This window comes from Prionailurus bengalensis, chromosome A3 (assembly GCF_016509475.1).
Source record: "Prionailurus bengalensis isolate Pbe53 chromosome A3, Fcat_Pben_1.1_paternal_pri, whole genome shotgun sequence".
Lineage (NCBI taxonomy): Eukaryota > Metazoa > Chordata > Mammalia > Carnivora > Felidae > Prionailurus > Prionailurus bengalensis.
Window position 1 is genome coordinate 134359278 of NC_057354.1, and position 286132 is coordinate 134645409.

A 286132-nucleotide genomic window follows, 5' to 3' on the forward strand; every position below is an offset into this window, starting at 1 on the left:
GAAGGAGGCCCCACGAGGACTGGCGGAGAGCCTGTGGGATGGGGCACAGGTGCACAGTATAGGTACCACGTGCTCCGCAGACGAGCTTTTCACCTTGACTTAGATATCTGAGTTCTTTGTGATTATGTAAGACATCAAAATGTAATAACTTTTTAATGTGGTGGACTTTGAAATGAAATTTATCAAGCATAAATTTTATAGGATTGTTAGAGGGATCACGAAAACAATAGTGGTGGATTGTGTGAGGGTTATGGAAGAGAAATCACTGAGTAAGGTGACCGTCTAGTCACTTTCTTATCCTTAACAGCTTACTTCCTATTTGGGAAAGTTTTAGGGAGATGAAAGCTTAAAGTCGTGGGGTCTGGCCCACATTTTTAGAAAATAAAAATAAATCCGTTTCCAGACTCTTAAATTCTTACATTAAAATGTTGCTCTTCACTCTTTTTAATGAGTTTTAGGTTCTGTGAGTAGAAGAGTATGCTTTTATCTTACAGGCCATTTTCCCCATAATTGATCTCACCTTGAATTACTAGATGTCTCCTTTAACGCCACAGTCTGGTGACGGGTGTGGTAAGCTGAAAGCAGAGGAGGGGACTGCGAGGCCATCCTGGAGTGTAGGGCTTCGGCGGCAGATGGTGAACCACGGGATCATGGGGTTTGAGAGAAGAGCGGGGGACACGGCCTTCTGACTTCACCTTTATTTGACCAGTCTTTGATTTGACTTCACCTTTATTTGACCAGTCTTTGATTTGACTTCACCTTTATTTGACCAGTTCATTTCCTTTCTGCCTTACATTTTTAATGCAGTGCAAATTGGTTAGGTGTGGTGTGTCTTTTATTTTTGTTGTTAGTAAGTTTGTAAGTGAAGTTACAGCAGAACCCCTATCTGGCTTGAGCTGCACAGCATTTCATTTAAAGAGAAACAGCAAGCGTCCTTGGAACTGGTGAGGTCTCAGTCAGCAAAAACATCAGCGTATCTTTTTAGAACTTTAGAAACATCCTGGTCTTTGTTTATAGCAAATGTGGTTATTTTTCTAAAGGTAAAATTTTTTCCACCTGCTGAGGTCAGCCATACCCTGCTACTTACTTCCCAGGAAAGGACAAGATAGCTAAATAAATTTTCTCCGTTTTCCCATGCATTGAAATTAAGCCAGCTGTGTAACGTGAGACGATGGAAAAGAATAATCATGGAAAATATCTGCCCCCGAAAGGTCTCCTTAGTTTAATTACTGCTGCAGAGAATCTGATCACTATTTTTCAAAAGTAAACAAATTCAGGGCTTAAAGGACAAGTCTAGGCATGGCATAAATGAAAATAAGAAAGCTTAATAAAACTTTTTTTCAGCCCACCTCTAGCCAATAATAAATAATAACTTTATTTTTATCACCTATGTCATTTCTCTGCCTGTAAACCTAAAATCACTGTTACCTGTTTCTTGTTCAATGAATGTCCTCATGGTGTTGCCATCCAGGAAGCAAGATGATTGAATAATTTTCCAATTACTTTGAAGATGATACATTATCTATACAGATTGACTGATTTTCATGCCTTTGGATCAACTAGTTTTTTGGTTTTTGTATGAAATGGTTTTAGGATAGCTTTTCTCTAATTTTGTAGAAATTCTCATAAGTATGTAATCTAGAAAAACTAAAGAAATCTAATTCTCGACTTTTCTTCTCAAGAAGAAACACTTTGTGCTGTGTGAAATGACTGTATCTACTCGGAGTGTTGTAAGGATTAATACTTCTACTTGAAGTGGAAACTGGCATATCTCTACTACTGTTAAGTATAAAGGGATTCATTGTACTATGTGCTTGCTTCTTTTTTAATCAACACAGTAAGATTCAGTCCATATTTATATTATTTCTCCACTCTTCAGTTGTCATGAAACTACTCCAGAGATGATCGGTGAACATCATTATTATACTACTCAGGGAAAAAAAAAAAAAAAAAAAAAAAAGGGAACAAAAACATTATTCTTCCCTCAATTTCATTTTCTTGAAACAGTAACAGTTAATTTGATGTATCTCAGTGATCACCATTTTACAAGTAGCTTAATCTCAGTTTTAAAAATGAGCATTTTTATTGGAACTCAGGGTAATTGGAGAAATGTATGCAGCTTCTAAAACATCCAGCATAGTAGAGAAAGTTTCTTTGGCTTCAACGATGTCCAGCCACCACTTTCGCCACCACCATACTTTTGGTTAAGAAGTATTTTTGTTATTGACCCCTGCCGTGTGTGACAGGCATATGCAGGATTTCCATAGATAACAGTTTTCAGGAAACTTTGCAGTACGAAGAGTGGTTCTTTTTTAAAGGGTGAAGGTAACGCACACGGAAACACTGTCCTGGGAGATCTGGACGTTCATCTGGCTCTGTTATTAAGGAACCTTAGGATCTGGGCAAGTTGCCTGTCCTCTGGATCAGAGTTTCTTAATAAGAAAGTAAAGGATCAGTTCTAAAAGTTTATGACCAGTCGGTTTGTAATGAATGGAAGCCATTAGCAAGATGTGTAGGAGTCACGGACAAAGGCAGATTCACAATCAGAACTATTGTCGTGGTCATTTACTTTTATTACTTGAGCAGCTCCAAGCCCAGACTTTTCAAAAGGTTTTCTTGGCAACCGAGGAAAATCTTTCAATCCCTTAAATCAGAAGGCGTGGCAGCATAACCTTTCTACTGAATATAGCCCTTCACATGAATCCTTGATCATGAAATAGTCTCTAGTGAAGGAAACAGACCTTCCTTTTGCTTTCTCTGCTTGTTTGTTCATTTGTGCCGTGTGAAATTGAAGGTGATCTGTCCTAGAATATGTCAGTGCAACCCACCAAGTTTACTGGACAGGGTTTACCACTTTAAACTACAGAAGACATGTTAAAACTCGGCCGTGAAAATAATGACAAAATTTATACTTTTATTCAAGGACTAGATTGTGTTTAGGACAAAAAAAGTCTTTCCTATTTAAAATTCATACCCTGTAAATTTTAGTTTGTATATTCACAAACCACTTGGGCACTTACACTTTTTTGTTTCCTTATTATAAACTCCAAAATCATTAGTTACTTGATGTTAAGGGTTCTCCGTTAAAACTGAAAGAAAAAATTACTTGAGAGAATAGTTGTTTCAGAATGGTGCCTGCTGTTGCGTCAATGGAGGACTTGTCCGGAGTTTTACATCTAAACCGGTATTTGATGGAGTTTCGTTCACCCACTGGTGGTCTATCCTGGCTGAAATTGAGTACATCAGATTTCACATAGGTGCGGAATTCTATGTAACACTGTGAAATGTAATCTTAACTGCCCTCAAGTACCTTATTAAACTCTTCCTCTGAACCAAGTGTACATTTAAGGAATGGCTGATCATTTATACGAGTACCTTAGATGCAGAAAGTTCCTTCTGCAGCCGTCCTCGTGAGAGTGGGTTCGTATCAGTGCACGCTCCTAATGCCGAAGGAAAAGATGGGCTAAACTGTACCTGAAATTGGGATTGGAAAGATCAGAGAGTAGAGGGTCTCCACAGTGTGTTTCTGCAGCACCGTGTAGTCAAATCTATGTATAGTGACTCTCGTTACCGAAGAGAATTTACAATGAAATTTTCCATGTTGGTGTTTTATAGGAATGCTCTTATAATCAATGGCTAGGCTGCTTTTTGAGGCTCTCATTGTATAGAGGATGCAGCCAGTTACATTTTAATCAGTGGGCTGCTTATTAATGTTTTTATATGTTTTAAAATAATATTTATTTTAATAGATTTTTAACATGGAAATCCCAGTAAACAACTGACAAGCTCTATAGTCTATTGATTGGGAAGACTTTCTGAAATGGCGCCTGAAGACACATTTTTATGCCGACTGATTTGTCTCGCCTTTAGAATTAATGATACCTGTCTTCTTTTAGAAAACCTTTTATAAAGCAAAACCAAACCAAAATGACCCCAAGACTCTATGTCCTAGAAATAACAACACAAAGAAAGATCCATGCGGAATCACTGTCTAAAGCTGAAGTCAGTGACGCACGGCCATCTCTCCGCTCACGTGTCGTCAGATTTTGCTGCCGCAGAAAGAAATGGAAATAAAATGAAAAACCAAAAGATACAGAGCAACACCCAACACAATGACTAGCCATTTTCTTAATAACATGTTTCAAGTGGAAAGAGGAGCTACCTTTTCCTGGAGTCGTAAATGACTGTGCCCTGGCCAGTCTCTATTTTGGGGTAACTTCTCTGAGAAATTAACTTGGTAATACTGCTGTTTTGTCCTTCACTGCTAAAGGACACCCGTGAAGAGTTTGACAGACTTCAACATCTGCCTCCTTCCCAGTTTTAAGTATTTTTGGTCCTGTATGTGCAGATTGGTCAACAAAGTACCTTTGCTCCTGACTTTGTGTCGCAAGGAGAAAGGAATCAAACACCCCACACAGACATGTTCCAAGCCAAGCTTCGTCTGTCACCTATGCACGACCGCCTCTCGGAACCAGAAAGGCACCGCGTGAAGCAGTAGGAATGACACTAGAGATAATTCAGGTGGAAAGAGAGAAACCCTTCTACGTGCAGAGGGAGACCGTATGAGCTCATTCCTGCCTGCCTTGAAGAGTCGTGTCTTGACCTGTGCCTAGGAGCGGTTGGACATCGTCGCCCGAACATGGGGAGGGGGCCCCAGCTGTAACAGCCGGTTTTTGTCGTCTGCCTTCCCCGGGTAAGACTAGAATGTGGCGTTCTGTGCTTTTTTGTTTTTGTTACTCCAAAATATTTTTTTAAAGAAGGGTTATTTTTCAACAGATCCGTAAACTATTTCTTGTTGTATGGTTCTCAGTTTGAACTCCCGCTGTGTCGGTTACACTGTGACGTGATGATTTCATAACCCCTCCTTTCCAGTCCGTGTCCCTGGCGCTGCTGGCTTATTGCTGGGTTTTACAGATGTTTTTAACTTGCGTATAAATGTTTTTTTTCTAATTTCTGTGTCTTTAAAACTGATTAAACGGTAGTTTAAAAATATGTGTGTGTGTTTGCTAATTTCTGAGGCTTTAAATTCCATCTGTAGAAGTGAACTCCAGGCCTTTCACCTCAGGAGAGATCATGGTCTTTCGTTTACCAGGGGATTCTTCCACATGATGATTATATTCTAAGGAATCATTAACTCTTTAATCGCTTACAGATGACTTAAAACATTGCAAGGACGTGGATGGAGCTAGAGTGAATGTATTATGCAGAGTGAAATAAGTCAGAGACAAATGCCATATGATGTCACTCGTGTGGAATTTAAGAAAACAGATGAACATATGGGAGGGGGGGAAATAAAAGAGAGAGAGGGAAACAAACCCTGAGAGACTTAAGGATGGAGAACAAACAGGGTTGCTGGAGGGAGGTGGGGGGATGGGCTAAATGGGTGATGGGCATTAAGGAGGGCACTTGGGATGAGCGCGTGGTGTTATATGTAAGTGACCAATCACTGAATTCTCCTGAAACAGTGCACTTGTATATTAACTAACTGGAATTTAAATAAAAATTTGAAAAGAAAAATACTTAAACTGTGGTCACATAAACACTTTGGAAGGCAATTAAAACAACCTTAAGTTAGGGGCGCCTGGCTGTCTCAGTAGAGCATGCGACTCTTGATCTCGGGCTTGTGAGTTCAAGCCCCACGTCGGGCATGGAGCTTACTTCAGAACACAAACCCCTCAAGTGAGTGTACCTCTCAAGTGAGACCTCAAAACACAAACCTCTCAAGTGAGAGCACCAGGGCTCCCACTGGGTTTCTGTGCCTTGATTTCAGACTCCAGGGAACTGTGCGTCCAGAGGCCCCTCTAGACTCTGTCGTGAACCACCATGGGAAAAACGTCTTCCGCTAACCCTCGTACGAAGATGCCAGGCTGGACACCCCCAAGTAAGCCCGTCCTGGTACTTGCTCACTGGGAAGGCCTTAGACTGTGATGGCAGGTTTAATGACTCCCTTTTGAGATTCAGGGCTGTGCTGACATTGGGCCACGACCACGAGTGGTAGGGGCACCACTCTTGGAGTTGCCTGCCAGCCCAGCACATCCCTCCCAAACACAACAGCTTGGGTAACATGCTTCGCGGGAAGGAAGGCCCGTGGAAGGGCTTCTGTTTTATATGGATGAATATTGTAATAATGTATTTTGTATTCGTTCTTTGAACTATTCATTCCATGATTCATGAGTTCCTACACTTGTGGGGCAACTGAAAACTAAACCATGGCCCTTGGCTTCAAGAAACTAGTAACTGATTACCATATAGTACAGGAAGAGCTTTATTATAGGCATCCACAAAGGGGCCTCTGGGACCAGGAGGAGGGGGGAGCTTGGGAACAGTCTGGGACAGCTGTGCACAGGGTTTGTGAGGAAGTGTTTTACTGGCGGAGAAAGAAGTGGGAGGGGCAATAACTAGAGGAAGAAAAAAAGCATATGTGGAGAATTTTCTAGCATTACACACCCATAGACGAAAACGAACAAGGTTAAATCCACTATGTGCCAACTATCCAACACTAACTTGTCTTCCCCCAATTAGGAAAGGAATACTAGGAAGACATGGAGTTTAGACCATTTTTTAAAAATAAAAAAATAAGACCTTATGAAATATTTCAAGCATATAGTTCACTACAGAACACAATTAATAGACACTCGTGCCCACTGCTGATGTTGAACAAATGTTTTTGCTTTGCCACATTAGGTTCAAAATTTGTCTTTTTAAAAAAAATTTTTAAGTGTATTTACTTTGAGAGACAGTACAAGTGGGGCTGGGGGCAGAGAGAGAGAGAGAGAGAGAGAGAGAGAGAGAGAGAGAGAATCCCAAGCAGACTCCATGCTGCCGGCTGCAGAGCCCGACGTGGGGCTCCAGCTCATGAACCGTGAGATCGTGATCTGACCTGAAAGTAAGAGTCAGATGCTGGGGCACCTGGGTGGCCCAGTCGGTTAAGCGTCTGACTTTGGCCCAGGCCATGATCTTGCAGTTGGTGAGTTCGAGCCCCACCTCCGGTTCTGTGCTGAGAACTTAGAACTTGGAGCCTGCTTTGGATTCTGTGTCTCCCTCTTTCTCTGCCCCTCCCCCACTTGTGCTCTGTCCCTGTCTCTCAAAAATGGACAAACATTGAAAAACACTTCTAAAAACTCAGACACTTAACTGAGCTACCCAGGCGTCCCAACCTTTTTTTTTTTTCTTTTTTTCTTAAATAAAAAGCACATTGCACATAAGGCCAACATACCTTTCTCTTTTCCCTCCTTTAGAAGTAACAGCTACGTCAGTATGAGCCTCTTTTTGTCAGCTTTTTGGTTGCCTTTCTTTCTTGTAAACCTAGCTACATGGCTTTAAAAACATTTTTATGTTCAGGACGCCTGGGTGACTCAGTCGGGTAGGTGTCCTCCTCTTTGGTTTCGGCTCAGGTCGTGATCTCACGGTCTCGTGGGTTCAAGCCCTGCGTTGGGCTCCTTGCTCTCCCTCTCTCTCTTCCCATCTGCCTCTCATGTTGTCTCTGTCTCTCTCAAAAATAATAAATAAACATGAAAATATTTTTAAAAATTTTACGTTCTCTTTTGTATGCTTTTCTAGGTGTCTATAGCAAGACGGTGGCGTTGGCTCATTCAAGCTTGTTGCTATAGGCAGATGTCGGCTCAGATTGTTAATGTCATTAAAATACTGCATTTCTCTTTACCGGTAAGCTCCTTTCTATTTTCTTACTACATTTCTTTTTCAAATGTGCTTTGTTTTGTGCTTGTGTTCTTTTTTTGTGCTCACGTCCTGCAGAGCAATTCCGGTGGCATCCATTAGCATAGGCTGAGACTCGCCACCAACCGAGGGCAGGCTCAGATCTGCCGGCCAGGGCTGAGCGGGGTGCACTGTGCCCAGGAGAGGGATGCCATTCACTGGTTGCCTTCCTTTTTCGTGGGGTGGGTAAGAGAGTACTGTGACGAGACGAGCCTAAGATCTGAGCTACCGTCAGTGGGGAAGGCCACTGCCCCCCGCCTGGAGACCGAGGGCTCCTGAGACCACGAGGCCCCTCCAGCTGGCCAACTAGACCACCAGCCCCTCAGGAAAGCTGAGTTCCTGTTTGTCACCCCACACCTTTTAAATGCATGAGTCGCCTGCTCTCAGGAAGAATGTTCTAAACACATTGCCTCAGGATTGAGCTGCTGCTCCCATCCCCGCCAAAAACAAACAAAAAAAAAACACACAAGTACTGGAAAACCATCCCATAATCCACAGCCTTTACAGTAAAGCTTAAAAGAGCAGTCAACATAGGACCTGTGTGTCCTCACTCGTTCCCAACCCTCTGCTGAACACCATGTGAGGGTCATTTTTGATCTCTGTTGCTGACTGACCGTGGTAGTTGGTTTTCCATTTTGCTATCAGATGATCTTTGCAGCATTGGGCTCTGTTGACCAGTCTCTTCTTGAGATCTCTCGCGTTTTTTTTTTTTTTTTTTTAAGTTTATTCATTTATTTTCTGGCGGGGGGAGAGAGAGAATCCCACGCAGGCTCCACACTGTCAGCCCAGAGCCCAACACAGGGCTTGAACTCATGCACTGTGAGATCATGACCTGAGCTGAAACCAAGAGTCAGACGCTTACCCCACTGAGCTACCCAGGCGCCCCAAGATCTCTCACCTTCTATCCTCTTCTGCCTCTGGCTGATCGCTGTCTGCTGAGATACCACGCCCTGTTCCCCCGTTCACACCCTTGTTTACTCTAGTTCCTCAGTGCCTGTCCCGCCTCCTGGGCAGGTCTGTCTCCCAGCTTCCTCTCCCTCCCTCCTTCTCCCGCATCTGGCCAATATGCATGCAACTCCCACCTCAAAATCACAGGCACCTCAAATTTAGGACCTCCAAATCCATCACCCAGTTTCATCACCCGAAACTTGTGATTCCTCTCGTAATGCCTGTCCCATTCACTATCACAGACATTTCCCTGGCTACCCAAGTCGGGAACGCGGGCACAACCCGTAGCCTTCCTTACCCACCGCCACATGTCTGCAACTTCCGCGTGTGCTACCTCCTGCGCAGTTGACTCCCCGCGGCCCCAGCCTCCCCATTTCCCACCTAGCTGGTAACCTTGCTGATCTTGCACCGTCCAGGCACCGTCCAGGCAGGCCTTCCTCCAATCCGCCCTCTAGAGCGCAGCCTCGGGCCGTCTTTGTAACATCAACACGTGTTTTATGTTCCTCGAAAAGGAAACTGTTCCCCGAAACCTTTATGATAAATTCAAACTCTGAAGTATGGCATACATTCTACGATCCAACCCCCACTTATCCTGCGCTGTGCTTTTCTCTCCTGATTCACGCCCCTCCCGATACACACGTACTGCCATGGACTGAAGGTGTCCCCCATGAGATTTACGTTGAAATCCTAACCCCGAGGTGATGGTGTTAGGAGGTGGGGCCTTAGGTCATGAGGGTGGGGCCCTCAAAATGGGATCAGTGCCCTTATTAAAGAGACCCCAGAGAGCTCCCTGGCCCCTTCCATCGTGGAGGACACAGTGAAAAGTCAGCAGACTGCAACATGCAGGAGGGCCTCTCGCCGGAACTTGACCTCACTGGCATCCTGATCTTAAACTTCCAACCTACAGAACTATGAGAAGGAAGTTTCTGTTGCTTATAAGCCACCCGGTCTACGGTATTTTGTTAAAAGCCCCATCGACTGAGACACTCACCTTTGTCATGCTTCAGCCTTGTTGGATAATTATACTTCCTCCAATCTCTCTCTCCTGGCTTCTAGCCTGTGTACCTGCTGTTCCCTTTACCCAGGATTCCCCTTCATACCACACCGCCCCGACCTGTGCTGCCTAGCTAACTCTGGTTTCATCATCAGGATACAGCCTCGTTGTCACTAGTCAGGAAATGTTCAATAAGCTAATATTACGTGCCAGACAGAATGATGAGGACTAAGCGTTCAGACATAAGCCACTTCTCTCTGGGCCGAGGCGTGAGCCGGGGAGCTGCCTGAAGCCAGCATTCCCGGCTTGCCGTGCTAGTATTTGAAATGTTCTTCCCATCCTTAGACGTGTAAAATTGTAAGCGGAAGATCTACACCTGGTCAAAAAGGAAGTTCTCTCCGGTCAAAATTTATTCAAGAGAAAAACAGCAGGCACATCGTAGTGGAGAGACATTCTGTGAACTACCAGACCAGTATTCTTCAAAACTGCCAAGGTCATCAAAAATAAGAAAGGTCTAAGAAATTGTCACAGTCAAGAGAGCCTAAGGAGACACGACGACTAAATGTCACATATCCTGCGTGGGATTCTGGGACAGAAAAGGACATTAGGATAAAAGAAAGGCTAAGGAAATCTGAATCAAGTGTGGGCTTTAGTTAATGATAATGTGTCAGCATTGGTTTATAGTTATGACAAATGTACTAAGATAAGATGTTAACAGTTGGGGAAGCATGTGGGGTATGTGGGGACTCTTAATCTCAGGGTCGTGGGTGTGAGCCCCATGTTGGGGGTAGAGATTACTTAAGTAAATTAATTAAAACTTGAAAAAAAACTATTCTAAAATAAAAAGCTTATATGTACATACACACACGTGTGTGTGTGTGTGTGTGTGTGTGTGTGTGTGTGTAATAGTGCATTGGTAACTCTATGCTAAATCACTGAGATTTAGAGTCTCTCAGTGATTTAGCATAGAGTTACCAATGCACTATCATACACTAGAATTTTTTTTTTTCTGGATCATACAACATAGAATTCATCAAAATCCCTGTGCTTTTAGGACAGTACTTTAACTGTAGCAATGCTCCAGTACTGATTACAGACCAGAAGTAAGAACGTGGGCTAAGGTCATGGAAAAAGTGCAAGGTGGTGTCAGAACAGATGGAACCTGTATACCTGGGGGAGTAACAGGCTCCGAAGCACGCCCCCTGGCGGCCTGACTTAGAACGGCAGACAAGATCTTTGTTGGAAGGCAGGCCAGGGACCTGGGAAGCCAGAGTGTGGGCAGGTTCTTCTGTAAGGATATTGAAATCATCAAGGATCATGTGGTGGAGAGAGTGACAATAATCAGGTTCTAATTTTTTTCAGTAGGGAGTGACCCAGGGAAGGCGGTAGGTGTCAGCAGCAAGGAGGGATGGCATGAGCTTCTAAACCCTAGGGTTTTAGGAAGGAAGCAGAGACAATTTTTCGCAGGTGACAATGAGGAGGAAGGAGGGCACCTTCCTCATCTCCAGGGTCAGTGATGAGAGAGGGAAACCAGCTAACACTTAAGATGTCTGCAAGGACAGGTATGATCTCAAGAGAGAGAAGGGTTTTCATTAGAGCAAATGCCGAAGGGAAGCAATTGAGGAAATAGGGGATATTTTACTAACAATGTGCCATAAATTCCGGGACAGTGCAGTTTCGGGGGAGGAGGGAGGGCGTGGAAGAGAGGCACTACAGAGCGGCACGGGGATAGCAAGTTTTCCTCTTCCAATACTGATGAAAACAGAGATGATTTGGCAAACATAAATATACTGAAACGCTATCTTCTAGATGAGAGAAACTTCCAGGCAATCACTGTGGCCGCATGAAGTTTGGATTGTTTAGCCATTTGTACAGGAATTTCCACCAAAAAGCACCACCATTCACATTGTGGTTTATGGGTCGAAATTCCTAATGGAATAAAACGTCAGGAGCACATGATTATTGGGATAAAATTCCATAGTTCTTCATTATTAGTCAGTTTCTCTCTGAGCAAACTGATTCAGAAAGTCAGATGATAGTCATTTGGGCAGTTTCCTTATATTGGGGGTATTTTGAATCATTCTATTGTCTACTTTTCTGTTATTCCTGATAAAAGTTAATAAAAGTTTTAATTAATTTTATATGTTTATGGCCTACCTGTGCCCCTGGAGGAAAATTATTTTCAGGAAAAGACTGTGCACCAGTATAGAAGAGAAGTACAGTGACTCACTCTCTTACTGCTTCGAGTACACCGATAAATGTAATTTGACCACTTCTTTTCTGTTTTTATGGGCTGGAGTGGGTTTCAGTGAACATACGGCTTATTTGATCTGCAGATTCACCACATCCTTGAATCCTCTCTTCTCTTCTTCCGGTTGCCCCTTTAAGTAAACTTCTTAGATTGGTAACATGAAGATGTGCCCTGCTGGTAGCCTAGTTTGGCTTTTTTTTTTTTTTTTTATAATTTTTATATTTTATTTAAATCCAAGTTAGTTAACCTACAGTGTAGTAATGGTTTCAGGAATAGAATTTAGGGATTCATCACTTACATATAACACCCAGTGCTCATCCCCAAAGTGCCCTCCTTAATGCCCCTTGCCCATTTAGCCCATCCTCCTGCCCAACGCCTCTCCAGAAACCCTCAGTTTGTTCTCTGTATTTAAGAGACTCTGATGGTTTGCCTCCCTCTCCCTTTTTATCTTATTTTTCCTTCCTTTCCCCTATTTCATCTGTTTTGTTTCTTAAATTCCACACCTGAGGGAAATCATGTGATATTTATCTTTCTCGGACTCATTGATTTCACTTAGCATAATATATCTCTAGTTGCATCCACATTGTAGCAAATGGCAAGATTTCATTTTTTTTGATCACCGAGTAATATTCCATCGAATATATATACCTCATCTTCTTTATCCATTCATTGGTCGATGGACATTTGGACTCTTTCTATACTTCGGCTATTGTTGAAAGTGCCGCTGTAAACATTGGGGTGCACGTGCCCCTTCGAATCAGTATTTTTGTATCCTTTGTATAAATACCTAGGAGTGCAATTGCTGGGTTGTAGGGTAGTCTTAGTTTTAATTTTCTGAGGAACCTCCATACTGTTTTCCAGTTTGCATTCCCACCAGCACTGCGAAGGGATTCCCCTTTCTCTGCATCCTCACCAACATTTATTGTTTCCTGAATTGCTAATTTTCTTGTTTGACTTTAGTCGCCCTGCAAACAACTAAAACTCAAAGTCTATTTCATATGAACTGATAATGAACTCTGTTATAGCTTTCTTTCCTCCAGTTCTGTCCCTCTTTCTGTCTGTCTCTCCCTCTGTCCCCACTCCATCTGTACACAGGGTTGTACATTTGCCCCTCAGCACTGCCTCTCATTTCTGTTCTTAATGCGGTGTTCCAGAGTATTCCTTTTCTTTCTGGTGCATCTGAGGGTGAAGGAGACTTCCTTCTGTGTGTGTGTGTGTGTGTGTGTGTGTGTGTGTGTTTTAATGTAGAGGGAACATACTAATGAGTCAGGGAGGAAGCTGGCAAAGATACTAAGAGAAGTGACAGTGACACCATCATTAATTAAGGCAAAAAAAAAAATGACATCTCAACATCCCTGTTATCCCCTCTCCTTTTCAGTAATGGATGTTTAAAGCAACAACTTTGGTTGGGGCACCTGGGTGGCTCAGTTGGTTGAGTGTCCAACTCTTGATTTCAGCTCAGATCATGATCTCATGGTTCGTGGGATCGAGCCCCATGTTGGGCTCTGTGCTAACAGCATGGAGCCTGCTTGGGATTCTCTCTGCCCCTCTGCTTGCGTGTGTGCTCTTTCTCTCTTTCTCTCAAAATAAATGATAACTTACAAAAAAAAACAGGTAATAACTTTGGTCAATAAAGTTTTTGTTTCAAATCTATTTAGAAAGTTAAAGAACTCTCTGTGGTGAGATTAGGAGAGATACCTCTTCAGGTTTTTTGCATTTTCCAAATTCTTCATAATGAACACATGCTCCTTTTATAATCAAAGGAAAGCAGTTAAAAAAATTAAAAAAATTTTTTTAATGTTTATTCATTTTTGAGAGAGAGAGAGAGAGATAAAGCACAAGCAGGGGAGGGGCAGAGAGAGAGGGACACATAGAATCTGAAGCAGGCTCCAGGCTCTGAGCTGTCAGCACACGGGCTTGAACCCACGAACCGTGAGATCATGATTTGAGCTGAAGTCGGACACTTAACCAACTGAGCCACCCAGGCACTGGAAAGCAGTCTAAGATGTTTATTTTTTTCTTTTGAGAGGGTGGGGGAGGGACAGAGAGAGAGGGAGACAGAATCCCAAGCAGGCTGCAAAGCTGTCAGTGCAGGGCCTAGGCGTGGGGCTTGAACTCACAAACCATGAGATCATGACCTGAGCTGAAACCAAGAGGCACCCCAAAGGAAGGCCGTTTTAAAAGCAACATAGTGTGTATAACTTCTTAAGATTTCTATGGAAAATATGATCTAAAATGAAACTGAAGCCATGTAAGGAGATTGGGCTGCTGAGATCCTCATCCCGATATGCTGATACTGTTAAAAAAGATAGAAGGGTGATGTGATTAAAATTACAGTGTTGATGGGGAGGGTGGTGAGGGGTGGAACGATACCTCAGAGTTTTCCTTGCACGTAATGGCACAGGACACGTAGAGAGGCCAGCCTCTTAGAGTGATTGACGTGTTTCTGCTGAAGCAGGAAAGCCTTCGGATGGGTTTGCCAGAAAGATTTAGGCAAGCTGTATAAACTGCAAAAAGATCAAGGAAAGTGGAAAAAGAGAGAGGCTGGAAAGAAAACGGAGGAGAAGGAATTTCAGTTCTATTTTGCAATAGTTACATTGTAGCAAGGTGGGAGTATTAGAATCCCTAAGCAGGAAAGGAATAAACGACATTTGGCATGAGTTAGGGCATATTTATTATCAAAACAGATGTAATTTCCTAAATGTAACCATTGCGTTGATAGAGGAGAGTGGGATATGGCGGGATTATAAAATAACTCTCTTTTCCTCAGAACCGCACCTGCACAAACTCTACAGCTACACTTCGCTCCCCACCCCTGGGAGCGGATGAAATATCCAGTAGGGCTCATCACTTAACAATTTTCCTCCTTGGGGCGCTTGGGTGGCTCAGTTGGTTAAGCGTCTGACTCCTGATTTCGGCTCAGGTCATGATCTAACAGTTCAAGAGTTGGAGCCCTGCACTGGGCTCTATGCTGACAGTGTGGAGCCCACTTGGGATTCTCTCTTCTCTCTCTGCCCCTCCCCTGCTATGCGCCCATATGCGTTCTCTCGCTCGCTCGCTCTCAAAATAAATAAATGAACTTTAAAAAAAAATAATTTTCTCCTCCCTCTTAGATCATAAAACTATCTGTTCACTTTTGGTTTAAAGATTCTCATTTTGGTAATTAAATGCATGGCCTGGATAATACTAAAACTCCTGAATTTAAGGTTCTCCCTTCCCCAGGTCAGATCTGCAAGGGAGGAGGAACCCTAGCTGGCAAGATCTTTCATTTCCCTCAGTGCTTCTCTCTTCTCTCTGCTTTCCTTGCTGTCATCTGACCTTCCTCTCATCCTCCACTAAAATTTGGGCTGGAGTAAAGCCTGTTTCCAGTAGCTTCTTTCCAGGCTGTTATATGGACTGTTTTAAAAACGATTCCTAAAAGAACCACTTGTACACTGAGTATCTTCAGGGTTTTTTTGGGAGGGGGGGTGAGAGAGGAAGGGAGGGCATTCAGGTAGCATCGGCAATCGTCTTTCTGGCGTCTGGGACTGAACGTCGCACTTTTAGAATGGGATTTGCCAGGCTCTTAACTGAGAAATCCCCACAGCAGTGCATGGGTGCTTGGGACCACCTAAGCTGGAGGACCAGAGCTTCCTGCCCCACCTCCCGTACCTTGCTTGCTGTTGTATATTCCAGTATCCCCCAGAGAGGTGTTCTGGAGAGGCGGTTCACTGGCACTCAGCCTGGCTGGCACCTGCTGGGTGGGCAGAGCTCAGCTGATACAGAAGCTGAGGCCTGTCTAACGCCAGCTTGTTGGAAGGGGTGGTTGTGCTAACCGGGCAGGCCCGTTGTGCTTCCAGAAATTATGGGGTGAAGGGGCTGCGGCGCGTGGTGGTGCCACACGGGATTATCACAGGCGGGGGAGCTCCTTGGGGAAGGCGCATGAGGATTCAAGAACCCTGCCTTCCTGAGTCATCATCTCCCTGGCCGACAATTCAGTGAGATCTTCAGTGCCTCTTGGCCCGTTTTCTGATATGTAAGCCACGTTTTCTCTTTGTGTGCGCAAACTCCTCCAGAACATCTGTCAAATGCCTGGCTGACTACTCAGTTCATTGTGTTTCGAGCCCAGGCTACCTTTCTGGGGCTACCGATTCTTGTCAAACCACAAATTCCTATTCCCATGTCACTGTCACAATCAGGGGTTACTAAAATGTCCCCTGCTATCCTGTGTAGGCCTTCAAACACTCACTTGACATTAAAACAGTATGTTCATATTGAAATCACTGATTTGGACACGATGGGACTCAAACCCAAGTCTGAGAATGGTATGTCATTGGGATCAGCTGGGGAGATGTTTTTTTAAGTCCCCAAGTGTGCTCTTAGTTTTTTTTTTTTTTTTAATTTTTTTTTTTAATGTTTATTTATTTTTGAGACAGAGAGAGACAGAGCATGAACGGGGGAGGGGCAGAGAGAGAGGGAGACACAGAATTGGAAGCAGGCTCCAGGCTCTGAGCCGTCAGCCCAGAGCCTGTTGCGGGGCTTGAACTCACGAACCATGAGATCGTAACCTGAGCTGAAGTCGGACGCTCAACCGACTGAGCCACCCAGGCGCCCCTGCTCTTAGTTTTTAAGAAGGTCCACGGATGCGTCTGGTGTGCCAAGGCTGGGAACCATTGAAAACATTTCTCCGTGGATCAAGCTGGCAACTTCTAGAAAAAGCCAACAAGGAGTATGGCTCCATCAGATATTGCTGGGACACGCATGAGACCAGGAGGGAGCACCCCCAAATAATTTGACAGCGTTGTAGATAGTGTGGTTTCTTCCTCAGTGGTTTGTTAAGGCCAGACACTGTTCCAAACAGGGCAAGGGGGTTGGTGCGGAATAAGGATGTACTGAACCTTATAGTGGGAGAAGACAAGTAAACAGGTTAAAAATGCTCTAACACATGCTGAGTACCTACTAGGCCCTATGGATACCGAAGATGGACTGGCCAGCTCTGCTTGAAGTCTTCCAGGAAGCTATACAAAACTGGGGACTACTTAAATGGTATCTTAGAAAAAGGAATTCATCTCTTGGAAGCAGCTGGGCTAGAGGCAGGGAAGACTGTCCTGGGAAAAGAATGGAAATGAGGAAGAGTCAGGCCCATTGTTCCAGGAACTGTAAATACTTGCCAGCCTGGGGGTGGGGGCAGGATAGGCGGAAACTAGTGGATGGAGCAGGGGTTAGAAGAGGGTCAGGGGCCCGCCCCCCCCCCCAGGAGTCTTGAATGTTAAGTACTTTTTGGGAATCTATTTTATGGAAATGGAAGGCTGCTGAGGAGTTTAGGCAAAGCAGTGACCTGAGGGAGCAATCTGCTGGAGAACCAGTTAGCAGGGCACCAGCAGAGGCAGGGAGAGGGTTGGGGGCTCTGGGGATAGCCCTGGGGGGGAGCTTCAGCAGCCTTTAGACTGATGGGGGTTGATGAAGAGGCTGATGGGATGTCATTGGGAAGGGGAGGGAGAGGTTATAAAAAGACTTCCCAATTCCGGTCTAGGTCTCGGTGGCTGGGCGACAGGCGCCAGGTCCCCAGACAGGAGCAGTCCAGGAGGAGGATCACACTGGGTGGGGACGGTGAAGAGTCCAGCTTTGCGCTGAACTCTGGAAACACCAGCAATTTAAGGGAGGTCGAATCTGACAGGTGCAGCCAGAGGAATGGGAGAAAAACTAGCAGAATGAGAATCATAGAAGCCCAGAGAGGGGAACACTTCCAGGAAGGAGTCTGGAACCGAGTGAAACAGTGAGAAGTGAGTTGAAAGCTGTCAATCGCTCTGGCCTCGGGAAAGACCGAGGGACCTTCAGCAGAGACTGGGTGGACGGCCCGGGCTGGCCAGGGGTCTGGGGAGCCGGGGAGGGAGGCGGTGGGCTCTCTGGAAGACCAGGAGTGCAGATCCCACAGGCGCTCCACGGGGCTGACACCTCTCCTGTGGGTTCCCGAGGAAGGGGCTTGAGCAGGCCTTCGTTCGCAAGGCCTTAGAGATGTCTTCTGAAATTATAATTGGGTTTAAGTTACTCTGCGTACAATTTGATTACAATGGTGAATAGGGATTAGGAGTGAGTGAACGATAATCGGAAGAGTGACACCGACGAGGAAGAAAATACTGCCCGCGGCGCTTGTCAAATTGCACCCCTTTGGAGGCCAGAGGGAGGGGGCGGAGGGCCGCTGGGCGCGGTGATTCGCTGGCCCTGCAACACACCCACCCGCCCGCGCGCGCCCCGCAGCCTTCGGGGCTGGCCCCCGCCCGCCGGGGGGGCGTGGCCACCTTCCGCCCCGCCCCGTCACCCGCGGCCACGTGATCTGTCAGTTCGCGGAGATGGAGGAAAATGGCCGCCGGGTTTGTTGAGGGCGAAGCGCTGAAAGCCGCCGTCTCTCCCCTTCGCGTCCTCTGACAGCGCCCGCGGCAAAGCGGGTCCTTTCCGTTCGAGCTGTAGGCGCGGTCCTCGGGCCGCGTTATGAGACGGTCAGTGCGGTGGTCGGCTTCGCGGGATGACTGGGGCGAGCAGGTGGGGGCGAGGCCCAGCGGGGAGGGGGCGAGGCCGGGTGTCTCGCCGGGCGACGCCGTGTGCGGAGGGCCCGCGGCCTGGTGAGGAGGGGGCGAGGCCGGGTGTGGAGGGGCCCGCGGCCGGGTGAGGAGGGAGGTGGGTGGGGAGGGGGCGAGGCCGAGCGCGGAGGGCCCGCGGCCGGGCGTGGGGGGGAGGGGAGGGGGGGAGGGGGGAGGCCCTGCGAGGAAGGGCCGCGGCCGGGCGGGGAGAGGGCCGGGCCGGGGGTGGGGGGTCGCGGCTGGGAGCCGGGGCGGGGGGGGGGGGGGCTCGGGGTCCGGCCAGCTGGAGCGCCGGGAAGGTCTGGGACTTGGTGTCCGCGGTGGTCAGTCCGCCGGCCGGCGGAGAGGTGCTTGGCTGGGGCGGGGAACCTGAGTGAAACCATTGTTTTTCTTTTGTCCAGCTGGCACGGCCTCCACTGGGGGACCCGCCGTCGCTGGTACCGTTACCGCAGGCGTTCCAGATTTCTCTCCTCGGGCTTCCAAGGGCGGGGTGGTTGGTTTTCTTCCCTTGCTTTCTTACCGGGCTTCATTGCTCCATTGTCCTGTGTGGGCCTTTATCTGCCCGGCCGAATACCGGCAAGCCATTGATTGCGACGCGCCTGGGATTTATTTCTAGGGAAGCGATTTCCTTGTCAGCCAGCAATATTGGGTTATTTTTCTTTCAAGTCGTTGTTGACACAGGGGTTTAAACCGACGAGCAGTGTTTTCTTATTAATGACCGTTTAGGGCAGCGTCTCTGCCGGCCGCTAGGGGCGCTGGCTAAAAATGTGGTTTTGCTAGCCTTACCGCTGGCCTGGGGTGTGGCTCTGGAATCACCCCTTCCGATTGTGGGGGGCGGGGGTGATTCTGACGTCTTGGCATTGCCCATACTTGGGCAACACGGAGGACCAAACGTGTAAAAAATTAAAGCACCTTAGGGGAGTTGGTGGAGAGTCAAGGTTGATAAATTCTGCGGGCAAGACTGCGTTCTTTGTTCTGGAGCTTTAGTGGCACGGACACGCTCGTGAGAATCATTCTGGGGTGCTTGTTAAAATGTCGGTTCTGGGCCCACCCCAGATCTACCCAATGGGATTCTCTGGGGGAGAAGCCAAGGAATACGTGTATCTGGCCCACTTACCAAGTCACTCCGGTGGACGCAAGGATGAGAATCCTTGTTCTGCATTCTTTGTGTGAATGATTTCCAGATCTGTTTTTCCCAGTGCCGGGTGGATTATCCAACCCAGCTGTTCTTGGAGCACCTCAAATTCAGCCTGCCAAGGCACCCCAGGGCGGGAGTGGTGAGGAGGGAGGGGGGCACTACCCTGCAGAGAGAACTCCTGACTCCACCCCTCCCCCACCCCCACTTCCGAGTTCCCTCTTCCCTCTTTTTGTTAATGGCTGCACCCTCCTCCAGCCACCTATGCTTGGCATCTAATCATCTTTGAGTTTTCAAAGATGTCAAAAAAAAAAAAAAAATCTCCAGTCGCATGGTTTCTTTGATCTTACATCCCGAATCTCTCTTCTCGATATTTTGGTAGGTGAAAAGGTCAAATATGGAGGATCTTACCTTGTTCGAGCTCATATCTGTCCTTTCTTCGTCATCCCCACCGCCCGTCCCCTCTCCCCTGGGTTGTTTTGGTGGTTCCCTGGCTGGGGAGTTCTCATTTTTTGTGTTTTTCTAGTCGGGGTCACGAACGCCGCTGGGAGATTACCTTCCCCAGGACCATGCCAGCGTGCCATCTCCCTCTTCCTGCCTTTGCTCAAAAACTGTCAGTTTCTCAGCTTTATCTGCCACCATTTAGGGCTGTTTTGAAGGCAAGGGCTGGAGACTTACTCCTTTACCTCAGGGAAAAGGAGATTTATGGGACTTGATGGGAATCAGCAAGAAGTCAGCATCCAGGGCAGCTTCACCTTCTGCCCCTCTCCCCGGGGGCCACGTTTGTTTTCTTCCTTATGAGGAGTCGTTTTCTCTGTTCTTATCTGTTCGGTTCTCTCTCTGCTGACTGGCTGTCTCAAAACTGTATCGTTTTGAAAATGGCCCATAATAACTGAGTCTTTGTCTCTAATTCCCAGTTCTCAAGGGAGGAATCTCGTTGGCCTGGCTTATGTTTTTGAGCATTCGCAGGTCCCAGATCACGTGCCCATCCTTGGTTATGTTGATGGTAGAAAACGGGGCTGTTGAGGGAAGCAGAGCCTGTGGGCAGCAAAGACCTACGGAGGGGGCACGTTTGGTATACCTGTGCATTTATCCAGTTTGACAGCTATCTGGGATGTTTCTACCTGCACTGCTCCTGTGGTAGGTTCTGGGGAGATGAGAACGAAGGAGAGACAGCCCTCATCTTTGAAGAAGTTAGGATCTAACCAGCCACCCTCACTTTCCAGTCTTAGCTCTCACTTTTACTTAAAACTCCCCCCCCCCCGCCCCCGCCATGCTATTCATTGTTTCTTGGGTATACACTACACAGTCACTTGGCTGTCCGTGTTTATCTTCACATGACAGTACCAGGGTCAGGCTGTGCGTGCCAGGCCAGTTCCTGACAGCCAGGGGCTGCTTTTCTCTTTCTCGGCCCCAATTTTATGGGCATTGTGTTAGATACCAGGTGGTTCTTGCAAGAACTTGGAGTTTAGAGCTGTGGACAAGGATAGGTAAAATGGTATATAAGCAGTCTAAGTTTAGGTGTATGCACAGAGTGTGGAGTCGGAGAGTCAGGGCACTGGCCCAACTCAGAGTGAGCAGCCAGCCAGTGGAGGCTTCCAGAAAAAGATAACGTTAGAGCCACGTCCAGAAGACGAGTAGAAACTGTCTGGGCATATCTGTGGAGGATGGGCTTTCTAAACTCAGGGGGATATGGGTGCGGAGGCCTAGCAAAAAGAAAGTGTGGGGCGGTCAGATTAGTAGATGAGTCTGCCTGGACCTGGGAGTGGGGAAGCAGGTTTGGGTAGAGGGTGGGAGGGATGGGTCTGGAAGGGGAGACAGAGGTGGGGCTGGAATGGTCAGATGTGGCCAGACTGTGAAGGATCTACCTGTCTTCACCATCGTAACCCAGGAATGCGTGTATGAGTTCTCACTGCTCTGCACAGAGCAGAGTTTTCCATAGGAATCGTAGAATTGAATAGTGAATATTTACAATGGCGTTTAAAGGCTTCAGGGGCTTCAATTCCTTGAATGACTCGTGAGTAATAAAACCACCATCTTTTGTTCTCCCGGCATGAATTTATGGGGAACTAACAGAAGGATTTTAAAAAGGAAGTTATTTTAGATCCCTCTTGCTTCGCCGTGGCAGTTGGGTTGAGGTAGGGGAAGACTGGAGACAGGAGACTTACTAAGTTGGGGGACTATCACATTGATCCAGGTGAGAGAAGGTGCAGTAGGAGTTTTTAGGACAAGTGCCTAGGTTATAACAGTTTTCTCTTTTCTGAAAACAGTGCCAATACTATGTGACCTTGTAACCCCCTCCCAACCCTGTGACCATAGTTAATTGGTTCTGGTTGGCACTTGATCCAAGCTGGGACTTTTGAATCTGGGAACAAACCACCATCTGCTTTCTCTGATTTGAGAACCTGATTTGGGCCTAGATAGCTCTTGGCAGCCATTTTTCCACTTGTGTAGAAAAAGTTGGTCTATAATAGAGAATGAGAATTCTCCTGGCATTTGAGGTCCAGGGACACCCACCTTTCCCACAGTGTGCTTATGGGAAATAAATCAGTATCCTTAAAATAAGTCTCCTGTTTGGCTGAAGCTGGGTTAAATTTGTCTCTTGTACCCTCAGGAGTCTTGATTAGCATATATGGTGAAGGCCCTGAGCTAGGGCACTGAGAGTGGGGTTGGCCGATCTCAGATGTTGGGAAGTACATTAGACTGAAAATGGTAACTGTTGCACGCTGAAGAGAGCAGTCGGTGCTTTGAAAGGGTGGATGTGAGGATAGTGTTCAAAATGGAGGGAGTAAGTTGAGCAAAAGGGAGGGGTGTGTGGAGCAGGACGCAGGTGGGGGCAACTTTGAGTGCTTCAGCTTGGCTGGGCTGTGGGGTTGAGTGGGGTTTTAGCCTCGATCCTAGAAGATGTGAGAACAAATGGAGGCGTTGGATATTGGTGATGACTTCAAAAAATTTCTCTCACTGGTTTGCAGTGATAAAATATCATATTCTAGGGGATGTAATGTACGGCCTGGGGAGTACAGTCAGTAGAGTCGATAGTATTGTAATAACTTTGTGTAGTGACAGATGGAGATAACAACGTACACTCGAAACTAATAGGATATTGTATGTCAATTATACTTCCTGGAGAGGGGATAAGCATTAGGAAATGAAGTTTCTAAAGAAAATAAAATTTACATTAATGCCATCACCATTTGATCTGTTTCATTTCAGTACTTTAAAACGTATATATTTAAAATAGTTGAGATGTTGTATAGTTTTTTTGCTTTTTGTTGTAGTTTTTTTTTCTGCCTCTAAATATATCACGAACATTTTTTTTCATTAGTATATTTTTTTGGAAACATGTCGACGACTCTATCTGATTCCACTGTGTGACCATATCATAATTTATGTAATCTCCCATATCTGAGTTTTTGTTCTTATGAATAAAATTGTGTTGTATTTAAAATCTTTGTCCATGTTTTTTATGTTTTTAGAATTGATTCTGGGGGGTGCCTGGGTGGCGCAGTCGGTTAAGCGTCCGACTTCAGCCAGGTCACGATCTCGCGGTCCGTGAGTTCGAGCCCCGCGTCGGGCTCTGGGCTGATGGCTCAGAGCCTGGAGCCTGTTTCCGATTCTGTGTCTCCCTCTCTCTCTGCCCCTTCCCCGTTCATGCTCTGTCTCTCTCTGTCCCAAAAATAAATAAACGTTGAAAAAAAAAAATTAAAAATAAAAAAAAAAAAGAATTGATTCTGAGGAGTGAAGTTACTTAACTTTGAGGATTTTTTAAAAAATAAGGTATTATTGAGGTACAATTCACACCAATATTATTTACCTTTTTAGTGTCCAGTTTTGAATTTTGACACATGCATATAATCATGCGACTACCACCACAATCAGAATATAGAATAGTCCAAGAACTCCCCAAATGCTCTTGTACCCCAATGTAGTCACCTCATTCTCCCCCCTTAGACTCTGACAACCTCTGTTCTATTTTCTGTCCATATAGTTTTCCTTCTTCAGAATGTCATATAAATGGAATCATATAGTGGAATAGTTTGTCTTCTGGTCCCCAAAGATAGACTTCCATCCCACATGCAAAACACATCAACCTATCCCAAGGGCCCCCAAAGTCTCAGTTCAGTGTTAACTCAGAGTCCCAAAACTCATTTGAATTTCAGCTCTCAGGTTCTAAATCTCATCATAGAAACCAGGTATGAGTAAAGCTCGGGGTAGAGCCATCCTGGGGCATGATTCCTGTCCGTCTGTGAACACGTGAAACTCGAGAAGTCAGGAGCTATAAAGTACGATGAGGGGACAAGCGTGGAATACCAGTAATTGACATTGTTCAAGGGGGGGGGGGAATGGAAGGAAAAAAGACATCACTAGTCCCAGGTAATGGTATTCTCTTAGAGAAAAAGTCTGTAATTTCAGTGAACTGATTTATCGATTTTCTTTTTTTGAGAACCATGCTTTTAGTGTCATATCAAAGAAATCTTTGTTTAATCCAGAATAGTCTATATTATCTTCTAGAAGTTTTGTGTTTTTTAGATATTTAGGTCAATTTTAGTATATGCATTTTGTGTAAGGTATGGGTTGAGATTTGTTTATTTGTATTTGGGTGTCCAACTGGATACAACATCATGCCTACTTTTTTTGCATTTACATTCTAGTAATGGTAGATGGACAATAAACACACAAGATGTCGTATTTCCAATGGTGGTAAGGGCCATTGAGAAATAAAGGAGGGCAAGGAGGTGGGAATGTGGGGACCCCTGTGGAGTATGTGTGAGGTTGTTACTATTTCACATCACATGGTCAGATTAGACTTTCCTAACAAGGTGATTGAAGGAAGTGAGGGAGGGAGCCATGTGCGTTTCGGTGGAAGAGATTTAGGCAGACAGAATCCCTGGGGTGGCACAGCACTTGACCTCTTCAGGCAATGAAATGGATAAGGGAGAGTGGTGGGAGATGAGGTCACTTAGAGTCATCGAGACCAAGGTAACACCCGTGATTTGAGTTCCTGGCGAAGCCATTGGAAGGCTTTGAGCAAAGAAGGATGTAATCTGACTCAGTGCTCTGCCAGGTGTGGTTCTTCAGTCAGCAGCAGCGGCTGCCGGGACCTTGTTAAAGATACAGACTCAGGGGCTGCACCCACACCTACCAAGTCAGACTCTGGGGGCGAGGCCCAGGCATCTGTGTTTTACAGGCTGTCTAGGTGATGCCGATGCATGTTATGCGTTAAGAAGCTCTGGTCAGACTTACGTTTTCAGAAGATCGCCGTGGTTGCCTCGCGGAGGATCGATTGTGAGGAAGGCGAACGGAAGGAAGGAGAACAGTTAGGATCTAGATGAGAAGTCACAGTGGCTTGGACCAGGGTGGTTGTGATGGCGGTGGTGAGTAGTGGTTGGATGTGAAATATGTTTTATAGGTAGAGCCAAAAGGATTTGCTAATAGGTTGAATGTGGAGTGGAGAGGGTGAGACAAGGCAGAGAGAATTCCATGGAGGAACAGAGCTGGAGCTGCCATTTCCTGAGGTGGAGGAGAAGTGGAGCTCTTCCTTTTGTGTAGGGGAGGTGATGAGGACGGCTGGGGGGATGAGTGTGGAGTTTGGGACTTGGATGAGTTAAGGCCGAGTTGTGTGTGAGTCTTGGCAAGGGCGGGGTGGGCGTTTTGACAGCTGGGCTGTGGGGCCTTCGCTCCTGCAGGTGGAGGTCTATTTGTACAAATGTAAGGTGAAGAATGATAAGATAGTTAGTAATAAATTAGGTTTTTTCCCCCCTCAGTCACATCTGTGCTTTCCTACTCAATATGTGTGTCTTATCTAATCTGCTTTTGACAGGTTTTGCAATAAAGAGAACTACAACTTTTCGTGAAAATGTCAGTTCTGATATCACAGAGTGTAATAAATTATGTGGAAGAGGAAAACATTCCTGCCCTGAAAGCTCTTCTAGAAAAATGCAAAGATGTAGATGAGAGAAACGAGGTAAGACCAAGTTTCTGAAATTAAAATCCTTGAACAAACATTGGTTGACTACCGACTACTGTGTACAAGGCGTTGTGCCAAGGAAAAATGTAAGAAATAGGAAGTTCTTAACCTTGGTAAGATTGTTAAAAGTACTTGAAGCTCCAACTCCCTATTTCTTTCTCTCCCCAGCCGCTGGCAGCTACTCCTCTACTTCTGTTTCTAGGAACTTGACTGCTCTTTGTCCCTCATATAAGTGGAATCATACAGAATTTGTCTTTTTGTGACTGGTTTATTTCACTTAGCGTAATATCCTTAAGGTGCAATCATGTTGTAGCGTGTGACAACATTTCTTTCCTTTTTAAAGCTGAGTGACATTCAGTTGTACGTATATACCACATTTTGTTTATGCATATATGTATTGATGGACTTTTGGGATTTTTCTTCCTCCTGGCTATTGCCTAAATAGCGCTGCTATGAACATGAATATGCAAATATTATAAATGTTTTTAAAGCTGTTGAATCAACAGTTACTAGTTTATGACTATGATTATTTTTGACATAGGGTACCTGAATTTCATTAAATGTTAGCTCTCATAAGGAAATCTTAACAAAAAAATTTTGTTACTGCAGTAACCTTGTGATAGTTAGTGTTTTTATTGAATCAGCTCATGCTGAGGGGCACCTGGGTAGCTCAGTTGATTAAGTGTCTGACTTTGCCTCAGGTCATGATCTTGAAGTTTGTGAGTTCGAGCCCCATGTTGGGTTCTGTGCTGACATCTCAGAGCCTGGAGCCTGTTTCAGATTTTGTGTCCCCCTCTCTCTCTGTCCCTCCCCTGCTTGTGCTGTCTCTCTCTCTCTCTCTCAAAAATAAATAAACATTGCAAAATAATAATAAATAAAAGAATAATGCTGATACTTATCTTGATTTACAGGTAAAGGACTTAATCCCTCAGTTTCCTATCCAAGATATTACCCGATAGAACCCAAATTTGAACGCTGTTCTATTTGATTTCAGATCATAATCTGTTTATGCTCTGTTGCCATTCTTTGAGTTTTCAGAGTAAGTTCATCCAATGATGTACTGATACATTCACTGTTTCTATATTGAACACAGTATGTTTTGGGTAGGTGACTCCTCTGTGATTGTGCATTGTCAATAATTGTTCTAAACAGATAAGAGAAAATTTATAATTGGAGATTGTTCACTGTTATGAAAGAATTACTTAGGGACACCTGGGTGGCTCAGTCGGTTAAGTGTCCAACTCTTGATTTTGGTTCAGGTCATGATCTTGCAGTTCGTGGGTTCGAGCCCCATGTTGGGCTCCACACTGAGCATGCAGAGCCCTCTTGGGATCTCTCTCTCTGCCTCTCCCTCTGCCCCTCCCTCACTCTTGTCTCTCTCTCAAAATAAATAAATAAATTTAAAAATATACTTAAAAAATAAAAAGAATTACTTACAAAAGTGGTCATTTTAATTAGTATATATTAACATACTTGGAATAATAAAATGATTATAGTTTAAAAATAGTAAGTATTACTTCATAGACATTTTCTATGGGAATACTGAAAAAATAGCCTCACATGCAAGGACAAATATAGCACATCAATGAGCACAAAATTTTATTAATCTAATTTGTGTAAAGAATTAAGCATATTTGGTATAGAGCTTAAGTTGACCTCATGCATGAGGTAGCATTTAACTAATATTAATGGTATTTATATCTAGTGTAGTATTGTATCCATTCAAATTCGAGTTTTAAAATAATGATTTGAAACAACCTGGATTGTTAAACTATGGCTCAGCGTGAGTGATGGAGACAAAGTAGCTTTCTCAAGTCCTTTTATTGTATTTTTCTTCTACAAGTGTTTATAAAATTTAAATTTTATAGAATTCTATAAAGTTGTGTGGATTTCCTCTCTTCTTTGTTGCCCCTAAAAGTATGTAATTACCTTATGTTAATGTGTTTTGGTTATCAGTTTTGAAAAGGTCTCAAATCAATAAAATACAGTTAAGCGATTGGCTCTTGATCTCAGTTCAGGTCTTGATCTCAAGGTCATGAGTTCTAGCCCCATGTTGGGCTCCATACTGGGTTGTAGAACCTACTTTAAAAACAAAATGCAAGCCTGTGTGGGATGCCTGGGCGGCTCAGTCGGTTAAGCATCTGCCTCCTGATTTTGGCTCAGGTCATGATCTTGTGGTTTGTGAGTTCAAGCCCAGTGTTGGGCTCTGTGCTGATGGCATGGAGCCTGCTTGGGATTCTGTCTGTCTCTCTCCTCTCCCTCACCGCCTCCCCCCCCCCCCCAAATAAATAAACCTTAAAATAAAATAAAATAATGTGGGGGAAATTTCTGTATTTAGCATACAATTGGCTGCCATCAGTAAATGCTAATTTCCTGCCACCTTTTCTCTCTGCTTTATTTGTAAACTAGATAAATCTCAGCCTGTGAACATCCTCAATGATGGCAGGTCTTCGCCCTTTGTAAAGTAGTGATGGGCTTTTATTTTTAGAAAAGAACAGAAAGTTTCTCTGCGGTCTTCTTGGTATAAGATTTTAGTGCTGAGGTGGGACAGTATTCTCCAAGAAAATGAAGTGGGACTGTCAATTCAAGGAGTGGATTTTGTTATGTGCTTAGAAATAGGCTCTGAGGCAAATTTCAAAGGAGAATTTAAAAATGTTTTAGTTTCATTACAATTATTGGAAGAAGTATATATTCTCCCAAGATTTGCTTTAAAGGGCACTGGTTATTGAGGTCTGGTACACCTAAATAAATTCAAGTAGGACTACCTAGGATTTGGGAAGAACAAAAAGGGATCCTGAGTAGGAAGTGTTTTTGCACTGTAGTCTTCTGGGGAGCTGAGATAAAGTATGGTGACCTGTCGGGGGAACGTCCCTTGGTGCAGTGTTCTGTTCTAATGTGTTCCGGCTTGAGGTCATCGTAAGTGGAGTAAGGGTTGTGTGAACAGGTGATCCTGTGTAGTTTGGAAAGCAGTGGGCTTGGGGTTTGCTGGGATGCGTGGGATTAGGTATGGAAAGGGCCTTTAGCGATTCATTTGAAAATGGAAGGATAAAGTCACGGCTGTTTTAAGTTACTCTCTCTCCACAACTGTAGTTAGAAGATCGGTTAAGCAAGAACTAATAGAATAAACGAACGTTTTGTTATAAGGCCCAGCTTATAAGGTCACTTTTCTTCTATCTTTTAGAATGTAATAACTTCACGGCAACCTTTTTGGTAAATTATTTATCTTTTTGAGTGGTGTAGTTGTCAAAGGTGTATCAGTTAAGGATCGCTTTGGACCGCGTGCGACAGCTCCTACAACCATGTCTCCATCAACTTAAGGTCTTATTTTTCTCACGCGCTGATAAGCCGGAGGAACCATTCCAAGGTTGATATGACGGCTTCAGGAGATCTTCCCAGGCTCCTTCTGCCCTTCTGTCCACTCCTCACTGTGTGCTGGTCACTTCGCGTTGGCCGTCACAACGCCACATTGTGTCTCGTGAGGCAAGAAGCCCAGAGACAGGCCGGCCGAGCTCATCCGGTTCCCGGGCCGGCCTGGGCCACTTAGCCGGGGCACTGTCCTGGGATCATTCCAGCTGCAAGCCAGGCTGAACTACGTGGGCATTTTGGTTTTGGTTTTGTTTTTAAGCTGAGCACGTTGCCGCCCCTAACACAATCCCGTCACTCGATATTGGGAGACAACTAATAGTTTCTCCAAGAGAAACTAACGACTATTCAAGTCTTTCGTCTGGCGTGTTTCTAGTTAATCACATTTATATCATCTTTCGTGTTTGTGTTATAGGTATTTTTACACATCTACGTTATTTTTTCCCCTCATATGCTAGAAGCACCTGTCTCTGTGAACTATCTGTCGTGACTGTGACCCCCAAAAGTAAACAAAAAACATCTGAATCTCTGGAGTTACTAATCTGAAAATTCTGATGTAAAATTCATATATCCTTAGGGCCATAGATTCAGGGTTAATTGGCTTTAATTTATATATTATACCAATGACTTTGTTGTCTCACTTTTTATCCTGGTTGATTAGAAGGGAGAAGGGTGCTGCAGAAAGTTGGTCAGAGGTTAGAGCTGACAGAGGCAAGCTGGGTGTGATAATTGATGTCTGTAGTTGTGACTCAGAATTGTAAACATGATGTGTAAAGGTAATCTGTTTAATAAGTAGTAAGTAATGTGTGCATTGCTTTATAAATTAATGCCTATCATACAATATATAATCAAATTTAATGTTTAAAGGATAAACTTTTTCACCTGGAAAATCTATTTGTGGATAATATCTCATTCCCTAATGACTTTGGTTGAATGACATGTAATTTAGTATCCGTTGTTCTATAAGAATGTCTGTGTTTAATGCACTTTACGTGTGTGCTTTGTTTAAACCAATATTTGTGTTTAACTCTTATGTTCTTCTTATAATAGCATCTGTTGCATTTTTGCCAATTATTGTAATTATTCGCTTGTTTTTTAAAAAAATGAGAGAGAGAGAGAGAGAGAGAGAGAGAGAGAGAGAACAAGCAGGGGAGGGGCAGAGACAGAGAGGGAGACAATCCTAAGCAGGCTCTGCACCGCCAGCACAGAGCCCAGTGCGGGCTCGAACTCATGGAACCGTGAGATTGTGACTTGAGCCAAAACCAGGAGTCAAATGCCTAGCTGACTGAGCCACTAGGTGTCTCAGGTGTCTGCCAATCACCCAGGCGCCCCCCCAATCACCCAGGCGCCCCCCCAGTCACCCAGGCGCCCCCCCAATCACCCAGGCGCTCCCCCCAGTCACACAGGCACCCCCCAAATCACCCAGGCGCCCCCCCAGTCACACAGGCGCCCCCCAATCACACAGGCACTCCCCAATCACCCAGGCACTCCCAATCACCCAGGCACTCCCCAATCACCCAGGTGCCCCCCCAGTCACCCAGGTGCCCCCCCAATCTCCCAGGCGCATCCCCCCAATCACCCGCCTGACCCATCCCCCATCCCCTCCACTCCTGTAACTATCAGATTGTTGTCTATAGTTAAGAGTCTGTTTCCTGGTTTGCTTCTCTTTTTTTGGGGGGGGGGGGATATAGTATTAAATAAAAGAACAGACATGCTTCTTACTCTCGTGGAGTTTAGAGCCTTTAAGAGAAAGGATAATAATCAGGTGTTAATCCCACAAATGTAAGTAATTACAAACAAGGATTAGTATAGTAAAGGAAAACTAGAGGAGTTGGTAAGGCTTCCCTGAGGGGTTGATATTTGACCCAAGAGCTGATGTGACCTTATAAGCTGGGCCTTATAACAAAACATTTGTTTGTTCTATTAGTTCTTGCTTAACCAATCTTCACACTACAGTTGTGGAGAGAGAGTAACTTAGAAACAGCCGTGACTTTATTCTTGGTAGTTAATTGGGTGGGACAGAGGGAAAACTTTGTGTGAGGGTCCAGAGGTGGGAAAGAGCTTACGGGTTTGTTGGTGAGGAGGGAATGGCCCAGAATAGGTTTTGAGGTAGTCCTGCCACAGCTACTGTCAGTATTTTGGTTCTGATCCAAAAGAGCAACAGGAAACCACTGAGGATTTTAAGCAGAGAAATGATGTCATATTAGCATTTTAAAAATCACGTCTATTCCCCCACCCCCCACTGATATACACATAGTAAATAGATGCTTAGATAAATATTTATCTACTTGAACTTAATTTTCAGTGTAAATCTTTTCTCGTATACCTTAAGTATGTGGTAACACCTTTAGTACCGTCACCGTTAGCCCAGAGCCGCTAACCTGTTTCACACCGTGGCCCTTACAGAAGGCGCCAGTGTGTGCGTTGCCCTTGCTGTAGGTGAGCCTTGCTGCTGGAGGCGAACCCATCCCAGGATCTGGCTGCCCGGGCCCTGCCACGCTGTCTCAGGGCTCAGGAAGTACTGTCTCTTATTACCGTGTCTTATTCTAGGCACACAGGCTGGGAAACTGTGGTGTAATGAGCAGAAGCTTTAGTTTAATGGATTAAGATTAGAAGGGAGGTCTTAAAAAAACTGTTTATGTATATTATATATATAGCACCTAGATGGTTTTTATTTATTATTTTACTTTCCTCCCCTTTGCCCTTGACAAACATCTTAAATATATTAAAACCACATTCTGTATCATATTCTATCTGCTATAGTTAGAGATTTTGGTTACCATAAATATGCTAAGAGTTTTTTAAAAAATGTTTATTTTTGAGAGAGAGAGAGAGAGAGAGAGAGAGAGAGAGAGAGAGAGAGAGAGAGGGACCGCGTGAGTGAGGGAGGGGCAGAGAAAGAGAGGGAGACACAGAATCTGAAATAGGGTCCAGGTGCTGAGCTGTCAGCACAGAGCCCGACACGGGGCTCGAACTCGGGAACGGTGAGATCATGACCCAGGCCAAAGTTGGATGCTTAACTAATTGAGCCACTCATGTGCCCCGAATGCTAAGATTTTTATATACATTGTGGTGATTACTTTTCAGAGCCTAGTATTATTCATGTTGACTTATTTGTTTTTTAAGTTTATTTATTTTGAGAGAGAAAGCACAAGTGAGGAGGGGCAGAGAGAGAGAGAGAGAGGAAGAGAGAAAGAGACAGAGAGACAGAGAGACAGAAAGAATCCCAAGCAGGCTCCACTGTCAGTGCAGAGCCCATTGTGGGGCTCGAACTCACGAACCATGGGATCGTGATCTGAGCCAAGGTCAGACGCTTAACCGACTGAGCCACCCAGGTTCCCCTCATGTTTATTTATTTTGAATGAAATTTAGCATCAAAAATAGACTACTAATGCTGTAGTAAAAAAAACCGTTTTGTTTTCTCTTTGACTTTTATATTATTAGTCAACTGGAAACTTAAGATTTCAAAGGTGTTTGTAAACTTAAGAAATTCTGTAAACAATGTTTGACATACCATTGTGATAAGCAGGGTATATTTAACTGTGGCATTTCAGTTAAAGTACAGCATCTTGAAAAGCTCTCTGTGTCTTTTATATTCTCTAGTGTGGCCAGACTCCACTGATGATAGCTGCTGAACAAGGCAACTTGGAAATAGTGAAAGAATTAATTAAGAATGGAGCTAATTGCAATCTGGAAGATTTGGTATATATTAAAATAATCTACTTCTTTGTTGTTCTTGTCTTTTCCATAACTTTGCTCTTTGTTTTTGAGAAGGGATTCAAAATTAGTAGGTTACGGTTGTGCTTTCAGATCTGTCTTAACTTTGCCTCCTATCCCACCCAAGTCTGCTTTTTATTTTATTTTTTTAATTTTTTATTTAAAAAAAAAATTTTTTTTTTAACGTTTATTTATTTTGGGGAGAGAGAGAGAGAGAGACAGAGCATGAATGGGGGAGGGGCAGAGAGAGAGGGAGACACAGAATCGGAAGCAGGCTCCAGGCTCCGAGCCATCAGCCCAGAACCTGGCGCGGGGCTCGAACTCACGGTCTGTGAGATCGTGACCTGAGCTGAAGTCGGACGCTTAACCGACTGAGCCACCCAGGCGCCCCCCAAGTCTGCTTTTTAAAGCGGTGATACAGGAGAGGAATTTTTATTTTCAGTGAAAGGTCTCAGCACTTCCTGTTTTTTATACCCAGATGGCACTGGCTGAATAGGGAGCACATATACCTGGGCGCTTGTAGCCTTTATTTGAAAACAAAGGACAGTAGTTCTTTATCACATAGTTTCTAAATCCATCATATGGGATTGCGTTAGTTTAATAGCCTGTGAATGTGCTCTTAAATCTGATGACAAGCTCTTTAATTTCAACTTCTAGCAATGGTTGCTAGCCACAAGGATTAGCTGTGAAGTTTTGATAGTCATCTTTCCTTTTTCCACGAAACCTCAGAGTGTGATTAGAAGGCCAGTGACAAGACCAAGCAGCTGTGAGAGCACTTGACACACTGCGGTCATGCAGGCAGACGGATAACTTCTTGACAGAGCTTATGCTGCGGTGTTGTTTTAGACTAGTTCACAGTGGGGTCACATCATGTCAATTTGGTATGATCATTTGGTATGTGAAGTCGAACTTATTTTTCCTCACTTTGGATTTTTGTTTTTTGGTTTTGAAATGGTAACGTTTGTGACTGTGTGTTCCAGGATAACTGGACAGCACTGATCTCGGCATCAAAGGAAGGGCACGTGCACATTGTGGAGGAACTGCTGAAATGTGGGGTCAACTTGGAGCACCGCGACATGGTATGTATGAGGGCTATGGTACGTTTCATTAGCCGGAGTCTTATTAACAGTAGTAGGTATGTCTGGGACCTTGGCTTCTCGTGCAGGAGGTGCTGTTATAATAACTTCTTAGGGTCTGGGGCTGGGCACTGAAATGAGTCTCAGGAATGTGTTAAAGCCCAGGTGATACAATGAACCTCTTTTAGAGTATTCTTAGTTATTGTTATTCTTGGTTTATTTCAGAGTTTAAAATTCTGAAATATTAAAAACAACTCATTGACTTTCAATGTAACAATGTTTTGAAACAAATGTGAAAGAATGGTTTCCTTTAAAGAGGAACTTCAAGAGGGACAGTATAGTCTTATAAATATTTTTAGTTCAAAGTGATAATTTCCAGAATAATATTTATAAATTTATTTTAAAAATGTAATTATGTTCGGCCATGCCATCTATACACATTACAAGTTTAACAAGATGTGATTCTTTATTATCTGAGCTCTTACTGGATCTTGGCATCTGCTTAAAGCATAAAGATGAAGAAAGAGATCATTTCTAGCCTATCTATCCTGCAAAATGTTAAGCCTTTTCCAAAGTTAGCTTTAGTAGTGGAAGAGAGGAAGGAATTGATCTGCCGTGGTGTCTAAAACATGCATTACTTTGCTGACAATGTGAAGTGCAGGTGGTCTGAGTTTTTAAGAAACCGCAGCATTCTGCTGTCTTACGCTTACTATGATAATTTACATGGTGTGTTTACTTCCATAAGCTTAGTTGTATTCTCACGCTTAATGAAGTGGGTGGGATACTTATTTTTATATAAAGATACAGAACCATTTTTATCCTGCTTATTTCTGAAAAGGAGTTGAAGTATATTGCTCTAAAAGTTTAGGGAGAGGGGGGCGCCTGGGCGGCTCAGTCGGTTGGGCGGCCGACTTCGGCTCAGGTCATGATCTCGCGGTCCGTGAGTTTGAGCCCCGCGTCGGGCTCTGGGCTGACAGCTCGGAGCCTGGAGCCTGCTTCGGAGTCTGTGTCTCCCTCTCTCTCTGCCCCTCCCCCGTTCATGCTCTGTCTCTCTCTGTCTCAAAAATAAATCAACGTTAAAAAAAATAATTTTAAAGTTTAGGGAGAGAATTCCATGATGTCACTAACCCAGGCAGAGAATGGGTATGGCAGGCAGGAATAAAGTGTGGTCTTCTCATCTGACTGACAGATAAAGTAGAAGGGAAACTCATGGAGTTTCCTAGTTCTCAATATCTTGTTAAAGGCACCAAACCTGTTTATCACATGGATTAATATTAGGTTCCCATTCTGTGCCTGGTCCCTTTATACGCGTTAGCTTCTCTGTGGTGAGTTGACTTCTCAGAACAATCCCATGGGCTGGGAATTCCTTTTGTTCTCAATGGATATAGTTCAGGAAATTGAAACTGGAAGAAGTGCCCTGTGCCCAAAGAAGTCAGGCCGAGGTTTGAACCCAGGTCTGCCTTACTCCAAAGGCTTGCTCCTCTATCGCTGCTCCCGTGTTTATTAGCAGGGAGTGAGGAACTATAGAGTACGCGTTATTGAATGTGTCAAACTTAGCAAGATTGCACAAAACTATCTTAAGCTTTTTTAGTTCTCCATATTTTTTATTTCCCCTAAGTAATCACCACAACTTGTTTTAACATATCTAAAGGGTCTTTGCGTTTGGCTTTCAAATGCCAAAAGTTGGGAAAACTGAGGACCGAGTCTCCCTGAGTAGTTAGTATCGAGGGACCGAAACGTGACAGGATCGGGTGGGTGGCAGTAGCTGAGGCATGAGGGAAGGCAGAGTCCTTGGGACTTGTGTAAGGAGAGGAGGGCGACCGCCAGGCGCTGCTGGGGTTCAGGAAGAACTCCGGGGTGTAACATCTGGGAAGCTAGTGAGGGTTTTTCCTTGAGAGGACCTTTGTGGGCCCTGAACTACAGCTACTGCTGTAGGTATTCGGTTCTGATCTTTTCATTTGCAAATTTGGGTATGGTTCTCTCAGGATTAAATGTTAATCTCCTAGATGCTTGCATAGGGTGACATTATACAAATTAAAATGAGAGCATGATGTTCAAACAGTTCTGGGAAGGCATTTTAAAGATTGAAATATTGGTATATGTGAAACTTGACTAAATATTCAGCTCTATAATTTGAGCTAAATTGTCAGCCTTTCCTTGTCTTTTATGACCTTGACACTTTGGAAGATCACTCCTGTGGCATCTTTAGAATCTCTCTCAATTTAGATTTGTCTGATGCTCCTCATGATTAGGTTGAGATTACACTTTGCTGGGGAAGGATACCATAGAGACGATGTTCCCTTCTCCGCGCATCTAGGTACATGCTAGCAGAGTTTGTCACTGGTGAAGTTGACCTTGGTCTCTAGGTTAAGGTAGTGTCTGCCAGATTTCTTCATTGTAAGGTTACTATTTTCCCCTTTGTAATTGCTAAATATGTCGGAGAAGATACTGCTTTTGATTAAACTTCCACTCATTTGTTTTAACATCTATCAGTATGTCTTGCATGCAGCAGTTATTAATGTGGTGTTTTGATGGTGATTTTCCTACTCCCCTCGTTCTCTGTACGTTGATCAATTGGAGTTCTTCCGTAAGGAAGAGTTGTTTCTCTCCCCTGCACACGCCGCCCCCCCACCCCCCACGTATCTGTATGTAGTTACCTATCTGTGGATATATATGGTCTGATGAATATTTATTTATTTATTTATTTTTAAGTGTTTATTTATTTTGAAAGAGAGAGAGCGCAAGCTGGGGAGGAGACGAGAGAGAGAATCCCAAGGGGGCTCGAACCCACAGACTGAGATCGTGAGCTGAGCTGAAATCCAGAGCTGGACGCGCCTAACCGACCGAGCAACCCAGGCGCCCCTGATGAATATTTATTTTGTTCTCCGGTTTATAATTCGGTTCTGTGCCTGTTTTCCTGGTCAGGTGGTTCCAACTTTGGCCATGGAAGCTTCTATACCCTTTTAACGTGCTGTCGTTATTTTCCGGCATCACAAGATGCTTCAGGCTCAGGTTCATCTTGTATTTTTCCTGGCTTATTTTCCTGATTATTAGCCCTGGAATCAATCAGTTTTCCATGGAAGCCTGTTTTCTTTTATTGGAAAATGGTATTGAGGAACCAATATCTTGGTGTTAGGTATGCTTGTTATTACTGGGGTGTCACTGCTTATAGTCCTTCTCAATGGATAGACATAGAAGATAGATGTCTTTATGCTAATTCTTGCATATACATGCATCTATTTCTATATCTATTTGGGTGTGGGGGGAGGGGATGTATCTTTTTTTTAAAGAGACCAGGTTAATACTGCCAACCAAATTCATTATAGACTTTTCCCTTTCCTTAATTTGTAACCCTTCTCTGATAATGAGAAATCTGGCCCTATTATCTGCACAATGTATTCACTTATTTGTTCAACTCTAGGATACAAATTAAAGTAGCTACAGAATTTCTAATCGATACTCTGAGAGAAAGAGGTTTGCCTACTTAGTACAGTGTCTGTGCATAGTTCTTTCTGTTTTTAACATTACAGTATTCAGTCAAAACATTGCTTTCCAAAGTTACCTACGGTTAGCTTCTAAGTAGTTATGTGATTATGTGATTCATTTGTAATACAGTTAGATTCATTTGGCCCAGTCTGTATTCTATTTTTTCTCTCCACGTTCTGGTTGATTTTTGAAAAATTTGCATACAGTACAATTCCCTCTTGTGCTGTACAGTTCTACGGGTCTGGACAAGTGCATCATGTGTACGTCTACCGCCACATTTTAAACAGAGCCGTTTCACCGCTAACAGTACCCCCATGCTGCCCCTTTATAATTCCCCTCCACCCCCTCCTCAGCCCCTGGCCACTGCTGATCTGTTTTCCCTTTCTACAATTGTGCCTTTTCTAGATTAGGGCAAGTATTTTTTTTAATCTCCTTTTTAGTGATGATGAAAGAGAATCAGAGAAGGATTAAGTGATTTATATTCTCAAAACCAAATGTGGATTTAAATGCCGGTTCAAAGACAAAACGTTCATTTCTTAGTATAATTTGATTACATTGGTCTCTTTTACTGAATTGTGTTCTAGCTGAAGAGAAAATTGCTTAAAATAAAAAACAGTAGAAAAGAAAATTGCTCCTGTAGTTTAGAAAATAGAAAGTTATCATGCTGGTAATTCATACTTGATGACTTCGCCCCTGGATATCATGATCTACAGATCATTACCTTAGCATCCTGTCTTTTTTAGGAAGAGGTGCCGTAATGATCTGGGATTTATAGGTTGTGTTTATTGTTAAGTTTTTATTTATTTATTTATTCTGAAAGAGAGAGAGAGAGAGAGAGAGAGAGTGTGTGCATGCACACGAGCAGAGGAGGAACAGAGAGAGAAGGAGAGAGAGAATTCCAAGCAGGATCCACACTGTCAGCATAGAGTCTGATGTGGGGCTCGATTTCATGAACCATGAGATCATGACCTGAGCTGAAATCAAGAGTCAGACACTCAACTGACTGAGCCACCCAGGCGCCCCTATAGTATGTGTTTAAATGCAGGAGCCAAATATGATTGCTGGAATTCCTCTCTAGAAAAACTCTAGGCTCCTACAAGGAGAATATATAGGGACATATAAAATGTTCTGAAGAAAAATTTTTAAGGAGCCAAAACAAAACTTGGAAATGTGAAAGAATTCAACATGAATATTCTCTATTTCAGTTTCCATGATAGAGTCAAAAATTGGAGTAATAATTTCTGGAATTAATAGATTTGACTTATTTCTGATACTATTGTATATTTCTCTGGGGAGCTTGGGAGTTTCAAACTACATAGTAGTGCCTTCGTAAAACAATGGTTTTAGAGAAAAATATTCAAAGGAGGCACTTCATTAATGCCATTTTTGTGCTTGGAAGTGATCACGAAAGTTTTCTTTCCACCCGCTTCCCCCCCCTTTTTTTCCTTAGGGAGGATGGACCGCTCTCATGTGGGCATGTTACAAAGGCCGCACCGAAGTGGTCGACCTGCTGCTTTCTCATGGCGCCAATCCGAGCGTCACTGGTTTGGTGAGCATTAGCAAAAACGTCACCGTGACACAAGTGGGAAGTTCTCTTAGGGAACACTTAAGACTGATTACGTTTTAGACTTCATATTCGATGGAAATGATCTGGATCTTACTAAAGATAATAATGCAGGATGTGATTTCAAAGCACAATGAGAATTTTTTTCTCAAGCTAAGCTTGACTCTCAGTTCTTATCAACAAAAAGGCAACTCTTAGAGCTTAAATGTTAATTTAGGATTTCAAAATCTTTAAGTCATATTACCTGTTTTCTGTGGGTATGCATTCTTAATCTAAACTTATTTAAAGGAAAGGGGTGTTTGTGTGTGTGTGTGTGTGTGTGTGTGTGTATAAATCTATCTATCTCCATACCATTTTTCTATACATTTCTTTAAATGGTAATACATGCATCGCTACTCTACTTGAGACTGGGTCTCAGACTGCAGATTGAGAAATTGTCTATATTTTGTACTATATACATGTATGTCACATCATGTACTCTTTAACTATCTTGTGATTTTGTCAATTATACCTGAATAAAGCTGAAAAAAAGAGAAACTTATTCAAGTTAATGGAAGGATTGTACAAGAATAGTTTCACATCTCTCTTCCTAGTCTTGCCTGTTGGCTAGAAATCACATTAAATGTATTAATCTGTAAAAATAAATATGTTCATAATATGTATGTATTTAAGGTTGAGTGCATTTTATTTGATGATTATGTTTTATGACTGTTTTTTAAGTAGAGAATGATCTGTAACTTGATTTTTTTAAATTATTACTTTGTATCACTCCCTTGTTATTTACTTTTCTTAGCAAACGTGTGTTGTAAATATCCACCTAAAAGATTTTTCTTTCCCCCCTCCCTTGCCCGCTCCCTCCTCATCTTTCTTCCTGTCTACTTACATCCCCACCTACCTGTCTCCCAGCAGTACAGTGTTTACCCCATTATTTGGGCAGCAGGGAGAGGCCATGCGGATATAGTGCATCTTTTACTGCAAAATGGCGCTAAAGTCAACTGCTCGGATAAGGTAGGTCAGCAAGACCTTTCCAGGTTCCGGTCCGCGTTATGTCCGCGCAGCATGTCTGAGTATAGGTTTCTTTATATGATCGCATGAGATTGCGCTGATGAATCTTCTCATTGTGTTTATGAATGTGTTTTATATAGTTAGGTATGTCACAGGCAGATCCCTTGTAACTACTACCTTCTGAGTGTCCCTCCGTTGATTTTTTTTACATCACATTCATCATTCTCTGGAAAATAGATAGGGATGATTCCCTGTTTTCATTATTTGAAATTTTCTATTGTGACTTCAGTTCTGTCTGCTTTCTGGATTGTTGCCAGAGTGGTTTTTCTAAAAGTCAGGTTTAGTTTTCTCTCTCTCTCTCTCATGCTTAAAATGCTGAAGACACCGATCCCTGGTGTGATGTGGAAGATAGGCCTTGTCCTCTCTCTGCCTTCTGAGCCCTATAGCTGCCTTGCCTGCACGTGGCCAAAGGATGTGGGTGCCTCAGTTCGTGTGTTCTTGGTCCTTCCATGCCTTTGCATGTGCCCTTTGAGCATGGGGAGCCCTCTCCTCCTGTGCTTTACTTTCTGTTCATCCTTCACATCTGCTCATTTGCCATCCACTTCAGAAAGCTTCCCAGAATTTTGTTGTGTTCATTTTTTAAATCCTTAATCGTCATCGCAAACATTTAACAAGTATTTATTTAATTAGAACTTGATACATTGTGGCTAACCGTATTCTTTTCAAATTAATAACAGTTCAGTGAAATACAGGAAAATAGTATTAATCAGACATTTTTGATAATTGGAATCCATTTTGAGCATAAATTTAAGTCAGATAGTATTGCTTAACCTCAGGGGAATGTCAGAAATTGTCCTTTTCTTAATCTGGATGGTACTTGTTTGGGTGCACACGTATGTAAAAAAAAATCGTCAGGTAGTACAATTTAAGATTGATGTATTTTATACACTGTACTTTATGCAGGTTGTGCTCATTTTTTAAAAAGTATTATCTAAAATTATAGCTTAACAAGGACCGTAAAGAGACTATGGCAAATACTTACAATATGGCACTTAAAAATCTTGTATTTGGGGTGTGCCTGGGTGGCTCATTCGGTTAAGCATCCAACTTCGTCTTGGGGCATGATCTCATGGTTTGTGGGTTCGAGCCCTGTGTTGGGCTCTGTACTGACAGCTCAGAGCCTGGAGTCTGCTTTGGATTCTGTGCCTCTCCTCTCTCTGCCCCTTACCCTGCTTGTGTGCTTATTTATTTTTGAGAGACAGAACATGAAGCGGGGGAGGGACAGAGAGAGAGAGGGAGACAGAATCGGAAGCAGGCTCCAGGCTCTGAGCTGTCGGCACAGAGCCTGACATGGGGCTCAAACCCACAAACTGCGAGATCGTGACCTGAGCCGAAGTTGGACACTCAACCGATTGAGCCACCCAGGCGCCCCTATTGATGTTTTCTGATTGACACTTTAATGTGATGGTGAAAGCTTTAATTTCTCCTTCTGACCTATTGAAAAATGCTTTATGGGACCTGGCATTCAAAGACCCTCCAAAATTAGGTATTATGCTATCTAGTCTGTCAGTCTAACATTTTGAGAAAATGTTTAGTACCTACTGTGTGCAGTGCCCCATATATGTACTAAACACAGAAAATATAAAAACAAAGTTCCTCAGTCATATTTGCTACATTTCAAGTGCTCAATAGCCGTATGAGACTAGTGGCTACTGTATTGGCCAGTGCAGAATTATAGAGCATTTCCATCAGCACAGAAAGTTTTGGACAGAGCTGTTATAGAAAGCAGGCGTTTATTACATGTTTATTTTAATCTCTGGTCTCATGTAGTTAAAGATCACTGTGGATATTCATGTGTCTCTTGATTGGCAGGCTCCCCAAAGATACAGCATTGTTTTTATGCAGAAGGTGCTTTTAATACGTGCAGTTTCTAGGCTAGAGTTTATTTTATCAAGTTCAGAGGCTGATTTGGGATTGGTGGCTTAGAGCACGGACTGAAGCCAAGCTTGTTTGGGTCCTGCGTCTTACTGTACCTCTTAGTAGCTTTGTGACTTTAAGCCAAAACTTCTCTGGGCCTCAGAAGTACTTAGAATCGTTTGTCATTTGGTTGTTACTATTTTTGCCCGTAGTCATACTGTTGAACTTTAAATTGTATTTCACAAGATACAGGAAGCACTGAAAGCTTGTTGAAAATTAGACGCTGTATGACATTATGGTGGAAAAATTGTCACTAATTATGAAAGTTAAAGTTGGGTAAAAGAAATTTCATACAGTGGTTAATCATCTCTTCAGGAGAGAGAAAGTGGGAAAAATAAGATTTATCTAGGATTAAAATTATAATTTCTATAAACAGTAATTTAAGAATACTCAAAGTATGATTTGTATCAAAATTCATGTTGAGAATTTGTCTCTTTTACTACAGATCTGATAATAATTTTAAATTTATTATTATTATTATTATTATTATTATTATTATTTTAGTATGGAACTACTCCTCTGGTTTGGGCTGCACGGAAGGGTCATTTAGAATGTGTAAAACATTTATTGGCCATGGGAGCTGATGTTGATCAAGAAGGAGCTGTAAGTATCTTTTCTGTTTAGTCCCTCGTGTGTGTTTTTAGTTTGAAGGGAGAGAATATTTTTTCTAAGTATATGCCTAGAAAATTTTCCCTACAGTTCTTAAATAATAGGTAGACAAACAAGCATTTTTTTTCTATTATCCTGACAAATATATTGTAGATATGATATGTTATAGATATATGCCCTTAAGGAACCATTGCTAATGCATGTAAATTTTGGGAGGCTAAACCTCTAAAGAACATCTTTCAGTAATCTTACTCTTGATTGAATTCATATTGAAATACTCTTTAAGTCAAATAGTTTGAAATACTATTAATTGTGGAAAAAAGTTATGTTCTGTTAAAATACCTTTTCCTTAAAAATTTAAAATAATATTGTAAGTTTTTGGATAATTTTGAGCTGTGGCTTGTTTTCCTTCTCCAGTAGATTTAAAAATGTCAGAAATTGGTGGTCAAAACCTAGAACGCCTAAAAGCTGGTTCAATACATTATTCCGACTAGCAGGTATTAATTCCTTACTGAGCACCTGCTGTGCATGCAGCCCTGTGCCAAATGTGCTGGAGATACTGGAGAGGCCTGACAAATTTCTTTTCCCTTGAAAATTTTGAGAATATAGTTAAAGGAAATTATATTTATGCGTAAGAAATGATTAATACAGACTATTATTTGCAAAATGAAGTATTATGTGAGATGGATCATGGAGTATTCTGAGGAGACATACCACCAAATCTCTGGCTGCAGTGTAACAAAGGTGAACTCTGTATCACACTTGGCTTCTTGACATGATACCAGCCGGTTGCTCCTATTTTCCATATTGGCAGATGCTACTACTCGCTGATCTTTTTAGTGCCGTGTCAAGAAAGAGTGTGATTCTTACATGAAATTCATACCTTTCAGTCTCCTTTTTTCTGCACAGTTTATCAAGTGGAAGAGTGGCTATTTCTATGATTTTTGACTTAAAGAATTTTAAAAGGCTATTCTATTTTAATATGTGAAAGAACTATGACTTAGTTTTAGGGGCTGGTCTAATAACTGAAATATTTCTATAAGGAAATTACATGACGTCTCAATATAGATCAATTTCTCAAGAAACGATTTTAATACTTTTGGTAACGGGTCAGTTTCTTCCATCAGGTGATTTATTGTTATAAACTATCCGTGCAGCTTTTAAAAGAACCACTAAAAATAAGACCATTTTTGAAAAATGTGGTTTCTAGGTCACTGTGAAAGGAGAATGTATTACACTTTATTGAAGTATCCTGTAGCTATCAGTTTGTTGTTTTCAATGAATTTCACTTCAGTTTTTCGTATAGGTTTTATTATAAACAATTCTTTGAAGCCCAGTTAACCTTATTTTGGATTATTCAATTTAGAATGTGCTTAATTTTGAATCATCCCATCTCATCTCATTATATAGTGAGAGGGTCTGTTCATTGTCAGCAAATCCAATGTCAGATTATCATTTGAAGAATTGAATGTCATAACAGTCCTCTTGACTCAAGAGGATTAATGTATCTTCAAAAACAGAAAATATGCTTCCTGACCAATTTTGGTATGTGATTGGTTATTTATATTGGCATTTTATTATCAGAAATAACTGTTAATGATAGACTATCTTTTTGAAAATACCCATTTTATGATTATTGCATAAGTCATGTTTTCTAGAGTGTGCTGATTTCTTGGGCTTGTTTTTATTTTGTTTTAGAATTCAATGACTGCACTGATTGTGGCAGTAAAAGGAGGCTACACTCAGTCAGTGAAGGAGATTTTGAAAAGAAACCCAAATGTAAATTTAACAGATAAGGATGGAAATACAGCTTTGATGATTGCATCAAAGGAGGGTCATACGGAGATTGTACAGGATCTGCTCGATGCTGGAACATACGTGAACATACCTGATAGGGTAGGTTACCTATTTCAGATTGGTCGTCTGGTGGTAACATGATGGAAGATTACCTTAGCTTCTCACACCTTTCAGGATTCTTCATGTATGTCATGCATTTGTTTTAAGATAAATTCTATTTCTGCCTTTAGAACTGAGGACTTAACAACTGTTCAATCTTTGTGGAAGGTGTTCTTTTTGATCTTTGTCAAATAATATTGTTACTGAAAGTATCACATGTACGGTAACTGTCCTTGATGTATATTACTGTCGTGTTGTTCGTGGCTGGTGTTACTCACTTCCCCAAGTTTTCAGGTACCACCTTTACCCTTAGAATTTTCAAAATTGTACTCTTGTTCTACCCTCTTCTCAGAACCCTACACTTGTATATCCAACTCTGCTTGAACTCTGCTTGAATGTCTGCTGGGCTTTTAAGACTTATGGCAAAGCAGATGACTTGTTTGGTTCATCCCAAGCCTGCTTTTCCTCCTGCCTCCGGCTCAGGAAATGGTGTCCCCATTCCCCCCCACCGTTGTTAAAGCCCCAAGTTCTCCACAGTAGCCTTGGCTTCTCTTCCTCACCTACCACATCCAATTCTTCAGCGAGTCCCCTCGCTTCTACCTCCAGAGCGCATCCTGTACGCGTCTGCTTCCTTTCATTTCCCCTAGTACCTCCCGAGTCTCAGCCACCGTCTTCCCCTGTTACAGCAACAGCACCTTAACCGGGTTCTCTTTTGTCTCCAATGCAATCTCCGTGCTGTGCTCAGAGTGACCTCTAAAGCAACAAATCTCATGTGTACTCCTTTATTTAAAGCCATCCACGGCTTCTCTTGCACTTAGGATAAACGTTACTTCTTTGGTTTGTGAACACCATAAGGCATTGTCCTTGCCTGACTCTCTGCCCTCGTTTCTCAACACTTTAGCCCTGTTTTAATAGGTTGCGGGCATATTGACGTTCTTCCCTTTCTTGAACACGCGACCTTGTTGTTGCTCTGGGACCTCTGCATCAGCTGTGCTCTGTTGGGAATGCCGATCATCATGATCACTGTGTAGCTGTCTCCTCCTTGTCATTCCGACCTCAGCTTAACTATGAGTTCCTCAGAAAGATCTTCTCCAGTGACCCAGTCCAAAGTAGCTGTCCAGTCACTTTCTATCATATCACTGTTATTTTAATTTATTTGCATTGCATTTGTCTGATTGTTCGTGTGTCTTGTCTGTTGTCTGTTTGTCTCCTCTAGCCTGTCGGTTCTTCTAGAGCTGGGACCTTGTTTGTCTTGTTTCCCAGTACCTAGAACAGTACATGGCACACAGTAAGCAATGAAATATTTACAACGTTTTATTAATTTACTAGTCTGGAACCGTATTAATGCTAACATTCTCACCTAAAGTTGGTTTGCCTTGGGTTTGTTTCTGCTTTTAATGTTGTAAAGATACTACTACACAGGGCGCTAAAGTCGGTAATCCTCAAGGACCTGCATCTTGATTTATAGCCCATTGAGGCCCACTAAGGATTGAGATGAGCCACAGCCCATAGACTCACCCAACTCAAATCCCTGCAACTGATACGTAATTTAGAGTAAAAAAAAAAAAAAAAAATTCTGCCCATTGCCAAAATAGCCATTTTACATTTGAAGTAGTAGAAGGCATAATTAATACTGATCGTTGCCTGGTGAATACAATTTCAGGGCAAAGAGATGTCTTTATGAGGTAATGAACCTCACCTAAGCCTCATCATGGGGAATGAGCCAGTCTTAGGCACTGTTAGCCTGTAATGCCAAATTGCCTAGAATGTAGATACTGGTCTGGGAACCGGCCTCTCCCTTAATTAAATGTGGTCGGTTATGGACCCACCGATGTCCCTCGCCCTACGAATCCCTTTTTTACAACCCATGACTTTTGTCACATAGAATTACTCCAACAATTCTGTATTATGTCATTTCTAAGTGTTCATTCGGTTCGTTGACAGCTATGGTGTCATTTTATTTAATTTACACTTAGAATGGGAGGTCTTCTTTAAAGAGAATGGCTTATCGTTCTGGGTGACTTGTCTTTCTCAACTTTTGTCCTGGAATTTCAGAGTCCTCATTTTGAGGTATAACCTTCTCTTGCTCTCAGGGCCCTTAATGTTAGGTGTTAATATTAGTTAACTAAAATTTTTCTCTTGAGTTACTCTTTTATCCAAGAAATTTTCAGAGCAATATCTGTTAGTATGCGATGAACCTTAACTTCAAAGCAGTGTTTATTTGTTCTTGTCAGTTTGCCTTTTTTTTTTTTGTCTTTTCAGAGTGGAGATACCGTGTTGATTGGTGCTGTCAGAGGTGGTCATGTAGAAATCGTTCGAGCACTTCTCCAGAAATATGCTGATATAGACATTAGAGGACAGGTGTGTGTGTGTGTGTGTGTTATCTCTGCTGCTACCTCTGAGCATAATTAGTTGTACGTGTCGACTGATCCTAATGTCATTCTTCTAATTTTTCTATGAAGATAAACATCTAGATCCTACGATATTTAATGGATGCCTATATTAAGTTTCACTGCCATTCTTACAGAATTTCTCCATTAACGTCATATTAGATGACATTAGAGCATGTTAGAAGCTCATATTTTTCAAACACGCCTCTTTTATTAATGTGTAAATATATTCAATCCTGAAATTAGTAGTTTACGAGACAGTTGCTGGTACTTTGAATGCATGTAATTTATTTATTCTGTTTAGTACTTTCCCTCTGTTCTGCCTTTTCCCTCCATATGTTGTTCTTCTATTTTTGCTGTTTCTCTTCTCCTTCCCTGTTCTGTTTGCCTTTCCTAGGACCACTTGATAGTGCCTGTGGACTTTGCTTAAGCCATAGCTCACAGAGCTACAAATTACAAATTACTAATGCTAGGTAAAAGCTCCCCTAAAGTTGTGAATTTAGCCAATATTTTAAGAGATTTAGGTTAAAAAAATCTGTACTTAACCCATTTTGTTGTTGGACAGTCTACACTTCTGCTCAGTTTTTCCTTGTATCCAAATCCATTAAAAAAAATGCTTATTTATTTACTTATTTTGAGAGAGAAAGAGGGAGGGAGGGAGGGAGGGAGGGAGAGAGAGAGAGAGAGAGAGGATCCCAAGCAGGCTCCACACTGTCAACGCAGAGCCTGACTTGGAGCTTGATCTCTTAAACCGTGAGATCATGATCTGAGCCGAAGTCAAGAGTCTGACGCTTAACCAACTGAGCCACCTGGGTGCCCCCAAATCCATTAAAAATTTTTTTTACCATTTATTTTTGAGAGACAGAGCATGAGTGGGGGAGAGGCAGAGAGAGAGAGGGAAACACAGAATCCGAGGCAGGCTCCAGGCTCTGAGCTGTCAGCACAGAGCCCAATATGGGGCTTGAACCCACAAACTGTGAGATCATGACCTGAGCCGAAGTCAGACCCTTAACTGAGCCACCCAAGCGCGCCTCCATTTTTAAATCAAACTAATAAATATTATGCCAAATGCTGTGAGGGACTTAACATGGAATCCTTGGCTGTAAGAAACACCATATTTTAGGGAGGTTTTACTTTGTTTTGTTTATGTTTTTGTGTTTTGCATAAACATATAAAGTGATGCCTTTTGATAGAAGATGGTACATGATCGATTGCTTAATGAAAGGTTCAAGTGTAAGAGTCTTGAGTTGGGGAAAGAGGGCATTAAGGCTTTTGAGAGCAGGTAGAATTTGAGTAAGATTTGAAAAATGGGTTGGATTTAGATAGGTAGAGAAAAGGAAGACTGGTATTTCAGGCAAGGACAGTGGAATAATAGGATGAGAAAATTCAAGAAAATGAGCAAGTGAAAGACTACTTCTTAGCTGCTGAACAGATAAGGGTTGATATTCTTTCCTGTTTGTTGGTAAGATCTCTTAATGCTTTCTGGCAGAAATGTTAAAAATGATGTTTTATGTTTACAAGTAGCAGTTTCCCAATATTGTATCTTATATGAAGTGATGATTTTTTTCTATTTTGTAGGACAACAAAACTGCTTTATATTGGGCTGTAGAGAAAGGGAATGCGACGATGGTGAGAGATATCTTACAGTGCAATCCTGACACTGAAATATGCACAAAGGTATCAAGACCCAGTGCAGAATGTCAGTGCTGCTGATTTTTTTCAGTCATTGGTGTTTGATGTTAGAATTAGGCTGATTTTACTGGCAATAGTCTATATCAAATTAGTAATTTTGTATCCTTTCGGAAGTTGTGTATTCACAGGAAAATACAGTGTGTAATTCGTTACTTTTTAATTAAACACTTTCAGAAAATACAATATCAGCTATTCACAAATTGTAGACAGGTCATTTCCTCAATCCTTTTATGCTCTTGTTTGGAGTGCAGATCACATTTCCTTTTAAAAGACCAAGGTGGGTGGTTCTTGGTTCCCCAAACCAGTTGCTTTAGTCTATTTTACTTAAATCATGTGAAAAATATAAAACTTGATAAGACTTTAGTGACTGTATTTGTCTTTATGTGTAATAGTTTTCCATGGGGAAATATATCTGGAACTCTGGATCGAGGTGGCAGGCCTTCCTAGTGAATAAACACACTTTGGGAAATACTACCAACATAAGGGTTACTACCCTTATACTTCTATTTTATCTGCTGCGGATTGGGACCAGCCTCTTTCTGTCCTGATGATGGTAACGTCAGTGCCCTAGGACAGAAAGTTTCCTGGGTTACCTTTTGATTTATGGGTGACTCCTAGATAATCATTATTTATTTATTTATTTTTTTGGACCTATGTGATAACCACTGTGACCTATGTGGGTTCTGACCAAGCTTCTGTTTTCCTAATTCAACGCTGAGCTATGTATGGTCTCTTCTTATTTCCCTCAATTTGATTTTGAAAAAAATCATGAACTTTTTTGAGGTTTTCCAGACGCATGCTGTTTGTATCAAATTGTTATCCCTGTTACACACGGGTCCTTAGGTGCATAGAGATCTGAAGTGACACTGGTAAAGATTTCTGGAAAATCTAGACACTGGCGGGCCTGGACACTGGCTGAGCTGTGGGTCAGTTGGGAAGATGGTGAGAACGGGACGTAGTCTCTGGCGGTGCTGCCCAGATGTCAGTGGTGGAGCCTGGGGTACGGCCACATCAGCGAGGGGCGGGGCACTGTCGCCAGAAATGGCTGACGAGTCGCTGGGCCATATTCCCATTCTCGGCTGAGTGACACCAGATGATTTCGATACAAATGATTGGTGGTGAAAGGCAGTTTTCTTACTAGTTTCTATGGCTACGTTTTTTTGAGGGCATTGGCGATATGGTCTGGTACCACAGTCAGACAGTTGAATTCTTACATGTGCATTTACATGACTTTAAACACGTAGGAGTAACGCTGTTAACCTGGCAAAACTTCTTTTCTGTGCCTGCAGGATGGTGAAACACCGCTTATAAAGGCCACCAAGATGAGAAATATTGAGGTAGTGGAGCTGTTGCTAGATAAAGGAGCTAAAGTATCGGCCGTGGATAAGGTAAGACATCTGCGCAGAGAACGCTCTTTGGAAGGCTGTTGCTAGCCTGACCTAAATAGTTGCTGGACTTAGAGGGGGGCTGGTTTCATTTTGCGGAGGGAGAGGTTACTTGCTAGGGATATCTCTTTGGGGTTTTGGTGCCGTGATCTCTTCTTGGCTGTTCTGATAGCGTGCTGCAGAGTGGGCAGACCTAGTGTGCTGTTAAAGAGGCCGCTTCAGATTTTCCTTCCGTTGCTCATGCCGGTTCTGGTGAGCCACCGCCGACCACCATCCGAGGAGGACGTCATCCGATGTAGAGCCTGGTTGCGGATAAACAGGAGGAAAGAATTTAAGGGGCTGGAGAAAATAGGCTCAGAGCAGGCTGGCATTTATGTCCGGTAACAGGTGCTGCTGCGTCCTCACCATAATTCTTTTAGAGAAATGTTCGTAGTTTTTTAAAGTTTATTTATTTATTTTGAGAGAGTGAGAGGCAGAGAGAGAGGGAGAGAGAGAATCCCAAGCAGGCTCCACACTGTCAGCACAGAGCCCGATGCAGGGCTCAATTCCACAAACCGTGAGATCATAACCTGAACTGAAATCAGGAGTCAGACACTTAACTGACTAAGCCATCCGGGCGCCCCCATAGTTTGTTTCCTTTTACTCTTTACTTATTTTTGAGAGAGAGAGAGAGAGAGAGAGAGAGAGAGCGCGCGAGCGCGAGTGGGGAAGGAACAGAGAAAGAGGGAGGCAGAGAATCCAAAGCAGGCTCCAGGCTCTGAGCTGTCAGTGCTGCACCCGATGCGGAGCTTGAACTCATGAACCGCAAGTTCATGACCTGAGCTGAAGTCGGATGCTTCACCGACTGAGCCACCCAGGTGCCCTCATCAAGTGCCCCCATAGTAAATTTAACTTGAAATTGCTTAATACTTTATATAGAATTAATCCCCAGTTTGAGTTTGTTTTCATTTTAAATGGAGTTCTTTTCTACTTTCAACTGATTTCCTCCCATAAAACGAGTGAATTGATTTCTGTACAAAGTAAGAGATATTATACATTTTTCCATCTAAATGTATGATATGATTTGGGCTCTCCTAATCCATAATAGACTGAAGTTTATCTTCCTATTATTCATGAGACAATTAAACAAACAAAAAAAACAACACAGAATCAATATGTATTAGTATTTTATTTTATCAAGAAAACACCACTGTTTCAGGAAAAACATAACAAAAAATCTTCCCACCCATCATTACCACATTTATATAATGTCATATAAAAGGAAGGAAACTATAATGTTGAAAATTAGGAATGACAGAAAGTCAAAGAAGAGATTTTGAAATTGAATATATTTAGGTTTATAGAAAACTTCCTGTATTGGCTGTTTTTCTCATTCTGCTGTTACTTGTTTCTGGCTCTGATTCCCTAATTTACAATAAGGAACCCACTGGATTAAGTGCCCTTTAAGATTCCACATGGCCTCATTAATTCTGTAACATGCCATTTATAAATATTTGTTGCATACTCACTAATAGATTTCCTGAAGTTCTCGGTCTCGACATCCTTGTGTGTGTGCCCTGCCTCGAGTCAGCACACACTTGTGACAGGCACACGTGATACTTGGGGCGGTTGTTCACTCATTCAGCACACACTTACTGAGGATGGGTAAGGTGGTGTTGTGCCAGAATTTGGAATACAAACCTGTAAAAGTCTTGATCCTGGCTCTTCGTAGAGGATTTCATAAAGATACACTAAGAATGAAGACTAATGCTATTTCCACCTAGCCTATCAGAGATCTCAGTTTTTCTTCTGCACATTGGCTGCGGGTGTTAATATCTTCCCTGTCTTCCCTGAATTTTCAGAAACCTTGTGTCTGGCAGAAGTGACACAAATGATATTTCTACCTTCTCACAGATTTGGGGATAAGAAATGGGGTTCAGGTGGGGAAATAAAATGATGAAATCTGATGCAGATGTGTTTGGTTTGAGGGCTGATAAGACATTCAGGACACCATGACCAGTAGGCATTGGGAAGTATAGGACTAGAATTTGGGCAAGAAATCAAGACTAGTGGTCAGAATTTGGCAGTTAGTTACCAAGAGATAAGAGTTGCATGGGTGTGACTAAGGTCATCAGTGGGAAGAAAGATCAAAGCTGAGGTCAAAACTTTACTTACGGAGCGTGTCACATCCTACTTAGTTTTATAGTTTGGATATTTATCTGATTTTTCCTGTTATGTTGTCAGCTGTTTAAGGTCAGGGACTATTTTGTCTTCCAACCCCCCAAGTGCCCAGCTGGTGCCTTACTTACATGGAGTGAGTTCAGAACATAGTTATTGTGCCATGTGTTTAGGATGTAGAAAGAGAATCTAGAAATGGAAGAAGGAGACCCAAAGCAGAAGACGAAAGTCAAAATCAAGACAAGGTTGTGCCATAGAAGCTATAGGAAGAATACTGCAGGTCATTTTCATTTAGTGTTTCTAGAGAGATCAGGGTTGACGAGAACTGAGAATGTCATTTGTTAACTGGATCAACGTCTTTAAGAGATGGTGTTTGTGAAGTAAAAAGTGGGAGAACACATCACGGACCTAAGGTTTTTGTTTTGTTTTGTTTGTTTGTTTTTACACGTTTTCATGAGTGTTGGATGTGAGTACAAATGTGATTAGAGATTCTAATACGGGAAGAAGGTAGGTTGATGGGCTGATGTAGGGAGGAGAGCAGGAGAGGTTGCACTGGCCGGAGAAGGGCACACAGAGTACGATAGGGCTCCAAGGGAGAGCACTGCAGGACAGAGTTGAGGGCTTAACATGATGGAGGCTGGTTGGCAAAGGGCATGGGAGCAGGTGAGATCACTTGTGTTAGATGGGGTATCAGTATGGGCTGTGAAGCTTTCTAGACAAATGCAGAAGAAAGTTGTGCGATAGGGTAGAAATTAGTTGAGGAAAGTGAAGGACGTTGTGGACAAATAAATGTTTGGATGAAGGCTGGCAGCGGATCGGCGAAGAGAGCCTGTTGCTTCTCTCTCAGTGGGTTGAGGGGAGGGGAGAAGAATGACTTCGTTCTCCAGGGCTGTGGGAGAAAGACTACCCAAGAAGAGCTAGGTAGGGAGCTAGAGAAAGAAATTACAGAGAAGGTAGAGATAAAAATTCAGATTTATTCACTCTGTCTGAAAAACAGGAGAAGTTCAGATTTTTCATTATTTTACAAAACATGAAAATTGTTACTCTGTATGTGTTACATGGAAAATACATGAAAGTTCAAGTTTCCTGCCTATTTTACAGAAAGGAGACACGCCTTTGCATATTGCTATCCGTGGGAGGAGTCGCAAACTGGCAGAACTTCTTTTAAGAAATCCCAAAGATGGAAGGTTACTTTATAGGCCCAACAAAGCAGGCGAGACTCCCTACAACATTGACTGTAGCCATCAAAAAAGTATTTTAACTCAGATATTCGGAGCCAGTAAGTATTGGGTTTTGTTCCTGACTGAGCTTTGAAAAAATGAACGTTACATGAAAGTTAAGGGGCCCATAGCAGTTTGGCATTTATCACTTCACTGGAGATTGTGAAAGTTGAGGAAGCTATTATTTTGCTGTGGAAAAATACTCCTTCCTGCCTAAAGCTCTTCTGCATTGTCCTGCAGTGTCTACATCGAGTACATCCAGAGTCAGCAGTCAACGTTTAAGACCTCTGAAAGTCTAGCCTGCTTTTCTAAAAATCTCCCTGTTCTCCTAGGCGCACTTCGTGTTTTTACCAAAGCATGCCCTGTTTTCCGTGCAGCCTGACCGCTTAGAGTTCCCCGTGTTTGCTCGTGTTCTGCCTGCCACAGGTCTGTCCTCTCCATTCCCAGGAACGTCCCTTACCTGTCAGTCTTCTTTCTCCAAGGCTCCTGTCATTTCTCCCCTTCTCAGTGACGTTTTAACTGATCTGCCTCACCAGGCAAAGTTTTTCCTAGTTTGAATACTTAAGCATTTTTATGTTTCCTTTTTTAATACTTATTATACCTGGCCTTTTATTTTATTAGAATTTTCTCCCTTCAGATTCCAAGTTCTTCAGGATAGGAACTATCTCTTCTTATCTTTATGTCCTCTGTAACATCTAGCATAATGCTTTGAATATTGTACTAAAATAGTTTTTGATTGAAAAGAATGTACATGCACATATAATCATTCATATGTGGTGTTTTGGAATATGGAACAATTTTCTACTAGAATTAAGAGAAACAAGCAGGAGATAGTAGAATCCCACCACCTTCTAGTTGAGCTTCTTACTTAGATACTATTTTTACGTATGATTCTATTGTATTGAGTTCTTGTATTTTAAAATACTTTTTAAAAAAATATTTTTATTTATTTTGAGAGAGAGAGAGAGAGAGAGACAGAACACAAACGGTGAGGGGCAGAGAGAGAGACAGAGAATCTGAAGCAAGCTCCAGGCTCTGAGCTGTCAGCACAGAGCCCAACGCGGGGCTTGAGCCCACGGACCGTGAGATCATGATGTGAGTGAAGTCAGACGCTTAACTGACTAAGCCACCCAGGTGCCCCTAAAATATTGTTTTCTAATTATAATAATGCACACACATTAAATTTCCAGAATAAAGATGCAAATATAGTAGAAAGTATAAATTTCCCATCGTCCCCTATCTCTTAATTCATAACTGCTTGAATGACTTAACAGGATTTTCTAGACATTTCTAAAAATGTTTTATGCTACATATACAGCCTTAAAAAGTAATAATTGGGTCATACCCATATTATAAAAGTTTTAAATAATTAACTATATTTAAAAGCTAATGTATATATATTAAAAGCTACAGTAAACATCTTTGTACACATATCCATTAACTTTTATTTTTAGGATTATTTTCTTAGAATAAATGCCCAGAAGTAGAATTGGCAAGTCAGTGGAGGCTCACAGTGTTGGTAGACTTTTCATATGGTTATAACAATTTCTTCTGCCTCAGGCCATATCGTGCAGTTCCCCGTAACCTTGCGAATGCTAGATATCTCCAGCCTCCTTAATCTATGCTAATCAGATCAATGAGAGAGAAGAATCTCCTGTAATTTGCATTATAAAATTATTAGTGAGATTGAGATCTTTTCTTACGTTCACAGGCCATTCGTAGTTTTGCCATTTTCCTCTTTGTATCCTTTGCCTACTTTCCTCTTGAGTTTTTGATAGTTTTTAAAAATTGGTTTTAAGTGTCCTTGTATGATACAGATATCGACCCTGGGTCCATCCTATATGTTGCACCCCTCTCCCAGCTTCGTCCTTGTTTATAGTGATGGGTTTTTATTCCTCATCTAACAGTTACGCAGTTTTGTAGTGTATTTGTCAGTCTTTTCCTGCAGTTCTGGCCTCAGTATTATATTGAGAAAGGCCTTTTCCATGCACTGATTTGAAACATTTTTACCCTATATTTTCTTCTAGCATTTTTATGGTTTCACCTTTTGCATTTAATATTTTAATATTTCAAAAACTTACTTTTATGAGGTATGAGATGTATAGAGTTTTCATTTTATTTTTTAAAAAATAAATGGCTCATGCACTGTTGGTTTGAATGCAAACTGGCGCAGCCGCTCTGGAAAACAGTGTGGAGGATCCTCAGATTAAAAATAGACCTACCCTATGACCCAGCAATAGCACTGCTAGGAATTTACCCAAGGGATCCAGGAGTGCTGATGCAGAGGGGCACTTGTACCCCAGCACTTTCAACAATAGCCAAATTATGGAAAGAGCCTAAATGTCCATCAACTGACGAATGGATACAGAAGATGTGGTTTATATGTACGATGGAATACTACTTGGCAATGAGAAAGAATGAAATCCTGCCATTTACAGCAACATGGATGGAACTGTAGGGTATTATGCTAAGTGAAATAAGTCAGTCAGAGAAAGACAGATCCCATATGTTTTCACTCATGTGGAACTTGAGAAACTTAACAGAAGACCACGGGGGAAGGAAGGGGGAAAAAAAGTTACGAACAGAGAGGGAGGGAGGCAAACCATAAGAGACTCTTAAATACTGAGAACAAACTGAGGGTGGATGGGGGGTGGGGGAGAGGGGAAAGTGGGTGATGGGCGTGGAGGAGGGCACTTGTTGGGATGAATGAGCGCTGGGTGTTGTATGGAAGCCAATTTGACAATAAATTATATAAAAAAGTAAAAATAAATAAAAAATAAAAAATAGATGGTTCGCCTCTCCCAGCATCACTTGCTAATTCCTCCCTCGTCCACTGGTTTGAAATGCCACTTAGCTCTACGGCGCTCTAATTGTTATAGCTTTGTCGTGTATTTTTTATTCTCCAGAAACAACTACTCTTTCTCTGGTAGTCTTTTAATATTTTTTCTTAGCTATACTTACGTGTTCTGACTTTGCAATTTTTCAAAAATTTCTGTGGGATTTTGATTGGAGTTGTCTCAAAGTGATAAATTAATTTGGTGAGAATTGCTGTCTTGAAGTCATCGAACCTTTCTGCCTGGAGCCATACGATGTCTCTCTTTCTCGGATTACTGTATTCTTCAGTGACTTTTAATAGCTTCTTTCTATAGGTATTGCACATATTAAATTTATTCCTATGTGCCAGTTTGTGTTTTAATCATTTTATTGATTCTAAAATGTACATTGTTCCCCATTTTAACATCTCTGAAATTGAAATGTGTCTTACAATTGATGGATGAGAGAGCATTGTGTCATAATTTGGCAACACGTTTTTCTTTCTTAGTTGTACATGATAATGATGCATCTTTTTTTTTCAGTATATGAAATTTATTGTCAAATTGGTTTCCATACAACACCCAGTGCTCATCCCAAAAGGTGCCCTCCTCAATACCCATCACCCACCCTTCCCTCCCTCCCACCCCCCCAACAACCCTCAGATGATGCATCTTACAGTAAGCAGGTAGGTATCTTAAGTTCAATGAAATACGGTATTTAAGAATTAGTACCTTTGAACCTATTACACGGGTCTAACCATTTAAAATAAGGCTTTTTTCCTAATGAAATCAATAATCGATAAATGAGACTTAATGTTGCTTTCTAGTGGTAGTGTCTGTTTTTAATGTAAGGAAATGGTGTGTTTATAATTACAGGACACTTGTCTCCTACTGAGACCGACGGTGACATGCTCGGTTACGACTTGTATAGCAGTGCCCTGGCAGACATTCTCAGTGAGCCTACCATGCAGCCGCCCATCTGTGTGGGGCTGTATGCACAGTGGGGAAGTGGCAAATCCTTCTTACTCAAGAAACTAGAAGGTAAAGGGCATGCTTGTACAAAGTCTGTATGTATAGTGAGGTTTCCTTCGGTGTTTTTTCTGAAGTAAAGACAAAATAGATGTTTATGTATGGGTGTGTGTGTCGCACAGTTTACTACATTGAACGTTTTATGGCCCTCCAGTTGATCCTGCACACGATCATTTGATTTCTCTTCCTAAAACAAAATCCGGTTGTGTTATAATATGCTTAAGACCCCTTGGTAGCAGATTTTCTGCATGCGCTATTTATTGTTATTTTTATTTTTATTAAGTAAGCTCCATGCCCCACTTGGGGCTTGAACTCACGACCCCGAGATCAAGAGTTGCCTGTTTCCCCCACTGAGCCAGCCAGGCAGGCGTCCCTGCATGTGGTATTTATAATCGTCCTATTCAGAGCCCCTCTTAAACTTGTCAGTTAGCATGGCACACCCACCAGCACTGCCTCTCGTGGGGCCCCGTGCTGTGGGCACAGTCACAAGGGCTGTTGCTCTTGCAAGAACAGCCTAGACACTTTTCCTGGGCTGTTCCCTCTGTTAGGAGCTTCATAGACAACCCCCCCCCCCCCGCCCCGGCCCCCACCAGCCTTTTGATTGGCAAAATCTTATTCCTCAAGGGCAGGTTTCAGTATTACCTATTAATTTTTTACCAGGTTTTGTGGAAGGAATGACTTGTTTAGGGCTTATTTGGGCTCCGCACACACCTGGAAGAGCAGTGATTCTTAAATGTGATTGGAGGGAGAAGGGGTGAGGAGGAGAGAGGAAGGGTCATGATGTGTAGTTTGAAGACACATAGCAAAGTAATGTTTTTCAGTTTTGGGCGTGGAAACAATACCTTGTTGCTTATGTAATACAAACCACAAAAAATAAATATCCACAAAATCTTGACAAATGGGAATATAATGAAAGGATGTGTGCACCCTCAGTGTGCAGCAGGAGAGCACGTGAGACCAGGGTGGGTGTGCCCCTAGGGAAGGAGGCTTGGAGGCTCATCTGAGGAGAACTTTGGCTAAAATGGTTAAGTAGCAGCACTCTATATAGGGCTTTAGTAAGTGCCCGATATATGTCTATACTGAAAATGTGAACATTTCAAATTCAGTTTGAAGTTGTATTTCTTAAAAAACTTGGAGGGAAAGAAAAAACGACACCTGAAGCTAATATCACACTGCATGTTGACTAACTGGATTTAAATAAAAACCTGGAGGAAAAAAAAGTTGCGTTTCTTAAACAAAACAGGACTGAGGCTTTCTTATTTCTCTTTCAGATGAAATGAAGACTTTTGCCGGACAACAGATTGAGCCTCTTTTTCAGTTTTCCTGGCTTATAGTATTTCTGACTTTGATGCTCTGTGGAGGGCTCGGTTTACTGTTTGCTTTTACAGTTGACCTGAATCTTGGAATAGCAATATCATTGAGCTTCTTGGCTCTCTTATATATATTTTTTAGTAAGTTTTTGCTTTTTGTTTTTTTTCCAAAAACAGAGACAATGTCAAGACTCATTGTTTTATTTAAAAGAGTATCTGTATCTCTTAAATATATCTATATTTATAAAATATAAAATATTATCTATAGTTCTTAACTATTATCCATGTCCCTCCTCTAAGTGATTTTCATAATTAAGTGAGAAAAGGGATCTTTTTGCTATTTTAGAAGTTGGCCTAGAGGAACATTGTCCACCACCTGGCTGGAGTAGCTGTAAACGCTGGTGGAGTGCTCGTTAATATTGAAGCAGAACTATAATTTGTTATACTCGCTTTTTAATATGTTAATGAATTACTGTATTTAAGTCTTTTTTGAAAGTGAGTCTTCATAACCATCACTGGCATGCTCTCGGGCATTTTGATCATGACTATGATCTTTATTTTATCTAAAAACAAAGTAAATAAAACGTAGTCCTATTCTTGGGGGATATCATCAGTTGTAAAAGAGGAAATAGATTCCCTGTCAGAGGAGCTGGTGGTGTAAAAAAATGATAAACCCCAAGTCATGTACATTTGAGTCTGAACTAAGTGATATGTTTCTGTTCAAGGCATTATCTTTCTGATTGTGTTTCTTATGTCATATTTGAGTGAGTTTACTTTTCCGTTTTCCACGTACCTTCTCTATGTCGGTTACTCGGTTGAGGACTCCTTTGAGGAGGCTAGGAGATAGCCTGGCACCAGGGAAAGTCATGTACGCCTACCTCCCGTTGCTTGATATTTGACAGTTTGAGAAAAGAGGCTGCTTGAGTAAGGACTGTCAAATAATTTCTTAATCGTTTACTTTTCAGTCGTCATTTACTTTGGTGGCCGGAGGGAAGGAGAGAGTTGGAATTGGGCCTGGGTCCTCAGCACCAGATTGGCGAGACACATTGGCTACTTGGAGCTGCTCCTCAAGTTGATGTTTGTGAACCCGCCTGAGCTGCCGGAGCAAACCACGAGAGCTTTACCTGTGAGGTGAGTTGGTCCCGTGATGAAAGTAGCTTTGGATAAGATGAAGCAAAAATGAATTTTTTGAGCAAAAATGCCTCATCTCTCAGCGTACGTTCCAAAAAACATTGCTTTCGTGAATTTTTTATGTGAGAAATAAAACAACATGTCCTGGTTGAGTGGGTTTGAGAGACACTTCATGTCGTACCTTCCTCTTGTACATAAAAGGATCAGAGACCTTTTATCCTAAAAAAATCTGCTTAACTTTGATTTAGCAAATTTTATCAGAGCATAAACCTTTCCCCTACCCCCCCCCCCCTCACCGTTTATGACACCTTTTCCATCCTTTGGGGACACTCTGAAGAGAGTGCAGGACCTAGGATGGGTCCTGGCATCCCCTTGCTTTAGCACGTAACCGTGGCAACACAGCATGCTCTCTGAGCAGCTCTTTTCTCGCCTGTGGAAATACATTGACTTGCCTGTCTAAAGTTATTACTATCAAATAGGAAATGCATGAGAGAACAGTTCAGAAATGGTGGAAAACATGTATGTCAAGAATAAAGGAAAAGTGGAAGGCTCCAGGGGCACGTCAAGTGAAAAACAAAGTACAGAATTGAAAGCCAAAGGAATTCAATAGGAATCAGCAGAATATTTAAATGTATATGAAATGATTAAGAATTTTAAAATTATTTTAAGATAAAATGTGTAATCTAAGAGGAAAATAATTAGGCCAACCCAGATGAAACATTGAAGCCATGAATATAAGAGACAGAAATGAAGACAAAAACTTGTGTGTAATTAGCATATATGATTAGGTATTAGGAGAAGGATTTATAGATGAAAAGGTAAAATTAAAAAGTTAAGAAAACATACAGAGTAGAATGAAATAATTGGAAACATTTTTACAGAAAATATATTTTAAATTAATGAGATGGTATTTTTTTTTAAAGTCTGAACAATTAAAATAGCATCAAACAAGGTCACACAGTATAGTACAGTGGGGTCTTAGATTGTATTTGAAAGCACTGCTTATCTACTGTGTTGAGATGGACATTTAATTTAGGGATGGCAGGGGAGAAAGGAACAGATACAGAAATCATATCCACCCAGAAGGTCAGGAGGCAAACAACTCAGTTATTTCAAAGAACAACTGTGAAAAGCATATTTTACAACTTATTTTTAAATGCCTGGTAAACGTTTAAGCTGTAAATAAAACATTCTAAAACTTGAGTTTCGAAATGGCATTTAATTCTTAACAACTGTAGGATTCTCTCCACTTTCTGATCTCTCTGTTGGCACTTAGCACACTTTGTTTGGGCAGCTCTTTTGGCTGCGTCCTTTTCAGTCAGCGTGCCCGAGACCTGTTGAGACAGACGTCTGATGCTTTGTCGGAACTCTGTCGCCTCTTGCTACCCTGCTGCTTTCAGTGAGAATTAACGTCCTATAGCTCTGCTACATTTAGCTTTGGTTATTGCCTTCTCCTGGGACAAGTATGTAAGATGTTAGAAGTGGTCGATCCCTAATTACAAGTCCTTTTTCCTCCTCAGAACTTTATTTTATTAAAAGATTTTTTTGTAATGTTTATTTTTTATTTATTTTTGAGAGAGAATAGAGAGAGAGAGAGAGAGAGACAGAGTGAGAACGGGGGAGGGGCAGAGAGAGAGGGAGACACAGAATCTGAAGTAGGCTCCAGGCTCCGAGCGGTCAGCACAGAGCCGGACGCGGGGCTCGAACTCATGAACCAGGAGGTCATGACCTGAGCCGAAGTTGGACGCTTAACCGACTGAGCCACCCAGGCGCCCCCCTCCTCAGAATTTTAAACACAGTATTTTAAAAGGGACATTAAGAAAATGTAGGGGAAGTGATACAGAGATGATGTATGTGGAAATTATTTGTTTCTTTAGATACCTGAGTAACAGTTTATTCCCCTTTTCCCCCCAAGGTTTTTGTTTACAGATTACAACAGGCTGTCCAGTGTAGGCGGAGAAACATCGATGGCTGAAATGATCGCGACTCTGTCGGATGCTTGTGAGAGAGAGTTTGGCTTTTTGGCAACCAGGCTCTTTCGAGTATTCAAGACTGAAGATACACAGGGTAGGACGTCCCTCCTACGTCTTTGCGTGTGTGTCGGGGTTGAGGATGGGATGAGTGTTCAGGGCATTTCCGTGAAAACATGAATGAACATCAGAAATCCCTATGCCATGACTGTAATCGTTAGGACTTCCTAGACACTTGGTGTGTAAATAATTGTTAAAACCGTCTGTTGTCTTGCAGGCAAAAAGAAATGGAAAAAAACGTGTTGCCTCCCATCTTTTGTCATCTTCCTTTTTATCTTTGGCTGCATTATTGCTGGAATTACTCTCCTGGCTATCTTCAGAGTTGACCCAAAACATCTGACGGTGAATGCCGTCCTCATATCTATTGCGTCGATAGTGGGGTTGGCCCTCGTGCTGAACTGTCGTACGTGGTGGCAGGTGCTGGACTCTCTCCTGAATTCTCAAAGGAAACGCCTCCATAATGCTGCCTCCAAACTGCACAAGCTGAAAAGTGAAGGATTCATGAAGGTAAAGCACTCATGGGTCATTAGAAGGTAATTGTAGTGTGAGTGTGCTCCCCTAACCATGATGGTGGGGCTTTAGGGAGTGGGCTCTCTAAGGGTCACAGTGGTGCACTTGTTTTTAGGTTTGTTCCTGATTTGCCCTATGGAAATGTACATTTAAAGTGGAAAAAATGAAAACAATACAGATTTTTATAAAATAGACTTTTATAAGATACTCCTAGGAGTTAGGAGATTGCTCTACAGGTCACCTGCTTAATAGTAACAAGTGTCCTGTCTGATGATATGGGCTCCCCAGAGCCCGGTAGAGGAAGCAAGTACCACTAAAACATAGAAAATAAAGGGGCGCCTGGGTGGCTCAGTCAGTTCAGTGTCTGACTTCAGCTTAGGTCATGATCTCATGGTTCATGAGTTCAAGCCCCACACTGGGCTCTGTGCTGTCAGTGCAGAGCCTGCTCAGGATCCTCTGTCCCCTGCCTCTCTCTGCCCCTCCCTGGCTCATGTGCTTGCACGAATTCTCTCTCTCAAAAAGAAATTAAAAAAAAAATTCACGTACGTATGTATGTATGTATTTATTTATTTATTTATTTTTGAGGGAGAATGTGTGCATACACCAGTCGGGGAGGGGCAGAGAGAGAGGGAGACACAGAATCTGAAACAGGCTCCAGGCTCTGAGCTTTCAGCACAGAGCCCCACGTGGGGCTCAAACCCACAAACTGTGAGATCATGACCTGAGCCGAAGTTGGACGCTCAACTGACTGAGCCACCCAGGTTCCCTGATTAAAAAAAAAAAATTTTAATAAAAAAATTAAACAAATAAAATAGGACCATACTTTTAGAACCAAAAGGGACTTTGTACAATGTCTGTAGCCCCTTCCTGTCATCAAGGTCACTTGCTATCAGGAGCCAAGTGTAGGGTGTGAATCCTTTGAATTTGCATTCAGTTCCTAGCCTTTTGACTTTCAGAGCATGTGATCTTGGCAAGTAAGTCACTCAACCCAGTTTGTCCTTTTAAAGTGGATGTGACCATGTCCCTTGTAAGAGTGAAATGCTCTAATTTATGTAAAGTCACTTGATGAATTGTGAGGCACTCGCTGCAGTTTCAGTGGAGCCACAACTGGCAGCGAGGACCTGGGATTTCTTTTCTTCCTGTCAGATGAGTTTCCATCAGTGTTTTTAAGAAATGTGCTTAAATTTCTCATACCTTCAGTGCTTCTGTCCTTTCTCTCCTGCAGGTTCTTAAGTGTGAAGTGGAATTGATGGCCAGGATGGCGAAGACCATCGACAGCTTCACTCAGAACCAGACGAGGCTGGTGGTCATCATCGACGGACTAGATGCCTGTGAGCAGGACAAAGTGCTCCAGATGCTGGATACTGTATGTCGTGGTCATCTTCAAACTCCTGATTGTCACACACGTAGCAGCTGCATGACTTTGTGAATTTCTCAAATGGAATTTGAATAGTACTTTTTCTTTTGTAAAAACCACCTTTCTTTAGTGTAGAAGCATAGCCAGTCAGTGTTTCATCACAAACAGATTTAAACAATTTTGGCCTCATGGCTGTGTGAGACCAGGAAGAGAGTAGCTGTAAAGTCCATGGTGTGACTCCAGTTGCGGTTAGAATCGGAGACAACAGTAGGGAGCCCGCAGAACTTGTAGTTTATGTTAAAGTAGGGCACATCGGTGGCTCTGTGAGGTGCATGACTGCGGAGAGAGCCAGTGTGGCCAGCACCTCATGTGTTTTCACAACTGTTTCTCATGTATGTTGATCTTTCCTTTTATGTAGACCATAAATATTTTAAAATAGGACAGGGTTAATTATTTTCTTTGAAGGTTTTATCACGGTCAGATGGTGAGAAATTGTCAGATGGTAAAAAATCACATTAAGACTTCAATGAAATTTGTTTTCATATGGAATAATATTTTAATAAACAATTAGTGTTTAAAAATATAGTCACTAAAGGATAGATCTGGAAGAGACTTTTTGTTACTTTGGATGGTATGAAATTTATGTCATAAACACACATTTCTTCTACCACAGGTCCGAGTTCTGTTTTCAAAAGGCCCATTCATTGCCATTTTTGCAAGTGATCCACATATTATTATAAAAGCAATTAACCAGAACCTGAATAGCGTGCTTCGTGACTCGAACATAAATGGACACGACTATATGCGCAATATAGTTCATTTACCCGTTTTCCTTAATAGTCGTGGACTGAGCAATGCAAGAAAATTTCTTGTAACTTCAACAACAAATGGGGACATTCCGTGCCCCGATACTGCAGGTAAAGATCAAGTTCCTCAGGTACTTCGGGTTTGAAGTAGTTCTGTAGTTTTTGTGGTGACTCGCCTTTTACCTTGAAAAGTCTTGTTAGTATTTCACTTCTCTTTCAATATCACGTACAACAGAATTCTGGTACAAATGATGCTCTCTCAACAAATTCTTTAAGGGATACAGGAAGATGCTGACAGAAGAGTTTCACAAAACAGCCTTGGAGAGATGACTAAACTTGGTAGCAAGACAGCCCTTAATAGACGGGTAAGATGCCATTTGTTTTGAGCCAAATGTTTGTACTGCTGTTGTTCAAACAGAACTAGGGTGATGCTGCTTAAATTATCTTCTGTAGATAGTGCATTCAGCTCGGCAGATACATTGGATTATTGAGTTTCCTTTTGGCTTCAGGTGTTTTTTTTTTTTTTTTTTTTTTCAACTTTTATTTATTTTTGGGACAGAGAGAGACAGAGCATGAACGGGGGAGGGGCAGAGAGAGAGGGAGACACAGAATCGGAAACAGGCTCCAGGCTCTGAGCCATCAGCCCAGAGCCTGACGCGGGGCTCGAACTCACGGACCGCGAGATCGTGACCTGGCTGAAGTCGGACGCTCAACCGACTGCGCCACCCAGGCGCCCCCTTTTTTTTTTTTTTTTTTTACAAACTCTTTTTTTTTTTTTTTTTTTTTAACATTTATTTATTTTTGAGACAGAGAGAGAGCATGAACAGGGGAGGGGCAGAGAGAGGGGGAGACACAGAATCAGAAGCAGGCTCCAGGCTCTGAGCCATCAGCCCAGAGCCTGACGCGGGGCTCGAACTCACGGACCGCGAGATCGTGACCTGGCTGAAGTCGGACGCTTAACCGACTGCGCCACCCAGGCGCCCCAAAGCTTCAGGTGTTTTTGAGGAAATGCCTGACCCTGGAGCCCATCACAGCTGTGCAGCGTGCAGCAGCCCCTGTCCTCTCCTAACCTGTCCCCAGCTGCCCTTCCGGACCTCCGGCCCGCGGAATCAGGATCTCTCAGTGAGATTTGAAAGCTCCCCAGATGATCTCCTCCAGGGTTTCGTTCCACGTCAGGCTGTGTCCGTCCCGGGTGCTTGTTGCCACCATCGCTGTCCGGGAGGAAGCGCCCCCTGCTCCTCCTCTTGGCCTTCCTCCTTCCCAAGGGTCTGTGACGTGTGACCCTTTCTTGCCACCCACGTAGTGATTTTGTGTCCTGCCCGGCCACCTTGGGTTTCTCCTCGAGCGCTCTTGTTTTCCCTGTCCTGCCCCATTTCTAGAACCCTCTTTTGTACAGATCGAGGGCGTATCACAGGAAGATGTCCGCCTGCAGTAACTTACAGCGACAGTGCCGCTGAAGGACGGCTGAGCTGGGCTAGTGCTGGCACCGTTTTCTTTTTCTGAAGAGAAAAATCCAAATCCACAATTTGGGACATTTTATAGAAAAAATGTGTCTTCGGTGGTATTTTGATGTTTTGACTTCATGTCTCTACCCTACACAAGTATGAATACAAAATGAACATGAATGACAATTGATAGCACCAAATTAAGAGGAGGGTATAGTTTAGCATTTTGAATTTGTCTCCTGGGAGTCTGGCCGTCTGGGCTCTGTGTGCTCGCAGCCACCATTGCCTTGTTTCCTGACCTCAGAGGAGGGCTCACTTCTGTTGTGCGCGTTCCTCCTCAGATTAGAAGGGATTCTCTACCCCACCCTGCCCACCTTGGTGCCTCTAATTCTTACGCAGATGTGAAGGTCGTTGTCACATGTTTAAACGTTACCTCAACATGAAAAAGCTGAATCCTTAAAACTAGACAGAAGGTTGTTTGCTTTATTATTTCCGGGTTCCTACAGGAACTCTGAGTAAGATGGAACTTCTGTAAGAGTTTGATTGAATTCTCTTTACATAATTCTGCTTATTGCAATCTTTAAGGCATTTGATTTTCTGTACCTGTACAACCATAAATCAAAATACATCTGAAGCTAACACACAGCATTTGATGCACTTGCTGCTGATATTACTTTATAACTGTCCTGTGAAGATTCTGCCTCAGAATAATAATAATAATAATGCCTATTATTACTGTACAAGCTTCCCCTTTGGATTATTTCTGTTGTCATCATACACATATACTAACTTCTCGAAAGGCCTTAAGTTCTCAGACAAGTATTGGTCCATTCTCCTCGTGATATACTCCTTCAGGATACTTACCGAAGAAGGCAGATGCAGAGGACCATCACTCGGCAGATGTCCTTCGATCTTACGAAACTGCTGGTTACTGAGGACTGGTTCAGTGACATAAGTCCTCAGACTATGAGAAGATTGCTTAATATTGTTTCTGTGACAGGTAACTTTTCTTCCTGTCTTATGGTAGGTAATAAGCTTTAACACATCAGCAGAGCAATTCAGTTTCAGAAACAGAAGGGTGTACTGTGTTCATACGTTTACACCGTTGTCTAGCACTTTCATTTGCATTGAGTGTACCTAATAAAACCTATATTAATTTTGACAGTGAAAATCAATCATCAGTTGTGCACTGTTATTTTTAACACTTGATTTAAAAAATTTTTTATTTCACCTCAGGTTTAATTTTTCTCTTTGTACGAAGGTAATTTTATGCTAATTTGTATGACTGAATATAATCAACTTATAATTTAAATGTTGACATTCAGATTTTGTATGCTGCTCTTCTGTTTTATTTTCAATGATATTTTCTTTTTTATTGTGTTAAATATAATACATATAACAATTTACTGTCCTGACCATTTTTGTGGGCACACTTTGGTGGTGGTACATAATTCATGTTTTGGGGCAGCCGTCACCTCCATCCATCTTCGTAATTGTTTTCATTTTCCAAAACTGAAACTCTATACCTGTTATATAATTGCCCACTTTCCTCCCTCCCCCAGCTCCTTGCTGCCACTATTCTACTTTGTCTCTACAGAATTTGACTACCTGAAGTACCTCATATATGTGGAATCATACAGTATTTGTCTTTTTGCGATTGGCTTATTTCACTTAATACAACACCTTTAAGGTTCACCATGTTGTCGCATGTAGCACGTAGAGTCCTTTTTAAGACTGAATAATATTCCGTTGTATGTCTATACCACATCTTGGCGTATCCATTCACCTGTTGATGGACATGTAGGTTGCTTCCATGTTTCCATGTTTTAGCTATTGTGAATAATGCTCTTATGAACATGAATATATCGTAATATTTTTTGAGACCCTGCCTTCAGTTCTTTTGGATATATACCCAGAAGTAGAATTGCTGGGTCACATGGTATTTCTGTGTTTAATTTTTTGAGGAACCTTCATTTTGTTTTCATGGCTGTACCATTTTACATTCCCACCAACAGTGCACAAAGGTTCCAATTTTTCTACATCCTTGCTAGCACTTGTTTCTTTCTATTTTTTTTTTTTTTTTTGAGAGTAGCCATCCTAATACATGAGAAGTAGTATCTCATTGTAGTTTGGCTTTGCATTTCCCTAATTAACAATGTTGAACATTTTTGCATATGCTTGTTGGCCATTCCTATATCTTCTTCAGAGAAATGTTTATTCAAGTCCTTTGTCCATTTTGAATTGGGTTGTTTGGGTTTTTTATTGTTGGGTTTTAGGAGTTCTCTGTATATTGTAGATATTGATCTATTGATCCCTTATCAGATATGTGTTTTTTAATTATTTTCTTCCATTCTGTGGGTTGTATTTTCCTCTGTGGATAGTGTCCTTTCACGTACAAAATTTAAAAATTTTCATGAAGATCAGTGTGTCTGTTTTTTGTTTGCATGCCTTTGGTGTCATATTCAAGAAATCACTGCCAAATCCAATGTTGAGAAGTTTTTGGCCTATGTTTTCTTCTGAGTGTTCTATTGTTTTAAGTTACATTGATCCCTTTTGAGTTAATTTTTTTATATGGTGTTAGGTAGAGGGTTCAACTTCATTCTTTTGCATGTTTTCATAGCACCATTTATTGAAAAGACTGTCCTTTCCCCACCTAATGGTCTTGGCACCCTTGTCAAAAATCACTTGACCGTACATATGAGGATTTATTTCTGGGCTAGTCTGTTCAATTCTACTGGTCTGTATGCCTGTCTTTATGCCAGTCCACATTGTTTTCATTACTGTAGCTTTGTAGTAAGATTTGAAATAAGGAAGTGTGAGTCCTCCAGTTTCATATTTCTTTTTAAGGATTGTTTTGGTTCTACAGTGTCTCTTGAGATTCCATATGAATTTTAGGATGGATTTTTCTATTTCTGCAAAAAAAAAGTCATTGGAGTTTTGACAGTGATTCCATTGAATCTGTAGATGACTTTGGGTAATGTTGCTATTTTAACAAAATTAAGTCTTCCAATCCATGAACATGGGATGTCTTAATTATAATTTAAAATGTTGAAATTCAGATTTTACATGTGTCTATTGTTTTAGTTTTCAAATGACATTTTATTTTAAATGTTTATTTATTTTGAGAGAGAGAGAGAGAGTATGTGCATGTGCACATGCAAGTGGGAGGGGGCAGAGAGAAAGAGAGGGAGAGAGAATCCCAAGCAGGTTCCATGCTGTCAGTACAGAGCCTGATGTGGAGCTCCGTCCCACGAACTGTGAGATCATGACCTAAGCCAAAATCAAGAGTCAGATGCCTAACTGATGAGCCACCCAGGTGCCCCCAAGTGATATTTTAAATAAAAAATATTGACAATAAAATTGAAGATTATTGCCCTGTGACTGAATTCTTTGCAAGGAATTCTGCTCTTCACCATGTTAATGCTTACACGTAAATGTAAATACTTATAATTTAGTTTGTAAGTATGTATTTCTTTCTTGGCATGACATTGAATAGTACTTGGTAATATTGGCTAGTGTTCACTCTGTTACGATAGTTACACTGGAATTTGGTTTTATGCTAAGGTTGGGGTACATGCTCTGAACTAAATTGCAAGTGAGATTGTGTCTAATATATGTACAATAATTTTGGTAATTAAATCCCTTTAAGTGAGGTCTCAAACCTTATTAAGTTGATTATGTTCTACAATGGAAATGTTCTAGTGTATTATCAATAATATTTATGTACTTATTTAACAAATATATGGTGAGTGTCTAGATATGCCAGAAATTGGCCTGGGTATTATGGAGATAAGCAGCAAACAAGGTAAAGTTCTTGACTTATTGGCGAAGACAGAAAGATATAAAAAGTCACGTAACAATAAGTGCCATAAAAACCTCATCTTCCCTTACCATTTAGCTTTGGAATACCCCTGGTACAGTCATTGCTTCTTTGCTTTTCAATCTAAACCAGTTCCTTTGGTGATCTCATGGAGTCCCAAAGGTTTGTATACCATCTACATAGGATTCTCAAATGTGTATCTTCATCCTTGTTGCTTTCCAGTTGCCTACTTGATATCTAGTGGTGTCTTATATTCGTCTGATACTTAATATGTCCAAAATTGAACTTTTGATCATCTGCCCCAAACTTAATCTGCCCATAGACTCCCATCTCAGTTAATCCAACTCTTTTTCCAGTTCCTTGGGCAAAAAAACCCCTTGATATGTTTTTTCTATATACCACCTCCAATCTGTAGTATGTTCTTTAGCTCTATTTTCTTTTTTTTTTTTAATTTTTTTTTTCAACGTTTATTTATTTTTGGGACAGAGAGAGACAGAGCATGAACGGGGGAGGGGCAGAGAGAGAGGGAGACACAGAATCGGAAACAGGCTCCAGGCTCTGAGCCATCAGCCCAGAGCCTGATGCAGGGCTCGAACTCACGGACCGCGAGATCGTGACCTGGCTGAAGTCGGACGCTTAACCGACTGCGCCACCCAGGCGCCCCTTTAGCTCTATTTTCATACTAAATCCAGAATCTGACCACTTCTCACCATTTGTAACATACTACCCTTATCCAACGCATCATTATGTCTCATCTGTATTAATTGTAGCAGTAGCCTAACTCATCTCCCTGCTGCTACTTTTTCCTCTGTGGTCTATTCTCCATGTGGTGGCCACAGTGACCTTTTGAAATAGAAACCAATCATCTTGTTTCTCTGCTAAGAACTCTTATGTTTCCATTTTGTTGAAAATAAAAATCTTAAGTCCTTACAGTTTCTTACAAGGCCCTTTTGATCTCTCTCTCTCCACCTCTTTCCCGACCTCTGACCTTATCTTCTACTCTCCTGTTCCATCCCTAACAGACCTCTTTGCCGTTCCCTGAAAATGTCAGGCATGCTCCTGCCTAAGGGCTTCTGCTTCTGCCTGTAATGATCTTTCTTTGGAGAGATGCATCATGGGCTTTCTCGTCTTGTCTTAACTCTTTGCTTAAATGTCAGCTTTTCAACGAGACCTTCCTTTTTCGTCTTAGATAAAATTACACTTCTTTCTTTGACACTCCTTGCTTTATTAATTTACCCCATAGAACCGATCACCTTTTAATACACTATATCATATACCTACCAACTTAGACGGTTCTTTAGAGGATGAGGTCCATCATGGGTTCATTGATGTTCTGTTGTCTGATTGTTGAGACTGACACATAGTTCTGAAAGGTTTTGCCTACAGGTATGTGGTCAAAGCAGTATATAGCATTGGTGGCAAATGACACAGCAAAAATTACTTTAGGATTAAACAGAATTGTGTTTAATCCCTAGGAGTTTTCCAGTACAGCTCTTTGGATTACAGAAGCCATATAAATACTAGGTTGAAATTTGTGGTGTAAATTAAATTGCAATGTTTAAAGATTTAAATTATTTGTGAATATGCTAAATGTTTTGCTTAGTATAATATTACACATCTATGAATTTAAAAAACTGTTTTCATACTTTTTAAAGGGCGATTACTGAGAGCCAATCAGATTAGTTTCAACTGGGACAGGCTTGCTAGCTGGATCAATCTTACTGAGCAGTGGCCATACCGAACTTCATGGCTCATATTATATTTGGAAGAGACTGAAGGGATTCCAGATCAAATGACACTGAAAACCATCTATGAAAGGTACGTTGTCCGACCTCTTTATGTTTCACTTTATCTTAGATTAACTTGACTTTTCAGAAAAAAGTTAATGCAAATAAAACAAAATGAATACAAAAGAATATACATGAAATGTATACTTCTGGATTCAACTAACCATTCTCATTAATTCCATTATAATTTTGGAGTTGTATTAGCACAGGTATATATCTCATGTAAAATTTATTACTTAGGTAGTTGAGTATATTCTTCCCTTTGCAGTGTAACTTACACAGTAAAAAAAGTTTAACTAATAGTCCTATTAGTTTTATGTATTTATACATATGAAATGCAAACTGTGAAATGTTATTATTTGTTTCCATTTTATTTTTTATTCTAAGAGTCTTCATTGAATATTAAGGAGGTTCCATTTTCAAATCATTAGTGCAGGTATTTTCAGTTTTGGGTCTGGAGAGTTTTTGAAACTGTGAATACGGGTTGGAAAACATTCTTTGCGTTAAACAATGAAGGAATTTATTGTTCCTTTATAGTCAGTCATTTGAAGTACTTCTGAACTTTTTACTTCTGATAAGAAATTGATTAATCTTTTCTTGAAAGACGTGAAGTTGAGGCTCAGTGAAATGTCAGGCATGTAAAGTTATAAGAGTTGACAATTTCTTGTCAGATTCACAAATGAAATTGTAATCCTTTTTGTTCACCAGAACATACCTTCAGAGTTTCCAAGAGCTGCTCAAGTAAGCTATCTGTTAGAAAAAAGGTGGTAGAGGGGCGCCTGGGTGGCTCAGTCGGTTAAGCGTCCGACTTCAGCCAGGTCACCATCTCGCGGTCTGTGAGTTCGAGCCCCGCGTCGGGCTCTGGGCTGATGGCTCGGAGCCTGGAGCCTGTTTCCGATTCTGTGTCTCCCTCTCTCTCTGCCCCTCCCCCGTTCAAGCTCTGTCTCTCTCTGTCCCAAAAATAAATAAAAAACCTTAAAAAAGGTGGTAGAAAGAAACTATACAGTTTCACAAACCTTGGTATAACCGAAACGATTATTTTAAATATAATTGAAACACTAACGAAGCATTTAGTGTATAGTTCATATATTAAAACTTTTAAGATTACAAAAAATTTTTCTTGAAGTATTGTCAGCATGCAGTTAGTTTTCCTTTGTTTTTCATCCCCATTGTTCATGTAGATATTTTATTTAATGTTTTCTGAGGTAAATAACTAGCTTTAGGCTTACGGAGGATGGCTGTAGTGTTAGTGTACAGATTTGAGGTCTTCCTGCTTTTGCTGTTTAATTTACACTAAATTCAAGTAGTTGTGTAAACCGTGTGCTGTATCAAGTAGGTGTTCCAGTAGGTGGCAGTGACACATAATTACTGCCGGCTGTGGAGAAGTGGCATGGAAATGTATCTGCTCTCTGGTATCTGAGAGAGTATCTTCTTCCCGTAAGACACAAGATTGGTTTTTCCCTTGGTTGTGCAGTAAAACGTTGTTTTATTTCGTGAGTAAGTTTTGCATCGTAACAGGTGTCGTGTAATGTGTAATGAGTGTTGGCTAGATGAGCACAGTTATTGTTAAACAGTTAAAATTTAACTTTGGAAACTCTCTAACTTCTTACTAACAGCTCATCCCAATGTAACGGGGTTTATTTTTCACATGGTGTATTTTTCACCCAAAGCGCCAGTTAGCATGGACAGGTAGTCCTTTGGGACTTCGTCTTATCCTTGAGCAATGGTGATTATTTGCGTGTCAATAAAAGTATGTCTGAGGAAAGAATAAGCCTTCATTTAGGGACTAGAAACAGGGTTCTTAGAGCCTGTCTGAATCGGTATTGTTCCTGGAGCATGTATTTGGTTTCGGGAAGTTTGAACTTGTGGCCGCAGGAGAGCTGCTTGTGTCACAGGGCCCTCATGGAAGGAGGAGAGAGTGCTCATCGTGAGCATTTTCTCCTTTTGGTGTCTGTGTCTCCAGCCTTCCTTCCTCAAGTGCCGGGTTCTCCGCCAGGAGCCTTAGTGCTCGCGACGCTCTGTGAAGCTCAGGTGGCTGGGCGGCCCCACGTCCTCAACAGGGAAGATTGTGGTTTGGAAAGTTTAACGTCCCAAAGTCGCTTAGCTCGTGAGTAGCAGAGGTATTTCAGTCCAGGTCTCTCAGAGTCCACAGATTGCTTCTGTGCCCGCCACTGTTCTAAACACTTTGTGTTTCGACACCTTTTATTCTCACAGTCTGTGGAGTAGTGTTATTGTTCATGTTTCACACATGAGAAAATTGAAGCCCAGAGAAGGCAAGTCACGTAGCGAATGTCTCACAGCCACTGAGTGGTAGAGCCGGGTCCCTGGCTCCAGAGCCACGTGCGAAGGGTACTGCCCCGCACAACACGGTAGGGTCATCTGTGTTTTCTTCAGCTGCAGCGTTGTCTGGAGTATGTAAGGCACTGACATCTTATGATGAAGATGAAGTGTCTCAAGTTTTTACATTTCTGCGTTCTCCATTTCTTTCTAGAATTTCACAAGATACGAATATTCTATTTAACACATAAGATGGTTGATACAAATTGTCTCATTTACTGCAGTGACAACGGATCTATTAAGAGGCATTGCTGTAATACGTTATTTTTTTTCTACAAGTTTCCTTTACCTTCGTAAAAACAGTTGTTACATTTTTCAGCACCCCACCCCCAGTAAAAGAGTAAATATAGTTCATGTCAGTTTTTGGTTTGGGTACAGAAGAGGACTCAAGTCAGTCTCTTTGTCTTCCTTTAGTTGAGTATATTGCTTAGAAGTACACTGTATCTCAGGATTACAGAAACACTGATCAACTTTTCACATTTGAACGGCTGCGGGCTTGAAGCCCCCAGCCACTGCGTCCTCTGCGTGTCCTGTGATGGAGGTAGGGAGTGGTTAAAGTCTGGGTCCCCGGGAGACGGAAGCACGAGGGTTGTGCAAATGAATAAAAGGTCTTTAAAGCCCTCAGAAATTTATCTTTCGGTTCAATCCAACAAAAATATATTAAGTGTTTATTATTTGTGGGTCCTGCTTCTGGATGCCGGAGGTACAGTTGTGAACAAGTACCCGTGTATTTACTTTCAATCCAGCAGTCATTTACTTTGAATGTACACCTCCACAAACAAGAAGTTGTGCAACTTAAGTGTGCATTTATATAAGAACATTGGGGGGGGGCCCTCGGTGGCTCAGTCGGTTAAGCGTCCGACTTCAGCTCAGGTCATGATCTCACGGTCTGTGAGTTCGAGCCCGGCGTCAGGCTCTGTGCTGACAGCTCAGAGCCTTGAGCCTGTTTCAGATTCTGTGTCTCCCTCTCTCTGACCCTCCCCTGTTCATGGTCTGTCTCTCTCTGTCTCAAAAATAAATAAATAAACATTTACATGAGAACATTGGTTGAAGCACCATGATAGGGTATTTTGTAACTGTAGGAAAGAATGAAGAAAAACTCTGTGATTTACATGGAGGAATTTCTAGGATATAGTAAGTGAAAATAGCAAAGTGTGTAAGAGCCTACAACATGATACTGTTTGTATAAGAGGGATAAGTGCCCCTGACCCGTTTAGCCCATCCCCCCTCCCACAACCCCTCCCGTGACCCTCAGTTTGTTCTCCATATTTATGAGTCTCTTCTGTTTTGTCCCCCTCCCTGTTTTTATATTATTTTTGTTTCCCTTCCCTTAGGTTCATCTGTTTTGTCTCTTAAACTCCTCCTGTGAGTGAAGTCATATGATTTTTGTCTTTCTCTGACTGGCTAATTTCACTTAGCATAATACCCTCCAGGTCCATCCACGTAGTTGCAAATGGCAAGGTTTTATTCTTTTTGATTGCCGAGTAATACTCCATTGCATATATATACCATATCTTCTTTATCCATTCATCCATCAATGGACATTTGGGCTCTTTCCATACTTTGGCTATTGTTGATCGTGCTGCTATAAACATGGGGGTGCATGTGTCCCTTCGAAACAGCACACCTGTATCCCGTGGATAAATGCCTAGTAGTGCAATTGCTGGGTCGTAGGGGAGTTCTATTTTTAGTTTTTTGAAGAACCTCCATACTGTTTTCCAGAGTGGCCGCACCAGCTTGCATTCCCACAAAGAAATGTTTTTGACGGAGTATTTTTCAGCATATAATAAAAATAACTTGGAGTGAGTTTTTGTAGGGGGAATATTTTGTTCAAGTAAATATATATCTCCAATTCTATATTGGAGATGTAATGAGATAATTAGAACTTTGTTTTGCTATTAAATTAATCCATTATTTTAGACTTTAGCACTAGGTGGGCCTGCCATCCATTAATGGGTTGGATTCAGGGGGATTTTTAGATTTTTTTTTTTTTTTTTTTAGAAAAAAGTGTGTTTTATATGCCTACGAACACAAAGAATATTTTGTAGCTAGTCTAAGGAAAAGAGAAAAAGACAATGTAGTAAGAATCTTCGAGACTTCATTAAGGAGTTGACTTAATAATTGACTTTAAGATGATTTGGAATGAAAAACTATAGGAAGACAATTTGATTAACATATTGAAAGATCATATATTGGAATATGTTAGAATAATTTAGCTGCCTATTTCTAGTTACCCATAGTTGAGTTCTTTGATTCCATTGCTTGTCATTTGAATAATAAAAAGTTTTATTTACAGCAGACAAAAGCAGCAGTATATAATTGATATTCATTTATTTTATTAAAGAAATCTGATTTGATAAAAACAATCAGAAAATAGTATTTTTAACGCTAGTAGTAAAATTTATTTTTTAATCCATAAAAAGCCTCATTTATTTTTATAGCAATTTGATGACACATCTGCTTGCTTTATTCAGCTGAAAAAGAAAATGTTGGTTCTTGGTGTTTGGTAAAATTGCTTTGTTAAATTATTTTCTAAATTGTTCAACTTTTAACAAATGACATTTGATACTAACACTAGAAAGCAATTTCAGCTAATTAAGTAGATCCCTCTATAAACCATTGGAACATTAAGATGACATACTGTTCATTCAAGATTATTTTAATTGGTACAATTATTGTAATTTTCTTGCAATTATGTGTTGAGCTAAAAGCTTTTGTCTAGATCATTTGAGGGTTTTTTTTGTTAACATACATTTAGGAAGAAGAAAGGGAGTAAAATAAAAACTATAGATAAAGATTTTCTGTCTACTTTTTATTACAACGTTTTAGACAACCATTGAAATATGTTAGTATAAAACTTTATTTCTGGTGTTTTTCAGTAAGCATTTTAAGCAATGATAGAAGTTTTTAAAAGATCAATTTAAGTAGTTTCATGAAGATAATGTTTTAAATTTTTGTTTTGACACTACTCACGCAATCTTTTACTCAGGATGATATGGTCAGAATAGTTTTGTGATAAGGATAATGCCATACTCTTAATTATTTAAAACAAGTTTTGAGAGAGCCTTAGAACGGTAGCCATGTTCCATTCATTGGAATAGCTATTTGCTGAATAGGCACTGTACGCATCTAACTTACACCTTTATGCTCAATTCAGCATCTTTAAATTATTCAGGTAGTGGTATTTCTGTACTTGGCATTTTTCATAATAAAATCTCATATCTTATGATGTTCATACCTGATACTCAGCCAAAATTTTCCTAAGTTTAACTTGCTCATTTCTGGTTATCTCCTGCCTCCCTTAGCTCTCACTGACCTCCTTCCTCTTTCTTTTATATTATTTGTTGTCCCTCCTCCATCATGTGACCCAGATTATGCACATGTCTATTTCTTTCGCATGTGGATTTAAGTCGTGAATTTCAATAGCATGAAAAACTGGATAATAGTTTAGATTTGTGAAGAAGTTGTCTCATCTCCTTTGTAGTACAAAGTACATCCTTTGTACTCGTGATATTTCTCCTAATTTTGATTTTGAGATACTAGGAATATTTATGCCAAACACTGTTTCATGCATGGTACTTTTGGTGCTTTTTATATATAGTGTAGAATCTTAATGAAATTCTATCTTTTTGATATGATGTGACTTCTCTGCCTGTGTTGATGTTGTCACCATTCAACATTTATTAAATTACTGTCTTGTATATAATTTTTGTTTCCATCTTTTTTCTCAAAACACACTTTCCCTGAATATGTATCACGTAAATACTTTATTCAGGGTAGTTCTTGTTGAGAAGGGAAAAGCTGAGCAAAGACTTGAAGGAAGCAGGAGAATTAGCCAACGAGATATCTAGGGAAAGCATTTCTGGGCAGAAGGAACAGTGTGGACAAAGGTTGTAAGACCAGAGAGTACCTGGAATGTTTCCGTAACAGCAAGGACAAGGGATTTGGTGTGGCTAGAGAGGATTCAGTAAGGCGACGGGGTGGGAGGTGAGGTCAGGAAGGTGTGGAACATGGAAGATCATTGTAAAGGTTTTGGCTTTTACCCTAAGTAAAATGGAGATCCATTGCAGGGGTTTGAAAAAATTGTACCCGTACCCTGTATGCTCTAAGGTGCCGATTATTTGGCTCTATCAGTGTAACTTGGCGTAAGTTAGGGAATCCTGTTGACCTAAGGGAGCGTATTTTGAGAATCCTGTGTTGCGAAGGGGATGGGAGTGGATCTTGGTGGGAACATTAGGGTAAATGAAAAGTTGTGCAGAGTAGGTGGGGATCCCACAGTAAAGATGAAATGAATGATAGAGAATGGCACTTAACAGCGTGCCATGAAAATGAGAAAGCTAAGAAGTGAACAACATGTGTAGACAGGCTGTTGCAGTGTAGTGAAGAAAACTGGCTATTTCTAAACATCTCCATTAATTTATGACTAATTTCCCTGTATGTCTTTCCTGTTGTAATAATTTCTTGTTTCTTAAGATGATTTTATTCTTTATTTTCTAGTAAAATGTTGGATTTAGAAGCCAACTTTTTGGATCATTTTTTAAATTACCTTCTTTCGTTTGGACTTGCCAGCTGCATGGTTTGTCCCCCAAGCCCCACATTTAAGCCCCTGGTTGAGAGTGAATGAAAGGTGGTTTCTGTAGCATTGGCTGATAGGTCAGTGGTGTAGAGGGCAACTAATGAGTTGCTTGTACAGTAATATTAATTTGATTTGTGAGTACTATAAGATGGAAATGATGGTCATTGCGTGTCAACTTGGGCTCTACAGATAAAGAAAAATAATTGGTCAAGATTCAATGTACAAGCATCAAGTTTATCTGGAGTTCTGAACAGGCCTAGCCTGGCTCTCCAGCCCATTCTCATGCTTTATCCCTCTTGCTTTTTACCTTTCCACCTGCACTTCTCTGTGGCCCATCCTTCCTCCCCCACCTTATTCTTCTGGTCACATCTTAAATGCCACAGCCTCAAGAATCCTTGGGGCGCCTGGGTGGCGCAGTCGGTTAAGCATCCGACTTCGGCCAGGTCACGATCTCGCGGTCTGTGAGTTCGAGCCCCGCGTCAGGCTCTGGGCTGATGGCTCGGAGCCTGGAGCCTGTTTCCGATTCTGTGTCTCCCTCTCTCTCTGCCCCTCCCCCGTTCGTGCTCTGTCTCTCTCTGTCCCAAAAATAAATAAACGTTGGAAAAAAAAAAAATTTAAAAAAAGAATCCTTTTGTGACCGGCATACCCCATTCTCCAAGATTTTACTAGATGTGTTCCATATATACTGGTATGTTCCTTCATAGCACTTAACATAGTTACCTTTCTATAAATATTTGCATTTCTCCTTAATATTTGTTTCCTGAACTAGACTGTTAACTCCACGACTGTAACTTCCTTAAACCTTGCTGAATTCCTCACTTTAGACGTTCTTGGTATGGAGTAGGCAGTAGTGATTATTTCTGAGAGAATAAAGAAATATGATGATGACATTTGGATCGAGCCAAGTATCGATTAGGGGAAGGTGGTAAATGAGAAGCCACATTTTATCTTGAAGAGAATACTATTCATAAAGACACCTGATCTTTGGTTCTAAATGTGGGTAAAATGTTTCCTTTGTTATTATACTAGTAGTTCCCTGGGTTAGGCACATAGTAAGTTCTCAGTACATAGCAATTGAATGGTAATTACATATTTCAGTCAGCACCTAGTAGTTTCCACCTTTTGTTGGGCGATACAACAGAATCAAAACAATGTATTTCATAGTCATTTCCTTGTAACTGTGAGTTCACCACATTTCTAAGGTTTCTTGCATTTATAATCCTTTTATGAATGCCATGGTTTGGAATTACTTCATATTGGCTCACCTTTAGACAGGCCCCTCCCACTTCAGCTCCTACCAACAGGCTATTGTCAGTGTTGTTAAAAAGGCCTTATGAGTTAGCTGGACTCCCAATTTTGTTATGCTAAACATTTTGATCAGGTTCATTCATTGACAAATATTTATAGAGTCTTTTGTGTATTGGGCATATGCTAATAAAAGTACTGGTTAGTATTACTTGAGTCTTCAGTATATGCCACACGTTGGATTAAGCAGTTTGCATGGGTTTTTTAATTTAATGCTAACTCTGGGAGGCAAAGAGTGGGAGTTACTTGGGATCACACAGCTACTACTGCTGGAGCTTCCCCAGACCTATTTCTGGAAGCCAGGAGATGATCTGTAACTACATAGCAAGGCAGCAGATCTGAGAGAATTACAAATACAGAACTATACTAATTTTATTTTTATTTCCAGATATATTTTATTCATTTTCAAATGAGTATTTAGAATTATTTATTATATATCAATGGGAATATTATTATGTATCAACGGGCAGATAGGAAATTTTCCAGAGGATTGAATTTCTGCTCTGTTAAAAAAATGCGGACTCTTACCAACTTATGTAAAACCCCAAATAAATGCTTTATTCAGTTCTAATTGTGTCTAGTAACTGCAATAGGTTCTGTGGGGAATGCTTAAAAAATCAGTTGTGATATTTGACACTTAAACAGATGGTACCTCTGTTTTTTAAGCCTTTATATCATTTTATATGCATTAGGTGGCTATAATTTTTTTAGGTAGCTTTTCAGTAGCTTTTCATTTGCTTTAAATAGGATAAAATTGATTTTAAAAATATTTTCTCATTTAAACTCATGATGCCATGTTCAGTAATTTTATGGAAATAAAATAAAAATAAAAAGAACAAAGAAAGAATTTTAAATGTTCCAAAGTTGTGCATTTCTAGCTCCAACATGAAAAAAGTATATTAACTAAGGATGTTTGAAATCTGAAATAAAAAACTCAACTTCTCTCATGTATAGGTTTTGATATGTAAAGCAAAAATATTACTTATGCAGGTAATAATTATATTAACATAATTTATATTATAATATGGTACGAGTATTATGCACATTTACATTTTAAAAAACCCAAGTCTGATTACTGAAGGATTCACATTTGCCACCAGACTATTTGTCTGTCTATCATCTATATGAAGTTATTTTTTTCAACAGACGTTTATGATTTTAGAACTTCAAGTCAAAATATTTTTAAGACTCTTTGAAATAGGAGAATAAACAACAAAAGTGCCGGGTAACCGAAACAGGTAAAGGGAGTGGCCGCTGTAGAGCTCTGCCGCCAGCAGCTCCTGGTAGCAATATCCGGGAAGTCCACAAGGGGGGAGTATTTCACTAGAGACATTATTAGCATGTTCGGCCAAGAAATAAGCCCTACTTCATTTTGCTCTTCCCTTTCCAGAGCAGGAAAACAAGGAAAGCACTTAAGTTTAAATATGAATATCTGACACTTTAAAGTTTAATTTCCATGCCTGTTTTTTAAAAATGGCTTCACAGGACGTTCGTAAGTACTGAGACTCTTGATCACAGGCAAATGAGTGGTTAGCTGATTTTATGGCATAGTCTTTATTAAGTTTAGTACTACCTTTTCCTCCTCAAATTCTTTTAAATGAGCTTTTGTGAAAAGGGTGGGTATGAAAAAAGGGGAGTATTTGAAAGATATAAATAAATACAATTGGTCTTTATAAAGATTTGTATTAGATTAAAAGTATTAAATTCTAAACATTGTAGAACTTAGGTTCTATTCTTATTAAACATTAAAGCTTTAAGATAGCTTATCTAATAAAGGTTTTGTTTTTTAAAAAAAATTTTTTTTAACGTTTTCTTTATTTTTTAATTTTTAAAAAAAAAATTTTTTTTTTCAACGTTTATTTATCTTTGGGACAGAGAGAGACAGAGCATGAACGGGGGAGGGGCAGAGAGAGAGGGAGACACAGAATGGGAAACAGGCTCCAGGCTCCGAGCCATCAGCCCAGAGCTCGACGCGGGGCTCGAACTCACGGACCACGAGATCGTGACCTGGCTGAAGTCGGACGCTTAACCGACTGTGCCACCCAGGCGCCCCCGTTTTATTTATTTTTGAGACAGGAAGAGACAGAATATGAACAGGGGAGGGTCAGAGAGAGGGAGACACAGAATCTGAAACAGGCTCCAGGCTCTGAGCTGTCAGCACAGAGCCTGACATGGGGCTCGAACTTACGGACGGCGAGATCATGATCTGAGCCGAAGTCAGCCGCTTAACTGACTGAGCCACCCAGGCGCCCCTAAAGGTTTTGTTTTAATCTGAGGCATATTCATAGACAAGCTTTGATTTCAGAACCTTCATTCTGTATACCTCCTTTTCAGAGTTTTATTTCAAAACATTTGCTTCCTCTAGATGGTTAATGGAAGAATCTTTAAGAATTCCAAAAGGAAACAATAATAGGAACATCTCTTACTGTTTGGTAGCACCTCCCAATATTAGTAGTGTTCCTCAAGCAGCTATGAAAATCGGATCTCATTTACTTTTATCAGAATATTTTTTTAATACATCTTAGTACAAACTCTTGATATGGGACAATGGGCTTTACATTTTTATGATAGATAGTATTTTCATATTGAGTCAGTTGCAATTATTTTGCCTCTCTTAACCTCTTTACCGAAGTCTTCTGTTATTACCCTAGCTTGAAACTATTGTTTTATCATCTGAATTGGTATTATCTGATCACTTGTGTGGCAGCAACTGGGTAGGCATTGGGCTGTAGTACGTGGTTTCTCAGGCTTCTCCCCTGCCCCCCCCCCCCCCCCCCCCGTGGAAACCTTTTTGCAAATTAAATCTTATGCACAACCCCGGTAAATAAAGCAGAATGAATATAAATTAATTGACTCAAATTAGAATGTTTCCTAATAAATTCAGTTAGAAAAATGAGCTGTTCTGAAGAACATACTAAAATTGAAACATGTAGGGGCGCCTGGGTGGCTCAGTTGGTTGAGCGTCTGACTTTGGCTTAGGTCATGATCTCGAGGTCTGTGAGTTCGGGCCTCACGTCAGGCTCTGTGCTGACAGGTCGGAGCCTGGAGCCTGGAGCCTGCTTCAGATTCTGTGTCTCCCTCTCTCTCTGCCCCTCCCCTGCTCATGCTCTGTCTCTCTCTCTCTCTCTCTGTCAAAATAAATAAACATTAAAATTTTTTTTTGTAATTGAAACATGTGGATGATCCCTGCATGCTTACCTTGGCATAAACCTCTCTCTGTTTCTGTGCTTAGTTTTGGTAATATAATATCAAGAAAATTCTGAATCCTAGGTAGATTCAAATGTTACCAATTTTTAAACGTGTTTTGCAGTGGCAGGATGTTTTCAATTAATTTGGCTTCATCGGTCGGTCACCAGGCTTATGTGACAGCTGCTCACATTTCTTCTAATTGGTTGAAGTGCTGGGTGCTGCTTCTGTGACAAGGTCCTGTCACCTGAGTCATGTCATAAACTAGCACTGATATCTGAACTGTTTATTACGCTCTGACTTGGGCACATCAGGTGGAGTAGTGCATTCGCTTGCCTAACTTTATGAAGAGGAAAGTGCTGGACTGGATTAATTAAAAAAAAAAAAAAAGGAATTTATATCTGCACCTGAAAATGGAGGAAAAACCTTATTTCAAAGTCTGCAAAAAATTAAAACAAAAAATCAGGATGACCTGAGGCTTATATGTTGGTCTTCTTCAATGCATTAAAATTTAATATGTAACAGTGTTCTATCTTATTATATTTTAAGGAGTTAAAAATATGTAAATCATTACTTAAGAACTCTGAACCCTGACTGTGGCCCCCAGTTTGAGCCAGTGCAGGGAACGGGGCACAGGCTTTTGAATCAGGCCGGATGGGCACCAGCTCTGCCACTTACATTGGAGGTGATGTCAGGCCAGTTGCTTCACATCTCTGAGCCTCTGTTTCCTCATGTTAAAAGTTGAAATGGTACCTCATGGAATGTTTGGGAGATGGAAATTAGGTAAACTAGAGAAAACACCTGGCTCAGAGAATGGCAGGCTGTAGATGTTCGTATACAAATACTAGTACTTTAAAAAATTTTCTTCTCAATTCCTTATAACCTTCGAATATATTTTTGCTGTCAGATTACATGTAAGAACACACGTAATTTACACGTGTGTTCTTCACAGCATCTTACACAACACACAGAAATGAAGGCGGTGCCTTATCTGTAATGTACATGAGCCAGTGCAGATACCTCTTTGAGCTTTTGTATTTTACCCTTCCTGTTTGTCGATCCTTTCTCATCCCTGTAGTTACTAAACTTGCAACCTTAAAGCCAAGTTAAGTTATGCTTCCGGTGTCATTTTTACACCAAAACCAAGGGAGCTCAGATGTCGAAGGGACGGCGTAGGCCAGGGCTTTCCTTCATTACTTTGAGAGAGAGAACAGCTCCCACGTGGTGGGTGTGGGAAGCATCCACAGGGCCGTCCACAAGATGGAAGAGATCTACTTCAGGCCTCTGAAATAAGGAAACTGGGATTGAGAGGGGTTACAGGACTTGGCCCAAATCACACAGTTACCCAGTGACCCAGCCTTTCAAGTAAATTAATTTTTTTTTTTTTTTAATGTTTATCTTAGTGTGAGAGAGAGAGACAGAGAGCAACAGAGCATGAGCGGAGGAGGGGCAGACACAGAGGGAGACACAGAATCCAAAGCAGGCACTAGGCACTGAGCCGTCAGCACAGAGCCCGATGCGGGGCTCGAATTCACGAACCAGGAGGTCATGACCTGAGCCGAAGTCGGACGCTCAACCGCTCAACCGACTGAGCCACCCAGGGGTGGCTTAAGTTAATTTTGTTACACCTTTTAAATAGTTCATCTCGTTACTTTTACTTGTCAAACATTATAGCCTTATTCTGACTTAACCTGAGCTGGTGAAGTCTGGATTTAAGGATAGGTGCCACAGTAAGTACCCTGTTCTATCCTTTCAGAGCCCAGCCGGGGTGCAGTGTAGGTCTGTATTCCCAGAAATGACAGCCTGTAATGGAAAGCATCTAACACGTAAATAGGTAGTAAGTTTATACAATAGCTTCGAAGGGAGACTTTTACCCCAGACGTTGGTTATACTATTTCCTTGGCTGTTGAACGCACTGCTGTTCATCACTGGATTGAATGGAATCCTCGCTGGAGAGTATTAAGCTGCGTTTCTTTTCGAGTGTAAATGCTTCTGTGTCAAAATAATTCAATGCTTTAAAAAAAGGGATAAGGAGATTTTTTAAGTTCCACTATAATTAATGTACAGTGTTACATTAGCCGCAGGTGTACAATTTAGTGATTCCACAACTCTCAGTGCTCATAAGTGTGCCCTTATCCCAAGGATATTTTTATGGTCATAAAATTTTCCTTTATTTCTAGTCCTAGTTCATTTTTCAGTTTCTGACTACATTTGCTATTCAAGCTCAAAGAAAGAAGCAAGGATGGCCGCAACATATGAACAAGACGTGGCCAGCAGCACCGACTTGTAAAGAAGTAACTTGGATAAGGGGGAGCTGTGTCATGTGAGGTCCTGGGTGTGGTGGCATCTCTGCCACCAAGGTCGTGTCTTGTGCTGTCCATGTGAGTCCTAGCTGAAGTCCAGCTGCAGTTATGCAAATTGCGGTCTTAATGATAGTCTACTGAGTTCGCATATTGAGCACTTAAAAAATTTTTTTTAAATGTTTATTTATTTTTGAGACAATGCGAGAGACAGAGTGCAAGCGGCGGAGGGGCAGACAGAGGGAGACACAGAATCCGAAGCGGGCTCCATCCAGGCCCTGAGCTATCAGCACAGAGCCCGACGCGGGACTCGAACTCATGAACTATGAGATCACAACCTGAGCCGAAGTCGGATGCTCAGCCGACTGAGCCACTCAGGCGCCCCTAAAATTTTTTTTAAATTACATTACTACATGTTTCTTCCAGTGTAAAAAAGTAATCTTGGGCCTTAATATTCTGACCAGATAGGAAATACACACTGTCTTGAAAATATATACGCCTTCGGTGGGAAATAATCTTTTTAAAATGTAGAGGAAGCTGTTCTGCTAAGCAAAAGAGTAACATTGTTTAGCTCTCCCAGTGATTTATTTGGAAATTTAGACAAGTACTTTCATGGTTGGCATTATATAATCCTAATTGGATCGTCCTTAAACACATAAGTCAAACACATTAAATGCTTGAAACCAGAAACTAACAAACCTGAAGGCTTGGCATGATTACGTATTCACCGTGCCACATACACAAGTGCTTTGTTGTTTTCTAGTGCGGTTACTGAATAGGATGCCTTTAAAATGCAGCATTACTTTTGTAAGCTTTGAAAAGTAGGGGCTAATGAGAACATTGGACCCCGCACTGTTGTTTTGAGAATGGGCTCTGACCACTGCATGCAGGCGCCCCTTTTCCCTTTGCTCCGCTGAGTGTACTGGGCTCAACACAGCCTTGTGCTTGTGGGCTACTTTGCTACTTTTGTTACTTTAGCTATAGACGCCCTAGGCTAGTGGCCTTTCCAATATGATATGAAAGGTGACTCCTGGAATTGTTATCATGGTACTTTTATAGGAATCGTAGGAGTGATTGAAATTTAAGCGATGCAGTACCTCAGAGGGAAATGTATAGCCGTAAATGCCGATGTTAAGGAGGAAGAAAGACCTTCATAGCTTAACTTTATACCTTGATTAACTAGGAAAAAAAGAACACATTTTTAAGGTTTCAAAGCTAGCAGAAGGAAGGAAAAAATAAAGGTTAGAGCCGAGATAAACAAAAGATTAGAATAACTATAGAATCGACCAAACCAAAAGTTGTTTCTTTGAAAGAGATCGACAAAATTGACAACTTCTACTACACTGACGAAAAAAGAACACACAAATAACTAAAATCAGAAAGTGACGGTATTACCACCAATCATACAAGAATAAAAAGAATTGCAAGAGAATATTCAGTAGGTGCAGAAAAGGCATTTGACAAAATCCAGCATCCTTTCACAATAGAAACACATAGAAAACTGGGAATACAAAGGAGCTTACTCAACATGAAAAGGCGTTTGTAAAAAAACCCACTGCTGGGGCGCCTGGGCGGCGCAGTCGGTTAAGCGTCCGACTTCAGCCAGGTCACGATCTCGCGGTCCGTGAGTTCGAGCCCCGCGTCGGGCTCTGGGCTGATGGCTCAGAGCCTGGAGCCTGTTTCCGATTCTGTGTCTCCCTCTCTCTCTGCCCCTCCCCCGTTCATGCTCTGTCTCTCTCTGTCCCAAAAATAAATAAACGTTGAAAAAAAAAATTAAAAAAAAAAAAACAACCCACTGCCAACCTCATTCTCCATGGCGAAACACTGCAAGTTTCCCCACTAAGACAGAACGTGATAAGGACCCCTGCTGCTGTGGGCTGCATGTGTCTCTCCCAAGTTCATATGTTGAAACCCTGTTCCTCAAGTGATCATATTGGAGGTGGGGGCTCTGGGAGGTAAATAGGCTCAGATGAGGTCATGAGGGTAGAGTCCTGGGATTAGTGTCCTTACAAGAAGAGACAGTTAGCTGCAAACCAGGGAGAGGGTTCTCATCAGAACCTGACTGCTGGCACCATGATCTCAGACTTCCATACTCAAGAACTGTAAGAAATAAATGTTTTTTAAATCACCCAGTCTATGATATTTTGGTATAGCAGCCTGTAGCTGACTCAGACACCCACTTTCACTACCACTGTTCACTATTATACTGGAAGATCTAGTGAGTGCAATTGGACAAAAAGCAGGAGGAAACGGATCCAAATTGGAAAGGAAGAAATAACACTATCTCCAATCGCAAATGACGTGATCCTGTATATAGAAAATCTCAAGGAATCCACAAGAAAGCTGCTAGAGGTAACAAGTTCAACAAAGTTGCAGGCTACAGAGCAACACAATATCATTTGTGTTTCTGTACCTCTGCAGTGAACTATCTGAAAGGAAATTAAGAAAGCGGTTCTAGGGGTGCCTGGGGGCTCACTTGGTTAAGCATCCAACTCGATCTCAGCTCAGGTCTTGGTCTCAGGGTCTGTGAGTTCAAGCCCTGTGTTGGACACCACACTGGGTGTGGAGCCTACTGAAGAAGAAGCAGAAGCAGAAGCAGAAGCAGAAGCAGAAGCAGAAGCAGAAGAAGAAGAAAGCAATTAAATTTACTATTGCATCTAAAAGAATAAAATACCCAGAAATAATTAAGAAAAATATTTTTAATGTTTATTTATTTTTGAGAGACACAGAGAGACAGACCATGGGCAGGGGAGAGGCAGAGAGAGAGGGAGACACAGAATCCGAAGCAGGCTCCAGGCTCTGAGCTGTCAGCACAGAGCCCGTCGCGGGGCTTGAGCTCACGAACCGCCAGATCATGACCTGAGCCAGAGTTGGACACTTAACCAACTGAGCCACCCAGGCGCCCCTGCCCCCCACCCCCAGGAATAAATTTAACCAACAAGGTTAAAGGCTTGTACAATGAAAACTGTGAATTGCTAAATTAAAGAAGATCTAAAAAAATCTAAATGGAAATATAGCTCATGTTCATCAATGGGAAGACTGAATATTAAGATGTCAGAACTACCCAAAGTGATCTACAGATTTAATACAATCCCTACCCAAATAGCCTTGTTTTGCAGAAATGGAAACCTGATTCTCAGATTCACATGAAATTGCAAAGCATCCCAAATAGCCAAAACAATCTTGAAAAGATTCTTCTTGAAAAAGAAGAAAGTTGGAGGACTCACACTTCTCAATTTCAAAACTTACTACAGACCTACGGTGATCAAAACAATGAGGCACTGGCCTAAGAATGGGGAGATAGACCAATGAAATAGAATTGAACATTTAGAAATAAACTGATACGTCTGTGGGCTGCTTGAGCTTTGACGAGGGTGCCAAGCCCATTTCATGGGGGAAAGAATGGTTTCTTCCACAAATGGTGCTGGGACGACTAGATCTCTACGTGCCAAAGAATGAAGTTGGACCCCCATTTCACACCACGTATGAAAATGAACTCTTAAGTGGATCAACCTACTCTTTCCCAAGCGTAAATCTCTTTTCCATATCAGAAAGTGTAATTACAGTGAAAATTATTACAGAAGAATAGAGCTCTTTGGGAACAGTGTATTTTTTCTTTGTATTCGTTCTACAAATATTTATTAAGCAAAAGTGATGTGACACTATTCTGCTCTAGGCTCTGGAGATACAATAGTGAACAAAACTGAACCTCTTCCAAGCTTTAAAGGAACTTACGGTCTAGAGGGGGAATAGACATCAACAAAATAATTCCGCTAATGATTATCAAATTCCGGTTGGGATATGTGGTGTGCAGGAAAGTAAATGTGCTACGAGGGTCTGCTCTTGGGAAAGACTTGCTTGAAGAGGCGGGGAGTTGGGTCGAGACAAAGGGGGAGTAGGAATTAGCGGGGTCAAGACCGAACAAGAGCGTAGTCAGCTCCTGAGGCGTTCTGGGTTTTCAGTGGTCTCTCCACACATGTGGACTTCACTTCATCTTTTGTTTCACACCCATTGGCGGTGGTGCTGAGGAGCTGTTTTCTGTCTGTGTTCCATCTCCATCCCGGAATCTCAAAAGTGCTCTGTGCATAGAGTGTTATTTAATAAATGGGCATTCACTGATCGAATGTATTTGAGCCCAGTAGGGGTTGAATTTGTCTTAAGGTAATAAAATTGTGAGGTAGTTAAGAGTGTTCTCTAAGTTTTTGAAGGAATTTTGTCTTCTTTTTAACCTTCTAGGATTAAATAATGACATTATCAGGCAGCTACTTTTAGATAAAGTGTGACAAATCATGCCTTCTTCATAAATTATGCTTTTAGAACCTGTTTATATTTTGATTTAAAATAGAAATTTTTTCCCCCATGTAATTTAAGACCTCATTTTGAATGCAAGTGATTTGAATGGCTTATGTAATTTCTGCCAGGGAATTAATACGGACTTTCTATAAACCACTGTCATTTGTAATCAGAATGCCTTTAACTTACATTGCCGTTGGCGTTAACAAGTATTGCTAGATCGGTAGCATAGAAAGAAATTGCATTTAAACTTACTAGGAGCTCATTGATGCCTGAGGCTTTATAATGCTTTCTGTGGGCCATTTAACTGCTGGCAACTTTAATTCACATGATTCATAATACTGGAAATTCAAATTCACTCTTAATTGAAAAGTGAAGTTACTTAAATTCTTTAAATACTAACCTTTGGAAAAATATCTGAAAAATAAAGACACATATGATTTTAGTGGCCCATTGCCAAAAGATTATCATTTACATAAATATCTCTTTCAGTGGAAGAGTTTAACGTATTGAGCTCAAAAGGTTAGAATCGAGACTTCAATCTGGAAACCAGCAGTAGACTGTTGGCTTGTGAACAGCAGTATTGTTCATCATATTGAGAACACTGTTCACATTCAAGTTTAAGCAGAGCTGGCATTAAAATTCAGTTAATTTGTTTCATGTGACTTGTCAGCTGTGTGTTTTTATCTAAATCTTTCTAGCTTCCCTTCTTAGTATTTTATGTTCCACTCCTGAAACAGATGAACTACCTTTTTAACTGTTTAAACTCTGAAATCTTGGCCACTTCTGCAAATGAGTCTTTGTAACCATTCTCCTAGGTTTTTCATTTCATTTAAAATATATCACTGATCAGTTTGAATGCCATTTTAATTTATTAAAAAGTCATCCCATCAGAGGGTTCTTCTGTTTTGTGCAGGTGTGCGTGAGTCCGTGCAAGGGACTCCCTGAGGCTCATTAACACAAAATCCTTGTCCTTGTGTCCTCACCAGCACCCTTTTCTTGTTTGCTAATTTTGTTCCCTGGGCTTTCCCTCGGATGGCTTTTAATATTTGGCTACTAGCCCAGGATTGGGTCTGAGCAGTAAAGGAATAGAAAATAAAACCTTTTTTGAAACAGGGAAAACCTGTACTAACTTTTTTCTAGTGTATGTAATTTATTTAAAAATTATCATTTACTTCTTCTTTTCTTTGCAAGCTAAGGACGGTGGTATTCCATAGTAAATGTGGGGTTGAGAGCTGGTCAACTTCTCTCGCCCAGTTGCGTGGCTTTGGGCAGGCTGGCTCATTTGTCTGAGGCTTGCTCTGCTGTGTGTAAAATGGTAACTCGTTTAACCTTCACCAAAAGGTCCTCATCCACATGCGAAGAGCCTGAAAAACCTGCTTTCTTTCCTGTTCCCTAGCCCGAGTCCTGCCTGTGGCCAAAGGCGTTCTAATTCTGACCTCACACTTGTTATCTTAGTCATTTTGTAACTGCAAATTTTTTTGTCCTTTTTTTTTTCCTTAAAATTTTTTTATGATGTGTAATGTGTTATTTATTTTTATGGATAGATTTTAAGTTACATGTAGAATTTTCCTTTCTAATAGTGACATTAAAGACCTTTTCCATTTGTTTCTTGTTTAAGGATATCAAAGAATATTCCAACAACTAAAGATGTTGAGCCACTGCTTGAAATAGATGGAGATATAAGAAACTTTGAAGTGTTCTTGTCTTCAAGGACCCCAGTTCTTGTGGCTCGAGACGTAAAAACCTTTTTGCCATGCACTGTAAACCTAGACCCCAAACTACGGGAAATTATTGCAGGTGGGTATTGGTAGTAAGTTTAATTTTTCTTATCTGAAGTCCTCAAAATGTTTCCCATTCCTAACTTAGCGATGTAAGTTTCTCTTGCTCCATGAGATACCAGGAAATACTGAACCAAGCACTACACAGGAGAATTTGTGGAATTGAGGATTAAGAATCTTGACATTTCTTAGAAAATGTTAAGTAATGTTATTTATTAAATTCACTTTATTCTAATATTTTTCATGAGAACCCACACACCTGACTTAACTGCTTTAGAGTCAGATTTTGAGATATAGTCACCATTTTAAGATGTCAGCCCATTATGGGGTGCCTGGGTGGCTCAGTCGGTTAGGCCTCTGACTTCGACTCAGGGCATGATCTCACGGTTTGTGAGTTCGAGCCCTGCATCAGGCTCTGTGCTGACAGCTCAGAGCCTGGAGCCTGCTTCGGATTCCGTGTCTTCTTCTCTCTCTGCCCCTCCCCCACTTGTGCTCTGTTTCTGTCTCTAAAAATAAATAAATGTAAAAAAAAACCAAAAAAAAAAACTAAGATGTCAGCCCATTGTAATTTTTCTGTGACCAAGCTGAATATAGGAGTCTTTATCCGAGGGGGCAAAATATGGTTATCTAAATTTTAACTTAAATTTGTGGACTGGAAATTGAGGATAGTGACGTTGAAGTTTTGGAATAATTTCACTTGTCCTTGAGGCACCACTACGTGCACATGCACACACACAAAATCTTTATTGAGACACATTATCTTTGGTGTGGCGCTGCTGACCCGCCTTTGAGTTTTCCGGGAGTTATGAAGAGAGAGCCTGAAACTACTTGTACATTCTTTTTTTAGGTACTAGTTATAAGGCTGATGTCAAGGTGTGTTGTGTGGCCATGGAATTGGTTGTGGTTGTTCAGAGATGGATGCGTCATATACTTTGCAAGCCCACAGCTTAGCGATCATTGTATTTATTAATATCAGACAGGTGTGAATTATTAATAGTAACACTTAATGGATCGTAAACAATTGTTAGAATAGCACAAGTACCTTAAAAAGTCAAAGAAAAAATTATTGCTCTGGTAACTGAAGAGAAGAATCCAGACGGTGACTTTTCAAATGGTGACAAAAGCTTTAATGCAAACTAGTTGGGTTTTTCCTCTCTGGAAGGACTATGGACAAGGTTTTCCGAGCCAAGATTTCCTGTCTCCTTTAAGCCAGTTGGAATTCTTGGCAAGTGAAAAAAGCATGTCTCTGTCTGGTAACCGAAGAAGGAGGTGATAGTTGCGCTGATTACTAAAGTCCTGTTTTCTTTTGCCTTCTGGGGTATCCTTTAATCTTTTAGATGTTCGTGCTGCGAGGGACCAGATTAATATCGGCGGACTTGCATACCCCCCGCTGCCTTTACACGAAGCTCCTCCAAGGCCACCGTCAGGCTACAGTCAGCCTCCGTCTGTCTGTTCTTCTTCTTCCTTCAACGGACCGTTTGGAGGTGGGGTCGTGTCTCCACAGCCTCACAGCAGCTATTACAGCGGGATGACGGGACCCCAGCATCCATTCTACAACAGGGTAAGAGAGTGCTGGGAATCCTCAATGTTAAGAACTTGTTTGGGGGAAATATCAGAAGCTTTCTGCTGTGGATTCTATTGTTGTTTTGAAATGGCACTTTAGCTTTAAAATAGGAAAAATGTTAAGGTGGAATTTAAAGTACATGATTTTTTAAAAATCAAAAGAATTTTTCACTTGGACGGGTTCTAGATCTCAATGGAGTCTGAATGTTAGAGATGCTTTTTGTTTTTATAAGAAAGTGAACTCCACAGGGTCATCAGTGACTGTCCTGTGCTACGAAGGGAGCTGTTTCTCTATTTGTTCATAAAGAAATGTTGCATTTGTCATGTTTTGTGTAATTACATTGGCATTTAAAAACAATGGTGAACTTGAATTTCCACCGTAGTTTAGTAAACCCATATTTAATGTGTGTTACAGCTTTTAAGCATGAGATAATGATGGCAGACGCTGCTTGTAGGATTCAGATGTTATTGCCAAATAACAGCCCGGTGGCCCATTTCTAAAGTTATATTTCAAGTTTTGGCAGTCATGTATAATTGTTTACTTAGTATAAATATGATAATTTTCTACTTAAAAAGATGAAAGCACAAGTATCAGTGGGTATACAGACCCTGTCAAGGTTAGTAGCCCAAGCTACACCCACCTTACTGATCTTAAATACTAAGATTTCCTACTGGAAAATGGAGCATTGAACCCTCCTTGTGTACTTTCTGGAACCATACTCTAAGGTCCGTTACAGTTTCTTATTTTTGTTGTCTCCCTCTTTAGTTTAATTTGAGAAAAACATAGAGGCTAGTATTCATAGGAGCCAGCAACTGCATGCCTAAATAAATTTCATGTGAGCTAGGAAGAAAGTGAAGTTTAGAATAAATGTGGCAAAGAAGGAGTTCCAGAATTTAAATTAAAATTTCAGTTTTTGAAAAATGTTGGCCATCTAAGTACAGTTGACCCTTGAACAACACGGGTTTGAGCTGTGTGATTCCACTTATACCAAGAGGGTTTTGGTGTTTTGTTTTGTTTTGTTTTTTGATAAATACAGCACAGTACTGTAAATGTATCTTCTCTTCCTTATGACTTTTTTCTCTAGCTTACTTTATTATAAGAAAACAGTATATAATGCATACAACATGCAAAATATGTGTTATTTGATTGTTCTGGTCACCAGTAGGCTATTAGTAGTTAAGTTTTGGGGAAGTCAAAAGTTATGCATAGACTTTTGACTACTTGGAGGGTCAGCGCTCCTAACCCCTGTGTTGTTCAAGCTCAACTGTAATTAGGGGCACTATTCACAGAGGTCCTGTGAATAATGTTATTCTACTCTTTCGTTCAGACAGGGGGAAAAAGGTAGATCAGTAGCATTTTATAATGTAGTCCATATTTACAAAAGTTAACTGTGGGGTAACAGTGTTGAAATGCAGGTTTTTTATTTAGCAGTCTTAAAATCTGCTGTAGTTTCACATAAAATGGCTCATTGATCGGTCGATGACAGTTGAGGTTTTGAAACCAAGAAATTTATTTATTTTTTTAATTTACCATGCCATCTAGGCTGATGTGATGCTTTAATAGCATTTTATCATTTTAAAAACACTTAAAATTTTCTCATGTTTTTAGATCTAGTTATTATTTGTTCTAGTTATCTGAGGTTTCCAGTCTAAAAGTTAAAAGCAGAACAATTTTCTTAAATGGCAGCAGTTAAAAGGTAGGGGAGGATGTTATTTCAGTGTAATGAAGCTTAATGGGTTTTAATCTTTATGTTTAGCCCATATAATTTGCTGTCTCCTGTTTATGTGAAGTTGGCTACAAATAAAGGCAGTAGTTACAAATCTCACTAAACAATGGATTCCCCATTAATAAATACACCTTATTTAAGAGATAAACTCTAAACTATAGGATATAAAGTAAGCTCTAGGAGTAATATTCTTGGAATCCATGCTAGGTGTTCTTGTATACGTTGAGACTTTTTTTTTTGGTCTTACTTAAAGCTCATCTTTTTTTGTAAAGAACAGTATTCTATTAAAAGTCCATTCTGCTTTTTTAAAGAGATTGTGAGTTAATATTTGTAAATCACTTAGAAACTGACATATGGAAGCCCGTAAAAATGTTAAAAAGAGACTCTTGTGTCAGATTGTAAGGTGCAAAACTTCAGTTGCTTACAAACCTTATATTAAATCAACAATATGAAATTTTAAATACTGGTCTTAACTTTGGGTTTAATATCTGACAGACTGTGAGTAAGGTACTTTTTCTTTTGTTTTGTCACTTGCATTATTCAAAATTTGGAGTTGTGTTTTGTTGGTTAGTTTCATTTGATAAATCTCATCACACTTTGATTTCTGTAATTGTTTATCCCCTTCTTTTGTTACGTGTTTTTTCCATAGCCATTCTTTGCCCCCTACCTTTACACGCCAAGGTATTACCCTGGCGGCTCCCAACACCTCATCTCACGTCCATCAGTAAAAACGAATTTGCCCAGAGATCAAAGCAATGGCCTAGTAAGTATAAAAAAGGGTAACTAAAGTATTAATCTAATAAGACACATAGACAGCACTAGTAGTTTGGTTATTTCCTTTCTGTAGCAAAAGAATGCAACTTATTTAATAAATAGCGTTAAGACACATAAGCTATTACTAACATAAAATGTGTTTTGTTTTTATTTCTGGTAAATGTCTATGGAAGGAAAATGACTAGCAGCCTCAGTGAATAAATGTTGAGTTGTTTACAACCAGAGTTTCTGGCTTATAATGCAGTGTTTGTTACCAAAACTTTAAAAACTAAACCTTTACATCTGCTCATTTCTAATATCTTTTTAAGAAAACATACATACATGGTATCTGCATATATATGCACATGTACACGTATATATGCTAGCCCCATGGTATAAAAGTTCAAGGATATATTGGAGGAGCATTTTAATCTAACGGCAGAAATTAAATAGGATAGGGAATTATTCAAATGTGTGATTGAATCCAATCCAAAACAAAATACATTGTAAATTACCAGGTGTTCCTAATGGTCAGTTTAACAATGGAAAAAAAAAAGAGATTTCCCATTAACATATTTTTATAAGTGAGAAGATAAAAGCTGTAGAACTTCAACTGTTTATTTAAAATTTAAGTGTCGCCGAGGGACGCTCCAATCATGCGCAGGTTTCGGTGTTGTCTGTGGTCGTGTTAGTGCCGTGTTCATTCATCACCCTACGGCTCGGGCCCCCCTCACCTTTCACCCACACTCTTGTTTTGTGTTGTTAGGAGGTTATCAAGGAGGATGCTGCTGAGGGGCTTCCTTCACCCACAGACTCCTTGAGGGTAACGGCGTAGCCTTGTGCTGGGAACACGGGCCTGTCATCGCTTCTGCAGCAGGAACTACTGTCTTAGTTGTGGTGACAGCAGTTCCCTAACTCTGCCTCTGTGCTGTGATGGCTGCTCCTGTAGAGTAGCTGAATACTAATAATGAGAGCTCACGGATTCATTTAAAAGCTAATGCTTAACTTTACCCTCTATTCACTCAACTCTTTTTCCCCTTTTTCAATGACACCGGGATGGGCTTTGTTTTTTACAGCAGCCACCAGGAGCACTCAGTTGGTGGTATTTGTTCCTTGGTATTGAGCTGTTTTCACCTTTGACTGGTGGTGTTCTTCGGCCTGCAGTTGGTACTGCACGCATGGAACACTTCTGAAAGTTTCCCAAATTCCCCCTTGAGGGCACAAAAGCACATTATCAGCTAGATGGCGTAGACCAAAACGGATCTGTAGTGCCTCATTCTTAATCTAGGTGTCCACAGTTTGTGAAACCTTAGCGTGAATGTACTATTTTTCTTTATCTGTATATTTATTAAAATAAAATTTTTAGATAAGCAGGTGGTTCATTATATAACTGGAATTTTTTTAACCTTTTTTTGGCTAACGCCTTAAAGCGAGTTTCTTTTAAAAAACTGTATAGGAAATCATTTCATATATTTATCATTCATTCAAGACTTTGTATTTAATAAGAGATTTGTTTAATGTGATGAGCCTGAAAATCTTCATTTACTCAGTGTGGAATTTAGGAACCCACTCTGTATTTTAATGTCTACTGATTAATTTACAGAATGTTATGCCCGTGTAAACATGATCAGTTTAATCTAGAGCTGTGCTAAAATGCGGCACGACGGTTAGAATTAATGTGGGGAAATACTACATCCTGAGCTTACCCACCATTTTTAACTTAAAACATGCATTTGGGTAGGCAATAGTTCTTTAACTTTAATTTTCTTTGAGTTTTTCTTTGAGAAACTTTGAGTTTCTTGGAGTTTCTCTAAGAGAAAGAACCATCTTGGTGTTTTCACTGAGGAGCTGATGATTCTTTTTAAGTCATTAATGTTTCAGCTGAAGTGTTTGAGTGACTCCAATTATCCAGGAATAATAGACACAGTAAACCACTATAATTCTATTTGGGTGTTGGGGGAATCTTTTATCCGTGGATCATTGCCACTGTATGCAAGAATGACTTTTAGTTTAGTCAGAGAGCCTTTCATACATACCTTCGTGCATGTAATGCAATTCTCTAAGCTAAAATTCCTTAGCAAACTTTTGATGAAAATCAGATACTGTGAAGAATTTGATGGTCTTAATGACACAGACATGCTGAAATAGTCGCTATTCCCATGCTTGAGTGTGTGGACAAAGACTTATAATTAAAAGGTATCTGTAGTTTCTTTCAGGGACCAGTGAAGGAGCATCAAGCAAATTGGAAATGGGTTTTTGGGGAAGGGGAAATAATGCAATTCTTGCGATGTGTTTAGAAACCCAATAACAAAGCAGAAAGGTGCTCTGCCTACATTAGTGCCTTTGTTTAGTAAAATAACCATACTATTTGCTGTTCTTTTAACATTAAAAGGTAGTTTTGTGATTGGCCTAGTGAATAATAAATGCTTATGACGCTTTTTTTGCTTTTAAGAAATTAACAATGACAATAGCATGTAAAATTTGTTTGGTAGAAGACTAGTAAAAGTAGACACGTAGTTCAAAGCCAAATTAAAAGCAGTGGTGGAAATGTGGAGAAGTATCTGTACATGGGAGCCTTGTCTGGGATCTTTAGAGCTGAATCAACATAGCGGTAGTTAATGTAAAAAATAGCTAGCTCTTCATGGCTCATATGGCTTTCCAGTCCTGTAGTAGAAAATGGTAGATTTCTGAGATAACAGGCCTGTGGATTGAGTCCGTCTGCTCATTCAGCTGTCCCCCTGTATGCAGGAGGTGATGACAAGAGGCGCTTATAGAGAAGTCAGGAGCTACACAAACATCTTGGGACAAATTGTCTTGTCATTACGGACACAGAATGATGAGTAAAAATAAATATAGAATACCACCAATAAAGCAAGACTGTAAAGAGTTAACCAACTGGGATTTTCAGTATAAGTGGTCCCATCTTTTTTTACCGTAAGGAATTTTGATAAACCTTTATAAAGTAGAGCCTTATGAAAACAATTGGGTTTTCTCAATTAAAGGAACACTGTAATGATTATAGCTTGCTTGCAAAGGACAGCCAAGGACTTGCCAGGCAGGTTATTGGTATGTCCAAGTGTTTCACAAAAGTGAAGATGTAAAATACAAGACTCTATGCTAACTTTAAAAAATAATTTTATACTAGAGAAAATATATGCCAAATCTTATAAAACTGGGCAAAAAATTAACATTGGACCCAAGATATATGTTCCCCAGAATATCACAGCTAGAAAGGAGCTTTTAAGGCAGAGAAGTTCTTTTCAGAAATGAAATATTAATCAGGACTCTGGTTCCTAAAACCAATAAAAGCAGAACTCTGATCCCCACCTTGGACTTATCCTGCCTCTTGAGGATCCTCAGGAACTCTAGTACCTGTGGCCTCGTTCGGCTTCGTGGTACAGAAGAACGTTCAAGACTGGGTCTGGGAGATTTCCCTGAGGTTTACTGGAGGGGAGCGCCAGATAGATGTATGACGAGGATCCATGTGGCCTGTGTCACAACCCAGTCCTCAGACGTGCTGCCTTCTTTGCTCCTGTTAATAGTAAGCATGACTTAGCCAGGTATTTGATCTTAAGTCAAATAGACCCTGGTGGTTAGCTCTTTGCCTTGGACAAACTACTTAACATCTTGGATACCCAACTTCCTCATCTGGAAAATGCAGGCCTACCCCATAGGTCTGACTTAAGGATTACTCAGCCTTAGCCTACTTTAAGTACTTAGTGATTATTATTACTACACCAAAGGCAAATTTCATGGAGCTTTAAAGACTCAGAAACTAAAACTGTTCCATGTTAAATTAAATGACCTGTGTCTCCATAGTGGGAGCAGTGTACAAATACACCATTCAGTGTAGATTAACTCAGTCTTTTATCTGTTGATGCTTCTGTGGCCCGAAAGGTGTCCATCAGTTTGTTTTCTTAGAATTTAGAAGGATTTCTGGGTTGAGTGCTCTGAATACTTTTAGATTTTGACAGCCTTCTAGGGAATTTACTCGGTGCCTTTACTTTCTCTCAGTCCTATTCCCACTAGGAAATAGTGGCATCCGAGCATCCTGGGACCATGAAGGGAAGGACCCAATAGGGGAGGGCTTATCTCATGCCAGGCCTCCTCGGGGCATTTTGTTGTGGTATTTCAGGTTGCTCATAGGAGTATTCAGTTTTTTTATTTAAGGCATGCTGCTCGTGGTGGAAGCTGTATTTCACTGAAAAGCAGTCCTTCGAAAGAAGGAATGGTACAGCCTCTCTTTACCCTTTTATCCTTCCTTGAATTATTTAGCACGGACTACTACCGATGCCTGTGTGATCACTCACTGGCTGCACAAACTTGAGCATCTCCCAGGCACTATTCTAGTGGGATGCAGCAGTGAAGAAAACTGATGGAACTCCTACCCGCATCGAGCTTCTAGGTTTGAAGGCTGCCGCAGGAATTATCAGGACCCTGAGGTCATTCCTTCTCAGCCTTCTCTGCCACAGGGTTTACTCGATACCTTTAGACAGCTTTATTTAGATCACTTTTATACCACATTGAAAAGGCATGAAGATAAATAGTACAAAGTATAATTGTGAAGAGCTTCAGAACTGCAAAGGCAGTGTCGAGAACAGTATCCTCATTTCCAGCGTGCCGTTAGAGATTGATGAAAATGGTGGAATTAATACAGGCGTTAAAAATGAAGGTCTTGGTTTTGATTAAACTGGATCCAGTGGGAGTAACTCAGTAAAAAGTAAAAAAAGATGGGGCTTGATAGTAGATAATTTTTATTTCCACCACTGGCTTAGAACTTAAACCTGTTTTCAAACAAGTATATGTCCAAATCAAGCTGTCTCTCATTGTTCAGGAGCAGACTTGGACGAGAAAGCTAAAGACGCCGTGGGTAAGGAGTGGGCATGTTTTAGGTTTTACGTAGAGTGCAGGCACCTGTCACCTCTCAGTGGCTTCTGTCGGGGTCATTCCTGCTTTGTAAAGTGATTTAGAAGTGCATTTTTATTCTGTTCCAGTATGGAAAAGTATTCACTTATTTTTCCTTTAATAATATAGTGAAAAATTGCATTCACCTCAGGCTCCAAAGTCTTTGTGCCAGACTTCGACCCAAGAAAACTTTCTTTCCCTAAGCGATTAACAAACTGCCACAAAATTGGTGGAGATATTTCCACAGAAATATACTGCAGTAGTGATATCATTGAAACTCCGGTGTACGGTTAGAAGTTAAAACATGAGATCGTGTTCATTGCAGTTTTTGGTACTTTTTTTAAAAGGCTGCCCTTAAAATGTAGTGTTAAGCCTTATCTGTCAACTTTGACCTCATTATTTCTCATGCAATCTGAAGAGTGAGTTATATTTTCCAGCGAGGTCAACAACAGCTTTCTTTTGTGTTTTGGGTATCTTATACTAAGCTAATTTCATTAGCATTCCTTTTTTCAAGTCTCCATGTGTATATATATATATATATATATATGTGCATATATATATGCGCAATATATATATATATACATATATATGTTATATAATATATAATACATTCATATATAATTAACATATATAGTAACTTTCTGAAAATCCTGTTTATAAGGTAGATATGTAAATTAGAAGAAAAGATTCCCATTAGGTGTTGCAGATACTGAATGTGTTAAAAGGACAACATTGACATCAGGCTAGCAGGGCCCTGCCCTTTATTAAAACAATGTTGTAAGTTAACTTTGAATCAGTATTGTCAGTCATCTGTAGATTATTTTCACTATTTAACAATTTTTACCACCACCCTAGTGGGTATAGAAGAATAATCAGTAACAGTGGCATCGGCTTTCAATGGAAGTTTTAAAAAGTCTGCATCACTGAAATCGTTCTGTTAATCACAGTATGCAGACACTTTCTGCTTTACATTTAGGATTTCTTGAGCCATAAGGCTCTTAAGGCTTTCTTTTCAAATGGTATTTTAGTGCATCGATCATGTGCCAGATGCCCAGTGAAACAAACCCCAAATCTGAAAAGTAGATTTCTGAACATTAAGCGTAGTGTGGCTAGATAATACTTCATTTTATGAGGTGCTCACGTGAATTCCAAGTGCTTAAATCTTATTAGTAAAGTGGTTCTCTTGAGTTGCAGTTTTTAATTAGAATATCTAAATACTAATTTTATACTGGTAGGTGGTAGGAATATTGACTTTTCACAGCAAATTTTATTTACCTGGTTCTCCTGTTGAATGTATGGCCCATGATTTATTCTTTCAATAGAAAGACTGTATGTTCTGAGAGTACAGTTTTAATGTTACCAAGAGCATGTTAATGACATCACACTAACCTGTGTGTGTGCGTGTGTGCGCGTGTGTGCAACTGCGCGTGTGTGTTCCTTGCCTGGTGCTGCTGCAGAGGTGTCTGAGGGGTGACAAGCGTGCTGCCTGTGTTTATTACATGTGCCTATTTGATGTTTTACTTAAGCTCGTGTCCTTCATTCTGTTTTATTCCTTCCTTAAAGCCGTGTGACTCTGGGTTTAACAAACAAAGACAGGTACAGAAACTTTCAGTGAAATCTTCTTACTCACTTTTCTCATTAGACTATTAGAAGCAGCCATTGGCACCTCGCGCTGGGCTGTTGATACACCTGTGCTTATTTCAGTGCCCGAGTTTGTTTGAATAGCCGCTTTTAGCCTTTGCATGGCTCTCATTCTGGCTAATCGCTTCTAAGCTTATTGAATAAATTTACCAAAACGATAGTGTCTCAGAGTGTAGTTTTAATCTACTTACAATGTAAGATAATATAGTTGCATCAAGGCAATTTCAGTCTGTTCTGTTAGCTTTACTTTTCCCTAAAGAAATTCTGACTTGTGTGCGTTTTGAAGTTTATATTTAACAGTTTAAACAAACTAACATCTTTTGTATTCAAATATCTGCATTAGAAATGTTTTAAAAATAAATTGTGATATATGTTGAAATGATCTGTTCTAGACTGATAGCTGATATATTTCAAATAAGAATGCATGATAAACTTTAGAATATTACCATTCCGTATTTTGTCAAAGTAATATAATTGGTTTTCTATTCATTTACCTGTTGAATTATTAAGTACTCTTTTTCCTTATCACTTTGGTAGTCTTTGTCCTTTTATGAGGTTTCCATCCAAAAATCATTATTTTGATTACTAAGACTCATTTGGTTTCAAAATAATTGTATTATATGTGATTATTTTAAATGTATGTTTGTTTATTTGGAGAGAGAGCGCATATGCCTGTACCTGTGCGGCGGGGAGGGTCAGAGAGAGAGGGAAAGAGAGAATCTCAAGCAGGCTCCACACGGTTAGCATGGAGCCCCACATGGGGCTCGATCTCACAAACCTGTGAGATCACGACCTGAGTGGAAATTAAGGGTTGGATCCTTAACTGACTGAGCACCCACACGCCCCTATATGTGATTATTTTAGAAAAGACCTGGCAGGTAATTACCATTTCTCCAATGTAACATATTTTAATTTATTGATAATTTACTCCTCATCTTGAAAAAGTCCTACCTACATATAACCAGGAGTCAGACTCTGGCTTTGGGATCTTATGATCATGTGTGTGTTTAGCTTTTCTTATAAAGCTTCTAAAAGTCATTCAGAGAGTATACATTTTCTGCATCATCCCCAGTGATACAGAAATTATGTTTTAAAATAATTGATAAAATGCAAACATTTTAAAGGTGCATAAAAGTAAAATTATGTGGAACTTTGTTTTTTCGAAGGACAACAGTGGTATCTATCGGCATTGCTCTATCGCTGAGCTCCCAGATTCTCTGTGGAAATAAGATACTCTAAAAGTTTACGTTTCCCCCCGAGCTGACAGAGTTAATTTGTTCCATGTCTATGATACTTTTCCTTTTTAGCATAGTCAGAAATAGAGTTTTGGGGGGATTAAAAAAACCTTTTTACTTTAAAATAATTTTAGACTTAAAGAAAAGGTATAAAAATAGTATTCCCTTCGTGTTAACATCTTTCATGACTGTAGCATACTGTTTAAGAGCAGAAGTTAAAATCGGTACGATAACTGTTAACTACCTACAGACTTTGAATTTCACCGGTTTTCCACTAATGTCGTTGTTCTGGCCCAAGAGCCAATCTAGTTGTGTTTGTTTATATTTCTCCTTAGAGTTCTCTGATCTGTGACAGTTCCTTGGTCCTTCCTTGTCTTTCATGACCTTGATTATCGCTTCTGAAGAATACCGGTCAGGTCTTTTACAGACTGTCCCTCTGTTTGGGTTTCTCAGCTGGAGGTTATATGTCTCTGGTAAGAGACCCACAGGGGTGGTGCCATGCCCTTCTCAGCGCATCCTGTTAGAGGGTCTGTGCTGGGCCGGAGTCTTACTGCTGCTAATGCTAACCTTAATCGCTTGGGTAAGGCTGCCTCTGCCAGGTCTCAACACTGTAAAGTTGTATTTTCCCCTTTTTAACGAATAAATATCGTGGGAGAGATACTTTGATACTCTGCAAATATCCTGTTTCTACTCATACTTTTGCCCATTAAGTTCAGTACACATGGATGCATCTTAGATACAGCCACTCTTGTTGTGGTGCTTTCTTAATGGTAACTTTCTGTTTCTTTCTTCTACAATTATTAATTCAATTCTGTTAGGAAAAGCTGTCTTTTTATTCCTCAATTATTTATTCAGTTACTTATTTTCACTTAATTATTTCACTTATTCAGTTGTTCCTTTATAGCAGTATGGACTCATTCTATACAGAATAAGTTATAATCCATTATGATAATTATTTTGTTGATCAAGCTGTGACTTTTGAACCAAGAATATGTAAAGTATAAATGCATCCAGAGAGAAGAGACAGGTTAAGGAATAAAAATGTTTGGAAGGCAGCAATGAAGACCATTTAAAAGATGAATATCATTCACCAGTAAAAACAATGAAGTGCCTACGCACGCCGTGACACGGATGAACCTTGAAAACATGATCCTAACTGAAGGAAGCCAGACACAAAGGGTCACATGTTGTGTGGCTCCATTTATATAAAAAGTCCCGGATAGGCAGGTCTAGAGACAGAAAGATTAGTAGTTGACAGGGGTTGGGAATGGATGTTGAAGGGTGGAGAATGACTACTAACGGGTACAGGGATTTCTTTTTAGGGATATGAAAATGTCGCAAAATGGATTGTGGTAATGGTTTTACAACTATGCAAGTATACTAAAAACCACTGAATCATCTACTTTTAAAGGGAGAATTGTAGGGTATGTGAATTATATCTCGATAAAGCTGTTTAAAAGGAAAGGAAGATAAAACAAATATGGTTATTAAGAATTCATAAAAAGCATTTTAAATTTGTATAGTAGATACTGGATAATTAGCATGTTGAATATTGGCTATACTCATCCAGGCAGAAAATAGAACTATGTGTAGAGATAGGAAAACCAAATTATGGAAATACTAGTGTTTTGCTGTTAGTATTTTTTGAAGCAGTTGTACCTCGGACCGTATAATATATGCATGTTTCAAATTTACATTTAATTAAAAACAAACTCTGAGTAAACATGTTTGGTGCAGTATATTCCAAGTCATTAACTTCCAAACTTTTATGGGTCCGTCTCATACTTGTTAACTTGCAGAGATTCCCTAACTGTCATAAAATTAATACTCCAACTCCCTGTTCAATACGGTCTCATTCCCTAGCTATATTTATATATAATAAAGATATGTGCTGTGTATATGTTGTTTGTGTGTATGTGCTCTCACATTACAAATAACGTTTAGCAACTGGGTAATAGGCAGTTTTGGCTGTGTTATCGTGTATTTTTGTCCTGATAATGGTAAAAGAGGCAGTAGAAAATATGTTTACACATCCTTGAGGATAGGATATTATTAAGTTAGATTGAGTGGTATACAGGGCAGATCATTTGAACGTTGTCTTTATCTGCTAGACTAGTTGGTTTGTCTTTTCTTTATTGTGGTTATAGTTTCTTTAAATTTTTTTCTTTTTAAAAATTTTTTTAAATGCTTATTTGTTATCAAGAGACAGAGAGAGAGAGAGAGCATGAGCATAAGAGGAGCAGAGACAGGAGGAGACACAGAATGCAAAGCAGGCTCCAGGCTCTGAGCTGTCAGCACAGAGCCCGACTCGGGGCTTGAACTCTCAAACTGAGAGATCATGACCTGAGCTGAAGTCGGACGCTTAACCGACTGAGCCACCCAGGTACCCCCTAGTTTCTTTAAATTCTTCAAAAATAGTCCGTTGGAACAAGGGAAATAGGAAGTTGTAAGACCTGATAAGTTAGGGTTCTGGTACAAATCTGCTACTAACTAGCTATTTGTTCTGTGACTTTGAAGTCAAAACTTAACCTGTTTAGACCTCAATGTCCACACCTATAATTGAGGAGATCCATATATAATTGACCACAGGGCAAACACTTCTTTAGTACGTCACCACATTCAGAAGTTGTTTTTCTTCTAAGTAAGTACTAGAATTATTTATTATTGTGATTTTTCTTTTAAATGAAACCACATTTTAATGGATTGTATTTACTTTTACCTGTGTTAAGAAGTAATATTTCTGTTTTATATTTACATGCTTATTGTATAGATTCTTAAAGGGAAGTTTTAAATTCCTTGGATATAAAATCTGGTCAAGGTGTGAAAACTTCAGCTCTCATAGACTGTCAAGCTAGTATGTAGAGACATTTAAAGCTGTTCAGTATAGGCATTTAAAAAAATATTTCATAGATTTGCCTTTTGTATTTTTATAATACAGTCATCTGAATTTTCCCTCTTTGTTCCTTTTTTTTTCTTTCCTTTTTTTTAACCCCCTGTCCTTTCTGTGATTAAGGGCTGTACCCTACTTTTCTGCGGTCAGGCTGTAAACATTTGAGAAGTTGGCCTAGGCTTCATTCACGGAATGCTCTATCTTCATAGAAAAGTCGTTTTGATCAGGCTTTATTTGCTAGAATACAAGCCGCTCATTAAACCAGAACAGTAGCTAAATCTGTTCCCTAATGGCATTTTCCCATACTACACATATTTGTTGTTTTTAACGTTCGTTTGAAAATTTGTTATTAATTGGAGTACTTCTTAGTGTAACTTCATGAGAGTTTCTCTGTCATGCGCTACATGCATCTGGCATGAAATGCTATTCACACATGTTATTTTTCCATGGCTTATCTAGGGGTCAGGCCCAGCCTCAGGAGCAGTGGTATCACTGAATTCAATGAATGTGGATGCGGTATGTGAGAAACTGAAGCAAATAGAGGGGCTGGACCAGAGTATGCTGCCTCAGTATTGTGCAACAATCAAAAAGGTGATGTGCACCCTGACCTGCTGACTCGAAGCAGGACTGAGGGTGTGGGGACGGGCTCTGTGGACAACGAACGCTTCAGTTCCAGCAGCTCAAAGATCCATTCTCTGTTGCAATGGGAAAGCTCCAAATGGAAACGTGATTCTTGCTCTTTTGTATCCTAAAATTGCCCTACTGGTCCTTAGTTTATAGGTGGATAAAAGACAGTAGCTGTATTACAGTGTTATTGTTTTAATTTTTTTTAATGTTTATTTTTAAGAGAGAGAGAGAGAGAGAGAGTGACAGAGCACAAGCAGGGGAGGGGCAGAGAGAGAGGGAGACACAGAATCCGAAGCAGGCTCCAGGCTCCGAGCTGTCAGCACAGAGCCTGATGTGGGGCTCGAACGCACTAACTGTGAGATCATGACCTGATTTGAAGTCAGATGCTTAACCAGCTGAGCCACCCAGGCGCCCCACAATGTTATTTTTTAAATGATCGAATATAAGTAAAAATGCCTTGATGAGAAATACAAAGCTCTGAGGAACTTCACATTTAGATAAACAGTAACTCATGTCTCCAATATGCAACACAGAACATTTAAAGGCTTTTTCTGTTATATTTTCTTTGTATTATTTGTGACTTAATAATTATCAGAGTAAACCACACTTGCTTCATTTTCCCCAAGTTCTCACTTTTATGTGTTAATAGGACTTAGGAGTATGTCCCATTTGATGAGCCCTCATAGGTTTGGTGTGCGAGGCTCACATGCATGAGGAAGTTTATTCCTCCTATGTCCTATTCTTCCTACTCTCCCGGCCACCGCAAAGGTGGACAGTGACGCCTGGGATTCAGGGGAGGCTTCCCATATTATACAAGCCTGCGTCCCTGTTAGAGTGGATATTTGCACTAAGTTATGCTTTTTCTTTTACTGCAGTAGAGTAGAACATTAGTTACAAGCCTCTACTTCAAAGAATGGCATCTAAAAAAAGTTTTGTAAAGAATGATGAGCATCTAAAATGAGATACCATTTTACTAATCTTAACTTACGTTTAGTCGGAAAGGTTTCAGATAATGTCAGTTTCCTTACAGATCTAGTTAGTGCTGATCCCTGTTTGCAAAAGCATCAAGCATTGCCTTCCCAAGGTACAAACCTGACTCTCTCCTCCGGGCCACTTGGGTAGTATCAGGAAAGGATGAGGCCTCCAACTTGAATCGTGGGCAATTTTGTTTCCATCTTGACAGCATTTTCTTTCCACTCAGCTCTTTACTGACAGCCCTGGCTTCTGAGGCCCATCTTAGCCCTGGTTTTTTAAGTGCTGCGAACTGCTTTGCATTTCTGCAGCAGGACCTCTGTCATGGGCTTGCTCTGTGCACTTGTGTCTTCACAATTAACTTGAGTGAGCAGAGGAGGGGCAGAAAGAGGGAGAGAGGATCCCAAGCAGGCTCTGCACTGTCAGCACAGAGCCCCATGCTGGGCTCAATCCCACGAACCGTGAGATCGTGACCTGAGCTGCAATCAGGAGTCAGACGCTCAAGTGACTGCGTCACCCAGGCGCCCTCATTCTGTCGGTTTTAAACACAAGCAGTCCGTAATTTTACCACAGTTAATAAAACCAGGCTTTGTATTTTGTAAAATCAGCCAAGGTACCTACTATTAATAAAGAAAATTTCATCCGTTCTCTGGGGGAAACTAGAATTCTAGAGACCCAGTGTGATACAGTCATTTTTTGTGAATTCAATAAATTGGGAAATTAGTGGGTGGACATTCTTCATGGCTGAAGTTATCTAACATAGCTGATAAACGAGCTTGTCAGAACTTACCTCACTTGGAACTTAGTCTGTGACTGACACACTAACAAGGACAGATGACTCTGCCCCGCCCAGAAGCTTCGGTTCGTGTTCATATGTTACCAGATTAGAAGAGACGAACTAACAGTTGTGTTTATTGCTTACGACAGGGTGTAGGTAGTTTGGGAAGTAGTTGGGAGGGTTAGGTCTCGGGTTGGTCCCTGAAGAGTGATTTGTATTACTTGCGTGCTAAGACACTTGGAAAAAATACGGAGTGGTGGATATTGATCAGATATTGATCAGTGGTATTGTATTATTACATAGGCTAATAACCTTTTTTAGGTCAGTGTTTTCTAGTCTGTAATGACTTTTTTTAGTGCTAATGGAAAGGTACTTTTTAATCGCTACTGTTTCAGAATGTCTCATATTTTCTTTGTTTTTCTACTTGCATTTGTTTCCATTCAGGCAAACATAAATGGCCGTGTGTTAGCTCAGTGTAACATTGATGAGCTGAAGAAAGAGATGAATATGAATTTTGGGGACTGGCATCTTTTTAGAAGCACGGTAAGATATCTTATATGTATGGAGTTATTTACAGTAGTGTATAAGGCAAGCGCTGATCAGCACTGGCCTAAACTGCTGTTTTTCTGTATTCTCGTTGGTAGAATATCCACAGCAGTGTGTGGTAACCTCTGTCTTTTGGACATGTCACTCGGAAATTTGGGGAAGAGGCAACCTGCCAATTCTCCACGCTTTCACTGACGAAGCCTTTTTTCTTTGACCTGCCTCTAGCCAGGCTCTCTGTGCCTCTAGGCCTCAGCCTCGGGGTCTGTCCTTGCCAGGCCTGCATCGCCCAGTGTTAGCAAGGATCACGTGAAGTCAGTTTAGAAAGGACTCCCACCCGCGCTCTCTGATAGCCTTTGGTACCCGATCACACCCCTCGTTCCCCATCACCCCCTAGATGATATCTGATCACCCTGGCCTGCCTTTCGGAGAATCCTGTCAAGTTAGTTTGGCCAGAATTCCCTTGACCTTGGGGTTTCCTCTTAGAGATTTTCCACCCACCCACCCCCACCCCACTCCTCGCTTGTCCACACTGCTTTCCGGATTGGGCTCAGTGCTGTCTTGAGCTCTCTTTTCCCCGGTTGCAATAGTTGCTGATTAGAATCTGCCTTCACCGTATCAGCTACTCTCTGGCTCTGGTTCTCTTTGACACACCACAGTTGCATTCTGTTTGTTAAATGTTAACAAAATATAAACTGAATTTTGAACTAAAGTAATAGTAACATCGGAGTCGAGTTAAATTTTAAACTAAAGTAATAATAACACAATGGCCAGATTAGCGCATGATGTACACGTGATGATTTTGCCACTACTTCTTTTAGTGTAATTGAAGTGAAAGATAAGCAGATATATTTCAAATCCATTAGAAACTCACAAGAAGTCTGCCTTTTCATTTTCATTATAGTAACTTTATAGTGTTTTATTTTTTTTTAATAATTTTTAAAGCTCCGAAACTGTGATTTGTCAGTGTGGATATTGATGTTCTTTTTCCTTCCGTTAAGGTACTAGAAATGAGAAGTGCAGAAAACCAAGCGGTCCCCGAAGACTCGCGTCTACTTAGTGAGAACAGCGGCGGCCCGGTTCCCCACGGCGAGTCTGCTCGGCGCTCCTCCCACAACGAGCTGCCTCATACTGAGCTTTCCAGTCAGACCCCCTACACACTGAACTTCAGCTTTGAGGAACTGAATACCCTTGGCCTAGATGAAGGTGCCCCACGTCACAGTAATCTAAGTTGGCAGGTATTTATTAAATGTCATTTTTCACATTACTGAAGAGGGAGGGCGATATTTAATTCACTGAGAATATCTTGGTGCGTTGATGTAGTCATTCGGAAAATACTTAACGAGTACCTCAGTGAACAAGACAGAGGGCTCCAGATTTTCAAGAAACTGTACTTTTCTGGAGGGGACAGTCAGTAAAATAAAGAAAAAATAAGATCATTTTGGAAATGGGTAAGAACTGTTAAAACAGTGCACTAGGGTAACAGCATAGAGAGTAAATGGGAACCGGGCTACTTTGGTTGGGCTGGTCGATGGAGTTCAGGCTTCGCTTGCTATTTTCCTGTGAAAGTCAGTAGTCAGGGGCTAAGATACATCTCTATTGGAAAATGGCCACATATTACCCCTTTGAACAGCATAATTTGGTTTTCAGTACATATGCCCAGTGTGTAGGGATCCTCATTTTCTTTCTATCATCTGAGGTGAGCAATGGGTGAGTTCCACTTTCTGGTGTTCTTAGCAGAGAGAGGCCAGGTGAGAATCAGGAATAAAGAGGACCGTGAGAGACACATGAGATGGAGTGAGGAGAAGATAAGAAAAAGAAACTAGGGGAAAACAGAGCAGGATGCAGAAGAGAGGACAGGCCAGGGAGGAAAAGCAGGAAACGGCCACCACAAGAAACCGTTCTGAGAGGGAGTGAGTGGCATTTAGGAAAAGCGGTACCTGGTAGGTCTGCCATTTTTAAGAGGGTTTGGTTTAGTCTGGTAGTAAACACATTTTGTTGTTGTTGTTGTTGTTGTTGTTGTTGTTGTTGTTGCTGCTGCTGCTGCTGATGTTGTCTTTTAATATATACCGGAACCTTTTTCTTTATGTTGGGAAACCATCTTATAATCGGGTACTGACTGAGATAAAAATTCCCTTCTTTTATGAGATGTGTTCACACTTGACCCTTTTGTCCCTGTGTTTCTACCAACAGTGCTTCCTTTCTTTTCCCTGGAATTCCTTTTAGCATTCCTTAAGAAATCCTCATCCTCTGCTTTGCCATGCTTGGCATTTCCTACCGTGACCTGGAAACCCATGGCCTTCCCATTAATGCGGCGGCTCTCAAACTTTGCCGTAATCTCAGAGTCGCTTTGCACTTTTCAAGATCACCCAAGACCCCGGATAGCTTTTGTTTATGTGACTTGTATCTGTCAGTATTTACCATATTAGAAATAAAAACGGAGAAACTTTAGAAATATTTATGAATTTATTTAAAAATAAACACATTACATGTTAACATAAATAACATTTTCATGAGAAATGACAATATTTCCCAAACAAAGCAAACTTTAGTGAAAATGGGATTGTTTTGCAAATCTCTTTAATGCCTGGCTCAGCAGAAGGCAACCAGACCCCCATATCTGCTTCTGCATTAAATCTCTTGTGGCCTCACGTGTCATGGAGCCTCTGGAAGGCCCGCTGGACACTGTTGTGGGACCGAGAGTGAGAGACAGCTGGCATCGTCACAGGACGTTCTTTTGGGAGTTGTTTAGACCTCATGGATTCCTGAAGCCTCGTGGACACAGTGCATGTGAGAGTGGAGAAGGGTGCTCTCCTTATGGTCTCAATCCACCGGCAGGGGCCCTTCTCAAGGAGATGGGTCATTTTCTCCCTGTGGAAGACTCCTCTCCTTGTTTCTGCTTCATGGCTCCAGCCTTTGCTCTTGTCCCTTCTAAGACTTCCTTGATTCTTTTTCTTCAATTTCCCTCCTCTTTTTCCTAATCTGTAGTCTTTACTCCTCATTTATTAGCTTTTCTGAGATCTAAAGCAATGCTAATCCTAAAACTTCACATTGGAAATCAAACTTTTAAAAATACCTCATTTCTCTGTTTACTGGGATCTGACTGTTGGCCTCATGGCTTCCATTTCTGTTCACTTGGATCCTGTGTTTGTCTTTTCTATTGCACTCTATGCTTTAATCCTTTTAAATTATTATTGCTATTGTTTGGCATTTACAGTACATTTTCTTAATTGAAATTTGGCAGTAACTTTACGTCATACAAATTAGGTAAAGGTTCTTTTTTTTTAATTTCAAGGATATTTAGCAAATAATTATTTTTTTCTTATTAAATTTTTTTTTTAATTCCAGTTAGCTAGCATTCAGTGTAATATTAGTTACAGGTGTATAATATAGTGACTCAACACTTTCATACAACACTCGGTGCTCATCAGAGAAAGTTTCTTTTTAAGATACATTGAAGACTTGAGTATTTTGTTCTTGAGATCTATGTTAACCCTAATCTTCTTTGTCTTCTCTAAGAGGAATTTTCATGTTATATCAATGAAGGTGACTTTTACCTCAAATAAAAGTTAAAAGTTTGATGTTCTAAAAACAAATGCTAAGATTATTTGCTAATATAACCTTTAATTATACTTTAGAAGATTAATAATAAACTAATTTTATTAAAATTATATAAAGCTTTCTAATAACAGTAAAATTATCCATAAGTTCCCAGCTTTTATTAAACTGTGTTATGTACAATTCTTTTAAAGGAATTTGGTATTTTGAGGACACTAAAAATTCTGCGTGTACATATATATTTCCTAAGTTGATATTTATGCCTTTTTATTTTTCTTTTTTTTGCTTACTTGAATTCTTAAATTTATTTTTTTCTGTCTTCACAGTCACAAACTCGCAGAACCCCAAGTCTTTCGAGTCTCAATTCCCAGGATTCCAGTATTGAAATTTCAAAGCTTACTGATAAGGTGCAGGCCGAGTATAGAGATGCCTATAGAGAATATATTGCTCAGATGTCTCAGTTAGAAGGGGGTACAGGTTCTACAACAATTAGTGGCAGATCTTCTCCACATAGCACATATTATCTGGGTCAGAGCTCATCAGGGGGCTCCATTCATTCTAATCTAGAACCAGAAAAAGGGAAGGATAGTGAACCAAAGCAAGATGATGGAAGGAAGTCATTTTTAATGAAGAGAGGAGATGTTATAGATTATTCTTCATCAGGGGTTTCCACCAATGATGCCTCACCCCTGGATCCTATCACTGAAGAAGATGAGAAATCTGACCAGTCTGGCAGTAAGCTTCTCCCAGGCAAGAAGTCCTCAGAAAGGTCGAGTCTCTTCCAGACAGATTTGAAGCTTAAGGGAGGTGGACTGCGCTACCAGAAACTTCCAAGTGATGAAGATGAATCTGGGACAGAAGAATCAGATAATACTCCATTGCTCAAAGATGATAAAGATAAAAAAGTTGAAGGGAAGGTAGAGAGAGTATCAAAGTCTCCAGAACACACTGCAGAGCCGATTAGAACCTTCATTAAAGCGAAAGAATATTTGTCAGATGCTCTCCTTGACAAAAAGGACTCGTCCGATTCAGGAGTCAGATCCAGCGAAAGTTCTCCCAATCACTCTCTTCACAATGAAGGGGCGGATGATTCCCAGCTTGAAAAGGCGAATCTCATCGAGCTTGAAGATGACAGCCACAGTGGAAAACGGGGAATACCGCACAGCTTGAGTGGCCTGCAAGATCCAATCATAGCTCGGATGTCCATTTGTTCCGAAGACAAGAAAAGCCCTTCCGAATGTAGCTTGATAGCCAGCAGCCCTGAAGAAAACTGGCCAGCGTGTCAGAAACCCTACAATCTGAACCGAACACCCAGTACTGTCACTCTGAACAACAACAGTGCACCAGCTAACAGATCTAATCAGAGTTTTGATGAAATGGAAGGAATGAGGGAGACTTCCCAAGTCATTCTGAGGCCCGGTTCTAGTTCCAACCCAACTGCTATTCAGAATGAAAACCTAAAAAGCATGACGCATAAGCGAAGCCAGCGTTCAAGTTACACAAGACTCTCCAAGGATTCTTCAGAGCTCCATGCAGTGGCCTCCTCTGATACCACAGGCTTTGGAGAGGAAAGAGAAAGCATTCTTTAAGAAAAACAAGCGAGAGCAGAGTAGGATTACTGTACCCCTGTGACAAAGTTGACCCGTTTTTATAGTGAATCCATCCATGTATGTCATCTTTGTACGTTTCACTCACAAATAATTAACGCATGGGAAGGTCTTTGGTGAAAGAACATACACTATACCACAGAGGAAAGTGTAAGAAAGGGTGGTTCATCACTCACCCTCCACTGTCTTTGTAATTAGAAGCTTAAAAACCCACCGTTGTTATTGAACCTTTCATTGGCACACAGCCCCATAAAATTTCTCGTGACAAGATCTAAGTATAAAGATAGGTCGGAAATATTTTATTAGACACAAAGGGTGTGGTTTGCCAAAGAAAATGAAAGCTAGAGACTCCTTTTCTACAGCATCCCCTCGTCAAACATTCAAAGGAAGACATGACGTTAGATGAACCAGAAGCAACGTTTGCTCTTAGAGGGTAAGAGACAAGAATTTATAGGTTATGGAGTAGCCCAGAGACTAAAGGTAAATGCTCTATAAATTGAGAACCGGTGTTCTATATGATAGATAAATGGTTTAACAAGGGCTTTAAAAATTAATAAGAAGATGATGAACAGTGCTCAAAATGGAGCCCCAGTGACGAGACCTTTATGAGCTGCTAGGAGATTGGCCTGCGGGGAGGGGCCAGGAACCTCCCTAGGACCTGGACCCTCTCCTCCAAATCCCAGACCTGGCTACAAGCACCATCCACCTGCTCGAGGACTCATGCTGGTCTTTTCTGTGACTCTTTTCAGTTGTGTGCCCAATTTTTCGTAGCCTAGCGGTGAGAGGGAGAAACATGAATTCTTCCTCTGGAGAATCAGGGAGGCATGGGTAATATAGAGGCACTAATAAATATTCATGGAACGAGAGAATGAGGAAATACTTATGTCAGAAAGGTCAGTGTCACTTGACAGATGACAAGGAAATATTTAATTAGGTAAAACTAAATTATTGCCTTCTCTCCAGGCAGAGTGTAGATTAAGTATGTACTTCATCTATTCCTAAATTAGCATGCTAATCCTGGGGAGCAGGGGGAGGACCAGAAGAAAGGATACACTTCTTTAAAAAGTTTAAAAACGTAACAAGACAAGGGTAAAAAGCAGATAAAACCGGTGAGATTTTCCATTTATTGTTAGCGGGGTTAAGAGAATGATCACATTTAAGTATCGTACAAGAAATGGACCTTGTCATCATGCATTGAGTATTTTGTTGTTTTAACATAGCTTATTTATGTAGAATTAATTTTGGCAGTATATCCGCAGTCACAGATAAGATCATAGATCGTAGGTGTGCCATTGCCCAAATTTAGTGTTGCATTTGTGATGGTTTTCACTGAATAGATTTTTATTAATATACTGAATAAATTACTTAGTTGACCAGTCACTGCACTAAATAGTTGCTGTTTGGGGGTTTTATGGCCTTGATGTGGAAGTATAACCTAACATTTTCTTAAGGTGTTCATTTCGCATGACTTTAACAAATGTTTTTAACCAGTTTTTAAAAGGCAGGATGTTATTGACATTATATATTGAAATGTTAACATTTTAGTATTAATAGTGCTTATTGGTTTGCAATATTGTATAATTCGTAATTATTTCAGAGGCAACATTTTGTTCTTTTTCCGGTGAGTAAATGCAGCCTAAGATCACTGTAGTACGTTCTTTACGCTGTTTGTGAAGTTACTACTAGAGTGTTAAGTGTACCACTAGACTTAGAAAACAATAAAAAAAATTGCATGTTATTCTGACTCATGAATTTTTATTCACTACAGTGATGATTCACATTTTGATTACAAATGAAAGAGGAATTTGTGTGTCTGTTTTGTCGTATGTGTGCAAAGTTTGTGAAAGGCGTTCAGGTTCATGGAGCAGTCGCACATCTGGCAGACACCTTCTGGGCTCCCCACGAGTCTTCTGGAGAGAGCGTGGCTCCTGGGTCCCTGTGCCTGACGGTGCTTTACTGAAGCATTGCTGCCCAGTAGCACAACTGTGTTCTGTGCGTTTCTGTAGCTAGAAGAACTAGGTTGTCCAGATCCTGGGAAGATGTCAATTTCATTGTTCTGTGAACATTATGGAAAAGTTTTCTTTTTCATACTATTAACAGAAATTGACAAACCAGATGGGTTATTGAGTCATACCATCATTCCTTTGAATCTGTGTCTCTGTGTGTGTGTCTGTGTGTGCGTGTGTGTGTGCGTGTGTGTTTGTGTGTGTATCTATTTATAAGATACAGCTCAGTCTGATTCTCACAAATGTGAAGCTCTGCTTTAAGCTGGGTGGAAAATGATAAGAAAATTGGTGTTTTGATCTTGCTCGTCCCTTCGATTCTGCATCATTTAGCCTTTTACCATATTTCATAAACCACTCTACCTTCACTTTAAGCCACAGATAGTTCTGTTCACGTAGCAGAACGTGAAGGCAGACCGTTCACCTTGGACGTGTGGAGTGGTATGCAGGGGCATAGCCCTTCCGCAGGAGACTGGAAATGGAAGCAAACTATTGCTTTCTCTCAATATACTTCTTACAGTGCTGAGTGTTTAAGGGTCAGCTCCCAAATTCTGGGAGATTGAAGCGTTTGGAACTGAACCAGCATTTCCAAAATTGACAGGAAAATCTGTTTTTGTGTTCTCTTTTACTTATGTGAGTTTTAGATAGCAGTCAATACTTTTAGTGGACTAGCCAAATAATTTTAGAAATTTATTTGCTAAAATTCTCCACTTGAGAACTCTTTTAGATCATTTGCATGTCGCAGTGCTGCAGTAAAATATATTTGTAACCATGATTTTTGTTTTTCTTACAAATACTAACCATTAGGAAATATTGTTTGAATGAAATTATTTTTCTGGCTAAAACACTAAACTTAAAAGGTTTTAAGACTTCATAGTTTTTGGTTACACCAGGAATTCTCAGCCTATTTAGAAGTATCTTACAATTTTAAAATCTCTGAATTCCTGGCTCACTCTTGAGGTAATCAACAGACCTACCCAGAAAAGGGAGAACTAGAGAGCACGGTTTCCCTTTACTTTATGGACGAGTGACGCTGAGGGAAAAGCAGGTGAAAGGGAAGGTGCGATAAAATCAACTTCTTTGGCAAACACTTGGGACTGAACATCTCCGCCCCTTTACTTCCCACCTGTCCTTCTACACGTATGCTGACATCTGGCAGGAGGGGAGAAACGGGGAAACTTTCTTGCCTGGGGTAGGGCTGAGGGCTGGCTAACCTGGGGCGGGCTATTTGAAATGATTGCATTTTTCATTTCCAGGCTGTGGTGCCCCCTACGTTTCCCTACCCCGTAATTTCAAGCATAGGCCATCATTGTGCAAATGAATTGAAATGTAGAAATTTATATATAACAGTGAGCCCACACTGGGTGATCTTTTAATGGTTCATCACTTCAGAAAGGTTGAGAATCCTTGGTTGAGACTGATTAACCAGAAAGAGAAGCTAAAATCTTACATGATTTTAAACCCTTTCATGTCTAGGAAGAAAACGCTGCCCTTGAGATAGATACATCTTCAGAGGATCCAATTTAAACTAAGGTATGTAAAAAATTAGTTTTCAAATTCAACTAGTTTTAAGCCAGCGGTTGCAAACAATTCTCACCAGTTAGAGAATTTATATTCTTCCTGCTTTAAGAAACTGAGTTAAGTAAGACACATTTAAAGCCATCGCTGGAAAGCATCCGCTGTCCCCTACGAGGCCAAAGCTTTTTAAAGTAAAACTCCTAGTAAAGCACAGCCTTGGTTTACACCATCACGACTGTGCTGTGCCCAGGTTCACGTGGTGGCTGAAAGATCTCATTAACACGGCCCTAGTCTCACTTGGATGGAGAGGACTTCCTGAATGGAACTTGGGTGGCTTTTATGATTAGCTCCATCCTGAATTTCCAGTTACAGTGGGGCATTAAGAAAACAAAGAATTTATAAGAATAAAAGGGTGCATGGAGCAGGAGGAGATTATTTCCAGACTTGATCAGAAGTCAGTAAAAATGTCAATGATTTGATCTCACTGGAGTGAAGACAAAAGTTGGAAAAAACATGAATTACATAATACTGTACGCTAAAGGCAGTGCGATTGCTTTAAAGCACACAAACTGTTCTTAATGTGCCTGTGGAGTATGATCAGCGGTCATTTGTTTACCAAGAACACACTTAGGTCCTGCATTTTCGGAGGCCAAATCTAGTTTTTGTAGTGCCCTTTACGCTAGCGACAGACACCAGGAGTCCTTTCTCAGTTTTGCCGAGATTTAACAAAACATGAAATAATACTTCAACTGAATAATCGAAGCTGGAATCAATGAAAATTTACTTTTAAAAAAGAATATGGCACTGTATGCTCCATAGTCAAATCAAGAAGCTGTTTGAAGTAAGTAAGATCGCCTCGATTTCCCGCTATCATTTTCTAATCCTGACGTGGAATTTGTACTGATTTACCTTGTTTTCTTTCAAGGCAACAGGGGCTCTAGATCTTAAGTGTCCTGCCCGTAGACCCTATCTCGTGGCAATTCGGGTAGCTTCTCACAGTCGGCTCCTCGCCAAACATAAGGGGTAACGAAGACGCTACCGATTACCACTCAGTACTCCTGCTACCCGCTCGCTGGAGAAGAGAGACTGGCTCACCTCCACCAGTTTTCTTTGTGGCTAGCAGTTGTAACATTTGAATTCGTTTCAATGAAGTGTTCCATTTATGCAAGTTTAGAGAAAAGCCCAAACGTGTAGCAAAAAGCATGTGAATGGATTCAACATAACCTAACATTTCATGTCTCCTAGCATCTTCCTGGTCAAGTAGCTAGTAAAAGTTAGACTGTTATTTTCAAAATTATAGCTCCTGACACTAGTACCTTTTTAGCTATGTTTCTGAGAATTCACACGCAGCATGTTGTTACGGTTAACGCATATTAAACTCTTTGTGTTTTTTAAAAAATTATTTTCTTTTTGAGTTCTTTGTGTTTTTCTTCCTCTACTTTTTACCTGAGTTCTTTCACTCTTTTTTTTTTGTCTTAAGTCGTTTTTGTTGTTGTTGCTGTTGTGTTTACATTGTTCTATATTCATCCTATTTTACCAAAAAGCGTTCCTTAGAGCAGCAGATCGGGAAAGACCCTCATTACCTTTTAGACCACACCTTGGATTTCAGACAGCCAGCGGACATTCAGTCGGCACTTGTGAAGTGAGTGAATAAAGTCTACCGTAAACTGGGAGAGTGCCCACACATCCTACACTGTGTCTTAAAAATACTGAATTCGGGGGCGCCTGGGTGGCTTAGTTGGTTAAGTGTCCGACTTTCGGCGCAGGTCATGATCTTACGCTTCGTGAGTTTGAGCCCCACGTCGGGCTCTGTGCTATCAGCACAGAGCCTGCTTCGGGTCCTCTGTCTCCCTCTCTCCGCCCCTCCACCCCCAAATGCTTTTATGCCGCGGCTTGTGCTGCGGTCCTTGCAGCCCCCACCCACTCTCCCCCCCCTTTATGCCGCCCGCTGCCCGTCTGGCCCCTAAGCTTTTCTGTTTGTGACTCTGGGAGTCTGCCGGGACATTTTCACCAGGCTCTGTTAAAGACTCCCAGGGAAGGATCTCCACAGCCCATCTTGATAAGCGCCACCCCTTTGCGGCGCTAGGCTGCAGGTTCCATGTGGATGTATTTTTAATCCTCTCAAGCCCTTTGTTTAGCCCTTGGTGGAGATGCCCGTCGTATAAATTAACATCATTGTGGAGTCAGATTAAAATGCTTCATTCTACATTTTACTTTAGGACGTTGGAAATATTTTCAGGTGTAACTTAGCACGCATGTGTTTTCTCTGAGCCCGGTGGGACCACATCATTATAATGAGGACCTTCCTCTGAGGGCCATCTCAGAGACTCTGGTATGTAGGCTTACCCACTACAGCTTGGTCTTCCAGCCTTTCTTTCGGGAGGATTCTTTACTGTGTTGCCTGGCCACCCGTCATCGCTCTCTGCCGTCCGTGTCTCTGTCTCGGGTGGGCCTAAGTGTGACCAACAGTGAGCATGTTATTCTGGGAGCCTATCCTGAATACTTCATACACGAGCCGGCCATCACGTGTTTGAAGATTTCTTCAGGAAAGTAGGCTAACCGCTATAACAACCCCCAAATCTCATGGACTCAATACTGTTGAGGTTTATTTCTTCTTACTCCTGTGACAGTTCACTGTCATCTAAGTTGGCATAGAGCCTCGAGACTCACGCCCCTTCATCTGTGGCGTCAGCAGGTTCCAAGGCTTCAGAGTCCTCTGTCCATCTCCCACGTTCCTTGGGCACACGAGAGCAGAGAGGGAGGAGGACCGCACACCAGCAGTGAGCTCCACCCAGGCCAGGAGGTGATGTAGATGCACTTCCGTTGGCCTTCCTAAGTCATGTGGTAGCACTCAGCCACAAGGGAGGCTGGGAGTTAGGTGAACTGTTTCTGCTCTGCACAAAGAGCCAACATTTTGGCGAGCACGTGGGAGTCTTTTCTACTTCGGTACTTGATGTGGATTATCTGTGGCAGATTAAATACTGTGACTCATCTTGTTTTCAACGTTAACAGCAGTTAGTTCTTTTTGTTGACATCTCTTTTAAATTTTACTTTGTATGTGGTTTTCCTTCTGGTAGAGAAGTCTGTTAAAATTATAACACCTCACCTAGAAGGATTTTAGGGGAGGTTGGTTTTCAGTTAGCCAGTTCTTTCTGTGCATCCAATAAATTTAACAGATTTCTAACGTGGAGCAAATTGCAGGGAGAATTAAGCAAGGTTACAAATGGGAAAAGAATAATGTTTCACCTTCCCTAGAATTCTTTTCTATCCAAAGACTCTCAGATCATCCAGAATCTACCCAACTTTCTGTTGCTATGGATTCTTTGAACTTTCTTCCTCCTGGCACAGAGCCAACAGCACCCCCTGGCTGCTTTTCCTTGTACTTGAGATGTGGAAGGATGTGGTGCTGGAAGGTTCCCGCCCCCCCGGGGTGAGGCCTGGTAGTTGCAAGAAGCTAGACCCCTGTTAGCGACCACTCCTAATTGGGGAAATAGAGCTCCCACCCTTAGAAGTCTTTAGGCCCATAATTTTATTCTTAAACTCTTCTGTAGTCTAACTCTCTTGACCACTTTCCAGTTTTTTCCCATCAGTATTTCATCGATTCTAAGATGCACTTTTTTTCACGGTGTGACCTTTCTGAAACATCTTCACAACCAACAGCATCAATGGCAGCATCGCTCCTTAACATTTCCTAAGGTAACGACACCTCCTTCAGTTGATGAGGTCTTGTTTGGTTGATAAAACATGATAGTATTTTAATATATGGCACGGTCATGTTGAATTGCACTTTAAGCAATAGCAATGAGCTGGTGATGATTGTATGTCACCGACGTCCGAAAGTCACCATTTTATGTTGACTATTTGTGGTTATCAGTCATTGCTCATCCTGTATTCATTTCGGATACTTAAAGTATTGTTATGCATTTATTATAATAAAATAACTTACAGTTATTGAACACACATTATGCGCCTGACAATGTTCTAAGAGGCTTATACGTATGAACTGATTTCATCCTCACAACGACTTCATAAAGTAATTACTATTATCCTCAATTTGCAAATGAGAAACTGAGTGACAGAGAGACGAAGGTCACATAGCAGTGAAGTGATGGGGTCAGGTTCCAAGCCCCGGCAAGGTGGTTCTAGAATGCCCATTCTTCATGCTACATTTATTTTATTGTTCTTTAGCTGGTTCGGGATGGGTCAATTCTTACATTTTCCAAGAGAGATCTTAATTTTAGCTTTATTTGCTGCACCATCATCATTGTCTATTTGTTTTTAAAATAGGGTTTGGGGTCTCTCTGTTTTGTTTTAGAAAGATAGAGATCTAAAAATAGTCTATAGTCCTGTAAATTACATTTATAGAGAAAAAAAATTTTAACATCAAACACCTTTGTTCCTGCTAATGATTCTGGAACAATGTCGGAGTTTTGGTTAAAAATTTATTGACTTTAAAAACATCTTTTATTCCAGTATTATTGATGGATTAGACCACTACATTAAAGTTTGCACATAACGTTGAAAATGATTCATTTTCTTTGCAGTCTTATTGTTATTTGGCTTTCTTATACTTGCTCTTCTGTATGTCTACTGTCAGTATTCTGTATTAGATTATATCCTAAATACTGCAATATGTATTTTTCTTTATATCCTATTATTGAACAGAATTAATGCTTAATAAATGTTAATAGATAAGTAATATATATCTACTTAAAAATGATTATTACTGCAGTAGAGTTTTTTAATGATTCTGGTCACTGCCTCCTTTTTTTGTTTTTAATTAATTATTTTTGAGAAAGAGGGTACACGTGGGGAGGGGTGGAGAGATGACGGAGAGAGAGAATCCCAGGGCTGACCCAGGGCTCAGATTCATAAACCATAAGATCATGACCTCCACTGAAGTCGGATGCTTAACCTGCTGAGCCACCCAGGTGCCTCCTAAGAAGAGAAGAAAGGAAAATAGGCAATGCTGGGCTCTTTGTGCTTCATGATATCAGTGAGTCATGAGACGAGGCAAGAAACCAATAGACACGCCAGTAATGTTGGGCGGGCAGTGGTTTGAGGTGGTGGTCAGGTGACACTCTAGTTGTGGATAACTGTCTGCCTAATAATTTGAGCGCTTCCTTGAGCCAGATACTGTTAAAAGTACTTCCCGTGGGCCAACTCCTTAAGTTCTAACCTGCTGATGGACTAGATACTATTATTATCCCTAGTTTACAAACATGGAGACTGAAATGCAGGAAGTTATCACTTTTACATAAACTTACGTGCATTATATTTTTATAACAGTTCCTTCCTTAAAACACTGGCATTATTATTATTATCTTTGTTTTTTTTTTAATTATTTTTTTAACGTTTATTTATTTTTGAGACAGAGAGAGACAGAGCATGAACGGGGGAGGGTCAGAGAGAGAGGGAGACACAGAATCGGAAACAGGCTCCAGGCTCTGAGCTGTCAGCACAGAGCCCAACGCGGGGCTCGATTTCCCAGACCGCGAGATCATGACCTGAGCCGAAGTCGGCTGCTTAACTGACTGAGCCACCCAGGCGCTCCTATCTTTGTTTTTGAGAAAACTGAAGATTTGGGGGTTTGAGACCCACCCCCAGGGTCACCCAGCAAGTAAACAGAAAACACCAACCCTGCTTTTCTGACACATCTGGTGATTTTCCCGTCACACACCACACTGCCTGCTTCTCTTCCCCCAGCGCCCATCACTGTGCCCCGCGTGGGTCTGTGATGTTTCCGTCGTCCGTACTCCCTCGTCGTAGAAAACGGTAGTGGAGAGGAGTAAACGTGTCTGAGTCTTCACGCTCAGCTGAACGAACCCCAGGTTTTCCACAGAAGCTCTGTGTCCTTCCTCCCTCCCGTTCCCGGAACCACGGCAGCCTGGGTGCTAGGCAGTCACGTGCTCCAGATCTGCAGGCCACCCCGGACCTTGCGACCCTCGCGTGACTCAGCACGCATCCCCCATCTGGCCACACCGCCCTCACTGACGGGATCTCCTGAGCTGAACGCTGTCCGTTTAGCATGAACAACCAGCGTGCACTATTTAAACTTGTTCTGCGTGTGTGTGAGAGCAGCCACATGCATCCGAGCGCACACGTGTGCTTGTATTAAAATTCTGCCTTGCAGGATAGCTGGTTTGATCGTGCCCATTGCTGAATTGGTGGGTTGGTTGGACAGTCCATCACAGGTGAAGGAACAGAACTGAGTCGCAAGACTTGAATTACGGGCCTGCCTCTGCTACTTAGTTATCAGATGGCCATTTACTTGTCCGCCTTAGTTGCTTCATGTACCAAAAATATAAATGGTGGAGGAAAGAGGACTTCTTCCCTTTGTTAACTGGTGTCACCTCCCCAGAGCTTATTATGTGTTGGTCACTTGCAAACATTAGTTCTCTGATCTTTGCAATATCGAGGGACGGGTATTTTCCCTATGTTACAAACAGGGGAACTGAAGCTGAGAGAAGTTAAAAACCTTGCGCGGCGTCTTGTGACATGTGAGAGCAGAAATTGGAGCTCTGGTCTGACACCAAAGCCAATGCATGTACCCCGGCCATCCCTCCGCCTGTCCAGGGATGTGCGTGCAGGCAAGTTGCAGACATTCAGCACACAGGGTGCAAACGCTGTGGCCGTTTAGTCCAGCCCCCTTGTGTTTACTGATGGGGAAATTATACAGCGGTCGTATCATTACAAGCATTTCTGTTCTGCGCAGAATGGCTTGCTTGCCTTCACTTTCAGCTTCGTTTATCTCTGTCTTAGCTCAGCTGCTATCCCCAAGCTCCAAAGACTGGGTGGCTCACAAACAACAGAAATTTGTATGTCAGTTCTGAGGCTGAAGTCCAAGATCACGGTGCCAGCTGGTCAGGTTCTGGTAGAGCCCTCTTCCGGCCTGCAGATGCTGACTGCGCTTTGTATCCTCTTATGGTAGAGAGTCGGGAGGAAACGACCTCTCGTGACTTTTACGAGGGCACAAATCCCATCATATGGGTCTTGAGGGGACGCGTTCCGTTCGTGAAGTCTTCCGCTGGATCGTCTTCTGGCTAACGGAGCCCACTTTTTGTCGTTAGCCCTCTTTTTTTTTTTTTCAACGTTTATTTATTTTTGGGACAGAGAGAGACAGAGCATGAACGGGGGAGGGGCAGAGAGAGAGGGAGACACAGAATCGGAAACAGGCTCCAGGCTCTGAGCCATCAGCCCAGAGCCCGACGCGGGGCTCGAACTCCCGGACCGCGAGATCGTGACCTGGCTGAAGTCGGACGCTTAACCGACTGCGCCACCCAGGCGCCCCTGTCGTTAGCCCTCTTAAGTGCTAACCAGTGTTCCCCACGAGTAGAAGCTCCCAGCTTCCTGCCACTCAGGTCCTACCGACTTCCTGTGTGCTGGAAATGCTGGTGCTCTCTCTGCTGCTAGGGGAGCCGAGTACCACGCCTCTGCACCTGCAACGGAAGGTCAGCCTTCCTGTCCGGGCTAATGGGTTTACCTGCCACCCCCGGAGGGAAGAAGCGTGGTCCCAGGGGTGTGGGCTGCAGCCAGACTTGGCTTTACCATTAGGTCAGGAAAATGGCTCAGTCTGGACCCGCTCACCCATCAGGATCCCTCCTGCAGCTGGCCCCTCATTGCTGGAAACAAGGTGATCTTTCCTCCGGGACCTGTAGGCACTATTCCGGCTTCAAAGCAGCCAATGTATCTTCCAGAAGTAGACCTCCAACCCCTCGTGCCTCCCAGGAGGCTGGGGGATGGGGCTGAAAGCTCCCTGCTTCTGATCATGGCTTGGTCTTTCTGGCGACCAGCCCCATTCGGAAGCCATCCGGGAGCCTACGGCAAGTCACCTCATTAGCACAAGATGCTCCTCTCCCCCGGGAAATTCCGGGGGACTTACAATCTCTGTCAGGAACCTGGGTCAAAGAGCACATATATATGCTTCTCATTATAAGCAAAGCAAATATCAATGTGACCACAATTTCTAAGAAATAGAAACTGCCAATATCTTCGAAGTTTTGTGTGTGTCTCTTCTGAAAGTGCCCCCAAAGTACTCTTCCTTTGCTTGAGGTATCCTGTCCTTGCTTTACCGCTTACATATGTCTCGTGGGACAATATTACCTGCTTTGGGTCTCACAGAACCAAAACCGTGCAGGGGCGCCCGGGTGGCTCCGTCGCTTAAGCGTCCGACTTCAGCTCAGGTCTCCATCTCTCAGTCTGTGGGTCCGAGCCCCGCGTCGGGCTCTGGGCTGACAGCCCGGAGCCTGCTTTGGCTTCTGCGTCTCCCTCTCTCTCTCTGCCCCTCCCCTACTTGTGCTCTGTCTCTCCAAAATAAATAGATGTTAAAAAAAAAATTTTAAAGACATAAAATCACGCAGAGTATTTATGTGTGTGACTTGCTTATGTACGACTATTTTGAGCTCCTATTAATAAAATCATCATTGGTATTTACCCCTGACTTGCTTTCTTCATTGAACACTGTGGGGTTTATCCCTACTGCTGTCCATAGTTATAATTCACTAATTGTGGTTAAAGAACAGTATTCTATTACATAAATACTTATAACTTACCTAATTATCTCATTGGATATTGGAGTGTTTCCAGTTTTTATTGCAGTGTTTGTGCAAATGCGTTTTACACATCTCCTGCTCTACACATGCAAGAGTCTGGGCTTTTTATGTGCAGATTTCTGTGTTTGAGTTATTAAAAAAAACACATGTATCTTTGTAATCAGAAATTACTGCAAACAGAAAAGACTCTTCTAGGTTTATTATATCTCTAAACCTCCCCGGGGTAAGTCTATGTCTAGACTAGTGACGATCAGGAAATCTTAACGAGGATATCAGGAGCCGAGAGCAAATGACAGTGAGTGACAGCACAAGAACCTGCTGTTTGGAAACAGACCAACACTGGGACCTTTCCTCTTGGAATAATGCAAGGGGAAAATAGCTGTGAGCCAACTCGTTGTCCTTGTGATAGGTGTGACCGGGAGAACGTGTGTGTGCCCCACGAGCCCCGCAATGCCAGACCTCCACGCCCCCCAGCATCAGAGGAACAGGCCACCCACATGTGGGCGGTCCCCTCCCGTGCGGGCGGGCTAACACAGAACTCGGAACTGTCCCCCAAACCAACTCTCCCTGCCGTGTTTTCCTCCTTGACGCTGGTGCCATAGTTATCCCCTTACTCGGGCTCAGAAATTGAGTTATCTTTGCCTCCTGTCTCTCCCACTCCCTCACCCCATCCGTCACCAAGCTCTTAGCTGTTCTCTGTAGTGGCTCTCCAGACTGTCCCTTTAGGGTCCCTTCACCTTGACTCTAGCCCCCACCATCCCCTGCTTCCCACACCTTCCCTTCGTCATTACAGTCCGCACACAAGTACCAATGGAGCCTCCGCAAACACAGAGTTCATCGTTTCCTGCCCAACAGTGGCGATGCCTCTCCCGCCACGCCAAATATCCAGTTCCGGTGAGCTTCCATGAACGCCCAAGGCCCTTCAAAATACAGCCCCGCGCTACTCCTGTGCAAATCAGTCTGTAAGCTAAGAGTCGGCCACTTTCCTGGGTTTTCCTGAGTATCGCAAAGATCTTCACGAAACTAAATTCACAGACGGTCCTTATTTTTGTGGGTTTGTCCTCTCTCTCTCTTCGTCCCACGTTCAGGTGCCTCCTCTTTTCTTCCTCACGTGCCAAAATACCCTACCTTCTCGACACAATATCTTCCACTGAAGTGCAATTGTCTGGGGTTTCCCTTGAAGCTTAGACACTTTTCACAACCCAAGGGCATGTTCATTTGTGCCATCGTGCATGCGGCCACGACCGTAGGCCAGGCGCTGGGACAAGCGTCAAACTCGCAACTTGGCGTTTAGCAAGTTAACAGAGTTTATTACTGAAGGAGCTGCAATAAATGGAAAAATGATTGAATCTCAAAAATTTTTGATACATTTAATGAATGATAGATGACTCAGATGAGTGCTGAGCTTAGCCACATACAGAAGCATAAAGCTCTCCAAAGAGACCTGAAAAGATTTAAGTCTAACACCGTTACTTTGTAGATTAAAAAATCAGACTCGGCGTGTATTCCAGCGCGTCGGGACTTGTTTTGACTTGCAGCAGCATTAATCTCAACATTGTCTAAACTAATCTTGTTCTAGTGGGCTTAACACATAGAGGAATTCATTACAATGCATTGGCCTAAAAAGAAGGGGCCATTCGTTGGAGTGAAGAAAATCAACGAACATGTGAAGTCAAGTTTTCATGTAAAATGTAAATACATAAAAAGAGATCTGATTGGGCATAAATGACATCAAAAGCGAGAGTGTGACCCTGAAAATTAAACCAGGTATAGATGATGTCAATGACCACCCAAGTGAACAGTCCGTGACATGGTCACGATAGAGGTAAGGACTGTGATTCTAGCCCGGGGGACACGTGCTGGGAGAGGAGTTAACTTCTGAGAGCAACTCACATGTTCTGAAGGACAACTTGAACACAAGGTAAGACTTTAAAAAAAATCTGTGCCATGCATTTGAATGACAGGAGAAAGCAAGGGCTTAGCATTTGTTCTGGTCTTTCAAAGGAAACGGGACAAAAATAGCATGGATTTGAGGAAAACAGTAATTGGTGATGAGAGATGGTGTTTTCTCCATGACCCAGAAACAAAATGTCAAAGTTTGCACTGGAAAATTACAACATTCCCGATATCCCCCCGAAGTACACATGTCAAATCGCAAAGAAAGAGCACGTTGCTTTGTCTCTCTGCCATCCGTGGGATGGTTCAAACCGGAGGTCAACAGTCCATCCATCCCGACACACACACACACACACACACACACTGAGGGTTGGCGGGATGCTTCACAAAGCGGAGAGTTGAACACGATCTGTTGGCTTCACTACACGCAGGACCCAGCTGGACAGTTTCTTACCAAAGTCTGTCACCAAATTTCTCTGACTTTAGCCTTTCCCTGGATGTTTGTGGAAGGCTGGTTATGTGAGGGTATTAGCGAGTATCACACAAAAAACTGGATTTGTGGTCCGATGCGTTTCGAAAATCCAATCGAATAGGTTCCTTTGTTCCATAATTTATTAAAACTTGCAACGTATATTTGGAAACTTCCAGAAGAGGGAATGGTGTGCAATCTCTTCCAACTATATCCTGCCCCAAACTCTTTTTCCCTCGAGGAGGGTGCAGGACAGTACTCTATAGAACATCCCATAAAGAGCCTTGCTTAATTGAGGCCTTTCCTGCAAATGACTTTTGGAAATTTCAATGAAGCAAGTCTGTCACTGAGCCTATTCAAAAAATGATGCTGTTCCCGTGGAAATGATTTCCACCCAAGGCTCCTCTTTAGAGCATAAGACATTTGGGTGAGTCTAGTCCTTCGATACCAGATAAGAACAGAATGATCACAGGCAGCTCTTTCCTCCTCTGTATCCTGACATGTCAGCCTGCAAGGACAGGAGCCCAGGAAGGGGGGGTGACGCAGTGAGTGAATTCAACACATACTGAAGTCTCGAAAGCAGAGAGACAAGCTGTATCCCAGAGAAGAGAGCTGGTGTGGGGGGGGGGGGCGGGGGGCGGGGGGACAGGGAAGGGGAGGGTAAAAGGCGCTCCCAAGTCCTCAAAGCCCAGGGTCGCCCCCTAGAGGTGGAGGTTGAAAGAGGATGCAAAGCAGAAGGCTGGCTGACCGTCTTCCCGTCACCATTGAAAGCCCTCCCCTCCTCCTTTCAATCTCCAGAATATTTTCCTGGGAAATGTTCAAGCCAAGTGATTTCCAATTCTTTGCTACCAATAAAATGGAAGCTAGATGTAACCGGGTTGTCATGGTATAGAATACTAAAAATAAAGTTTGAGAGTGAATTGCTATGCAATTTCTAGCATTGAACTTGGAAGAGGTTGAAAGAATCAGTGACATTGCTCTATCAAAACCGCTTCCAATTCTATCTACTTATTTATGTGAGTGAGGTTTCTTGGCACTTAAATCTATACAAATACAAACAGGGATTAAAATTCATGTTGAACTCTGGCTCGTTCTATACAATAGTAATATTCATCTGTGGAGACTTAAAATAACTGAAAACTGGTTTTATCCATCATGTTTAGAGATATATTTTCTGTAAAATATTATCTTAAATGTTTATAAAGATTTTTAAGCATTGAGGAATGTTTTTGTAATAACTGAAAACAAAAACCCTTAGAATTGCAATATGTAAGTGCATACATACATTCTTTTTGCAGGAAGGCATAATAGGGTGAGAAATGATTTTCAAATGCAAACGTATATTAGGATAAAACTTTGGGGGAAGTGGAATAGAGACACTAGTCCAAGGAGAAAAAGAATGCGGGAATTTTGACTCCTGAAGAAGATCTCGTCTTGTATTTAAACACGTGTGATCATGGCTGTCAAACCGTGTTGATATTCCAGTGGATGGATGTACTTAAGAGAATAATGAAATAATTTTGTGTGAAATTTTATTTTACAGCCATTTGAACACATAACAAAAATTTTAGATGCCAACTTAAAAAAATGTGGGGAGATACATGATTTTTCAAAGTCCTTGAAGGAGATTATTTGAAGCTTATTTTCTTTAAAAAATTTTTTTTCAGTTTATTTTTTGAGAGAGAGAGAGAGAGAGAGAGAGAGAGAGCAGGGGAGAGGCAGAGAGAGAGGGAGAGAGAATTCTAAGCAGTCTCTGCACCGTCAGCGCACAGCCCGACGTGGGGCTCGAACCCACGAACCGCGAGATCATGACCTGAGCTGAAATCAAGAGTCGGATGCCTGACTGAACCACCCAGGTGCCCCCGAAGCTTATAATTCTTAAACAGCGTGATGTCTTACCTTGTCAGCCCATGTGCAGGTTACCAATTGCTAAGTAGGAAATCATCCCAAACTGAATGCCACAAACAGTATTTATATGTTATATCATATATATATATATATATATGACATTCTTACAGTTGTGGGGTTGACTGGGCTCAGTCAGGTGTCCTTACTCAGGGTCTTGCATGCAGTTGTGGTCAGATGGTGACGGGGTCTGGAGGCATCTCACAGGGTTTCTCACTCACATGTCTGGTGGGTGACAGATGTCGCGTCAGCTGGGATGGCAGTCACTGTGGCAATACCTACACCTGGTCCCTCTCCACTGCTTGGGCTTCTTCACAAAATGGCAGGTACGTTCCAAGGGTGAATGTCCTGAGACTGAGAGAGGACAGGAGAGAGAGACAGAGACAGAGACAGAGACAGAGACAGAACCAGGCCGGAGTTGTATGACCTTCCGTGAACGAGCCGTGAATGAGCCTTGCTATTCACAGAGCTTCTCTTCTTTTGCGTTCACAAACTCCAGCCCAGGTTCAAGGGCAGAAGACGGACCCCCCCCCACCCCTTGTCGCTGGAGTGGCAAGATTCTAGAAGAGCACGTGGGACCAGAATATTTTTGCAGCCATTCGCAGAACACACAAAGTGCCACACAGATCACTATGGGGACCAGGAAGACAAATACTGTCCCATGACACCATCATGGCAGAAGACGGACATGGAAGAACAACTCTGCTGGGTGCACCGTAGCCTGATTTTAGGGAACCGATCTTCCTCCAGGGCGGGAGGATTCTAGATCGCGTGCTGGAGCTCAATGGATCCGTCGCTTTGCTTCTGGTGACGCTGATGGCCACTTAGTGCAGGGACCCGCCCGTACCTCCCGGGGAGTGGAGGCACCGGGTGAACCCCGCCTCCTGCCGCTCTTCCGCGGCCTCGACCTCAGCTCTGTGTTCCTCGAGGCTCCCGTGAGGGTAGCGTGGGGCCGGAACCTGTCTTGGGTGAAACTGTTTGAAGTCAAGTAGATATTCTCCTTCAACACTGAAGCCTTCAGCGTACTTTCCGTGTGGGATCGCGTCCATTTGTCCCCCCGGAATGATTTTCACTTGGTTGGAACATGTCAGTTAAAATTTACACCCTCACTATAGTGAAAAAAAGATGTAAAAAATAGAAATGGCTTTCTTTTCAGACACTGTCACCATCTTTCTCTTGCATATGGCTTCCAGCAAGAGGTTTGTGTGTTTTTTTTTTTTTTCCTTCCTTCTATTTCACTGATGATTTGGCTATGGAATCTCAGAAAACTTGGGCCCTTGCCTATAACTAAGAATGTAAAGGCCTTACACTGAAAATGTGGAAGTGTATAAAAAATCTTCAATATATATACTATTTTCAGATTGCATATCAACATAACATTTAGGATTCAAGTCGCCTATCTTTATCTGTGTAGATGCCACATCAGAACTACCACCTTCCTATGTATAAATGGGTGGAAATGGCCCAAGAGCCGCTTTCAACACTTCCAGAACTTTGATCTCTTTCTCTGCTTAACTACTTGAAGGGTGTCACTTTCTATGATGGGACTGGAGAACCCTATCCATTGTGTGTGTTTCCGGTAATTAAAATATTTCCTCCTAGACAAGCTGCGTCCATAGTATAGCCGGGTGGGGGAAGCGCTTCTCAATTTTATCCTCGGCGATGACACCTCGCCATTCCGTGTGTTGTTAGAATAATCATTTCAAGTCCAAAACGATTTAGCAGTATGGTTTTAGATCTAGTTACCTAATCTTTCAGATATGCCAAAATTCTCTCTGCCATTGTGGAAGTGGAGATATTATTTACCTCGTTGGCCCAAGGTTCTATTTCGGACTGGGTGTTCAATCAGCTGGGAGTAATAGTTGGGAAAAGGGAAACAATCTAACGAGGGATGATGTTCTATGATGTGTGGTTACTTAATATGCTTTTTTTTTTTTTCCTTTGGTTAAGAAGCCAAGTTAAGTGCGGTCTGGTTAATAAGTTTGAAATATATTGGCTATAACTAAGAAAGACACATATAAACCATTGACATCTAGACATCTCAGCAGCTGGAGAAAATGCCAGCATAATTCCTAAATTGAGAGTTTTAGTGACAAAGCAAGATATGCCTGGAGGAGTCACACAGCCAAAATTATCCCTGCCATTTCCACCAAATGTTTCCAAAGAGCTTCTAAAATGGTGCCTGCGGTAAGGAGTTAGCCATTTCCCACTTGTAGGACCTACGGAGGATTACAGCTTCTGCTCAGGTTTTGAAGTCTCTTGATTTGCACCGGCAGCACAGGACTCGGGACACCCAGGCTGGCTCGGATCCCGCCCCACCCCAAAGCCCAAAGTGTCTACTGAAAAGAGCTTGTGTCGCCAACTTCCAAGATGGCCTCAGTAATTGCCCACTCCTGGTGCCCACACCCCACACCCCACGCCCTTGTGGTCCCTCCCATTGTACCAGGGTTGGTCTGAATGACCCACCGTGGTGCTATGTCACTTCTGAGCTTTTGCCCTGGACACTCTCTCTCTGTCTCACTCTGGGGGAAGCTGGCTGACATGTTGTGAGCACCCCTCTGGAGAAGCCCATGTGTCAAGGAACTTAAGACCTTCGGCCAACAGCTGGTGAGGAACAGAGGCCAGCAGCAACCACGTGAGCGAGCCCGAAGCTGATTCCCCAACCTGGGCAAGCCTTGAGGTGAGAAACTTTGAGTCAGAGCCACCCAAGTAAGCCATTCCTGATTCCTCACCCTCAGAAACTGTGTAAGGTCCTACACATTTGTTGTCTTAAGCTACTAAGTTTGGGGGTACTTTGTTATACAGCAGTGTAGGACTAACACATAACAAAAGTTCTATTCTATCACTTCTTTAAAAAATTTTTTTAATGTTTATTTTTGAGAGAGAGACAGTGTGAGCAGGGGTGGGGGTGCAGATCGAGAGAGGAAGACACAGAATCTGAAGCAGACTCCAGGCTCTGAGCTGTTAGCATAGAGCCCAACGTGGGGTTGGACCCACGAACTGTGAGATCATGACCTCACAGCTGAAGTTGGATGCTTAACTGACTGAGCCACCCGGGAGCCCCTAAAATTCTATTTTAAATCCAAGACTTGGTGAGAGCCCGCGGTGTCTCTCCTCTGAGCGGCGTGGATTTCGAGTCGTACAGGAGAGGCCACGGGGTGCCAGAGCCCGGTGCACCCGTCAGGGTCCAGTCCCAAACTTTAGCGGAAAGAATAAAACTGTTAACTAGGTATAAAGTACTAACTCAGTAACCGAAAAAAGCAAAAGCAAAGAACAGTCAGGCATCACAGAGGCGGTCACCGCAGGAAGCATTTCCACGCTTGGGCCGAGGACACAAAGCGGGCGGCTGGAATTATTAACCCTCAGAAGCTCTAAGAAGGGGGTGACCCTCACTGGTGCGGGGGCCTCTGAGCTGGAGGAGGGTGCCCTGGGCCTGGCCCCCAGATCCCCCTGAGGACCAGGTGCTGCTCGCTGGGGCTGCAATCAGTGCGGGGAGGGCGGGGAGGGCGGGGGGGGGGGGGGGGTCGGCCAGCTCCCCAGGTGTTGAGAAGCTGCAAACGGCCTCCAGGTGCTGCGGGAAGGCTGAGTGCTGGGCGTGGCTTCCGCGAGTCCCGCCGCCCCACACCTGCGGGTGCCCTCTCTCGTCCCCTCCCCGCCTGCGGGTGCCCTTTCCCACCCCTACTGGCCACCCGGAGGCCGCCGCGCCGCAGAGCAACCGAACCCCCAAAGCTGAGCCTGGTGGGGCGGGCTCACCTTGCAGCCTTTCCTTGCTTGATTTCTCTTCCGAGCACTTACCTCCCTCTCATATGACGGAATTTACCTGTACATGGTCCGCGTCTCACTGCTGGAACTCGGGCCGGGGGTCCCCGTCTGTCTGGCTTGCTGGCTCCGCGGCACTTAGAACGATGTCTGGCACACAGGCGGCACTCGATAAATGTGCAATGACTGAGTTAGTGAACGTAGCCCCTTTGGCACATCGGAGATCGTTCCCCGGCAAGAAGCGTCTCCTGTGTTAGCAGGACGCAGTGTGGTCCTCACAGACCGCAGAGCCCTGGATGAAAATGAGCACATGTCCTGCTGCGTAGCCCTGTCCCTGTGCGGTTTGGGGTTGCTTCCTCGTCAGATGGAATTCTCGGGGGCAGCCCTCCAGGGCTCACGCGTACTTGGGGGTGATTCTCAGAAGTCACCGTCAGCTACAAAACCGGGGCCTCACACGCTTGTTCAGAAATTGCTTTCCCAGTCAAGACATTTTTAAATTGGATTGACTCAACCAGTATGGATTACCTTTAAATTTGGGGTTTTTTGCTCCTTCCAATACTTCACTTTAGGGGCCCAGAGTTTCAGTTAAGCGTTTCTGGAATATCTTTTTCCCCTGGTAGGCTTTGGCAAATTCCGGTAAAATTAGAACCTTAAGAAGGGCCTTTCCCTTTTCCTGTCTTGATAGAGCTTCCGGAGGACTTTCCGAGACATAAAAGTTTGAAGGAATGCGTGAGTTTTTAAGAACTTTCTTCCGGAACCGATGGAACTTATTTAGAAGACTGTATGTTTAAAACACACCTTACAGCATTGTTTCTAGGTGGAAACTTACTTAAAACCAGGACCATATTCTACAAGGAAGGCGTAATCACACATGCGGAAATACACATACTGTTCTCCTCTGCTCATGACCGTGGGGAGGACAGACAGGCCCCCGGGGCATTTCTGGGCCTGGTGGACTTTTTCTCTGCCGCCTGTCAGTGAGACTCATGACAGGTGTCCTGCACGCAGAGCGGTGTCTCTGAAAGGCAGCTGAGCTGGGTGACGGAGGAGAGTTCATTTGCGCCACAGGTCAAGGTAGATCTCGAGGGAGGGAACACGGAAGTCGAGCCACGTGGCAGGAGGGCAGAGACTTTGGAGAAGGGAAGGGCCCTGTGCCACAGTAAGCATAGCACAGAGTCTCTCTGACCCGCGGCTCCAAACACAGAGGACATTTCCAGACATTTCCAGAGCATTTCCAAACACAGAGGACGGTCCTTTGCCCATCACTCAGCGGGGACGCTAGCGGCATTTGGCCGTGCCTGTGTCGTGTGCCTCACTCCCCTTTCCTTTGGACTATTTGAAAGCAAATACGAGACACCTCACGTGTAAATACGTCAGTACGCATCTTAAAGGACAGGGTCATTCTATTTCACACGGACCCAACCAATCCTTTAACATCATCCGATGCCCCGCGTTCATTCGCATTTCTCCAATTGTCTGAAACTGTTGCCTGTTGAGAGTCGAGGAAGCTGAACGAGATTCACTCATTGCACTTGGCTGTTCCATTTCCTAGGTCGTCTTCCTTGAGGACAGCTCTTCCCCCGTCCTCCCCACGAGCTCTGCTTTGATATCACTGCCGTGTAGACAAAGCCGGGTCAGTCGTCCTGAGGAAGTCCCCATTCTGGGCTTCTGCCCGCTTCCTTGTGATATAATTTCACTTGCTCCCCGCCCCCCCACCCCTGTTTCCATAGACAAGAAGGTTAGATCTGAAGGCTTTGTATTACTTCAGATTGGGTTATTAGAAAGAAATGTTTTCCTACAAATGTTTCACGAGTGATGCTGTGTCCCTCTGACTGCACGCCAGGAAGCATCTCCTGGTCCCTCGTCTGGATTTTTAGTGACTGACCCAGGGGTTCAAGCAATCATTTCCTTATAAACAGCCAGATCATTTCATTATCGAATCCCCCGTCAATCTTTCACCTAATGATTCCACTCAACATTGATGACCGTTGCCTGAATCAGCAACTATGTGACACGTCACAGTCCTTGCGTTCCCTGGGACTTGGGGGCTGCAAAATGGTTTGTTAATTTTGTCTTTTACAGTTTTCTGACATACAACTCGTACTGGGAAGGCAGGGTGAACGCTTTTTCATTTCCCTTTAATTACCAGTTTTTAAAATGAGTTGGTGCCCTAGAATCTTCCTTTGGGACCCAAAGAGTTTTATTCTATTTTTGTCATCTCTTTATTTTTGTCTATCTTTATCATTTTTACTTCCTGTCCTGGACTGGGCATCAGTCCTTTCTCCAAGGAATGTTGCTTACTTCTCGTGGTTAATGGTATCGGAGAACACAAACTGATTTTAAGGGGGTGCTTATTACTGCCAAGTTATCATTGCTTCTAGGCATTTTCAGTGGCATGCTAGAAAAATATTTTTTAAGAGAAGTGAGTTCCAACTGATATTGTCAGTTCAAATATAAGAGTTCTGGGCTTTTACTTTAACTTTTATTTGTATCTAATCTCTCTGACACTGAAAGAGATTAAGTATAATTACTTCTTTGCTTATCTTATATATTTACCAGTTTAAAGATAACAATATCATTACTAACAATATGACAACTGAGTGAACTTTATGGTTTCTTTGCAGCTCTTTTTATTTTTTTTTATTTTTTTATTTTTTTTTTTTATTTATTTTTGGGACAGAGAGAGACAGAGCATGAACAGGGGAGGGGCAGAGAGAGAGGGAGACACAGAATCGGAAACAGGCTCCAGGCTCTGAGCCATCAGCCCAGAGCCTGACGCGGGGCTCGAACTCACGGACCGCGAGATCGTGACCTGGCTGAAGTCGGACGCTTAACCGACTGCGCCACCCAGGCGCCCCTTTGCAGCTCTTTTTAAAAAAATGTTTATTTACTTGAGAGAGAGAGAGAGTTCGAGCAGAGGAGAGGGGCAGAGGGAGAGAGGGAGTGCCAAGCAGGGTCCACTCCCAGTGTGGAGTCCCACATGGGGCTCGATCCCATGGCCCTGGGATCATGATCTGAGCCGAAATCAAGAGTTGGACTCTCAACCGACTGAGCCACCCAGGAGCCCCCTCTTTGCAGCTCTTTCTGTCCTTAGAACATCTCTACTGGGCATGTCGAGTAAAACTTCTGTGTCCTAAAGTCAGCTGGGATAATAATTCTTTTCTTGATATGGGTATACAACCAACCTGAGATATGACTAGGTATACCTGTTCTACTTTTAAAATTGTGTATATTGTTTTTTTCTTTGATTAAAAACATTTCCGGGGCGCCTGGGTGGCGCAGTCGGTTAAGCGTCCGACTTCAGCCAGGTCACGATCTCGCGGTCCGGGAGTTCGAGCCCCGCGTCAGGCTCTGGGCTGATGGCTCAGAGCCTGGAGCCTGTTTCCGATTCTGTGTCTCCCTCTCTCTCTGCCCCTCCCCCGTTCATGCTCTGTCTCTCTCTGTCCCAAAAATAAATAAAAAACGTTGAAAAAAAAATTTCCATTACAATCAAAACTATATGACAAGATACATTTAGAAACATCACATTTCTCCCTCCTCCTCCATCAATAGCCATTTCAATTGGTTTTTGGTTTATCTTCTATTTCTCTACAAATGTAAACAAACACGAATCTCTACGTGTATAGTATGCCTTTCTTCTGACACAACATCCTGTTCCCCACATGGCTCTGTGTGATGCTCTCTCCACTGGGCGTTATACCCTGGAAAGCACACAGCTCTCCCCGTCACGACGCTGCTCATGAATGTGCGGTAGAATTTCCAGCCAGCCCCCTACTGGTGGGCGTTTGTTTCCAATCATTTACTATTAAAAAAAAAAAATGCCAGGGGCCCCTGGGTGGCTCAGTCGGTTAAGCGGCAGACTTCGGCTCAGGTCATGACCTCACGGTCTGTGGGTTCGAGCCCCAAGTCGGGCTCTGTGCTGACGGCTCCAAGCCTGGAGCCTGCCTCGGATTCTGTGTCTCCTCCCCCCCCCCCGCCCCTCCCCTGCTCACACTCTCTCTCTCAAAAACAAATAAGCATTAAAAAAAATTAAAAAACTAATAATGCCACGTGTTAACTTGAGGCATAAACTAGTTCCTATTTTGCAAGTGTAACTTTGGGATAGATCCCTCGGGTGGGACAGCTGGGTGAAACTGTACATGCAGAATCTTGTGGGCTGGTGTCCAGTTACCCTGCACATTTTATCGTGAACGATGGACAAGACCGTTCCCCTCACCCTCGGTCTTAACAGAGTGCATGGTCATTTTTGCACTTTCGTCCATCTGCTGGGTGAGAACTGGTATCTCATGTGGTTTCTTTCCACTTGCTGTTATCTCCCTACGAATGGAACGGACCATCTATTTGTATGTGTGAAGGCCACTGTATTACCTGTGAACTCTTTCCCTTGTGTTGAAGGACTTCTTCTTCTTCAGATTTAGGACATATGTGTGTGTGGCCCATTGGCTTGACTAAAGGCTTGTGTGATGCTTAGGCATGTCTAATGTTCAAGTTCGAGTTGCCTCTTGGCTGTGATGCACACCCTTCCATTGCCATGACCTTCGGTAGAGACTGCCTTATGTGTTGGACTTTTCCATTCCATCCTTGACTTCATCTCTTTGAGATCTCTATCTCTCAGTGCTGTGTTCTGGGTTATTTCCTCAGCTCCATCTCTGAGTTCATGAATTCTCTCTCCAGTAGCTTACACATTTTTGTGTGCGTGGTAAAAATACACATAACGTAAAAGTTGCCATCGTAATTGTTTTTCAGCGTGTCGTTCAGAGGTATTAAGTACATTCGCACTGTTGTGTAACCGTCACGGCCATCTGTCTCCAGAACCCTCTCATCCTGCAAAGCTCCCCCTTCCTTCTCCCCTCCCCCAGCCCCTGGCGGTCACCCCTCTACTTTCTGTCTCTGTGATTTTGACACTCTAAGTACCGCATATAAATGGAATCACATGGCATTTGTCTTTCTGTGACTGGCTTATTTCTCTGAGCAGAATATCCTCAAGGTTCATCTGAGAGCAGATGTTGGAATTTCCTTTCTTCTTGAGGCTAGTGGTTCACTGTATGTAGACACCACATGCGGCTTATCCACTCAGTCTGCTGACGGACACGTGGGTTGCTTCCGTGTTTTAACTACCGTGAATAATGCAGCCATGAAAACGGACACAAAAAGTCTCCTCGAGACCCTGCCTCAATTCTTTTGGGTACATACCCAGAAGTGGAGCCGCTGGAACATATGGGAAATCTATTTTTCAATTTCCTTGAGGCGACGCCATGCTTACTGTTTTCCACAGCGGCTGTATTATTTTACATTCTCACGCACGGTGTACAAGGGTTCCAACTTCTCCACGTCCTCCCAGCACTTGCTATTTCCTGCTTTTTTTTTTCTCTTTGTGATAGTAGCCATCCTAATGGGTATGAGATGTCATTATGGTTTTGATTTGCATTTCCCTGATGATTAGGGATGTGGGGCATCTTCTCGTGTTTTACTGCCCATACCTAGATCTTCTCTGGAGATAGGCTTTTCAACTCTTTTGCCTAGTTTTGAATTGTTTCTCTTTGTGTTGTTGAGTTTTAGGAGTCCTCCGTACATGGTGGCTATTAATCGCTTTTCCAACGTATGATTTGCAGAGATTTTCTCCCATTCTGTAGGTTGCCTTTTCACTCTCTTGATGGTGTCCAGTGAGGCACGGTTGTAAATTTTCACAAAGTCCAATTTGCCCACTTTTATTTTTGTTGTTGTTTTGTTTATATTTTGTTGCCTGTGCCATGTCCTATCCAAAAAATCATTGCCAAGTCCAGAGTTGTGAGGCTTATGCCGTATGTTTTCTTCTAAGACTTTTATAGTTTTAGCCATTACGTGGAGGTCTTGGATGCATTTTGAGTTAGCTTTTGTCTATGGTGTTAGAGAAGGGTCCAACTTTGCTCTTTTGCATGTGGATGTCCGGTGTGTTGAAAAGACCACCCCTTCTCTATGGTGGGGTCTTGGCATCCTTGTCGAAAATCCTTTGACCATGTATGTGAGGGTTTATTTCTGGGTTCTCTAGTCTGTTCCATTGGTCAATATGTTTGTCCCTCTACCAGAACCACACTGTTTTGACGGCTGTAGCTTTGTAATAAGTTTTGAAACCAGGAACTGTAAGTTCTCCAACTTTGTTCCTCTTTCTCAAGAAACCTTTTGCTGTTCAGGGTCCCTTAAGATTCCATCTAAATTGTAGGATGGATTTTTCTATTTCTGTAAAAGATATCACTGAGGTCTTCATGGGGATTGCCCTGAATCTGTAGTTTGGGTGGTATTGAAATGTTAACAATATTCAAGCCTCCATTTCATTGAGCGTGGGATGCCTTTTCGCTTCTATACGTCTTCTTTAATTTCTTTTTGCCGTGTTTTATAGTTTTCATTGTGCAAGTCTTCCGCATCCTTGGCTAAATTAATTCCTAGGTATTTTATTCATTTTGATGCTATTGTAAATGGAATTGTTTTCTTAATTTCCTTTTCAGATTGTTCGTTGTTAGCATGTAGAAAAACTCCAGTAGTTTTTAATCTGGGTTTTAACCTTCCACTGAGTTTTCAATTTCGGTTAACTGTACCTTGCGATTTTCTTATGTTTTTAATTCGTTCTTCTATTTCTTTTCTCGAATCATTTTAGCTATCCTCACCTTTGAGCCTCTATAGTTCTTTGGTTTCTACTCTTTCTCTTCATTGTATCTACTGAATCTTTCTTTCACCGAAAATTGGTTTTCAGTAGCATCTAAAGTTTTTAATTGTAAACTTACTTTCAGCAAGCCATTAAACAGGAGGATTTTGTGTGGTTAGTCTTGAGGGCTTCTCTCTCTGGAGAACTTTTGCCCTTGCTCCTGCCAAACACCCCAGGGGCATCACCAGCCAGGAACCATTTTTATGTTAATTTATCAGCATTAGAATTTTGCAGACTGTCTGGGTCCCGTGGATTTAAATCTCCACTCCCTTCGAGGGCAGACCTGTGGCTCTAAATTTTCAAGGGAGATGTTTCTTTCCCCTCCTGACCTCAGGCTGACAGGCTTCCCCAAGATCGTCCCCAGGATGAGTAATTTAGTCTACACACTGACATGGCAGGCCTTCAAGAGTGGTTTCCCTGCCAATGTCCTGCTTCCCGTGGGAGTGAAACCTCGCCTCCGATTCCTGTTGGGTCAGTGCCCCCGGTGCCGGGCTTGGTACCCCCACTCAGGAACTGCCACCGGACGCGGCCTGATTTTTAATAGCAGATGATTGGAGACAAGCCAAATGCGCCAGCGTTCAGCTCTCTGTCCACACGTCTCTGCAGATTTCCCCCGGTTCTTGCCGTCGGGGGGGGGGGGGGCAGTGAGGGGCGGTTCTCCTCCAAGTGACTACTCCCATGGTCAGCACTAAACCAAATACCTGTTGGGCTTCTGGACAAATCTTGCCTCTGTCTCAGATCACCTTTATGAGGAAATAGACGTTTGAGGCCTTAGCAGAACCATCACCCGGGAAAGACAGTCAGAGCCTGGAGACTCCCTTCCAGTAGCAGAGGGCATTAGGAATCAGAAGGGCGTGTGGTGAATCAGGCTGACACGGATTTGGATTGCCCTGGAGCTGTGCACCCACAACGTGGAAATCCCATAAATAATTATCCTTGAACAACAACAAAAAAGCTCCAGGAAACAGGTGTTTAGTGACTACAGGTTACTATTCCCTAGTAACGTCTACATCGTTGTCCTCAGAAGTCTTCCCCATTTGAGTAAAACACTGGACGGAGTCTGTCCACTGACTGCCGCATGCCCTTGGTCACTCCCTTGGTGTCTCTGAGGACAGCTTCTGTAGAATGGAGAGACCACATGTTTGCCTAACTTCGAAGATGTATCCGTGGCTTTGAGAACTAAAATGTAAACTGACCCACACATTTATCGTTTGAGGTTAGTGTGACCTTGATTCCAAAACCAGATAAGGACAGCACAAGAAAAGAAACCACAGGCTCCATTGTATTCTAGAACATTCCAAGTACAATACTGGCTAACAGAATCCGACAGTGTGTGTAAGAAGTAATCATACGTCATGTTCAAGTAGAATTTATTACAGAATAAATGCAAGGCCGATTCACATCAGAAAAATCAGTGTTAAGACTCTAAAGAAAAATAGTATCAATAAATAGAAGACATATATTTTACCAAATGCATTCCCGAATTGTGAGTCAAAATCCCCCCAAAACAAAACAAAAAACAGCTAACAATTAAAGGGTTCTTCCTAAAATTGATCAAGACGACATAACACCACAAAATCCTAGAGCCGGGTCATGCATCCTGGAGAAAGTCTGACTTGTTTTCATTAAGATCAGGAATAAAACAAGAACGCTCCCTCTCCCCTCCTAGTCCTTTCACGCAATATCGGAGGTCGTGGTTGAGGTTATTCAGAAGAAATAAAAACACATTTAAAGATTTAAGGAAAAGAAGCAAAAACACGCTGGCTTTCATTCGACTTCACAACTCACTTTTCTCCACAATCCAGTTGTAGTCTCTCTGCTCCCGGGAGGTCAAGTCTGATACTTTTATTAACATCCAAGACAGCACCTAGTGGCAGTGGATACTAATCTGCAAAAGGGGATCCTAAGTTAGGAAGTAGGTAAGAAGACGAAATAAGAAGAAAACACAGTGGAAACGACTGTACACATGCTAGAGAGGCTCTCTTTCCTGATAATCCGTTTTCAAAAGGCAGTTTCTCCGTGCCGTTCCCCCCCCCCCCCCCCCCCCCCCCGCCAAGCTCCAGCTATCGCCCCTCGGCCTCCCAGCGCCCCGAAAACCCCGCTCGCGAGCCGCCTTCCTGGCGCCGGCCAGCAGGTGGCGCCCGACCTCCACCGGCCGGACCCGGACGAGTGGCCGGAGCTCCGCCGCCGAAAGCCTCCTCCGAAAGGTGCCGCTTTTCCTGGACGGTGCTGCCACTCTGGGTCGTCGTCCAAACGTTGCAAACGGTCCCCGGCTTCCAGGGACCGCGCAGGTGCTCGAGAGCCCCACCCCGGCCGCACGGCTTCCTCTGGAAAGCCGGCGAGCCCTTGCACAGGACCTGCCGTCCGGGTCTGATCCTCTCGCCGGTCCGAGCGGACCACGAGAGGCTGGGGGCGACCGGGAGCCGGCGTCCGCGCCCCCACCCTGTCGTCCCCGGAGGACAGGATGGGGTGGGAGCGGGAGCGGGGGGTGGGGGGCAGCGACCCGTCCTCGTGCTTCCCGCCCCCGCCCTGAGCGGAGCGGCTCGTCGCGCGGGGCGCTGGGTGGGCCGGCGACAGGTGGCCGGACATCAGGTGGCAGGTCCGAAGGGCGGCCTGCGCCGGCACGCCCCGCCCCGCCCAGGTGTGGCGGGCAGAGCCGGCGTCCCCGTCGGTACGATTATCAACAACAACGACGGCCCCGGTCAAAGCACGTGCTCACCTGCGGCGCGGACGCCGGGCGGGGCGCGGGTGGCGTCGGAGGCCGCCCCCCCCCCCCCCCCCGGGAGGAAGCGGGGTCGGGCGCGACCGCCGCAGAGGACGCGGGAGCCGGGCGAGGTTGGGCCGAGAGCCCGAGGCCGCCCCTCCGCACCTGGCCCCGCGCTCTCCGTGACGGATTCCAGGTCAGGGCCGGAAACGCCACCGCCGCCAGCGCAGACAAGGTGGCGCCACCCAAACACCTGCTGGGCTGGGCCTGAGAAAGTGGCCCCAGGTGAGACACCCATCCCCACCCGCCCGTCCTCCCCACCTTCCTTCTCCGCTCCCGTCCACCTCGGGCCGGCCTTCCAGAACCTCCCACCCCACCCTCACACACCTCAGGAAGTGTCTTCCTTCCAGTTTGGGAATTTTCGCATACGTACGAATTTTAAGTATCTGTCCGCGTCAACTACCTGTTTTAAAGCAGGAGCCAGAAGCTGCCAGGTGAGCGCTACATGGAAACAGCGCGCTGGTACTTTTTCTGTGACTTAAAAGGCCTTTCTCCCCTCCCTCCCTCTTTTCCTTCCCAGGGCAGTCCAGGGGTGCAGTCAAGGGTGAAGGGCGATTTAACGGCCACCTGTCTTGGAAAGTGGGCTCCGCCCAGGCCCTGTCTCCAGGAGCCTGGGCGAGCTCCAGGTGGAGGAGGTACAGGGGAAGCTTGGGGAGGCCGGGAGCGCCCGGGGCCATACTGCGGCTTGAGTTCCTACAGGCAAACAGTCACTGGGAGCAAGCAGTTAACACCCAGGGGTCTTTCCGCCCTTCCCCTGACTCTTTTAAGTCATGTCCCGAACTACAAGCGGTTTCATGTACTCCAAAAGTGTCTGAACACCTACTCAGCCAAGTAGTCCTTCCAGACTCATTTATTGTGAATGCTCTAACTCCTAGGAGTCACTGCCACAGCAACTCCTTGGTTTGAAACTCAGCCCCAAGGCACAGAACTACTATTTCCTTGCGGGACTAAGACCTGTTTACAGCCTCCCCAGCCCGGTCAGCTCTCTTAAAACACATTAGCGCTTTGCCCCCAAAGTGCTCGCCCCGGAGCACACATCTGATAAGAAGGAGTTTCTTCTGCATACAAGTCCCAAGGCTCAGGGGGTGGTGGCAGTGATGGTTAAATCGAGTGGAGACAGAGAGAGAGATCTTAAAAACCATTCAGAATTCAGGTATTGACTTCAGACATGTTTATTATCATCTTATACAGTCTACATAAATTTGAACTTGTATTTATTTGGGTTCAGTTATAACATAGCATAATAAAAATCAAAGCACTGGTCCTCTGAAATAAAGCAGGCAATCACCATTCAATAAACACACGATTTATTTTGTATAAAAGGGTTAAGTTTACAACTAAACTTTTATAAAAAGTTTAGCATGAATAAGTACATCATTACACTTTGTATGCAGAAATATACATCTCTGCCACTATACAAGAAAACTCTAATTAAAGAGTTCACAAGGTTTCACTCAATATATATATATATTTATATATAAATATATACACAGCATTCAGTAGGCTTGCGTCAAAAAGGTAATTTCTGACCAAAAGACTTCATTTAAGTAACTGAATACTGGATCCTTCTGGTATTCACGCTCCACCTTTGAAAAAAGGCAAAGTCTGCTTAAATTGGGAAATTCCTTGTGATTTTAAACGTTTTCGCTCCCCATGGTGGGAATAGTATATAAAGAAAACCTTCCAACTGCAGAAAGGGCATTTAAAAGTCTTTTTCATAAATAACTAATATCACAGTCCAGGTCAGAGAACACCCTGGGGAAGATGATCATTCTTAGTTCTCCTTCCATTTTTTAAAAAGGTCCATTCAACTTGTTGTTCTCCTTGTGAAATGGTTGAAAAATAAGTTCAGCGCGTTAAAAGATCCTGCGGACTTGTTGTTGTTGTGCAAAGAAAAGAAAAGTCATGACCACCTGCAAAAGATTGGGGGAGAGGCGTGTTTTAGGAGAACGGAACCTAAGGGCAGAGGCGGGCAGACTGGCGCCACGAGGAAGCCGCAGTTTGAACATTTAACCACCAAACACTCAAAGATTGGGCAAACCCTGGCGTCCAGATGCAACACACACACTCGGCCTCCACAGCGAAAATTAAACATTAAAACAGCAGAGACTCCGGGGAGAAACTTCCCAACGCAGTCTCCTAGTTGGATCTCCAACAGCAGTGCTCACGGGCGCCAGTCTGCTTCTTGTAACAATTATTTGATTGAAAACAGCCCTTTAGTTAACAGATAGGGAAGTCGGAATCCCACATCACAGGGTCTGAGGCGCAGGCAGGCAGTGCTGGGCTGGCCGAGTCTCAGGAGGGCTGAAGTTTTAGGGAAGGAGGATCTCTACGGAATTTGTGGTGATAAGATTAATTACGTGGAGGTTAGTACCTCATAGCACCAGAGCACCAGTACGAGAAAGCCAGGCGTTCCGTGTGCGGCAGAAGCCAGTGCGCATTTTCCCCAGCCGCCTTCACACTTAAGTTACTGGTATTTTGTTTTGTTTTTTGCGTTTAAAAGGAAAATGTTCTGTGATCTGGAGTAATCAGAGCTAGAAGCCCCTTCATAGCTCGTAGGCACAGGCAGTGTGCTACGTGCAATACGACTTAAGTACACATTCATTTACAAAATCCCCAATTTTGCAGATACACAAATGAAAACTCTCTCTCTCTCTCTCTCTCTCTCTCGCTCGCTCGCTCGCTCTCTCCAAGAGGCGGTGTCCGGACGGGAGGCACAAGCTAACACTCACCGTTTATTCAGCCACAGAGCGCTTTGCTGTCATTTGACATTAACTCAGACGGGAATTCAGACGCCTGCGAGAGAAAGGGGATAAACGGCGATGTTAGACAATCTTAAGGAGAAAGGGCTTTTTTTTTTTTTAAAGTAATCCATAGAACAGCAAGTTTCATTAAACACGTTTTATGCTACAATCCGAATCAAAGACAGATGCATTAACGTGTCAGAACTTATCAGCAATTTCACGCACCGCTCGATCTATACCAGATTTGCTTTTTTTTAAAAAAAAATTTTTTTTTTTTTTAGTTAATTAGCTCATCGGTAAGTCACGGACTGCGGCCGTCTCGACAATGGGTCTGCGAGTGGCAGCCCAGGCGATGACTGGGGTGCGCGGCAGCGGGCGGGGGCACCGGGAGCAGGTCTTACCTGCAAGGACAGGATGCTGATGTCCGTGTTGAGGGTGGTCAGCGGCGTCCTGGACGCCTGGCTCTGTCCAGGTCGCTGGTGGTGCAGGCTGACAATAGTGGGGTGCGAGTCCAGGGCGATCTGCAGGTCCAAGATGTAGTCGATGACGTGCTGCAGGATTTCCATCTTGCTCACCTTCTTGTTCTGGGGGATGCTGGGCACCAGCTCCTTGAGCTTGGAGTAGCAGTCGTTCATGTTGTACAGCAGGCTCATCGGGTCGTCCACCGGGGTTTTGCTCCGGGAGATGCCCAGGCTGTGGTCCGAAAGGCTGTTTTTCCTAACGGACCTCACCGGACTGAAGGCTTTCATGCTGACCGCGCGGGGAAGGAGAGACCGGGAGGGAGCGGGCTGCCCAGGAGCTCAGGCCGCCGCCGCCTGCGGAGCTTCCTGCGCTGGGCACCAGGCTCGGCTCAGAATGAAGCCGGGAGCCTGGCGGGGCGGCTTTTATCGGCACTCGCCGGGGGCACACGATCCGGGTTCCTTGCGTTCCCATTGGTGGAAGCCGGCGCGTCCATCAGGCCGCGCGGGCGCCCCCATTGGCGGGCGCGGGCGCGGGGCGAGCGCTCGGTCCTTCCGCGTTCGCAGCCAATCCCCGCGGTGTGGGCGGGGCGGGCGCGAGCCCAGCTGGGGTGGTAAATAGAGTACAGTAAGCGCCAGGCAGGAGCGGAGCAGAGGGCCGCGGAGGAGGGGAGGACGGTGGAGGCCAGGGGGAGGAGGGGGAGGAGGGGAAGGGGGGGGGACCCCAGGAGTCCAAATGTGCATCTTTATTCTAATTCCAGGGGCGAGGCAGTACCCTCGCTCTAGGGTGTCCCTTGACGGAGCCTTCCACACCCTGGAGGTTTCAGCAGCCCTAAAACCACAGCGACACCGGCAGGCTCTGCACAGCAGAGGGAAAGTCACCGTTCACTGCGACCCGCGGAATGTCATCGGATGGAAAGCACTGCTGAAGAAAGTGAAAACGCAAAGAAGTTTGCCATTGACGAGAGACGCGCGTAGAGTTCGGTCTCCAGATGAGGCTAGGCTGTGTCAAAACAAAACAAAACAAAGCAAAGCAAAACAAAAAGCACCCACGCGCGCCCTCCACGACAGGTTTAGTGTGGGATCGTGCAACTCGGAGCAACACGGGAGGCATTATTGTAACCTCAGTAAAATGGAGTACTTCTTGGAAACCGTGCTGATCGCTATGGAGCTCTGAGAGGCAGGACACTTTCGGGGTTCCTTTTCTAGAACAGGCAGGGCTATTATAATGATCCTATTAATCGGAAATCATTAGGAACATTTGCACAGCGAAGCTGTATTTACATACACTGCCCTTGAGAGGCTGCCGGTCTGTGCCTTGCAGTGTGGGTGGCAAAGTAATGTGATTAATTATGCACAAATCTGATTTCTCGTGCCACATTCCAGCACTGATAGTATTTTTTAAGTTTTGCGAAAGGGAGGTGGCTCTAGCCGTTGACCGAAGTCTTCCCACTTAAAAAAAAATTGTTATGTATGAGGTTTGAAATCCTTCCAGCCCTAGTACTGGATGCAGCTTCAGGTTTTGGGTTTTTTTTTTTTTTTCCTTTTTTCCCTCTGTAAATCTGTAGGAAGTTCTTCCTGCAGTCTAAAGTTTGCAGCTTATTTAAATACCTTCCAGTTAATTCACACATAATTCTGATTTAACTGAGGACTACAGTAAATCAGCTGTGTTTTGAAAATCCCATTTCCCTAGGAATACAAGACAGCGGAAAACCCGAGAAAAATGTAATATTTGTAAGTCCCCTGTTTACCTTTTCCCTCAATCTTCACCTTCTTCGCGTTTAAGAAAAAGGAAGGGGGCAGATCAGAAAAGAAGCAAAGCTTAGTAGTGGGGAACCTGCATTTTCCCCTTCAATTAATCATTAATTTCTCGGCTGGTGGGCCAGCCTGTCTCTTGGACGCCCGCCCGAGCCATGTGCCTGCCCCAGGGTATCTCTTCGGCCAGGCGGTTTGGTGGTGGGTGCTGAGGTGGATGTCGCTTTCAGAAAACCAAGTCACTTTACTCTGGAGCATGGAGGTGGACGCTTTCCCGAACCCGCCGAGAAATCTGCTGAGGGCCTGGCCCCGGGGAGCTGCCTACGACTGTGCTCCGGACAGCGTTCGCTTAACCACCTCGCCTCCGATATTAAGTCTGGAAATGATTTCATGCCGAGCCCCCCCACGGTGCGGGCCTTTTGATGTACTTTGTGTGCCTGTGTTTCTGTCACATACGTGCCACAGTGGAACAGATTTTGTTTTGACACTATTTTGGTTCATGATGTTATACTTTGACTATTTTACAATAATAGCCAATGTAAACAAACATCTTTGGGATTCTCAAATTATTACTTGTGATTCTTGGACATTGCGGCTCTGTGATACTGACGCATTCCTAGCTTTTTCCAAGGACACCGTATGTTAACATCCGTGCCAGCCTCATTATCCCAACAGCCAGGCTCTGGGCTGGTTCGTAATGAGCGTTGTACGCTATTCCTTTACACACTCGCCGAGTTGATGAAGGCAGTGTCTTCTCCCAGGATCATCTCTGTACCCTGATGTAGTAAAACTGCTAAATATGGGGAAAGTTTTGTGGTTTCTTTCTTCAGCTGCCATGGCAGCGTCCAGTCGGCCCGATCGCGTTGAATTCGACCGGCACGCCACCCGGTTCCCCGTCCATTTAAAGATCATTTTAAGGGGATTACGAGGCTGAAGAAGTTGATGATTAAAAAAAAAAAAAAAAAGGCCCAAGTTCCTCGTACGTCGGTCTCAGCAAGCCCAATGCGAAATTCCCTTTAAAATGCTGTTTCAGGGGCGCCTGGGTGGCGCAGTCGGTTAAGCGTCCGACTTCAGCCAGGTCACGATCTCGCGGTCCGTGAGTTCGAGCCCCGCGTCGGGCTCTGGGCTGATGGCTCAGAGCCTGGAGCCTGCTTCCAATTCTGTGTCCCCCTCTCTCTCTGCCCCTCCCCCGCTCATGCTCTGTCTCTCTCTGTCCCAAAAATAAATAAACGTTGAAAAAAAAAAAAAAAAAAAAAAAAAAAAAAAAAAAAAAAGTAAAATGCTGTTTCCGTGGAGAAAGGGGTGTGGGAGCACTTTCGGGGTGGGTTACAAGGCACTGAAAAAAATCTGTCAATTGGTGTCTCCGTGGGTCTGCATGGGAGGCCTCTGAAGTTCAAATGGTCCCAGCTGCAGAAAGGGCCCTGGACTTGCTCGATCCGTGGGTGGTGGGAAGGTGCGAAGGGCTTCCGGTGGGGGTGGAGACGCCGTCCCCTCGGCTCACTGGCTGGGACGCCCCCCACTTAAAGCCACACGCCTACCCTGGAGGCTCCCCTAGCCGGGCTCCAGGGCTCACTCACTCAGTCTCCATCCCGGCCCGGCCGGCGGCTCCCGGCGGCGTGTCCAGCCCCTCGCCGTAATCGGAAGCAGCTCCGGGCCGGGCGCGCCGGGCCTCCGGGCCGCCTGTGCAATCCCCGCGTGATGCAACGGGGGGCGGGAGGAGCCTGCGGGGGGCGGAGGGGGGGGCAAGGCCCTCCCTGCACATCTGGCGCAATTGGGAGCGCTCGCCTTTCTTCCCCCTGGTTTTGTTCTCACAGCTGTGTCCATTCCGCCCGTGACCCCCCGAGTGATCCCTGACAGGTGATGAATTGGCGGCGGCGGCGGCGGCGGCGGCGGCGCGCGGGCCAGGCCGCGGCGGGGCCGGAGCCGGAGCCCCGGAGCAGACTCTCTGGCGCCAGGCGCGTGACGCCGCCCATTCACGCCGCCCTGCAGCCTTGTCCTCGCGGCGCCGCTCAGGCGGCTGCCATGGCAACCGCGCCGTCACTCAGCGCGCGCGCCCAGCTGATCAATGCCTGCGAGGCCCGGCCGTCCCAGGCTCGCCCCGGCCCGGCCGCCCGGCCCGCGCGCACCTGCAGCCGCCGCACGTCTTAAGTTTCGAGCGATTTTGGGGGAAGGCGAGGGGACCGAGGAGAACAGGAAGGGGCGGGGGTGGGAGTCGGGGGAGAAGAAGAAGGAAAAAAAAAAAAAAAAAGCCGGGAGAGGGAGAAGAAAGAAATCTTCCTTTTGCCCAAAGAGGCATAGCGTGGCTTAGAGGTTGCCAAAGCGAGAGGTTTTGCTTTATTTCATTTGTTTTTGCAACCGAGGCGTTCGGGGTGGGGCTGGCGCGAGGGAGGAGCGGAGGGGGAGAAGGTGACGGTCTCAGCGGACGGCGAGATTTATTTATTCCTTTGGATCTTCGCGGGGATGACTTTGATGCTGGACTCCTAAAAATACCTTGGAATGACCCCCTCCCCGCCCCCGCTGTCTCCCCCCCCCCCCCCGCCGCCCCTGCTTTCCTACTCGGAACCCTTGGCGGCTGCGCTAGGAGCCGTCAGATTTTTCCAGAACAGCACCCCCCAACCCTCCGCCCCGGGGTCCGCGGCTCCGAGCCGCGCGCGCCAGCAGACCCGCGTCTGCGCCCTCATTACCACTACAAAGCGGGGCCGACTGAGCCTCTTTCCAAAGCTGCGTTCTCAACCGGGAGCATCTAGAGGCCAGAAACTTCCAAGCCAGCCCGCGGACGCAGACGCCTGCTCGGTCCCGGCTTTATCTCTAGGGAAAGTTCCATGTTAAGAGCCAGATGCCAACATTCCGGGACAGTTTACGGCATCCGGATCCCTCAAGGGGGCTCATCTGCAGTTCAGTGTTAGCAGCAATTATTTATCGTCTGTCCTGGAGAGGAGCTCCTGGGCAAGGATGTCCTCTGCTGGCCCTGAAACGGGCTGGGGTGGGGGCACGACTGTTCCCAACGTGTTATCTGGTTTAGCAGAGTTTGTTGTGGTTTTCGAGGAAACAGCATTTGGATTACATAAGGATTCAAGTTTTTGCTTTACTTGTTTATTTAATACCTTGGCAAGAGGGAGCCCTTACCCTGAAACCAGATAACCGAATTTGGGTTTAAGACAGCCTTACAGGAGGGGGGCCACGGGAGGGGAGGAAAAGGAGTCAAGCCACAAAAAGCAAACAAGAGGATGTTTATTTTTCTCTCTTTGGGTATTTTTGAAGACTCGCCTAGCCTCTTCTCCTTCTTGTCGCTCACAGCTAATGAATTGCATTAACCAAGCGCTTCGGCTCCCACGATGGCTTTAACAGTCATCCCCGCCCGCCGCGATTCCGGCCCTAATAATTCCTTCTAGGATCCGGCGCGCGGTCCTGTTTGCCCAGAGAGCCCAAGAGCACCAGGAAAAACGCCGTGCTAAATCCAATTGCTTTCCACCGTCTGATCTCCTTGTAGGGAGATCACCTTTCAGCTCCGTTAAAAAAAAAGAAAAAAAAAAAAAGAGAGTTTGGGAAATTTGGCGGAGGGACCTATTTAACCACCAGCACAGCAAATATTTAGTTACAGATGCTGTGAAGTACCCCGATGTGTGGCTGCGTTTGGCGTTCACAAAGGACTCTCCTGTGGCTTTTCGTTCCGGTCACCAAATTAAAAAAGAAAATTAACTTGAGCAAGAGATAAGGTCTTAGAAAACTATCCCCGGGCTGCCCGCGAGCTGGCGGGCGCGGGGCCGGCGTCGCCGAGTCTGCGCCACCCCGAGGCGCGCGTCGCGGGGCCCGGCCCCCGCGGGGAGGCCGGGTCACCGCGGGGATCCCCGGCCGCCGCGCCTCCTCCGCGCGCCCGAGCGCAGCGGCGTCCGTGGGAACCCGCAGCGGCCCTCTCCAGCCAGCGACAAGGGCGGGCTTGTCCGGAATCAAGCAACATCTTAATATTATAATACGGCACCAAAAGCAACACCCGAGCCCCGGCTTGCGGGTCCCTAACAAGAAACACATTGTGCGCTCCCTACCCCCACCCCACCCCCTTGTTGGCCGAAGCCACGTTTGCGCGCCAAGTCCATGACTTCAGTGGGGAGGAACCCGTCCACCCCGCACCACGTGCGCGTCCCCCTCCCGCCGCCTCCCCGCTGCGCCCGGAGGTCCCGGCCCGCCGCCGCCGCCGCCAGGGGCCGGGGCGGGGGCCAGGCGCAGGCCCTTCGCGACCCGGGAGGCCAGTGCTGTCCATCGCCTGAGGCCCTGGTGGCATCCAGAAGGCGCCAGCTCGGGTGATTCTGGTGACTGCCCTCTCGGGTTGCTGGTGGAGAGACTTGTGTTTATAAAATAGCTCGCCCTTCTCTTCCCTACCTACCCAAGTCCTTGTGGCTTTCACTCCCACATTCTGCTTCCGACACCCCACCCCGCAGGTCCATTTACAGACCTCCTCCTTTTTGGTTGGACTGACCTCCAGCAAAGGGTTTGCAAGCCCCCCAACACTGCCACTGGCTGCGGGGAGGCCACAGGACTTAGGGCTACATCCTCTGGGAGGTGAGTGCTGGGGACCAGAGGGCGGGCGGGGACCTGCAGACTCCGGAGGAACAACCCCTGGGCCCTCCTCATCAGCTCTTGGGGGTCCACCCATCTTCCCAGCACCGCTGACCCAGGCGCCAGGGGCCTCAGCCGTTTCAGGGCCGGAGTTGGCTGTTCTCCGGACCCTGGAAGGAGGGTGAATTAAGTCCTACATTTTATGTAACCATGCCTGCCTTTCTCCGAGGCTGAAGAACACAGAGACATTCCATTTCAGAGAAAAAAGGACCACACAATGGCCCTCTTTGAGGGGAGGTTAAACATTCACATTGGGGAAAAATAGCTAATCCTTTACTAGCCCAGCTCACCTATTTTGCTCTTTATCTCCAGCCTGTGAGTGAGGAAAGGCAGATGTCCGTTTTACAGAGGAAGAAACCGAGGCACAGATGAACGAATGACCGATGTGGGCCCACACTCCCAGGACATCACCCTGTGACAAGGCAGAGGTGTGTGACCTTGACCCCAGGTGGGATATTGATTACTTTTTTTACCTTGAATTTTGTCGCAGTCCTGGAAGATCAGGTGCCCACAGCTAGGAATTTGTAAAAAACACTTTGTTCTCAGGCCTTTCTGAGAAATTTACTCTGAGAGACCGAGCTCGACCCTTTATTAACAACTGATGAGGACTTTTCCTTTTTTTTTTCTTTTTTTTTAAATATGAAATTTATTGTCAAATTCAACACCCAGTGCTCATGCCAACAGGTGCCCTCCTCAATACCCATCACCCACTTTCCCCTCCCTCCCACCCCCCATCAACCCTCAGTTCTCAGTTTTTAAGAGTCTCTTATGTTTTGCCTCCCTCCCTCTCTAACCTTTTTTTTTTTCCTTCCCCTCCCCCTTGGTCTTCTGTTAAGTTTCTCAGGATCCACATAAGACTGAAAACATATGGTATCTATCTTTCTCTGTAGGACTTATTTCACTTAGCATAACATTCTCCAGTTCCGTCCACGGTGCTACAAAAGGCCAGATTTCATTCTTTCTCATTGCCACGTAGTGTTCCATTGTCCTGAGGACTTTTCAAACCTTACTGTATGTAGTGCATTCTGAGAAGCTTCTGGTAAACAACAGCCTCTCAAGTCAACCCCATGGTTCGTGAAGTTTGCCTACTAGGCAAGAGTGAGCCGTCTTGGACATCTTGAGGACCACCACATTTGTTTTCAGAAAACTCCAGAGGACAAGAAAGTCTGTTACATTTACCCACATTTTTACCTGTTTACTTTGTTCTTTCTTCCTTCTTGATGTTCCAATATTCTTTCTCTCATCAGTTCTTTTCTGTTTCAAGAGTGTCCTGTAGACATTTTTTTCAGGGTAAGTCTGTTGGTGACAAGTGCTCTTAGATGTCCTGCATCTGAGAGGTCTTGCTTGCCCTTTGGTTCCTGGAGGATATTTTGGTTGTATCTGAACTTCTGGGTGGATAGTTCTTGTTTTTCAGCATTTGCCAAGTGCTACTTCTTTCTGGCTGTTAGGGTTTCTGATGAGAAATCCGCTGTTGTTCAACTTGCTTTTTCTTCTGCAAATAAGGTGGTATTTGTCTCTGTTTCCTTTGTCCTTAGTTTCCAGAAGTGTGCTTATGATGTATCTTGGCTTGGATTTCTTTGTGGTTTTCCAGTTTGGGGTTCTCTCAGTTTCTTGAATCTGTAAGTTTAAATCTTCTGCCAAATTTGGAAACATTTTGGCCATTATTTCTTCAGATATTTTTTTCAGCCCCAGTTTCCTGAGATCCTGATGACATAAATGTTAGGTCTTCTGTTATAGTCCCTCCGGGGTCTGTAAGACTGTACCGTTTTTGTTTTTGTTTTTGTTTTGTCTATTTTCTATCTGTTGTTCTGATCGGGTGGTTTCTACTGTTTTATTTTCAAATGTATTGATTCTTTCTTCTGTTCTGTCTGTTGCTCATTCAATGAGTTTTTGCTTTGGCTGTTGTATTTTTCAGCTCTAGAGTGTCCATTTGGTTCTTCTTTATATCTTCTATTTCTTTCTTTTTTTTTTTTCCAGTTTATTTAGTTTGAGAGAGAGAAGGAGAATGTGCATGTGTGTGAGCAGGGGAAGGGCAGAGAAAGAGGGAGAGAGAGAATCCCAAGCAGGCTGTGTTCAACGTGGAGCCCATTGTGGGGCCCGATCCCATGACAGCAAGATCACCATTTGAGTCACAACAAGAATCAATCAACCTACTGAGCCACCCAGGCGCCCCTACGTCTTGTATTTCTTTGCTGAGATTTTCTTTTTCTCCCTCCCCCCCCCCCTACTTTTTGGGATCATGTTCATAATTGCTCATTGAAAGACTTTTTGGATGACTCAGAAAGGCCTTGAGATGACCCTACCCCAACCATTAACTAACTGCGCCCATGCTGGAAACCCCGAGTGAGACTGTTCACTGGAGCCCAAGCAGATTATGAGAGAAGAAGTTGTCACCTGAAGCCACTAAATTTTGGAGTGGTTTAATACATTGATAACTAAATCGCTACCAAAAGAGAAATTGGGCCAGTCAGGGTGGGGGCGGGGGCGGGGATCAGAGTTTCTAAATATAATTTTGCATATGCATTATAATTGTAATTGCGTATAACTGGGCATTCCCCCCCCCCGCCCTGAAAGTTTTTAACAACAAATTATTTATAGTGCATAAAATAAAATAGGCCCACACCCAACAAAAGTATCTTAATTTTATTTTATTAAAAAAATTTTTTTAATATATTTATTTATTTTTGAGAGACAGAGACAAAGTGAGAGTGGGGGAGGGGCAAAGAGAGAGGGAGACACAGGACCGGAAACAGGGTCCAGGCTCTGAGCTGTCGGCATAGAGCCCAACGCGGGGCTTGAACCCACAGACCGTGAGATCATGACCTGAGCCGAGGTCGGACGCCCAACCGACTGAGCCACCCGGGCGCCCCAAAAGTATCTTAATTTTAAAAGAAATGCATGGTGTCTTTGTTTTTTTAATGTTTGTTTATTTTTGAGAGAGAAAGAGAGAGAGAGAGACGGAGCACGAACAGGGGAGGGGCAGAGAGAGACACACACAGAATCCGAGCTGTCAGCACATAGCCTGACATGGGGCTCGAACCTACAAACTCCCAAGATCATGACCTGTGCCAAAGTCGGACGCCCAACCGACTGAGCCACCCGGGTGCCCTGAAATGCAGTGTCCAGTATACACTCAGGAATGTAGTGTGAGTCTTTTTTTTTAACCGATCAGAATCCCTCCCAACTCCCCCCTCAGGTATAGACTTTATAATCACATGTGCTAACTATGTATTTTGGTCCCAGACTGAGTACGACCTGACTCTAGGGCCCCGGAGAGCGGGGGAGAGCTGAGTGGACGGGGAGGGTGGCTGGAAGTGAACCACAGCATCCCTACTGAGGGCGTAAGAATCTGGCGGCTCCAGACATTCCAGAAACCGTGTTATAGAAGAGTCTCAGAAGTATCACTCCTCATCACCAAGATTTCAAGATTTTGACATTTTTTTCTTCACACCACATGAAGACGCTGAGTGTGGAGGGACCATGCTTCCAAGTTAGGACCAGCCTCTCTGTCCCACTGCCTTGTTGATTTAACCTCCAGGGACCCCTGGGACACTGTTTACCCTTCCGAAGACACCACTGGCACCAAGATTCCGAAGCCTGTACCAAGAAGGGGGCTGGGAGCCCCGCAGGCGGTCGCTGTTGGCGGCTGCCCAAAGGCTTCCGTCCTCCCCTGTGACGCTATCCCAGTGTGGCCATTTTTGATCCTGAGAAAGGAGTCAGGAGTGGGTCGATGCAATTACAATTCATTAAGTCCTGCTTTGAAGTCAGGAGCCCATATTCCCAGGGAGGAGCCACTGTGGAGATTCAGAAGAGTGAAATGCTCGCTCACAGTACAATGTTTAGATTCTTCCAGTGGCTGCTGTGTGTGTGTGTGTGTGTGTGTGTGTGTGTGTGTGTGTGTTAGGGGAGCACCCACAGGGAGGCTGAGGGGGAGCTGAGGGCTCTGAGGGCTCCTATCACTCACCCCTCCCTGAGCCTGAGCCCTTGGCCCTGAGGGGTGGCTAATTTCTTTATGCTCCCCGAGTGTCTGTACAGCTGCCTGTAGTGTGCCCTCAGGTGAGCTCCTGGGAGGCCGGGGCTCCTCCATCAGTGTGCTGGGGTTTAAATCCGACAGCAGATTGGACAGGAGCATTTCAGCTCTGAACTGTACCCCTCCAAATGTGCTCTGGGAGCCCCAGCATGGGCATACTGAGAAATGCAGTCTGGGGGCGCCTGGGCGGCTCAGTCAGTTATATGCTGGATTTCAGCTCAGGTCATGACCTCACGGTTTGTGGGTTCGAGCCCCGCGTGGGGCTCTGTGCTGACAGCTCAGAGCCTGGAGCCTGCTTCGGATTCTGTGTCTCCCCGGCTCTCTCTACCCATGCGCACACACTCTCTCTTTCTCTCTCAAAAATAAATAAACATTAAAAAAAAAAAACCCAAAAAACCAACATGCAGAGTCTCAGGCTGCAGCCCAGACCTATGAATTAGAACCCGCGTTTTCACAGGAGTCTGGGTGGTCCCTGCCCAGCAAAGCCTGAGACTCAGGGAGCCGACGTGGCAGCCAAGGCCGTGGAAAGGGCCAGCCAGCACAAATGCTCATGCGGCCACCTCTAAAACGGCGTCTTTTCTGAGCAGCACCTTGCACCTGGATCACACAGCCGACTTGGCAACGTTGCCCTCTGGCTCTCACACTGACCGCTAGGGCACGTGGCCTCATTCCCATTTTGCAGACAGAGTGACCGAATGCAGACGGGAGCCCATAGCCGCGTGGCCCAGGGCTCACCTGGGAGTCAGGGTTGAAGCTCAGGGTGCTTTTCCCATCGCCGTCGCCCCAGGGCGGCCCAGGGAGGGCCTGCGGAGGAAGAGCAGGTGAGGGGCCTCGAACGGGGAGCAAGCCTGGGTGTCGGGGGTGGAGCCGCCGCTGCTAACAGGGCTGTTGGTGCCAGTTCACCCCTGAGGATGCCGGGGTGGGGTGTGGGGGGCCTGGCTGACAGCGCAGGGCCTGGGAATTGCTGGGTTGGAACTCCCACCGAGGGCCTCGACCGCACGTCCTGGTCTGCGTCCTGGGGCGCTCTTCTCTGTGGGCTAAGTGCTTGTATGGCCCGATCTTGCTGAACCCGCGTAGGACCCTCAGAGGTGGGGCCCCCTGGCTTTCCCTGCTTATACACCAGGACACTGCCACGTGACCTGTGCGTCCACACAGCCAGGAGATGGGGGTCTACTATCTCGACCCACACCCGTCTAACTTAAGTGTCTAATCTTTGTGCTGAGTTCCTTCCCGAGGCTTTCTGAAAAGGTGTCAAGTCCATGTAATTATCTCTGGGAGAAATGCTTGCTTTAAAAAAGAAAACATTTACCATGGATGTTTTATGATAGTTTGAAACATGACATTTTGAAATAAAATCGTCTTTTTTTAAAAAAAAATTTTTAATGTTTATTTATTTTTGAGAGAGAGAGTGTGTGAGCAGGGGAAGGGCAGAGAGCGAGGGAGACACAGAATCCGAAGCAGGCTCCAGGCACCGAGCTGTCAGCACAGAGCCCAACGCGGGGCTTGAACCCACGAACCGCGAGATCATGACCTGAGCTGAAGCCAGACGCTCAACCGACTGAGCCACCCAGGCGCCCCTGAAATAAAATATTCCTAACTACCACCCTCACAGTGTCTTCAGGCTCTCTTATGGGATTCTCTGCTCTGGTGTTTGCCCTTGGGGGGGGGGTGGGGGAAGAAGGTCATCCTGTCTGTGGGGACTGAAGGAACGATACTGAAGGCAGAAAGTCCCTGAGCTCGCCCCGTGCAGCAGTGTTCTGAGCAGGAAGCCCCGCCTCTGTGGCCACCGCATGCGGTGGGAAAACGCCTGGCCCTCCTGATCCATTTCCCCGCTTGAAAATGTGACTGAACGCCACCTCCCTCCAAATGATATTTTGGACATTCAACGCATGCCCCACTCAATACCTGAAAGAACGTAAGTGCTCGGTGAACAAGGTTGCGAGGGAAAGTACGGGGCGTCCATTTAAATTGAAATTTCACATAAATGATGGTACTTTTTTAGTATACATCCTTGTATTTCATGAATGATCACTATGACAGCAGCAACCACACCTCATGACAGAGCTAAGAAATTTGTTAAAAGAAAAATAGGGATTTGCATTTATTTTTTATGAAGTTTTGACCCGTCAAGCTAACTGACGGAGAAAAAACATTTTTAACTACGCTTGCAAAATGTGGTGTGTGACCATTAGAGGGCTTATTTATTTATTATCATTTTTTAATGTTTACTTATTTATTTAGAGAGAGAGAGGGAGAACGAGAGGGGGGGAGGCAGAGAGAGGGAAGGAGAGAGAATCGCAAGCAGGATCCTTGCTGTTAATGTGGAGTCCGACGTGGGCTCTCATGAACCATGAGATCGTGACCTGAGCCAAAATCCAGAGTCAGACGCTTAACCCAGTGAGTCACCCAGGTGACCAGGTGCCCTAGAGATCTTATTTAGCAGTCCCAACCTCAGGAGTCCCTCATAGACTCGCATGGGTCCACAGGCACCCCACCTCTCTGCACATGCTAGCTCGTGGTGTCAATTATAAAGTGATTTCCAGGGACGCCTGGGTGGCTCAGTCGGTTAAGCGTCTGACTTTGGCTCAGGTCGTGATCTCAGGGTTCATGGGTTCAAACCCTGTGTTGGGCTCTGTACTGACAGCTCGTAGCCTGGACCCTGCTTCAGATTCTGTGTCTGTGTTTGTCTCTCTCTCCCCACCCCAAACCCCCCCACTCATGCTCTGTTTTTCTCTCTCTCTCAAAAATAAATAAATGTTTACAAAAATTAAAAAAGTAATTCATTTCCAGGGAAATGCACCCCCCGAGGCACCTCTCCCACGTGAAGAGACTTGCTCCTCCAGAAATGCCCCAGGGAACATCCACTGATACAGGGCTGACTGGAGCACAGCACCACACCGTTGGAGACCGTATGGAAGAAACCGTGGAAATGTGTCAGTGATTGAGTGAGTTCAGGCAATGCCAGCGGCTACAACAAACGAGCCCCGAGATGTGGAATCGCTTCCACACGCAGGAAGTTCGTTTCTCACTCCCAGGCCAGGGTGGGTGTTAGCGGCCGGCAGGCCACTCTGCTCCAAGTGAGGACTCGGGGACACAGGCTCTTTCCATGCGCGCGGGTCCACCACGTTGGCCCTGTGCTTCCAGGGTGTCTGGGTTCCTGCCCGAGGATGGGAGGGGGCATGGAGAAGCCCGTGCAGAACCCCTTGGGTGGTTTTTCTGGTTCAGGCCCGGAGCTGGCTCACAACACGTGCACTCACATTCTGTTGGTTAGAGAGGGTTTCTCACGCTTTCCAGCTGCTGAGGGTCTGTCCTGAGCGGGACATTCCCTGGCCTCTGCTCCCTCCTCCAGTTGTGACAACCATTGCTCAGAGGCCTCGGGGGGGGGGGGGGGGGGGACAAAATCACCCTGGCTGAGAACCTGGGGGTTGGAACTCAGTTGCACGGCCACGCTGGCCACGCCTAACTCCGGGGAGGCTGGGAGACCTGGTCTGGTTGTGTGACCAGGAAGAAAATAAACTGGTTTGGAGCCTACCAGCCTGCCTCTTTCGCAATGACCTTTAGAGAGCTGGTGCCTTTCCTGCGGTGGGCACTCAGGCTGCCGCAGAGCTGTTCCCTTCGGCGGGGGGGGGGGGGGGGGGGGGGGGGGGGGGGGGGGGGCGCACAGGGGGGTGGCAGATGCAGGAACTGGAGAGACCAGCATTTTGGACTTGGGTCAGATGAAGAGAATCCAAGCGCCACCACTGTGTTGGGCATCACTGGGTATTTATGAAGAGGTGGATGTTTGAGAGAAGGTGCAGCAAAGGAGGAAATGTCCACTTCGGAACATCCCCTTAGGATTCACAAACACTTTTACGCACCTGACTGTGTTCCCAGGCTGCCCCAGAGTGGGAACGGATATGGCCAGCAGCCATGTCTCAGGGAGGGGCTTTGATGGCTTTGTCTTACCGGAGGTCCCTTGAGTTCTGCAGAAGGCAGAGCAGACTGGGGGGAGAAAGGGAAACGTGCAAGTCAGGTATTTGGGTGTCTTGTCGGGGAGAAGAACCGTCATTTGGAAGCCCTGTAGAGAGAATTGTTCCGTCGGCGGCATATTGTGTGTGTATTTAATTTATACTTGAAAGAAAGCAAGAGGAAACATGTAGGAAGGTGTTTTCATAATTCCTTTATTAACGTTTACATGAGTTAATGAACACGCAAACAGATCTGATGAAAACATGTCAGTAATAAAACAACCAGGTTGGTTTTAAAGAAGGATGTGAGCCATCAGATCTGACCTCAGGCTGGAAAAGAGGACAGGTTTTCCAGGCTCAGAAACCGCAGCCAGTGTGAATGGTAGCACAGAGGAAACAGAGCTCAAAGGCATCCGTCTGTCCATCTGCCCGTACAATACATGTTTTCCGAACACCTACTATGCTCCAGATGCTCCTTTAGGAACTTAGGAATCATCAGGGAACAAAACCAAGGTGTTGGCCTAGTTCTCACTACATCCTAACGTAAGCGGCCCCAGCTTTAAGGACTCCATTTTAATGTGAGTAAGAAGCTGAGACTCAGAGAGGATAAATACCGACTCTGAGGTCACAGAGCCACTAAGTGTTGGGATCAGGGAGCAAAGCTGGGGGGTGATAGATATGCTTTCTCTGCTTCTTTTGGTCAAATAGTGAGAAAAATTATCCTCAAGTACAGGAGAGTAACAGAGCCCCCAGGCAACATTTCCAAGTCTGCTCAGGAATTGAGTGTCGTGCAGGCAGTGATGGGACCTTGCCATTTTGTTCTTGAAAGCACTGCCAGCCAACACTTGACTAGAATGATCTAGAAGCTTCTGGAAAACATGGTATTTGTAGACTCTCCCATCCCTAGCTCTTCTGTAAGAATCTGGGAGTGGGATGAGGAATAAAGCCAGGCCTTTAAGTTTTTTCACAAGATTCCTGGCAACCCCAGGGTCTTACCTTAAGAAACACTCCCCAGACCCCTGCTTCTTAGCAGAGGTGGAGATGTGACTCCAGGACCTGCATCTTAGGTATGATCCCCCAGGCGACTGTTCGAACCATTTGGTGATTAGAAGCGGCCATTTGATCATGGAGGGAAGGTTCTGATGTCTGGGGACACAGAGGGCACGATAGGAAATAATCTCCCACGGTCACCCATGTCCCGGTGAAAAACGCGATTATTTCTAATCAAAACGAAGTGGTTCTTTCACTTTTGAATGTAAACCACACAGCCCTAGAGAGATCAAACGGCAAATTTTTAAAAGTCCAAATCGAAGTGATCTTTGTGTTTGGATGGTGACGACGTTCTGCTTTTCGTTTTTCTTTCCTCTCATTTCTACCCACCAGTGTCTTCAGTGCTTCTCACTGCTACTCTCTGCGGACAGAGTGCCTAGTAGAGACAGTATCTGCTGCTCTGTAAGAGCTGTTTGTGGGATCTTGGCCTGGCTCTCACGGCCCTGCTGACCGTGCCTCCACGGCTCCGGGAAGGCGGGCCGTGGCACTGACGGATTTCTGGTGGAGGGAGCGCTCTGCGTGACTCCATGGACCTGACTTCTTAGGGGAGCCGGGCTAGTTCACCGCACGGCCAATACAGGGTAAGCAGCCACCCTGTTCAGCAAAATCACAGTAAAGCAAACACACCAGGGGGAAAAAAAAAAACCAAGGCCCAGGTCTTCCCACACACACACACACACGGACCGGAGCAGTAGCTCAAGGATTCAGAGGGTGCAGCACAGAAGCCCCGTTTCCCTGAGGCCCAAGCAGGGAGCTGCGGCTCAGAGGCCACCCGGAGAGCCGAGAAGCAGTGACGGGGCCACTGTGTCACCGTGTCCCCGGAGAGGGGCTGACATGAGAGGAAAGGTACAGGTTATTCCAGATTTTTAAGCTGTAGCGAACCTTTCGCTTCTTTCCTTTCTCTTTTCAAGCGGCCTGGAAAGTAGGGCTAAAAAGGACATCGCGGCCCCTGACATGGGGCCGTCTCTACAAATGGGATTTTAATGCTGCGGACCCTGTGACCAGGGCCCTGCTGGCATTCCTTCTTGGGAAGCCGGTGGGAGCTCTCTGCCTGTTTCCCCTCGGCGTTTCTGGGGTCATCCGTGTTAAGCCTTCGGTTAAAGAACAGCCCCTTTGAAGCAGCTGGTTTGGGCCGGCCTCCTCGTCCCGGGATGGTTTCTCGGTATTTGGGCTCACGTGACACAGAACTACGCTGGATTCCTCGCCTTTTAAAGTTTGCTGGTTTTTTTTTTTTTTTTTTTTTTTTTTTTTTTCAGCTGAAGTGGCTTGTTGTGCTTCAGAAAGATTTTGCTTTTTAGGTCATAAAGTGGAGCCTGAAGACTGGGGAAGGGTTTTCTGGTTTTTTTGTTTTAATGTCTTGCCTGCATGCTGGATGTTTGCAGGGTGTGGGAGTAAGGAAGGAGAGCAACAGGTCTGCCCGTGGGGTGGGGGGTTTGGGGGGGCGCCTGACCTGAGCTCAGGGGTGGCATGGGAGATTCGGGGTCGGGCCCGGGGCTACACTGAGGCAGGCGGGGAAGGTGGCCTTCACGCCCTCGTTCTCTCTCCTGCCAACCTGTTTTGGTTTTCCGTACAGCACCCACACCCTTGGAATGTTCTCTAAAAAGTGCTGGGAGAGCAGGGTCTCATTCGTCATTCGCGCCCTGTCCCCACTACCTGCAATGTGCGCAGCACGATGCTCACGGACGAATCCTTGAAGATGCGCATGAAGAGGTGGCTGTCGTGAACATTCTCTGCGTCCAAGTCTGCTCAGGGATTCTCATTTAAAACAAATTTTTTTAACGTTTATTTATTTTTGAGAGAGGGAGACAGAGCATGAATGGGGGAGGGGCAGAGAGAGAGGGAGACCCAGAATCCGAAGCGGGCTCCAGGCTCCGAGCCGTCAGCACAGAGCCCAATGCGGGCCTCGAACCCACGACCTGAGCCAAAGTCGGACGCTTAACGGACTGAGCTCCCCAGGTGCCCCAGCGATTCTCATTTTAAAATAAGAGATCAGTGGCTGTAGTTGTCCCCACATGAGAGGGAAAGGGACATGATGAGGGCCAAGTGTGTATTGGGAGATGTGTGGCTGAGCAAGGAATCCCAAGTGAAAAGAAAAGTTGAAGAGTGGATTTTGACCATCAGGGAGTGATACCAAATGTTATTTGATCTTGTAGAGATCAAGAGAAAAACCAGTCATCGATTGCTTTTTAAAAAGGTAGGACGCTTACACGGTCTGAGTTTCGTTTTGTTGTTTAATTTTTTTATTAACAAGTCTTTTTTAATTTATTTTTTTAACATTTATTTATTTTTGAGACAGAGAGAGACAGAGCATGAACGGGGGAGGGGCAGAGAGAGAGGAAGACACAGAATTGGAAGCAGGCTCCAGGCTCTGAGCCATCAGCCCAGAGCCTGAGGCGGGGCTCGAACTCACGGACCGCGAGATCGTGACCTGAGCTGAAGTCGGACGCTCAACCAACTGAGCCACCCAGGTGCCCCTTGTTGTTTAATTTTTAACTTACAGCACCTCTTGTGAGTTTTTGCCTCTGGAGAGAAAATCGTATTCAGAGGTGATCTGTGACTTACCAGAAACAGCATCATCGCTGGATGGGGAAAGACAGCGCAGGACTTCTCGTAGATGTCATGAGTTTTCTCAAGTAACAGTGTTTTCCTTTGGAAATGAAGTAAGTGCCAGCTCTGAGTTTTCTCCCTCCTCTCCTGCGAAAGACTCAATGTTTGTGTCCTCCCAGATTCCGATGTTGAAACCCTCCCTAATCTGCCGGGCGATAGTATTTGAGGTGGGTCTTTGGGAGGTGATTAGGGTTAGATGCGGTCTTGAGGCTATTGCCCCAGGATGAGATTAGTGTCCTGATAAGAAGAGAGTCCAGAGAGCTCGCTCCACCCACCCCTTGTGCTGCAGACCAGCCAGAGGGCTCTCACCAGACACTGAAGCTGCCGGTGCCTTGATCTTGGACGTCCAGCCTCCAGAACTGCGAGGAATGAATGTTTGTCTTTTAAGCCACCCAGTGTATGGTATGTTGTTATAGCACGCCCCCCCCCCGCCCCCCAATTATGGACCACCCGCCCTGTCTCAACCCTGGATCCCTGGGGCCGACCTCTCTGAGGAGTGCTCCCTCTGGGAAGTCACTGCTGTCCTGGCCTCAGTCCAGCTGTCAGCCCGGCCCCTCTGATCCCTCCCAGCACCCCCAGCCTTCTGCACCATGTACAGACTCTGGCTGGCCCGAAGGCCCTGCCGGTTCTGCCCTGATCCGCTTTCCAGCCCAGCTGTTACTACCTGCTCCTACCCACGCTGTGTGTGCTGCCCCCAGGACACACATTCTCATGGGCGCTGGGCGGGGGTTTGCTTACAAGGGATTCCCTTCATCGCCCCCTTTCATGGCCTGAGCTTTTTGGTCCTTCAGCCTCAGATACCACTTGCCCTAAAATCTTTCCCGGCCCCCAAGGTGGACCTTCCACCTAAAAGCCTCACCTGCACAGAGAGGGCTGGGCTGGGAGTGTTCCGGGAGCCCCCTTCCTTAGCAGAGCGCCTGCGGGGGGCAGACGGGGCAGCGTCCAGAGGCCAGAGCTATCCGTTGTCTCCATGCAGTGGGGCAGCTGCTCTCAGTGTGGCCATGACCGCGGCATCACTGGGGACTTGGCAGGATTGCAAATTCTCGGGCCTCACCTCAGGCCTGCCGAATCAGTTCTGGAGGTGTTCAAAAGGGGCGGCTCTGGGGAGCGGGCCCAGAGGTCGGTTCCGACCAGCCCTCCAGGGGATTCTGACGCTCGCCAAGAGTGAGGACTGCTGGGCTGGAGCAGAGAACGGTGACGAAGAGACATTGCTGCTCCTTTGCCAGCCTCCCCGGTGTGCTCAGATTTGAACATGGGCGTGCGGAAGCCGCCGGTTGGTGACATCCGCGTCCCGCAGGCCCACGCGCAGGAAATAGAGTTTGTCACCCATAGCTGAAAACCAAGTATCAACAAACCCGCTGGGGACCAGGCTGGACCAGACCTTGGAAGAAAGGGAGCAGAGCCCCCACCGGTGTTTCCAGCTGAGGGCCCACGGGGTCCAGGCCCACTGGGACTTCCAGCCAGGCACCCCGGTTGGATTAGGAGACGGTGTTAACAAGGATCTGGCTGGGGGAAGGAAAGCAGCTAGAAGCACCAGGTGAAAGTCCAAGGCCCCAGTTCTTGAGGTGGTGGTTGTTGTCTTATCGGGCCTGGACGTTTAATTGTTATGTTCACGGACTCACAAAATGGTCTTGGCAAAAAAGATCCCTGAAAGTTCCCTCTGTGCCGTTTTTCAAGTTACAGTTGAGCAGCAGAGGTCTGGAGCCCCTCGGCGGCCTCAGCAGATGTCTGCCGGAGGGCGGGAGCAGGGTCTGGAGCCCTGGCCTCTGGCAGAGACCCTCACAGAGCAGAGCCGGGAGAGGGGGCTTCCCTGCCCCCACCTGCCCCTTTTTCTGCATCTCCAGGCTGCCAGGGGCTGGGGTGTTCCTCCAGGCAGGTCCACCCTAATTGTTGGAGGCTTTCTGAGAAGTTCGGGTACATAGCTCCCTTTTTTCTTCAATCTTTGCCCAGTGCATAGGCAAAGGGGAAATTTGCAATGTCTACGCTCACTAGCACGTGCCGTGCTGAGAAAGCAGGAGCTGAGTGGGGCCTGGGCTTTCTCTTCTCCCCAGAGCTCACAAACAAGACCACAGTGGGGACAAACAGGCCTAACACATGCACTCCCTTGTCCCCCCAACAAACCCAAGCTCCGGATCTCCCAGTGATGGTGTCGGGACTAGGATGACCACATACATGACAGAGTCTCTAAAGCGGGACATTAGTGAGAGCTACAGGGGGTACCATTAGCAGTCCAGGGCCACGGCCTAAGCAGGTGTGAAGGCCGCCCGCTGTCCTGGGCAAGTATACAGTGTGGTCACCCATCTATGAACCGGTTGAGGGTAGTTATGAAGGATTTCATAAGCAAAAACACAACACACAATTGTTATAGAACGTTGGCGGTCTCACCGTGATCTACGGGCACCAGAAAGAGTGACTTCCAAGGCCCTGGGTTAAATGGTAAGTGGAATTAGGCGTAAAGGACAGCCTGGCATGGAGGGTGGGAGTCGGCTATGTGAGGACGCGGTGCGTTCTCAGTTTGAGCCCTGGGGACCTTCTGGTTTCCTCCCAGTCAGTCTCTCCAACACAAGTGAGGCCAGAGCAATTTTCTAGCAAAACTGGGATCCTGCGGTTTTTCTGCTCCAAGCCTCTCAACAGCTCCTCATGGCTGACAGGAAGAGGCAGGACTTCCTCTGGAAGCCCCCACTCTGCTGTCACCTGGTTCTGGGCCCTCCCGCCCCCTCCCCCTGCACCTATGTTCACAGGTCCCAGCATGCCTCTTTCCCACCCGTTCGCCTCCAGAGGCCTCGGAAACTGGTTCTAAAACCCCCTCTTCTGAAAGGCTTCCCTGGGTGCCCTCAGGCAGGGGCAGCAGCCTCTTTTGCTCCTATTCCTCCAACGGTCAGGGGGCCTCATCCACCAGGCTGGTGGATGCGTTTCTTGTTCATCCCCTGTCCCCCGCTGTGACCATCACAGACTAGAAGCTTCGAGATTAGCTGCTGAACTGGTTAACTTGTCTCTTCCTACATATCTCCAGGAAAGGAGATCCTTCCACTCCAGTGTCTTCCAGGGTCGGGGAGTAGGGACATTAAGGAATCTCAGAGTCAGAAGGGATCCCCGGGGATGGGGTGTTCACCTGGGATGAAGCGACCCGTTCGGGGGTACACAGGCGGTTTTGTCAGAGGGGAAGGGCCGCTTACACACATTCTCCTGATTAAAGAACCCATCCCCCTTCTCCAGCTGCCACTGGAGTTGAGCAGATCCCTGCTGAGCGGTGCCCACAGGGGACAGAAAACCCAGCCTTCAGCACAGCAACCCACTGCCCGCTGGAGCCCACGGCCATTCCAGATACCCACAGCCCTGCTCTTGGCCACTTCCCGGCCTAGCGGGGAGATCTCTCATTTAAGACTCAGATCTGCAAAACCTTTTGTGGCCTAAGCCTTCACTTAGAAGAGGCCATTTGCGCATCAAGGTCCCACCCTGCCCTGCGTGGAGTCCCTGCAAGGCATGAAGAGCCTTCTGGATGAGCATGTGGCACGCAGGTGTTGGTACGTCTGCTTCCCCAGTTAGCTCCTTCGAGACCCTCTGTTTCTTGTTCACTGTTGTTCCCCCAACACCTAGCACCAGCCGGGCATGTAAATGTCCTCAATTAACATTTACTGAATGGACGAATGATTTATTTTATTCTCAGCAGAAGGAAAATGATAATGAATATAAGACACATCACCAGTTCACAGGTATCCATCATAAGAAGCAAAAAGACCCAGATGTGTATACTTCTTTCTCTAGAATGAAGAGTGATGTCACATGTTGATCGACTAATTGACACAAGTCTTTTACCTCTGGAATACTCCAGCTGAGCCTTGAGACGTCCACAGCCCAGCCACCAGGCCTGCTGGCCCCGTGGTACCTTTGGGCTGTAGGAGGGCCCGAGTGGGGAGACTTTTTGTGGCCTGTCTGGATTTGTGGTGCCCAGAAAGCAGGGAGACAGAAGTGTAGACGTCGGCTGGTACTTTGTTGCTTTAATCAATTGACATTATGAGAGTGCAGGGCGTGGAAGTTACCCTGCCATTTTGGCTCTTGACTTAACTCATTTCCCTAGACAAGGCAACGGGGGAGTCAGGCAGGGAAGCTGCCTCGGTGAGCTGCTGGGTGACCTGGCTGCTGCAGCCAGTGCAGTCTTCTCAGTCTTCCAATCTTATTGGCCAAACTTCCCAACGGTTTTGGAAATCTCTGTAAAAAAAAATGTTTTTAAATGCTTACTTATTTTTGAGAGAGAGAGAGAGTTTGAGCAGGGGAGGGGCAGAGAGAGAGAGAGGGAGACACAGAATCCAAAGCAGGCTCCAGGCTCTGAGCTGTCAGCAGTGAACCCGATGCGGGGCTTGACCCATGAACCGTGAGATCATGACCTGAGCTGAAGTTGGATGCTTCACTGACTGAGCCACCCAGGCACCCCTGGAAATCTCTTTAAATTTTGAATGTTCTCACTACCATTTCCAAAGGGAGGGAGAAAACACATTTTCTTTTTTGTTCGTTTTAATGTCACTCCTTTAGAAGTTTATTCCCAGGGAGCACTCCATGGATGCCCTGAAATTTCCGATTTCTCTCCTAATGAAAAGCAACATTTTCAGAGCAAGTCCATGACTGATCAGGAAGTTGGGAACTTGCCCCGGAGGGAGGGTGCCACTGACACTTGCACTAAAATGACATTGGCACTAAATCTTCGTGTTTGGCTCCTCCCTTCCCCTATAAAACAACACTGCTCACAAATCTTCCTGGATCTTTCTCGAAGTCAGGACCAAGCCGGCTCCCTCCTCGCCTTCTCCATGTTCCAGACACTTCTCTCCTGTTGCTAAGTTAATGATCCTTTTGAAGGTGAAGAATTGAGGTTATTTAATTGGGGGAAAGGTCAGGAGTGATGGAGAAACATTATCAAGGATTATGAAAGGTGTCAGCTTGCCCATCACTTGTTCTGCACAGAACTACTCAGCTTCCATCTGGGGAGAGAAGGGGGGGTGCCGCACCACATCACGAGAGCTTCTGGCCCATGTCACTCCTCCTACAGAGCTGAAAGGAAACAAACTAGCTGCAAAGCAGAGAGGCTGTGCTGAACCATGACTGGGAAGTCATACCCAAGCCTCCTTTCTGAAAGGGATGCATAGAACATCATCTGTGGAGAAAATTGAAACTTCTTCTTTCTGAACAAGCTGGTGGGAAGCGTCAGCGCTAAGATATGGTGAGAAAGTCAGTGTTTTGGGGTGGATAGAGACCGTCGAGAGCAGGTGCCACCCAGATTCACCCCCCCACCCCCACTCCGCTGGGGTGAGCCAGAGGTGTGGTGGAGAGGACACAGTTAGACAAGGAGTAGTCCTGAAGGAACTCAGAGCCCCCCGAGCCTCGGCGAGCAGGCTGCTGAGTTATATCAAAGGCAGATATCTTTAAGAAGAGACTCAACAATAAACTAACAACTGAGCCCCCACTATAGGACAGATGTGTTCGTTCGTTCATTCATTTAATTTGAGCGTCTGTGCTGTGGCAACTACTAGGGTAGGGGCACAGGAAGCAAAGACAGAGAATGCAAATTTCTGGTGAGGCAGGTGAACAAATGTGTAAGTTGGAATGCAGCATGGTAAGTTCTAGCACAGAGGCAAGCTGGGTGCCGGGAAGCCCAGAGTAGGGGGCTGACACCAAACCTGGAGAGTGTGGGGTTGGGAGACAAGACCTCCTGAGAAGGTGGGCCTCACGAGATGGTAGGTGTGGTGGGCGATTATGATGACGATTGTGTTGATAGGTGTCGTAATGCCTTTGGTGATTTACCTAATAATGTCCTCCTTGCTCCGGAGGTGAGCGCTGGTATTCTCCCTTTGGTGGTCTGAGCTCTGCGTGAGGAATTCAAGTGGAGAGAAGCAGGGAGGGCACTGAAGAGCCCTGCTCCTTGTGCAGGCATCTTGGAGGACCCAGGAGTGTGGAGCCAGCCCTGTGGGCAGTGGTCTTCCTTGTAGGCAGGCGCTTGATGTGGGTGGTCGGTGGTGATTTTGGAGCAGGTGAGGAACAAGGTGAGATTTACTCTTCAGAGAGGGATCCCCGGAGCCTGGATGGAGGCTTCCTTGGAGGGAGTGGAAGAAGAGGCACTGGCCAGGGAATGAGGATTGCAGTGAGCAGGAGGTGGGAGGGAGGGCACGTCAGGCACTCCATCAGCCCCAGCCCTTGTCCCGACGAGGGCACTGAGGCTCACGGTGGACCTCAGAAATACAGCAGGTGTATTGCAGTAGGATTCCAATGCAGCTTTCTTGACTCCGAGGTGAAAGGCTCTGCATCATGCCATGGAAACCGAGAGTGACCTTTGTACTCCCAGTTCTGTGATTTTTGTCTAAATCTTTCCATCCAGCCCCGCAGGCTACGATTGGGTCTCTTTCAGGGTCATGGAAGGGAGAAACCTTTTCCTCTGAGCTTTTCCCTTTATGTTCCGCTTCAGTAGGCATTTGTGGGCTTTGAATGGAGGACCCAGGCTCCTGGCTCACACGAGTGAACCAGTGGTCCAGAAAGCAAATCAGCTCATGTGTGTGGCCAGCCACGGTGGCTGCTGCCAGTGTCCCCAGAGAACACTCCAGTAAATAGCAGACAGGTGCATCCCTGTCCTTCCCTAGGGCAGATCTCGAGGCGATACAGCTTTCTGCAGCCCCCAGGGTCTCCCCCGCAGAACTGAATCGATTCTCTTGTACTGAAATGCACATTTTCAATATTTAGTTGCTTCTGGTAAGTTTTGTTTAGAACGTGTTGAAATTGGAGCCTATCAGACAAATGTAAAAATCTTCCTTAAACTCTAAAAATAAGTACACTTCTTGGCTAGGATCCAAGAGTAAGAAACTTCATCCAAAGTGATAATTATCTGGAAAAGTGAAGAAGGAGTCACGGTAGAGGATAAAGGGTTTTGACCATAACTTGTAATGAGTAAATGTTGGGCAGACTTTCTGGAAGGCTCCATTCCCAAAGGGAGGGGCTTTGGTGGACCTGCCGGGCGGCTGCTTATTGAGTTTCTGTCTGTGCCTTCAGGGAAAAGGCTAAGGCACCAACAAAGCTGGCCTTGCCTCCTCCTTTTCCTTTGAAACTTACAATGCAATTAATTACCAGCTTCACCCCCATACACCTTCCTTTGATAAGCCCCGGTTTATGGGGCCAGTACCTCGGAGCTTCTGCTGAAGCCCAGCCTTCTTGGTAATTGCAATTTCCTGCCCAGCTTTGCAGCTTCCGGCAGGATGCACACACATCCGCCGGGGCCGGTGTGTGCTTTTACTTGTTCCTTGAGTAACAGAGGAAAAGGGTGTTGAACGGTACTCAATGTGAAGGAAAGCTTCCAGCTCTAGAACTGAGATATCTAGCCAGAAATGTTTTGATTTTCCAAAAGGTGGAAGGGATTTCTAGACAGAAGAGTTTGCTGGAGACCAAGGCGGCAATGAACGAGCTCTTGGTTCCAACTGTCTTCTTGTATTTTTTTCCTCTTTCTCTCATTTTATCCAGAGATAAAGTGAAGGGAATTGTTGCTAAAAACAAGTGCACAAATATCCGTAGCCGCGAATAGTTAAATGGTTGTATTTCAATGGTGACAATGAGCCAGAAACGAAGGAGAGGTCAGTAATACCGATCCCATCTTTATATGAACATCTGTTATTTTGTTCGCCGTGGATTTTGCATCACTTTTGATTTCTTTTTATTCTTTTTATTTTTTAAAAATGTTCATTTATCTTTCAGAGAGAGAGACAAAGCACGAGCAGGGGAGGGGCAGAGAGGGAGACACAGAGTCTGAAACAGTCTCCAGGCTCTGAGCCATCAGCACAGAGCCTGACGTGGGGCTCGAACTCACAGACTGTGAGTGAGATCATGACCTGAGAGGAAGCTGGACGCTCAACCGACTGAGCCACCCAGGTGCCCTTGATTTCTTAAATATTGCACTAGAATATGATTTGTCTTGACCACTGAGTTTTTTTGAAATCCCCTTTAATTTTGCACTCAAGGCCTCCCAAACCCTCACCGTAGTCCTGGCCCTAGGCTGGTTCACTGTGTCAGTCGCTATCAATACCCCCTTAGCTGATTCATTGATGGAGGTAAAGAAAATAGAGTCGCTCAGGCCTCTCCTGACCCCTCTGCCTGGTCCCCTTTCTCTGCCCTCTGGCACAATTTCCTCATCCTCAACGGCCTGCTTATATGTGCCCTTCATTAAGAAGCTTCCTCTCGCCTCTGGAGAACCTTCTTCCCTCCTGCACCCCCGCAGCACGAGTACTCACCTGTGCTCTAACCCTGTTGTCCCCTAGTGCACGTTTTCCCCAGATCCCCATTTGTTTTCCTCACCAGATGGGGAACTCTTCAGGGTTGGGCACCGTGCTTTATTTATTTATGTCTTGCGTGGTTTTCTTAGTGTGTGGTTGGTGGGTACCCACTGAACGGTTAACATGGGATTACTATGTGCTCAAATGGTTTTGCTAAGTATTAATACACCGGGAGTGTGAAAAAAGAAACTGGCAACGTGTGAGTCCTTTCCTCTGTTCCTGTGACCGTGGGACCCTCCCAGTAGGCTAGCGACTGGCGGCTTGTGGAGCGGGCCAGGGTAGGAATGCAGGAATCTGGAAAATCGGGAATGTCATAACAGGAAGTCTTGTGGCTGGGTAGGGAGGGGACGGGGTGGGGGGTAGGGGAGGCATTCTGGAAAGCACACACCATGTACAGCTCATTCAACAAATACTTGCTGACCAACTGATGGGTTTGGTTGACCCAGAGATAAGTGGGTTGTGCTGTCGAACCACAGGTATAAGTGCATTGGGAGGGGACAATCAGGAAAGGCAGGGGACCCTCGGTAAGGGGGCACGGGAACGAGAAGGCACCGAACGCACCCCGGGAGAGGGAAGATATTGACAGAAAGAAGGGAAGTAATGATTATGTGACATTTTTCCAAAACGTACATCTTCAGAGTGATCTGTACATATGTTTTTTCCTTTAAACTCGGGTCAAAGAAATGAGGAAGTTAAGTGCTGTGGAGAGGCTATTGTTAACTCCAGCCAAAATAACTGGGTAATATTTTTAGTTTTACTGGGATATTTAAAGGAAGATAAATAGGTTTTATAATGAGACCACAGTGCACACACTGTTTGCCTGTTATAAGCTGGACTTCTGGAGAAGCCTTGAGCAATGATTTAGGAAGGTCATAAAATGGGAAAGCAAAAAACAAAAACAAAAACACTGGTAAATTAGCATCCAAGAAATGATTCAGACCCGCCTAACGATGGTTTGGTTGTCTAGGACTGTCCAGGAAAGCACCCTAACATGATGGCCTACGACAGCAGCCAGTCTCCTTGGCGTGGTTCTGAGGGTCCAGCACTGGGGACAGGCCAGTTGGGGGCTGCAGGTCTAAGACGTGTGGTGTCCTCCATCTGGGGACATGTACCCTGGGTTTCTCTACAGGCTGTCTGTAGCGCAGCAGACCCCTGTGCTCCTTGGGGGCAGCGAGGTTCTCCCACCAGCGAAGATGGACGTGGGGTGGGTGAGGCTCTTGCGGGAGGACCGGGCTCGGACGTTAGCTGTTAGACCCGGGAAAGGAGGGGGCCGAGCTGATGATTTGTGAAGGGGCCGGGGCTTGAGGAGACGCGTCACCAGGGCGCTTCAGTGCCCCCGCCTTGAGGTGATGCCATTGCCCGGGGAAGCCCTACCTGTGGGGGCCCTGGACCCACCTCGGGCAATCCTGTGGCAGTTGGTTCTGTGGACCCTGCTAGGCGGGGTCGGGGCCTGGCAGGCTGTGGGGGCGAGCAGGGGAGCAGGGGTGCTGGTGAAACCCAGCGCTGTTCGTGGCCTCAGAGGAGTCTGCCACGTGCCCTGCGTGGCCTGTCCCGTGGCTGCCGTGTGCGTGGCCCTGTCAGGCAGAGTCCGGCTGGGGTGGGGCCTGGCGAGGAGGTAGCTCCCAGCTCCCAGCTCCCAGTTCCCGCCGTCTGCAGAGGCCGTGGACGGTACTGGAGGCAAACTGGACACAGAGCACCTCGGCTAGGGAGGTGCTCTTCCACGGAAGGCGTGGCACAGAAGGCTCTGCGGGGATGCCCCCATCCCCTGCAACGAAGCTCATGCTTGTTGGGGTTGCAGGAGGAGGGCGGCTGCGCCCAGGCCTGCTGACTGTTGGGCGGGGCCCAGAAGGCTTTCCGCAGCCCCTGACCAGCATCGGGTGCTTGCCTGAGGGCCTGGCTGCCCCGTGAGGGACGGCATGTCCTGAATAACTAATCAACCAGGGGATAGTGTCGGGGAAACAGGGAATGAGGACATTCTCCTGGATCCACAGCCCCCTGTCGCCCTGGGAAGCACCTGTGAGGCCTGGTTCCTCTCTCTGCCCTGTCACTGCTGCCCTGGGGAGGAGGGTGGGTGCTGTAAAGGGTGCACGATTAGAAGGGCAGACCCACTTCTGATGTTCATGGGGCCCAGGACAGGGGGGTGACAGGGTCCCTTGGCCCACAGTCCCCCCGCCCTTCATCTGCCCGCCTTGGGTCTGCGTAGTCACGAAGGGCCTGGCAAGTGGCCCGCACACACCCAGCCCTCGAATCAAACTCCTGACTCACACCCCACTAAAAACAGACCCTCTGGCCTTGGGGTTCTTCTAGCCTAGGACGCACCCAGCGAGGAGGGCTGTTCAGGCCCTGGAAAGCAGGACTGGAGCCTCTGGGCTGGGATTTCTGGGGTTACAAGTACTCAGGGTCTGGTTCTGAAGTGAGGGCATGGGCCCCCCGGAAGCAGGTCCCCTTGGCCCTGTGGACCCTGTACTGGGTTGCTAGGTCCGCCGGAACCAAGTAGTGCTGACTGGGTGGCTTGAACGACAGGGATGCATCCTCTGACAGTTGTGGGGGCAAGGAGCACGAGATCGAGCCTCCTGTCTGGCTCTGAGTCTGCCAGGCACGGCTTTGGAAGCCTGGAGGCTGACCTGGAGGCTGAATGGTTCAGAGAACGTGGTTTTAGGAGGCCACTGTGGTTTCCCAGGTGAGCCCAGCTCATGCCTGGGGGGGGCGGGGGGAGGTCCCGCTAGGAGACACTTCTGAGGTGCATCCTGCGTGGGTCATCCCCAGGTTCTGGGCAGAGGCCCAGGGAAGTGAGGTAACCACCCAAGTCCTCAACCTCTTGCCGTTTTGTCCCCTGAGCCCGACCCCTGGAGGTCAGCCGGCAGAGAGCTTCTTTTTCAAGGACGACTGAAGTAACACATGTCTGCCATGGTTGCATTTCCAGGTCTTGTGATGGCAGAACAGTTCAATCTTGACCTAAAGGCTTTTGACAGGGGTTGAAGAGGGAACGGGGTATTGGTGAAGGGCTGGGGCCATGTTGGCCTCATCCCTCTGCTGCCCCGCCATGGAAGCCTGGCTTCCTGGCTGCCTGTCCGAGCAAGCCACTCTCCAGTCCCCGTTGGCGGGCATGACTCCGTCTCATACGTGATCAAGAAACTCTTTATCCAAACCATCGCTTGAATTTGGACACAGGGAACAGAACAAAACAAACCTGGGTGCTCAGAGCCTGCATGGGCCCGCCGGTATGCCCTGGGAATGTTCCCTGTAGACCCCTGCCCTGCCCCTTCCTGCCCCCTTCCCCCGGAGGGCCCACAACTGTTTGCAATGAATGTGACATTTATTCTTCTTGGCTCTGTGCAAAGTCAGGTGAGATTATTGCAGATAGAATATAGAAATATTCATTCTCTCTTCCAAAAAAGGCTCTTAAATGTCAAATCAAATTAAATGAAATCATTGTATCAGGCAGAACACATATAAGTTGCAGATGGTGTAGTCTCTCTATAAATTTCCCAACCTCACTGCTTCCCCTTAGATTTTATTGACCTGGGCCAGTTTAAATAAAGTTCAGATATACTTATTAGTTGAGCAAATGTCATTTGCTAGAGTCTGAGCAAAAGGCATCCGCTAACTGCTCCCCCCGCCCAGTCCTCCCAACACCCGCCCCACTGTTGGTCTGGCTTCCTTGCTGGACTGATGTTAAGGTTCTCTGACAGCAACTTCACCTGACATAGTTTTACCTCTGCAGCCCACCTTTAAATCGCCCTGAAAGTGATCAAAGGGCAATTCCTGGGGCTCAGCATCCAGGCCTTGGCTCTTCTGGGGAGGCCTTTTGGAGCCCCCAGGCTGTGGGAAGGAGCCGGAGGAGGGAGCCTGCGTGGGAGGCACGGCCGCGTGATAAACACGCCCCGCTCCGAAAGGCAGGGGCCCTGTGCACAGATGTTGCGATGTTATGAGATAATTTTAGGGCCTCAATGGGGCGAAAAGGGTGGATTTGTCAGAGAGGGGCATATCTCGGGCAGTCTTTTCAGGGAGCGGCACCACAACTTCATTACCATGTCAATCCTGGGAGAAGGCCCTGATTGAACACAGCAGTTGGCTGAATGCATACGGAGCGGATGGACCCCTGAATGAATAGTGAATGGAAAACCGGCTGGAATCTGCCTTCAGCTTTGTTTTCGGGGATGACCAGTGTGAGGGACCCCAGAGCTCCCAGCGCAGATGGGAGGAGGAGGCAGCCATGTGACGGGCTTCTGTCTCTCCCTTTTCATCCTATCAGTCACTCACGGGGCTTTTCCTCCATATTCGTAGACATCTTTCAGTTGCCTCAACGAAATTTGCTTCCATCTCCCTCCCTCCCCTGAAGCGGAGGCAGCTTTTGGGAGGCGGCGGGGGGGGGGGGGGGGGGGTGGAAATAGACATGAAACACAATAGCAGATGCGGCAATCAACGTTTGCATTTCTCTTTCAAAACCGTGAAGTTTGAAGATCCTCGGCTTTGTGAGTTTTAGAAGTAATTTGAACGTGTAGCCCAGAAATCACGAAAAAGACAATTCCAAGTCTGAACAAGTTCGGAACTACTTCTGGAGTCCTCCTGCGTGAAGGGACTCTGGGTTCGTCCAGAGAGGGTTCGGGCTTTCAGAGCGCGGCCGCGTCCGAAGGGGCCAGTGCCGTAAATCAAAGGGCTCTGGCATTATCTAGTTTCCTTTCTGGCTTTAAAAGTTAGAACAGATGTCACAAGAGAGGACAAAATGGATTTTACCCACCAAGAGGGGCTTTTCTTACCGTCTGTAATAGGAAGTGCCTTGAAATGCTAATGTACACAGTTTGTGTCGATGGGGTTTGCATAGAGATGGTGGGAAACAGCTCTGAGCCCAACAAAACCTTTTGTTATTAATCAAGAAAATCTGGTCTTCTGAAGCAGCAAAGAGCTGGAAATTAGCGAGGCCAGCAATGAGGCCAGGGAGCAAAAATGCAGTGGAAGATCCCAGCGCTCCAGTAAGACTTGGTATCTGGGGCCATGCCGTATTTCCATGCCCCCCCACCGGCCCCCCACTTCTCCGCTCTCCCAGAGCCTCCGTCTTTAAAGGGGGAGGGGTATTTCCCTTGTATCTTGTACTTTAAAGTCGTGTGTTTTCTTTTTAAGCAATTTTGAGAAGCAGGCTGGAAGAACATCCATTAAAAGCGCGCTAATGAAGCGGGGCTGAGAAAAGCAAGCTAAACACCACAGAAGCAAAGCGGAGCATTTTGCTCAGCTAATGGGCTTGATTATGAGATTTTACAGGCCCTTTTATAAACTCGAATTTTATTTTGTGCCGGGGAACAGGAAATTTCTGTTTGGTTTTAAACATACATGATCATACCGCCAAATACTCCTAATTTAAAGCTGTGAGAGGGGGAGATTTCATGTCTAAGAGAGGAGGGGGCGGAAGAAGCCCTGCCAACCGTAGTCAGGGCACAACCTTCACGCCTCAGCCGGAGAGAGTGGCCCAGGGGCTGCAAAGTCCTCGTGGTCACCTCCCTCTCCCCCCCAAGCCGCTGTGGCTCTCAGAATCTGGCATCCGCTCACAGCGTCTGGCGTCATTCCCTTTGGGATGGGGCATGTTCACCTCACCTTGTCTCCTCAACTAGAACAGGGAATTCTTTGTGGTCGGGGGCTAGCCTCTGCTTTTGAGGATATTTAGCAGCGTCCCTGGCCTCTGCTCAAATGCCGGTAGCACCCTTCCCCCATTGTGATCACCAAAAACGTCTCCAGACATTACCCAACTCACCCCTGGTTGAGAACCACTGAACTAGATAAATCACCTGCCTTAGGGTGATAGGAGCTGCACTGGAAACGTGCCTCGTGACGGCCCAGGGTCCAGGCTGGTGCTGGGTGTGGGGCCTCCATGCTGGTGCAGTGATTGATTGTACTGGGAGTTTGGTAAAGGAACGGACAAGTCCGTTCCAAACAGCAGACTGGTGCCTTCTTTCAGGGTCTTTCCCTGGGACACCAATGGTTTTGCATTTTCTCTCATCTTCCAGCTAGCGGGCTGGGGGCAGGGAAAGCAGGAGAAAGAAGCAGGAAGCCAGAACAATCCACAGCCTGGAGAATCAGCTCAGCGTTGGATGCTGATGGTGTGACGCCATATTGTAAGGCTTGTATACGTTTAGCCCCATGGGCAGATGGTGCCCTGTGTAATAGACCTGTGGCTGCCCTAACCTCTGGTAATATATATATTTTAAAAGTTTACTTATGTATTTTGAGAGAGAGAGAGAGAGACAGCGAGAGGGAACATGAGTGGGGGAGGGGCAGAGAGAGGGAGACGCAGAATCCCAAGCAGGTTGTTCACAGCCAGCTCGGAGCCTGACGCGGGGCTCCGTCCCACTAACTGTGAGGTCATGACCTGAGCCGAGAACGAAAGACTCAGATGCTCAACCGACTGAGCCACCCAGGTGCCCCTAACCTCTGGTAAGAATTTTGAGTGAGGCCTTGCTACTCTTTAAATTATGCTCCATTATCCTTGCAGGAACACCTTGCTTTTTGGAACACGACTTGTTGAAAAGTTGCCCTAATATAGGATGATAAGCATTCACTTACGAAATCAGTGTTAAGCACACATTGTATACACTTTTCTACTAAAAACAAACCTGGAGAAAGTCTGTTATAAAGAATTGAATCGTATCTCGGGCCTTCCTCCTCCTCCCCATCCTGGATCTGCTTACAGTAGGTGTGGCTCTAGAGAAAACACTGGCAGTTCCCAGAGGCCTCCCGCCGGTACCCTGGAGGTGTTGTGATCCCATTTCCCGTGGCTTCCTCGCTTGGACAAGAGCTCAGTGAGAGAACTAAGATCATACGATACAGGGGGACCCCAGGGCATTCACAGACAGTGGCCAATCTGGGCTGCACTTAAGAATTCTTAGCTGAGCTGGTTGTATTGATTACATCGGTAGTCTGTGTCACAGACGGGCCACGGGAGGTGTGCTTCTTCAGCCGTGTGCAGACACGGGCTCCGTGACTCGGGGGCTCCCAGGACCCAGGCGGCCCCGGCTGCACAAACGTGCAGATTTATCGACAGCCGCTCCGTTCTTGCCCCGTCTGCCGAGGAAGCTCTGGCAGCATTGACCTAAGAAACATTGGAGAAGCGTGGGGCTTTCGGAATGTGCTGGGTGGGAAGGGGAAGCCACTGTGAAAATCAGGACAGCTGAGGAGAGAGGGCCAAGGGGCAACGGGCTTCAAAGTAGCTTCTTCTAAACCGTCCCTGTGACGTCCCTGTGAAAGTCTATCAGGTATGCGTTCATTTGGGTTCACAGATAATTTCTTTTAATGAATGCACATGCCCACACGGGAGACCCTTTGAGCCGGTCTAGGGCCTCGATGCCCGCCTCTGACAGAGGCAGAAATGTCCACAGAGGCACGGAACGTGTCACCTGCTGGCCTGCGGCCCGGTGGATCAGGGCCATTGACTCGGCACCTGTCGCTTCTCTTCCGTACCGACTAGACTGAGCGTGGGCCAGGCCACAGGGAGCAGAGGTTAGCACGAGGGACAGTGGAGGCCAGTGGATGGAGGGGCACAGGGACGGAGGGGTGAGGCCGGTGCCCCCGGCACCGCTCCCGATGCTCACCTGGTCTGGAGGGGAGGGGGGACTCTCTGTCTGACCTCTCTTCCCCCCGGAGCCGCCCACCCCCTCTCTGGGACTCAACACCCAAGATGACATCATTAGAGAGAGAGGGCAGCAAGTCCAAGGATGCAATCAAGTTCTGTGGGTGAGCGGGGCCGCAGGACAGCTAATCATGACTTCTGAGGGACAAAGGCCTTTTGCATGTGAGTCATTCAGCTTCCCAATGATGTTTTTTGGAACACAGCTTGTCAGTGGGTTGGGGCCAGAGGGAGAAATTGTGCCAGGCGCCCCTTTTCCAGCCTCGTTCCCACCGGCCTTTCAGATCGTCAGCCGGTGCACAACCTTCCCGATCACCTGTCCCCGCCAGCGCACCCAGACCTGGTCCTGCTCACGAGCAACTCACCTCCTCTCAGGCCTAGGTGTTCGGGAAGCAGGACATCCTCCTCGACTGAGATTTCACTCGCGAGGGTGAGAGTACAGAGCAGAAAAAAGGCTCCATTATAAACACCTTAACAAGAGCCAACAAAGGAAACGCTGACTCTGTGGCGGGCCCCATCCTGGCTCCAGCGGGCCTGCGGGGGAGGGCAGGGTTTTGTGTGGAGTTCAAAGCCCCGAGTGAAAGCTAATGAGGACCATTGTATTTGGGCAAAGGACAGTGCGGGGAGCGCTTATCAGAAAGGAGGGTTAGATTACCCGCCTCCAGTTTCTGGAGGTTTTTGAAAGGCTGCCTTCGGGGCCCCTGAGGCTCCAGCGGAGTCTGTTTCCTAGGCACGTTTTCTAGGGGACCCCTTCAGGGAGTGGCTCCTGGGGTCACAGGGATGCCTGCTCTGTACCCACAGCAAAGGCACTAACAGAGATGGGGGTCGGGGGGAAGAGGGTTTGGGGGAAAGTTGCCCCACGATTGCTTGAGTCCTGGAAAGTCAGTGTTCCTGAGGAGCCCCCACGGTTTGGGGGGGCAGAGAAGTTGTTAGCGGGGGGGGGGGGGGGGGGGGATGGGCTTCAGCAAAGCTAAACCCGTGGAGAAACCCAGAGCTGAGGATGCCTGTTCTGAGAGACCTCGGGGCTCTAGCCTGTCAGTTCTTTGATTCTAAATTCAGGAATCTGGGACCCAAAATCAGCTGCTCTGATGTAACACTGGTCAGTGAGTAGCAGAAGGCCATCAGTCTCTAGAACCTGCCTTGGCCTCTAGAAAGTGCCCATTACTTCTAGGAATCCGGGGCCAGGAGGGACACCCCCCTCCGAGGGAGCGCTTGGACACGGAGGGAAAGGCCCTTCCTGTGCGTTTTGGGGACTCCTGTGTCAGCGCCCTGGTCACTGACCGGGGCTCCACTGGCAGGACCCCGCCAGGCAGAGGGCTGCGGTCATGTTCCCAGGCGTGAAAGCAGGCTGAGCTGGCCCTGGGGCCCTTGGTATTGTCTTGCTCATCCCGGGCAGGTGCCCCTGTAGGGAAGTCGACTCCAGAAGTGCTCCAGAGTCACTCGTGTTCGGAAACCTGCTTTTCTGTGTGTCTGTTCACTTTCCCATCGACAGAATGAGAGAAACAACGGTCTTTTTTGTCCCAAACGGGAACAAATTCCCTCACCCGCAAAACAGAACCCAGCCACGCCCACCGGGAGGAAATTACATACTGGTAATCAAGTGGACTAGGAAAGAGCACGAAAAATTATAGCATGAATGATGTTGAGTGTATGATAATGAAAGAAAGTGGTGAATAATTGTGCAGCAGCATTTCCGGGAAATACGGCTAGCACTCCAGGACCGCTTCCCATTGGCCAGACATTAACTTCTAATTAAGATGTTAGCTCCTCTCTCCTCCCTGTGTTCGTTCGTATCGATTCTTCCAAAAGTCTCCAATTTTGCGCAACGTTGACAGAAGTAACGCGGGCCACGGAGATGCAGAGAGCATTCTAGGCACGCGAAGGAGGAAAATGCAGGGAAGGAAGAAAAGACGTGAACAGCGTTATCTCTTCCATGATTGAAAAACAGAGATTCTGGGTAGAGGAATGCAGGGGGACGGGGGACAGTTGGAGGCCAACTCTGGGCCCAGAGAGATGCTGGAGGGAGAGGTGGGAGGGTCCTCGGGGGGCGCAGGGTGTTGTCTGAGTCCCTGAGTGCAGAATTCTCAGCCACCTGAGTCTTCGAATTCTCAAAACCTCCCATGGCATTTCCAGAACAAATCAGTTTGAATTCACTTGAGTCAGAAACATGTCTGCTGCCGTGGCCTGACTAGGAATCCGGGGCTGGGGTTACCACTGCAGAGCTCCCCGAAATCTCAACAGCCTCCGAGCAGGGGGATGTCTGGGGAGGAGGGGCTGGCGGGGGGTCATTTTCTGTATTAGCTGGGTGCCCGCTCGGTGCATTGCTCTCCGTCTTCTGAGAGCCGGGTCCCGGAGCTCCAGCCTCTAAGTGCAGAGAGTTGGACCCAGGTGGCTTTATGGAGCCTCAGAGGGCCCTGAAAACACTCAGCAAATAGCATCTTGGTGAATTCAGCAAGGCCTTCAGGTACTGAAGAGAAGACCTCTGGTCTTGACATTGGGCTTTGCGTGGGAGTCTCTACCAGGCAGGGAAAGGATTGCATAACTGTGGCAGCTGACGGGTGCCGGTCCACAGGGTCCGCCAGGTGCAATCCGTGTCCCCAGCGCCATCCACTCCATCCTCCGAGTGCCGGGAGGTGGGTGCTCGTGTTTCACGGGTGAGAAAGCGAGGCTCAGATTGCGGGCCCGACTTGCCCGTGGCTGTGCAGCTGATGAATAGGGAGTTGGGATTCGGCTGGACCGTCAGACCCCAGACCTGAGCCCCCAAGAAACGGCTCTGCTGCCCTGGGCTGTATGGAAGGAAGGGGGTGCAGGTGCCTGTTGAGTAACCGTGCTCTGCCTTAACTGATGGTTCTTGATTTAAAAGAAAAATTTTTTAATGTTTATTTATCTTTGAGAGAGAGAGAGACAGAGAGACTTTTTGAGAGACAGAGAAAGACAATATGAGTGGGGCAGGGGCAGAGAGAGAGGGGAACACAGAATTCAAAGCAGGCTCCAGGCTCTGAACTGTCAGCACAGAGCCTGACACAGGGTTCGAACTCACGAACTGTGAGATCATGACCTGAGCTGAAGTCGGACGCCCAACTGACTGAGCCACCCAGGCGCCCCTTTTGTTTATTTATTCTGAGTGAGAAGGAGAAAGAGAGAGAGAGGTAGGAGCAAAGAGAGAGAGGGAGGAGGAAAGAGAGAGGGAGAGATAATCCTAAGCAGCCTCCAGCACAGAGCCCGACGCGGGGCTTAATCCCACAAACTGTGAGATCACGACCTGAGCTGAAATCAAGAATCAGATGCTTAACCGACTGAGCCACCCAGGCGCCCCAATGATGCCTTCATTTAAAAAAATATAAAATTGGCACTGATTCCAGGTTTTGTCTATATAATATCGCCACCCTCACTGGGATACATGTTCTGGAGAAAGAAAGAGGGAACCAGTGGGGGGAAGCAGCAGGTGGGCCCAAAGTTATACCTGCAAGAATGTCTTGTGGGTCTGGACAGAAAAAGGTTGAGAAATCTGTGTCAGGAAGTGGCCGGGTTCCACCTTCCTTATTTCGTGGTAACCCCAGGGTGGGGGTTGGGGGGTGGCATTATCTGGCGATGATAAGAAAATGAGGCTCAGGCAGATACAGGACTAGTGTTGTGGGTACAACTTTGTGCTCCAGAAAGATATGCTCAAGTGGTAACCCCTGGGACCTATGAATGTGACTTCTCTTGGGCCTAGGGTTTTTGCAAATATAATCAGCTTAAGATGAGGTCGTGTGGGTGGGCCTAACGCAGTGATGGGCGTCTTTATTTTTTTTATTAAAAAAAATTTTTTTTTGACGTTTATTTATTTTTGAGACAGCGAGAGACAGAGCATGAACGGGGGAGGGTCAGAGAGAGGGAGACACAGAATCCTAAACAGACTCCGGGCTCTGAGCTGTTAGCACAGAGCCCAACTCGGGGCTCAAACTCATGGACCGCGAGATCATGACCTGAGCCGAAGGCCGCTTAACCGACTGAGCCACCCAGGAGCCCTTAATGGGTGTCTTTATAAGCAGAGGGGAAATTGGACAACACACCCACAGAGAAGACAGAGAGAATCCCGGATGATGGCCAGGCAGAGGCTGGAGGGATGCGCCTACAAGCCAAAGACTGTTTGCAACCAGAGAAGTCAAGAGGCAAGGAAGGATCCTGCTGTAGATCCTTCCGAGGGAGCATGGCCCTGCTGATACCTTGAGTTTGGACTTCTAGCCCCCAGAACGTGAGAAAATAAATCCCTGTTCTTTTTTTAAAATTTATTTTGAGAGAGAGAGAGGGAGAGAGAGAGAGAGAGAGAGGGAGAGAGAGGAGAAACCCTGCTGCAAGGTCTCAAAAACCAGAGGAGGAGCAGAAGTTTGGTTCATACATCCTGGGGAGCTTTGAGAGCATGGGTGCGGGCAAGAGGGTAAGAACCTGCTGAGTGTTTAGAATATTTGCGCTTCATCAAGGGATCGGTGAGGGTAAAGGAACGGCCTTGCCCGGTTACATCAGCTGTACTCCCAGAAGAAGGGAGAAACTCGGGAGTCCCCTTGCGATTTAGGGGTCCTTAAAGAGTGCAGGAGGGGGGGTGGAGGGAAGGACTAGATTGGTGTCAGGGGCTGTGGCTGCAGGCTGGTGTCCAGGTGAGGGCTGGGTGCCCGAGGAGGAGAACCACCGAGTCTGGGTGAGAGGCAGGGACCAGAGAAGGCAGGAGCGGGCCCCGGGGCAGGATCAGCCCACAGGAGGCCCAGGGAAGTCAAGCTGGCTCGGGAGCTGTTGACATACAGAGCATACGTGATTTCTGATGATAAATCACCCTGGAAAGGCATTAAATATCATGTTCGTGAGTGACTCAGAACCCAAGTATGTTGCTCCTCTTGTAATGTGGGCGGCCAAGTTATGTCGAACGAGATGAAGGGGTTAGTATCTCATGAATGTGCGTGGGAGGCTGACTGCATTGGAGAAAGAGTTAATAATTAAACCGTTTGCGCCACCACAATGGGCCGGGGCTGGCCAGGGTCCCCGGGCTGACCCCACTCCTCACCCGCCCCGTTGGTATGTGGCCCACATGGGAAGACCACAGGAAGCTCGGACCTCGGGCCCTGAACAACAAGGCATTTTGCTTCTGGAAACTGCCAGGACAGGAAATTAGTGAGGCCGATTAGGAAAACCAATTTGGCTTGACTTGAATTGGGTGAGGAGGAGGAGGAGAGAGGCGAGGGGAAGGGGGTGTGCAGGGAGACCCTGGACTCCCCTGTGAGGCGTGAGTTATTCACCTCCCTCCTCCGGTGGGGAAGCCAAGGCTCAGAGAGGTCAAGCAGTTGGCAGAGGCTTTGCGGCCGGCCAGGAGAGAGGATGCGGGCCTGTAGGCCCTCAATGCCTCCAGCCTGAGCCCACGGTCACCCCCTGCCCCTGCCCTGCTGGACTGCCTCTCCCAGACCCCAGGCTTGCAGGCCCTGACAAGAAATAGGGGGCCCAGATCCCGCCTCCGGCTCCGGCTGTCTCGGGTGGTTGTCAGGGAAGAAGCGGGAAGAGGGTTGTCAGCCCCATACCACCATTCCCGGCCCTGGGGCCCTGGACCGCCTGTGGCTTCTGGAAAGGGGTTGATGATGCCTTCCTCTGGCAGGTGGGGCAGACTAGATGCTGCCCCCTCCGCGCATCGCACGGTTCGTGATTTCGGGAGTCTTGAAGTGAGAAAGAAGGGGTCTGTGAGGAGCTGGGCCACGGGGCCCAGAAGAAGAGGTGAGGAGCTGGGCCGCAGGGCAGGAGGCCACTCCTGCGGTCGCTGAGCATCAGGGCCCCCCAGAGCCCCGAGACCTCGTCTTGCTTTTGGCTGCGGCACCTCCGCCCCCACTCCTTTCCCACGCACCTTGCAGGGGGCAGCTCTCTTCTCGTCCCACGAGGTCCCCTCCCTGCCACACCTCTCTCCAGGGCCTGCGACAAGAGCCCGCTCGGCCATCAACCCGACAAGGAGACCCCCTTGATGTCCTCACTGCCCGAGGATCCCCTCTGCCAGAGCCTCCTTGCAGGGGTGCCGGCCTCCTCTCCCTCGTGGCAGGCCTGGGCTGCTCCTCACACCCACCCCTTCTAGTTATTTCCCTGGTGTGATGCACAGAGCAGCAGAAATGCTGCTTCTGGAAAAAAATTCCTATGGAAGACCAGTCCCCGTCTGTCTATCTGCTCACAATGGGACCCCCAGTTCCTGCAAAGGTCCTTCCCGGGGTCCTTAAGCCCGTGGCTGCTGGGTGGGTGTGGCTCACTGATTACCAAGATGACCCACGGAGCCCCAGAGGCCACCCAGCTGTCCTGGAGCAGTCCTAGTCTCCTGATTCACGACCCAGGGGAACCCCTTCCTTTGTGGGGGGCACAAGAAAGAGACAAGCACACCCTAAGAACCTGTGAGTGTGGTAGGATTCAGTCAAGGATACTGGGATGAGGACATCATATCCTGGGTCACCCTGTGCAATCACTAGGGTCCCTAAGTGTGGAAGAGTCAGTGGAGTCACGATGTGTGAGATGCAGCCGGCTATCGCTGGCTTTGACGGTGGAACAGGCCCCGGGAGGCCTCCAGAAGCTGGAAAAGACAAAGGAAGCTCCAGAAAGACCACGGCCCCATGAACCCTTTGATTAGTCCAGTGAGACCCATTTTAGACTTCTGGCTTCTGGAACTGTAAGATGATAAGTTTGTATGGATTTAAGCCATCACGTTTGTGAGAATTTGTTAGAGCGGGAACAGAAAATGAACATACTGGGTGCCATCTTTTCCCGTGACAGGTCTCAGGGAATGGTTCTCCACGTGTGCATGTGCGGGGATGGAAACCGGGCCGCGGGACCTGAGCTGGCAGATCCTGGAGCCTTCAGGCCTCTGTGCCAGTGTGGCAGTGCCCCATCAGCACCACACCCAGAGAAATGACCTCTCTCACATCTGCCCGTCTAGTTACCCCGTGACCCGGTGGCTTAGAACAATTCCTTACCGGCTCTGGGGAGCAGGTGCAGTCAGTGTGTATTCTCTGGGCTCTGGAAGCTGGACAAATGGGCCTACAGCCCCTAGGAGGACAGCATCGGGCCTGGAGGAGGGAGGTGGGAGGTCCCACGTCTGTCCCAGGTGTTTTCAGTTCAGCCAGGGATAGGCAGGTGCAGAGAAGATCCCACATCGGGACATGCTGGGGGCATGGGGCGCGGACAGCAGCCTGTGGGCACAAGAGCATGTGGGACTGGGAGGACCCCCGCTGAGGGTGAGGAGCACGTAGGAGCAGGAGGCAGGCCTGCACAGAGGCTGCTATGCTGGGCAGCCTGACGGAAGGGCCTCGAAGGGCAAGCTCAGAAGCTGTGAATCCACAAGCGGGACCAGAGTGGTTTGAGCCAGCTTCCCTGCTGTCTCCCCTTCTTGGGCACTCAGGGCCACTTCCGCCCCGGGTGGGACATGGGGCAGTGGCGGCCAGGAGGCTGCGAGCAGCACTGAAGTGTGGTCTCCACTCTCTTCTCCCCGTCCGGCAGGCCCGGAAGTCATACGTGGATGAGGCTGGATCCTAAGACGGGGAGCCCGTGCGGGCCTGGCCCCTTGCCTTGCAGACTCGTGGGGTGAGTGAGGCGAGGCCTCAGCGCGTGAAGCCTCAGACATTCCTGGGTTCCCTTCTCATCTGGGCCCGTCTGCCTATCTCAGAGGCAGGATTCACCGGGTTTAGAAAGAGCCCCGTGCACCTGGGTGGCTCAGTCGGTTAAACATCCGACTTGGGCTCAGGTCACGATCTTGCGGTTCGTGGGTTCGAGTCCCGCGTCAGGCTCTGTGCTGACGGCTCGGAGCCTGGAGCCTGCTTTGGATTCTGGGTCTCCCGCTCTCTCTGCCCCTCCCCCACTTGTGCTCTGTCTCTGCCTCTCAAAAATGAATAAAATGTTAAAAAGAAAGAAAGAAAGAGAAAGAAAGGAATAGCCCTGTGGTCTTCAGAAGGCACCTTGTGTGCGGCTGGAGAACACGAGTATGGGGAGGGGCTGGCAGGCCCGGGGGGAACCAGCAAGGTGGGACAGCTGTCACCCCCACTGCCACCTCCACTGAGGAGCAAGGCCACCTTGGGAGCAAATCTTTCACCCTCGAAAGCTTCTCCCAAGTCTCCCCTGATCCTGTGTTGTGTCTCTCCCTGTTTTCTTGGGGCACCTCATTCCACGTGTCCTTGGGCACCTGCAGGTTCTAGAACAACGAATACATCATTTTGGATGAAGTTGATCATGTTAGGCACAGCCAGGATAAGGACTTCTAAAAGTAAATGTTTTTTTGAAAACAGGTTTTTGAGACTTTTTAGGGGAGGAATCTGTGAAATCCACTCCAGCATCCCTTATAAGGCACATTCATTGGCACTCACTCTATTATTTTATGAGGACACTTTTTACTACCCGGATCCTTAAAGGTAAGCGTATCCCTCCTGTCAGGCTATTAAAACATGACAAGGATAGTTCAGTGCCCTTTAACATACATTTTAAATCAAAGTATAATGTGCAGAGACACTTGCTCTTTGCCCACCGCCGTCGTAGTCCTATATTATAGTGACCATTGAGGTAAAATGGATAAAATCAGAATTTTATGATAGGTGGCTTTATTCTTTCCCGTTAAAATTCCTATTAATGTGTTTGATCCCTCAATACCAATTTGTTGAATACCGTGCATTTGTGTTATAATCACAGCCAACACTTGCAGAGGGCTTATTGTGCTCAGTGACATGCCGCGATTCCCGTGCATTGTTCCACTTAATCCTCAAAGATTTATTTGGTGGCTTCCATAATGATCCCCAATTCAGAGATGAGGAAACTGAGGCACAGAAGGGTTGGGTAGTTGGCCAAGAGTCACACGGCAACTGGGCAGAAATCCAGGCCTGGGCTTCTCCCCTCTCGGCAGGGTGGCAAGGAGGCCATGGGCAGTGAATGGTTCCCCCAGGCCAGAGCAGCACATGGTCTGATGGGCGGGCTGTCCCAGCAGCTCCCAATTTGTGCCCAGAGGGAGTGCGGCTATCAGCAGTTAGTGTGGAGGGAGGGAAAGGCATTTTGGGTTTGACACATTTTTCATTTTAGAACTTGCTACCCTGACTTGTCAAGTAGAAATTAGAACCACGCTGGTTTCTGGATGTTCTCCCACTTAAAAAATTCTAGAGGTGATAGGCAACACTTCTTAACCTCCTAAGGTGCATTTTCCTTAATCGGTCACATCAGAACCACAGAGAGCGTCGCTGAGACAGAGTGAAGGTGTTTATCTCGTCTTTATTTATGAAACATTCCGGGGAAAATTTCTTTCTCTCAATTCAGGTGAGAAGCATCAGCCCCAGGACTTTTAAAAGAGGGCATGACCGTGGTACCCCAAATGTCAGTCCCCATGAGAGGCAACTGTTTTGTGGAGGGCTTACTCATCTTGCCTGAACGGCCAGCTTGTCCATGGGACGAGTGCCCAGCCCCCGCTTTAGTCTCCCCTGTCCTTGGTGAGCTCTTGGAGGCCGGTGTGTGCCTGAGTCACTGTGGCCTCATTCTGCTCCCAGAAACAAGTGCTCTTGTAAGTACCAAGTGCCCGGTTCACTCTGGTCCCCCGGAACTCCCGTAGGATAGGTGGCCGAGCCATTGACACGTCTGGGACACGGAACCGAGGCTTGCACAGCACAGGCCAGGCTTGGGCTGCTCCTGATGGAGAGAAGCCCATTGATTCAGAGAATGGCTCACCCAGTCAGTCCCTGCCCCCCTTTCCTCCAGAGAAACGGATGGCCAGATTTAAAGTCCTCTGACCTTCTCCCCTCCGCCTTAAGAGCTCACACTCCGAGATCCTGGTGAGGGGGTTGATTTTGAGTCAGTCTTAAAGATTTTATTTTATTTTATTTTTTCAAATATTTATTTATTTTTGAGAGAGAGAGAGAGAGAGACAGAGAACACGCAGGGGAGGGGCAGAGAGAGAAGGGGACAGAAAATCGGAAGCAGGCTCTGTGCTAACAGCAGTGAGCCCGATGCAGGCCTTGAGCCCACAAACAGTGAGATCATGACCTGAGCCAAAGTCAGACGCTCAACTGACTGAGCCACTGAAGTGCTCCTATTTTTTTTTTTTAAGTTTTTTTAGTTAGAGAGAGAGAGAGAGGCAGAAAGCAAAAGAGAGAGGGAGAGAGAATCCCAAGCAGGCTCTGAACTGCCAATGCAAAGCCCGACTCAGGGCTTGAACCCACGAACCGCGAGATCATGACCTGAGCCAAAGTCAAGAGTCAGACGGGTAACTGCCTGAGCGCCCAGGCGCCCCATAATCTTAAAGATTTTAGACTCGGGCTGTTTGCTTGGTGCTCACCCCCTCCCCAGCTCCTACTGGCCAAGCACCTTTGGGGCCCCCAGGCTTGCAGTGGCCCTGGCCAGCCGGCTCCCTGCTCCCTCTGCAGCTGACAGCGGCTGCACATTCTGTGCGACGTGGGTGAGGTAGCGGGGTTGCGAGAAGTCCGGCTCTCCAAGCACGACTGAATGAGAGCTCAGGGAGCTCATTGTCACAAAACGAAAACAGGAAAGCTGTGGGCAGATTCAATCCTTCGCTGGACACAGTGTGGTATCAAAGCAGAGGCCTTCTCTGTCCTGGACGCTGAGCACCACACTGGAAGCTCAGCCCTGGGACTCTTGGACCTTGGCCCTTGGGGCCTGGCCGGCTGCCTGATCCCAGATGTCCTTCCAGGGAGGTCTGCGCTTTTCCCCGCTGCTCTGCCGGTGGGGCTCCCCCATGGGGACAAGGTCCTCCCCTACTCAGCAGAACACCAGGGCCGAGGGGGCCTCTGCCCCTGTCTTCTGTACCCCCGGCTGGTCTGCTGACTCTCTCCCTGGTTTCAATCCCAGTTTGGGAACTTATTGGCTGTGTAGCTGTGGGCGAGCGTCTTACCCTGTCTGAGTCTCAGTGCCCCCGTCTGTCAAATGGATGCGATGCCCTGGCTTCAGAAGGCCCTCATGAAGCGGCTGGGCATCGGACCGAGGGCCTGGCGTTTGTGGGTGCTGAAAAGAGTGTCCCTTCTTCATCACTCTCCGCCTGTCTTTAAAATCTGTTATCTCCCGCCCCCCCCCTTCCTGCTTCTATGGACCTGCTGTCTTGGGCCGTTCTCCTGTGCTTGCTCTCTGTGGGGCACCTCTGCGGGCGCCCCCACCCACTGACAGCCCCTCTTCGGTCCCGGCCCCTTGTTCGGGGCTCAGTCCTCAGGGACTCCCTCTGAGTGACGGCCTCCAGGCTGGGCGGGCAGAGAAGTCCCTGGGTCCTGGATCTGCCTGGAGCACACGCTGGCCGAGGCAGACGGGCTCTGAGATCCGAGGCCTTTTCTTTTGTGAAAGAGTGAAGACGAGAGTATCTTATGTGCCTGTTCAGTGGCAGACGCTGCTGCGAGGAAGCTGGGAAGTGAGGGAAGCTGGAGGGGATGGTCTCGGGAGCAGGAAGATGGGAGGCACCTGGCTGACCCATTTTGCAATGGAGAGAGAAGTCCCTGACAGGTGTTTTGGAAAGCAGGCATCAGAGAGAGAGAGAGAGGGAGGGGGGGGGGGCAGGGAAAGGGAGATAGAGAGGGGGGAGGGGGGAAGAGAGAGGAGTGAGAGAAAGAGACAGAGAAGGGGAGAGAGACAGAGAGAGAGGGAGAGAGGGAGAGAAAGAGGAAGAGAAGGGAAGGGGAGAGACAGAGAGAGGGAGACAGAGACAGGAAGTGCCCTGTCTGCAGCCCCAGCTTTACAGAATTTGCCCCTGCTCCTGGCTACTCTGTCACCGGGTCCCAGGTGATGGGAGCTGTCTGTAGGGTTGTATGGTCGGCCTTCCCTGAATGGACGTGCTAATGGAGGGTTGACTTCAGCCTTTTCTGACCCCGCCCCCCCCACCGCCGCACCCCCCCGCCCCCCAGTGGAATTAAAATTGGAATCTCCTTCAGTGGTTCTGGTTTCGTGAGGTGCCTTTCCTGGATAATCACCCAGCGATCAAGGTTCCACCCACTGGCGGGGAGTGTGGCTCTAGCATGGGCCGGGGCACACGCCTGTCTGACCGCTTGCTGGCTGGTGGTCTCCAGAAAGTTGCTTAGACTCGCTCTTGCCATCTGTGACGTCACGGTGGCCGTGAGGGAGAAGGAGGTGCTATAGGAGGAGTGGCACAGGAAGGGCTGGGCTCCTGGCTAGCGGCCCCTGGGTGGGGAGTAGGCTGTGGGCGCCCTGGAGCCCGAGGCCTGGGTTCAACTCCCTGCTGGATGCTGAGTGACCAAGGGGAGGGCCCCTGCTTCTAAGGGGCTGCTGAGCCGGGGCTCACAGATGATCCGGCTGAGGTCGGCTCCCCCACCGAGGGGACCCGTTTCCAGTCATGGAGACCCGTCCTTGACCTGGGCCTCCAGAGCCAGACTCTCAGCCTTGGAGAAGGTTTTATGGGACAACTGACGGGGAGAAACAGGTCCTTTCTCTGTTTGGCCGCTCCCCCGGGGTCACTGCAAGTTTGACTTAGTTCAGATAGCACTTTATTGCACCGCTCCCTCCTCAGAAAAATCCCTGTAATTTAGGGATTTCCTATTTATCTTTTAGTTTTATGGCCATTTGGTGAAATGGCTATGACTATGGCCTGTGTGTGTTTAACCTGTGTAGTTAAATTATATATTGATATCTCTCATCAAGCCTCTCTCTCACACACACTCACATACACACCCTTTCACACTCATACGCATACACACTCTCAGACACATTCTCATATATACTCTTATACACAGCCACACACACACACACGCATCTTCACTCACACGCACTTAGACACTCTCTCATACACATTCACACACACATTTTACTCTCACGCCCTCTCATACCCATCCTCACCCGCGTTTTCTGTTCCACACACTCTCACACAATCTACACACACACACCCACGTGCACACCCACGCCTCACCCGCTCCACTCTCCACCGTCCCCAGCGGCCTCCTGGAACTCTGCTCCCAGCTGTGAGCCACAGGCCAAGAGCTGCGTGGCTCCCCCTGCTCCTGGAGCCCCTTGGGTCTGTTGGCAGGTTTGTAAATGGCGCTCTGTGGAATCCAGGGCAAAGGGGTAGGCCGGTTGGCGTGAGCGTTGGCGCTCCAGCCATGGTTCTTCTTTTCACTTCAGTTAGCCCAGCTTCACATTTCTGTTTTGTCTACTAGGGCTCTTCATGACTTTTCTTTTGAAGAAAGAATTCCATTGCTAAAAAAGATTTGAGAACGACTGGCCCGCCTCATAGGCCGCCGAGACACTTGGGGACTACGCATGAAGCATCTGTATCTCCACAGCCAACGATGCCGGGAGGTGGGTGAAGTCGCTTCAGGTGTGAGTCCGGGATTGAGGGGTGGAAACTGAGGGGGCCCGTCTTTGTGGGAATGGGTGTCCTGGAAACAGTGCTCTGGGAGTGAAAGAACATTCCTCTCGGAAGAATAGGGCTGTTTTCTCCCCTGGAGCCAGCTCATCTGTGACCCATCCATCTGTCCATGTGCTTCTCCACCCATCCATCCACCGTCTGTCCGGGCAGCCCTCTGTTTGTAAGGCTACCTCCAGTCCACCCACCACTCTTGGTGGCCGTGGGCTGTGTCTGGGGAGAGCTGGCTGCATGACCTGGCTAACCGCGGCAACCGAGGAGAGGTTGGCGCGCGGATCGAGACAGTAGCACAGAGTGCCGGACCTGACGAGGCGAGTGGGACGAGACCCTGTCGCAGGGTCGAGGACGAAGTTCAACCCTGTCGGCCGACCAGGCTGGAAGCGCAGGGTGGGGAACAGCGAAGATGGATGTCTTGGAGCGCATTTCCCTTTGAGGGGTCTCCTGGCAGGCGGAGGTGATACAGAGACGTCTGGGCAGCTCAGGGAGGCAGGGCCTCGGTGACTAGCTGTGGACAGACTTGGACTACCACGAGCGAGGCTTGGGCCCTGTGCTGGCTGGCTGCCAGCAGATGCCTAGAACGAGAACCAGGGGTCAAAGGGTAGACCAGATGTCTGTGTTGAGGAGGCATCTGCAAACATGCTGGGCACGCCCTCATCTCAAAGCCTTGTTCTAGCAATTCTCTCCGTCTGGAATGGTCTTTCCACAGATTTCTCCCCGTTTGACTCCAGCCTTTGCTCTCGTGTCATCTCTCCGTGAGGTCCATGTTGACCGATCCATTTAATGTACAACCTGCCCCACCCCCTCTTCCCCTTCCCTGCTTCTTTTCCCCTCCAGAACACTTGTGACCTTTAACCTACTACATAACTTATTTATGTATTAAGCTTATCGTTTATTATCTACCTCTCCCTTCTAGAATGCAGGTCCTCAACCAGTATCTGCTCAGTGAGTAGGAGGGAATCTCGGCCAAAGCTTGGCTGTGGCAGGTAGGGGCCGTCCTCTCCCCCGTGACCTCTCACAGGGCAGGGAATAAGGTGCGACTGTGGGACACATAATAGGTCTCTCAAAAGGACATGGAACCAATCCATTCTATTTGTCTGGGACAGTAAAAATATGGCCAGTTTACCCAGAGAAGAGGAGAAGTCAGCACTGCCATGCGTGAGTGACGTGCCCCCCTCGTTATGCGCCGTCGTCACCCCATTTTAAAGATGCGAATGTTGATGACCTGAGGAGTTACGTAACTCACCCAGGGACCCGTCGCTTGCAAGCGGCGATCGCTGCTGAAGGCTCTCCGAACCCCAGAAGTTTCTGATTATTACCCCCTGCTCTACTGCCCCCCGTCCAACCTTGCTTCCCCCTCCAGAATGTTCAGGGCACTGTGCTCCCGGGAGAGTGACGTGATGTTTCGTGGGGTACATATGGCTCTGCCCCCATGCTTGAATGCTGTCTGTGAGGGATGACGAGGGGAGGGGAAGCAAGGACCGTGAGCGGCCGAGGCTGGGAGCCCTGAGAGGGCTGGTGCGCTCAGCCCCTTGAGCAGATGCACGCATCCGAGTTGAGCAGCTTGGGGTCATACCTTCACTTTTTAGGGTTTCCCTGTGTCCGGATTCTGCGGAAGGGGGCTGCTTGCTGTGTTCTCAGGGGCTGATTAGATCTCAGGACGGCTGGCTGACATCGGGTCGCCACTGAGCAGCCCCTGGCGGTCAGGACACAGTGGCTGAATTTTCCAGCAAAGCCCCAGGTCCAAAGGTCATTACCTGGCTCTTCACAGTGTGCAGCATCGTGTGTGTGGCTGGGGCTCAAGGCCGGGGTGCTGTCCCGGTGCCAGGGCTGGCCAGGTGCCCTGAAATTCAGCCCTGTAGCTGGTCGGGCCCCTGCTCCTCTGTTCCCGGGAAGGCATCAGGCATTCCCCAGTGGCCGGTCTCAGGCAGCACAGGAAGTTCTGACGACGGGAGGCCCAGTGCCAACACATCCTCCCCATGTCATTTAGATGCCCGCTGAAGCCAGGATGCAGTGGTTCTGCTGAATGGAGGTGACATCACCAGTTTGAACTCCTCTCTGTGGGGCGTGGGGACCCATGTGAAATGACTATGCACGATCGGCCCAAGTCACTGTCACCTAGACCAGCTGCTCTTCTCCCGCTGAGCCCAGGAGGATCGGGGTGTCCTGGCTTACCCAGCGGGCAGTGTCTCCTTCGGGCAGAGAAGCAGCATTTACTAAGGCCTGCTGTGTGCCGGGCACTGGGACACATGGCTAGAACAGAGTTGCTGCCCTCCAGGTGCGCCTGGTCTAGAGGATGACCTAGCTAGGTAAACACCTATTTCATGCAACTAAGAATTTGACAAACAGGAACTTTTTTTTTTTTTTTTTTTGAGAGTCCGTGAGCAAGCAGGGGAGGGGGGCAGAGAGAGAGAGAAGGAGAGAGAGAACCCCAAGGGGCTTGATCTGACAACTGTGACATCATGATCTGAGCCTGAAATCAAGAGTTGGTCACTTAACCGACGGAGCCACCCAGGCGCCCCCTGGAACATTGTTGAGCCAGACGCGTGCTTGTAGCTGCTCATTTAGCTGCAAACAAGATAGACACAGGCCTGGTGAATAACACACAATGTCAGCTCTGGGGGGTGGGGCCAGGTAGAGATGGGGACACAGGGGAGGGTCTCCTAGTGCTCACCTGGGGAGTTGGAGGAGGTCCGTGGAAGAAGTGGCCTCTAAGCTGAGGCCTGGGAGTTAGGACCTAGCCATTTAACAGTCGGGGGTCGGGAAGGGGAGGGCAGGAGAGGGCTAGTGTTTCCCACGGAGGGTGAAGCCCCAAGGCCAGACAGTTCAGTGTCACTGGAGATTAGTGGCCAAGGTAGGGAGGGGCAAGTGATTCAGGGGAGGTAATCCAGGGACAGGTTGCAGGGAAGGGAGAAGGGTAGCGGTGTCTGTGAAGAGGTGAGTGTGAAGTTTCTGGGGAGCGGTCCCTGCGGCCTCTGGCAGGTGTACTCAGGCTGGATGTTGGGGGTCAGGGGGGACTAGACAGTAATTGAAGGCCTGGAGGGGGTGCTCACCTCCAGGGAGAGGGTGAAATGAGGGAGGAGGGCCAGGACCCAGTGCAGGCGGGAGAGGGTCGACCCAGAGACAAGCAAACCCAGAGAGGAGCTCTTCCTTCGAGGGTGGGGGAGAATGCTCTGTGGAGGGGATGGTCCTCAGGGTTGAAATCACCAGGTAAGTCAGGGGCAAAGAACTGGGAAGAGTCTCTTGGACTGAAGGAGGCCGTGGGGAGGGGCAGTGGGAGGAGGTGGAGTAGGAGATGGGGAAGGGAAGCAGCGAGGCGGGCGGCCCTCAAAGGAGGCTGATCCAGAAGGGCAGAGAGCCCAAATCGGCACGTGAGTGGTGTTCTCCGAGGCAAGAAGCCGCCGTGTTTCGAAGTCGACTGCAAGAGGCTGATGGAAGCAGAGATGACTCCTGCATGTGACAAGGGCCATGAGGAGAGGGGAAAGGGAGAGGTCACGAACTGAGGGCTCCAGGGATTGGCCTTGGGGAGAAGGAGGGACAAGACAGGATGGAGGTGGGCCTGTCGTGGCACAGGGTGGGGGCGAAGGTGGAGGTTCCTCTCTGCCGGCTTCTGGATCCTCGGGAGGTGAAGTCAAATGCTGGCAGCAGAGGGAGGAGGCAGCTCCGAACTTGGAGGAGGGTGAAGGAAGGTGGCCGCAGCTCTCTGGGGCTGGCGGCCAGGCTGGGCGAGCACCGAGAATCTCCGGTTCCAGCTCAGGCTCTCAGGCTGCTGCAGGGACATGGGCATCTTTTGAGACTTGGGTTTCCTCTTGTGGAGGTAATGTAGGGGCAGGGTCAGGTTCCGGTCCCAGTGCACCTCCGACCTTGCGTGACCTTGGGCAGCTGGCTGTCTCCCTGGGCCTTGGCTTTCTTATCTCTGTAATGAGGAGGCCAGACTAGAAAAGCAATAAGGCCCCCTAGAGACCTGGGATTAAATTTAAGGCCACAGTTTGAAGATTGTATTTATTTCACTCCTGATTAGCATAGGAGAGGCGGAAATGAGAAGTTAATATTGAGGCATGCCTGAAACACGAACCTAAGAAGTGGGAATTTCATTACTACTTTGGGATTTTGCATTGGGTTCTTTTCCAGAGAATTTAGGTTTGTAGGTTAATTACAAAAACGTTACCGGGGGGGAAAAACCCTCCTGATTTTTCATGGTTGATTTATGTGGTTGTCGAGTGCCCTTGTCTGTTTCTCTTCTGTCCGTTTGATGTCGGCATCTAGATTATTTCAAGGCTCTTTGGCTTCAACAGCTGACAGGGGAATAGTGAGGCAAGAGGGTGAAGGCTTTGTTTTTGTTACATGTTGGCAAGCTCTGATGAAATCATCTATTTCTTCACTGGTTTGTTCTTACATTCACCAACAAACCCTTAGTGAAAAGATGGATGAATGAATACGTGTGGGGATTGAGAAAGAGTGTGGAGAGACCATTTAATAATTTCATTTATCTCTGCTCTTTTGACCTCCGCCTGTTATAATGAAAAATTATGGAAATTGAAAATAGGCCATTTATAACATTCACGAGGGGAAGGCAAGCAAAGAGAAAGCAAGTGGATTATGAGTGCATTTAGCTCTGTACTGAAACTAAGTTTGGAGTTAACACTGGTCTCAAGGGATTTGAGAAATGTGAATAGGGACATTGTTTTCTCTCATAAAACAAGCACCTCGAGGTCATATGGCAATATGTAATGCATCCTAACGAAAGGAAGCATGTTAAAGAGAAAATAATATTTCTATTCCTTCAGACTCCATTTACAGGTTGAGAGAACACCAGGGAACTTGGAAGCTCCTCTTATCCAAATCCCATGAGTCTTGACCCAAGTCATCAACCATCTCCTAGCCCCACCCTCTTTTCCTCTACGAGAGAGGAAAGTTCTTTAAGAGCATCTGTACTCTTGTGCAGGCTGTGGAGACACGGCTCCACCTCCATCTCTCCCTATCCTTGGGACACTTGCCTTTTTTCCTTCTGATTCCAGATGTTTGTTGAAGCAATTCAATTTCATCTTCCTGGGATAACTTACTCTGGAGTCTCCTAAGCTGCTCCAAGTGCACTGGCAGCTCTCTGGGCATCTGAACTGAGTGTCCTCCATGCAACTCCATGATCCCAGGGGATTCCTTTGTTTCTGTTTTTAAAAATTCGCTGACGTGTTGTATGCAAACAAAAAAGCGCACAGAGCATAAGTATGTATCTTGATGAATTATCACAAAGGGCATATGCAGTTGTCAAGAAATAGAACTTTATTAGTACCCTAGAAGCATACCTTATATCTCTCCTAGTAACCATCCCTATCCTGCTCTCCAAAGGCAACCACTATCCTGATTTCTTCTTCTTCTCCTTCTTCTTCTTCTTCTTCTTCTTCTTCTTCTTTTTCAGTAGTCATCACACCCAGCATGGAGTGGAGCCCAATGTAGGGCTTGATTTCAAACCCTGAGATCAAGACCTGAGCTGAGATCAATACTCAGACACTTAAACAACTGAGCCACCTAGGCACCCATATCCTGACTTCTAATAACACAGATTAGTTTTGCTGTTTTTCACTTTCATATAAATTGAATTATACTCTTTGAGGAAGAAAATGTAGTTTGCTGTTGTTGGATGGAATATTCTATAAATCACAGTGAGATCACACTGGCTGTTTAGGTCATCTATACTCTTACTGATTTTCTGCCTGCTGTATCTATCATTTACTGATTGAGGGTGTTGAAGTCTACAGCTATAATGGTTGATGTGTTTACTTCTCTTTGCATTTCTATAAGTTTTTGCTTTATGTATTTTGATGCTTTGTTATTAGGTGCATTCATATTAGGGATTTTATGACTTTTTGGAGAATTGACCCTTTTATGTAATGCCCTTCATTATCCCTGGTAATCTCCCTTATTTTGAAGCCTGCTTTGTTTGAAATTAATGTGGCTTCTCCAGCTTTCTTTTGATTAGTGTTAGCATGTTATAATATGTGTTCCCAACCTATTTCCATGAAACGATGATCCCTGTTAACTATGTTCCCCTGCCATTTCCTGGATAGGCAATATAGGAAAGCTAGAGGGTACTATATTGGGGGAAATGCCCTCCCCCAAGCTGTGATAGCCCTGGCAGTCTTCTTCCTTGGAAAATTGGCATCTGTTATGGAGACTACTTGGGGCATGTTACACATGATTACCTTCCCTCCTCCTGCCAGAACCATGGCAGGGATATTTCTTGATTCTTCATTGTGAGAACTTGGTGGGGTTCCTGGAAGTAAACCCCCCTTCCAAATTGTGAGAGCCAATCAATCCTGCAGCCTCAAGAGTTTCTGTCTTTTAGACTAGTCCACACTCAGCCTCCAGCAATTTGTTAAAATTATCACTTAAGTGTCTCTACCAGTTTATGACTCTAGTTTATGACTTTTGCTCTAGGTAAGATCTTGGTTATGATTTGGGATGTACCTTGTCTCTCCCGACTTAGGGGTGGTGGTTTGTCCTGCAATACCAGGTCTCCGAAGAGTCCAAAAAAAAGTCATTATTTTCAGTTTTCCATCTCATAAGAATGGTGAGTGACAACTTCCAAAGTATTTACATGTTGGAGCTAAAACTGGAAGTCTGAAGCTTACTCTTTGATCATGTCTTGTGTTGGGTTTCATGCATATTTTTATAGTCTTTGCTCTTCTTTTGGTGGAACAAATCTTCCAATAGCTTCTTTTATAAAGTTTATTTTGAGAAAGAGAGAGAGAGCAAGTGCGAGTGGGGTTGGGTGGGGAGGAAGGGCAGAGAGAGATGAAGAAAGAGACTCCCAAGCAGGCTCTTCACTGTCAGCATGAAGCCTGACCTGGGGTCCATCCCATGAGCCATCAGATCCTGGGCTGAGCCAAAGTCAAGAGTTGGATGCTTAACTGATTAGCCACTCAGGTGCCCCAGAATCTTCCAATAGCTTCCTGAAGGTATGTGGGAGGTAAATATTTTGACCCTTTGAATGACTAACACTATCTTCATTGTACCCTCACACTGAATTGATAGTTTGGTTTGGTACAGAATTCTGGTTTAGGAATGATTTCCCCCTTCCCAGATTTTGATGACCCTGAATTGTAATCTAGTATCCAGGGTTGCTCTTGAGAATCATAATCATTCTGATTCCTGATCCTTTGTATGAGACCTATTTTTATCTCCCTGACAGCTTGTAAGGTTTTCTTTTGTCCTTAATATTCTTTTTTTTTTAAAGTTTATTTATTTGAGAGAGAGAGAGAGAGAGAGAGCGAGAGAGTGAGAGAGCAGGGGAGGGACAGAGAGAGGGAGAGAATCCCAAGCAGCCTCCACTCTGTTAGTGCAGAGCCCGACCTGGGGCTCGAACTCATGAACTGTGAGATCATGACCTGAACTGAAACCAAGAATTGATGTTTAAGCAACTGAGCCACCCAGGCACCCCTATCTTCCAATCTTTCTAATGAGAGGCAACAGTCTGTGGGAGGTATGGATGGAGAAATGACCAGGCCCCTCTGACATGGATGAATTGGGGGTGGGAAAGAAGAGAAGGGTCAGCAGCAGGGACTCTCCTCGTGATGCAATGTTCTGACACAGAAGTCAGAGATGTCTGAGAATTCCAATCTGAATCTGGCTGTTAGGGCTTACATTACGTCCTCCAAAGAAGGTGTGTTGAAGTCTGAACCCCCAGCACCTTAGATTGTGACCTTTAGAAATAGGGTCCTTGTCAAATGTCATTAGTTAAGATAAAGTCGTATTGGAGTAGAGAGAGTCCCTAAGCCAACATAGTGGTGTGTTTATAAGAAGGCCATGTAAAGACAGATGGGCAGGGAGAAAGCCACATGAGGACAGAGACAGTGATGGACCTATACGCTATGGGATGCTAGGATTGCCGGCTGTCACCAGAAGCCAGGACCCAGGGACACAGGCATGGGGCAGTTTATCCCTCAAAGCCCTCAAAGGGAACCAGCCTTACCCATACGCTGATTTCAGACTTCCAGCCTCCAGAACTGTATTGTTTTATGCTCTGCAACGTGTGACCTTGTTAGCGAGTCCTAGCAAGCTAACACGACATCCTTTTATATTATCAAGAAGGCGTGTTTGTCAAGGTGGAAGAGAGATGGCAGTTTTTAATCTTCTCAACAAAGTTTGTTATCCTGATTCAGCCTTTTTTTCAGAGGTAGGGCATGTGGCTTGCTTCGGTACTCCTGCCCAGGCCTTACAAATGTCAAGGGCAACTGGCTTCTTGGCCCTCTCAATTCTGGTTTAGGATTGAGCTTGATTATCCTACTTGTCTAGCCGCTTACCATGCATCCCGTGCTTTCCAGCTCCCAGCATTCTCCCACAGTGCTTTCCCTGCCACCTTCGCTCTTTGTGGGTCTCTACCAGCATAGTCGATAGAATCTTCTGTGATGGCAGAATTGTTCTTTATCCGTGCTGCTCAGTATGCGAGCCCCTGGCCGTCTGCAACCGTTGAGCACTTGAGGTGCGGCTAGTGCACAGCACACACTACATGTGAGGATTTATTTCATAAAAATGTAAACGTAGCACACGTGGCCATTGGCTGCCATATTGGATAGTACAGATCTGTGCTGTAAAACAAAACAAGAAAGCTTTCGTTTTCAAGGTAATGAGGGAGGTAGTGAAAGTACAGGAATGTCTTCTATCTGCTGTCTTTACCCTAATGTCTCTTGCGAGCCTTAAATTTTATTTCAAAGAGACCTTAGAGCTAAACCAGCGATAGTGAATATAAAATGAAGTTCTGGCCCCATGTAGCAGGTGAGTCCTGTTGTATGGTTCTATGTGTAGGAGGCGGCCCTTGTGGTGGTTCCTCCTGTCACAGGGGAGGGCCTGGGCGGGTAGGGAGGTGGGAAGGGTCGGTGCCACCTGTGGACGCAGAACGGACTTGGGACCCCCGCCCCCAGGCCTGTTCTGGCTGAAGCCTAGCTTTCCTTCCCTGCTCCCGACTCCTTGGCCAAGTGGCCATACCTGTCAGCTGAGGTATGCTTGAAGCTTCCAGAGACCCACACCTATGTGAGTCCCGAATATTCAAGTTGGCCTCCCGGGCCCTGCGGCCACTGGGCTGCTGGAAAACAGATTGGATCGGTAAAAATATATGTGTGTGTGTGTTCTCACAAAACCTGAGAAAATCGCACCTCCACTTTGACAAAAAAATCTGTTTGTGCTGCTCCAATAATCACTTCCTAGCTGGTGGGAAAGCAGGCCATATGTCTGCGGAGCGGCTCGCACAGGAGACGCCGAGGAGATGGTCTACTTCCATCGCGCCACGCAAAACACCTTTTCTCCAGCCGATCGGCCCCGAAATAAAAAGAACCCAAGCCACGCGCGCTTCCGCTTCCAAACAGTAGTCCCCGTGCACACTGCAGACGGGTGGAGTGGGGACCGGAAGCGGGGCCCCCAAGGCTCACGACGCGCGTGCGTCGTCGGGAAGTACCAGCCAACGGGAGTTTGGGTTCAGAGGTTCAGCGGTGGGCACGGGGAGACGCCCGGCACCCAGATGTAAACCAGGAAGGTTCCGTCGGCAGAAAGTGGGGTTTGGTTTACTGGGGAGGCCTGCAGTCCCTCCTGGGGACTGTGGCACCCGACTCTGAGGGCAGGTGCGAGGCGAGCCTCCCTCCGCCTCCACTCCTGGCCAGCAAGCCTTCTTGGGGGTGTGGCTCCAGAATTCAACCCCGAAAGTGGTGGCGGTGGTCCCAGGGAGGCTAGTGCGCGTGGTAGAAAAGCAGAACACCAAGGAGTTTTTCTTCCCAAGAGTCAACTTAGAGCTATTCTGGAGTTAACGATCATCTTTCCCACAGGGCCGTTTCTGGAACAAGCCTGTCTCTCCACAATTGGTTTTGTGGCCTCAGGTCAATCCCAAACGTTGTGTTTTGATTTTTTTTTCACCTGGGTCTCCAAAAGGTAGTGTGAAAAGAAATCAAGTTAAGAGATACAAAAGTACTTAAAAAAAATTTTTTTTTTAAATGGTTTATTTATTTTTGAGAGAAAGAGAGACAGTGCATGAGCCGGGAGGGGCAGAGACAGAGGGAAACACAGAATCTGAAGCAGGCTCCAGGCTCTGAGCTGCCAGCACAGAGCCCGATGTGGGGCTCGAACTCACAAACTGAACCGTGGGATCATGACCCGAGCTGAAGTCAGATGCTCAACTGACTGAGCCACCCAGGCACCCCCAAAAGTACTTTTAAAAAGTTACTGATTTTTGTGCCCATTTCAGTTTTTTTTAAAGTTTATTTATTTATTTTGAGAGAGAGAGAAAGTGCAAGCAGGGGAGGGGCAGAGAGAGACAGAGAGAGAGAGAGAGAGAGAGAGAGAGGGTGAGAGGGAATCCCAAGCAGGCTTAGCACAGAGCCGGATGGGGGGCTTGAACTCACGAACTGTGAGATCATGACTCTGGGCCAAAGTCAGACACTGAACTGGCTGAGCCACCCAGGCACCCCTGATTTCAGTTTCATTTAAAAAAAATTTATTTGTTTTGTAAATAAACCGCTAATCAATTCTCTATGTGAACCCTCTCTCTTTTTTAGAAAAAATATTGATGTCCCTTGTGCTCTGAATGTATTATTTGGAAGATTCGGGAAGCAAAGCTTACCTCTTGGAGTTTTCATTATCCATCAGGAGGGACTTTATAAAGAAATGCAAGGGGCTGAATGCTTGTACCCCCCACCCCCAATTCAGTTGTCCCCCCACAAATCCCCAGGGGTGGTATTTGGAGGCAAGGCTTTTGGGAGCCGATTCAGCTGCGAGGGGGGCGCCCCCATAAATGGGGTTAGTGCCTTGTTATCAAAAGAGACACGATGAGATGATCTCTCTCTGCACCCCGTGAGGACGGGGCCAGAAAGTGGCATGCGGAAGCCAGGAAGAGGGACTTCACCAGAACCCAGCGAGGCCGGTGCCCTGAGCCCTTCCGGCCCCCGGAACTGTGAGACAAGGTGTTTGGGTAGGCCACCTCCTCTGCAGCCTGGGCTGAGATGGAGAACATGGCCTGTAATTGTCAAAGCTGATCCCGCGCGGTCTGTGCCAGTCTGGCCAACTGCGTGCGACGCGGGTGCTCGCTCCATCCTGGGCCCTGCTCGGGCACCTGTTGCTCCCTCAATCCCAGGGGTGCCTCTGGAGACCCAAGAGTCAGCTCTTCCGACCACATTGGCTTCGCGATGCCGTGGCTCATGCGGGGAACAAAGGGTATTCAGTAAAAGAACACTTACAGCGGCAGCTAATTAAACCGAGAAGGAAGCCCAGGGGAGATGAAGGAGGGACAGCCTTATTCCAGAACCTGGAAGTGACATTGGCATGCATAGATGAGGCCTGGACCCCAAGGGCCCTGCCTCAAATGTTGCTTTCCTGATCTCTTCCAGCTGGAAGTAATCTCCCTTTGGAGCTCCCTCAGCACTTTATCTGCTCGTCTCTGGGGCACTTATTACTGTCTGCCTCCAGCGAGTTATTTCTGAACCTGCCTTATCTCGCCTCTTGGACCGCTAGCGTCTCAAGGGTTGGGACTGTCGTAAACACCTGCTATCTTCCTGCCTTTGCACAAGGGGTTTATCAGTTAGCTCAATCCAGTCCTTGTTGCCTCCGACTCTGTCCCTGGATTTCGGGCCCGGCGATTTCCGCGCCAGCAGGCTGGCGCCCTGGAAATGGGGCAGTGTCCGCACGGGCTGCCATCTTGGAAACTGAAAGCCCCCTGGAGGAAGTGCCCTGGGACGGTTGGGACACAGGCATGGGACACAGGCATGAGGAAGTGCCCTGGGACGGTTGAGGGTTGAGTGTCACCATTCCTGCCGTGCTCTGTGCTGCTGCGTGTTCAGCGTCTTTCCGTCAAGTACTCCTCCCTCTGCTGTGTCTTCTCCCAGCTGATGGTCATTCTTCCACCTCTCCTTGTTCAGTGCTCCCCTCGCTGGAAACTTCCTCTCCCTCAACCTCCTGTCTTCTTGGCCAGGCTTCTCCCACGGGGTCCGGTGGCCCGCTATTCGCTGGACGTGGTGTGTGGTTTTTAGCCTTCATCTGACTTGCGTGTCTGCGTATTTCACCCCGCTGATGACTGATGGCTGATGACTCTCTTCTGGAAGCCTCTGCTCCCTTGGCATCCTCATCAGACTCTCCTTGTTCTTCTCGGACGGCAGCATCTTTCCTACTCCTTCTCTGGGTCCTTTTCCTGTTCTTTTTCTTCAGCTCTTCGTGTTCTCTGCCCATTGCTCGCCTCACACGCCCAGACGCTTTCTTTCCTTCTGCAGGACTTCAGCCACCACCTGGACGCGGACACCCCTCCAGCCTGCAGCTGCGGTTCTAGCCTTTTCCCCGATGTCATTTCACATACACGTTCCCGGTCGTCCTCTGTTTATTGCCAGAAGCTCCCCACACCCTGGTGTCTGAGATGCAAGTGAAGACTGACCTTCTGGCATCTCCCGCCACAGTTAGCGACCCCCCGCCCCCACCCCGTCACCTGGCTGCCCATCCTGGACTCGCCTCTGTCCTCGGCCCCGTTCCGTCCAGTGACCAGGGCTCCGATCGCCCCGGCGCGGTCAGGTGGGCTACGCTGTGTGACAGGTGGCCCGGAAGCCTCAGTGGCTCCCCATCTCGAACGTTTGTGTCCTGCCCGCGTGCAGTCTGACGTGGGTGGGGCACGACCCCAAGCGGCTCGCCTCCAGGTAGCCTCTTGGAGATTGTTCCAGCTCTAGCCCTGCCAGCTGGAGCCCACGCCTCTAGGATTGCTGCGGAAGGGAAGGAGCACGCCAGGGGACCCTGCCAGACGCCGGGGAAAGGCTCACGTCACCTCTGCCCCAACCCCCTGACCTGAACTCAGCCCGTGGCCCTCACGCTCCCTGCCAGGGGAGCAGGCGATGCGGTGCCTTGCGTGCTCGGGGGAGGAGATGAGCCGGTGCCCGCGGCGTCTCCTCCGCCTGCCGCCCTTCCTTCTGCCTCTGCCGCCACCCTCGTCTCGGCCCGTGTCATCTCTACCCGGACCTGGGGGCACCCCTCGCGGCAGCAGGAACGTCTTTCTCTTCTGCGGACACCCCCGCCTCCTGCTCACGCTCTTGCGGAGGTGCGACTCCCGTGCCCCGGGGCCTCCGTCCATTCTCTCTTTCAGCATCGACCCAGGCGGGCGGCTCTCAGCCCCTCCGCTCTCATTTCCCACCGCCGTCCCCGACGCAGCTGTCTCTCCAGAGGCCACGGGCTCCTCGCGGTTCCCCAGATGGCAGCTGTCTCTTCTGGAAGGTGGCCTCGGATCCCCATGCCAGAGCCAGCCCGCAGGTTTGCGTGCTCCGCTGCGGCCGAGACAGAGGCTCTCTCCTCTGGGCTTCCAGAGCCCTTCCCAGCCCTGTATGCGGACGCTTGTTGCATTTTTTTTTGGGGGGGGGGGTCATCGCTTCGCAGAGAATCTGACCCTACCCGCTGACCGAAGGTGACCCGGGCTTCTGTGTGCCAATCCCCGTGCTCGGAACAGCGTCACAGGTTTTGACTCACTGGGTCCTCACGAGCACCCTGTGAGAGAGGGACCACTGCGGTTTCTATTGAAAATCATGGTGGGGAACCTGAGGCACAGAGAGGTTTGGGAACTTGCCCCAGGTCACACAGCCGGCAAGCGGTGGAGGCAGGTTGGCTCCTAGTCCGCAGGTGTGGCCGTGGCCTCTGTCACCGACTGCGCTCTGCGCTCTTTGCCCACAGAAGGCCGGTCGCTGACGTTCGGTCAGACGCACACGTGGGCGAGTTCCGTTTTCGGGTCGTCTTCGACCTCCCCCTCTGCCCGCCTCCACCCTCGCGCCTCTCGGAAGTCTCCCTGTCTTCGCTTCTTGCTCCAATCCTGTAACTTAAGTAAGAAAATAAATCCGTGAGACTTTCACTATGTTTTATTCAAATAGATGAACGGCCTTGTCTGAACAGCGGGCACCCCTCCCCTTAGACGGTCGCCCCAGGGATGTCATCGCCGCCCGGAACGTTCTGGAAGGCTTCTTTGGGGTCTGGTTGCAGAGGGAGCTTACCGGTCACACAGAAGGGCCATTTCCATGACTTGAGGCTCGCCGTCTGCACAGTCTGAGCGACATCCTGGGGATTCTCCCGAATTGATGTTACTAATTAAACGTGCTTCACCCAACGTGTCGTTAATTTCAGTAGGTGCGCCCAAAGTGACGTGCTTTACGGTTCCCATTCCCTAAACGGCTGCCGTGTCATGGAGCAGCCGAGAAGGGCACTGTAGTCCCGTCCCGGGGCTGCCATAACCAAGACCCCAGACTAGCCGGTTTGAGCAGCAGAGATTGGTTTCGCGTGGTTCTGGAGGCCGTAAGTCCAAGATCCAGGTGTCGGCCGGGCCGGTTCTCTTGAGCCCTCTTTCCTTGGCTTGTGGACGGCCACCTTCTCGCTGTGTCTTCACTTGGTCTTCCCTCTGTGTGTGTCTGTGTCCTAATCTCCTTTTTAAGGATACCAGTCATGTCGGATCAGGGCCCGCCCATATGACCCCATTTCACCTTAGTTGACTCTTCGAGAGCCTTGTCTCCAAATACAGTCACGTTTGGAGGTACTGGGGGTGAGGACTCAACATTGGAGTTTTGGGGCAACACAGTTCGGCCCACAGCAGGCAATGACCGAAGCTCGCGTCCAGCACCCCCGTGACCTTGGACCAGGTCCCGCCTCCCCGGGTTTCAGTCTCCTTATCACCCGCGTAGGGAGTCAGACTAGATCACCCTGGGTCTTTACAGCCTCAAGGCTCTGCCATGACCACTACTGGCATCGTGTTAGGATGACACACAGCTTCGGTGCCACAGGCACCACCAGGGCTTCGGCATTCAAGGCCACCAACCCCTGGGGTGCTCTGGTTTCTCAACAGCTGACGACAAACTTTGTTATCTCTGTTGGCAAGCTAAGCATTTCTCCTGGGCTCCGAAAGCCACAGCGGCACCATCTCCGCTGGAAACATCCTCAGGGAAACATTGTTCAGGCTTTTCCGGTCCGTTGGGTCCTGAGATAGAAGCCCCTGATCACCCACCGAAAGAAGGAAGGAAGACGTCTGGGGCCTTCGGAGCAGAACAAGGGCACTTTCTATCCGGGGTAATTCTCTATACATGCACTGGTAAAGATCACAGTCAAAGCAAACCAACCAGTGAAGGAAAAGCAGTCAGTAAGGGCAGCAGGACCCTTCTCGTGGGCGCCGGGGCAGACGCCCTCAGTCACAGTTGGCTTTGGCTAGCTTGGAGCCCGTCTGCAGCTTTCCAGGTCCCTGGAGTCGGCCAGGGTAGGCGATGCTCCACAGACGAGCCCGAAGCTTGCAGCCCATTCTTCACCGAGCAGCGCTGTGGCGGGCTCCTGTAGGGTATGCCAGCCCCGGTCCCGCGTCCTAGGGCAGCAGCTGTGTGGGACCAGCTGGCCTCCTTCAGCCAGCGGGGCACCGACGGGGAGATAAGCAGGTATGGGTGGGAGGAAGGGGCGCTCTGAGCAGGACCAGGTTCTTCCACCTCGAGTGAGATCTTCATCCTTCTCTCCACTTTGAGAAGCTGGTCTGCAAACCTAGCTCCCCGTATTCATGCAGGCAACCAAGCTTTCCAGATTTCTGTTTCCTTCTCCGAGACATGGCAACACGGGCGCCCAGGAGAGTAGTCGTGAGGGGCAAAGGAGCAGGTGCCCGGTCCCCGGCAGCCACCTGCTGATTTCTCTTGTGCCAACCTCTGTTGATTTGGGGGAGAGCGGGTGAGTCCGTACGAGGCGTGTGATTTCCCACGGGGAATGCTGAGCTCAGCGTGGCAGTCTTCACGACGCACATGGACACCCCACTTGGGGGTGACGTGCATTCTCCCTCCGACCCCCTTTGTCACGCTGTGAGGTCAGTGCTGCCCCTTTCTCTTTACACGAGGGATACTGGAGAAGCAGGGGTAAACGCCAGCCCTGCCGGGGTCACACGGGTGGGGGTAGGGTGGGGGGAAGGATGCGGGAAGAGCCTGGCCTGGGCCCCCTCACGCTGCTCTGACCTTCTGCAGCTCGGGGACCAGGCTCCATTCATGGTCCCAGCACTCAGGACGGTCCTGCAGAAACCCTGCCTCCGGCCCTGAACCGGCTTGTCAGACGTTGGAGCCTTTCCACAGCCATCACGGGAGCCTAGAGGGTTTCAGTTCATCTGAGCGCGCCATGGCGAGATCCGAACGGACGCGCTGCGCAGGGGTCTCAAGATACAGCAAAGACTTGGCCTTATTGAGGTGTCTTCTCTTTACCACACGTGGGAGACCATTTCTGCATCATCTGCCTAAAAGAATCTTGCTAAAGATTCTTGCTAAAAACTTCTTGCTAAAAACTCAGACTGATTGTTACCCAAATCAGGCCAAATTATTTGACGCTCTGGCGTATTTTCAAAATTTGCGAAGGCCCAACATCTTTCTCTTATTGTAGGAAAGAGTGGAGTGGCCACGGGGTGTAAAATTAGGGCTCATGCGGGGTTGGCCAGGCACAGGGCCCAAGAGGTCTGCCTGGACTTTCTCATGCTAATGCAGGCAAGTGGCCCTAATGGCCTCCGGATGGGTCTTCATGGGGGAGGAACCTCCCATAACGTCTATCTCCTCAGACTTCTTTCTTTCTCGATTGCCTACCTGAGTTGTCATACCAGTTAGGGAATTCTGTGTGTGGTGTTGTCACAAGGAGAGGCATTCAGGGGGATTTGTCCTTGATCTTCCCCACAGAGGTGGATCCCTTCCCAGGACAAAGGGCAGGTAAACAGAAGCTTAGAATGCACGTGACCTCGCAGTACCCAGTTCAGGCTGACAGGACTGCGGTGGGCGTAGCAGAGTTAGTTATTGGGACAATGACACCATGGCACCATCATTCCCGCAAACATGAGGGCTGCCTCCTCTGCGCCGGGCCCTGTGCTCCAGTCTGAGAACCAGTGACTTTGTCTGGGGCCGATGCAGACAGCTTAACCCCATGTAGGGGATGCCACGGTGGGCTCACTGTTCCCGTCCATCCGTCCAGCTCTGTGCTTAGCTTATCCACTTCCTCCAAGTGAGGACACTTGACCCCTTGCCGGACTCCAGCGCACGTCCCTAACCTCTGCCCATGCCACCCACTTGCCTTCCCACTGTGTTCCAGATCCTGTGGTGACTTCTCTTGGGTTCCTGCCTCCTTTTCTCGCCTCGCCTTGGGTTCCAACGCCCCCATCTGCCACCAAGCGTTGGTCCAGCTGACCCTCTGCCTTAGCCCTGGTAGCTCCCTCTTCTGAGAACTTTCCTGCAGCCTCGCCATCCCAACAGCCTCCAGTGATCACCTCCACTGCCGTCCACTCTCAGGCCGTGCTACTCAAAGATGGCTTCGAGGGTGTGGTTTCTCACAGTCAATCATGACACTGGCTTTAGGTTTCTTTTGAAAAGGGCCCCAGGGGTGGCCAAGCTTCCTGGTTGGTGTCCCCAGGGCTCCGGGAAGCACCCGCCCCCATCACGTACCTCAGCACTGGGAGTCACAGGGCCAGTAGCTGGAGGCCTGGGATGGCAGCTCTGCCTTCCTGGCCTTGCTGTCCGGATGCTCCCTGTCCTGGGCTGCCGGCCCTCCCTAGCGCCTCCCACCACAACTCTCCTCCTGCTCCCCAGGCCCGAGCCCCCAGGCCTACAAGCACACCCACAGGAAGCAGGGCCTTCTCCATGGCCCACTCTGTGCCTCAGTTTTCCTCCAGAGCAGCACGGCACTGCAGCAGACCCCGCGTGGAAAGAGTGGTTGTTGGCTGGCAGTCAGACGAGTTTAAGAATGACGGCATTTTTTCTTTACAAGAAATAAAGGAAAAGGCTGTCTTGCTAAATCAACAAAGCTGCTTATATTGCTGTGCATTTGGCCAGGCAACTCCTCGTTGACTTGTGATGGGTTTTGGCTCTTCCAAACCCGTTTTCCTCTGCAATCAAGACGATTTATCATTGAAAGCATTCAGCGTGTCAACGGCCAGGTAGAGGAGCTCACCATCGGCCGGCAGGGTGGGTTGCGGACACGAGGGCAGAAATCACCCCCGGGGGTCTCGGATCCCAGCCCTTTCCTTCTGTGGCTGAGTGCCGGGAGGCCTCGGTCCTGGGAGAAGGGCTCCCCGTTGATGGTGCCTGGGGCTGGACAAGAGCTCTCGCTGAAGGACTTGGCCCAAGGGGGACGCCTCACTGATGTCCCTTATGAACGATTCTTAGGTGAGATGCTGTCTCTGGTGGCCCCTCCTTGGGAAACGTGGAAGGGCTCATGGGGAGAGGGTCCCACTGTAGCATCTGCAAGCGTGGGGGACGTGCCGGGAGGGAAGCAACGTCCACTTCCCTCTGCCACAGTCAGGCTCGCAAACCTGGATGGATACGACCAGGCATTTCCCTCTCAAACAAATAAACGCAACCAAGAAAGAGTGGCTTTGAACTTTACGGGGCATCTTTACGGCATCGCTCATCATGGCCCTGGAAAGGAAATGGCATTCAGGATTTCGTTTGTGGGCAGGATAGAACTTAGGCGTCTGGCTTGGAGTCACACAGGCTCAGCGAGGGAGGTGTAGGCTAGAACTGGGCATCTCCCGACCTCTCCTCCTGGTTTCCCCCACTCTCAGTGTCCCTGAACCGATGGCCCATCTGGTGGATGTGTTCATACCTGAACGACTTTTAGGTGAACTGGGGGAGACTTGTTCTATATGCTGCTTCGGAGCAGAAAGCTTGACCATCTGTGCGAAATCACAGAGAGGTGACTTCGAGCCCAGCACAGGATCCCATCCGTTAGCACCGCCCCGGAGCTGGGGGAGCCGCCTTGTGGGGTGGTGAGGGGGGCTCCTTTTGCACTGGGGGTCGCCACGGGGGTGGCAGGGCCATCTGCCCGGAGCACCTCGGGGCCAGGGCTCCTGTCGGGGGTGGCAAGCTGGACCCGACCAATGTCATGTACACCCAGTCTGTCCCAGAGCTGTGGGCCCACTGGTTTTCCCGCTGTCGTCTCTGTGGTTAGGTTATTGAAGCCGACTTCACTCCTGGAGTCAGTTCTGGGTTAAACGGAAGAGAAAGTAAGGGACCTTGCCCTTCAGGGAAAAGTGTCTCTTGTTCACCTGAGATCTGTCACCTCTGGTCTGTGGCAGCCTGCCTACCTGGTGCTGTCACCTAAAGGTGACGTTGGGCCAGGACGGGCTTCGAGTGGAGGTTTCAGAGCCCGAAGTGACCCGAGAGCGGAGGCAGAGCTTCAGAGGGTCACAGGGTTGGTTACCTGTTCACAGCCCAGGGTAGTCTGCTGAGAAGAGCTGACCTGAAACTTTTCTTGGACAACAGGAAGGGATCTTTGCTCAAAGCTGGAGACAGAGGACGGCGCGTGGACGGGGTCCCTGCTGGGAGGCCAAGAGCAGCACTTGCATCTGAGAGAGACACTGGGCTCCCGAGGTTACTCAAGTCCAGAGGGTAGGTTTATAATAATAATAATAATAGTAAATTCAGGTTGGGCAATTCCCGCTTGACCGTATGTCCTAATCGCGGATTAGTTTAGTGTATGTAAACCTAGTGTTTGTAGACATACTCTTCATTTTCCTGAAGCCAAAGTGATTTTTTTTTATCCCCAAAGCACCAATGGATCTGAAACCTCTGTGTGAACAGTGCCTTGTGTTATTAACTCAAGGAGAGGGCATTCCACTCATTCTCTGCTGAGGTCATCTTAATGCCTCCCCACCCCCCCCCCCCCCCCCCCCGGGGCAAAAGGTGCTTTTATTATAGCACAGGGACAGGACCCATGGGCAGAAAGAGCCACACTCATCTTAATGCTTTTCTAGTGGCTGTTGGTGGGAAATTCAACAGTACTAGGGGTAAGAGTCTTTGCAACTACTACCTGGGTTTATCTCTCTCCCTCTCTCTCTATCTCTATATATCGATATCAATATAGATAGATAGATAGTTGAGATGTAATTCACACACCTTAAAATCCATTCCTTTAAAGCATGTGATACAGTGGTTAATATATTCATAAAATTGTGCAGTCTTCATTACTATCTAATTCCAGAACATTTGCAACATCCTCCGAAGAAAATCTCTTACCTATAAGCAGTCACCCTTCCTCCCCCCACACCCTCCAGGCCCTGGCAACCCGGCAACTAATCTACTTTCAGTCTGTGTGGATTTGCTATATTTCCTATAATAAAATCATATAATACATGGCCTTTTGTGCCTAGTTTCTCTCAGTGAGCGTAATGTGTTCATGGTCCATCTGTGAGGTAGCGTGTCAGTTATTCATTCTTTTTACTGGCAGAGAATATTCCATTTTGTGGACATACCATATTTTATTTGTCCATTCATCAGTCGATGGACATTTGAGTTGCTTCCACTTTTCGACTAGCATGAATCTGCTGCTGTAAACAATCCTGTACAAGTTTTTGGGTGGACCTATGTTTTCAGTTCTCTCAGCTAGAAACCTTGCAGTAGAATTTCTGGGTCACAGGCTAATGAAGTTTAGCTTTTTGAGGAACTGTGAAACTGGTTTCCCAAGGGGATGCACCATTTTACATCTTCGCCGACAATGTCTGAGGGCTCCAATCTCTCCTCCTCCTCCTTCTCATCACTTCCTATTGCCCATCCTTTGGGTTCCAGGATCTAGTTGGTGAAAGGGAGTTTCTCACTGTTGTGTTGATTTACATCTCCCCAATGACTGATGCCGTTGAGCAACTTTTCATGTGCTTATTCAACATTTGCATGTCGTCTTTGGAGAAACGCCTATTCAGATCTTTTGCCCATTTTTAAGTTGAGTTACTTTTCCTTCTATTTTTGAGTTGTGAGAGTTATTTGATGTGTTCTGGTGCTATCCCCTTATCAGACCCATGATTTGCAAATATTCACTCCCATTGTGTGGGTTCTTTTTTCATTTTCTTGTGGATGTCCTTTGTCACACGAGGATTTAATTCTGTTGAAGTCCAATTGACCTATTTTTTTTCTTTGCTTGTTTGTGCTTTTGGTGTCACCTGTGAGAAACCATTGCCTAATCCAAGGTTATGAAGATTTATAGCTGTGTTGTCTTCTAAAGAGTTTTACAGTCTTAGCTCTTAACTCATAGGTGTTTTTATGCTTAAATGATTACGTTCAGGTCTGGGAACATGTCTTCCATTTTCAGATAATTTTTATTGTACAAAAGAAAAAAGTTAAGAAATTAAAATTAAAAAATATATATATTTAAAAAAATTTTTTTAATGTTTTTATTTATTTTTGAGACAGAGAGAGACAGAGCATGAGCAGGGGAGGGGCAGAGAGAGAGGGAGACACAGAATCTGAAGCAGGCTCCAGGCTCTGAGCTGTCAGCACAGAGCCCGACATGGGGCTCGAACTCACGGACCGTGAGATCAGGACCTGAGCCGAAGTTGGGCGCTTAACCGACTGAGCCACCCAGGCGCCCCTAAAAAATATATATTTGAAAGAAGAGGTATCAGACTTTAAGATCAATTTTTGTAATTCACTTTATTCATCTAGTATATCTGAAAACTTTCTCTACATCATAGCTTTGATTTGAGTGTTCCATGGTTTGGATAGATATGTTTTGTTTTATCCTTTACTAGAGTCTTCTCATCAAAAAAATAGAAGTAATACAGCAATGAATGTGTGATAATTTCCTTAGAATAAATTCTCAGAAATAGTTTTTAAAGAGTAAACTCCTATTTTCCAGCATCCTAATAAAACAAGTATAATAACGGTTCCCTGACGGAGAACATTCAGGAACAAAATAAAGGACAGTTAGATAGGTAAAAAAAAAAAAAAAAAAAAAAAAAGAACTTAATACTGTGTTCATTTTTGACAAAGTGCCTTCTTTACCTTGTCTAATATTCACATATTTTCTGTAGGTTACCATGCAATGATACCAAGAAACTTTTCTTTGTTACTACAGTTATCATTTTAATCACTGTGTAATATTTTATTGATTTGATGTGACATAATTTATTTTTGATGTACAGATGTTGAATATCTAAGTTGCATTCAACTTAAAAAAATTTTTTTTAATGTTTATTTATTTTTGAAAGAGAGAGAGAGAGAGAGCGTGAGTGTGGGAGGGGTAGAGAGAGAGGGAGACACAGAATCTGAAGCAGGCTCCGGGCTCTGAGCTGTCAGCACAGAGCCTGATGAGGGGCTCGAACTCACGAACTGTGAGATCATGACCTGAGCCGAAGTCAACCGCCCAACCGACTGAGCCACCCAGGCGCCCCGCATTCAACTTTTAATAAATAGAAAACACCACAGTGAAACATATTCGATATCTGTGTGCACAGAAATTTTGTTCTTCTGATTCGTTTCCTTAGGGCAGGTTCCCAGCAGATTGATTTCAGTGTCAAAGGGTTAGAACATTTGGAGGGTCTACATATGGTTCTGTTGCTTCTGGAAAGGGTTATAACAATTTTTACTGCCTTCAGGAGTTTATGAGAATCCAGTCACCAGGCAAGCACACCTCCACTCTGACAAATGTTTTAAAATGTTTCAGCAAAGAGTCCAGGTGAATGATTCTTGAGCTAGGGGAGGGCAAAATTACCTTCTATTTTATTGCTATTTTCAATTTTAAAATTTAAATTGAAGAATGATTCTTTGTGGACTGCATATTTCACATGCCTCCCTTTCTTGTTTGCAGAGAATGAAGTTTCCAAAATTATCTTTAATAAAACAGAATATATGAGGCTAGGCTATATTAGTAGGATTGATGTTCACGGTCTCTGAACTGTGAAATGTTGAAAGTGCACAGAGAGATATGACATAGCTTCTAAGTGAAAAAAAAAAAAGCCTATTTTTTTTCATGCAGTGTTCTTCCAGAGACGAAGATTCTCCCCATTTTATTGTTTTGTAACCAGCCCACGCCCTCCCATCCCCCACGATGGTTATAGATGGCTCACCATCACTGCCAACGTGGATCTTTGGGGATTTCTGAGTGTGAAAATCATTTCGCAGTTATTGTAAATTCCCTCAGCTGCCTGGGTCCTCATCACCCGAGGGAGGTGGATTCACCCACTGTGTGATGTGCCCACCTCGGCCACCTGGAGGGCCGGGGACTCAACACCCAAGCCCTTTAATGAGAATCCGCTGCTGTCCTGAGAGCACTTGGTGCCTCGACTGTTCTGTCAGTCGTTTATAACGATATCATTTCCTTGGGGCAGGTTAGCCCAAGAGGGTGTTTGTGCTCTGTCTCTCAGAAGCAGAAAACCTGCTCTTCTGTGGTCGCTGTGGGACCCTCCCACCAAGTCAGGGTGGTTTGGCCACGTCAGCCTGGTGGGTTTGGAGGAGAAGTGGGGGGTGGAGGAGGGGCGCTGCTCCAGGGGGAAGTTGGTGAGAAAGCAAGGGGCTTTCTTGGAAAGTTAATGACAGACAGCCAAGGGCAGCCTTCCCTGTCTGTGGAAGCCTGTGAGGACAACCGGTGCGTGTTTGGTGACCGATGCTGCTTTCTCCGGTTGTTGAGGCAGCCCGGATCCTTTGCCTCTGTTTAGAGGCGTGTGGAGAGGAGGGTCCTGGCCCTAGGAGTTTTGATGCCGAAAAATGGCTTTGGTGGGATCCTGCAGACCTGATTGAGGAAGAAAACTTTTCACCTGGAAACAGAAATGAGCCCTGCCCCTGGGATTGGTCCCCATGAGCATGGTGTCTCCCTGGGAGATAGCGAGTTTCTGGGCTGAGGTGACCCAAGGGCACCTCCAATCTCTCAGCCTGTCTTTCACTTGTGCACCTGTGTCTGTTTGAGTCTAGGCCCTCCCCGTTGCCCTGGATGGACTTGAACTCTGGCTTCCCCCACGTGGTCTGCCGCGGGGAGATCTCGTGGCCCAGTTCTGGACTCTCTGAACCCGGCCCTCCCCCACCTAGGGGGCGGGAACGTGGGCCTTTCTGGTTCTTCCTCCGGAGTGGGAGAGAGCAGGATGTGTTTTCCTACAAACCAGCTCACGTGTAGGCACGTGATGCCTCCGTGGATCCTCCTTACCCGCGCTGGTGACAGCAGTGGCCAGAAGACTGAGATGGGCTTCTGGGAAGGCTGCCAGGAGGAAGCAGACACAACATTGCCGGGAGAGTTGACTTGTCTCAGACTCACACCCTCATATCTTGCAGATGGCACCATGGCCCTGGCTGTCTCCCCAGAGACCACTGAAACCCCACACCCTCTGGGTGACCCTGTCCTGGCGTCTGCCCTGTGACACCTCTGCCCACCCCTCCCATTTCTGCTCCCACCCTCCGGGAACCCTCTGGGTTCAGGCCTTCATCATATATCGCATAGGGACTCCCTTCTTAATGAAGGATGCACATTAGCACTTTTCTCGTTAACCGAAAGAAATCAGAAGAGCAGGGAGAGTGGTCCCCCCAAGCGCCTTCCCCGGGAACCAAACTCCGCAACTCAGCATCCGGCCTCCAGAGCTCTGAACTGTGTCTGTGAGCATCTGTGATTTATCTTGACTTATTTTGAGCATCTGTTAGCAAGATGTGTGCTAAGGTATGAGAAAAGCCTGAGAGAGGTGATTTTGGGAGTCTGGGAAAGCTCAACAATTTCTCCATATACATTAATGGTAATTGTCTCTTCGCTTCATGCCGGTTTAGCTTACGGAAGTTTTCGCAGGAAGGCTTTACTTTCGATAGCAGGGCAAAGCCGTATTTCCGTTGTGTTTTATATATTGCACGTTTGTCATGCGTAGTGTGTTTACCATGAATTGTATCCTCATGGAATATCGTGTAGCCGTGGTATCTCGCATACTGCGTATCGACTGTGTACCGTTCGTTCCTCGGATGCTGACTCATGGCCATGCGACAGGGCTCGAGAGTGGCCTCTGTGTCAGGGCTCGCCAACCCTGTGCGCCCCACGTGTTGGGCTGAGTGGCTGTTTTCCATCCAGCGAAGCCTGTTGCACTCACCTGCCCTGGGTCACGGGTCGGGTTACGTTGTCTCCGCTAGGCCTGAGGGTCCCTGGCCTGGGCCTCCCTGGCAACTTCCTTGCCTGCCTGTCGCTCCTCCTGGTTCTTACGTTCCTTGACGTGTCCGCCGTCTCGCCCCCCAAGCTCAGCAGAGACCTGCCTTTTCTGCCAGGATCAGCCGCAGGTCTTTTCTGGAAACGTGCAGGCAGTTACACAGCACGGGATGGCTCACACAGCGCCTCGGTGGACTTGAGTCCATTCTCTTGACCGTTGTCCCAGGGAAGTCTGGTTGGCGTCTGAGGCGGCCAGACTGAGGGGGCTGAGGTTGGCTGGCTGGAGCAGGGTCACGCAGCTCCGGTGAGGCGGGCTGGGGTCTGACCCATTCTTCTGCCTCCAGAGCCAGGCGATTCCACGGCCCCTGGGATTCACGGAAAGGTCTGCATTAATGCCCCCGATTGTGGAACCAGATTTATCTCCGTGACCCTCACTGACCTGCTAATTGTGCTTGGTCTTTATGGGCCGCTGGGGACATTCCTTTGAACTTGATTCTCCATGTGGTCTTTATCTCAGTCGATTTTAGCTTTAGCTCTGCTAAAGGGGTCCCGTGGGGGATCCTTCGTGGTCCTGTCCGGTCCTCGATAACCTGCCAAGGTGCTGGGGCTCAGGGCTCAAGAAGGGGAGCTTCCTGTCGCGCCCCGTCCTCCCGTGCAGCGGTTCCCCGACTTGGAGACCCACACCTCACCCCTCCACCTGCAGCCTCCCTCCAACACACCACACGTGTGGCGCCTGCCACCTCACTCACTCACGAGCACACATGGCACCCTTCATGCTCACGTGCTTGTTCACAGTCACCACGCACGTGCTCACACCCTCATGGCACAGGCGCTCACACCAAGGGCCAGTCACGGTCAACACGCTCACGCACAGCCACGTACCACATGACGCACCAGTGCTGGTGCGCCCGTGGTCCACACCTTGACACGCACTCGCTTACCTTTTGGTCCCTAATTGGTCCCGGAAGCGGGGGACCCCCCCCCCCCGCCCCTGCCCAGCATGCTCCAAGGATGCTCTGTAATCCAGGTTCCGGAGGAAGCCCCACTGCCCTCTTCTCCAGGGCCCGTAACTCCCAAGTGCCAGCTGTCTCCAGATAATCAGGTAGTTTTCCTGGTAGACTGATGGATGCATGCTCAAGGTATCCTTGTCTTTCGGGTGAGGGAGGGAAGCGGGAGGAGGAGGAGAGCTGAAACAGGAAGCAGGACTGCCCGCCACACTTGGGAAATGCTCCCGGCAGTGCGTGAGGTTCCCTTGGGCAAAATTACGACCTAAGTCTCCGATTTGGGCATTGCCCCGCCCCTTCCCGACGCCTCCGGTTAGTCTGAGCGCTTAAATTCCTTTTCCTTATCGAGTATTGCAACTTCTGGACACACGACCGCATGTAGTTTGGCGAAGCTGTCAGTGTGTGTGCGTCCCCGAGGGCGTGTGTCTCCGTGCAAGGTGCGTGTGTCCGTGTGTGTGTTTGGCCTTGTGCCGGAACTATTTGGGAAAAAAGGGAAAGGATTGTAGGGCGCCTGATGAAAAAGTTCCTGGTGTGAACTCTCGGGAATACTTCGGGGCTGTGGAGTCGTGGTGTGAAAGGTTGACCCCTTTCTCCAGGCTCGCGCTTCACCCTTCTGACTTGGTCTGTGACGATCTGGAATGGGCCATGGGGCCTAGGATGTGGTGGGGGCCCACTGTCTTCTCCTGTCCCCTCCCCCCTGGCTTGGAGGAGTCTGGGGGCTGCAGTGGGGGCTCCTGGGGAGCTAGGGGGTGTGGCATGCTGAGGACTGGGCCCAGAGAGGAGACGAAGGGCCAGTCCCCAGGGATGAGGCTGAAAAGTGTGTCTGGAAGCGAGGCGCGGAGCCAGGCATCTGGGCTGCAGGCCCCTGCGCAGGACCATTGGAGCAGCGGGGAGCACACGGGTGGGCCCTGTGCAGCCCGAGGGGGGCGCAGGGAGGAGCATGAGTGGGGAAGTGGGTGTCAGCAGCATCCACGTGGCCAGATTGCCGTCTGCACCACAGCGGGCGGGGTGGGGGGGAACCCCTCGCAGGGAAATTCCAGCCCAGAAAGCAGGCGCAGAGAGAGGCTGCAGGAGGTGAGAGCCGGGCGCTCCCAATCCGGGGTATGTGCTCACTACGCTTTGCTAGAGAAAAGAATATTTGGAAACCGCTTGTCCTGGGAAGGATGAGAATTAGCTTCTAGCACTTTCGAATTGGCTTGCTGGCCGAATGACTCACCGGAACAGATATGGGTGAGGAGAGAAGGGACACGTGCAAGGGGAAAATTTCTGACGTGGGGGGCTGGGGGTGAGCTTTTGCTCATAGGACAGTGCTCAGCAGCTTAAGTTTGTAATCAGGTGGGAGGACGTTGGGCATAGAGCGGCTGAAGGCAGAGTGCGGACCTCGTTGTAAGAAACCCTGGTTCTGGATCTCGTGGTTCTGGATCGGGATTTGGAATGTGACAAGCGGGCACAGCAGGGATCCTTTCTCAGGCCCTGGGGCCGTCTGGTGACAGCTGGTGACTCCATGACTCACGTCCTTTCTGCTTTCTGCTCATTTGCATGTTAGTACCCGCGTGTCTTTCCAAGGAAAACACATTTGTTATGAAGACAAAAAACAAACTACCTGTTATTTACTATTTAACATTTTTTTTGGTATGTGAAATCTCAACGTGCATCTAGAAGAGAGTCATTCGAATAAAGAGAAACATTAATTTTTATGAAGGCATGGGCTGGAGGGCAATTTTAGTCTTGGGTTCTTATTTTATTCTTTATTTCATGGTTTTTTTTTTCAATAAAATAACAGCAGGAAAAATAAAAATTTGTTTTTATGGTATATTTTTTCAAGGGTTTTCACCGGATGGAGAAACAGGCTTCATTGTTTCCAGCTAGGCAGAAAGGAAGAAGCCCACATTGTAGCTTGGGCTAAATGACATCTTTTGAAAGTTTAAAAGGGGCAAAAGCCATTGCCAAATGTCCTCCTGGTTTTGGTGGGTAGATGCACTTTGGGCCCGTCTACAGCCCTTCGTTCCAGGCCAGCGGCTTCCTGCGGAGAAGAGCAGCCTTAGTGAATGAACGTGGCTTCCCAGCCAAGACAACACTTCTGGGCTCCCGGCAGCTGAGGTGTTCTCTCGCGAGGAAAATGAAGTTAAGGGCGTTTCCGGGGAGAGCTGGGGGGCTCTCTGCCCCGCTGCAGGGGAGGCGCTGGCCTACTTAGAACCCCACTCCATTCGGCCTTCTCCACGCTCCTGGCTAGGGATCCAGCCCACCTGGGCGCTACCCAGCAAGTGAAGCTACTAGACGTGTCTCCTCAGAGCGGGCAGGAAACAGAGGCCTGGACACATTCCGTGGATGGCCCGGACCCGCTCTTAAAGTTATAGCCACATTGTTATTTATTGAACAGGAAAGGGAAATACATCATGCCGTCCAAATACATGGCCATGGACGTTTTTGGTCAAGTGTGCCGTGACCTGGGGCAAAGCTTTACCTGGGGTGGGGTGGGAGGGCAGGTGGAGGTAGGCAGCGAGGAGGAGAAGGAGAAATAAATTGAGACTGTTTCATCACACAGGTCAGCTGACACTTGAACCCCTCTTGTCACCTTGCAGAGATCTCCCCTTTCTCAAGGTGTGCGGAAATCGGGATTTACCATGGGCTATAACCAGTGCTTGAATCAGTAGGAGCAAACTTCTCTTTTACTGAGGCATGGACGTGTGTGGGGGACAGCCCTTATAAGGACTTTTAATCCACTCTTCTAATGAGGGCAGCCACAGAATGCTCCAAAATGAGATGAAAAATATGGAGGCAAGAGATAATTATTTATTAGTTTGCTGGAACTGCCATAAAACTGAATACCAGACTGGGTAGCTTAAACAACAGGAATTTACGGTCTCCCACTTGTGGAGGCTGGAAGTTCGAGATCAAGGGGTTGGTTTCTCCTGAGGCCTCTCTCCTTGCCTTGTAGGTGGCCACCTTCTCTCTGCCTTCTGTTCCATCTTGGGATGAATTCTCAATGTGGGACGAGTCTGCATGGACCACGGGCCCTGCAGCGGCTTGGAATTCTCCCCCTCTGGCCTTCTGGGTTCTTCACAGATATGATCTCATGCATCTTCGGAGAGACTCTCATAGAATTATTGCTTTTTCTCTTTCAGCAGAGTCTGGGTGATGGGCCATCAGCCAAGGATGGATTTTTACTGGGCCTTCGGAACCCTGTGCTGATTTTGGTCACCTGCACAAGGTGAGAAGGGACCAGGTGCTATTTAGAAGACCGTGGACGGGAAGCCGAGTGGCTCCCCAAGGCTGAAGTTAGCGGCAGAGCCCAGAACAGACTCAGGTCTCTTATCGCAGCCCCAGAATCCAGCATACCCGTCCATTCTGAGAACCATCAATCCCACCTTGCTGACACCTGATAAGCAGGGAAGCCACTCAGGCATGTGAATGAGGGGAGGCTGTCGCTCAGGATTCAGCCAAGAGCCCTCTTCTCGAAGCTCTGTTCCTGTTATATTCTGCTCCCCACCTGCCCCCTCCCATGGACTCTTGGCTTCTAATGATAGTCTTTGTATGTGTCTGTCTGTCTGCTAACTGGTTATCTGTCTGACTTAGGGCCTCTGTGCAGTGGGGAAATTTGTGCATTGCAAAACCCGCCCAGCTGGGCGCGACAGCCCTTGTCTCATATATAGTGTCAATCAGACTGTAACCCCCTGAATTCAGGAAAGATTTAGGGTTCAGCTTTCTGTGGGTGATTCCCAGCATGTTGCTGGGCATATAGGAAGCTTTCTGTATGCTTGTTGAATAAATGAATGAATGAATTTCAACATGGAATTTTGGATATGGTAAAAAAAAAAAAAAACCCAATGCTTCTTTCTTCTGACAGGTGCAGACATCTCTACGATGTCTTTGACTGCATGACCTTGTCAGGGATGGGGCACCCACTCACCAAGTAACAATTTCCCTACTGGGAAACATGGGCACTAAAAACAATTTGTTATAGCCGCTGAACTTTGGCTCCTTCTCTTCTACCCTGTGCTCTTAGCTCAGGGCAGGACTTTGGAGGTTCCTCATCCAGGGGTTCTCAGAAGGGAGAAAGAAAATGCCTTCTGGGTGGGGCCCAGTAGGGTGGAGAAGTCAAAGATCATTTGAGAAAAGTAACGCACTGTTATATATTTTGAAATTTGGAAAATGAGAGAAAAACCCTATTATTTTAATGATAACAATTATTAGCGATAAAAGGATGAGAGATTATAAGGGGAGGGACAAGGTGGGGGGAATGAGGTGGTGATCTGTCATGAGGTGGAAACCGATTTCTCAGAGTTCACCTGGTTATGTTGTTTTGAGTTTTGAACCACATGAACATTACCGCCTGGGTGGAGTGGACATTAAAATGTTAAAATGAAAATCAGGACAAACAAAATAAAAGGAGACGAATCTTACTCAGTTGGGATGAGAAGGACATAATGATTCCCTAGCCCATCCCCCACCCAATTACTTTTGGCTGCCAAAATGGGGTCCCTTTTCGTGAAGGTTACCAGACACTTGGGTGATTAGGCCCCCTCTCTTTGGGGGAAGAACTGGAAACTAGAGAGGTAGTGTTCAGTCCGGTTACCAAACAGTCACCTCCATTTCTCTGCCTTTCGGACACCCTATGTGCATAGGGATTTCAGATGCATAGGGATTTAGGAGGACACAGTTTGGCCTGAAAATGTGTGTGAATCCCTCCATTCAATTCCTTATGAGTTATTACCTTGGAGCTGACATCAGGTGTAGGTATTTGCTCCTCAGCTATGGAGAGAAACATTTGAAAACTTGCTTCTCAACTTCTCTGCACCTACATTACATGGCGAAATGAAAAACCAGTCACTTGGGAATACACGAAAAGGATGCTCATCTTTATTGACTCATACTTACAAATCAGATCAAGATGCCATTTCTTTTCCAATTATATTGGCCAAGATGAGAGCGTTTGGCCGTCTGCAGTATTGACGAGGTCATGAAATAGGGTTCTCAAATGCTCTCGGTGGTAGCCCCCAGATTTGTGTAAATTGATTTAGATTTCATTTTATTTGGTGGCAATTTTACATTAAATATCAACTTCACAAGTGCATATATTTTGAGTCTTCCTTTTATTTTATTTTTTATTTTGGAAGGAGAGCAAGTGAGCAGGGAAGAGGGGCAGAGGAAGAGAGAATCCCAGGCAGACTCCAAGCCTGATAACTAGGCTTGATCCTACAACCCTGAGATCATGACCTGAGTCAAAATCAAGAGTCGGACACTCAATGGACTGAGCCACCCAGGCACCCCGAGGCTTCCATTTCTAATTCTAGGGATTTATCCTGCAACTATACTCTGACAATGTGAGCATAGGTAGGTGAACAAGGTAAGAGCTCGGTAGGTAAATTCTGATACACTATAGAACGGGATATTATACTGCCACTGAAATGAGTAAGACACTTTTTGTGTGGAAAATATGACAAGATATGCTATTTGATGTAAACAAAAACGCAAAAACTAGTGATGATGATATCCAACTATTCTTTGCACAGAGATATTTGTACGTGTCTGTGTAGATGAAAAATTTCTGGATGGTTGCATAGAAAACTGTAGACAGTGATTACATCTAGAGAGTGAGGGGCTCTATGAAATGAGCCGGAAATTGTCTTGAGATTATATAACATTTTGGAGTGACCAAATTTGTTCTCTATGGGCATATGAAATTTTTGTTTTGACAAGGCAGCCCCTCCTGCCACCAAAAATCTAACCCCTCATAAGCCATTCTGAAAATCAGATTGGATAATTCAATTCTCAATTCAATAAACTTTTATACACACGGATAATGTTCCAGCCACTGGGTAATGTATGTAAAACAAAACTGCTTCACAAACTGTTAACCACCATAAAAACCGAGAGCAACGATTTATTTTAAATAGTACGGCTAATTAACCAAATATTTATAAGAACCAGCTTCCATTTATAAGAAGGAACCTTCTAGAACATCGAGATTCATTGCAAATAAGCAGCCATTTTATCAAGTGCGGGATTTTAACAATACAGAATCACAGCCTTAAAAAAGCACATACCTAACAGCTCCCTCCAAAGCCGTCCAGAAAGCCAGAAAGTGGTGTGAAGAAATTTTAGGAGCTTGGAGAGGCGGTACCTGTCACAAGGCCTGTGATGGGCGGGAGGCAAGGGGACAGAGAAGGCTATGTCGCACCCATCTGTGGGTCACAGGGCAGGCATCCTTTCTCAGGGGAGCCATTGTACCACCTTCATTCTCTGACTCATTCTTACTGTGACTTCTCAGCTTGTAGAGGTTTAAAGGTGTTGTAAATATTCGTCATTCCATTAAATAACATCTGGTCTGAGCACCCACCACCTCTGACTGCAGTGCCGGGCAGGGGGGTGGGGTTGATTTCCATCTCCCTGGACACTCCCAGGGCACTGATGGTATCAGGCAAGTCTCTTTAGCTCAGATTTCTTCTGTAGTCAGGTGGCCTGCCAGCTCTGGGCGGGTTTCTTCTTGGATTGTAGGAAATGGGCTATAGCGTGTGTCCTAATGGTCCTACGAGGCCGCGGCTGGTGCGTATTCCAACCTCGTCCCCCAGACCAGCGTGAGTCCACAGATCAATGAGCCGGCCATCCTGGCTCTTCCAGGACGATTCCTAGTAGGTAGAAGAGGATACAATTTCTTAGAGTCCAAAAGATACTACACTGCCCTTCGGGGTTTCATATGGCCGTCCTTCCTCCCCCTTCCCTGCAGGAAGCAGTCAGTGTGCATGGCCCAGCTGCTTCGTGCTTTGGAGGAGGCAAGACAGGCTGTCCTGCAGGCAGGATGGCTACTGAGATCGGTCTCACCAGGCGATGCTCTTCCTGGGGAGACAGGCCTGGAGCCATGTGACTTGGGCTCAAGTCCCAGCTCTGGTGCTTAGCACTACTAACTAACACCCTGGGTGGTCCAGGCAGCCTCTCTGTGCCTTAGTTTCCTGTCTGTGAAAGAGGGATAACAACAGTGAGATCACCCAGTGAGCCAGGACAGGAAGAGCAGAGGGGACTGGACTTGGGTTACAGAGGATGAAGGGAGCACGGAGCCGCGGGCACCTTTCTTCTTCTCTCCTTCTAGTCATGCTTTGGCTTGCAAGACTGTTCTGGTTGATCTCTTTTGGAGGCTTTTGACCTGAGGGCCTGTGGGACTCCGTGGGGCTCTGGCATAGCCAGGGGGGTCAGTGTGGACCCCGAGCAGAGGAGGGCGAGGAGGGCTGCTCAAGGCCAGAAGCTCTAAGGGGAGGGGTACGAGGCTCTGAAAGGTGGACCTGGCCTCAAATGGGGCTCTGCCTTTGACTGGCTGGCTCTCCGGGTTCTGGTTTCCAAATGTGTAAAACGTAGATGGCCTTACACCAAGTTGGTTCAAGAACTGGAGAGATTAGGCATTTAGTGCAGTGTGCCAAACTGGTATTTATCACGGAGCTGTTGGCTCTGCGACTGGAACTGGGGGAGGCGGGCGGGACTCAGGACGAAAGCCCTGCTTTGGGGAGGGAACCAGAGGGCTTCCCCTGGTTGTACCTGGGCCCTGCAGCACCCAGGCTTGCTGCAAAGCCCTGCCATTGTTCCGTGGCACTCATGGTTGGGGCCTGCTACGGTGGGCTGGCAGCTATGGTGACATTTGTCACTGCTGGAGGACACCTTGAGTGAGACAATGAGCTGGGACCCGGGAGACGGGGTGGATCTGGGAGTACAGGGTGTCTGTGCCGTGGCGGTGCCGCTGGTATATCCTGCCTGGCAGCCTTCTAGCAGGCAGAGCCTTTAGGGGAAAGCCAGGTTCCCCAGGAACCTGGGGAAGGGCCCCCCACCCAAGGAAGGCCGGTGGGGGAGGGGAAGCAGAAGTTGGACCGCTCACTTCCTCCCCTCCCTGGTGCGCACTCAGCACGCTGTACTCCTTGGGGTCTTGATGGGTTCACCCCAGAGTAAAGCCGGCAGCCTCGGAGGGTCAGATGTGCCCTTCCAGCTGGGCTGGGCGTCTGCCTGGGGCGGCCTGGTGTTCACACCTGGGGTCCCAGCCCCAGAGCAGGCCTCCGGACAGCCAGGGAGACCCTGCTATTCCTGCCGCACGGCCAAGTGCGGAGTCTGCCCTCACCCCTCGTTTTCTCACTTTACGGCAAACGTGGGTAGAGTTGACAAGGTTTTTGACCTTCCAAACTCCAGGCTTTGGGTTTTGCGGCACACCCATCCCAAATTTGGGGTGGCTTTAAGATTTGTGGCTGGCTGTCTTGAGCTCTTCCATGCCCTGTCTTGGAAATGAGCTGTTCTGGCTCTGGAGGGGGTGATCTGACCCAGGACTGCCTTCGCGGCCCCTGTGGGGTCCGGCCTGGCCCCTGGCTGACTCTGACTCCACCCACGTCGGTGTGGTGTGGACGGCTGCTCACCCCGCCCCCACCTCCCCCAGGCTCTGCCCCACCCCCTTGCTGCAGCCCCTCTCTACTCTACTCTTCGGCTCTCAACTCCTAGGCTTGTTCTGAGCGGTAAACGAACCAGCCAGAAGTCCCCCTGGCTCTGTACCCATTGCTCTGTCTTCTGAATTTGGCTCGAATCCTGCCTCGGGGACCCTTGGCACTGTGACCCCTGTGGCTTGCCCAGACCTACCCCGGCGTCCCCAGGGGTCCAATGTGAATTCGACTTTAGGAAGAGGCAGGCAAAGCTGGACATGCACAGAGGGGTGGACCGTTTCTCGCTGCCTTCCCTCCTGCCCCTCGGCCTCTGAGACCTGCCAGCCCCTTTCTTGGAGCCCAGCGTCTCCTCCTGTGTTGCCAGCAGCTGAGGGCCAGGCTCCTGTTTGTGAGCTCAGAGCTGTGTTGAGGACGGGGTGTGGGAATACCATATGATTTCACTCATATGTGGAATTTAAGGAACAAGCAAAGGGAAAGAAAGAGAGAGAGGGAGAGAGAAACCAAGAAACAGACTGTTAATTGCAGAAAGCAATCTGCTGGTCACCAGAGGGGAGGTTGGTGGGGATTTGGGTTAAACAGGTGATGGGGGTTAAGGAGTGTGCTTGCCGTAATGAGCACCCGGTGATGTAGGGGATCATCTAGACGGTAGACCTGAAACTAATACGACACTGTAAAAAAATAAAAATAAAGTTACACTTACAAAAAAAGTAAAAAAGAAGTCTAACTCCACCCACACACGAAAAACATAGGGGAAAATAAAAAAGAAGGGATGTGGGAGCTGGTATCATGGAGGAAAAGCTTCTTCTAGAAGCGCCCAGTGCCATCTCTGGGGGACCAAGTTCCACACTCTGTCGCCAGCAACCTGATCACTTCCAGGGCGCCTTCAACACGGCCACCTTTCCTTCTGTTTCTGAGCATGATGGCTTCTCAAATGTCAGTATCTTCAATTGTCACCTTGCACCGTCCATGTCAGGTGACTTGCGGCCAACTTAAAGTGGAAATTCCAGACATTTCTGTGTGGTTTGAATAACAGTAATGAAAAAGGATCCTAAAACAAAATGCAAAAGGCCCCAGAAAACCCAAACGTTCACAGATCCCCAAACCCAGTTGTGTTTCTCCTTCCTCAGGAAAGTGACGGAGTTTTGAGTTCTTGCTGCTGAGGTGCGTGACCGAGGGCACATTTCAGGTGCTCTGGTGCTGTGGGGGCTCGTGGCAACGGCGAGCGGGTCGCTCAGGTTCCAAATGGACCGGGAAGGTTGCAGCTTGTATTAGCCTCTGGACTAATACGAGGGTTCTCGGGAGAAACAGGACCAGGAGCTGATAGGAAGGGTATGTGTGCCTCCATCAACAATTTTCTCACCCACAAAACAGGTAACAATACTTTTTAACTTGTAGGGTTCTTATAAAGATTAAATTAGGGGCGCCTGGGTGGCGCAGTCGGTTAAGCGTCCGACTTCAGCCAGGTCACGATCTCGAGGTCCGTGAGTTCGAGCCCCGCGTCAGGCTCTGGGCTGATGGCTCAGAGCCTGGAGCCTGTTTCCGATTCTGTGTCTCCCTCTCTCTCTGCCCCTCCCCCGTTCATGCTCTGTCTCTCTCTGTCCCAAAAATAAATAAACGTTGAAAAAAAAATTAAAAAAAAAAGATTAAATTAAATGATGGATGATGTATATTTGATACGCTAGCCAACACTGGTTGAGTGTTTCCCAACAGTCCTGGACACTGTTCTAAGTACTGTACAGACTCATTTAACCCCTTCCCACAACCCTATCAGGTAGATATATTATTATTATTAATAATTTTTAAAGTTTATTTTTGAGAGGGAGAAAGAGAGAGAACTGGCCTGTGTAAGCTGGGGAGGGGCAGAGAGAGAGAGAGAGATCGAGATCCAAAGGATGCAGGGGATCCACAGCAAGCTCCATGCTGACAGCAGAGAGCCTCACTCAGGGCTTGAACACCAAATATTATCTCCACGTATTTTTATTTTTTAAAAACAGTTTTATTGAGACATAATCCACATCATATGATTCATTGCTTCTTGGTAGATTACATTATTAGCTTTGTAAAATCGTGATAAATCATACGTAACATAAAAATGTCCATTGAAACCACTTGAAGTGACAAGTCAGTGACATTAATTACATTTACAGTGCTCTGCAGCCCCCACCACTATTTCCCAAACTTTTCATCTCCCCCAAACAGAAACTGTGTGACTGTTAAGCATATTATACCCATTTCATGGATGAGAAAACCGAGGCACAGAAAGGTGAGGAAACTTATCCAAGGTTACTCAATAAACACGTGGTGGAGGCAAGGTTTGGCTCAGGTAATCTGGGTCCAGAGCTTGTGTTCCGAATCTCCAGTCTGCACTGGGTATCCGATAATGGCTAATGTGTACTGACAGCCCGTAAGTGCCCCTGCTTTTCTTCAATCCTTACAGGAAGGCTACAGATAGCTATTTTACAGTTGAAGAAACTGAGGCTCAGGGAGGTTGCCTAAGCACAATCATGGTGTGTGGCAGGCAGAGTTGGCCTGCCTGCCCTGAAGGGTCACGGTCTTCCCACCTTGCAGCACACCCTTGCGCCGGACCAACGGGGTCTTACGGCTCTACTGGCCCTCTAACACCCAGCACACGTTCAGTACCCCAAAGACCAGCGGAAATGTCCTCCAAGACTGCACTTGGGAGGCAAGCCCGGCGGTTTCCAGGAGCCAGAGGACAACGCAAGGCAGGGCGGAGGAAACTTCAATCCAAAGGCAGGGCCCGGGGTTCCTACTCTGGGTCATGAGAGTCGGCAGGGGAAGAAGGCTCAGTGTGAAGCTGGAACTGCGTGCGGGGGAAGGGATGCGAGTCCTCTCCATTCCATTCCACAGACGGTCCTCAAGGAGCCCCCAGTGTCCGGCGGTAGGGCGGCCCCGGGGAATCTGCCTGAAGCACAGAGAGTCTGATCAGCCGAGTTAGAGGTTTGCACAAGTTGCGAGGGTGGGGGTAGGGTTTTGAGGGGGGTGTGGAGGTGGGGTGATTAAAAGAGAGAACAATTATATCTGGGTCCAGGAATAACGAAAGGCTTCCTCTAAAAAAGTCTTGAGCAAAGAAACGGGATTTAAAAAGAGGTGATTTTGAGTTACAGGAGATGCCAGGAGGCAGGCACGCGAGGGTATAGGGCGGACCAGGCTGGGAGGTTCACCAGGTGGAAACCCGGGCGGGGCGGGCGGCGCAGCGAGCGCGGGGTGGGCGGGGCCTCTCCGAGCCCCGCCCCGGGCCCGCCCCGGGCCCGCCCCGGGACCCGCCGCCTCTTCCCGTGAGAGGTGGGGGGCGGGTCCGGCCGCGGAACCTGCGCCTGCGCCCGCGATGCGGCCGCGGCGACCGGTTTTTCTGACCCAGCTGGAAGGGCCGGCGCAGGTGGCCTCGAGTGCGTGTTCCTCTTGGCCTCTGATGTCTGCGAGGGGAATTCAGCAACAGGGACTCCTGTCTGGTGCTCTGACCCCAGCTTCCTCAATCCAGGCTCTAGAGAGGCGCCCTCAGCCGAGCCCCGGGGTCCCGCGGGCCGCGGACCCTCCCTCCCTTTCCCTGCTCTGCACCCCGGGCCGGCGCTCCGTCCTGGGCGGATGCCCCTCCGCGCCCTGTGGGCCCGCGCCGGCGCTTGTCCCCGTCCCGACCTGGGTTGGCCATCACCCTGCGTTGGGTCGGGTAAGCACCAGTCTCCCCACCCCCTCTCCCCCCAGCTCTGAGACCGCTTCTGTTTTAAGACCGCGCGTCGTGAGGCATCCAGGGCGTGTTACGGGACCAACGCGTGAGTGTGTGATGCCCGCGTGCCTCGGGCAGAGCGCCCCTTCCCCATGGCCGTGAGCAGGTGGAGAAAACACCGTCAGGGGGCATCTCCGGGGCAGGAGTGGGGCCTCCTCCCCGCTGGGGCCCCAGCCGAGCCTCTCCCCTCAGGCCCACATCCCACAGCGCAGGTGTGCCCCTATCCTGTCCTCAGGCATTGAGTCCCCAAGCTGGGTGAGGCCTGGGGCGGGGGAGGAGGAAGCAGCTCCAACACGCAGAGGAAAGGCTCTTTCCTACCGATTTGGGGCTGGTGGGGGTGGTGGCAGCCAGGCCCCCACGTCTCGGGACTGCCTGCCCTCAGAACAGGAGCTGGGGGACCTGTGACGGGGACAGTGCCCTGTATTTCAGGGCTGCGGAAGGCAGCTCTGACTTCTTCAACATTCCTGGAAAATGACCTCAATTTTCTGGAAGAGGGAAGGAGGATCTGGTTCTTGGAACATTCCCACTTCTTCACACAGATGCCACTCACTCAGTTGCACGTGAAGGCTGGGGCATCTGTGGTCAGCACTGGCCCCGGTCAGGCTGTCCCCAGCCAGGGAGCCCAGCCCTGGCTCAGCTCCTGCGGTGGCGATCCGTCCAGCGGCTCTGCGTGGACCTGCCTGCTCTCTCATGCCTGTCCTGAGCCTCCTTGACCGGAAGCCGGTCAAGCAGGCCAGTAACGGCCCTGGGGGCTTCCTGGGGGAACTCTGTTATGCTGTAAATGGCGTCCTCGGGCTGCTCTGTCCCAGGGCTGACTGGCCACCTGCCACCCATCTTTCTCTCTTCTGCCACTGTGCCTTTCCTGCGTGTGGCCTCTCTGACCAAGTCCTGCTGAGCAGGGAAGGACTAAGAGGTTAAGCAAGGGCAGGAGGAAGGTGGGGGTGGAAGGGCTTGCCACCTCTGGGCTCTGGGACCATGTTGTGACCCAGGAGGATAAGTGTCAGTGGATCCGTTTGGTGTCAGAAAAAGCAGGCGCCCTGGCCCTTTTCTGGAGGTGCTGGGATCCTTTCTCCATCTTTCCCTCCAGCAGGTGCCTCTGGCCTTGGTGTTATTCTTGCTTCCCTCCAGGGTGTCCTCATCCTAGAGGGCCGTCTGGGAGGTCCTCTGGGACCTTGGGTTGGCGGTGTCTCGGGGCCGCAGTCCACTTCACCTGAGCCCTTTGCGGCATGTGGCTGTCTCACGATTCCCCAGCGGGACTTGGGGCTTTGTTGCTGCATCTGGCTGTACCCGGGAGGCACTGACATGTCTGTTCACCGCTTGATCCGCAGGGGCTGTGTTTGTGCTTTCTGGCATTGTATTCGGCCCCGAGCGCTTACTGGACACTCAAGAAGTGGCTGTCCCTTCTCTGGCTGCTGTCTGCTAGCCCTCTCACCAGCCTGGGCTCTGTCACTCGGCCTGTCTGCTTTAAGGAATACTCAGTCTACCCCAGCACACTCCCTCTGCTTGAAGAGCGGGTGAGTTCTCTGAGTGCCTCTCCAAGCCCCGTCTCACATCCTCTCCCCCTCTCCTGGCTTTCGGTTCACAAAGGGCTGCCCCAGGTCCTCCCATGTACACAGAGGTGCTGCAATTTCCAGAAGAATCCTGGGGCCCGAAGAACCCACCCAGCAGGCAGTCGGCCCCATCACCCCGCTGGCCATTTCCTGGCCTCCCTAGGCCCTTCTCTCTACAAGCCCAGCTCTTGGGAACCCCGGCTCTTCCCTGCCAAAGGGGAAGGCCTCACCCCCACCTCTGTGACCCCAGGACAGTTTTGTTCCCCCTGCCTCAGCAGCTCTCCCACCTCTGGTAGGGTCAGCAGATTCTCTCCTGCCTGTTGGGCACCCTGCTCCAGGCCACATGATCTGGGCCACGTCACAGCTACCCACATATCTGTTCCGTTGCAACCTGTGACCTTGTTCTCTAAGACAAGGCCGTAGGGTTTTCTCATTTGCCCCAGAGTTACCTAAAGGGCTGTAGGGTGGTAGGCAGCCCCCACACCCTGAGGGCCAGGGCATGATCTGATGTGGTCACCCAAGGTTTCTCAAGGGAGCGTCATGAAAAATTTCTGAGTTCCACATTGTCACAGAACAAAATAAAACCCTAATTGCTTCACACCCTATACCACCCTACCAGGGACAAAATCAGAGCTTGCACTGGGGGGGGGGGCAGTGATGGGTGCCTTTGTCACGGGGTGTGCAAAATTGCGTGCCTGCCCTTTCCCCTGCCTAGCCCAGTTCCCTGAACCCTGGGACGTATGGAAAGTCACAAGTGTTTTTTCTCGTGCTCGCTTCGACAGCACGTAGACTAAAATGGAAGCAACACAGAGAAGATTAGCGTGGCCCGGGCGCTGGGATGACACCCAGATTCACGAGGCGTTCCGTATGAAAAAAATAAAGTCACAACTGATTTTTCTTTTCAAGTCTGTTGACAAGTTGCAGAGTTTGCCTTCTGAAAGTGGATGCTCCGTTCAGTTTAACGCATTCGTTAAATAAGTAGAATTACTTGAGTCCCTGCTATGGGCCAGACAGCATGCTGCGTGGACCGTGGGGACACAACAGGGAGCAGGGCACACGCAGACCGCCCTCCCCGTCTTTGAATTCAGCTCACATCCCAATTCTGCCATTTACCGGGTCACCTTGTGCAAGTCATCGGATCTCTCTGTGCTTCAGTGCTCTTTCCTATCAGACGAAGATGGGAGTTCCTGCCTCACTGTATTTGCCTGGCAAGTAGTAGGTGTTCAATAAACGGCCGCTATTCTCATTGCTCTTTTCCAGGCTGGAAGGAGAAAGGTGTCCTCTTTCTGCTCATGTGGAAATTGCCTGGGAAGCTAGTAGCTGTTGGCTCTGAAGGCAGTTGGCTGTCCTGAGTTTTCGAGTCCCTTGGAAGGATTCTGGGGAGTTGGCCGATTGGCTGCAGGTACCTGCCAGGCTGCGGGCCGTGCCGAGTGACCCGGAGTTGGGGCTGTCGCTATGTCCTGTTCTAATTTCTGTTTCTCTGTGTGCTTTGTAATTGGGCCACTCTTTCAGTCGGCTAGAGCAGTTAATGACCTTGAGAAATGATCCCAGCCCTGAATATAGAATCCTGCTCTTTTGAAGTCACCCACTTCCTTTGTGGGTCTAAACGTGTTTGTGTTTTCCCTCTCGGGCATGCCTTCTCTTCCGCTTTGATGCCCGCCTCTGTAGCAACAGGGCTCGGAATTATTAATTCCTACTGCGCAGTGAGGTGCAGTTTTATTACACAGAAAGGGGGAAAATATAATTGCTGTCTCGAGTAATCATTTTCTGAAGGCTGCAAGCATAACCTTTCATTAATATTTCATTCGCGGCCAGGGTGGGTAACTTGAATAGGCCTAAAAATATTGTCCCCTTTGCATGGCGAGATCAGGAGCTGGGAGCCAGTGGCTCTTCAGTTGTTTGCAATTATTTCTAAAATTAAAAATGTTTAACCCATTAACCCATAAGAAAGCAGACGAGAGACTTACAGAGACACAGCTTCTTACTGATTGGGGTAAAGGTGCAAATCCCAGGCATAACGCATCTCAGCCCCTCCATTTGGGGAGTCATCTCACTGCCCTTGCAGTGGATTTGGGGCACGGGGTCTGGGGGCCAGTGACTCACTGATCAAAGTGAGGCCGCCAGGTCATGTCCTATAGGTGCCGTGAAGCTGGACATTCGCAGGTCACTGGGTTTAAGGATGCCGTGGGAAGTGCCATGGTCTTTGATGTTCCCTGGAGAGAGGCACTTGAAGCCTTCAAAGTGTCTCCCTGGAGAGAGCCAAAAGCTGATTCTCAGGTTGGGAACTGGGGAGACTCTGCTCTTGGGGCAGAGAGGAGGCAGGCCAGTGGGGAGAGCAGGAGCTGAGCTGGTGGAGGGAGCATTTCGGAGCCTCGGTGATTGCTGGCCATTCTGGGCAGCTTCCTTCAGCTTCCTTCCCAGTCCTGGGGAGTCCAGCTGGTTGGGGACCCAGTGATGGCTCCTGGGTGACTAAAGTCCCCGCTTTTCATGTCCTCACACTATTTCACAGACCCAAGCTCATCTGACGATGTGAACAGCCTCCTGAGACCTGCAGGAATGTGATGACATCAGTCCTTGTCCCCCTAGCTGGTCCACTTTAGCTCATGGGATCCTCTGACGACCTCCCTGGAAGGAGACGCTCCCTTACAGATGGGGAAGCTGGGCCTTTTGGCTGAAGTCATTGATTCCTGAGGTCACACGGCTGTAGGTGAGCTGGGATTACTCAGTGGCCTGGCCGGGTGTGGACACCTGTGGATCTTGGCGGGGGTGTGGGCTGCTCAGCGCTGGGTGACCACAGCGGGACTGATGTGTGAGGCCACGGCACTGTGGGTTCTTGCTCGTCGGGCCTCCCTCCACGTTTGGGTTTGCAGGGGTCCTGACTCCTAACTCCGGGCGTGTCCACGTGAGGGGGGACAATCACTAAACTCTGTAAACATCATGGGGATTTTTAAGAACATCCTTGCTCAGGCCTGGGGTTGCTATGTTTCTGTGTTCTTGGCTCACTGTGTTTTCCTGGAAAAATAAATAAATAAAAAACACTGGCCAATAGGTTTATTGCCATATATCATTCATGACAAAGATGGTTATCCTTCTTAGTTACTAATCACCTTGGGATTTCTAATGTTTATTTTTGAGAGAGAGATAGAGCATGAGTGGGGGAGGGGCAGAGAGAGAGGGAGACACGGAATCTGAAACAGGCTCCAGGCTCCGAGCTGTCAGCACAGAGCCTGACGCGGGGCTCGAACCCACAAACTGTGAGATCGTGACCTGAGCCGAAGTCGGACGCTTAACCGACGGAGCCCCCCAGGTGCCCCAGTCATCTTGGGGTTTCTAGATGTGCTCACGTTTGGGCCCCAAGACGTGGTGTTGTCAGGGGCTCTCTCTTCAGGAGAAAGGCCACGGGGTCCATAAACCCTGAGACCGGGTTGGGGGCCCTGGGGGAGGCTGGAGAGGAGTGAGGACTTGAGGAGCAGCAGTGAGATTAGTTTTTCTTTTCCTCTGCACCCGGAACAGGGCAGAAGGTGTCAGGACAGACACGGGTGGCGGCCCCCCTGTTCCGGGTGCTCGCTGTTGAGCCCTTTTGACCTGCTGACCTCGTGTTACACACGAGGAAATGGAAGTCCTCCGAGGCGAAACAACACCCAGGCGCCAGGTGAGTGCACAGAGCAGGGTTCGAAGCCAGGTCCTGTCCCCGCCAGCCCAGGGGAGAGCTGACCCCACAAAGCGGTGGCTCCTGGCCTCTCCCTCTGCCGGACGTTTCCCCTCTTCCTCCCTTCGCTCCGTGATTATGTGGAGATTCTCTCCGTGATTATGTGGCTCCTGCCAGATCCAGACCCTCTGGTAAAACCACTTCTGAAGAGGTTTAGACAGTGACTGCATTTCGTTTACCCCCCCCCCCCCCCCCCCCCCCCGTACTCATTCTGTTTCGCAAACAAAGTATTGCTCACTGAGAGCCTGAGTTTTCCTTCCTAATCCCCTGCCCCAGAAGGAGCCGCAGCTGATGGCCTGGTGTGTGACGTGCCGGACTTCTGTTTCCAGGCAGATATGAACCTTTAAAGATATATGTAGTTTTTTGCACGCAGAGAACTTTTTATTTATCCAGAACGAGTACCTATAAGCAGATGATTATAGCGATGCTTGTGAAAGTCAAAGATTGCCAGTAGCCTTAATAGGGGTTCGGTTCGATCTGTGATAGAGCCTTCCAGAGAATTACTGTTTGTCTGGTAGAAAAAGGGCTCTGCACGCACAGCCGTGAGAGCTGTTTACAACATGTCATTAAACGTAAAAACCGAAGGACAGATTGTCGGCATCGTGCGGACACAGCGTCCTGGGCAGCTTCACGTGGAAGCGTATCCGGCTTGGGCAGCCGTGGCAGACACAGCCCAGAATCCCCCGGGCCGACTTGACAGCACGGTCAGTGGCTGGATGTCTGTGGCCCAAGCTGCCTGTGACACCGGGACGCCTCCAGAGAGCCCTGGGCTCCCCTCCCCCCGGAAGTTACTCGCTGCCATGTGCCAGAGAAGTCCTGTGGAAAGTGCTCGGGCAGGGGCGGGGAGGGGCCCAGGGCAGGGGAGACCGTGGTGATCCCCAGCTTGAACTGAATCCTCCCTGGAGGGCAGCGCCTCAGAACTGTTCCAGCGATCACACCGATCACACCGAGTCACCTCATTCGCACACAGGCAGAAACCCAGGCCCGGAGGGGGAAAGTGCTGCGTCTGAGGTCACGGGGCAGGGCTGTGGTGGGGCTCAGCAGGCTCCCCAGAGGCACTCTGGGTGTGACTCTGGCATCCGTGCTGGGGTGGGGTGGAGGGGGCTGCAGCAGGTCTCTTCTAGCCTTCCGTGGCGTCTCCTCAACTTTCCTCTTCCTCTCCCTTCTCCCTCCTGTCTGCACCCCCCTCAATGTGGTCTACATACCCCCTTGTCAGAGCTGAGGAAACTGGGGCAACTTGTTGGGGAAATCGGGGCAAGCAGATCCTGGGTGAGAATCTGGTTTCATGCCCCTTGGATGTTCCTGGTGTGTGCTTTGTGCCTGTGTGTGTGCGTATAGGTGTGTGTGCGCACATGTGTATGTATGTGCGTGTGCACGCGTTTGTCCATGTGTGTGTGCGTGTGTATAGTGCTTTTACATGTGTGCTGTGTGCACGGGTGTGAGTGCCCATATATGTGTGCGTGTATGGTGTGTGCTGTGTGCATTTGCGTAAATGTGAACGTGCATGAATATGTGCACACCTGCATGCTGCGTGTTAGAGGAGACAGGGTGACTCCCGGCCACAGCAGTGTTGGAAGTGACCCGGGAGCAGGGGCAGCCCCGGGCCGCCGCGTCACCCTTCCTGCAGGCTTCCAGGGGAGTCGTGTCTCCAGAGCCTGTCCCTCCCGGCAGAGCCTGGGGCTCCGGGTGAAGAGAGGCGCACGCTCAGAAATAGTAAACCACTGTTTTCTTGCCGGCTGTTTGCCCTTATTAATTCAGGTAGCAATTACCCATTCCGAATATTTGGCGACTAATTAGTTTTTCCTGTGGAGAAGGCAGAATGAGGGATGGTTTGCTCTGACCCGATCCACTTTCTCGGTTTCCTGAGGAGGGGGCTGGAGGGACGGAAGGAGGGAAGGGACAGAGGCTGAGAGAAACCTGCCCGGTGCCTGGGATGCCCCTTTGGCTGTTGGGTCTTTGCTGCAAGTCTACAGTGTGATAAAAATAACCCACCCAGTTTTGGTTTTGTTCTTGCTTTCATGTTGCCTGGCCCATTTCCCCTGCGGGTGCCGCTCCTGGCAGTTTGCCTGGTGATGTATCCGTGGTGTCAGAGCAAGAGTTCGAGGCTGCTTGCTAAGCGGGCGTCACCCCCTTTGGGAGTTGTGCCCCCTGAATCCACCAGGTGACCAGGGACCCTGCGTGCAGGGACGGCATGCCTGGCGAGAGGAGGGGCACAGTTGTGGAGGCTGGGAGGCCAAGAGGTGCACCTTTCGGGGGGACAGGTTGGGAAAGATAGCCACGTGTCCTGTCTGCCTGAGCTTAGCTATGAGTTGACCTGGAGGTTGCCTGTAGTCAACATCTGGCCTTGATTCATTTCGCCTTTTTAGTTCTTGAACTTTTTGTTCCTGGGGAATAGTCATCAGGGCTTGTATTGCTTGTGTGTGTGTGTGTGTGTGTGTGTGTGTGTGTGTGTGTGTGTGTGTGTGTTTAAAGTTTATTTACGGGGCGCCTGGGTGGCGCAGTCGGTTAAGCGTCCGACTTCAGCCAGGTCACGATCTCGCGGTCCGGGAGTTCGAGCCCCGCGTCAGGCTCTGGGCTGATGGCTCGGAGCCTGGAGCCTGTTTCCGATTCTGTGTCTCCCTCTCTCTCTGCCCCTCCCCCGTTCATGCTGTGTCTCTCTCTGTCCCAAAAATAAATAAACGTTGAAAAAAAAAAAGTTTATTTACTTATTTTGAGAGAGAGAGAGAGAGAGAGAGAGAGAGCGAGCATGCATGTAAGCTGGGGAGGGGCAGAGAGAGAGAGAGGGAGACACAGAATCTGAAGCAGGCTCCAGGCTCCGAGCTGCCAGCGCAGAGCCTGACACGGGGCTCAAACTCACGAACCGTGAGATCATGACCTGGGCAGGAAATCAAGAGTCGGATGCTTAACTGACTGAACCACCCAGGCGCCCCAGGCCCTCTCTTGTTCTTCGAGGCACCTCTCAGAAAGAGTTCCAGTAGACAGGAGGGTTTGTAAGTCAAGTCAGAGCAGCCTCCTGAAATGGAGCACGTGATGGGCATGAGTCTAGTTTGGGGAGGTGGTAAGTAGGTAAGTCAAACAAATATTGCTATACCTTTTCTGGGGACTGGGGAACCGTGGCACCCAGACTATGCGGGGGGAGGGGGGCAGGACACAGATCTGGGCACTGCAGCCCAGCTCACCAGAATGGGGAAGTGGGGGGCTTCCTCTGAGCCCCTCATGTGCTCGCTGCCTGCAGGGACACACATGGATCCACGAGGTCCTGGCTCTCCATCCAGCATGGTTGTGGTTTGTGTCCCTGAAGGGCACTCTCTACCCGCCTCTCATTTCAAATGAAAATTTCTGACCGGGATCGGAAGGCCTCCCGGCCACCTTCTTCCTGCAGCCGTGTCGTGGGGCCTGGTCTTGGCCGGGCCTGCCACCCTACTTCCTCGTTCTCCGCGGCCACCTAGGGCGGGCATCAGCACTCACGGCCCCGACGCCGGCTGGCTGCACCGGCCCCGCCCCCGCACAGCTGCAGAGGCCTCCTCCAGCCCCACCGTGCCCCTGACCGCTCCGCACGTGCTTGTCTGTGTGTCTGACACAGCTGGGCCGGCTCTGCTGATGCAGGAATTTGGCTCTGGTCATTTGCACAGTTGCACGGCCTCCTTACAGCTTTCTGTAGTTCAAGGCCACAGACTTTGTCTTCTGGTGTGTGGGGTTTCCCCGGAGTGCCAAGGCTTGTGCTCTGTGGCAGAGGGCGGCTGATGCCCGGCGACCCCTGCGGGCTGGTTTCCCGAAACCGTGGTGGCTTCAGTTCCTGCTCAGGGAAAGTGCCAGGGCCTCGGAGTCAGGCTTGGCTCTGTGTCCCGCTTCTTCCAGTTAGGTGCGACCTCGGGCAGCTTACGTAATCTGTTTGAGCACCGCCTCCCTTGTGATGCCTGTGTCTGTGGTTGTGTGCTACCCGCATAGTTGGCATCAGAAGGAGCCGGATGCTCAGAGTTCCCAGTGAGCAGCCTGGACAGGTGGCCCTGCGGGCTCCCTTTAATTCCCCAGGAGCCTGTGGGGAACAGGCCATGTGGCCCCCTCCTCCCTGAGGCCCAGGCCGGGAGTTGGAGCACCCTGTGGGAATGGGTCCGCTTGTAGCCGAGGGTAGGGCGACTCCCAGATGGGTTCCAGGTTACCCGAGGGGTGACGTTTAAATAAGCCCCCGCACCGAACCGAACCGTATTTCCAGGCAGGGATGTGAAGCGGCTCGGGGCCCAGTCCAGCTGTCCCGATGGCCACAGACGGGTTTCCTCCAAGGCGTGAAGCTTCCTACACAATCCCTTCAGCTGTCTTGGGAAATGCAAAACACCAGGTGCAGGACTGTCGGTTCGAGTTTCCATTTACATTACCTGGGGCTTTTCTGCTCAGCTTCCCCCACCCCCCTCCTGCAGCTAGGACTTTGCTGTTCCCAGGCCAAAGCCACCTGAGGAATGTGCCAGTCAGCTGGGCTGCTTACAGCGGGCGAGGTACCTTCCACAGGGACTTTTGACCCCAAGAGGTAGGGCGGCACAAAGGCTTTGGAGGCAGCGATCCTTGGTCCAGATCCCTCTCATTACCTGGGTGGGCTTGGGACAGCCATCTGGGCGTGGAGACTGTAATGCTTCCTCGGGGGCCGGGTGAGGCTGAGGTAAGCTAAGGAACAGAGACGTTTTGGCGCAGGGCTTGATAAGTGACAGCTGATAGTATATTAACAGCAGCCACCCATGCCAGGCTTCCCGAACGTCAGCTCTGCGGAGTGCCTGAGAGCATCCCTCCTTCAGAGGGCGCAGCGATCTTAGAAAGCATGATTGCTCCCATTTTACTGATGGGGAAACCGAGGCACGGAGAAGCGAAGTGACGTGCCCACGTTCACAGAGCTGGTAATAGGCAGAAGCCCGCATCTGCACCCGGAGAGTCGGGCTCCAGGGCCCGTGGGGTCCCCATTCCTCCGTCTATGCAAGATGTCACCACGCTTGGAGGCTGCTGGCCAGTTTGAGCCTGTTTGAGATTCTCTCTCTCTCTGCCCCTCCCCGCTCGCACACTTGTGCTCTCTCTCAAAAGAAATAAATAAACATTAAAGCAAACTTCAAAAAATTGTTTTCAACATTTTTTTACATTTATTTTTTTTTTCTAGAGAGAGAGAGCGGAGGAGAGGGGGCCGAGGGAGCCTGACATGGAGCTTGATCCCGTAAGTGATTGAGTGATCTTCTCACTGTATCATTTCACCTTTTCCAGAACATCATGTAGTCGGAGTTCTGCCGCAGAGTGGATTATTTCACCCAGAAACATGCATTTATGTTTCTTCCACGTCTTTTCATGGCTCGCAGCTCATTTCTTTTCGGTGCTGAATAATATTCCAGTGTCTGGAGCGTATTTATCCATAAGCTCAGCTACTGAAGGACATCTTGCTTGCTCCCAAGCTTTGGCTATTAGGAATAAAGCTGCTATGCACGTCATGGGCAGGTTCTCATGTGGATATGCTTCCAGCTCGTGGGGGGCAAACACCGAGAAGCACAACAGCTGGGCCACAGGGTAACGGTCTGGTTTTGTAAGGGGCCACCCGGCTGTCTCCCAGGGTGGCCGCTCCCCTCTGCACTCCCACCAGTGAGCGTTCCTGCTTCTCCTCGCCCTGGCCCAGCAGGCTCTGGGTTTGGTCCTTCTAGTCAGCATGCAGTGGCGCCTCCTTTCAGTTCCAGTGGATGTTAGCTTTCATTTCTAACCTTACCTAGGTTCCCCTGCTGTTTCTTTCCATGCTTTGCTTATTCAACAAACCTTTCCGGAGGAACTTTTCCTTTGAAGTGGGTGGGTTAATGGGCACGACTCAGTCCTTTCTCATTGCCTGTTAGAATCCGCATTGTGCCTTGTGTGGGTGCGTGTTGCATGGGTGATACCTAATTATAAGGATGTATCGGTGAAAGGGCTCTGCAAACAGGGTTCTGGCAGAGGTACTGGGGGAGGTTGGGGGCATGAATCACTGCAGCATTTACCTGCTCCTTGAGAGTCCAGGCAGGGACCCCTCCTGCCTGTTCTCTGTTTGTTGTCAGCCCTGCAAAGTGCCTGAGCCCGGGGGCGGGGGGGGGGGGGACACTCAGGAAATGTTTGTTGAATGAAGAAGAGGAAATCAAAGAAGGCTTCCTGGAGGAGGTGGCCCTTAAGCTGAGGCTGAAACGGAATTCCTGTTTCATGAGGGAGAGCAGAGGGGAGATGGCAGGCGCCAGGCTCAGAGACTTGGAAGGTGCACACAGCTTGCAGACCGTAATCAAGCAAGAGGTCTGGTTGGGCTTTGTTTTGTCACAAGCTATGTGTTTGGGGCAAGCGAGTTCCTGGAAGAAAGTAATAAAGATCCATCTGTTTGTTCAATAAACATTTACTTGCCATATACCCTGTCTGAGGCTTGCGGAAGGCTGGCACGAAGCTGTGGGCAGCGCTGTCAGGCGAGTGGGGGAGCCAGTGGGGCTCCCATGGTGTCCTGGGCGCTGGGTGGGAGTCATGCAGGGAGAGGGCATAGGAGGAGGGCGTCGGGCCAGGGTCAGAAAGGAGGGCGCCCTGTGGGAGCGGGTGTCAGAGAGGGAGGGAGAGGCGCAGCAAGGAAGCTGGGGATGCCGGAGCCTCAGTGTGGGTGCCCTTGGGAGGGCCCTGGCCGTGCCACGTGGAGGTTGGCAGGCGTGCGACGTTTTCAGGGCAGTGTGCTCATGTCTCACTGAGCTAGGAACTGCTTGGTAAAAGTGCAGATCCTTGGTTTCGACCTTGGTGCAGAATGTGGAGATTTTGACCCCATGGACCCAGGCATGTGCATTTTCGTTTTGTGGGCATGTTTTTGCCACCCCAGGAAATTCCGGTTCTGCTGACCCTTCGACAGAGCAGAAATGCCTCTCTCAGGGCCTCGGGAACCCCTGAAGCGCAAGCCCATTAAGGTGCCTAACCTTGCTGCTTCTGCGGGGGCCTGAGGCTTGTGTCTGGACTGCCTGTTCTGCTGTCAGCTGGCCCCTGGGGACACATGGTCCCGGAGGCCACGTGCAGGGACATCATATCGGGGCCTGATTTCCCTCCTTGGTCAGGTGACAATCTGACAGCTCATCTTGATTTCATCTCATTTCACATGTTGCCTGTTCAAGAAGCAATTTCAGGTGGCTTATAAGGCATAGAATACATGAATATGGCATAAATTAAAAGTGGGAGAAAGAGAGAAAAACAGAGGGGACGAAACAGAGTGAAGAATAATGACGCTCAGTTATCGGGCGTCACTTCCCTGAAACCTGTTCTAATTTCTTGCAGGGTTTATGGCTACTTTGCGGGCCGTGTGGAGGATTAGGGTTTAAGCTGCCAGGGCTCCTTCCGCTGCAAAAAGCCTCGCGTCTCTATAGAAGCTAAAGCCACCAAATCCGTACTTGATTTGTTTAATGAAATGTGCTTCTTAGCAGGCGCGCGATGTCGAGCGAGTATTGTCTGGCGGTGAGAAAGTCTGGATGCCCGGCCCGCAGTGCCGAGCGCTGCCAGTGACTTTTTTGTGCCCGTGAATGCGGGGTCCCGCGGCTGCTCGCTAAGCCGGCCCTGAATGCACAGCAGCTGGCTGCAGGGCCGCTGGGCTCTGTCCCTGACCCAGGGGGTTCCCAGGTCCCGGAGACTCAGGCCTCGGGTCAGCTGTAGGCGGCCACCCCACACTCCGGGGCCTTCCGGGAGCCAGCGGGATGATGGGCCCCCATCTTTAGGGTGTTGGGTTCTAGGGGAAGCATCTGTGATAACATTTGCTTCATGGAGAGAGAAACCCCTGGTCCAGTAGCGTTAAAAGCCTCCTCCACTCTTCTGTGATCTCTGTACTGCAGACCTGCCCTCCCCCCCCAATTTGCTTTTGTGTTCCTGGTGGTAAGAATACACTTGTGAATGAATGAACCTCCAGGCTGAGGAGGTCAAGCAAGCTAAGCTGGATCCACCAGAGCAACAGCGACCTCCCTGTCCCAGCCTCTCCAAGGAGGGCGGGGCCATGCTGTGTTGTCTCCAAGGAGGGCGGGGCCATGCTGTGTTGTCTCCAAGGAGGGCAGGGCCATGTGTGGTTACCTGCCCAAACATAGGATTTTTTTTCTTTTCTTTTTCTTTTTTCTTTTTTCTTTTTTTTTTTTAGGTTTGTTTATTTATTTTGAGAAAGTGAGTGAGGGACCAGGGGAGGGGCAGAGAGAGAGAGGGAGAGACAGAGGATCCCAAGCAGGCTCCTTGCTGTCAGCGCAGAGCCCGACCCAGGGCTCGAACTTACCAACTGTGAGATCACGACCTGAGCCGAAACCAGCGATGGGCCCTCAACCGACTCGGCGCCCTGAAACATAGGATTTCTGAGATCTGTGGTAATTTCAGTCAATGTTCTTGGAATAGAGAAGTTGATTCTTTAATCCAGTGATCTTTCTTGTCTCCCCTTCTTGAATTTCCTCAGGAGCACTATGCCAGTGCAGCGTCTGCACCGTGTGTGTGTGTGTGTGTGGGGGGGGGGGGGTCGCGACTTTCTCTGCGGACTTTCTCTGCAGAGTAATGATTAAGCAAAACCAAAGGGCAGTCTTCTGTAAGGGCGCTGTTGACAAATATTTCGGTTACATAACTGTGAACTGAGGTTGCAAAGTGTTGTATCCCCAGGTCCTTAACTCACCCCTCCCGCCACTGGCTCGGGAGCTGGGCCTGGTCCCCTGGTTGACACCACCTTGTCCACAGGGGTGGCTTCTCTCCTGGGACATAGTCTTCACCCCTTCCCTCTACCCTCCCTCCTAGTGTGGCTTTTCTGGGGCTCTTCATGCGGGTTCCTGCTGCAGCGTCCTGAGGCCCTGGTGCTTTGGCTCATCTTGGCTGGTGAGAGCCTTTGGCTGTAGGGAGGAGCGTGCGTGCGGATGTCCAGCCCAGGGCTCATCATCTTGGCCCGCGAAGCTCCTGGCCGCCAGTGGGGAGGATGAGGCAGGGCTTAGGTTGGGCTGCCGGTGCAGTGCCCACAGGGGGGCCCCAGGCGTGTGGCCTCAGGAAGTGTCCCCTCTGTGCAGCCCAGGGCTTTGGATGAACAGGGGCAGGTGAAGCAGTGGAAGAAGAAGGGTGCTCGGGGGGTGAACATTGGAGCTGTTTTCCAGGCTGGGGGTCTATGGGTTGTGTGGGCGGGGAGAAGCAGGGGCCGGGAAAAGTGAGGGGCTGGTAGAGGCGGGGGGGGGCAGGAGAAATGGGGGGCCGGGAGAGGTGGGGGCAGGGTTGGGCTCACCTGGGTGGCAGTCACTGTGGGTCCCAGATGGGTCACCAGGGAAGCGTGATGGGAGCTCACTCCTCCGTGGGGTAGGAGCCGGCCTTACAGCCTCAGATGGCAGGTGGTTGGCAGAGGCCCAGACCAGGCTGGTGGGTGACCTGGAGGGAGCAGTTAGCGGGGCACAGGGCTGGGATGTAACCCTCCCTCCCTCCTTCTCTCCTGTCCCTCCTTCCCTCACTTACTCATCGCCCACTCTGTATGTCATGGCCTCGCGTTAGGCACCGGGGAGATGGAGAATGTGGCATGGCCCATGCTCAGGAGGTTTCTAGTCCCTGACTTCCTGGGGTAGGAGGGTCCGTAAACACCAGAGGGCCAGGCCCCAGAATTTCCAGCAGTCTACGTGCCTCAGGAAACAAGGATTAGGGGTGTTTCTGTAGTACCTTCCAGCAAAGAGTGACACCCCCTCATCTGGGTCCCGCCTCAGCCCTTGCTGCGTCAGGACCCCGGCTCGGGAGAGGAAGTGACCTGCCCCCGGCCCAGGCAGCGTGCCCCAGTCTTTCACAGAGCCAACCTGCTGCCCATGTAGACGGGATGCTGACATGGAGAACATTCTAGAGGATCTGTAAGAGAGGACTCTGGATGTTAATGGGGCTTTATTCAACGTGATCTAAATTATGAGGCATAATTAGATGTATTAGGTTAACTGTATAGAATTACTGTTTTTACAGGGCAAAGATGGTCAAATACGGTTTCATAGGGTCTGGCTAATGGTTGCAGGGAATATAAAGAGAACTCATATTGTATTTTAGAATATATTAGTTGCCTCATTCTGACCGAGGCAGTGCCTCCAAGGATACCCGTTCGACAGTATTTCTCGAAGAGTAACCTGAGGATCTATTTGGGGTTGGAGTTGGGGGGTCGGGCTTCGACAGTCAATGTTTGAAGGCATAGCCCCATATTCTCCTGGGTTTAGAGATGTCCTGTGACTTGTTAGCTCATTAGCCATGAACATATTCAGCCTCTGTTCCAGTCTGTGTGATATACTTTAGTATCTTTTGGGATAAGCAGTGTTTACTGTCTGCTGTGAAATGTTGTTCCTTTTTTGCCTCTGTATTAGCATTTTCCAGAGAAGCAGAATCAGTTAATGCGTGTGTATATTTAGGTCTGTGTCTATGTCTGTGTCTATCTCTACCTCTGTATCGATCTATCTATCTGAAAGAGTGAGCAAGCAAGCAAGAAATTTTAAGGAATTGGCTCACATGATTAAGACTGGCAAGTCTGAAATCTGCAAGGTGGGCCATCAGACTGGAGACCCAGGGAAGAGCTGACGTTGTATTTCAAGGCCAAATTTCCTCTGCTGTCAGATTTCCCTCTTGTTTGGGGAACATCAGTCTTTGTTCTATTCAGCCCTTCATTTGATTGGATGAGGCCCACCTACATTATGGAGGGCAATCTGCTTACTCAAAATTCACCGATTTAAATTTTTTAAAAATGTTTTTATTTAGTTTTGAAGGAGAGAGAGAGACAGAGCATGAGCAGGGGAGGAACAGAGACAGAGAGGGAGACACAGAATCCAAAGCAGGCTCCAGGCTCTAAGCTGTCAGCACAGAGCCTGATGCGGGGCTCGAACCCACAAACTGTGAGATCATGATCTGAGCCAAAGCCGGACACTCAACCAACCGAGCCACCCAGGTGCCGCTCAAAATTCACCAATTTAAATGTTAATCTCATCTGAAAACATCACCATAGGAACTTCCAGATTAATGTGTGACCACATATCTGGGCCCAGCCAAACTGGAAAACAAATAACTATCACAGCACCTAAAATGACATCTTTCAAATAGCCAGAAGTTCCTTTGGTTCTAGAAGGCCGATATAGTTAGTATATGCAAGGTAGGTTCTAGATCCCATGGGGTGACAGGAATGCTTAAAAATGATCAATAGATAGAAAGCCTGAGTTCTTTCTACCAATTAATTGGTAGGCATGGGATAGCCATTCTGTGCCCATCTTGGACAAGTGCATGCATTACATGGTTAATAACATATGTCAGAGTCTTCCTTATTGCAACTCAATTTTTTTGCCAAACCCACCCTTCCATCTTCTTCCCCTCCTTTCCTCCCCTCCCCTCCCTTCTCACTTCCTCCTTCCTCCCTCCCTTCCTTCCTTCCTTCCTTCCTTCCTTCCTTCCTTCCTTCCTTCCTTCCTTCCATATTTATTGGGCATCTAGCATATTCCAGGTACTAGGCCAGGTCCTGGGAGGTAGGGGCGGAGGGTCAGGAATGAAGACATCCTATTATCAATAGTGGCTTAGAGCCTGAGAGGGGCTCCTGGTGTAGAGTTAGTTTCCCGAAGGTTTGAGGTCAGCCTTGGAAATCAAGTTCCTTTCCCTTTCTCCAGGGCTTCCTCAACAACATGAGGTCTTAACACGCAGCCTGCAATAGTCCTGGGTGGTCCTGGGGGGCAACACCGTGTCTTTTTTTATAATGCATCTTTTCTTCTAAACAGAGGGACCTTGCCCTCTTTCCCGAAAGGAGGGATGGAGGGTCAGCACCTCACCTGGCAGCTGGTTCGAAGTGCAGACCGCAGGTGCACTCACAGCAGCCTACCCAGGGAGCACCTGCATTTTAACAAGATCTTCAGGAGATTCTTGTGCACGAAAGCCTCACATGTGCTTTCCTAGTCCTCCTTTCCCTCAAAGACACAAAGTTCCCTTTAAGATCTGGAAGAAGTGAAGGTCTAGCCAATGGACTCACTTCCTCAGGAAGATTCTCAGCAAGTGCAAGAGGTGGAACTTTATTCTAAAACCAAACAAAATAAAGCGTCCTCTTCTCAGGCTCCGACGGATGCAGACCGAGGCTCCCCCGGGGGGGGGGGAGGGGAGACGCCGTGTCTCTGCACCTGAGCTGTCCTCTGGAGGGAGCTTGGGCAAGATGCTTCACTTCTCCAAGACAGTTTTCCCTTCTGTAAAATGAGGATGAGAAAAAAGATCCTCCTTTCTGAGTTGTGGGGAAAGTTCACAGACCCACACGGGGTGGACGGTGTGTTGGGAGCCAGGTGTGGCTTATGATGCCACTGCAGTGGGGAGGGCTGGAGCCGGGCTCCTCATCGCTAAGTGGGGGTAATGCCTGCTGCATGGGCTGGCCCAAGGATTAAGAGGCTATGCATGCACGATGCCAGGGTGACAGCTATTATTTTCATAACAACTGGCTTGTGTAACTGCCCTGCGTGCATGGCAATCAGCCGTGGCTTCAGGGAGGCCCCGGTACCTGAATCATCCAAGGACAGGTGGGGGCAGGTGGAGGAAGAGGCCACTTTGGGCTGTGGCAGTGTCTTCTAGATCGTTCACAGAGGCACGGTTTATCCCAGGGCACTCAGGCCTAGATTCCTGAGAGAATCCGTAAGAAGCACTGAAGTTGACATGACATGTTGCTAAGTAGATTTCTTTTAAAAGGTGTTCTCTCTCTGAGGTAATGACAGATGTGAGTGTTGCTATGGTGACAGGTTGTCTGTTTGGAAGTACACAGCACAATGGTTCAGGTGGCTTGCCTACAATTTATGGTCGTAGATGTAAGCAAGGCCCCTTTTGGGAAATTTTACCAAGGGGTCTTCTCCTTCTGGGTTCTGGTTTCCAAAGCCGAGTTTATTTTGTGCCTTGGGTGACTGCGCAAGATGGGGAGACCATTGCATGTATTTAGAAGGACAGAATCTATGCACACCACACGGTTGAAAGTTCAGGGCTTTCCAGGAACTGAAGGTGATTGAAAAAAGTCCCACGTGGAGCTTAGAGCGTCAAAGGGAAGCAGAATCTGCAGCGAGCCTCGGAGTTATTTTAATACGACAAGCACTCGGGGAGTGCCCGCTGTGTGCTGAGGGTCCCACGGAGGTGGAGGGTGGGTGATGAGGTATGAGTGAGCCGCGGTCCCTGCCCTTCAGAGGTCAGGGCAGAGAGCCCAACGCAGAGCCGACTGGGCTACAGGCTTCAAGTGCTATGGACACAGCTGGGTGTTTGGGGGCTGGGACCAGTCCTGGTGTCAGGGCCGTGGTCTGGGGACTGTAGCAGGATCTTGAAGGATGAGCAGGGTTCCTGCAGAGTCCATTTATACAGCTGCCTATCATTTCATCCTATGGAAACACAACATGTGTTTTTTTTTTTTTTTTTTTTTTTTTGTGGGGGAGGGATCTCCTCTTCGAGGCTCACCTAGGCTGCTTCCAAATCATCTCTGTTATGAGCAGGGTGGTGAGCACTGTCTGTGCCTTTTGAGCAAGACAGTTGAAGTAGGAGATACGTGAGTGTAGGCAGTGTGTTGTCTTGTTTTAAGAAAGGCAGACTCCCACCCACAGCGCCTCATTCGGACGTGTCTGGGGTCTTGGAAGCTTGTCTACCCTACGTTCTCCTCCCAGAGGTCCTGGAGAGCTTGCTGGGAGGTCCATTGGTAGGAGGGGAGCACAGCCACTCATATACCCTTGCCCCAAGAATGGTCCTCCTGTGCCGGGGACGATCATCCTCTTCCACCGAGCACGCAGCTTCTGGAGGGACACACATGGGCGGAGGGGGACACCCGCCTAGCCAGCCAGATCAGCCAGATCAACTCTGGAGATCAACGGGGTGACAGATGTCGCAGCCAGAAAGCCCCAGTATCCTGTTCCAGAGAAGCGTACCCCCAGGTCTCCCCGTCTGCCAGGGCCTGGCCTGCTAATGTTTCACCTTGAGTAGATGCAAATCCTCGTCTTGGTGTTTTATGGCCTCTGCATCTGTTCTTTGATTTTTCTGTATTGTGTCTCTTTTGAATGAGAGGAAAAAATGCCCGTTTATGAGAACAGAAAAAAGCCAAGTTTCAGGAAGTGCGGCTCATTTCTTGGTGTACCAACGAATGGCATCTCGTTGCTGTCCGGCAAGTGGTCTGCTGTGGTTTGTTCACCAGGACCATGAGCTGTCACTGACACTGTCCCAGGAACTTTCTTCTCAGGCACCGGCTCTAAGCTCATCCTCTTGGGTTATTCTCTAGTTGCTTCTATTCTCTTTTCCCGGCACAGCCCAGAAGGCAGCCACTCTCTCCAGAATCTAGAGCCTGCCCTGCTCTTCTTCTCCTACTGATCACAGATCCACTGATGGAGGAGGGAGACACTCTCTGAGGACAGCCCCGCTCCGGTGACGTCATTTCCTGCCTAGTATTCGGGACTCCTTTTGTTGGAATTACGAAAAACACGTGACACCTGTAAGGGGCTGCCTGGTACCTTTCCTGCGACGGTTTCCAGCAGGGATGGGACAGGGAAGGAAAGGAGATCGCCATCTGTGGGTCTCCATCAGACGTGGACCCTGGCCTAGGTACCCACGCACCAGCTAACGATTGGCTTTGACCTCAGATCTGGGCTGCCTTGTGGCACTAAGTCGCAGACTTGCCAGCCGGCTTATACGATGGCCGGTCAACTGTGTATAATCCCACAGATGTGGACCCAGCAGAACCACCCAGCTACGGCTTGTCGCTGAGCGCACAACTGGGCTTGGACAGAGTCAGTTTAGATGACGGCTGTGTGAAAGGTCACATAGCAGTTTGCACATGGGCAGTGGGCAAATTCTCACAGTCCAGGGGCTGGGCTAGCTGTGCAGGCTCAGACAACAAATCGCAAATCCCTCTCTCTGGGGTAGACTCACATTAACCACGCTCATGGCACTGATGTCTCTGCCAGATGTCAGCTTGTCATTTTACAATGAGAACTCCATCTGTCGAAGGGTCTAGAGGGCTGAGTCCTCGGCTTACCCTATTCTGTGCGGAGAAATCTACCTGGCAAACGGTTGACCTTAATCCAACGGTTGCCTGGTGACTGTGGGATCAGAGCCAGGGAGCAGGTTAGCAGATTTGAATGCTTAGTGACATTAGGTTTCCATGCATTTCTTCCCCCGATGTGTTGTGCGAGGCGCTTGCCATCGGGACTGGAGAATTAAAACCCATTCCTCAGACAGACCTGTTTCTCGTCTGGCTCCCTGTTGTTCTGGGTTTCTGTGGCTGAAAGCTTCTCTGCTCTAAAGAATCATTTTCTTTCGTTATGAGACTTGTTTCACAGGCTGTCTTGACTTTCTCACTATTTCACTTACATCGTGGCTGTTCTGATCTCCAGGCTAACGGTGTTTCCTGTAAAATTGCCCGAGTTTCTCAGCACACTGTGAAAAATGACTTCTGGGGTTTCACTGGGGTTATGTCTGCCCATTGGTAGTTCTTTGTTTTGGGGGGATTGGTTCTTAGTTCCTCTTTTGTGACCTTGCTTGTCACTGCTCAGCCTGTAGGAAGGCCTACAAAAGGCTTGAGTGGGAAATGTGCCTGCCCCTGTACAGGGCTGTGACACCAGCGTGAGCAGTTGTAAGGGCAGATGCAGCTTTATGGGGCTTATTCTTTTTAGGCTCCTGTTTAAGATGAAAGCACAAAATGTAAAATGTAGTATTAGGCACAAAAAATAACTACTTTTTGTTTTACATTTATTTTTTGGAGAGAGAGAGAGCAAGCAGGGGAGGGGCAGAGAGAGAGAGAGGGAGAGAGAGAATCCCAGCAGGCTTCACTCTGTCAGCACAGAACCCAACGTGGGGCTCAATCTCATGACCACAAGGTCATGACCTGAGCCAACAGCAAGAATCAGATGCTTAACTGACTGAGCCACTGAGGCACCCTCAAAACGACTACTTATTTAAAAAGGACCTAGGGGGGTGGGAGGGAGGGGAGGGTGGGTGATGGGCATCGAGGAGGGCACCTTTTGGGATGAGCACTGGGTGTTGTATGGAAACCAATTTGACAATAAATTTCATATATTGAAAAAATAAATAAATAAAAATAAAAAGGGCCTAGGTTAGTAAGGACCCTGAGGCTTTCAGTTTTATGAAATGCATGAAAAATAGACCTCTTCCAGAGGCTGTGGTACAGATAGGGTGGGTTTGGGTCCAGAGAAGCCTTGATCACAGACCATGGGCACTCAGGATAGGGTCTTAAAAGTTCCTGTGCTTAAGCGTAAAAAGTTCACATTGACAATATTTACACCAATAATGCATGGATTTGCTCTTACACGACACAGAACAATCCAGAGTGAAAAGGACATAATTCTCCTCTAACTAATTCTGTTTCTCAACCTGCCTTCTGTAAGTAATCCCTATGGACAATTCAGGACGCCCCCAGCCCCCCCCCCCCCCCCCCCCCCCCCCCCCCCCCCCGGGCCTTTTTCATAACATACGCAGATACACATCTACCTTGTTATTTCAAAGGATGTGTAGTAATCCAAGCCAAGTGTACTTGGCCAATCACTTATTGATGAGCATGTGGGTTTATTTCAATTGGTTGCTTTTACAAACAGTGTGGCAGTGATTGTCAAAAAAAAGAGCATTTTTTTGCACATCTGGGTGTTTGGGGATATTTCTGTGGGGTAGGTGACTAGAAACGTCAGGTGGGGTGAAAGTGTGCAGAATTTAACGTGGTAGATTCAGTGAACTCGATCTCCAGGAAGACGACCCCAATTTACGCGCCTATGATCGTATAATAGTACTTCTTTCTCCGTATGCTTATCAGTATCCATTTTTAATCAACATGATGGGTGAAGAATGGTATTACTGGTTTTTTGGGGGATTCTGCTTCCACACGAACGTATACGATCGTCAGGGAGTACGTAACTCACTTGACTTGGGCTAACCCCAGAATGAATGCATTATCTTAAAATCAAGAAAGCCAGAACATCCCATTGAGCCAATGTCCCAAGTATGTACAGGTTCTGGACACTTCCGCCCACCTGCCCTGTTACCACCTGGTGGGTGCCACCATCTTCCTTGGCCTGGGCGACCGCAGTAGAGCCCTTGCTGGTCTTCCTGCCTCTCGTCTTGGCTATTTTCAGTGACGGCCGTCAGATCGTCCCGTTACAACTCCCGGGTTGGAGACCTTCCAGAGCTCCTGACCTCCCCTCCCGCCCATCAGAGAGTGTCCTGCAGGGTCCTGCAGGGCCCGCATGGCCTGGGAACCACGTCAACCCCTCTCCTCTCCCTGGTTCTCACTCAGTTCCAGGTACACCTACCTCTCTGCTTTTCCTCTCATCAGATGAGTGTCCACCGAGGGCTTTGGCACTGGCTGTTCCATCTGGAAGGTTCTTCCCCCAGATGTCCACAGAGACAACTATCTCACCTCCGTCACACCTCTGTTTACATGTCATTTTCTCAGTAAAGCCTTCCCACATTGAAAATGGCAAACTCTTAATCTCTCTGGCTGTGTTTATAGATTTTATGGCACTTTCGAACATATATAATTACTTACCATTCTGCTTATTGTTCATTATCTGTCTCTCCCAGCTATAACGTCAGATTCTTGAGCAGAGGGCTCTTCCCCCACCCCCTTAATTTATTTAAACAAACAAACAAAATACTAAAAACGGTTCACCCAATTCTCCCAACCCCTACACCCCACCTCTGGCAACCACCAATCTGTTCTCTATGAGCTTGGGAATCTGAATGTGGATTTTTTTTTTAATTAATTTTTTCCCCCTAAGATGCCACATGTAAGAGAGATCATTTATCTTTCTCTGTCTGACTTTTTCATTTAGCATCATGCCCTTGAGGTCCACTCGTGTGGCAAATGGCAAAATTTCATCCCTTTTCGTGGCCGAATAACATTCTATGACATAGATATACCACAGTTTCCTTACCCATTCATCCATCAGTGGACACTCAGATTGGTTTCCATGCCTTGGCTATTATAATAATGCTGCAAAGAATATGGGGGTGCATCCTTTGAAGCTGGCGTTTTCATTTTCTTTGGATAAATCTGCAGACGGGGAATTGCTGGATCATATGGAAGTTCTGTTTTTTTGAGGTACCTCCATACCATTTTCCATAGTGGCCACACCAATTTGTATTCCCACCACAAAGGTGGCGGTTGCGAGGGCGCCCTTTTCTCCACATCCTCGCCAACACTGGCTATTTCTAGTCTTCTTGATGATAGCCACTCAAACAGGGGTGAGGTGATGTCTTATTGTGGTTTTGATTTGCATTTCCCTGATGATTAATGATGTAGAGCATCCTTCTGGGGATCAGCGGGCCACGTGTAGGTCTTCTTTGGAAAAACGTCTATTCAGATCTTCTGCCCATTTTTAATTGGATTTTTTTTTCTTTTTTGTTGTTTTTTTGTTTGCTTTTTGCTATTGAGTTGCACGAGCTCCTTAAACTCAGATATTAGCCCCTTATCGGATATAGAATGTGCAGTCAGTAGGAAAGCAGCAGCAGGCAACGTTGACAACCTTCTCTTGTGACAGAAATTCAGATGAGTGCTAAGGTCACTGCAAGGCGAGGGTCACCAAAGGTCCTCAAGAGGGAAGGCCCGGGTAGGACAGGACTCAGGTGAGAGCACACCTGAAGGACCTCGTGGACAGAAAGCCAGCGGCTGCTGGGTACTCCCTGGCCGCGCCCGGTGGTCCAGACGTCACCGGCGCGCGCGTGCTGTGTGCTTTGGTTCCAGCTGTCAGTACCCGTCTCGCAGGTACTTCCTGTTTGAGTCCCCTGTGCCGACTCCGCTCCTCTTGGAGTGTCTGAATCAAAATGGTCAGCAGCCTGTCCTCCGCCCCGCCTCCCCTTTGCCTTGACGCCTGTCCCGGAGCACTGTGCCTCGTGGGATGGGGTCTGGCCCTGCCCTGCGGTGGGGGAGAGTCCCTCACGGCTGGTACAGGAGGAGGCCCTTGCTGGGCGGGCTGGCGCGCCCCCTACCCGGCGTGGGGGCTGTGCTTACTGGGGTGGCCGCTCCCGCACAGCTTCCCCCAGATGCAGGGCATCCCTGCTTCGTGCTCGGCTGCCGGACTGGAGCCTCTGGGCACCCCCCAGGTCACCCGTACTGTCACCCGTGCCCCCGCCGGAAGGTGATGATGGCAGGTTGCCTGCCGCCATCTCCTCCCGGCCCCGCAGGACTCGGGTGTCGGGGGCCCTGTTGCCGGGCCTCTCTCTCCTCACTGACAGGAGGGGGAGGAGAGAGCCAGGAGGGCTGCCCGTAGTTGAACTTTTCTAGATTCCTGGACACACTGTCACCTGAGACAGGGGCCACGTGCTGCCTGGGGGGTGGGAAAGCCGGCGGGTTGCGGAGGCCCTCCCACCCAGCGCAGGGCCCCGGGCCCGGCCCGTCTGCCGAGTGCCAACAGTTGCCTCTAGTGAGGTCGTCATCAGGAGCTCGCTGGGTCCCCACAGCAGCACCGCCAAGCAGGCCCATTGTACAGCCGAGGAAACCGAGGCAGAGAGCAGTCGGAAACTGATCCACTCATGTGGCAGAGCCATGAGAGAGCCGGGATTCCAACGTGGTGACCTGGCTCCGGGGTCCATGGCCGGGAACATCCGTCTCGCTGTTGTCCCACACCTCAGAGAAAACGAACAAGGGTGAAAGAAGCATTGTACTGATTTTTTAAAATGTTGTTAAATGAAAAGGAATTAAATGATCAGAATGGCTTCGTGTGGCCCGACGTCACGGGTCATCGGCGAGGGGCTGGGTTTCTTGTCCAGGCTTTCTGCGCAGCACGGTGTTGATGAAAAGGACAACTGACTGCCAAACCCAGTTGTTTCAGACCTGAAAATAAATGAAATGAGCCTATTTCTTTAAGAAAAATATCTGACAATATTTGTTGCCAATTATAAAATTGTAATTTTCAAGCGGCACCTGGGTGGCTCAGTTGGTTACGTGGCTGACTCTTGATGTGGGCTCAGGTCACGATTTCACAGTTCATGGGTTCAAGTCCCATGCCAGGCTCCGTGCTGTCAGTGGGGAGCCTGCTTGGGATTCTCTGTCTCTCCCCCTCTCCCTGCCCCCCCCCCCCCGACTTGTGCTTTCTCTCCATCTCAAAATAAATAAATAAACTTAAAAAAATTGAAACTTTCAAGTGAAAATTAGAATTTTAGAAAACTTGTATCCACTGCTGTGAGTTTGATAGCTTCCTAATTCAGAGTTTTCTGATGAGCTTAAATGGTTATGTTACTGCTATGATTTATGGATGTTGTATAATGAGATATGTCAACATATCACACATGCTCATAACTCAATGAATCGTATTTCCCAAGTGATGAATGCATGATGTTGCAAATGCTTGACCAGGTAAAGAAATATCCAAAATATATTACAGTGGGTTTCAATGCAACAGTGTTTGAAAAATTAACTGATATGGTTTCAGATTTGACAGTGCAACTAACCTTTGAGAAAGTACCAGACAGGTGCCTAGGTGGCTCAACTGGTTAAGTGTCTGACTCCGGATTTCTGCTCAGGTCGTGATCTTGAGGTTTGTGGGATCGAGACCCACGGCTGGCTTTGTGCTGACAGGACGGAGCCTGCTTGGGATTCTCTCTCTCTCCTCTCCCTCTACCCCTCCCCCACTTGCTCTCTTCCTCTCTCTCCCTCAAAAGAAATACACACATAAAAAAAAAAAAAAAGGAAGTACCATTTGTTGAGTTTTGGTGTACTATCAAAGAAGAACATCCACAATGACGTGAAAAAGCCATCATGACGTTGTTCTCTCTTGTCCAACTATATACTTGAGGCTGACTTTCCTTCACGTCCCTCAACTAAAACAGCATAATGTGCACATTGAAAGCAGAAGCAGATGTGAGGATACAGCTGTCTTCCATTAATTCAGACACTTAGGGAGCTTGGGAAATGCATAAACTGTTGCCATTCTGCTCACTGTTATTTTTGGTTTGGAAAATGCATTTATTTTCTTAAAATGTAAAAATGTATGCCAATGTGTGATGAATCTATATTGTGATTTTTGATACAAATTGAAAAATATTCAAAGATTTTCTCAGTTTTAATTTCTAGTACAGTAAATATCTTCAAATACAACTCACATGAACACAAGCTCCTTAGGGATGCTCGATAATTTTTGAGAATATAAAGTGGTCCTGAGATGGAAAAGCCTGAGAGAAGGTGCTTTTTAGAAAAGCCAGCCTTAGTTTAGAATAGTCAAGAGACTTCCTTCGAGGCCCCCGGTCGGGGATGGCAGTGCCCTTCCCTGTCAGCTCGCACTAGCTCTAACTTCTGCCTTCCATGCAAATGGCCTGGACCCCGTCTGGTGTGGCTCCGAGAGCCCTAGGCAAATCCCCTCTGTGGCAGGCTATTAATTTTTTTTTTTAATGTTTATTCATTATTTTTGAGAGAGAGAGAGAGAGAGAGAGAGAGAGAGAGCACGAGCAGGGGAGGGGCAAAGAGAGAGGAAGACACAGAATTTGAAGCAGGCTCCAGGCTCTGTCAACACAGAACCCGATAGGAACTCGAACCCACGGACCATGAGATCATGACCTGAGCCGAAGTCAGACGCTTAACCGACGGAGCCACCCAGGCGCCCCATGCGGCAGGCTATTTAAAAGCAAAATGTAATGTGGGCACCAGCGTTTATTTCTGAACAACGTGCGAAAAGAGAACAGCAGGATATAAAGTTCAAGAGTGAATGTGTAGTGAGTAATGTGGGTGTCATGTCCCGCGGCCGGGGAGCGGGAGGCGGTACCGGGAAGACTTGGGGGCCACGCCGACACGGGGAGTGTGGGTGCGATGCTCCCAGTGCGCACCGCAGGCCCGCTTCACGTCGGCCTCTCACATCCGCACCTCTGTCTGCTGCCTGCCTGTCTCACCCTGGACTGTTGGACATCGGGACCTCGGGCGCACCGCCTCAGTGGCTCCACAGCTATGGCAGATGAGGCTGTTGTTCACTGTTGACCTCGAGCATCCCCGTCGTGCTTTCCTCCTTGGCAGGACGGTACCGAGTTTATGTCCTTCGGTTTTGAAGTGGAAAGATATCCTTGGATTTCTGAGCACTAAAGAAATAACGAGTGAAGCACCTTTGGTGTGTTTTACGGAGGAGTCCTATCAATGAACATTCTTCGTCTTCTTCACCATTCCTGACCATATTTTCCGTGTCTGAGCCCTGCTCTGGATTCAGGGATGAATCAGACTCAGCGGATGAAAGTGCTTAGTCTAACTGGGATTACCTGGGCAGCGGGAGATATGTGGGGCCCGGAGAAAGCCGTCTCTTAGGACATGGGGTTGGGTGGTAGCCAGTGGTCATACAGAAAGATGCTGGGAACTGTTGCGCAGGTGAGCCGGAAGGCTGAGTCCAGAGTGCCCCGGCGGGAGTAAGCAGGTAGTGGTGATGAGGACAAGGCTGTAAGTTTAGGGAGGAAAACTCAGACAACTTTTCCGGAGTGGTTTCCTTGCTTTGATGAGTATTTTTTTTTTTTTTAAGTTTATTTATTTGGGAGAGGGTGATAGAGAGACAGAGAGAGAGCAGGAGGGGCAGAGAGAGAGAAAGATCTCAACCAGGCTCTGCACTATCAGCACAGCCTGATGAGGGGTTTGAACTCACGAACTGTGAGATCATGACCCGAGCTGAAACCAAGAGTCGGAAGCTCAACCGACTGAGCCACCCAGGGGCCCCTTGACGAGTGTTTTTATTTAGCTGACCTTGTTGAACACACACTGCCTTCCGCCAAGCCTGGCCTTGGGTTGCTGGAGGAGTCTTGGAGAAGTTCATTGAGAAGGTGGGGCATGGACTTGGCCATGAAGGGTGGCCAGGATTTGAGTAGGTGAAGAGGAGCAGGAAAAACACTCAAGGCTTAGGAAATGGGGTGAACGGAAGCATGGGAACGGGAAGATTCAAGGCACGTGGACCAGCTTAACTGGACCACCGTTACGTGGGGAGCAGGTTTGGGCTGCAGAATGGAAGGTCTTGAACTCCAGGCTTGAGTTCGGAGCCATGGATGGCCTTTGGGTGGTGACCGGGCCTGTGTGCGAAGGGCTCCCAGAAGGGACGTTGATGGCGGTGCTTGGGAACGACGGAAGGAGAAACTCTAGCCCTGGAGCCACAGGGCGCCTCCTCTTTAACGGGCAGTGGGAGAGAAGAGGAAAAGATGTGGAGAGAAGCACTCTAGGGGGGCCGCCCGAAGTCGTATGGCGAGGGCGTGGGAGTGAAAACTGCTGCCAAGTTTTGAGCCCGACGCCAGCGAAATACAAATACACTTGTGTTTCCTTACATAGCCGAGTGCGCCGCTGATCTTTAAGAAGTGCTTGTCTTCTTTGGCACTTAGTTTCTGGGAAGAACAGGAGGAAGAATTCTCTCAGGCTGGGAATCAAGTTTTAGCTCACTTCGAGACTATTATTCTTACTTAAGAACACACAGTCGGGATCTCTGGGGTTAGGAACCGGGGGGCAGATAACGAGCTCACGCCTCACATTGTGGACGCCTGTCTCCTCCGCTAGCCCGATGTGGCGGGCGGCCTCTGAGGTGGCCCACGGCCCTCACTTCCGGTGTCCGTGCCCTACTGCAATCCGCTTGGGTGTTGGCCAGATCCGATGACCTTGCCTCTTGTCAAAAGACAACAGACAACGGCAAAAATGACGAGATGTCGCTTCCGTGACTGGGATACAAGTCAACGGTGACCTCTGTCCTGTTCTCCCTCTCTCCTGTTCCCTCGCTCTGAGCAGAGTGGCTGCTGTGATGTGAGCTGCCCCTTGGAGAGGCCCATGAGGCAAGGAGGTGAGGAATCCAGCAACAGCCAGCTGAGACCTGAGGCCTGCTGGCCACCGCGAGAGCGAGCTAGGAACGAAGTCTTCCCCCAGTCTCCCCCAGAGGGGACACGGGCTCTCATCTTTCCTGCAGCTGAAGAGAGGCCAAAAGCCAGTCCCAGATTCCCGACCCATGGTACGTGCAAGATGACAACTCTATGTTGTGTCAGGCTGCTAAGTGGGGGGACATCTGTTACACAGCTGTAGATAGCTAATACACTCAGATCCTCTTGGTGGTGTCGGAGAGCACTATTGGAGGCCAGGCTGCATAGGTTCAAGGCCTGGCTCTGCCGTTTACAAGCTGCCCAACCTTAAGACAATTACTCCCGAGTGTCCCAGTTTCTTGTCTGCAAAATGAGAACAAGAATAACACCTGTGTTGTAGGGTGATTGTGAGAATTAGGTAAGACAGTCCTCATAAATTGATCAGAACAGTGTTAGGGCTCAGTAAGTATTAGCTGCCATTGTTATTATTTTCTGTTCTTTAAAGGGGAACCTGACGCTAATCCCTCCTGCAGTTTCTATTGTACTGCTCAGCCCACGCTGACCTCTCCTGCTTGGAGTTTCTATGGCATCTTGTCTGTACCTTATGCCCTACTTTTCCATTTAAAGCCCTCTGTCTTATTCTCTGATCGTGTGAGATGTAGACACTCTTCCTAATGCTGAAGGGTCTCCAGGACTCAGCAGTGTGCTTGACACAGAAAAGGGGGTTAGGGATTAAATAAGGCAGGCAGATGAAGAGGGAAACAGGATCAGAAGTGACCTCCTTGAGGCCAGGGACATGTGGAGTTATTGGTTACTGTGCGACCAGGGCCAAGCGCTGCCCCAGCACAGAATGGTACGAAGCCATCTTGTTAAACTGATGGATCGAGCACACACAGGACCGTAGACCCAAGACGCGAGACGTGCTGGACCGCACGCACGTGCACAACGGGAGAGGCCAGCACAGGGGGAACGTGGAGGTGCGTGCCGGGGTGGTCCCGATGACACAAAGTGGGTGCCGGACAGATGTCTGTCGCATGAATGGACACGGAACCCAAGGTGAATTCATTGGTGAAAGTTCACCAAACTGGCTGAAGTGATTGGAATCTGGATGATGGGGAGAGAGGCTCATCGTGTGAGAGGAAGTGCAGAGCGGGAAGCCAGAGGGAAGAGCTGGGGCCTTGATCTGGGGCAGTACCCATCCCCCACTGGCCCTCCCCTCCCTGATGGCCTGGCCTGAGAGTCTGGTTCTTCTTGGCAGTCAGCTCCACACGGGGCAGGGCTACGTGGAAGTTTGGCAGCAGGCGGGGAGAAGGCAGAGAGGCCGACAAGCAGAGAAAAGGTGCCAGCGGCTTCTCCCGGGCACACGGTCAAGTGAGGATCGACCTTGTCACCCTGTGCCCGGAGTGGCCACAGATGGTGAGACGGTGAAGGGGCTGACCGTGGTCCTCTGTGCTGGAGCTCTGGGCGGGCACCGTGAGGCGCCTCTGTCGCCCGGGAGGTGAGGCTCACTGTCAAGTCCCACCACAGGCCAGATGGCCTCCTGAACCCCAACTGCAAGTCCCTGAGTGGTGCCTGCCATGGCGGCCGGCGTGGCTTGTTCAAAACCGTCAGGCAGGAGCTCCGTTCCCTCATCCACGCGTGTTTTCAGAGCATCCACTCTGTACTGGGCTATCCACGGGGGGCAGGGCAAACCTAGATGCACTCCTGTCCCCTCCGTTCTCACCATCTAGGGCAGGAGGCCGGGGGCCAGCCTGCCAGGGTGTGTGGAAATGTCCACGGGCTTCTAATGCCGGTACAGTGGCTGGGAGGGCCACAGGCATTTGGAGGGTGGGGCCGGGCCCTCCTGCCAGTTCGCAGACAATGCCCCAGGGTAAAGCATTACCCTGCTCAAAATGCTGGTCTGCTCTGGCTTTGGGGACTCCTAGCCCAGGGGGAGAGATAAATGTTAATTAACCACACATATAAGTGAATAGTTGCAAGCCTATTAACAGCTATGACAAAAATGATACAGGAAGGTCAGGGGGCAGATAATACAAGGTATCTCCTGTGTGCGGGTAAGGAGCAGAGGTGGCACAGGGAAGAAGCAGGGTCTTCCCGCGAAAGCAGTGCTTAGGCTGGAATCAGAAGCACGAACGGGGCATTGGGTTGCAGGGGTGAGTGCAGGGGCAGATAAGAGGAACATCGTTTGGGAAGAAAGGGGAGAGACAAAGAGAAAGAGAAATAGTCTGAGGCTAGTTATGCGGGCCCTAAGAGGCCACGTGGGGATTCTGGTCTGTGTCCGAGAGCGTTCTGGGTGAGGGGGACCTGACCGCGTCTCAGGTGTGGGAGCAGACGGCGGACCGGAGGGTGAGCGTGGAGGTGGAAGGACAGCTGGGTGGCTGTAGCGCTGCCTGGTCCCTGAGATGGTCCTGGCTTACACTGGGGGGTGGGGGTGGGGTGGGGTGAAGACAGAGGACCGAGTGGATGCCAGGAGGGAAACAACTCGGGGTACGTTAGTCCAGGGCAAGGGAAGGGATGGTGACAGAGAATCCGTGCGGGTGACCATTCAGGAAGCTGCCGACTCGGGAAGCAGAACAGGTCCAGGGAGGGAGTCAGGAGCTCGGGTTTGGACGGGCTGAGCCAGAGGCGTCTCTGACCCGGCCGGCGGGGCTGGTTCGGACTGGCACCTGTGTTGCTGTGGGGGCCGAGGGGAAGCCCAGACCGAGGAATCCGGGGGAGACTGGAATACACACAGAGCAGCAGAGACCGTGGGAGTGGGCGAGCTTACCCACACGGCGGTGAGCAGGGGACACGTGACCCCGTCTGAGGCTTGAGGCACCCTCACTTATCGGCCAGGCAGAGAAGGATGACCCGGGCAAAGAAGCAGGAGAGGAACGAGGGACACACATGTCCCTGAGGCTGAGGGGTCAGCAGGTCCTAATGGAAAGTTGAGTAAGAGGATGATTGAGAAATGTGTCGTGGATCGGAAAGTGGGGCCACCGGTGACGTGGGCAAGAACTGACGTGGTGGCTTGACGGGGGCAGCGGGTGGACCAGTGGGCGGGAGGACAGGAAATGGAGGCGGCCTGACATCCCTTTGAAGAAGCGTCGGAGGGAGGAGAGAGAAAGCGGCAGTGAGGGGTGTGGGGTCAAGCGCAGGCGTGTATGTGTTTGGTTTGGGGTGGGTGAGCCTCTCACATGCTCCTTCCAGACCAGAGCTGGCCGGGAGAGCCCCGTGCTTGACCTCAGTTACATCATCTAAAACAATAGCTCATTATGTACAGATTATCACCACCAGACAGTTACCCTTATAACGAGGGTGGCGCGACGGCTGTCCTCGCTTCACATGAGAAGCCCAGAGTGGTTCTGTAAGTCGCCCAAGGCCACACAGCTAGTCAGCAGAGCTGGGCTTTAACCAGACACAGTTAACCACACGGTTAACTGAAGCGTCCACATCTTAACTCTTCCACGTATCCCCCTACGCCGCAGGCTGTCCCGCGAGCCTCATGTGGGGCGGCTGGTATATTCATCGCCAGTGATGTGCTGGACGGTGGAGCTCATGGCAGCTGAGCGTGCTGTCTCCCCAAGTCCACGTTCGGAGATCGCACTGGCCACGATAGGAGCATTTCCATCACCGAGGTTGGCACGAATCACACTCTGTTTCAGTCTCTCGCAGAGCCAGCGTTCGCGTCCCCCCGGAGGGCACGAGGGTGAACTCTGCAGAAAGCCACCATCTCGGGCAAGGCTTCTGTGCTGGACAAGCCACCTGAGGGCCTCCTGGCTCCCTTGGAGCGCCTGCCGCCAGCGGCTCTGCACTTGGGGGGCCTTCCACCCCTCAGAGGCCACTTGGCCTAGGCTCTACGGGCTGAGCTCTAGGGGGGCGGGAGGGAGAGAGTCGGGGCCTCCAGCCACCAGGCTGAGTGCCGCCTTCGCTGCCGGTCACACGCACGGCCTGTGGGTCCCTTCCTGTCACCTTCTTCCCCTCTGAGTGTGCGCCCGCACAGCGTCAGCCCAGAGCGTGCCACTCTCACTTGCCAGAATGCAGCATGGTTTAAGTAAGGACACGTGAGAGGGGAGAGAGGCTGAGGACGCCCTCATGCCTCAGGGAGTGAGCCCGCCCCTCCCCAGCTGTGCGTTCATTCCGAGAGCACCTGCCTGCGTGGGGCTCCTGGTGGGGACCCTCTACCCTCCCGGGATGATGCGACTACGCTTTATAGGTAAACAAAGTGAGGGCAATCGGGGGAGGTGCCCCAGAGCACACCGATGGTGAGTGGCAGTTCTGAGATTTTCTCCAGCCCCACGACAGCCTCGCTTCTGCGTTCTGCTGCCCCCGGGCCTGCCTTGTGTGCGTTCCAGGCTCAAGGTCCTCGCTGTGGCCCTGGGGCTCCTGGGCTCAGCACTGTCATGGGGCTTGAGCGGGGCCGCGTCTGCCCCGCCACCTGCCTCACACGAGGACAGGCAGACAGCGGGTGCCCGAGGCTTCCCTTTTCTGCCTTCCACGCCTCGGCCACAGAGGCTGGAGCCCCGGCCCTGTGTCCCAACCTGCAGCCGGCCGCGCCCACCCCCACGTGACGGACTGGCCCATACATTTCCCCATTCAGCTGATGGTGAGTGCTGTGCTATTTTAAGCCCACATGGAAGTATTTTTTTTTTTTTTTTTTTTTTTTGTAAGGACCATCTGCTACCGGCCCCAGCCCAGATGATACAGTTAGAACCTACCCACAGCATCCTCTCCCGCCTTCAGACAGTTCCAGGAACAAGGGTGAGTCAGTCGCCCAGCTGAACTCCTGTCTTGCTACCCTGAGAGCTGGCCTCAGTGCCAGCAGACAGGCCGCTCCTGCCAGAGGGGCAGGTGCCCCTAGTGGCTTCTCAGCCCCTGGAAGGGCACCCCCACTCCCCCAGCACTGCTGTCTGCAGGGAGAGCCGAGGAAGGCCCCTGGAGAGCTCCAGCCAGCTCTTCTCAGCTAAGCCCCACCCCCTGGGGCTGCAGTCTGGTTCTCAAGTTCCACTGCACATGTGACAGCTTCCACCGCAGCTCCTCAGGAAGCCCGCTGCAGAGAAGCGAGGTCCAGAGGTCTCTGGAAGGACCCCTGGGTCTTTTCTGGGGGTGCCAAGAGGTTGGGCCCCTTCTCGCTGGGTGGGGTGGGCCGGGAGGATGTCATTAAACACTGACTGCAGGCACTCAGCGGGAGGCTTTGCTTGCCTGCCCTCCTTCCCTCACCTCCACACCTCCAGGCTCTCTGTGAATAGAGGCTATTTCACCTGGCGGACAGCACAGACTGCACTCAGGTCGTGACTCTGGGTGCTGCCAGGGCAAGGTGTACGTAATCCCCTGAGCCTCAGTCTGTTCGCCTGTAAAGTGGGGGGAAATCTGACCTACTTCCGAGGGTGTCTGAGCAGTCAAGAGTGGGAGGGACCTGGTACAGCACCTGGCTATTATTTTCTCTATCATGAACTTCAGAGGGTCTGTCCTTTGAATGGCCCACAAGGCTGGGGGACTTTTCGACAACATGGGCCTGTAACTCAGCACTTCCCCCCCACGCACTCTCCGTGGGCCTGGCCTCTCTCCTCCTGCCAGCTGGCTGTTTTTGCTGCAGGGACCCAGGTTTATGAAGCACATGGGCTGCAGCTGACTGGCTCCCAAGGGTGTGATCATCAGAACCACTGCCCTCCCCAGCCCCGCCGGTGACAGAAGCCCCTGGAACTCGCAGCCCCGGGGTTTTCTCAGTGCCCCTCCGTCCCTCTGACCCCGCTGCTCTTCCCCGGGGTGGGGGCCCGTGCCCGGCCGGCCTCGCCCTTCACTTCCCCGCGACCCCCCAGCCGCGTCGGCGAGCATTATCGGGCGTGTGCAGCCGGCGGTGGCCCGGGAGCGCCCCGGGAGCGGGCGTGGGGCCGAGGCCCGCCGGCGCCGCTTCCTGTCCCGGGAGTCAATCTGCCGCTGCTCTGCGGAGTCCTACAGTTTATCTGTGGTCAGTGCTCCTACCCATTTCCTGCCAGCTGCTACTGGTTTTCTAGCCCCGCGGGCTACAGTAACTGGGAAGGGGCCCGGGCTTCGCGATTCCCCGGCGCGGCGCTGACCCGGTCCGAGGGGTGCAGGGGGACGCCCCGCCTCTGTGTCCGGGCCTTCCCCGGGCCGCGCCGGCGCCGCCGCCCAGAAGGCCCACACACTCATCGCCAACCGAAAGCTGGCGTGCGTGCCTGCGCGCGTGCACGCGTGTGCGTGCGTGTGCGCTGGCAGGGCTTCCCCTCCCCGCCCCCACCCCCCACCCCCCCGAATGTGCCCGAGCCAAAATCAATGGTAGCGTGTCGTGAGAAGTCAGAGCGTTCCTCTAGGCTGGGCTTCGCGCCTGTCACGGGCAGCCCCGGGTCCCCGAGGCGTAACTGTGGTGAGTTTGCAGGGCCCCGGATTGGGATATCACAGTCACCCTGAAAATTTGACTTCCTGGCATTTCTATAAATGCAGAGCAAAATCCCCCACTGTCACAAATGACTCCTTAAACTAGAAAACGGAGAATGGGTTCATGAATTTTTTTTTTTTAACGTTGTGTGCCAGAGTTTCGAAGTTGACCAGGATGTGGGGTACGCGTGTAGTCGAGTGTCTTGATTGTCTAGAGCATTTCCTAAGGATAAGCTCAAGGCGAGGGAGCAGGCGTGGTGGGGGGCGGGGCCAGGCCAGAACCTGCTGCGGGAGCACCTGGGAGCTCTGGAGAAGTGCAGGATCTCCGGCGCCCCTGCAGGCCCGTGGGGGCCAGAACCTCTGACGCTGGGGTGGGGGCGGGGCAGGCGGTCCGGGTTTTACTTGGCTCTCCAGGTGGTCCTGTTTTGCATTCAAGCATGACTTTCCTAGTAGATTTTATTAATTTTCTTGACAGATGTGGTTTGTGAAGAAGGAAAACAGTCCCCCAGTGCTGAATGGAGCTGTTCATTCGGTGCCTATTTCTTGCCTCCTCCCAGGTGGACTGGGCTCTGTGCTGGACCCAGCAAGGCACTGCCTGGCAGCCAGAGCCCAAACCTACTCTCAGGGGTCCTGCTCTGGAGGAGACAGGATGTCACCTGATCTGGAGAAGCTCCCTCTTCTAACCTGGGCCTGGGGGGCTGGGGAGGAGTGAGCAGGGGCTGACTGGAGTCCTAGGTGATTTGGGGACGATTTCATTCATGGTGGGAATTAGACAAAGGGGTGGGAGAAAATGGAGAGAGGGTGGTGGTGGTGGTGGTGTGCAGAGAATGGCCTTGGGGGGTTTGGGACTCATCCCAGGTCTGACAGTGTGCAGTGCCGGAAGCTCAGACAGGGCTCTGTGCTAAGCCTCAGTGTTCTCATCTGTATAGTGGGTTTAATGATACTTCCTTTGATGACTGTGTTGAGCCTTAAAGGAGGTAATACGCGCAGAATGCTGAGCACAGCCCTCTCTAGAGTCTAAATGGACAATGGTGATTATTGCATCTGAAGACCCTGGGGCACCATCGAAGGGTTTTTTGTCTCGTGAGTGACGTGAACACCATAATCACCCCAGGAATGCCTCGTACACGTAGGCCAGGAGAAGCTCTCTGTTGAGCCGAAGATCCATATACCACTAATATTTCAAGCTATAATCATGTTTAAAGTGTGTCTGAGAAAATATCTTAAATCCTAAAAAGCATCCCTCCCTTCTCTCCATTGCCATATTTTTGGATTCTGAAATCAACAAATGCAGAATCTGACCACTTTCCAAAGCAACGTGCCTTTGGACTGAGCACAAAATTACCGAGCAAAGCTTTACTTTTTTCCTCTCAAAAAGACACAATGCCCAGAAGACAAGGGAACCTTGGCTTTCGAAACCCGCGCTTCTTGGGGGGTGGCTGACAAGCTCCACTGCGCACCGGCACGACCAGCTCTGGAAGGCCCCGCTCTGGTGACCTGCTCTCCGCACTTGCTGTCGGGAACAGCCGTGGGCAATGCCGAGGAAGTGAGCCGAGCAGGATTTGTTCTTTCAAAGACGGACGCCCCCTCTGCCGCCCCCCAGGGAGCAGAGCGGGAGGTGAGCCCTTGGGAAGCATCACGCCCCCAGGACCCTCTGGGGAAAGCCTCATTTCAGCGCAGCTCAGCACAGACAGCCTTTATCCTGCACAGGAATGCCGGGCGCCCTCCTCGCTCCGGTCCTTAGCGGGGGAGATGCTGCGCATTCAGCAAATCGAGCTCCAAGAACGAGGGCCCTGGTCCCGCAGCCACGCAGGGCTCCGCTCGGCTGCGTCTCCTTTCTGGCCCTAGGGTTGGCACGACTGTCTGCCACCGTCAGAAGGGGGGACGGCATTTCAGGTGGGGCACCTCGCGGCACCCGGATGCCCACATTTGGACGTGACACGGGCGACCAGGTGCATTCGCAGGAAAACGCGTGCAGCTGCTGCACCCACATCAAAAGCGTGTGGTCCAAGCGTGGGAGTCCAGGGCGACGGGAGTGCTATTCCCGGCACAGGCACGGACTTCCTGATGCACAGCCTCCCTCTATCTCGGTTTCTCCATCTCTAAAACGGGGCGAGGTCGAATTTTCCTGGTTCCACAAAACCTCGTGGGCAAGCCGCTTCCCTGGGAGGACCCGGGGCACCAGGGACACGCCAGACCCTGCAGTGTGCTCCCCGAGGTTTTCTGAGAATGTACCGGACATGGTCTGCACTGTGTTTCTTCGAGGAAGCGAGGCCATGAGAAGCTCCCTGGTTTCCAGGGCAAGCTTCTCGGTGGCTCTCCCAGCTCCGGCCTGGCGTCTGCACTGCCTCGCAAGGGCGGCTCCCGACCCGCAGCCTCACTCTGCCTCTGAGGTGAACGTGCTCGCAGCCCAGAGCAACTTCGAGTTCCCCAGCGAGGCGAGCCCCTTTCCAAGTCCCGGGGCCTCTGCAAATGCTCCTCCCTCTGTGCACTGTCCTCCCTTCTAGGCAGACTCCTCTTCATCCTTCAGAACCCAGCTCCTTTCCATGCCCTCTGGGGAGTCTTCTCCGGGCCCTGCTACTCCCTCCACCCTCAGGCTCAGCAAATGGGGGCAGTGCCGTGCCCGGAAGCCTGCTCCCCGCCCCCACCCCCACCCCCAGGCCGGGCTGGCCGGAGCGCTGCCCCCTTCGGGACTCCTGCCCCCTACAAGGGGGCCTGGAAGTCTGGGGTAGTCCAGGGCCTGTTCTTGGGAGGGGCTGGTGCCCATGGGGGCCCCTCTCTGTCATTCAGCACAAATCCACGTGGGGTCCTTGTTTGCCAGAAGCCTAGGGGAGGGCGGAGGGCCACTGGGTGCCAAGGATCCTCCTGCCCTCAGGAGGAAGAGATGGCCGTGAGAAAGGCTGGCCCGACTGCACGGGAGATAAAGCCTGGGAAGGGAGGTGCTGGCAGCCGGTCCCCTTCCTGCCCCAGGCTGACAGCTTGTGACATTCAGATAGCTCCCTGGGCCTGGTTTTTCCTGTTCCTGGAATTGCTGCAGCATGGCCGTTTCTCCGGGCTAGGTCAGAAGTGGCCGTTGTGTGTGTGTGTGTCTCAGTTCACGGAAACAGGAAATTCGGGATTTGTACGAGCACCGAGTCCCACGCTGCCTTCTTTCCTAGAAAGGACAGGCTGATGGCCCCGAGCTGGACCCCCACTGAGGTCTGGGCTTGGAGGAAGGGGCTCCTGGGTCTGACCTGGCTTTGGCCCGTGGCAGTGTCTGATCCCGGCGTGTCCTTTTTCTTCTCTGCTAGGATGAGGCCCAAAGCACTCGCCTGCCAGCCTGGAAGGTGCCTGTGTGGGTGCTGGGCTGGCTCAGTGAGGTCCCGGACTCTGCCTCTTGCCATGTCTCCAAGTTCTGGTGGCCTCTGTCCCGGGGAAGGCAGAGCTGATGGGTGACATGGGCCCAGAGTGAGGGCAAGGCTATGCTGGAAGGGAGGGGGGTTCGTGCGGGCCAGGAGCGGCTGGACGACCATGGAATCGGTGGCTGGGGGGCTCCTGGGATCTGTGAGGTGGCAGGTTCCAGACGGTTTAAGGCAGCGGGGCAGCTAGTGTCCTTCACAGTGGAGGACACTGAGGCCACAGAAGTTGAGTGACTGGCCCAGGGTCCCGTGGCTCTCAGCTGCTGACACCACCAGCCCCCACATGACGGTCTGAGACGTCCACGCTCTGAATTCCTGGAGGCGCGTGTTCCTTCCCTCCTTGCTGAGGGAGCTTCCCCTCAGTGCAGGCCGCGCGGGCCTCTCTGCGGGGGCATCTGGGCCAGAAGCCTCCAGTGTAAGCACAGGGGTCTGGCTTCTCAGGTCACCATGAGGGAGCCGGTCCTGTGGCCCCTCGGGATAACGAGGTCGGGCTTCCCGGGCTCCGCGGAACAGGTCATGGAGCTTGAACTCTTTTGACGTATCTCTGTCTCTATCTGCTAATCTTACTCTGCTCAGAAGAAACATGGTTTGGGTGTCCACATAGGAGGTACCCTCATGGGACAGGGAGGAGGCCTGGAGCAGCCCGGGGTGGGGGTGGGGTGTGTCCTTGAGTCTGGAATGTGGGGCCTGGGCCTCTCCCTGGAGTCTGTTTCTCTGGAGCTCCTGGGACCCAGACCTCAGATGTCAGGTCTCCCCACAGGCCTTCCCTCTGGAGGCACCTCCACCTGAGCCCCCGCTCAGTGCTCCTTGCTCCCGGGGTTGAGTGAGCGCCTCTGGGAGGGGAGCTGGGGCAGAGCCTGGGGCGGCCCGGGCCGGAACAGCTCACTCTGCACAGTCTCCCTGCACCAATTTCCCCCTTAGCTTGTTCCACTTTTAAAAATAGCTAATGAGGAAATTAATTTTGTCACCCAGATGTATTCGGTAAAAAACATGTCAGGGAGAGATAATTAACCTCTGCACTGATAAATCCTTCCCAAATTAATGAAGTTAATATTTGTAGATATTGGGACATTCATTTGGGGAGAGGGTCCATGAAAGTAGGGGCCCCCCAGGCAGAGAAGGAGAAACAAAGAAAAGGGGGTAAGAGGGGGAGGGGGAGAGGGAGAGGAAGGGAGAGAAGGAGAGAGAGTAGGAGAGAGAGAGGCAGAGAAGAAGGGAGAGAGAGGGAAGGAGAGAGGGAGGAAGAGAGAAAGAGGGAGAGAGGAAGGGAGAGAGAGGGAGGAAGAGAGAGGAAGGGAGAGAGAGGGAGGGAGAGAGAGGGAAGGAGGGAGAGGGGGAAGGAGAGAGGGAGGGAGAGAAAAAAGAGAGAGAGAGGGAGGGAGAGAGGGAGGAGGGAGGGAGGGGGAGGGAGAGAGGGGGAAGGACTGGCTGAGCAACACAGAGAGAGGGAAGGGGAGGCAAGAGGGAGCTTCTAGGGAGCAGGGGAGAATGTTAAACTTTCGAGGCATTCACCTGCTGTAGGCTCTGGGCAGGAGGAGGCTTGACAAAAGTGAGTCACAGAATGAAGGATTGGGATGTGTTTAAGATAAGGAATGTTCAAGCCCACTCTGATGGGGTCTGCTCTCTGCTTAAGGGCTCTGGATTCTTCTTCTCATCCGAGGAGGCCTTGGGGAGCCCAGGCCCCGGGGAGTGGCTCACCAGCAGGAGGGGCCAGGTCGGGAGTAGGGGGTGGGGGGGCTGGCTGGTTCCCGAACGCCCATCCCATGTCTCCCTGGAGAGTTCCAGAACTCTGACTGGAGGCGCCCCCAGGTTGAACCTCCCACCCAGCGATGACTCCTACTTCGCCTCCTGCCCTTTCACGTCCAGGAGTCAGGCTGCAGACGACAACCCCTTAGAAGAGGCCAGCCTCTGCCTGAGTTAGACCTGTGCTTCCCAGGCTGGCGCTGGGGAGAAAGACAGCTGAGCTCACGTTAGCGAGCGGAACGGTCAGAGGGTGCAGGCAGGCCGGCTCCCCCGTGGGCAGCCCAGCCAGGCCCTGGGCGCTCGCCCCTGTGAAGATTTGGCCCCCATCCGAGGAGCGCCAGCTTGGGAAGCGAACTGTGATGGGGCACTCGGGGAACTCAGATTGAAACGGAAACTTCTCGGGGGACTTCTGGCTTTGGAGACGTCCGCTAGAATGGCCGAGGGGCTGTGCGAGCTCTCGGGGTTCGGCCACCTCGAAGACTGAAGTCGGGCTGCTCCTGGGGTGCTGACCAGCAGGAGGCACCCATGGAACCTGGCTGGCGTGTTTTCCCAGAGGGGGAGACCTGGCTGTCAGATGCCAGCCAGAGATGCTGCTCTGCTCTCCTGCGTTAGAAGACCATGTCTTTATTCATTTCTCCCAAGTGCGTAAAATGCCAGAGAGACACAAGCATTCACCGTTCAATCCTGTCCAATGACGACTTCTGGGAAGGGGGTTCAGGACCGGGGTGGGGGGATGGGGCCTGTATTGCCGTGGAGTTTCAGTCGGGAGGCAGAGAAGAAATGCGAGAGACACGTTCGACCAGGAGCCTATCCAGAAAACCCAGAGGCAGCGACGATGACCAGCCAATGGGAGGTCCCCGAAGGCTTGGGCCGCCATTTTGGGAACCTGAAAGGCCCTTGGGCGAGAGCTAATGGTGTGGAGGCCGAGACCTGGAGGGACCTTGCAAAGGAGAGGCCTGCCCGCCTCTTCTACACTTGAAAAAGTGCCAGCGAAGCTAGTGTCATGGGCGCTACGGGCACAGACAGAAGACAACCAGATATGAGTTATCTCAAGTTGGATTTATGATGACCGGGTCCTCACTAATCTAATCTTCGCAGGCAGAGTGACAGGCTTGCAGATTGCAGGGAACCGATAGATGTTACCTATCTTGAGTTCGGTTAGACTGTTGCTCTGCTCTGAGTGGCATACGTCCCCCTGCTCCCAACCAGGAAACAGGAGGGATATTTGTCCTGATCTCTGGGTCCCAAGCTGAGTAGGTCAGAGACGTCAAGGGCCCACCCGACTCAGACAGGGTCTCAGAGTGACCTCTCAGGGCCCAGATGGTGGCTAACACCGGGACTGAGGGCAGGACACCTGGCCGGTTTTGCAGAGGGCCCAGTGTGAGCGGGGAAGGCAGGGGGCCGGGCAGAGAGGCTCTAGATCCGTATGGACCATGGAGAACTGCGAGGTGGAGAGAAATAGAGCCAAGGTATAGGGGTTAAGGGCAGAGCAGGGCTGGACGCACAGGGCGGAGGGCTCGCCTGGGCACCGCAGGGTCTGGGCCTGTTCACGGCAGGCTGTTTCCCAGCACTGAGCAGGACTGTGTACCGTCTCATTCTGTCTCATTCCAGGGAGAGGGGGAGCCCGGTGACGGCTGCCAACTTCCACAGCGGGCTCTCTCTGCCTCCCACCTGCCTCCCACCCCCAGACCACTGCCCCCAGAGATTAGTAAAGGCTGGAAAATTAGAAGCAGGAGGGAAGTTCGGGGGAAGCTGAGTCTGAGGGATGATGGTTACGTCTGCAGGAACACGAGGGTTTTTGCAGAATGGGTGTCGAGTGGGTGGTTCTCTGTCTTCTGCTCTGGGCAGAGCACAGGAAGCTGGCTCAGGCTGCTCGGGCCCAGGGCTGGGTTAGAGGTAAGGGGGGGCGGGGGGGGGCGGGATTCGCCAGCAGGGTTGGCTCTGAGTTCATTAGCCATGGGAGCTCCCTGGAGGACATTCCTGGCGGTGGCTAGGCGCTGCCTTGCGACCCATCCCGTCTGTGACAGGTGCATCGTGCTTCTGGGAGTCCCTCAGGCTTGAATTCCAGCCCAGCTACCCAACCAGCCCCAGTCTCAGTTTCCCCATCTGTGTATTAACACGACAGCTTTATTTTTTTTTTTAATTTTTAACGTTTATTTGTTTTTGAGAGAGAGAGAGGGGGAGAGAGTGAGTGGGGGAGGGGCAGAGAGAGAGGGAGACCCAGAACCCGAAGCAGTCTCCAGGCTCCGAGCTGCCAGCTCAGAGCCCGACGTGGGACTCGAACCCACGAACCGTGAGATGATGACCTGAGCTGACGTCGGACGCCCAACCGACCGAGCCACCCAGGCGCCCCTGAACACGACAGCTTCCACCTCGTGGGGTTACCGCGAAGATTGGAGGGAATGACACATGTAACACGTGGGTTTTTTGGTTCCGAAAGACCACGTGCCCGCTGCTGCCCCAGTGACACACGAGTCTGCCAGCAAGTGCCCTGGGTCGGGATGAATTGAGCGTGTTTTGGGGAGCGCCCTGCTGCTCTTTGGCACTCACCCACTTCCCCGGCACCTTCCCGAGGCGCAGCAGACGGCACCCGTCTGCGTGAGTAACTAGGTGAGACCCCCTCGGTTATCTTACCCCCTCTTCTGACCTTTCTCTGGGAGGTGAGGGGAAGGAATCCAGCAGAGCAAGGTCCCGTCTGGGTTCGCTCCCTCCAGGATGCTGACTCAGGACGACTCTTGTGGAGCAGCCGCCCCCCACCCCCACCCCAGGAAGGGAGGTTTCACATACCCCTGGCGGCTCCAGGCCTGGGCTGTCCCTGCTGCCCCCAAATCCCTCTGCCGGGGCCCCTCCCTCTGGGCTGGGCCCAGCTGGCCTTAGGCGGCTCCGCTGACCCCCAAGCCCAGGCTTTGCTAGTGTTAGGGGTTAATTAGCAACCACGCAGGGCAGAAGGGTGGGTACAAAAGGGGAAAAAGTGGGGAAGTGGCAGAAGTTGAAGAAACCTCCCAGAGCTCTGCGAGCCGGGCATCTAGTTCCTGATTGCTTGTTGAGATAGTGCCTCCGGCTCCCCTTCCACCCTGCGGAGAGCAGGGGGCCACTGACTCAGCTCCTTCTTCAGGGGGTGACCATGGCCAGGGGTCAAGTGCATTTCCAGCTGGCCTGGACTGGATGCCTCATATTCAGGGAGGTCAAGGGACGAGTGCCCTGCTGAAGTTCACAGGGTCAGCGGTGCACCCGGCGTGCGGGTTGGTGCCCGGAACTCGGCCCCGCTCGGGTCGAGGAACCTTGGCGAAAAGGTCTCAGTGATCCAGACCTCCCGTGTCCTCACCTGTAAACCAGGTGCCATTATAGCTCCCGGGCACTTGTGTTGGTCGCCGGGGCAGCCGTGACGACATAGCTCAGAGTGGCGTAGCCGGCAGAGACCCGTGATCTCCGGCTTCTGGAGGCTGGAAGTCACTATCAAGGTGTCAGCACGCTCCGTTTCTTCGGCGGCTGGGAGGGAGGCGCTCTCCCCTGGCTGCTGGGGGTCTGCTGAGCTCTTGTGTGCCAGGCTCTCCTCCAAGGCCTTTCCATGTCCCCTCACAGCCGCTAAGGGCCCTGCGCCTGCCTCCCCCTGTTGGCTGCCAGCCCTTCCTTGGTGCTGACTAAGCTCCAGCCCCAAAGCCAGATGCCGATTCTCAGGCTGCGGGACGGAGTCCTGCCGCTCCCGCCCGGTTCTGCATCCTCCCTGCCCCACCGCAGCCGGACCCGGATTCCCAAGGAAGAGTGTTCTTCTTGCTGAGCCTTAGGGACCAGGCAGGGACTGACGGGGGGCTTCTTTTCCTCCGCTCTCTTTTGAATGAAAAAAAACCCCGAATGTTTCGCCCAGTTTGCGTGCCTCTTGGAATTTGTCTCTGCGGCCGGCTGCTAATCTTACTGCCGTCCTGAGTTGCATTTAGTACCTGGGAAGGACGGTGGATGGATGTCCAGGGCTGGTGTGTGTTCAGTGCGGGGATTCCTCCCGGAGGCATCCAGAGCATTCCTCAGAGACTGCTGCTTTGTGGGGGAGGGGAGCCACCGGTCCACCAAGGAGATCATGGTCAGGGGCCAGGGGCTGAAGTGCACTTTGGTCTCTCCATCGTCTTGGCCAGACGTACGACATCCTTTTCGGAACTGCTAGGGCTGACCTGACCCTGTCACTTGGAGCTGCCGGAGCCAAAGCGGAGGGCAGTTTCCCTTGGACGAGGAGGGTGGGCACACCCCGCAGGAGGGGTAAATTAGGCCCAACTGGGCCCCTCCCTAGCCTCTCCCATCCCCCTCCCCCTTCTTTCCTCTCCGTAGCTGTCTGTGCCTCTTTTTATTTTTTTATTTTTAGCCCATTCTTTCAGCCTCTATCTGTCTCTGTTTCTCTATGTCCCTCAGTCTCTCTCACTGCCTGGCGTCTTCCGTGCATGTGTCTTCTGTGCTCCCAAGCCATATCCGTGTTCCTCTTCTCCACCCTGTCCTCGGGTGCAGAGATCTGTGTGGGACCCTGAGTGGGTGCCTTCCACCACGAGGGAGGGGACGCTGTGAGAGCTGTTTCCGTCCCACGGATGAAGGACAGCGGGAGCCCTCTGGAGAAATCCTTGCCCCCTACAGGCCCGGCCGCCAGGATTCGGCCCAGCATCTCCGAGAAGCCCGTGGCCCGCTGGGCACCGGACGCATGCCCTCTCCCACCACGCGGTTCTGTCTTTAAGTCTTTTAGTGGCGGAAGGGGAACAGATATCCTCCTTCCTTTTCATTTCGAAGCAACTTGGATTTTGTTCTCGTGTGGAACAAATTAGTCTAAACAATTGTTATGGTTTGAGTTTCAGCTGTGCTCGCCGTGTAAATATTTTAACCCAAATTATCAGAAGCATAATCACCGCCTGTGTCAGCGGGGCTCTGAAGGACGGCTCTGTTCTGTCTCCGGGGGCGGGTGCCCGCACCTTTCAGGTCGCCTTCCGAAGCCGCGCTTCCCCCTCCCTCTGCCGCCTCTGGTTTTCTTTCCCTTTTTCCACTTCCCTGATCTCAAGAAGACATAGCCCTGGCTTGCTGGCTTGCTTTTTTTTTTTTTTTTTTTTTTTTTTTTTTTTTTTGCCAGAAGGCAGCAACATCCATCAAAGTCTGCACAGGCCAGACCTCGTGACAGGACTTTATCCACGTTCCTTCCACGGAGAGCTCATAACTCCCCAGGGAGATAGATAGGCTTTGCTTGTTCCCATTTTACAGATGACCGAAAGGAGACTTGAGGAGCTAGCTACCCAGTGACTCGTTGCGGGTCTTGCGGTCAGGGCAGGGCGGCCGGGGTCCACGCACGATCGTGGGAGGTCGGAGCAGCTGGCGGCAGACAGAAGGGCTGGGGGGATGTGTGGACGTGCGTGGACGTGCACACGCGTGTGCAGTGCGTGCGTGCATGCACGGGAACACACGTGTGCGTACCTCTAACGCGCCAGGGTGCGGGTGCCTGTGCCTGCGGTGCCTGGGGCTGGCCTGGGTCGCAGTGAGCCACACGGTGGCTGGCGATGTTGCAGGAGCCAGTACTGGGACCAAGTACGGAGCGCCAAGGACACGGTGCTGAGTCTGACCGCTGTCCTGCAGGACCTGGGGAGACACAGCTTTCAGTGGGAAAGTGTGTGGTCAGGAGTGTGTTTTGGAAGGCTCACCCCGAGAGCAGTTTGGAGGGTGGACTTGGGGGCAGTAGAGAGAGGGGAGGTGAGGAGGCCAGAGCACAATGCCTGGAGAAAGCCAGTGACGCTTGGTGGGGGCAGGTGGCCATAGGGGGGACACGGCTACTCAGGACAAAGGAGGCCGAATTTCCAGGACCAGCGAATGGACTGGGCGAGTGCACACAGGGCTCCGGTCTGGCGGGCATGAATGTGTGTGCACTGAGACCCTTCCCCAGGATGGAAGGGATGGTATAGAGGGAGGAGAAGTGGGCTTGGGGGCAAAGGGGCTTTGAATGCAAGACTTTGAGGACCAGAGTCCCTAATTCTCTCCATTCTACTGTCCCAAATCTAGAGGAATGGGAGTGAGCAACCCATCCCTGGAGCTATTCAAGCCTAGTCAGATGGCCTTTTGGTGGGGGTTGTTCAGAGGGCCTTCCTGAAGGTCTGGGAGGGCAGGCGGAGGATGTCTTAGTCAGCTTGGACCACCCTCCAGAGCACAAATTGCTGAAGACCGTGGGGTGTGACAGCAGAAATTCTCACAGTTCTAGAGGCTGGGAGTCCAGATCAAGGTCTGGCAGGGTCAGGTTCTGGTGAGAAGGTGACAAAGAGAGTGCTCCGGTCTCTTTTCCTAAGGCCACCCAAATTGCCTCTCTCAAATACAGTCGCCCTGGAGGTGAGGGCTTCCGCGTGTGAACTCCAGGGGACACAGCTCAGCCTGTGGCAGTCGATCAGCCCGCCTGGTCCCTCTGGCTCACCATGCTGCGGCCCTGCTCAGCCTGAGCCCCTGGTGGCTCAGAGAAGGGGGAAAGAGCCAGCAAGTGGCGCATGGCCCTGACCTTGGTCATGGTCCTCTGGGCCTCGGGTGTGCGTGGAGAGTTGTGCTTCTCCACGTTCCGTGGCTGCCGCTGGTGCATCTAATTCGTCCTGCCCTCCAGCTGACAGCTCTCAGCCCCTCTGACTAAATGGCGGTTTCCCCCCAAGCTCTGGCAAAGCTAAATATTAATTATCTTGCTTTATTTCGTGATTATTCATGGGCGCCAGCGTCACCCCGTGACCGAGTGAGAAGGCAGCACCGGGAGAGGTGAAAAAGTCGTGTGTCGTAGTGAACTGCCCAGCAGTCTTGGAACGCATCAGAGATGGTTTGTTGCCTGGGGATCCTGGGCCTGTTTGTTACCGGGCGGCCTCGGAGCCATGCCTGATGCACGGGCCGCCGTCTCGGGTGGGATTTCAGGGCCCCAGGGAAGAGACACAGTTTGCCCAGGCAGGAAGTGGGGGGTGGGGGGCGGGGGGGAGGGGCTCCGTTAGAACCGGGGCTGGAGACAGATGTCACCTGGAAGGGCCCTGTACGGTTCAGGAGCTAACAGGTGAAAACCACCCACGGGGCACCCAGGACACTGCTGGTAACACGCCGGCCCTGGAGGAGAAGATACGGCCCACTTAGCATGCGTGCTAAGTCTAAAACCGGACACATGGCAGGAACCAGCCCCGGGGGGGGGGGGAATCTGGGTATACTGGCGTGTGTGTGTGGGGGAACATTTGGCACACCGGGGTGACGGGGAGTAAGGGGAATGGTGAGCTGTGACGAAAGATCCATTTCTTTGTATGACACGCCTTCTCGGCACGTGGAGTTCACCACACGTCCGCGCATCGACTGAGACACAGCCGGCCCGGGTCCCGCCCCAGCCCTCAACTCTGGGCGTGCGGTCCCTCCGAAGGCCACTGGTGTGGAGGTTGCCAGCATACAGCCCAGAGCCCCCAGCATGGCGGGTGGAGAATGCATCAGAACATTCTGATCTTCTCCTAGTGACAGAGGTCATGAGGTTGTCTTAATTAGAATGGTATATAAATAATGTCTAGTTAGGCACCATCCCACCTTTTCGAGACTTGTCATAGATTCAGATGGGAAACCTTTCAGCTTCTCTCTGGTGAGCCTTAAAATTCTCCATTAGTGTTCCATCTCTCTCTCTCTCTCTCTCTCTCTCTCTCTCTCTCTCTGTCCCTCCTAGCAAGTGACAGGGCAGACCACCTGCTCACCTTCCACATATGCTCAGCCTGTGTGCTGGCCTGCCTTGGCCCATCTGCCATACAGAGGAAGAGGCAGAGGGAGGGAGCCCAGGGGGAGATGGGAAGGGTTTGGAGAGGGCCACACTGCCCCTTTTGCCCATGGGGACCCTCCTCTTCCAGGAGACAGTGTCATTGAGGATGGAAGGCTCACAGTAGGCTCCGGGACACCTGACTTCCTGCCTTGGCCCGACTTCCCTCGCCAGGCTCCCCTGTGAATGCCCCGTGTCTTTCTGACCCTTGGTTTCTTCATCTGCGAAATGGAGCTGGTTTTTGAGCGGAGGTCAAAGAGGGAGGGTAAATAGCACAATGGTTCTTTTTTTTTTTTTTTTTTTCAACGTTTATTTGTTTTTGGGACAGAGAGAGACACAGCATGAACGGGGGAGGGGCAGAGAGAGAGGGAGACACAGAATCGGAAACAGGCTCCAGGCTCTGAGCCATCAGCCCAGAGCCCGACGCGGGGCTCGAACTCACGGACCGCGAGATCGTGACCTGGCTGAAGTCGGACGCTTAACCGACTGCGCCACCCAGGCGCCCCAGCACAATGGTTCTTAAACAGAGTTTCTAGGAATCTCAATTTTCAAGATGGAGGGGAGGGTTTTGCTGCTAAAACCTAATAGTAATATCTCCCCCCGGGTCGTAGATGGAGTGACACAGCGCCCAGCGGCAGCGTTGGGACCCCATCTCATGGACTTGCAGGAGACTCGGCCCGTCTCAGGCATCTCTGAGTACTCTGCTCACGCCTGCTCACCTCCAGCCAGGTTGCCACGTTGGGCCTTTCCCCCTGGGCCCTCGGACCAGCTGGTCGCAGCATGCATCGGCCCCACCCTTTCTGCCCCGCTCCAACAGTGACAGAGCCCTCCCCGTGTCCACCAAGCTGCCATGTTCATCTGACCTCACCGATGCTGACGAGAGGGCGAGGCCAGAACCCGGCTCTGCTTCTGCTCACGTTCCTGGTCTGAGGCCGGCCTTTGGTCTCCTCACCCCCTCTTCCTCCTCGCTCGTGTGGCTGGGGCAGGTCTCCTTCCTCCAGACCGAGTGTCCCCTCCCCTCTTGCTCCTCCTCCTGCCCCTGCCTTTGAGACTCGAAGATGGGCCTTAACACCGCGCTCTGAAGAATCTGCATTTGGGGTATTTTACCGTTTAGGGCTTCCCCCAAATAACGGGGAAACACTCACCTCGCATCTGCATGAATGAAAGGCCAATCTAAGAGAAAGTCAGGGTTCTTTCTGAACATCAAACGGATGCAGTCACCAGAACGGACAGACTGCCTGGAAACCCAGTCGCCTCCTTTGTGTCAGGTCTTCTCACACAGACCAGGACATCCTGTTTGAAGTTTCTCTTTCATAAAGATTTTAAATTGCGGCAAAATACTCAAAATAGCAAAATTCACCATCTTAACTATTTTTAAGGTGTGCAGGCCAGTGGAATTAAGTTTCTCTGCCATAATTTTTAATAGCTGTTACTGGTTACCACCTGACAGTTCTACTGTCTTCTATGAGGTGAGACAGAATAACATTTGAAGTCGAATGTCCCTGTGCCCTCGGGTGACAGGGGGCACCCGTCTTGGGGACACGTCTGGAGCCCTTCCCAGCCGAAGTTTTGGATTCTGCCCAGATTCGATGTCGGCCCAGAATCCTCTACTTATTAGCTCTGTGGCTTTGGACGGGTGTCTTTGGTTTTCTTGTCCGTAAAATCTAAACAGTGAGACTTCCCCGGAGAGAGAGAATGAGTAAGAGAATAATGCCCAGAGAGCAGCCAGTGCCGGCTGGTGGCAGTGAGAGGCACATCTCACTGAGGCCGCCCTCGGGTGGTCACGAGCAGTGTCTTTGCCAAGCAGGAAGTGCTGAACAGGCCAGATCCTGTTAGAGCAGGTTAAAAAAATGAAAGTAACTCCAGCAGGAAGAGACTGGGTGAAAACCAGCCCGGCCTGAAGCCGATCACTGACCTCCTGCTTCGTGAAGTCGATACCGACTATCCATTTCCTTTCTGAGCCTTCACCTAGGAGGAAAGTCCCTGCAGGTGTGAGCTGGGACTTACAAAGAAGGTCGGGAGATAGCAGCCCTGGAAAAATAATTCCACCTATAAACACCTGTGTTAACAAGTGCTGTATTTGTACAGCTCTTTTCTTTTTCAAATACTGTTTACACACACCTATTCTCTTACCCGCTCAGGTGTGGGTTGCATGGCATCTGGGGACCCACTGGCTGGGGGCCAGCCTGCCTGGCAACGCGCGGCTCTGAGGCCGGGCCTTCCCGCGGCCTGTTGTGGCGCCCCCGCTCCTGGGGCGACCGCCTGGAGCTCAGCCAAGTCCCGACGAGCGAGCGTGCATACTGAGACAGACTTGGGGCCCATTAGGGGACAGTGACCCCAGCTGGATAAAAGAGGACACCTGCTCCCAGGTCGCTTTGCATTTTCACACGGAGAGGAAATTTGAACCCAGCAAGCACCTGATTACAGCCCCGACCCAGGACGCGGGAATGGGAGTCACCAAGGACCAAGAGCGAGTGGATGGCAGGAGAGGAAGCCGGTTCCGTGCAGACGGGTCTGTAAGAGCTCTAGATTTTGGCTAGAATCCCATTGGATTCCAGGGAAGCCCTTGGACGAACTCCTGTCTCAGCCTGGAGAGAGGTCTCCGCCCTCGTGCACGGGAGCCTCACCGTCTTTGGATGCCTGGTGCTCGGGCCGGACTCCACATGAAAATCTTTGCATCAGCGTGATGTGGGGGCGGTTAAGAATGGTTACCCTGGTGGGAGAGCCAGACGCCTCTGCGCGTTTATTCACTATAAACCTTTCATCTAGAAAAGCTGTGCATTTACACCCCCCCCCGCTAACAGCTGACAAAGCCACGGCGTGTTTGTCTCCAGCAGGCCCCAGTGTCCACCCGTCACTGCGAGCTGAACTCCGCAGGTTGTTGGGATTTCGCTAGTTTTCCCTGGGTCCTTTTTCTGCCCCAGGATTTCCCCCCGGGATCCCTCATGACATTCGGTTTCATGTCTCCGGGATCTCTTCGGCCCCGTGACAGTTTCTCAGACTCTCCCCGTTTTGGATGACCTTGATGGTTTTGAGGTCAGCTGTTTTGTAGAACGCTGCTCAGGTTGGGCTTGCCTGACGTCTTTCTTTTCACGGTTTGCCTCGGGTGAAGGGTTTGGAGAGAAGACCACAGAGGTGAAGTGTCATTTCATGATATCACGTGAAGGGAGCGTCCCATCAGGTGCCTGAGCCTCTCGCTGTGGCCTTTGAATGCCTCTGCCAGGGGTCTCCGCTCTCAAGTCCCCCTGTGCCCCTTCCACGTCGTCCTCCTCAGAGGCAAGTCGCAGAGAGCAGTCCACACCCAAAGCGGGGGGCTGGTTCCTCTCCAGGGGCAGTACTTACAGAAATGATTTAGTGTTCTCCTGCAGGGTGAATCCTTTCTTCTCCACATTGTGTATCTACTCAATCATTTATTTATGGGGGTGCCGTTGATACTTATTTCCAGCTTTGTGCCACATTACCTATTTTGTTGCTCACCTGGGACAGTCCAGCTGAGGCTCCTTCGGGTTGGCTCCTGTGTTCGGGGCACGCTCCCATCCATTTGGTTTTCAGGGGCTCCCTTAAGAAGAAAGGAACTGCTTCGCTCGACACCTGCTGGCTTCTGTTTTGGGCGCTTTATTTGCATTTTCACTGTTTAATAATAACCACTCATTTCTTTCCTTAGCACGCTCTCTCTCTCTTCCTCTCCGACCTTCAGTTTTCACTCTTGTCCTAAGAGTGGCGTCACGGGGTAGTGAAAGGAACACGGATGGAGAGGCAGGCGGTCAAGTTTATCCCAGTTTCACTCCTCACCAGCTGTGTGACCTCGAACCCCAGCCTCCAGCCTCTGGTCTATGAGATGGAGACACCACCGTGCAGCTCAGAGGAGGGCTGTGTGTGCCTGGGACCCGTGCAGACCGTGCCCGGCGCATGGGAGGTCCTCACAGACACAGCTTTGCCTTTCCTGTCCCTGGCTCTGTCACTAATGACTGTGTGATCTTCTCAATGCTTTGAAGCTCAGTTTTCTTATCTGTAATATCGGGACTGGACCAGATGGTCTCCAAGATTCCCTTCCTGACGTTGCCTGTGGGCTCAGGTGCAGTTGGTCGGTGGGGGGAGGCGAGGGGTGGGAGGGGAGAGAGAACAGGACAGAGGCAGCTCGTCCCGCGGCCGGCCCCAGCCCCAGCCCCAGCCCCAGCCCCAGATCAGAATGAGCTTTGCAATCTACCAAGCAGAGAAGATGGCATTTTGCACTAAATTTTACACTGAAAACGTACCCTGCACGTCTGGGCGGAGCCCCCCATGTGATTCAGCACTTAGTGTACCTTGGCTGGCTGGGCACCAGCTGGAGATCATAAGGCAGTCCGGTCTGCCAGAACGTGAGGCACGTTTGCTCTCACTCGTGTACAGATACGTACATCTGTGTCATTCGTTCTTAGATATCGGGTCTTTTCAGCTTGCTGTGTCCTTCTCTCCCCACAGTGGTATTTGTCAGCTTCTGTCGGAAAGTGGGATTTGGGTTGGGGTATGAGGTTGGGTTTCTGGTGTGAATTTCCGAGGTTACAGGTGCTGAAACCAGGCTCGGGGGCCTGGCTGTCGGTGGGGTGTGGCCGCCCACCGAGCATCCTGTGGGAACTGGGTCTCAGTAGTGATGTGGGCCTGTTCATCAGAGCAGAAAAGGGGCAGATTGGGAGGGCAGGCCCTGGAAATGGCGCCCGGGGGTGCCGGGCAGTGCCGGGGGGAGCGGAGCAGGTGGCCACGGCTTGTTTGGCTGCGAGCGGATGGGGGTGGGCTGCAGAGAGGGCTGCTTAGAGCGAGCCTGAGTCTCGGCCCCAGAGGAAGAAGGCCAAAGACACTCACCCAAGCTGGGTCTCCGGTTAGCAGGAGCCCAGGGCTTTGGCCAAGGTGGTGGGTGTTCCATGGTTCAGGGCTGGCAGGGGGTGAGTGAAGGGGAAGGGGAATCTAAGTGTGAGCCTCGGTGTTGGTGGACCCAGGGAGAGCGAAGGAGGCCTCAGAATTTCCAGTCAAGGGGGTGAGTGGGAACAAGGACAGGATCCAAGGGAACAGGTCTACTGGCCTCCCTTCTAAACAAACGATTGCACAGATTACTGTATGTTACTGGGAAGATGTCTTCCCACATGTGTTTAAGGATGCATCTACTAGGATGTTTGAGGAGGCAGTGTTTGTAATAGGGTAAAACTGAGACAATGAGAGTGTCCATCAGCAGGGGATCAGGGTTTATCTGAAATATGTATCTATACCGTGGGATACTCTGGGCATATTGCAAAGAATAAAACAGGCCCGTAGGAATTGATATGGAAAACATCGAAGAGACGCATTGCGGAGGAGAGAAACCAAGTGCAGAGCACAGAGTATCTTATTCCAATAAGTGAATCTACAAATAGTGCTTGTATATCATATCAGTTAGGATGGGTTTTCCCGCAAGGAACAAAAGACACGACTCATACTGGTTAAAAAAAAATAAGGGTTTATGTTTCTCCTGTAATCCCACATCTGGAGGGAAGTAATTGCGTCTTACCTAGGTTTTCAGGGATCCGGGTTCTTTCTTTCCTGGGCCACCTGCATGAAACACGTTGGCTTTTAAATCCTTCCACTTATTTCCTCATGGTCCTAAAGTGGCTGGTATAGCTGCCAAGTTCACATCCAAGTTCACGGAATGAGGAAGGGGACTGGTCAGTGCCAGACGCAGTTGTCTTTTTTTTTTTTTTTTAATAATCTGGTCATCGAGAGCTTTCCAGGTGCCGCCTGGCCCCTCCTTCCCCTGCCATGGGCCAATTCAGTCCCATATCTTGTTCGGGACAGGGCCACATGCCCTTGCTCAGTTGCAGGGAAGGATGGGCGAGCAAATGTCTGGCTTTGTAGCCACTCCAACAAGGAGAGAGAGTCCGAAAAAGCAGTTAAGTTGGCCAGCCCATAGTGTTAGCCCTGTGCATGTAAAAGGCTTGTTGGAAGGGTCCCCAGGGGTGGGGGGGTCTTGATAGTAACAGCCACTGGGGCACGGGCTGTGGGCTCAGAGAGGGGAGAAGCAGCCTGTCTTTTCATTGTATATCTTCTCACGCTCCGACTTGTTTGTTGCCGTGTGTATATATGGATTTTTCAATTATAAAAGCATAGTTAATTAAAATCAAACTAAA

At 47.8% G+C, this 286132-nt stretch overlaps 3 protein-coding genes and 1 non-coding gene across 26 annotated transcripts in view; 3 read left to right on the forward strand and 1 right to left on the reverse strand.

The window, feature by feature from the left end:
• The window catches only part of MBOAT2 (membrane bound O-acyltransferase domain containing 2), a 123304-nt gene extending 121498 nt beyond the window's left edge, over positions 1 to 1806 (forward strand). For all 4 annotated transcript variants that reach the window (XM_043604586.1, XM_043604582.1, XM_043604584.1 and 1 more), the window contains one exon: positions 1 to 1806. This exon is cut by the window's left edge and continues 1021 nt beyond it. The gene's annotated coding sequence lies outside the window, so the exon portion shown is untranslated.
• Positions 1807 to 18209: 16403 nt separating this feature from the next.
• KIDINS220 (kinase D interacting substrate 220) lies at positions 18210 to 118644 on the forward strand. Of its 20 annotated transcripts, XM_043604602.1 has the most exons (33): positions 18210 to 18385; positions 25423 to 25566; positions 32536 to 32634; positions 33630 to 33728; positions 38662 to 38760; positions 39682 to 39783; positions 42262 to 42360; positions 44065 to 44262; positions 46525 to 46623; positions 48231 to 48329; positions 49634 to 49732; positions 52988 to 53165; positions 56796 to 56960; positions 58220 to 58399; positions 59224 to 59389; positions 61305 to 61456; positions 61637 to 61926; positions 63155 to 63295; positions 63960 to 64203; positions 64369 to 64457; positions 66393 to 66537; positions 71013 to 71175; positions 90763 to 90941; positions 92260 to 92483; positions 94862 to 94975; positions 95732 to 95788; positions 99800 to 99835; positions 101434 to 101466; positions 106096 to 106227; positions 108458 to 108556; positions 109558 to 109794; positions 117201 to 117257; positions 118168 to 118644. In XM_043604602.1, the coding sequence occupies exons 2-32, from the start codon at positions 25459 to 25461 to the stop codon at positions 117249 to 117251; spliced, it is 4176 nt and encodes a 1391-aa protein (XP_043460537.1). In that variant the 5' UTR covers positions 18210 to 18385; positions 25423 to 25458; the 3' UTR covers positions 117252 to 117257; positions 118168 to 118644. The 20 variants fall into 20 exon arrangements, with proteins under 20 accessions (XP_043460537.1, XP_043460522.1, XP_043460524.1 ...); XM_043604587.1 differs by lacking the exons at positions 117201 to 117257; positions 118168 to 118644 and adding an exon at positions 112441 to 115459; XM_043604589.1 differs by lacking the exons at positions 117201 to 117257; positions 118168 to 118644 and adding an exon at positions 112441 to 115459 and having other exon boundaries at positions 39685 to 39783.
• Positions 118645 to 144422: 25778 nt separating this feature from the next.
• Positions 144423 to 146879, reverse strand: ID2 (inhibitor of DNA binding 2). The gene is made up of 3 exons (XM_043604607.1): positions 146412 to 146879; positions 145999 to 146062; positions 144423 to 145179 (listed from the first exon to the last, which is right to left on the reverse strand). The coding sequence occupies exons 1-2, from the start codon at positions 146757 to 146759 to the stop codon at positions 146006 to 146008; spliced, it is 405 nt and encodes a 134-aa protein (XP_043460542.1). The 5' UTR covers positions 146760 to 146879; the 3' UTR covers positions 144423 to 145179; positions 145999 to 146005.
• An 87168-nt stretch (positions 146880 to 234047) lies between these two features.
• LOC122467388 lies at positions 234048 to 234154 on the forward strand. The gene has a single exon (XR_006292926.1). It is a non-coding gene; the product is annotated as a U6 spliceosomal RNA (small nuclear RNA).
• The last annotated feature ends 51978 nt before the right edge of the window (positions 234155 to 286132 follow it).

Excerpts from the sequence above, each read along its gene's own strand:
- KIDINS220 (XM_043604587.1), top strand. The coding sequence starts at position 25,459 with ATGTCAGTTCTGATATCACAGAGTGTAATAAATTATGTGGAAGAGGAA. Across the intron at positions 63,296-63,959 it reads TGCTCCAGATGCTGGATACT|GTCCGAGTTCTGTTTTCAAA; the intron begins GTATGTCGTGGT and ends CTTCTACCACAG. Across the intron at positions 71,176-90,762 it reads CTGAAAACCATCTATGAAAG|GATATCAAAGAATATTCCAA; the intron begins GTACGTTGTCCG and ends TTCTTGTTTAAG.
- ID2 (XM_043604607.1), bottom strand. The coding sequence starts at position 146,759 with ATGAAAGCCTTCAGTCCGGTGAGGTCCGTTAGGAAAAACAGCCTTTCG. Across the intron at positions 146,063-146,411 it reads TCAGCATCCTGTCCTTGCAG|GCGTCTGAATTCCCGTCTGA; the intron begins GTAAGACCTGCT and ends TTTCTCTCGCAG.